We start from the raw sequence: 288358 nt of genomic DNA on the forward strand, positions 1-288358 counted from the left end.
TAAATTGCAAATATCTCTGGCCATAACCGTTCTGTACATGGATTATTCTAGACTTGTATTGGAATTTTCACCACAAGAGAAGGAATTGAGCCAGCAGGTAGAGTTCTGTGATGATAGCCGTACTCAGAACTGTTTCGTCACTTGCTAATGCCTCGAGCGGTAACGGGTCAGCCCTCTGCCGCCCTAGAGTTGCAATAGGATAGTAATCATCGCTGAACATATTAAACCAATGGCTACAGAGCTCTGTTGGTCAATGTACCAGCTGCCGTAATGGAAGTTATTAATATCTCTAGATATAACAGATGTATACATAGATTACTCTAGAACTGCTGTTGAATTTAAACCAAAACTGAGCAGAACAATTTCTGAGCTGCAGGGCTCTGTTGGTGGTCGTGCCAGCTACCGCTCTGGGAATTGTAAATATCTCTATCTGTAACTAATGTATACCTCCATTATTCTAGAACTATCGCGGAATTTATATAATCAGTGAAAAGAATATTACATCGGATAAGGTACTGCGATGTTGTCTATACTCAGTACCGCTTCGTCATTTGTTATTTTCTCCAGCGAAAATGGGGCTGTCCATCGCCAAGCAGGAATTGCCTCATCATACAAATCTTCACTTAGCAGGTAAATCCAACGGATGTTCTCCTCTGTTGGGTGATTTAGCAGCTACCATACTAGGAATTGTAAATATCTCTGTCCATAACTGATGTAAACATGGATTATTCTAGAACTACTGTGGAATTCATATCATTATTGAACAGATTATTCAATCGGCTGTACTACTGTGTTTCTGGCTGCACTCAGCACTGTTACGTCAATTGTTATTAACACGAGCAATGACGGAAAATACGTTTGTCATTGTAGAATTGCTATAGATCTTTAGTCATCACAGCACCCGTTAATGCAACGGTTATAGTGCTCTCTTGATGGATGTACTAAGTACCGTGCCCTCAATTGTAAATATCTGTAGACGTAACCGCACTCTTTATTGATTATTCTAGAATAGCTATAAATCTCATACAAACAGTGAAAAATTATTCCAACCGCTAACGGGTGCCGAAGATTGCAGTACCCACAACAGTCAAACGTTATTTTCTCGACAGATAATGGGCCATTGCATTTTCTGTCTAGAATTGCAACAGAATATGAATCTTCACTGAACAACTAAGTCCATCGTGTACATTTCTCTATTTGTGGATGCACCGAATACTGTACGGGAAGCAATAGTTACCTCTAGCCACAACAGCCGCATGCATTGATTATTTTAGAACTCCTGCGGAATATAAGTCATCACTGATCTGATTAATGCAGCGGCCGCATTACTATGACGATGGCTGTACTTAGTACACTTATGTCAATTGTGAATATCTCTAGCCATAACTGATGATACATTTGTCACCTTAAAATTGCTGTATCATCAACGTTATCATTGAAAAGGTTATTGCAACGGCTGCAAACCTGCGCTAATGCCTGTACTCAATACTGTTATATCAGTTGTTAATTTCCCGAGCAATAACAGAGACCTTCTCTGCCATTCCGGAATAGCTATACAATATACATCAATATTGAGCAGGATAACCCAATGGTTGCAGTGCCCTCTTGAAAGATGTACAAGGAACCGTAATGTCAATTGCAAATGTCTCCTGGCACAACCATACTATACATTTACTACCCTAGACTTGCTTCGGAATTTATATCATCTGCGTAAAAATTATTCCGGTGGCTATAGTGCTCAGTTGGTTTTTGCACCAAATACCGCCCTGTGTGTTCTAAATATCTCTAGCCATATCTGATATATACATTGACTAATCCAGAACTACTGAGGAATTTAAGTCGTCACTGAGGAGATAAATTCAGCGGCCGCAGTACAGTGCAGAATGCTGTACTCAGAGCTGTTATGTCAACTGTCAATATCTCGAGCTCTAAAGGAACTCTTTTGGTCACTGTAGAATTGCTATCCGAAAAACGTTATCATTCAACGTGTTAATTCAACGGCTACAGCGCCCCGTTGACGGATGTAATAAGCACCGTACACTCAGCTGGAAATTTCTGTAGCCATAACGGTACTATGCATTGATTATTCTAGAACTAATGTGGTCTTTATGTCATCAGTGAACAAGCTACTCCAACGGGAAACGTAATGTGATGACGAGTGTACCAACTACTCTCTCGTCTACTGTTAATATCTTCAGCGATAATGGGTCAGTTCTTTGTAATTCTAGAAATGGAATAGGATATAAATCATAACTGAACTGATTAATCAAACGGCTGCAGTGCTTTATTGTAGTACGTACCATCTACCGTACTGACAATTATAAATATCGCTAGCCATAACCGTGCTATACATTGACTGCCCTAGACTTCCATTGGAAGTTACATATTCAGTTAACAAGTTAATCCGACGGCTAAAGTACTGTGAAGGTGGCTGTACCTGTACCGTGTTCTCAGTTGTTAATATCTCGAGCGGTAATTGGCCTGCCCTATGTTATTCTTTAATTGCTATGGTATTTAGCCTTCACGGAACAGACCAATGAAATGGCTACTGTGATCCGTTGATGGATGTACTGAGAACTATAATCACAGTTGTGAATGACCCTAGCCATATCCCATCTATACGTTGGTTACTCTACACTCTCCTTGCAATCTTCATCATCAGCCAACAAGTTAATCCGACTGCTGCAGTACTGAGTTGAAGGCTGTACTGAGTACTGTGTTGTTAGTTGTTAATACTTCGAGCCGTAATGGATGTGCCCTTTGTCATCCTAGAAATGCAATAGGATTTTAATCATCTCTCAACAGATCACTCCAACAGTTACTGCGATCTGGTGGTGGGTGTACGAACTATCGTACTGTGAATTGCATGTATCTCTAGCCATAACAGATGTATACATTCATTACTCTTGAACAACTGTGGAATATATGTCATCATTGAACAAATAAATCCAACAGCTGCAATAACGTTATGATGGCTGCTCTCAGTACTGTGCTATCCATTGTTACTATGTCGAGCTACAACGGTTCTGTCTTCAATCACTCTAAAATAGCTATGGAGTTTGCGTCATCATTGAACAAGTTAATCCAACGGCTATAGTGCTCTGTTGACGGATGTACTAAGTACCGTACTGTCAATTGTAAATATCCCTAGGCATAACGGTACTATAAATTCATTGTTCCAGAGCTGCTGTTAAACATAAATTATCAGTGAACTATTTAGACCGGCGGCTTAAGTACTGTGAATATGGCTGTACTCATTACTGTTTCGTCAATTCTTAACGTCTCGAGCGACGATGGTTTAGTCCTTTGTTATTCTAGAATTGCAATAGAACATACATCATCACTGTACCGTCTAATCCATCGTCTGCATTGCTCGATTGGTGGATGCACCAATTACTCTACGGGGAATAGTAAATATTTCTAGCCGTAGCTGATGTATACATTTATTTGTCTAGATCTGACGAAGTATTTAAGTCATAAGTTAATAGACATACACAAATTCTGCAAAATTGTTATGACGGCTGCAAACTGTACTGTTATGTGAATTTTAGATGTCTCGAGCAATAACGTATATGTATCTTTCATTCTGAAATCACTACAGTACCTACATTATCATTGAGCAGCTTAAACGAAAGGCTACATTGCACCGTTGGCGGATGAACTATGTACCGTACTGTAAGTTGTAATTATCTTTATCCATAATTGTACCATTTATTAATTAATGTAGAATGGCGGTTAAATTTATATTATCAGTGAGCAAACTATTCCAACGGCTAAGGTGCTGTGATGGTGGATGTACTCAGTATTGCTTCGTCAATTGTTAATATGTCGAGCGGTAATGGTCCAGAACTGTGTCATTCTAAAATTGCAATAGGTACTTTATCGTCACTGAACGGGTTAATCCAACGGCTACAACGATCTATTGGTGGACGTACCATCTACCGTTCTGGAAAATGTAAATATCTCCAGCCTTCACTTATTTATTCATTGGTCATTGTAGAATTACTGTGGAGTTTTAGTCATCAGTGAAGGAAATAATCCAACGGCAAACAGTACTGTTGTGATATCTCCATTTATTAGCGCTTTGTCTGGTTCTAATATCTCGAGCGGTACGGGATATGTCGTTTACCATCCTAGAATTGCTATAGAATCAAAATCATCAATGAGCAGATCAATCCCACGGCCAAAGTGCTCTGACGATGGATGTAGTGAGAAACGTACGGATAATTATAAATTTGTCTAGCCATCGCCGTGCTATACCATAATATCCATAGACATGGATTGGAATTTGCATTATAAGTTGACATATTAATGCAACGTCTACAGTACTGTGAAGATGGCTGATTTCAGTACTGTGATAACGAGTGATAACTCGTCATCATCTCGAAATATGAAGGACCCTTCTCTTCAATTGTACAATTGCTGTAGGGTCCATATCATCACTGTACAGTTAATTCGAACGGCTGCAACGCCATGCTGATGTATATTCTAAGTACCATACTGGGAATAGTAAACATCACTAGACATAGCCGTACTATGGACTGACAACCACAGACACCCTCTGGAACATAAAGCTTCAATGAAGAGATTGATCTAACGGCAACAGTGCTTTATTAGTGGATGAAACAACGACCGCACTGGGATTTGAAGATATCTCCCAGATTATTCTAGAAATATTATGGAATTAAAGCCATGAGTGTATAGATTAATACAGCGGCTGCTATACTTTTATGACGGCTGCACACGGTACTGTTGTGTCAATTGCTATTATCTCGAGATATATTGGATACCTCTTTTGTTGCTTCAGAAACGCTATGGAATATACGTCGCCATTGAACAAGCTAATTAAACGGCTACAGTGCTCTCTTGATAGATGTACTAAGTACCGTACTAACAATTGCAAATATCTGTAGTCATAACCGTACCATGCATTGATTGTTCAAGTATTGCGTTTAAACATAAATTATATGTGAACTAATTAGTCCAAAGGCTAAAGAACCATTATTATGGCTGTACTCACTACTGATTCGACAATTGCTACTCTCTCGAGCGATAATGGGCCTGTCCATTTTCACTCTAGCATTGCAATATTATTTAAATCATCGCTGAACGTCTTAACGCAACGGCTTAATTGCAACGTCGGTCGATGTCCCAAACACCGTAATTGGAATCTTTAAGGCCCCTAGTCATAGCTGATGTGTACATTGATTAATATATAGCTGCTACGGATTTCAAATCATCACTGAACAGATTAATACAACAGCTGCTGTGGTCTATCGATGCATGTACAAACAACCGTACTGGGAGAATTAAATGTCTCTATACAAAACCGAATGTTGCATTGAACATTCTAGAACTACTGTGGAATGAAAGTTATCATTGAACAGATCATTCCAACGGCTGCAGTCCTGTAACGGAGGATGTACTGAGAACCGTACTGTCAATTGCAAATATCGCTAGCCATAACCGTACTATAATTTGATTATCCTAGAATTGACGTGGAACATAAATTATCAGCATGCAAGTTAGTGCAGCGGTTGAAGTGCTGTGCCTATGGCTGTACTCTGTGTACACTGTGTCGTCAATTGTTGACGACTCGAGCGAAGCTGCGCCTGTCCTATGTCACTCTATAATTGCAATAGCATATATATCATCACTGTACATCATAATTCAACTGCTAATCTGCACCGTCGGTCGATGTCCCACACACTGTAGCGGGAAATGATAATATCTCTAGACATAACTGATGCATACATTGACTACCCTAGATCTGTTGTCGAATTTATATCATCACTGAACAGATTAATTCAACGGCTGCAGTCATCTATTGGTGGATGTACCATCTACTCTTCTGGGAATTGCAAACATCTCAATCCATAGCTGATATATTCCTTGATTATTCCAGGACCACTGTTGAATTTACATCGTCACGGCACGGACTATTTCAGTGGTTGCAGTGCTGTGATGCTGGCTGTACTCAGTATTGTTATATCAATTGCAAGTGCCTCGAATCATAGCGGTTACGTCTTTTGTCAGTCTAGAATTGCAATGGAATGTAAATCATACCTGAACTGCTTAATCCAACGGCTGCACTGTCCTGTTGGTTGATGTGCCAGCTACCGTTCTGGGAACTGTAAATGCCTCTACACTTAACTGACGTGTACCTTGATTGAACTAGAGCTACTGTGGAACTTACGTCATCAGTGAACAGATTAATTCAGCGACTACGGTATTCTTATGATGACTGTTCTTGGTACTGAGCTGTCGGTTACTAATGCCTAGAGTGATAATGGTTCTGGCTTTCGTCTTTCTAGAATTACTATAGAATTTATTCATGATTGAACAGATCAGTCCAGCGTCTGTAGTTCCCTGCTGACGTAATTACTATGAACCGGAATGTGAAGTTTAAATATCTCTAGCCATAACCCTACTTTACATTGATTACGCTAGAGTTGCCGCAAAATCTAAATTATTAGCTAACACATTAGTCAAACGACTATAATACCCCGACGATGGTCGTATTCAATTCTGTTTCGTCAATAGTTAATACCTCGTGCGATAATGGGTCAGTCCTTTGTCACTCTAGAATTGCTACAGAATATGTGCCACCTCTGAATTGAACTTTCCAATGGCTACAATGCTATATTGGTGGTTGTACCAACTACCGTACTGGGAATTGTAAATATAATTACCTACAACATACGTTTACATTGATCAATCTAGAACTACTGAGGCAACTGTATCATCACTATCCAAATTAGTACAACGGCTACAGTACTGTGATTATGGCTGTACATGGTACTGAGGTGTCGGCTTTTAATGCCTCGAGCAATAACGGATCAGTCTTTTGTGATTCTAGAGTTGCTACAGAATACAGATCGTAATTGAACAGAACAATCCAAATGCTACAGTACTCGGCTGATGGATGAACTAAGCACCGTGCTGTGAAATGTAAATATCTCGAACCATAGACGTACGATGTATTGATTGCACTAGAGCTGCTGCTGAAATTAAATTGTCAGTGAAGATATTACACCAACGGCTGTCGTACATGGATGATGGCTGCACACAGTTCTGTCAACTTTAAATACCTGTAGCCACAACTGTTTTCTAAATTGATTATTCAAGAATTGCTGTTAAAATTGAGTTATCAGTGGACGAGCTAGTAAGACGGTTAAAGTACTTTGATGATGGATTTACTCTGTACTGCGTTGTCAATTGTTAACTTCTGGAGCGACAACGTATCTGCTTTCTTTCATTCCAGAGTAGCTGCATAATTTTAATCATCTGTCACCAGAATATGCAAACGGCTTCTGTGCTCTGTTGGTGGACATAATCAGTACCGTTTTGATACGTGTAAATGCCTCCAGCGACAATGAAACATTCCTTCCATGATTCTACAGTTGCTGAATATTTTAGATCTTCGGCGAATAAATTAGTACAATGGCTGCAGTAGTGTGCAGAAGGGTACACGTGGAACGGTATTGTCAAATTTTAATCTCACTTCCGATATATAATCTATCAATTGATTATTCCACATATGTTATGCCGCTTAAATCATTCATGAACATGTAGTTCCTGCGTCCACGGTGCTGTGTTGGTTGATCAGCCAAGCCCCATACTGCCAATAGCAAGTATCTGTAGCCGTAACTGACACATGCATTGTTCTTCCACAGCTGCTGCGGAATTCAAGCCATGAGTAAACAAATTAATAAATCGTCTACGGTAATGAGATGACGACTGTGCTCAGTTCTGTTTGGTCGTACGTCAGTGTCTCCAGCTACAGTTCCTCCCTCCATAGATCGTTCTACATTTGCTGGTGGACATAGAAGATCAGCGAACAGATAGTTTCAATGGTTGTAGCATTGTGTAAATTTCTTCTCTGTACTGCATGGTCCTTTGTCAACATCACTAAAGATATCTGAAGTATGCGAAGATCATTCCCGAACTGCAGGACGATATAAATCATAATTGGACAGGTTAACCCAACAGCTAAACTGCTCTGTCGATGAACGTGCCAAGTACCGTAATGCCAGTTGCACATATCTCTAAGCATAACGTATCTGTACATTGATTACACTACAACTGCTGCGGAATTTAAGTCATCAGTAAACAACATAACTATCTGGCTACATTCCAGATGCAATGGCTGTACTCCGTCCTCATTTGGCACGTGTCAATGTCTGCAGCCACAGTTGCTCTATCCACTGATCATTCTACAATTTCTGAATACATTAGTTGATCTGCGAACGGATTATTTCAATGGCCATAGTATTGCGTAGATGGCTACATACATTACTTTTTTGCCATTTGTGTAATATCACAGCAGATACACGACCAATCCCTTGATCGCTCTAGAACTGGCATAGAGCATAGATCATCATTGGAAATATTCAACAAGCGGCTACAGCGCCCTGTTGTACTATGTACAGTACTGTCAGCTTTAAATGTCTGTAACCATATGTGACATATAGATTGATTATTACTCGACATTCTGTGGAATTTAAGCCGTTAGTGAACAAATTAATACAACTGCCACAGTTGGGTTACGATGGCTGTGCTCAGTGCTGTGTTGTCAATTGTACATGTCTCGTTAGATAATGCATCTGTCCGTTGTCATTCTAGAAATGCTATCGAGCTTAAATCGTCAGTGAACAGATTACTACGACGGCAAGAGTGCTCTACCGGTGAAAGTACTGTGTACCCTCCTGTCCTTTATAAATATCTCTAGACGTAACTGATGCATCAATCGCTCATTGTAGTATTACTGGGGTACTTAGATGATTAGCATGCAGACTACTGCAATGGCTATTGTACTGCGCTGATGGCTACGCTCTGAACGGTATTGCACGTTGCCTATATCTCGAGGGATGAAGCCTATGTATTTTTCCAATCTAGAATTGCTATGGAACTCAGGTCATGAGTTAAGAGTTTAGTACACCTTAAACTGTACATTGTTGATGGACGTCGAAAGCATGGTCCTGTGAATCATTGGTATCTCTAGACATATCTGTTCTGTACACTGGTTATGCTGTAGTAGGTGTGGAATTTAATTCATCAGTAAGCAAAAGAGACTGCGACGGCTGACGCAATGTGAAGATGGACGTACTCAGTACCGATATGTCAATTGCTGGTGTCTCGTGGGATACTGGACCCATCCATGGATTATTCTAGAATTGCTGCACAGATTAGGTCATCAATCAGCAGACTATTCCAACGTCAATACAGCACTCTTGATGGACGTACTAAGTGCAGGAATTTCAATAGTTATTATATCTATCCATAACTGTTCTATACCTTGATTACTCTGGATTTGCTATAGACTATGAGTCATCGCTTGACACATTAATCAAACGTCTACACTGCACATTCAGTGGCTATTACCAGTACCGTAATGCCATATGGAAATGTCTCTAGCGGCAGTTGCACTAATCATCGATCATTCTAAAGTTCCTGAAGAACACAGCTGATCAGCGAATAGATTAATCCGTTGGCAACAGTATTCCTTATTTGGCACCTCTCCGTGCTGTTTTGCCATTTGTCAACACCACTACCGATATTTGATATATCCATTGATCATACTAAACTTGCTATTGAGGTTGAGACGTCAATGAACAGATTAATCAAACGGCTACCGTGCTCTATTTGAGGATGGTACCGAGCTGCCAATTGCAAATATCCGCGGCAATAAACGCAATATTGACCGAGTCTTCTAGAATTGCTCTGGTACTTACATCGTCAGTGTACAGATTAATACCAATGCGACAGTACTGTGATGATAGCTGTGTATAGTACTGTATTGTCGGCTGGTAAAGTCTCAAACGGCTATGGATTTGCCTTTGTCAATACAGAATTGCAATACAACCTAAGTCATCATCGAACAGATCGACCCAACGGCTACAGTACCTGATGAAGTATGTACTACGATCCGTACTGTCAGTTGCAAATATCTCTAACCTTAACCGTCCTATACATTGGTTACACTAGAAATGCTTTAAACTTCACATCAGCAGCGGCTGTGGAACCGTGATGACGGCCGCACTGGATAACTTTTCGTCAATTGTTAATATCTAGAGCGATAAAGAGGCAGCCCTTTGTCATTCTAAAATAGCAATAGTGTCTAGACCACCATTGAATAGACCACTCCAACGGCTACAGCGCTCTTTTGGTGCTAATCCGCACTGCAAAATGCAAACATCGCTAGCCATAACTGATAAGCACATTGGTTACCCTAGAACTTCTGTGGAATCCAAATCTATAGTGAACAAATTAATCCTACAGGTGCAGCACTGTGCTGATGGCTGTATTCGGTACTTCCATGTCATTTATTAATATCTCCAGATACAAAAGTTCTGTCTCCTGTCGTTCTATGGCAGTAATAGGATATAAATCATCAATGATCTGGTTAATCCAACGACTGCAGTGCCATGTTGAATGATGTACCAGCTACCGCAGTAGGATTTGTAAATTTTTCCAGCCATAATCCTACAGTGCATTATCAAATATAGACTGCATCCTTAATTTATCTCGACAGCGAACAAATTAATCCAACATGTACAGTACTGTGATGATGGCTGCACTCAGTACTGTTTCGCCAATTGTCACTGTCCCGAGCTACAACGGATCTGGCTTTTGTCATTATAGAATTGCTATAGAATCTATATTATCTTTGAAATTGTTAATTCCACAGCTACATTGCTTCGTTGACGGATGGACTATGTACCGTACTCTCTATCGTAAATATCTTTAGCCACATGTGTACCATTCATTGGTTATTCCAGAATTGCTGTTAAATATAAGTCATAAGTGTACAAATTGGTCCAACTGCTAAAGTGCTGTGATGATGGCTGCATTCAGTAGCGTCTCATCAATTGCTAATCTCTCGCTCGATAATGGGCTAGTACTTTGTCGTCCTAGAAGTACAATAGTACCTAGATCACTGAAAACGGTAATCCAACGTCTACAATGCTCTATTGGTGGAAGTAACAAATACTGTACTAGGAACTGTGAATATCTCTTGCCATAACTAATGTATACATTAGCGATTCCACAACATATGTGGAATGTAAACCATCAGCGAACAGATTAAACCATCGGCTGCTGTAATGTGACGGTGGCTGTGCTGAGTACCGTCATGGCTATAGTTAATATCTCGAGCTATAACGGATTCCACTTTTGTCACTCGGCAATTGCTATAGAACCTAAGTTATCTTTGAACAGATAAATCCAACGGCGACAGTGCTCTGTTGATGGACGTACTACGAAGGTTACTGTCAATTGTATATATCTATGGTAACAAATCGTGTATACAATTATTATCCTAGAGGTACTGACGTAAATCAATCATCATTGAACAGATCAATCCAATTCCGCACTGCTCTCTTGACGGATGTACTAGGGCCAATACATACATTTTTAGACATATCTAGACACAAAAGTAGTATAAATTGAATATTCTAGGCCTGCCTTGGAATTTACGTTATGAGTGAATAAATAATTCCAGCGGCTGCAGTACTGTGACGATGGCAGTTCTCAGTACTGTTTCGTCAATTGTTAATATCTCGAGCGATAATGGGTGAATCCGTCGTCGTACTAGAACTGGAACAGAATATATAACATAACTGAACAGATTAATCCAATGGCTACTGGTGTCCATTGGTGAATGCATCACCTACCGCACTGGGAATTGTTAATGTGTCTGGCCATAACTGAAGTATACATTGATAGTTCCAGAACAATTGTCAAACTTACGTCATCACTGATCATATTAATCCAGTGGCTACGCTGGCCCACTGGTGAATGCATCAACCATCGTACCGGGAATTGCTTATGCACCTGGACATAACTGATTTATACGATAATATTTCCAGAACTACTATCGAATTTATATCTTCACTGAACAGATTAATCCAGCGACTGGAGTACTCTGTTGGTAGGTGTACCGGCTACCATACTGGGAATTGTAAATATCTGTATCCCTAAATCGTGTATGCATCGATTATTCTTGAAGAACGGAGGAACATATATCAGCAGTGAACAGTGGAATCCAACGGCTGCAGTACTGTTGTGATGGACGTACTCAGTTCTGTTACGGCTGCGGTCAATATCTCGAGATATAACAGATCTCTCTTTTCAGATTCTTGGGTTGCTATTGCATCTACGTCATCATTGAACATGTTGAACCTGCGGCTACAGTGCTCCGTTGATGGATGTACTAAGTACCGTATTGTCAATTGCAAATATCTGTAGCCACAGTCGCACCATATATTGTTTATTTTAGAATTGATGTTATACTAAAATTGTAAGTGAACAATTTATTCCAACCGCTAAAGAAATGTGACTATGGCTCTACTAAGAGCTGTTTCTGCAATTGTTAGCGTCTCGAGCGATTGTGGGTCAATCGTTTGTCATCCTAGAATTGCAGAATTATTTATGTCATCAACGGACGGACTAATCCATCGGCTACTGTGCTACATTGGTTGGTGTGTCAATTACAGTACTGGGAAGTGTAAATATCTCTAGACATAACTGAGGTACACATTGATGTTTCTAGAAATCCTGGGTAACTTAAATCATCACTGAACAGGTTATACCAGCGGCTGGGGTACTGTGATGATGGCTTTACGCAATACTATTAAGTCAACCGTTAATACTACGTGATATAACGGATCTTTCCTTTATCATTGAAGAATTGCTGTAGATTCTACATTATCACTGAAGAGGTTAGTTCAACCGCTGGAATGCTCCGTTGACGGATGTAATAAGTAACGTTCTGCCAATTGCAAATGTCTGTAACCCTATACTTACAATGCATTGATTACTCCATAAATGCTCTAATATTTAATTATAAGTGAACCTGTTAATCCAACAGCTAAAGTATTGTGATGATCACTGTACTCAGTAATGTTTCGTCAGTCGATAATGGCTGGAGCATAATTGGTCCGTATTACGTCATCCTTGAATTGCAAGAGGAAATATGTCATCACTGAAGATATTAATCGAGTGTCTGAGGTACTATGACGATGGCTGTACTCAGTACCCTTTCGTCATTTGTTAATCCCTCGACCGATAGTGGGCCAGACCCAGGTCATTCTAGAACTGCAATAGAGTTCATAGCATCACTGAACAGCCTTATCCAACGGCTACAGTGCTCTGTTGGTTGATGTACCAATTACCGTACCGGGAACAGGAAATATTTTTATATATGTCTTATGTATAAATGTATTATTCCAGGAATACTGTTGAATATATATCACTTGCGAAAATATTAGTGCAAGAGCTATAGCAATGTGATGATGGCCGTGCATAATACTGATATATGAATTGCTAACATCTCCAGTAGAAATGGATCTGTGCTTTGTTGCTCAAGAATGGCCATGGAATCTAAATCATCACTGAAAATGTTAACCAACGACTGCAGTGCTCAGTTGGTGGACGTTACAACTACCGTACACGGAAATGTAAATATCTCTGGCAATTACGGGTGTATACGTTTATTATTCTAGAAATTCTGTGGAATTCATGTCATAAGTGAACAAATTAATCCAGCGAATACCGTACTGTGATGATGCCCGTACTTAGTGCTCTGTTGCAGTTGTTAATGCCTAGGGCGACATTTCGTCGTTACTTTGCAATAGTAGGATTGCAATAAAATTTAAATCATCGCTGAACATAATTATCCAATGGCTGCAGTGTACGATTGACGGAAGTACCTAACATCTCCCTGGGAATTGTAAACATCTCTAACGGTCGTATACATTGATCATTCTAGAACTACTGTCGAATTTAAATCATCACTGAACAGATTAAGCCAACGGCTATGGTGATTTGCTCGTGGATGTTATAAGCAGCTTAATGTCAATTGCAAATATCCCTCGCCATAACCGTCCGATATATTGGTTATTCTGGAGTTGCTGTCGAATTCAATCGATCAGTGCACAAACTATTACACCTGCTACACAATTGTCATGATGACTGTTCGAAGTACTCTGCCGGAATTTGCTATCATCTCGAGATTTAATGCATACGCCGTTTGTCACACAGGAATTGCTCTAGAATATATATTATCCGTGTACAGATTATTCCAACGGATAGAGTTATCTGGCACTGCATGTACAGAGCACCGTGCCGTTAATTGTAATTGTCGCTGGCCGTGACTGTACCATGCACTCGTCATTCTAGGACTGCTGTGGAACTTAAATCACCAGTGAACATATTAATACAACGACTGCTGTACCATGATGATGGCTGTACTCAGTACCATGTTGTCAATTGTTAATATCCCGGACGGCAATGAGTCTGCCCCATCTCATTCTAGAATTACTATAAAATTTAAATTATCGGCGCCCTGGTTAGTCAAACGATGGCAGTGCACTGATGATTGCCATACTCAGCACTGTATTGATGTATGTCAATTTCTCCAGCAGCAATATCTCTATCCATAAATCATTCTACAATAACTGTAGAAATCAGTAGCTCAGTGAACGGATTTATGCAATGGCTATGGTATTGTTTGTATGGCTACCCTCAGTACTGTATTGACAAATGTTAATGCCACTAGCGATATGTGGTCCATACATTGATTATTCTAGAATTGCCACATGGTTTAAATCATCAGCGAACACATTAAACCAACGTCTATAGTGCTGCGCTTGTGGATGCGCACAGCACCGACCTGCTAACTGTAAATATCTCTTGCCAAAACACATATATAAGTTGATTAACCTGGAGCTACTGTTGAACGTAAGACATCAGTTGTCAAGTTAATACAACTGCTACAGTACTGTGATGTTGGCTGTACTCAGTACTGTGTTGTCAGTTGCTGATATCCCGAACGATAATGGGTCTGTCTTTCGTCATTCTAAAAGTGCTGTATGATATGCATCGTCACTGAACAAATAAATCCAATGGATTCATTGCCCTGTTGGTGGAAGTATCAGGTAATATACTGCCAATTGTAAATGTCTCTAGGAGCAACTAATCTAATCATGGATTATACTAGATTTGCGTTCGAATTTAAGTGGCATGTGATAAAATTATTCTAACAGCTACATTACATTGATGAAAGCTGTACGCAGTACCGTTTCGACAATAGGAAATGTCACGAGCGATAATGGGTGTGTCCTTCGTCGTTCTAGAGTTACAGCAGAATATATATCATCATCAGCCATACCAGTCCGACGTCTGCAGTGCTTCGTTGATTGAGGTACTCGGAACCTTACTGTCAGTTGTAAATACATATAGCCACAACTCATGCTTACATTGATTATTCTAGAACTTCTGTGAAATATAAGTCATCACTGAACAGATAAATGCAACGTCTAGAGTACTGTGATGATGGCTGTACCTAGTACTGTGCTGTCAGTAGAGATTTTCCCGATTGGGGGCTGTCTTTTGCCATTCTAGAATTGTTATAGAATGTAAACCATCATTGAACAGATAAATCTAAAGGTTACAGTACTCTGTTGGTGGATGTACTAAGAACCGCGCTCTCACCGCAAACATCTCTGGTCATAACCGTATAATACAATAATTATTCTAGCATTGCTGTTAAATTTAAGCAATCAGTAACCAAATTATTCCAGCGGCTAAAGCACCTTGGGGGTGGCTGTACTCAGTACGGTTTCGTCGATTGTTAATATCTCGAGCGATGATTGGTCAGTCCTTTGTCCCTCTAGAATTGCGATAGGATACAAATTACCTCTGAACAGATCAATTCAGCAGCTACAGTGCGCTGTTGATAGATGTCCTGCTAACTGTACTGACAATTGCAAATATCCCAAGCCATAGCCGTAACGTACATCTACTACCCTAAACTTTCTCTGGAACTTAAACCATCACTGAGTAGATTAGTCCAACGACTACAGTAACTTGTTGGTGGATGTGCCAACTACCGTACTGGGAATTGCAAATGCCAGCAGCCGTAACTGTTGTATGCGTAGATGATTCTAGAAATACTGTTGAATCTAAATCTTTAGTGAGCAGCTTAATCCAACAGCTGCAGTAATGTGACGATTGCTGTGCTGAGCACCGTTATGTCAATGGTTAACGTCTCGAGCGATAATGGGTTAGGCCTATGTCATTCCGGAGTTGCAATAGAATTTAAATTATCACTCAACCGATTAATCCAAGGACTGCAGTGTTCGGTTGGTGGATTTATTGAAAACGGTTCTGTGAATCTTAAATACGTCCAGCCATAATCGTACTGTGCGTTGAATATTCTGGAATACAGATTATCAGTGAAGAAATTAGTCCAATGGCTAATATGTTGTGCTGTTGTCTGTACTGAGTTCTGTTTCATGAGTTGATAATATCTCGATAGATAATGGATTAGTCATTCGTCATTCTAGAAATGCAAGAGGATATAAACCATCACATAACGTATTAATCCAATGGCTAATGTTAACTATTGGAGAAAGTTACTGCTACCGTTCCGGGACATGTTAATGCCTCTAGCCATCACTGACGTGTACATTGATTATTCTAGAAATACTGTGGAATTCAAGCCATCGTTTAAGAAATTTGTACAACGGCCACAGTACTGTGTTGATGCTTGTATTATTACAGTGCAGTCAGTTGTTAATTCCTCGATGTGTAGTGAAACTGCCCTTTGTCGTTTCATAATTGCTATAGAATCTAAATCATCATTGAACAGTTATGTCCAACGGCTGCACTGCCCCGTTAATGGATGTACAATGTAACGTGCTTACGGTTCTAAATTTCTATAGCCATAACCGTGCTATACATTGGTTATTCTAGAATTGCTTTGGAATTTACATCATCAGAGAGCTAATAAATCCAGTGCATACAGTACTGTGACGATGGCTGTACTCAGTACGCTCTCGTCAATTTTAAATATCTCGGGTGATAATGTGCAAGTCCTTCGTCATTGTAGAGCTGCAAGGGTTTATAGGTCGTCACTGAACAGCTTAATACAACGGCTGCATCGCTCTATTGGTGGACGTACCAAATACAGTACTGGGAATTGTAAATGTTTCTAGCCATAACCGTACTGTAAATCGATAATTCTAGAATTGGCGTTAAACTTATGTTACCAGTGAACAAATTATTTCATTGGCTAAGGTACTGTGATGGTTGCTGTACTCAGTACTCTTTCATCATTGTTAATGCCTCGAGGTATAATGGGGCAGACCTTTGTTATTCCAGATAGCACTAGACGTTAAGTCGTTATTGAACAGGTTAATCCAAAGGATGGAATGCTGTATTGGTTGACCTACCAACTACCTTGCAGGGAAATGCAAGTATCTCTAGCTGTAACTGATGCAGACATCGACTTTTCTAGACCTGCTGTGGAATTTAAACCGTCAGTGAGCAAATAATTCCAACGGATACAGTACTGTGAGGATGGCTTATTTCAGTAGTGTTATGTCAACTGTTATTGCATCCAGCTTTGTCGGTCCTGCCATTTGATACTCTAAATTCGCTATAGAATATAGATCAGCATAGAACAGGATAGTTCAACTGCCACAGTACGCTTATGATGGATGTGCTAGGCAGTGTACTGCCAGTTGCAAATATCTCCAGACATTAGCGCACTATAAAGTGATTACTCTAGAATTTCTGTCAAATTTGAGTTATCAGTGAACAAATTACTCCAACGGCTAAAGTACTGTGATGAGGGCTTCACTCATTACTGCTTCGTCAATTGTTGATATTTGGAGCCATAATGGGTCAGTCGATTGTCACTCTAGAATTGCAGTAATGCTTAAAGCATCACTAACCATAGTAAACCAATGGCCAAAATGCTCTATTGGTGGATGTACTAACTACCGTACCGGCAATTTTAAATATCTCTAGTCATAACCGATGTACACGGTTATTACTCTAGAAATACCGTTGAATTTAGATCGTCACTGCACAGATCAATGTAGCGGTTAGAGGACTACATTGGTGGCTGCTCCAACTACTTATCTGAGACTTGCAGATACCTTCGTCCATAATTGATGTATACATTGATTATTCTAGAACTACTGTAGAATATACGTCATCAGTGAGCAAACTAATACAACGGGTACGGTACTCTGACGATGGCTATACATAGTACACAGTGGTCAGTTGTTAATATCTCGAGCTAAAACGGATACGCCTTGACACATTCTAGAAGAGCTTCAGAATCCATATCATCACTGAACAGGTTAATCCAATGGTTATGGATCACTGTCGTAAGACGTTCTTAGAACTGTACTGTCAACTGTAAATGTCCTTAAACATAACCGTACAATACATCGACTGACCTAAACTTGCTTTTGAAAAAAGACCGTCACAGGACAGATTAATCCAACGACTACTGTACTTTAGCGGCGGAAGTTCGATCTACCGTACTGGCAGTTGTAAATATCAGAAGCCACTACTGACGTATACGTGGATTAATGTAGAACTACTGTGGAATATATGTCATCAGTGAACAGATTAATCCAATAGCTGCAGTAAAGTGATGATGGCTGTACTTAGTACGGTTATTCGACTCTTCACTCCATGAGCAATAACGGACGTGCCTTTTGTTATTCTGGGATTTCTGAATAACCTATATCATCCCGGTCGTTGATAATCCCACAGCTACTGTGTTCTGTTGGTTGATGTGCTAAGTACCGCACTTTCAGTTGTAAATATCGCTAGCCATAACCGTACTATATATTAGTTGTTCCGGAATTGCTGCAAAATTTAAATTGTTAGAGAAGAAATTAGTCCAACGGCATCAGCTCTCTAATGATGGATGTACTCAATATTGTTTCGTCAGTTGTTAATGTCTCGAGCCCAAAATGTGCGAGTACTTCGTCACCATGAAACAGCAGTGGGATGTAAAACATCACCGAACAGATTAATCCAATTGCTAAAATTCGGAATTTGTTGATGTACCAACTACGATAAGGATAATTACAAATATCCCTAGCCATAATTGAAGTATACATTGGTTATTCTGGGTCTAATGTGGTATGTAGGTCGTCAGCGAACAGATTACTCTATCGGCTGCAGTACTGTTGTGATTGCTGGTCTTAATACTCCTACTTGAATTATTATTGTACCGAGCTTTGACGGCTCTGTCCCTTCTACACTGACGGTTTAAGCTCCACCTTAGCTCTAGGATAATCAACGTGTACATTAGTTATGGATAGAGATATTTACAATTTCCATTGCGGCAATTGGTGTATTCACCAATACAGCATTGTAGCCCTTGGATTAGACTGCACAGTGATTATTCAAGTTACACAGTTGTTCCGGAATATTAAATGTATAAGCCAATTTTGTCTCGAAATATGTACTATTCCCAGTACAGTAGACTGTACGTCCACCAGTAGAGCAACGCAGCCGATGGATTTTGCTGTTAAGTGATGATTTCAATTCCATTGCTCATCTAGAAGGACCAAGGACTGACGCATTACTTCTGAAGACATAGCGAATTGACGAGGAAGTACAGAGTATACGCACCAACACATTACTTTAGACGCTGCCATAATTTGGTCTCTTATAATATAAGCACTAAAGCAATTATAGAATAATCAATGCATAGTACGGTTATGTCTACAGGCGTATACAATCGACAGTACGGCACATTGCATATCCACCAGCGGAACACTGTAGCCGTCGAATTAACCTGTTCGATACTGATGTGGGTTATATTGGAAATCTAGAATGACAAAAGGGTGATCCGGTGCAGCTGGGGATATTAACGGTCGAGAAAACAGCTCCTAGTGCATCTATCATCACATTTCTGCATCCGCTGCATTAATCGGAGCACTGATGATTTATATTGCACAGTGGTTCTTGTATAGCCATGATATACATCAGTTATGTGTAGAGGTATTTACAATTCCCAGAACGGCAGTTAGTACGTCACCAATAGGACAGTGTAGCCGTCGGATTAAGCACTTCAGTGATGATTCATATTCTCTTGTAATTCGAGAATGACAATAGACGTAACCGTTACAACTCAAGATATATACAATTGATACAACAATACCGTGTACATCCATCGTCGTAGCACTGCAACCACTGGAATAGTGTGCTTAATGATGACGCATGTTCAACAGTGGTTCCAGTAAAATCATGGTATGCGTCCGTTATGGATTCAGATATTAGCAATTCGCCGACTAGTAGTTGTTACAATCATCAATATATGACAGCAACTGTTGGATTTATCAGATCGGTGTTGACTTAAATTCCACAGGAGACCTAGAAAGGTCAATGTGTAAATCAGATATGGCTAGAGATATTAACAATTTCCGTTACGGTATTCGGGACGTCCGCCGACGGTGACGCTTAACCGTGGAATTATGATGTACAGTGATGATATAAATTCCGTTGCAATTCTAGAATGACAAAGGACAGTCGCAGCATCGCTCGAGACGTTAACAATTGAAGAGAGAATACCGCGTACATCCGTAAACACAGCAATTTAGCCGCTGCACTAACGTATACACTGATAACTTCTGTACAGTATCAATTCTCGGACGATCAAATAATCGTACCGTTGTGGCTACCGATACTTGCAATTGACTGTACGGTTCTTAGTACGTCCACCATTACAGGATTGCAGCCGTTGGAATGATCTGTTCAATGATGGTGCGTATTCCACAGCAGTTCTGGAATATTCAATGTAACTATCGGTTACGTATAGAGACATTTACATTTCCCTGTACGGTAGTTTATGCATCCACCAATAGACCACTGCTGCCGTTGCATTTCTCTCTACAGTGATGATTTGGAATCCACAGCAGTTCGAGAATAATCAATGTATGCGTCAGCTATGGCAAGGGGTATTAAGAGCTCCTATTACTGTGTTTTGGACATCCACCGGCGTTGCAACTTAGCCGGTGCATTAAGACGTTTAGCGATGATATAAATTATATTGCAATCCTGGAATGAGAAAGGACAGGCCCGTTATAGCTCGAGAAATCAATAAATGACGGACCAATAGTGAGTGCAGCCATAGCATGGGTACTTTAGCCTTTGGACTAATTATGTCACATATAATTTAAGTTTAAACGCAATAGTTGAATAATCAATGCATGGATCGGTTACGAAAACAGATATTTACAATTGTTAGTTCGGTACTCAGTGCGTCCATTAACAGAGCACTGTAGCCGTCGGATTAACCTATTCAATGATGATTTAAATTCCATAGCCATCATAAAATGACATAAGCCTGATGCGTTATTGCTCGATACATTAACAATTGACATAATAGAACTGTGTACAGGCATCATCAGAGTACTGTAGATTCTGGATTAATTCAATCACTGACGATTCAATTTTAACAGCAGCTCTAGAATAATCAATGTACACATCAGTTATGTCTGAAGATATTTAAAATTCGCAGCACGATAGTTGCTACAATCACTGATATATCACTGTATCCGTTGCATTGATCTGTTCAATGACGCTTTAGACTCCACAGTAGCTCTAGGATGATCAATGTATACGTCAGTTGTGGCTGAAGATGTTTATAACACCAAGTACGGTAGACGATGCATCCACATATTGAGCACTGTAGCAGTTGGATAAATTCGTCCGCTGGCGATATGAATTACAAAGCACGACTAGTTAAACCAATGTATATGACGGTTGTAGCTAGAGCAATTTCCAATTGAGAATACGGTTCTTGTACATCCATTAGCAGTGCACTGTAGCCGTTGGTTCGATCTGTTCAATTGTGTTCTATGTTCTACTGCAGTTATAGAATGGAAAAGTCCTGACCCATTTTCACCCAAGGCATTAACAAGTGGCAAAACAGTACTGAGTGCAGGCATTGTCACAGTACACCAGCCTCTGTATTAAACAGATCAGTGTTGATTAGCATCCAGCAGCATTTCTAGAATAACGAATATATACATCCGTTGTGTTTATAGGTGTTTGAAGTACCCGGTACGGTAGTTGCTGCATTCACCGTTACAGCCTGTAGCCGTTTAATAAATTTGTCCGCTGACGATGTAAATTGCCAATAATGTCTAGAGTTATCAATGTATGGGACGGCTATTGCTAGAGATATTCCTAGTTCACAGTTAGGTTCTTAGTGCATCCATCATGAGAGCACTACATACGTTGGATTGATCTATTCAATGATGACTTAGAATCTACAGCACTTCTAGAATAGCAAAGGATAGACACAACGTACCTCTAGAAATTAACAATTGACGAAACAGTACTGAAAACAGGCATCATCACAGTACTGTAGCCGTTTTGTTAATCTGTTAGCTGGTGAGTCAAATTCCACAGTATTTCTAGAATAACCAATGGATACATTGGAATAACCTGCTCAGTGGTGGTCTCTAATCTATTACAATTCTAGAATGACAAAGGACTGCGCATTATCGCTGTAGACATTAAGTATTGACGAAAGCGTGCCTAGTGGGGCCATCATCACAGTTCTGTAGCAGTTGGATTAGTTTATACACTGGTGACGTAAATTACAAGGCAATTCTAGGGCAATCAATGTACAGGACGGTTATGGCTAGAGATGTTTACATCTGACAGTACGGTCCATAGTACATCCAACAACAGTGCACTGTAGCCGGAGGAATAATCTGCTCAACGATGATTTAGCTCCTACAGATATTCTAGAATGACAAAAGAGAGATCCGTCATATCTGGATATACTAACAATTGACATAACGGTACTCAGTACAACCATCAGGTCAATGCTGCAGCCGTTGTAATAATCTGTTCACGAATGACTTAATTCCACAGCAGTTCTAGAATAAGAAATGTATGCATTGAATTAATCTGTTCAATGATAATTTATATTCCATTGCAATTCAGGTATGTCAAAGGACTGACGCACTATTGCGCTAGATATTAACAAGTGACGAAATAGTAATGAGTACGGCTATCATCGCAGTAATGTAGCCGTTGGCTTAATTTGTTCACTGCTGATGTAAATTCCAAAGCATGTTTAGAGTAACCAATGTATATTACGTGTATGGCTGGATATATTTGCTATTGTGAGTACGGTTCATACTATTAGCATAGCACTCTTGCTGTTGGGTTAAACTGTTTACTGAATATTTATATTGTACAACAATTCTAGAATGAGAAATGAGAGATCTACTTTCTCTCAAGGTATAAGCAATTACTAACGCAGTACTGAGTGCAGCCATCATCACAGTTCCTTAGCAGTTGCACCACATTGTTCACCGGTGATGAAAATTCCGAAGCAATTCTAGAATAGACAATGCATAGTACGGTTGTGGCTAGAGATAGTTACAAGTGACAGTACGGTACGTGTCTTATACGCCAACAGAGCACTGCAGTCTATGGACTAATCTGTTCAGTGATGATCTATTTCCTGCAGCAAATCTAGAATGGAGAAGGACATTTCCATTAGCCCTCGCGATATATACAATAGATAAAACAATACTGAGTACAACCATCATCACTATACTCTATCCGTGGGATTAATTTCACCACGCATGAAGTTATTTGTTCAACGATGCCAGAATGAGCAATGCATGGTAAAATTTTTGCTAGAGGTATCTACAAATGGCATTGCAGTACCTATTACATTCACAAACAGACATCTGTAGCGGTTGGACGAACCTTTCCAATGAAGATTTGTATTCTAGGGCAATAACAGAATGACAAAAGACGGATCTAATATCCCTCGAGAGAATAACAACTGACAAAACAGCTCTGATTGCAGCCATCATAACATTGTCGTAGACTTCGGGTCACATGTCCTGAGTTGATATAAATTCCTAGGAAATTTTCGAATAGTTCTTGTACAGTACGGCTATGGCTAGTGAGATATACAATTGACAATACGATAATTAGTATGCCTACCAACAGAGTACTGTTGCGGTTAGGCTAATCTGCTCACTGATGATATTTATTATATAGCAATTTTAGAATTAAAAATGCAGGTCTACTATCCCTCGACATATTTTTAATTGACAACACAGCACAGATTACAGCAGTAATGACGCTGCTGTAGCAGGTGTGTTACTTTGTCTATTGATGATTTAAATTCCACAGCCACCCTAGTCCTGTCTTCGTATAGCACAGTAATGGCTGGAGGTATATACAAATGATATTATGGTACCCAGTACAACCTCCAACGGACCATTCCAACCGCTGGATTAATATGTTCAAAGGCGACCTATATCCTATGGCAATTCCAGATTGAAGAAAGACAGATCCATTATAGCTTGAGACATTTTCAATCGACATAGCTCTACTAAGTGCAGCCATCATCACGTTGCTGCTGCCGTAAGTTTGGATTTATCGCTGGTGAATTTAATTCCCGAGCATTTTCAGAATACTCAGAGTATAGAACACCTATGGCCAGATATATTTACATTTGGCATTTCGGTACTTAGTACATCCACCAATATGGCTACGATGCCGATTGATTCTTCTGTTCAATGTACATCTATATTTTATATCAAATATAGAGTGACAAATGACAGATCCGCTATCCCACGAGATATTAGCAATTAACAGTACGGTAATGAGTGTGGCCATCCTCACAGTACCACAGCAGTGGCGCTACTGTATTCAATAGTGACATAAATTCCATGCAACTCTGGAATTTTCAATCTATGTTACGGTTGCGGCTAGAGAAATTTACTATTCGGTGTACGGTACTTGTTACATACACCAACATATCAATGCAGCAGTTGGATGGTCCTGCCCAGTGAATATTTATATCCTATAGCAATTACAGATTGATGAAAGACAGATGCAATGTCCACCGAGAGAATAACATCCAATAAGACAGTTCGGATTGCAGCCATCATAACATTGCTGTAGACACCGGACCACAAGTTCACGGATGATTCAAATTCCTAATTAACTCTGGAAGATCCTGTGTATTGCACGGCTGTGGCTTGAGATACATTCAATTGACAGTGCGGTATTTATTCTATCTACCAAAAGAGCACATTTGCTGTCGGACTATTCTGTTCACTGGTGACATATATCCTATAGCAACTCTAGAATCAAGAACGCATATATACTATACCTCGACATATTTGTAATTGAAAACACAGTACAATTTACAGCCGCCTTCACGCTGCTGTAACCGTTGCATTAATTTGCTCACTGATGATTCAAATTCCACAGCCATTCTAGTGCAATCCTTGTATAGCACGGTTATTTGCGGATTGTGACATTTGCAATTGACATTACGGTACTCAGTACATCCAACAAAAGATCATTCTGACCTTTGGAGTAATATGTTCAGCGAGGATTTATATTCTACAACAATTCTAGAATGTAAAAGGACAGATCCATTATAGCTTCAGATATTGCCAATTGACACAGCTCTACTGAGTACAGCCGTCTTCACGTTACTGCTGCCGTATGTTTCGTTTTATCCCAGATGAATTAAATTCTCGAGCGATTCCAGAATATCCCGCGTATAGAGCACCTATGGCTAGAAACTTGACATTAAGTTACTTAGTACATCTACCATTAGAGCAATGTTGCCGTTGGAATATTCTATGCAATGATGTTTTATATTCTGCAGCAGTTCTAGAATGACCAATGTATTGCACGGTTATGGCTAGAGACACATGCAACTGATACTACGGCACTTAGTACATCCACCATAAGAGCACTGTAGCCATGGGATTACCATTTTCTGTATATATTTACATTTTATAGGAAATATAGAATGGCAAACGACAGATCGATTATCCTACGAGTTATTAATAATTGCCAATACGGTATTGAGTGTAGCCATCATCACAGTACCGCAGCAGTTGCAGTTCTTTGCTCAATGCTGATGTAAATTTCAAGCAATTCTAGAATATTCTATGTTTAGTATAGTTATGGCTACAGATATATGCAATTGACATTATGGTACTTAGTACATCCATCAATAGATCCATGTAGCAGTTGGATGAATCTGCCCGGAGAAGATTTAGTTCTAATAGCAATTATAGAATGTCAAGGACTGGTCGTATATCCCTCGAGATAATAACAACTGACTACACATTTCTGATTACAGCCATCGGCACTTTGCTGTAGACGTCGGATCACACGTACCCCAATCCTAGAATAATCAATGTATAGTATATATATGCCTCGAGGTATTAACCAATGACATCAGAGTACAGAGTAAGGCCATCGTCACTTTACTTCAGCTGTTGCATCACTTTGTGCATACGGGGTATTAATTCTATACCAATTCCGGAGTGACAAAGCACAGATTCATTATCCCACGGTGTATTATCAACTGTGAACACAGTAATGTATGCAGTCGCCATCAGGATACTGTAGACGTAGCATTACCTTTACCTGTGCGTTAATCAGTACATCTATCAACAGGTCACTGTTGCCGTTGGATTAAAACGTTCTGTGATGACTTATATCTTTTACCAATACTAGAATGACCGCGGTCATATAAGTTAACGCTCGAAACGTTGACAACTGACAACACAGTACTGAGTGAAGCCATCACCACAGTACTGTACAGGTTAGATTAATTCCTTCACTGATGTATATCATTCTCCAGCAATTCCATAATAGTCAATGTATGGTACGCCAATGGCTAAGGATATCTTCAAACGTCATTACAGAACTTAATACATCGAGCATCAGAGCTCTGTAGCAGTTGGATTCATCTGTCCATTGCTAATTTAGACTATATAGCAACTCTGGAATGACGATCGAAAGATACATTAACCCACGAGATATTCACATTTGACACCGCAGTACTGATTACAGCCTCATCACTGCACTACAGCGGTTGGATTACTTTGTTCATTCACGGTTTAAATTTTAAAGCAAACTATAGGATGACAAACACGAATCTATTATCCCTCAATAGATTATCATTAGACAACACGGTACGGAGTGCAGTCAACGTCACAGCACTGTAGCCGTTGGATTACTTCTCTCACCGTTGATGTAATTTCCAAAGCAATTCTGGAATAACCTGTGTATAGTATAGTTCTGGCTAGAGACATATGCATTTGACATTACGGTATATAGTACTTCCACCAACATATCCATGTGGCAGCTGGATGAACCTGTCCAGTGAAGATTTAGATACCATTGCAGTTATAGAATGACAAAGTACAGATCCAATATCCCTCGAGATAATAACAATTGGCAACACGGTTCTGATTACAGCCATCATCACATCGTTTTAGACGTCTTGACACAAGTTCACAGATGACATAGATTCCAAAGAAATTCTGGAGCAGCCTATGTATATTACGGTTATGGCTTGTGTTATATACAATTGGCAATACCGTACTCAGTATATCCAACAGCAGAGCACTGTTGCTGTTGGACTAATATGTTCACTGATGATATATTTTCCATAGCAACTCCAGAATCAAAAATGCAGTCCTATTATCTCTCGAAATATTTGAAATTGACAACACAGTACAGATTACAGCCATCATCACGCTGCTGTAACCGTTGTATTACTATGTTCATTAGTGAGCTGTATGCCGCCGCGTTATAGCCCAATCTTTGTATAGCACGGTTACGGCTGAAGATATTTAAAATTTTCGTTACGGTACACAGTAAATCCAACAAAAGGTCATTCCACGCGTTGCATTAATATGTTCAATGGGGATTAATAATCTACAACAATCCTAGAATGAAAAAGGCAGATCCACTATGGCCTGAGATATTATCAATTGACATACTTCTACTGAGTACAGCTATCATCACGTTAAAGCTGCCGCTTTAACGCTTTAGCTTTATCGCTAATGAATTAAATTCTCAATCATTTCCAGAATAGGCGGAGTATAGAACAGCTATGTCTAGAGAAATTTACATTTGACGTTTCGTTACGTAGTACATCTACCAATAGAGCAATGTAGCCGTTAGAATAGTTTGTGCAACGGTGACCTATATTGTGGAGCAATTCTAAAATCACCAATGTATAGTACGGTCATGGCTAGAGATATATACAGCTGATAATAATGTACTTAGTAAATCCGCCAGAAGAGCACTGTAGCCGTTGAATTTTTCAGTTCAATGTACATTTATACTTTATAGCAAATATTGAATGACAAAAGACAGATCCATTATCCCACGAGATATAGAAAATTAGCAATACGGTACTGAGTGTGGCCAACCCACAGTACAGCATCAGTTGCAATTCCTTGCTCAATGGTGATGGCAGTTAGAAGCAATTCTGGAATATTCAATTTATAGTATCGTTATGGCCAGAGAAATTTTCAATTCACAGCACGGTACGTATTACGTACACCAACAAATCTATGTAGCAGTTGGATGTATCTGTCCAGTGAAAGTTTACATTCTATAGGAAGTATAGAATTACAAAAGGCAGATTGAATACCCCATGAGATAATAGCAACTGACAAAACAGATCTGATTATAACCATCACCACATTGCAGCAGACGTCTGATCACATGCTCACAGATGACAAAAATTCCAAAGAAATTCTGAAATAGCCTATGTACGGTGCGGTTATGGCTAGTGACGTATATATAATTGGCAATGCGGGACTCAGTACATCTACCAGCAGCTCACTGTTACAGCTCGTTTAATCTGTTGACTGACGATTTATATTGTACAGCAGTTCTAGAATGAGAATGCAGATCCGTTAACATTCCATATGTTTTTATTTGGCAACACAGTTTAGTTTAGGGCCATCATCACTCTACTGTAGCCGTTGGATTAATTTGCTTATTGATGACATATATTCCACAGCCATTCTGAGGTAATCAGCGCATAGCACAGTTGTGGCTACGGATGTTTACAATTGATATTACTGTACTTAGTACATACATCAGAAGATCACTATAGCCGTTGGATTAATATGCTCAATGACGATATATATCCGACAGCAGTCCTTGATTGACAAAACACTGATCGATTATCCCTCGACATACTAATAGTAGAAAACACAGTAATGTGTATAGCAATAATGACCGTACTGTATACGTTATATAACTTTGTTCAGTAATGACGTGAATTGCAAAGCAATTCCAGAATATACTATGTATAGAACGGTTATGCCTAATGATATAAACAATTGACAATACGGTACGTAGTACATCAACCAATAGAGCACAGTTTCAGTTCGATTAATCCATTGACTGGTGATATATATACGAGAGCAGCTCTTGACCTAAAAATGCAGATACGTTATCCCTCGACATATCTGTAAATTACAACAAAATACTGATTATAGCCACCATCACGGAACTGTAGCCGTTGTATTAATTTGTGCATCCATGATTTGAATTCCACAGATATTCTAGACCAATATTTGTACAGCAGGGTCATGGCTGGAGATATTTACACCTTTTATTACTTTACATGGTGCATCTAGCAACAGGGCAATATTGCCGTAGGAATAATCTGTGCAATGATCACTTATATTCTACAGCATTTCTAGAACGAAAAATGCAGATCCTTTATATCTGGATATATTTGCAATTGACAACACTGTAGTGAGTACAGCCATCTTCACATTACTGCATACGTTGAATTTCGTTGTTCACTGGTGATGTAAGTTATAAAGCTATTCTAGAATAGCCATTGCATACTAAGGATACGGCTAGAGACATTTACAACTGAATGTACCATACACAGTACATCCATCAACAGATCACTGTTGCCGTTAGATTAATCTGTCCAACGATGACATAGATTCTATAGCAACTCTAGAGTGACAAAAGGCAGATCCATTGTCGCTCGAGATATTAACCAATGCCCACAAAGTACTGAGTTCAACCGCCGTCACAGTACAGTAGCCGTGGAATATTTCTCCCATTTGCGGCTTGAGTTCCACAAATAATCTAGTACAGTCAGTTTGTAGTACGGTTACGGCAAGGGGCATGTACATCTGACATAACGGTACACTGTCCATCCAAGGAGAAAGCAATATAGACGATGGGTCATACAGCTGAGTGATGATATGCATTTTATAGCAAATATGCAATGGTTAAAAACAGGCTCATTATATCTCCCGGTATTAACAATTGACATAGCAGGATTTAGTACAGCCGTCATCTCAGTCCTGTAGCAGTTATATTTACTTGTTAATAATAATTGATAGTTCAAATTCCACGGCCACACTACAGTCATGGGGGTATAGTAATGTCATGCATAGAGATATTTACAGCTGACGTTACGTTACTTAGCACCTCCAATAGCAGAGCACTGTAGCCGTTGGAATAATATGAAGGAAGATGATTTAGATGATATAGCAATTCTAGGATGACGAAGGTCATTTCCATTAACGGTGGAGACATTAATGATCGGCAACGCCGTATGGAGTTGTGCCGTCTTCAAAGTAATGTGACAGTAGGACAAATATATTCATTGATTACATAAATTTCGCAGTCATTACAGGGTAATCAGTCCATGGTACGGTTATGACTATAGAAATTTACAATTGACAGTACGGTACTTAGTACATCCACCAGCAGAGTACGGCCGCCGATCGATTAAAATTGCACTGATGATATATATCTCGCAGACATCCCAGAATGAAAGAAGACAGAGCCATTATCCCTCCAGATATAAGCAATTGATAATACTGTACTGAGATCAGCTGTGGTAACTGTACTGTAGCAGTTGGATTACAATGTTCACTGGTGGTGTAACATGCAAAGCTGCTCTGGAATAATCAACGCATTATACGGTTATGGCTAGAGACATTTAGAGTAGGGAGAATGTTACGTAGTACATACACAAACAGACCACTGTGACTGATAGATTAATCCGTTTACTGATGATATATTTCCTTCATCAATCCCAGAATGAAAAAGGACCGATTTATTATCGATGGGTACATTAACAATTGATAACACAGTTCTGAGTACAGCCATCATCACATTATTGTAGCCGCCAGGTTAACATGTTCATTGAGGATTTAATTTCCACAGAAATTCTAGAATGATCAATGTATTGTACGACTTCGGCTTGGGATACTTACATCAGTCACTACGGAACCTAGTTCACCTACCGCCAGAACACTGTAGCTGCTAGATTGGTCTGTTCAGTGGTGATCTAAATCCTATTGCATTTCTAGAATTACAAAAGGCACATGCATTACGGCTCGAGGCATTAACAGCTGACAACACAGTACTCAATGGAGCCACCAATGCAAGACCGTAGCAGTTGGATACTTGCTCACTCGTGATGTAAATTGCAAAGGGAGTCTAGAGTAATCAACACATAGAACGGACATGGCTAGAGGGATATGTATAATTGATGGTACGTTTCACAGTACATCCATCAACATAGCACTGTAGCCATTGTATTTATCTGTTCAATGATGGCTAACCTCCGTAGCAATTAAAGAGTAACAAAGGACAGGTCGATTACCGCTCGAGGTATTAACAACTGGCAACACAGCACTAAACACAGCCACCTTTACAGCACTTCAGCCTTTGGATCAATTTGTTAACTGACAATGAAAATTCCAATGCATGTATAGCGTAACCAATGTACGGTACGGTTATGGCAACACTTATTTATATTTGTCGGTAAGGTGCATGGTACATACTCCAATAAAGGCCTGTAGCAGATGGATTAAGCTTTTCATTGATGATCTATATTCTGTTGCATTTCCAGAATGGCAAAGGCCTGACCCATTATCGCTCCTCATGTTGGCAATGTATGAAACAGTACTGAGTACAGCCATCATCACAGTACTGTAGCCGATTCATTAATTTGTCACTAATGATTTAAGTTCCACAGTTGTTCTGGAGTAATCAATGCATGCATCTGTTATGGCTAGCGACGTCTGTAATTCCCAGTAAGGCAGTTGGTACATCGACCAGCGAAACAGAGTAGTTGCTTGATCAATCTGTTCAGCTATGATTTATATTCTTTAGCAATTCTAGGAAGGCAAAAGGCTAACCCATTATCGCTCCAGATGTTATCAATAGACGAAGCAGTAATGAGTACAGCCGTCATCGCAGTAATTTACGCGTTGGAGTATTTTGTTCACTAATAATTCAATTTTAACGTCAATTCTAGAGTAGGCAATAGATAGTACGGCTATGGCTACAAATATTTACAGCTGACAGTACGGTACCTATTACATGCATCGAAGGAGCACGGTAGCCGTTGATTTAGCCAGTTCAATGATAATCTATATCGTACAGGAATTCCACGGTGATCAAGAGAGGCCCGCTATAGCTCGAGATATTGTCAGATGACATAGCAGTACTGTGTAGAGCCATCATTACATTATTGTAGGCGTTGGATTCATCTATTCACTTACGCTTCGAATTCCACAGCAAATCTAGAATGGTCGGTGCATTCACCAGTTATAGCTAGATATATTTACAGTTCCCAGCGCGGTAGTTGCCGTATACACAAACAGAGCACAGAAGCAGTTGAATTAATCTGTTCAGTGAGGACATAAGGTATCCCGCAGTTCTACAATGATCAATGTGTACATCAGTTATGGCTAGAGGTGTTTACTATTCTCGGTACAATAGCTGGTACATCCACCAACAGAGAAATGTAGGATGTTGAATTAAGCTGTTCAGTAATTATTTAGATACTATTGCTATTATAGAATGACAAAGGACTGGCCATTAACGCTCGAGACACTATCAATTGACGTAGTAGTACTGAGTACATCCGCCGTCGCAGTACCTTAGCCGTAGGACTAACCAGCTCACTGATAACTTATGTGTAACAGCAATTCTAGGATAATTAATATATGGCACCGTTATGCGTAGAGATATTTACAATTAACAGGGCTGTCCTTAGTACGTCCATCAACAGAACTATGTAGCCGTTGGATTAAACTCTTTAGCGATCATTTACGTTCTATAGCAGACCCCAAGTAACAAAACACGTATCGGCTGTAGCTCGAGGTGTTTACAATTTACATAACTGCAGTGTGTACAGCAGTCGTCACAGTACTGAAGCGGTTGGATTTATCTGTTCCTGTTGATTTACGTTCCACAGTGGTACCAGGATAATAATTTTGTACATCAGTTATGGCATGCGTTAATTACAATTCCCAGGACAGTAGCTGGTACATCCACCAACAGAGCACAGTAGCCATTGGATTAATATGTTCGGTGATGTAAATTCCATAGCAATTTTAGTATGACGATAGACGAACGCATTATCGCTCGTGGTATAAGCAATCGACAACATAGTACTGAGTATGGCAAACATCACAGTACTGTAGCAGTTGGGTTGGTGGTTTAAGTTCCACAGAAATTTCAGGTTAACCAATATATGGAAGTGCTATGTCTAGCGGCATATACAAATAGCAGGAGAGTAATATGTGCATTTACCAAGAGAGCGCTGTAGGCGTTTGTTGAATCTGTTGGCTGATGGTTTAGACCATGTAGCAACTCTAGCATGATCAATGGATAGCTCGAATATCGGAATTGGTATTAACAAATGACAATGCAGTAGTGAGTGTAGCCGTCTACACAACATTAGATCCATTGAAATAACCTGTTCGCTGATCACCTATGTTACTCAGCAATTGTTGAATCATCAATGGATATAGCAATTGCCTCTGGTGACATTGAGCTATGTCAATAATGTGCTGAGTAGAGCCCTCAAGGGAGCACCGTAGCCGTTGGACTTACCTGTTCGCTGGTGATTAAATCGGTATAGCAATTCTAGAATGGCCAATGTATAGATCATATATCGGTAGTGACATTGACATATGACATTACATTACCGTGGGTTGCCGTCGAAAGAATACTATAGCCATTGAATTAATCTGTTGGCTGATCTACAAATTTTTTCGGCAACTGTCGAATGGGCAATGGATAGAAATATTGCAGCTGGAGACATTGACATATTTCAATAAAGTACTGAGCATAGCAGTCATCGCAGCGCTGCAACCGCTTCATTAACCAGGTCACTGATGATTTAAATACTATAGGAATTCTAGAATGACCAATGGCAGATACACTCCAGCCCGAGATTTTAACAATTCACAAAATAGTACTGATAACAGCCATTATCACAGTACTGTAGTCGTTGGATAAATGTGTTCACTGGTGACGTAAATTCCACATCAGTGCTAAGGTAACGAATGCATAGTACAGTTACGCCTAGCGACAATTACAATTGGCAGTACGGTACTTAGTGCATGCAATACCAGGTCACTGCAGCAGTTGGAATAATATGTTGAATGATGGATTACATATTGTAGGAAATCTAGGATGCCAAATTACACATGAATTACATCGCCAGGCACGAAGAGCTGACATAGAATGACTGAGTACAGCTATCACAACAGTAACGCAGGCATTGCATTAATTTGGCCACCGATGACTTTAGTACTACAGCAATTCTAGAACGATATATCCATAGCACATTTATGGCTAGAGCTATTTAGAATTGAAGGTCTGGTACATAGTACATACAGCTGCAGAGCACTGTAGCCATCGGATGATACTATTTAGCGACAAATTAGATTTTGCAGCACTTCTAGAATGACAAAGGACAGATACGCTATAGGGCGAGATATTAACAATCGACATAACAGCAGAGTGTACGGCCGTCATCACATTATTGCAGCAGTTGTATTAACCTGCTCACTGATGATTTAAATTCCACAGTAGCTCTAGAGTAACAAATATACGCATCCGTTATGACTAGAGACATTTACAGTTCGCAGTTGGGTGGTTGGTACATCCAGCAATAGAGCATTTTAGCCATTGGATTAATATGGTCAGTGATGTTCTATATCCTATTGCAATTCTACAGTGACAAAGCACTGCGCATTCTGGCTCGAGATATGAACAGTTGACGGAACAGTACTGAGTACAGGCATCATCACAGTACTTTAGACGTTGGAATAATTTGTTCGATGATAATATAAGTTTAAGTGCAACTCTAGAGTAATCAACGCACTTTACTCTTATGGTTAGCGATATTAACAACTTGCAGTACGGTACCGTGTACGTCCAACAACAGATCACTGCAGCCGTTCGCTTAGCATGTGTAATGATAACTTACATTCTATAGCAAATCTAGAATCGCAAAAGGCAGATCCGTCAGAGCTCGAGAAAATAGCAATTGACATGACAGTGCTGTGAGCAGTCACCACCACATTAGCGCAACCGTTGTAGTAATCTGCTCACTGATGACCTAAATTCCGCAGCAGTTCTAGAATAATAAATGCACAAATACGTTATGGCCAGAGATATTTATAATTCTCAGTTCGGTAGTTGGTACAACCAACAACAGATTACTTTAGCCATTTGATTAATATGATCAGACGATTTATATCCCATTGCAATTTTGGCATGACGAAGGGCTGACTAATTATAGATCAAGACATTCACAATTGAGGAAACAGTAGTGAGTGCAGCCATCACCACAGTCCTGCAGTTGTTGGAATAATTCGTTCATTGATAATCTCTGTTTAACGGCAATTCTAGAATAATCAATGTATAGTAACGTTATGGCTAGGCACATTTGCAAGTGGCATTACTGTCCTCAGTACAACCACCAGTAGAGCACTGTAGTCGTTGGATTAATCTGTTACATCATGTTTCAAGTTCCACATTACTTACAGAATATTCAATTTATGAATCTGTTGTGACTCGAGATGTTTACAATTCCAGGTACGGTAATTGCTACGTCCACTAATGTAGAACTGCCGCCGTTGGATCAACATGTTTGGTGATGTTTTGTTCTATTACTGTTTTAAGATGGCGAAGAACGGAACCATTGTCGCTCGACACATTCACAATTGATGAAAGAGTACTGCGTGTAGCATTCATCATAGTACCATAGAAGTTGTACTAGTTTTTTCACTGATAACGTAGTTTTAACAGCAATTCGGGAATAGTCAGCGCATAGTCTGGTTATAGCCAGAGATATTTGCAATTGACAGTACGGTCCTCAGTTCATCCGTCTATAGAGTACTGCAGCTGCTGGATTTATCTCCTCATTGGTGAAATAAATTTCAGATGAGTTATAGAATGTTAATGCATACAACAGATAGGCCTAGGGATATTAAAAATTCCCAGTACTGAAATTGCAACATTCGCCAATGGAGCATTTTAGCCATCGGATTAGTACGATCAGTGATGATTTCTAATCTATTGCAATTCTAGACTGACGAAGGAATGTCCCATTATATCTTGAGATACTCAAAATTGACGATATATTACTGCGGACAGCCATTAGAACAGTACTGCTGCCGTTGTATTAATTTTTTCTCTGATGATGAAAATTCCAAAGCAACTCATAGGGTAATCAATGCTTAGTACTTTTATGGCTAGAGATATTTACAATTCCTAGTACTGTACAGGAATATTCGCCAGTAGTGCACTTTAGCCAACGGATTAATATGCTCAGTGATGACTTATGTTATATTGCAAATCTAGAATGACGAAGGAACGACCCATTATGGCTCGAGATATTAACAGCTCACGTAACAGCAATGAGTACAGCCACTATCATAGTCCCTTAGCCGTTGGACTAATTTGTTCACTGACAGTTAAAGTTTAACAACAATTCAAGAATAATCAATGGATGTGACGGTTATGGCTAGAGATCCTTGCAATTAAGAGTACGTTCCTTAGTGCATTTATAAAACAGAGCGCTGTAGAAGGTGCATTATCCTGATTAATGATGATTTGTATTTTATAGCGATTCTCGAATTACAAAAGGAGGATCTGTTATAGGTCGAGATATTAACAACTCACATAACCAAACTGTGTACAGCCATCATCACATTACCGCAGCCGTTGGATTGAGCTGCTCACTGATGGTCTACATTCCACAGTAGTTCCAGAATAATGAATGTATGCATCAGTTATGCATAGAGTCATTTGGAATTCCCAGTACAGTAGTTGGAACATCCACCAACTGAGCTCCGTCGGCGTTGGATTAATTTGTTTAGCGATGATAGAAATTCAATTCCAATTCTAATGAGAGAGAAGACAGATCCGTTGTAGCACGAGGTATAAACAACTGACGAAATAGTTCTGAGTACAGCGACAATAACAGTACTGTAGCCGCTGGATTAATTTGTCCACTGATGACCTAAATTCCGATTGAAATCTGTAGTAATCATTTTATAGTGCCGTTACATCATATATATGCTTATAATTGATATCATGGTTTGCAGTACATCCATCAACAGAGCACTATTGACAGTGCATTGATTTCTTATATGATGATTTAGATTCCATAGCATTTGTAGAAAGACAAGAGGCGCACCCGTTACAGCTCCAGATATTAGCAACTTACAACTCAGTACTATGTGCAGCCATCGTCTCAGTACTGTAACCGTTGGATTAAACACTTCAGCGATGACTTAAGGTGCACGACAGGTCTAGAATAATGAATGTATGGGCTACGCATAGAGGTATTTACAATTGAGAGTGCGGTGCTATGTGCATATATTATACAGTGCGCTGTAGCTACTGGATTATCCAGTTCAATTATGATGCTGATTCTATAGCAACTTTACAATGACAAAGGACAGTTCCATTTCAGCTCGAGAACTTAACAACAGACAACACAGTAATAAGCACAGCCTTCTTCACTGTACAGTAGCGGTTAGATTAATTTGTTCACTGACGAATTAATTTCCACTGCGGCTGTTCAACATTCTGTGCATAGTGTGGTTATTACTATGGATATTTACAATTGCCTGTACGGCACCCAGTACATCCATAAACAGAGCATTGTAGCCGTAGGTTTAACCTGTGCAGTGATGATTTAGGTCCAATAGCAATCCTAGAATGACGAAATCCATATTCATTATCACTCGGGATATAAACAATTGACATAGCAGGACTGAGAATAGCAATCATCACAATACTGCAGCCCTGCATTAATTAGTTCATCGATGGGATATGTTCCACAGCCATGCTAAAATAATCAATGTGTAGTACGGTTGGAACTAGATGTATTTACAATCCACTGTAATTAGCACATCCACCATCAGAGCACTGTTGACGATGCATTTGCCTGGTCACCAATGATTTATATCCTATAGCAAGTTGAGTATGGCAAAAGACATAGATTTTATCCCTCGAGATATAGACAATAGGCAGTAAAGTTCAGAGTGTAGAAATCTGCGCAGCATAATAGCCATTGTGGTAATCGGTATGCTGGTAATCTTAGATCTTCAGCAACTCTATAGTGAACGATGGATACACCAGGTATGACTAGGGATATTTATATTTGGCAGTACGGTACACAATACATTCACCGATAGAACACAGTTGCCGTCGGATTAATCTGTTAACTGACGATATAAATTCGATATCATTTCTAGAATGACAAAAGATAGATGCATTATGGCCCGAGATATTAACATTTGACAACACTGAACTGAGTACAGCCATTATAACTGTACTGTAGCCGTTGGATTAATTTGTTCAAAGATCGCTTACGTTACATAACTAGTCATGAATGATCAATGTATATATCAGTTACGGTTAGAGACCCTTATGATTGAAATTACGTTACTTAGCACATTCATCAACAGAGTACTGTAGCCGTACGAATAATGTTTTCGCTGATGATCCATACCGTATGCCAAATCTTGAGCTACCATCAGATACCTCATGTATCGATGGTGATATTTGCAAATGACAATGGAGGCCTCCGTGTAGCCATTTACACAATAGTGCGGCCATGAATTTAAACTGTTTGTTGACAATCTACGTTTCCTTGCACTTGTCAAACGATCTGTGGAGAGAATACTATTGCTGGAGATATTGACAAATATCAAAACAGTACTGAGTACAGCCATCATCATACTACTTTGGCCGTTGGAAATATTTGCTCATTTCTAATTTACCTTTCACAGCAGTTGTAGAATAATCAATTCATCGTATGACTATGGCTGCAGATATTAACAATTGAAAATACGGTCATAAGTACGTCCATCAACCGAGCATTGTAGCCGCTGAATTAATCTGTTCGGTGATGACGTATGTCCATCTGCATTTCTAGAAAGCAAAGGACTTACCCTATTTTGCCCTAGATATTAGCAAGTGACTAAACAGTATTGAATACTGCCATCACTACTTTACTTTAGCCGGTGTATTAATCTGTTCACTGAAGGTGCAAGCTGCATAGAAAGTCTAGAGCAATCATTGTGCTGTACTGTTATGGCTAGAGACATTTACAATTCACAGCGCGGTTCCTAGTGCATCCATCTAGAGTGCACTGAAGCCGTTGTACTAACATATTCAATGAAGACTAAGATTCCAGAACGATCCTAGAGTGATAAGGGGCAGAGCCATTATCGCTCGAGATATTAACGCTTCACAACACAGTACTAAGTACAGTCATCATCACAATACTGTAGCCTTTGGATTAATTTGAACACTGATGACTTAAATTCCACAGCAGTTACACAAAGGTCAATGTATACATCAGTTACGCCAGGAGAAATTTAAAATAGCCAGCACCGTAGTTGATGCATCCACTAATTGAGCACTGTTTCCGATGGATAAGTTTCTTCACTGACGATGTAAATTCCAAAGCAAGTCTAGAGTAAACAATATGTAAGACGGTTATGGTTAGAAGTATTTACACCTAGCAGTACTGTTCTTCGTACGTCCATCAACAGAGCTCTGTGGACGTTGCATTGTTCTGTTCAACGATGACCTTTATTATATAGCAATTCTAGAAGGACAAAAGACAGATCCATTTTCGCTCGAGATATTTGCAATTGACGACACAGATCTGAGTACAGCCTTCGTCAGGGAAATGTAGCCGTTGGTTTAATTTGTTCAGTTATGATTTTAATTCCGCGGCGATTCTGCCGTAACCAATTCACAAGTCAGTAATGGCTAGAGGTATCTACAATTTGCAGCATGGTGCTAAGTATAGCCACCGACAGATCACTATGGCAGTTGGACTAATCTGCTCACTGATAATTTAATGTCTATAGCAAATACAGAATGATACATGACTGATATATTACCGTTCGTGGTAGTAGCAGGGACAACAGGGTACAGAGTACAGCCATCACAACACTGCCGTAGCCGTTGGTCTTATTTGTGCACTGACGATTAGGAATCGATAGCGACTCTCCAATGATAAATGTAAAGATCTGTTGCATATAGAGACATATAAAATAGACAGTACGGTGCTTAAGACATCCACTAACAGGGCACTGTAGTCGGTGGGTTATTCTGTTCAATGATAATTTTACTACGTTGCAATACTAAAGCAATCGTCCGATACATCATATACCGTTAGTGATATTGACAAAGGACAATAGAGTACAGAGTGTAGCCATCTGCACAATGCAATAGCTATTGAACTAATCTGTTCGCTGATCTAATTTGTGCAGCAGTTGTAGAATGACCAATGAATAGAGCAGTTGTCGCCGGAGATATTGACATACGCCAAAGCAGTACTGAGTACAGCCATCATCATACTACTTTAGCCATTGGAAATATTTGCTCATTTCTAATTTACCTTTCACAGCAGTTGTAGAATAATCAATAGTTGAGTAGCTGTTGTCTTAATTTGTCCACTGAGGGTTCAATTTAGCACTAGTTCGAGCACAATCATTGTATAGATCTGTTATGGCTGGACATATTTGCACTTGGCTGTACGGTGTTCAGTACGTCCACCTACGGAGCACTATGAGAGTAGGATTAACCTGTACACTGATGATTTAAATCCCACAGCAAATATAGAATTATCAGTGCATTGTACGTCAATGGCTCGAGACACTTGCAATTGACAGAACGGTATTCTTTGCCTCCACCTACATAGCACAGTAGCCGCTGTATTAATCTGTTCAGTGGTGATATATGTTGCACAGCAATTCTATAAGGAAAAAAGGGAGAGTCGTTATCGCTTGAAATATTAACAAACGGCAAAACAGCACTAAGAGCAGCCGTCAGCACAGTGCTGAAGCCGCTGAATCAATCTGTCCACTGATGATGTAAGTTCCACAGCAACTCCAGAACAATCCATTTACTGTATACGTACGGCAAGCGGCGCTTACAATTGATAGTACGATACATAGTACATACACCAAGGGAGCACAGTAGCCGTTGAATTGATCTAACAACTGATAACATATATTCTATGGCCATTCTGGAACGACCAATGATATATACATTATTGGTCGACATATTAACGAATGACAAAAGAGTTCCGAATACAGCAATCGAATACAGCAGGTACTGAAGGCGATGCACTAATCTGTTCACTGGTGATTTATACTCGATAGCGGTTCTAGATCGATCAATCTATGTATGAAATGCCGGTAGTGGCTTCAAAGGATTACAGCACAGTACTAAGCGTAGAGATCTACACAATACTATAGCCACTGAAGCAATCCTTTCGCTAATCATATATGATAGGCAGCAATTGTAGAAGCATCAATGGGCAGAGCAATAGTCGCTGGAGACTTACACTAATGTCACAAAAGTACTGAGTATTCCCTTCAACCCAGTACATTTGCCGCTTGATTAATCAGGTAAATAATGATATAGGTTCTATAGGAATTCCAGAATCACAAAACCATTGTGTATATCCATTGTCGCTCGAGAAGTTAACGATTGTCAAAACAGTACTGAGTGCCTGCATCATGACAGCACACTGGCCGTCGGATTGATTTGTTCACAGATGGTATAAGTTCAATAGCATATCATGAAGCATCAATGTTTCGAACGGTTATGTCTAGAGATATTTACAGCTGGCAGTATGATGCACGGTACATCCACCAACAGGGCACTGATGCCGATGGATTAATCTGATCACAGATGGTTTAATTTCTATAGAAAGTCTAAAGCGACAAAGGGATTATCCAATACCCTTCGAGATGTTAACTATTGACACACAGTACTGAGAACAACAATCACAACAGAAATGTAGCCGCTGGTTTAGTTTCTTCCAATGGTGACTTGTACTGCCCCTCACTTCTAGGGTAATCATTATACGCAAGTGTAATGGCTAGAGATATTAGTAACTAACACTGCGGTACGGGGTACAGCCACGAAGAGAGCACTGTAGCGGAAAAATGAATATGTTCACTGTTGTTGTGTGCTCCACAACAATTCTAGAATTATCAATGGAAGTATTAATATCGGTGGTGGATTTGTCAAATGGCAACACAGCACTGATTTTAGCTACCTACACTGTAGTATAGCCATTGTATTAATCCGCTCGCTATTGAAATAAGTTCTTCAGCAATTGTAGAGAGATCAATGTATAGAGCAATTGTTGCTGGAGATATTGACCTATGTCAATACAATGCATAGTATGGGCATCAACAGGGCATTTTAGCAGTTGTATTGATATTTTCTCTGCTGATATAATATCTACAGCAATCCTTGTATGGCAGAGGGCAGAAGCTTCACCGCTCAAGACATTTGCGCTTGACAAGATTGTACTGTGTACCGCTATCATGGCTGTACCTTTGGCGATGGGTAGATTTTTTCACTGGATACCTTTAACACCACGAACATTCTAGAACAAACAATGTACAGAACAATTATCGTTAAAGGTATTTACTGTTGAGAATGCGGTACTTGGTACATATACCAATATAGCATTACAGCTGTTGGATTGAGCTGTTCACTGATGACATAAATTCGGTGGAAATTCTAGAATGAAGACAGGCTGGTGCATTATCGCACGAGATATTAACATTTGGCACAACAGTACTGAATAAAGCAATAATCGCAGTACTGTAGCTGTTGTAGTAATATGCTCCCTCCAGATTTCAGTGCCACAGCAATTCTAGTATAATAATTATATAGTACGGCTGTGGCTAGAGTTCTTTACAACAGGTACTACTGCAACTTGTACATCCAGCAAGAAAGCACTGTAGCCGTTGGTCTCATCTGTTCAGTGAGGATTTAAACCACACACCAGTGTTAGAATAATCAATATATATGTCGCACACGACTATAGATATTTGCAATTGTCCGTGCTGTACCTGGCACATGCACGGTCAGAGCCGTCTATCTACAGAGTAGTTAGACTTTATAGCATCTGTACAGTTACTAATTACAGTCCAACTACATCGCCAGGCATTAACAACTGATATAGGCGGACTGAGTACAACCATTACGATAGTAGCGAAGGCGTAGGAATAAATTGCTCACTGATGATGTAGGTTGTACAGCAATTCTAGAATGGTCAATGCATAGTACGGATGTGGCTAGAAACCTCGACTACTGGGCTGCGGTACCTAGTACACACTCCAAAAGAGCACTGCAGCCATTGGATTAATCTGTTCAATAGTGGTTTGGATACTATATCAGTTCTAGAATGATGACGTACACACCCATTAACGATGGAAACATTTACATTTGACAACACAGTACTGACTTCAACCATATGATTTGTTCACAGATGGTATAAGTTCAATAGCATATCATGAAGCATCAATGTTTCGAACGGTTATGTCTAGAGATATTTACAGCTGGCAGTATGATGCACGGTACATCCACCAACAGGGCACTGATGCCGATGGATTAATCTGATCACAGATGGTTTAATTTCTATAGAAAGTCTAAAGCGACAAAGGGATTATCCAATACCCTTCGAGATGTTAACTATTGACACACAGTACTGAGAACAACAATCACAACAGAAATGTAGCCGCTGGTTTAGTTTCTTCCAATGGTGACTTGTACTGCCCCTCACTTCTAGGGTAATCATTATACGCAAGTGTAATGGCTAGAGATATTAGTAACTAACACTGCGGTACGGGGTACAGCCACGAAGAGAGCACTGTAGCGGAAAAATGAATATGTTCACTGTTGTTGTGTGCTCCACAACAATTCTAGAATTATCAATGGAAGTATTAATATCGGTGGTGGATTTGTCAAATGGCAACACAGCACTGATTTTAGCTACCTACACTGTAGTATAGCCATTGTATTAATCCGCTCGCTATTGAAATAAGTTCTTCAGCAATTGTAGAGAGATCAATGTATAGAGCAATTGTTGCTGGAGATATTGACCTATGTCAATACAATGCATAGTATGGGCATCAACAGGGCATTTTAGCAGTTGTATTGATATTTTCTCTGCTGATATAATATCTACAGCAATCCTTGTATGGCAGAGGGCAGAAGCTTCACCGCTCAAGACATTTGCGCTTGACAAGATTGTACTGTGTACCGCTATCATGGCTGTACCTTTGGCGATGGGTAGATTTTTTCACTGGATACCTTTAACACCACGAACATTCTAGAACAAACAATGTACAGAACAATTATCGTTAAAGGTATTTACTGTTGAGAATGCGGTACTTGGTACATATACCAATATAGCATTACAGCTGTTGGATTGAGCTGTTCACTGATGACATAAATTCGGTGGAAATTCTAGAATGAAGACAGGCTGGTGCATTATCGCACGAGATATTAACATTTGGCACAACAGTACTGAATAAAGCAATAATCGCAGTACTGTAGCTGTTGTAGTAATATGCTCCCTCCAGATTTCAGTGCCACAGCAATTCTAGTATAATAATTATATAGTACGGCTGTGGCTAGAGTTCTTTACAACAGGTACTACTGCAACTTGTACATCCAGCAAGAAAGCACTGTAGCCGTTGGTCTCATCTGTTCAGTGAGGATTTAAACCACACACCAGTGTTAGAATAATCAATATATATGTCGCACACGACTATAGATATTTGCAATTGTCCGTGCTGTACCTGGCACATGCACGGTCAGAGCCGTCTATCTACAGAGTAGTTAGACTTTATAGCATCTGTACAGTTACTAATTACAGTCCAACTACATCGCCAGGCATTAACAACTGATATAGGCGGACTGAGTACAACCATTACGATAGTAGCGAAGGCGTAGGAATAAATTGCTCACTGATGATGTAGGTTGTACAGCAATTCTAGAATGGTCAATGCATAGTACGGATGTGGCTAGAAACCTCGACTACTGGGCTGCGGTACCTAGTACACACTCCAAAAGAGCACTGCAGCCATTGGATTAATCTGTTCAATAGTGGTTTGGATACTATATCAGTTCTAGAATGATGACGTACACACCCATTAACGATGGAAACATTTACATTTGACAACACAGTACTGACTTCAACCATTATCAAATTAATGTAGATATCGGATTTACATGTCCATTGGTGATTTAAGTTCCACTGCCTTTCTGTAATTATCAACGTGTTGTACGCTTATGGCTAGAGGTATTTGCAGTTGATACGATGGCACTTAGTGCCTCCACCATCAGAGCTTCCTAGCCGCGTCATTAATGTCTTCACCGATGATTAAGGTTATATATCAATTACACAATGACAAACGACATATCCATTAACCCTTGAGATATAAGCAATTGACAACACAGTACTGAGTACAGCCATCATGGAAGAACTGTATTCGTTGGATTATCTTGAACGTTGATTATTTAAATTTCACTGCCCTTCTGCAATTATCAATGTGTAGTACGCTCATGGCTAGAGATATTTCCAATTGATATAACTGCACATAGTGCCTCCACCAACAGAGCTTCGCAGCCGCTTGATTAATGCCTTCACCGATGATTAAGTTTTTTCTATCAGCTACAGAATGTCAAACGACAAATCCATTAACCCTTGAGATATAAACAATAGACATTACAGTACTGAGCACATCCATCATCGCGGCACAGTAGCAGTTGGAACGCTTTCTTCACTGTTGATGTGAATTCCAAAGGAATTCTGGAAGAGTCAGCGTGCAGCACGGATATGGCTAGAGATATTTACAATTGAAATTACGTTACCTACTTCATCCCATAGCAGAGCACTGCAGCCGTTGGATAAACTTCATCAAATATGACTTAGATCCTGTAACATTTCTAGAATGACAGATTACATATCAATTAATTCTCCAGGCCATAACGTTTGACAAAGCCGGAATGAGTACAGTCACCATCAGAGTAACAGATTTTTTTCTCCACTGATGACTTAAATTCTACAGCATCTCTACAGTAATCTACGTATAGAACGGTCATTGCTTTAGAAATTTGTTACTGACAGTGCGGTTCTTTGTACATTAATCAACAAGGCACCGTAGTCGCTGGATTTATATGTTCAATGATGATATATATCCCGCTGCAATTCTAGAATGACAATGGACATACCCATTTTCGCTCGCAACAACAACAGTTGACGGAAGAGTACTGAGTAAAGGCATCATCACAGAAGTATAGCTGTTGCTTTAATTTGATCACTGGTGATGAATATTCCATGGCATGCCAGTAATAACAAATGCGTTGCATGGTTATGAATGGAGATACTTACATTTCCCAGGACGGTGGTTGTTACGTCCATCATCGTCGCAATGTGGTCGTTGGATCAACCCGTTCTGCGATGACAGATTGTATAGCAATTCTAGGATGACGGAAGAGAGATCAGTTACAGCACGAGATACTTAAAACTCATAACTTGTACTGTGTACAGCCATCATCACAATAATGTAGCCGCAGGATTAATTTGTTTACCGATGATTTAAGGTACAGGCCAGTTCCAGAATATACAATTTACTGTACGGTTATAGATAAAGTTATTTACTAATGGCACCTCGGTACTTAGTGCATCCATTTAACAGAGCACAGTAGCCGTTGGATTATCCAGTTCAATGATGATTTATATTCTATAGCAATTCTAGATTGCAAATGTCATATCCGCTGTAGCTCGGTACATCAACAGTTGACATGACAGTACTTAGTACAGCCGCCATTACAGCACAGCAGCCGGTGGATTAATCAGTACATTAATCATTACACAGCAGATGTAGAATAGGCAATGTATACATCAGATCTGTCTACAGACATTTAAAGAGCCCAGTCTGGTAGGTGATGCATCCATCAATTTTGCCCTGCATCCGTTGGATGAAATTGTCCACAACGTATTGCACGGCTATGGATAGAGATATTTCCGCTAGACAGGATGGTTCTTACGACGTTCATCAACAGAGCACTGTAACAGTTGTGTTGACTTGGTCAATGGTGATAAATATTCTGTAACTATTCTGCAATGGCAGTAGCAGATCCATTACCGCTCGAGATATAAACAACTGACGACACAGTACTAGGTGCAGGAATCAACACAGACCTGTAGCCTTCGTGTTGATATCATCACAGGAGACTTAAATTACACAGTAGTACTAGAATTTCCATCGTATGCATCAGTCACGGTTCGGGACAATCACAACACCAAGCGCGGTAGTACGTACATCCACCAATAGAACACTGTAGTCCTTCGACTAACCTGTTCAGTGATAGTTTATATAGTTTTGCAATTTTAGAATGACAAATGACTGACCCATTGTCGCTTGAGACATAAACATCTGAGGAAACGGTACTGAGTACATTCATCAGCACCGTACTTTAGCCGCTGAAGTAATTTGTACACTGATAAATTTATTTTAACCGCAATCCAAGAATAATCAATGCACATTCCGGTTATGGCTACAGATGTTTACAATAGACGGTACGGTAGTTAGTACATCCATCAACAGAGCACTGTAGCCGTTGGATTGATATGTTCCATGATGATTTATATACAATTGCAATTCTGGAATGACGAAGGGCTGCCCCACCATCGCTCGAGATGTTAATAATTGACGAAACAGTATTCAATGCTGTCATCATCATAAAACTTCAGCCCTTGGGCTTATTAGCACACTGGTAATTTATATTTATCAGCAATTATGGAGTAATGAACGATTTGTACGGTTATGGCTAGAGAATTTTTCAATTGACGGTGTGGTTATCGGTACATCCGCCACTAGAGCACTGCAGTCGTCCCATTATTTTCTTCACTGATGATTTATGTTCCATATATTAGAATAATCAAAGTACACATCTGTTATGGATAGAGATATTTAAAGTACCCAAAAGGGTGGTAGGTACATTCACCAATAGAGCACAGTAGCCATTGGATTAATATGTTCAGTGATGATTCATGTTCCATTGCAACTCTGGATTGACAATGGACGTGCCCATTATCCCTCAAGATGTTAAGAAGTGGCGAAGCAGTTCTGAGTACAGCGATTATCGTATTACTGCAGCCGGTGTATTAATCTGCTCAGTGATGATTTAATCTACACAGCAATTCTAGAGTTATCAACGTATACATCAGTTGTGGCTAGAGATATTTCCTACTTCCGATAAAGTGTATGGTACATCCACAAATAGATCAATGTAGCCGTTGGATTAAGCTGTTCGGTGATGATATAAATATTACTGCATTCCTGGAATGACAGAGTACACATGCGTTGCAGCTCGAGTTAGTTGCAATTGCCATAACGCTACTGAGTACACCATGGCAGTACTGTAGCCGTCTTATTAGTTTTGCTCACTGGCGATACAAATTCCAAAACAAGTCTAGAATAATCAATGCGTAGTACGATTATGGCTAGAGATATTAATAATTGCATGCACGGTCCAAAGTACATCCATCAACGCAGCACTGTAGAATTGGATTGATCTGTTCAATGATGACTTGTATTCTGCTGCAGTTCTAAAAAAATCAATGTATGCATCAGATATGGCTAGGGATACTTACTACTCCCAGCACAGTAGCCTGCATATCCACGATTGGAGCTAATTATCCGTTGTATTCAGTTAAGTGATGATGTAAATTCTTTTGCAACTTTAGAATGGCACAGAACAGTCTCACCATCGCTCGAGATATCAGCAATTGACGAAACAGTACTAGGTACAACCATCATCACAATACTGCAGCCGCTGGATTGCTCAGTTCAGTAATGATACAAGTTCCACAGTTCCTCTAGAACCATCAATGTATGCATCAGTTATGGATAGAGATGTGTACTATTCCCAGTACAGTAGCTAGTGCATCCACCAATGGAGCAATGCAGCCGTGAGATTTTGCTCTTCGGTATTGATTTAAATCGTATTGGATCCCTAGAATGACGAAGTACTGTACCGTTATCTCTCGAGACATTGACAATTGATGAAACAGTACTGAACACAGTCGTCATCACATTACTGAAGAGGTTGGACTAACTTTTCACTTATAATTTATGATTAACGGAAATTCAAGGAGACTCAATGTGCAGTACGGTTAAGGCTACAGATATTTACAGTCGACAGTACGGTACGTAGTGCATCCATCGACAGAGCACTGTGGACGCTCCGTTGACCTGTTGCATGATGACGGAGGTTGTGAAGAAATTCTAGAATGACAAGAGACAGATCCCTTGTTGCTAGAGGTATTAACAATTGACATAACTGTACTCAGTACAGCTATCGACATATTACAGTTATTACAGACGCTGGATTAATCAGTATACTGATGACTTATATTCGACAGTAGTTCTAGAATGATCAAGGTGTACTTCAGTTATGAAGAGTGACATCAACAATTCACAGTTCTGAAGCTGGTACATCCACCATTACGGTACTGCAGCGGTTGGACTAGCCTGTACAATGATGATACCGATTCTACGGCAACTCTAGTATTACAAAAGACAGATCCGTTATAGCTGGAGACGTTGACAATTGACGAAACAGGATTGAGTACGGCCATCATCACAGTGTGTTAGCAGTTGTACTTATTTGTTCACTGATATTATAAATTTTACAGCAATTCTAGAAATATCAACGAATAGTGCGGTCATGGCTAGACATATTCACAATTCCCGGTACGATAGTTTGTACATCCATAGGTAGATCTATGTAGCTGTTGGATTGATCTATTCATTGACGATTTAAATTCCACAGCATTTCTAGAACTAACGTGGTATAGTCAGTTATGGCTAAAGATATTAAGCATTCACAGGGCGGTAGTTGTTAGTTTGGCCAATAGAGCACTGCAGCCGCTCGATTATCCTGTTCAAGGAAGATTTATGTTCTATGGCAATTCTAGAATAGCTAACGGCAGAAACGTTATGGCTCGAGACATTAACATGAGACGAAACGGTACTGAGTACAGACATCGTCAGGGTACATTAACCGATTGACTAATTTCATCAATGATAAATTAAATTTAGTAGCAGCTCAAGAATAATCAATATAGGGTACGGTTATAAATAGAGATATTTACAACTAACAGTACGGTATTTAGTTCATCCATCATCAGAATACTGTAGCTGCTGGATTAATTTGTCCACGGATGACTTATATTCCACAGTATTTCGAGATCATTCAGTGTTTACATCAGTTACATGTAAAGTTATTTACAATTCTCAGTACTGTACCCGTTACATCAACCAATATAGCACAGTAGCTGTTGGATTAATTTTTGAGTGATGATATATATTCCACGGAAGTTCTAGGGTAATCAGTGTGTACATTAGCTAAGGTCTAGAGATATTTAAATTTACCAGCATGGTAGCTGACGCATCCACCAGTAGAGCATTGTAGCCATTCGATTAATCTGCTCTGAGACGTTTTATATCCTCTTGCGATTCTAGAGTGACAAAGGACCGACCAACTATAACTCGAGATATTAACAATTGACTAAGCAGTAATGAGTATAACAATCATCACTGTACTTCAATCGTTGGCATAATTTTTCCATAGATGATTTAAGTTTAACAGCAACGCTAGAGTATTCAATGTATAGTACGGTCACACCTACAGATGTTGACAATTGAGAGTACGGCACTTAGTACTTCCGTCAACGCAGCACTGCAGTAGTAGAAAAAATAAGTTCAATTATGATGTAGGTTCTATTGCATCTATAAAATGGTGAAAGGCAGATTCACTACAGCTGGAGATAATAACAATTGCCAAACGCCACTGAGTACTACCGTCATCATTCCAAAGCAGCCGTTGTATGACATTTTTCCCTGGTGATATGAATGCAATTGCAATTCTAGGATGGCAAAGCGCTGATCCATTAACGCTTGAGACATTAGCAATTCACGAAGCATTACTGAGTACAGCCGTCGTGAAAGTAGTTTACCCGATGCACTAATTTGTTCACTGATAATGTACGTTTGGCAACAATTCTAGATTAATCAATCCATTGTATGGCTACGGCTAGAGACATTTACAAATGACAGTACGCTTCTCTGTACATCTGTCATAAGGGCACAGTAGCCGCTGATTAGTCAGTTCTGTAATGATTTGGAATACAAAGCAAGTCTAAGGGAGTCAATGTGCCGTACGGTTATGGATGAAGATACTTACATTTGACACTACGGTTCTTAGTACGTCCATCAGCGCAGCACTGTATCAGTTCTATTGATCTGTTCAATGATGACGTAGAGACTATAGCAGTTCCAGGATGATAAAAGACGGACCCGTTACAGCTCGAGAATATCACGGTTGACATAGTAGCTCAGAATATAGCCGTAATATCAGTACTACTGCCGTTGGAATAGTCTCTTCAATGATGATATAAATACCACGGTGGTTCTAGAATAATCAATGTATACATCAGTTATGGCAAGAGATATTTAATATTCCCAGCACGGCAGTTGGTACATCTACCATTAGATTACAGTAGCCGTTGGATTAATCTGTTCACATATTTTTAAGAGGTTTAACAGTAGTACTAGAGTAATTAGTGTATAGTATGATTATGGCGAGAGATATTTACAGCTGAGGTTACGGTTCTTGGTTCCTCAATCAACAGAGCACTGTAGCAGTTGGAATGGTCAGTTCTATGATGACTTAGACCCTATAGTAGTCCTACAGTGACAAGAGACAGATCGAACAGAGCTCGAGATATTAACAACTGACAACACAGTACTAAACCCAGGCATCATAACAGTTATGTAACCGTTGCATTAGTGTGCTCACTAATAATGTAAATGTCAAAACAATTTTAGAGCAAACAAAATTTAGTACGGTTACTGGTAGAGTTATTTAGAAATCCCAGTACGGTAGATAGTATATTCACAAGTAGAGCACTGCAGCCATTGGATAAATATTGTCCGCAATGATATTTGTGATATTGCAATTGTGGAGCGACGAAGGGATGACTAATTAACGCTTTAGAAAATAGCAAGTGACGAAACAGAGTTGAGTACAGCCATCATCACAGTGCCTTACCCGTTGCACAAATTTGTTCCGGATAACGGATGTTTAACAGCAATTCTAGAATGATCAATGCACCGTACGGTCATGGCTGCAGATGTTTACAATTGACAGTACGGTACATAGTACGTCCGTCAACAGTGTACTGTAGGCGTTGTATTACCATCTTCAATGGTGATGTAGATTACATAGCAAATATAGGATGGCAATGGACATATCCGTTATAGTTCGAGACATTGGCAGCTGAAAACACAGTACTATGTACAGCGATCGTCACTGTACTGTAGCCGTTGTTTTAACCTGTTCATTGGTGATTTGAGTTCCGCAGTAGCACTAGAATAATCAATGTATACATCAATTGTGGGCAGGGACACTTATAACCGCCAGGACGGTATCTGGTACGTCCACCACTAGAGCTCTGCAGCCGTTCGATTAGTATGTTTAGTGATTATTTAAATTCCGGAGGTGCTCCAGAATAAACTATGTATACATATTATGTGGCTAGTGATATTACCTATTCCCAGGACGTTAGATGATAAGCTCACCAATGGAAAACTGGAACCAATGGATGATTCCTTTGAGTGAAGATATATATTGTATTGCAATCCGGGAAGGGCTAAGGTCTGACCAATTATCTCAAGAGATATTAACAATTGACGAAGCAGCAACGAGTACAGCCACCACAACAGCACCTTAGCCGTTGGAATAGTTCGCTCCATTATAATGTAATTGTAAAGACAATTCTAGAATAATCAAAGCAAAGTACGGTTATGACTACTGATATATAAAGTTGACAGTACGGTACTTAGTACGCTCATCGGCAGAGCACAGTAGTCGTTGAACTAACCTGTTTTATAATGATGTCGATCCTATAGCAATTCAAAAAAGACAAAACACAGATTCGTTACTACTCGAGATATTTTAAACTGACGTAACAGTAATGAGTACAGCCGTCGTCACAGTCACGCAGACGTAGGATTGACCTGGTCACTAGTGATATAAGTTCCACAGTAGTCCCAAAATGATCTAGGTGTACATCAGCTATGTTTAGAGAAATTTGCATTTCCCGTTACGGTAGCTGGTATATCCACCAATACAGCACTGTTACCGTTAGATTAAACGGTTCACTGGTGATTTAAGTTCCACAGTATTCTGGAATAATCAATGTCCGCAACATTTGTGAACAGGGGTATTTACTACTCCCAGTTACGGCATATGGTATATCCACCAATAGGGCACTGCAGCCGTTGCTTTAATCCGATGAGAAATTATTTAAATTCCACAGTATCACTAGCATTACCAATGTACACAACAGTTATGGCTAGAGATCGTACCGATTTCCAGTGAGATAGTTGATACGCTCACCAATAGTGCAATGTAGCCGGTGACTTATTCCGTTCGGTGATGACTAAAATACTATGGCAATTCGAGAATGACAAAGGACTGATCCATTATGTCTCGAGACGTTTACAATTGATAGAACAGTACTGAGTACGGCCACCATTACAGTTCTTTAGACGTTGGAATAATTTGTGAACTGATATTCTACGCTTAACAGCAACTATATAATAATCAATGCATGGTACGCTTATGGTTACAGACATTTCGAGTTGATAGTATGGTACATAGTACAGCCATCAACGGAGCATTGTAGTCGTTGAATTAATCTGCATAATGATGATGTAGGTTCAATACCAATTCTAGAAATACGAAACACAGCTCCGTCGTAGCTCGAGTCATTCACAGATTGCATGTCGGGCCTGAGGTCAGTCATCGGCACAGTACTGTAGCCGTTGGATTTATATGTTCGCTGATGATATATATTCCACAGTAGTTGTAAAATAATCAACGCATACATCAGTCATGGATAGAGATATTTAAAACTCTCAGTGCTGTAGTCGGTACATCCACCAATAGAGCACAGTAGCCGTTGGATTGAACTCTATAGTGATGATCTATGCCATATAGCAACTCTAGAATGCCAAAACACGTATCCAGTATTGCACGAGATGTTTACTATTTACCTACCTGTACAGTTTACAGTTATCATCATTGCACTGCAGCGGTAGGATTAATCTGTTCAGAGATGATATATGTTCCTCAGTATTCTCATACTAATCAATGTATACATCAGGTACTGCTAGAGATATTTACCGTTCACAGTGCAGTAGTTGGTGCATCCAGCAATGCTGCAAAGTTGCCGCTGGAATAAGCAGCTCATTGCTGACTTAAGTCCTATTTCAAATATAGAGTGACAATGGAATGATCCATTATCGCTCGAGATATCAGCAACTGGCGAAACAGTACTAAGCACAACCAGCATCACATTACTGCAGCCGTTGAATTAATCTGCTTGCTGTTAATATAATTTCCATAGTAGTTGGTACTTACAACTGTGGAACTCACGTCATCGGTGATCGAATCAATCCAAAGCCTACAGTACTGTGATGATGACAGTACTTAGTACTTTGTTGCGAGTTGTTGGTATGTTGGGACGTAAAGATCTGACTATTGTCGCTCTAGAATTGCCATAGTATCGACGTCGTCATTCAATAGATCAATCCAACGGCTACAGTGCGCTGTTGATCGATGTGCAAAGAACCGCAGTGTCAAATCTTGATGTCTCTAGCCATCACCGTACCATGCACTTAATACTTTAGACATGCTTTGGCACTAACGTTGTCAGTGAACGAATTACTACAACGGCTACAGTACTGTGATGATGCAACTGATATACATCAGTTATGGATGGAGATATTTACAGTTCCCAGTACGGTAGTTAATACATTCACCAACGGTGCAACATAACCACTGCATGAATCTGTTCAGTTATGATTTATATTTTATTGCAATACCAGAATAAAGAATTATTGTCCCATTACCTCTCGAGAAATTAACAATTGACGAAACAGCACTGTGTACAGCCATCATGACATTACTGTAGCCGCTGGATTAATGTACTCAATGTTGATATATATTCCACGGCAGTGCTTGAAATATCAAAGTATACATCAGTTACGGCTAGAGATATACTTCACGATATAGAACTATATCCCTCAGAAATTCAAGAATGAAGAGTGCAGATCCATTATTCCTCGTTATATTTGCAAATGAGAATACAGCACAGAGTACACTTACCGTCACACTACCGAAGCCGTTTGATGGACCAGTTCATTGATGACTTATTTTCTACGGGCTCTCCACAGCGATCATAGTGTAGTACGGTTATATCTAGAGACATTTACAACTCTTATAACGGTACCTGGTACATCCACCAGCCGAACACTGTAGCTCTTGGATTAATCTGTTCACTGACGATTTATATTCAACAGCAATTCCAGAATGACGAGGGGCAGGTCCATCATCGCTCGAGATATTTTCAAATGAAAAAACGGTTCATAGTCCAGCCATCATCACAGTACTGTTGCTGTCTTAATAATTTGTTCATTGGTGATTTAAATCCCACAGGAATTCTAGTGTAAACGTTATAGGGTACGGGTATGTCTAAAGATATTTACAATTGAGTGCACGGTGCGCAGTACATACACCAAGGGATCAATCTAGATGCTGGAATAATCTCCTTTCTGACGATATGTGTCCTACAGGAATTTTTGCATGAAAAAGACTGATCCATTATTCCTCGGGGTATTTGCCTTTGACAGAACAGTACAGAGTACAGCCATAATGTCGGATCTGTAGCCGCTTGACTAAATTGTTTACTGATGACATGAATTCCACAGCAAATCTAGAATAATCAATTTACGGTACGTGTATGGCTAGAGATATTTACAATTGACTGTACGTTCGCTAGTACTTCGTTCAAAAGATATCAGTTGCTGTTGCCTAAATTTGTTGGCTGTTGACGTAAATTCCAAAGCTAATATATAGCTATCAATGTGTAGTACAGTTATGTTTGGGGGAATTTATGAATCCCAGTACGGTAGTTGGTACATCTTTCAACAGGTGACTGTTGCCGCTTGATTAACATGTTCAATGACGACCTTAATTCCACAGTAGTTCTAAAATAATTAATGTATGCGACAATGTTATGTTTACGTTACTTACTACAACTATCAACAGAGCATTTTATCCGTTGGATTTGTGTGTTCAATGATAATTTAGGGTCCGTAGCAATTCCAGAATGACAGAAGACAGATCCATTCTAGCTAAAGATATTAACAGTTGACGTAATGGTACTGAGTACAGCATTCTTCACAGTACTGCATCGGCTGGATTAATCTGTTCAGTGACGATTAAATTTCCGCAGCAGTTCTGGAATAATCAATGTATACAACACTTATGGCAAGAAAAATTTAGGGCTGTGAGTACGGTACCTGGTATAGCCATCAACACAGCATTATATCCGTTGGATATGTATGTTCAATGATAATATAGATTCCATAGCAGTTCTGGAATGACAGAAGACAGGCCTGTTGTTGCTCGAGATATTAACAATTGACGTAATAGTACAGAGTACTGCATTCATAACATTACAGCAGCAACTGAGTTAATCTGTACATTGAACACATAAATTCGACAGTAGTACTAGAATAATCAATGTACACATCATTTGTGGCTAGATATATTTTGCAATTCCCAGTACGGTAGATGGTGCGTCAACCAATAGAGCACTGCAGCCGTTGGATTAATCGGTTCAATTTAGACTAAAATTCCACCGTAGTTCTAAGGTAAACAATGTATACATCAGTTATGGCTAGAGATATAAACTATTCGCATTACAGTAGTTGCTACATCCACCAATCGAGCATTGCAGCCGCCGGGTTATCTGGTCAGTGATGGTTTATGTTCCACAGTAATTCTATAATATTCAATGCATACATAGTTCATTGCTAGAGGTGTTTACAATTGCTGGTGCGGTAATTGCTACATCCACCTATATATCACAGTGGCAGAAGGGCTAATCTCTTCAGTGATAACTTAGATATTATTGGAATTCTAGAATGACAGAGTACTGACCCATTATCGCTCCAGATATTAACAATTGACATAATTGCGCTGAGTACAACCATCATCGCATTACAGCAGCCGTTGGATTAATCTGTTCACTGATGATATAAACACCATAGTAGTTGGAATATACTGCTGTCGAACATACGTTATAAGTGATCAAATTAGTCCAAAGGGTACAGTACTGTGGTGATGATTGTACTTAGTAGTTTTCGGCCAGCTTTGACTATCTAGATGGTTAACGGACCTGTACCTGGCCGCTCTAGAAATACTATAGAATCTATATCACCATAAAATAGATCAATCCAACGGCTACAGTCCGCTGTTGATTCATGTACTAAGAACCGTGCTCTCAATTATATAATATTAATTAATATAAATAAATACAACGCATTGACTACCCTGGGCACTCCTTGGAAATTAAATCGACACTGAACAAATTTATCTAACGGCGACAGTGATGGATTGGCGCGTGAACAAACTATCGTCCTGGTAGTTGCAAATATCTCTAGCCGTAATTGATGTATACATTGACTACTCCAGAATTACTGCGGAATTATAATCATCCGTGAGCAGAGTAGTACAGCTGCAGCAGTTCTGTTATGATTGCTGTACTCAGTATTATTATTTCAATTGTGAATTTCTCGAGCTGTGACGGATCAGTCCGCTTAAATTCTAGAATTGCTATGAAATATAAATTATAATGGAGAAGGTTAATTCAACTGCTACAGTGCTCTCTTGGTGGTTGCACCTGCTACCGTAATTGGAATGGTAAGTAGCTCCTGCCATGACTGATGTATACATTGTTTATTCTAGAGAAACTGGGGAATTAAGGTCATCATAGAACAATATAGTACAACGGCTAATGAACAGTGATGGTTGCTACACTCAGTACTGTTTCCATAATTGTTAATGCCTCGCGCAATAATGGGTCAGTCCTCTGAATTTCCAGAATAGCAATAGTACTTAAATCATCACTGAACGGATTGATCCAACGGCTACAGTGTTCTAATGCTGGATGTACCTAATATCGTACTGGGAATTGTAAACCTTTCCAGCCATAACTGACGTATACGCTGATTATTCTAGAGACGTTGCGGAATGTAAATCATCGCTGAACATATTAATCCCACGGATGCAGTGCTCTGTTGATGAATGTACTAGGAAGCGTACTGTCAGCTGTAAATATGTCTGACCATAAAACTACTATTCATTGACTACCATGAACTTGCTTTGAAATTTGAATCATCGCTCAACAGGCTAATCAAACGACTACAGCGTTCAATTGTTGGATGTAACAACTACCGTCCAGAGAATTCTAAATATCTGTAGATACTGCTACTGCATACATTGATCATTCTGGAACTGCAGTGGAATTTAAATCATCACTGAACAGATTAATCCAAGGGCTACATTGCTCTATTGGCAGATGCACTATCTATCGCTCTGGGAATTGTAAATATCCCTAGCCATATCTCATGCGTACATTGAACATTATAGAGCTCCCGTTGAAATTAAATCCTAACTGAACAGATTAATACCACGGATACAGTACTGTGATGATGTCTGTACTTAGAACTGTGTTGTCAGCTGCGAATATCTTTAGCGGTAATGGATCTGCCTTTTGTGGTTATAGCAATGTTATTGAATCCAAATCATAACTGATCACAACAATCCAACGGCGCCAGTGTCCTCTCACTGGATATGCAGGGAGCCGTACTGTGAATTGTAAATTTCGCTTGCCATATCCGTACCCTGCATTGACTACCCTAGACTTGCTTTGGAATTGAAATCATCACTGAAATAGTTATTCCAACGGATACTGCGCTTTATTGGCGGATGTGCCATTTATCGTAATGCAAACTGTTAATATCTCTAGCCATACCTTATGTGTACATGGGTTATTCTAGAAATAATATGGAATTACGCCATTAGTGAATAAATTAATCCAACGGCTGTACTACTGTGATGATGGCTATACTCAGTACCGTTATATCAATTGTTATCTTCACGAGCTGCAACGGATGAGTCTCTTGCCACTCTAGAATTGCTATAGAAAATTGTCGTCACTGTACAGGTTAATCCAACGGCTACAGTGATCAGCTGATGGAGGTGTTAAGTACCGCGCTGTCAATTACAAATAACTGAAGTCATAGCCGTTATATACGTTGATTATTATAGAACTGCAGATAAATATGAATTGTTTGTGAAAAACGTATTCGAACGGGTTATGTGCAGTGGTGATAGCTGTAGACGAAGCCGCTTTGTCCATTGTTAAGATCTCAATCCATAATCGGTTTGTCTTTGGTCATCCTAGAGTTGCTATGGAATGCGAATCATCACAGGACTGATTAATTCAGCGCCTAGAGGGATCTGGTGGTAGATGAACTATGTACTGTAGTGTTAATTGTTAATATCTCCAGCTGTATCTTACTTATACGTTGAACATTTGAAAATATTAACCTATTTGCTACATCACTGTAATGATGGCTGAAACCAGTTCTGTTTTGTTATGCGGTGATTTGCCTAGTGATAATGGATCTGCCACTTGTCATTCTAGAATTGCTACAGAATTTTAGACAGGAGTGAACAGATTAGCCCAACGGCTACTGTGCTCTGTTGATGGCTATAATCAGTGATGTTTTGTCAGATGAAAATGTCTCCAGTGACAGCAGCTCTATCTTTTGTTCACTCTACGATTGCTTTAGAAATCAGATTATCAGCAATCATATTAATTTAATGGCAAAAGTTATCGGTTAGTGGTCGTACCAAGTACCGTAATAGAAGCTGTAAATGTCTCTAGCCATACCAGTACCATGCGTTGATCATTCTGTAATTGCTGTGGAAGTTACATCATCAGTGGGCATATTAATACAACGGTTACAGTATGGTGATTATGTCGGCACACAGTATTGTGCAGTTAAATCCTCGCGCGATAATGGAATAGTGTTTCTCTAATCACGAATTGCTATAGAATATAAAACATCAGTCAACAGATATATCGAGCAGCAGCAGTGCTTTCTTGATGGACGTACTAAGTACCGTGATGTCAATTGTAAATGTCGGAAGACATAACCGTTATATGCATTGGTTATTCTAGAAGAGCTACAGGATTTAAGTCACCAGTGCTCTGATTAATCATGCAACAAAGGGTGCTCAGTTAATGGCTATACTTAGTAGTGTATTAACATATGACAACGTCTCCAGTGCCTATTGATCTATCCATTTATCATTCTACACTTGCTGAAGTACTCAGATGATCAGCGAACAGATTATAGCAGTGGCTATGGTATTGTGTAGATGGCTGCTCCCAGTATCTTGTTGTCATTTGTAAATATCACTACAGGTACCTGATCTATTCATTGGTCGTTCTAAAATTACTATTAGGGTTAAGACATCAGTGAACAGATTTTTCCAACGGCTATATTGCTCAACTGGTGGATGTGCTACGTACCGTACTGTCAATTCGAAATTCCCAAGGCCGTAAACGTACCAGACAATGATTATTCTGTAATTGCTATTTTACTTAAATCATCAGCGTACAAATTAATCCATCGGCTACAGTACTGCGATGATGGCAGTACTTAGTACACTGCTGTGAGTTGTTAATGCTTCGAGCATTAATGGACATACCTTTTGCCGTTCTAAAATAGCTACAGAGTTCGCAACACCAGTTACTTGATTATTCAATCTGCTGCAGTACTCTGTTAATGGCCTTACTTAGTACACTGTTGACAAGTGCCTATTTCTTCAGCGACAATTGCTCTGTCCATTGATTACTCTACATCTGCAGAAGAACTTAGGTAATCAGCGAATAGGCCAATCCAGTCGCTATACTATTGCGTAGATGCCTACTGTCCGCACTCTATTGTCAATTGTCGATACGTGTGCCGACATATGGTCTTCCCATTGGTCATTCTAAGATTTCTATTGCATTTAAGACGTCACCGAGCAGAATTGTCCAACTACTACATCGCTCCGTTGGTGGATGTGATAAGTACCGTACAGCCAGTTGTATGTGTACGTGGCCATAACTGATGTACACATCGATTTTTCTAGACTTGCTTTGGCATCTTCATCATAAGTGAACAGATTAAGCCAACCGCTGCATCTCTCTGCAGGTGGCTGTACTCAGTACTGTTATGTCAATTGTCAATATCTCGAGCTGTAACGAATCACTCCTTTGTCATTCGAGAAACCCTATGCGATGTATATCAGCATTGAACAGGTAAGTCCCACGGCTACAGTGCCCTTTTGATGAGTATACTAGGAACCGCACTGTCAGTTGCAAATATCTGCAGCCATAACCATACTATACATTTGTTAGTGGTGGATGAAGCAATAACAATATTCGTTTAAACGTTTAGTAACAGAACGCAAATTATGATTGAATTAGTCAAAATAGATCCGGTCCTCCCTATGATATAACATCTACACAACTCTCTTACAAACAAAGTCTTCTTCTGTTGACTGTCCTACAAGCATTAAATGTTTTTCACGACTATTAATTTTAAACGCCGCACGCATATATTCCTTCATACAAGCACTCCTCACAATTATACCAATTATACTATATCCACAGTAGCAACCTGAATTCATTACACACAAGAGTCCCACGAGCATCCCCTCCACTCATCCCAACATATCTGTACAGAGAGACCTATGTGGCCACTACCACTATCTCCCCCTTCATTTCACAGGTCTTTACACATGTAAAGTTCTTTATATTCTTTAATAAACTTGATCCACTTAAAGCTTTAGTCATGCAATCTGCATCTATACTTCTTTTGGGTACACTTGCCACTCTCACTATATAATTGAATACAATCTCTTTAATTTAATGGCACTTCCTATTCAATAATTTCCTCTTTGTTATAAAGTTACCTCCGCTTGCCTATTTAATCGCATTTCAATTGTTTGCATTCACACGGCATTTCAAACTCTACCAGCAAATCACTCATCCTCGAAATTTCCTTTAATCCTTCCCTCATTACCTCTGATTCTCCTTCAGTGAAAGAGAGTGCAACTGCCGCTTGCTTTTTACAACTTCTGTAGAACAGATCTCCATTTCGGTAATGTAAGGTACCACTGAATGACTTGGCACCCGTAGTGTTGTCCCATGAAGCACCTGTGTTAAAACTTAATACTTTCTTCTGACGTGTGTTCCCGTATTCCATTTGATAATAAATTGTCCCTTTCTCATATCGGAGTTCTCTCTTCTGTGCGTTCATGTGCAATGGTCTGGGATTTTCTCTAAATTGTGATATACAGCTTAGTGCAGTGGAAATATAGGGTCCCGTTGTTACGCGTAGGTGCATTAATCTTCTTAGCAGCTCTTGATAATTTTTTCACCTCTCATCGGACTCCCATAATCTTCGATCAATTCCTCATTTACATCAATAGGCGTACTTACCGCACTACAATCGCTCATTCGGTATGCACTTAATAAACGTTTCATACAACTTTATTACATAATGATTAATTTTTGATGTTCGTAATTTAATTCTATTCCTAATAGTCGTTTACCTACACCAAGGTACAATAATTCCATATGACTCTTAAGTATATTAGTATGTATTCTTCTAAATAGACCTTCGCTGCAGACTACGGTCATATCGTCTACGTGTATGCCACAGTATAAAAAACTCTTTTCTCCTCAACGCCACTAATCGTGATTTGCATCTTCTTTCTAATGTTTCATTATTTTCTTTTACGTTAAAAGTGCAATTATACCTGAACACCTTTTTATTTTTCGGTCGATTCACTACATGCTGCACTTGATCATTCTTTAATGACTCTATTTCACTCTTTATAGCTTCTCTTCATTGATCCCATTCTGGAGATTGTCATGCCACTGTTATTGTAGTGGGTATTCTTTCTTCATCACTTCTCATTACTTTTCGTCTTTTAATCGTGGAAGACCTTCTTACGTTCCCTTGTTCATGCTATTTTTCGTGGAACGTACTCTCAGATATGTTTTCCTTCAATTGCTTTCTTCGTCACATTCATCGGTCTTCGAGCTTTTCATCCGGTAGTCGGTTCTACTTGTTCAACGACCATTTCCTGATATTCATTACTTTGCTCTATCCTCGTATCTTCATCGTTTTCAATTTCAATTCTTGTATCTGCATTTTCGCTGCTTTCTCCGTCGCAGGCGCTTTCCTCGTCATAAATTCCAATTCCTAATTGTCTTTCGTCTTCAAGGTTCTGTTGAGGAGCATCGTTAACGCCTTCATCATTTCCTACATCAAAATTAACAAAAAATAAGTCTTCATTATTTTCGCCTCCAACTTCTTTGTATCGAAGCAAGTCCGATCCGTTCCTTTCTTCTGCAAATCATACGTTAGAGTCGCACTTTATATTTTATCTTTCTGGTATGCATATCCGGTATGTAATATTTTCCTTACATCCCACAAATATGCCATTTAAAGTCTCTACTTCAAATTTCCACTTACATTCTCCTGTATTTATTAAACACGGTATACACACAAACCGCTGCATGTGCTTCATGTTGGGTTGTTTTCTATACCAAATCTCATATGATGCTTTCTCGTGTTCCCGCGGTTCAATCCGACTTCGAATGTATACCTCTATATTCGCTCCCTCCACCCAAAAGATATGACTTAGTTTTGAATCTGCCGGTATCGGCCTGGATGTTTCGTTGCTGGCCCTGATCGCTCTTTTTGCAATTCCTTGACGTTCAGGTGTCATGGGAGGACTCAATCCACGAACTATTCGTTTTGACTGAAACCAGCTATTTAATGCTGTTTCTAAATATTCTCCACCTTTGTCCTAATCATCTTCAATCGTAGTTCGGTCTGATTTTCCTTCAATCCTTTTTTTTTAATTCTTCAGCAGCTTCACGTTTACCCCTCAAAAGTTGTATAAGCATCATTCCCGAATAACCTTCGACGATATTTAATACGTAATTTCTCTTTCCATAAGACGAGGGATTGATTGGACCTGCCAAATCTGTATGCCATAGTTTTAAAGCACGTTTCGGCCATATAGCATTATGTCGCGGATGCGGCGTTTTACATGCATCTCCTTGTATACATGGATCGCATACCTATTTCGATGAACAATCCATCCCTAATGCCAGATTTTTTCTTCTCATTTCTTCTACGATTCCTTTATCTGCATGTTCTAAAGCTTTGCGCCATTCCTCCTTTTCCTTTGATACTGCGGTGGTCCACTCAATGTTTATATATATCCTCACAAAATACGCGTTCTGTTCTCTTACCGCTGTCATTCGCATTCCACCAAGTTTGTTGTATACTATTGCTGCATGTTTACACAAATTTACGTTGTAGCGATGGCCAGTCATTTTCGCTGCTGAAAGTAAATTGGAATTCTGTTCTGGAACGTGCAATACATTTCTTAGTTTCTTATTATTGTTGAGAGAAGCTTGCTCGACATTGAAATTTCCGACTCCGTTCGAGGTTATCACTCTTCCTTTGTTGTCTGCCTTACTAATTTTTCGTCCTTCTTCACCAAAATTGTCACTAATTAACTCGCTGTCAGATATATGGCTTGCAGATCCGGAATCCAACAGCCGTATAAGATAATTATCATCCTCAAATTCGTTTATTCTGCTTCCATTTATCTCACACACATCGCATAATGTGTGTCTCTTTGATATTACGCTTATCCTCATTACCACTTCTCCACGCGTGTTTAACGACGAATCTTCGTTTCACGTTATTGTCTCATATTGCCTCCAAGATAACCACCATATGAATTTCTTCCTGGCCCTGTTCTCAATGTCGATTCGTTTTCCATACGTTCGCGACAATTTGCTGCTATATGATTGAATCCCTGACGGTTGCAACATTCCTTAATTCGACTACAATGACGCGCCATGTGTCCTTTGATCCGGCAGTTGTAGCAATTACCATCTGTTCTATTTCACTCTTTCACTTTCCTCTCTGCTTCGTGTTCCCTATTAGCCTTTTTTCTTTCCTCCTTGCTCTTCTATTTTCTTCCCGTTCTAAGGCGAATCTTATATCACTATTAGATATGCTCCCCTGCGATCCTGGTACCCTCACCTTCGGGTCATGCTTGGGCAGAAATACTCGTAATGCACGCATTTTAAGTTCATTGTCATCAACATTCCATCCCAGCTGAATACTTTGGCATTTCAAAGCTTCGCCAGGATCAGGAACGTTTCAACGGTCTATACTATCAACATTCTGATGGTAGTTAGTTCATTAAGAGAACGCGTCTTTAGTTCTTCTCCATTCGCAGCCATATGTTCCTTGATTTTTAACCGTAGCTTTTCAGAACCTTCCATTCTATTATACCATAATAATGGATACGTTCAAATCGTGTTTATAATGGTTGCTCTAGCTACAAGATTATCGTCATCCCGTTCGTCCCAATTTATAATACCTCCTCATAATTTAATTCTCCCTCGACTGGTCTTGTCAATGGTTCTACGCCAGTAACCTTCTCCCATAACCGTTTTGTTCGTAGAAGTCCGCCTACTTTTCTTCCTTTAAAAAATATTTTGAATCTTCGGGCGGTTCAACATTTGAGATATTCAGCGCGCCCGATTCCTTTGAAGTTTCCAGAATGTTCCTTCATTATGCTGTTAATTACAACGACGCTAAATATCGTACACACGACGTGTTCTTTGCTTACTGTCCTCCAAGCACTAACTGCTTTTCACGGCTCCCATTCGTACTCGACACACACATATACTCTTCCACGCAAACATTCTTCACACTTATGCCAAATACACTACGGCATCTACCACTGCAATAATAATCAGTGTTCAATACTCATTGGAATACCACGCATACCAGCTCCACTCATACCAACACATATATACACAAAAACATATGTAACCACTACCATAGCATAGATAACACTAGACATGCTTTGTCATTTACATACATTGAATAGGTTAATACAGCGGCTGCAGCACAGTGCTGATGGCTCTACTCAGCACTGTTATGTCAACTGTTAATGCCTCATGCTGTAACGGATCCATCTTTTGTCATTCTCAAATGTCTATAGAATGTAGATCATGTTAGAACAGGTGAAACAAACGGCTACAGTTTCCTGTTCATGCACGTACATATACCGCACTGGGCAATGTATGTATCTCCAGTCATAACCGTACCATACATTTATTACTGTAGACTTGCTTCGGAGTTTACACAAACAGTGAACAAATAAATACAACTGCTACAGTACTGTGACAATACCAGTACTGAGTACTGTTTCGTCAATTGTTAACGTCTCTAGAAAAAATGGGTCACTCCTTTGCCATTCCAGAATTGCAGTGGAATGTCAATCATCACTGTACACATTAGTCCAAATGGAACAGTGCTCTATTGGTGGATGTAGAAACTACCGTACTGGGAATTGTAAGTATCTCTAGCCACAGATGATGTAAACATTGGTTATTCCAGAACAACAGTGGAACTTTAATTATCTGTGAACAGTCTAATCCTACAATTACAGTACTGTGATGATGGTTGCACTCAGGAGTGTTTCGTCCCTTAATAATGTTTAGAGCGACAGTGCGTCAGATCTTTTCCATTCTACAATTGCAATAGAATATAAATCGTCACTGACAAGACTAATCTAACTGCTACAGTGCTTTATTGAAGTATGTACCAACTACCGTAATTGGATCTGTACATATCTCTGGCTATAACTGATGTATAACTGGAATGCTGCACAACTGCTGTGGAGTTTAAGTCATCAGTGTACAAATTAATAGGATGACTACAGTACTGTTATGATGGCTGCACTCAGCACTTTGTTGCCCGTTGTAAATATGACGAGCGGTAATGGATATCTCCTTTGTCATTCTTGAAATGCTGTAGAATGTAAATCATCATTGAGCACATACATCCAACGGACACAGTGCTCTGTAGACAGACGTCCTAAGAACCGTAACGTCAATTGCAAGTATCTCAGGCCGCCACCGTGCCATACTTTGATTACCCTAGAATTGCATTGTAATTTACGTTATCAGTGAAGAAGTTAATTCAACGGCTACAGTACTGCGATGATGTCAGTACACAGTACCGAGTGGACAGTTGTTAATATCTCGAGCTATAAAGGGTCTGTCAATTTATACTCTAGAATTGCTACAGAATCCAAAGCATCATAGAGCAGGTTAATCCACCGGCTAAAGTGCACTGTTGAAAGATGCGCTAAGTACCGTCCTGACGGTTCTCAATTATCTCAAGCCATAACCTTACTATATATTGATTATTATAGGATTCATGCGAAATTAAAATTATTGATGCGGAAATTAGCCCAACAGCTAAGGCACCGTGAGGGTGGCTGTAATCAGTATGTATCCTCAATTGCTGATATCTCCACCTTTGTCCTAATCATCTTCAATCGTAGTTCGGTCTGATTTTCCTTCAATCCTTTTTTTTTAATTCTTCAGCAGCTTCACGTTTACCCCTCAAAAGTTGTATAAGCATCATTCCCGAATAACCTTCGACGATATTTAATACGTAATTTCTCTTTCCATAAGACGAGGGATTGATTGGACCTGCCAAATCTGTATGCCATAGTTTTAAAGCACGTTTCGGCCATATAGCATTATGTCGCGGATGCGGCGTTTTACATGCATCTCCTTGTATACATGGATCGCATACCTATTTCGATGAACAATCCATCCCTAATGCCAGATTTTTTCTTCTCATTTCTTCTACGATTCCTTTATCTGCATGTTCTAAAGCTTTGCGCCATTCCTCCTTTTCCTTTGATACTGCGGTGGTCCACTCAATGTTTATATATATCCTCACAAAATACGCGTTCTGTTCTCTTACCGCTGTCATTCGCATTCCACCAAGTTTGTTGTATACTATTGCTGCATGTTTACACAAATTTACGTTGTAGCGATGGCCAGTCATTTTCGCTGCTGAAAGTAAATTGGAATTCTGTTCTGGAACGTGCAATACATTTCTTAGTTTCTTATTATTGTTGAGAGAAGCTTGCTCGACATTGAAATTTCCGACTCCGTTCGAGGTTATCACTCTTCCTTTGTTGTCTGCCTTACTAATTTTTCGTCCTTCTTCACCAAAATTGTCACTAATTAACTCGCTGTCAGATATATGGCTTGCAGATCCGGAATCCAACAGCCGTATAAGATAATTATCATCCTCAAATTCGTTTATTCTGCTTCCATTTATCTCACACACATCGCATAATGTGTGTCTCTTTGATATTACGCTTATCCTCATTACCACTTCTCCACGCGTGTTTAACGACGAATCTTCGTTTCACGTTATTGTCTCATATTGCCTCCAAGATAACCACCATATGAATTTCTTCCTGGCCCTGTTCTCAATGTCGATTCGTTTTCCATACGTTCGCGACAATTTGCTGCTATATGATTGAATCCCTGACGGTTGCAACATTCCTTAATTCGACTACAATGACGCGCCATGTGTCCTTTGATCCGGCAGTTGTAGCAATTACCATCTGTTCTATTTCACTCTTTCACTTTCCTCTCTGCTTCGTGTTCCCTATTAGCCTTTTTTCTTTCCTCCTTGCTCTTCTATTTTCTTCCCGTTCTAAGGCGAATCTTATATCACTATTAGATATGCTCCCCTGCGATCCTGGTACCCTCACCTTCGGGTCATGCTTGGGCAGAAATACTCGTAATGCACGCATTTTAAGTTCATTGTCATCAACATTCCATCCCAGCTGAATACTTTGGCATTTCAAAGCTTCGCCAGGATCAGGAACGTTTCAACGGTCTATACTATCAACATTCTGATGGTAGTTAGTTCATTAAGAGAACGCGTCTTTAGTTCTTCTCCATTCGCAGCCATATGTTCCTTGATTTTTAACCGTAGCTTTTCAGAACCTTCCATTCTATTATACCATAATAATGGATACGTTCAAATCGTGTTTATAATGGTTGCTCTAGCTACAAGATTATCGTCATCCCGTTCGTCCCAATTTATAATACCTCCTCATAATTTAATTCTCCCTCGACTGGTCTTGTCAATGGTTCTACGCCAGTAACCTTCTCCCATAACCGTTTTGTTCGTAGAAGTCCGCCTACTTTTCTTCCTTTAAAAAATATTTTGAATCTTCGGGCGGTTCAACATTTGAGATATTCAGCGCGCCCGATTCCTTTGAAGTTTCCAGAATGTTCCTTTATTATGCTGTTAATTAATCATACTCGACACACACAAATACTCTTCCACGCAAACATTCTTCACACTTATGCCAAATACACTACGGCATCTACCACTGCAATAATAATCAGTGTTCAATACTCATTGGAATACCACGCATACCAGCTCCACTCATACCAACACATATATACACAAAAACATATGTAACCACTACCATAGCATAGATAACACTAGACATGCTTTGTCATTTACATACATTGAATAGGTTAATACAGCGGCTGCAGCACAGTGCTGATGGCTCTACTCAGCACTGTTATGTCAACTGTTAATGCCTCATGCTGTAACGGATCCATCTTTTGTCATTCTCAAATGTCTATAGAATGTAGATCATGTTAGAACAGGTGAAACAAACGGCTACAGTTTCCTGTTCATGCACGTACATATACCGCACTGGGCAATGTATGTATCTCCAGTCATAACCGTACCATACATTTATTACTGTAGACTTGCTTCGGAGTTTACACAAACAGTGAACAAATAAATACAACTGCTACAGTACTGTGACAATACCAGTACTGAGTACTGTTTCGTCAATTGTTAACGTCTCTAGAAAAAATGGGTCACTCCTTTGCCATTCCAGAATTGCAGTGGAATGTCAATCATCACTGTACACATTAGTCCAAATGGAACAGTGCTCTATTGGTGGATGTAGAAACTACCGTACTGGGAATTGTAAGTATCTCTAGCCACAGATGATGTAAACATTGGTTATTCCAGAACAACAGTGGAACTTTAATTATCTGTGAACAGTCTAATCCTACAATTACAGTACTGTGATGATGGTTGCACTCAGGAGTGTTTCGTCCCTTAATAATGTTTAGAGCGACAGTGCGTCAGATCTTTTCCATTCTACAATTGCAATAGAATATAAATCGTCACTGACAAGACTAATCTAACTGCTACAGTGCTTTATTGAAGTATGTACCAACTACCGTAATTGGATCTGTACATATCTCTGGCTATAACTGATGTATAACTGGAATGCTGCACAACTGCTGTGGAGTTTAAGTCATCAGTGTACAAATTAATAGGATGACTACAGTACTGTTATGATGGCTGCACTCAGCACTTTGTTGCCCGTTGTAAATATGACGAGCGGTAATGGATATCTCCTTTGTCATTCTTGAAATGCTGTAGAATGTAAATCATCATTGAGCACATACATCCAACGGACACAGTGCTCTGTAGACAGACGTCCTAAGAACCGTAACGTCAATTGTAAGTATCTCAGGCCGCCACCGTGCCATACTTTGATTACCCTAGAATTGCATTGTAATTTACGTTATCAGTGAAGAAGTTAATTCAACGGCTACAGTACTGCGATGATGTCAGTACACAGTACCGAGTGGACAGTTGTTAATATCTCGAGCTATAAAGGGTCTGTCAATTTATACTCTAGAATTGCTACAGAATCCAAAGCATCATAGAGCAGGTTAATCCACCGGCTAAAGTGCACTGTTGAAAGATGCGCTAAGTACCGTCCTGACGGTTCTCAATTATCTCAAGCCATAACCTTACTATATATTGATTATTATAGGATTCATGCGAAATTAAAATTATTGATGTGGAAATTAGCCCAACAGCTAAGGCACTGTGAGGGTGGCTGTAATCAGTATGTATCCTCAATTGCTGATATCTCGATGTGTAACGGATCTGTCCTTTGTCACCCTACAATTGCCATAGAAAGTGAATCACCATTGAACACGTTAATCCATCGACTGCAGTGCTCTATTGGCGAATGTCCCAACTACCGTCCTGTGAGCGTTTAATATCTCCTGCCGTAACTGAAGTATACATTGGTTAATTTAGAACTGCTCTGCAATTTCAAACGTAAATGATCAGAACAATAAAACGGCTACATTGCTCTATTTATAGATGCGCAAACTACCGTACTGGGAATTGTGAATATCTCTATACATAGTTGAGCTATACATTGATTATTCAAGAAACACCATGGAATTAAGAGCGTCACTCAAAAGATTAATCCAACGGCTACTTTGCTGTATTGGTTGATGTACCAACTATCTTAATGGGAGTTGTAAATATATCTATCTATTGCTCGTGGCTTCAATGATTGTTATAGAACTACTGTGGAATATATGTTATCAGCGATCAAATTAATCCAACTGCAATAGTATTGTGACGATGGCTGTACATACCACTGAGTTGTCAGTTGTTAGTATCCCGAGTTGTAACGCATCTGTCTTCTTCCAATCTAGAGTTGCTACGGAATCCACGTCATCATTGAGCAGATCAATACAACGGCCACAGTGCTCAGTTGACGATTGTACAAAGAGCAGTACTGTCAATCGTAAATATCTCTAGTCATAACCGTGCAATGCATTGATAAGCATAGATTTGCATTGGTATATAAATCAACAATAAACTGATTAATCCAACGGCTACCGTGCTATATGGGTGGATGTACCAACTAAAGCACTGGGTGTTAGAAAAATATTTCTATCAATAACTGATGTATATGTTGATTAATCTAGAACAACTGTGGAATGCAAGACATCAGTGAATAAACGAAACCAACGCCTATAGGACAGTAACGTTGGCTGTACTTACTGCTTTGTTGTCAAGTGTTAGGTTCTCGAGCAATAATGTATCTGCCATTTGTCATACTAGATTTGCTATGGAATATAAGTCATCAACGAATCAATTAATCCAACGAATGCGGTACAGTGACGACGGATGTACTCAGTACACTGTGCTCAATTGCTTATATCTCGAGGGATAGTGTATACGCCATTTTTCGCTCTTGAACGACTGTGGAATATAAGTCATCAGTGAACAGATTAATCCAACGGCTGTACTACTGTGATGACCGCTGCACGCAGTACTCTTGTTTCAATTGCTAATACCTCGAGATATGACGGATCTGTCCTTTGTGACTCTAGAACTGCCTTAGTATCTAAATCATCAATTAATAGGTCAATCCATCGGCTGCAGAACTCTATTGGTGCTTGTACCATCTACCCTACATTGAATTGTCAATATCTCTATCCATATCTGATTTACACATTGGTTATTCTAGAACTGCTACGGAATTTAAGTCTTGTGCGGGCCGATTATTCCAACGGCAGCAGTAATATTACGATGGCTGTCCTCAGTACTATTGTGTAAATTGCAAATCCCTCGAGGTATAACGGATCTGCCTCCTGTCTTTCGAGAAGTGCCAAAGAATCTAGATCATTATTGAACCGACAAATCTAACGGCTAGGGTGCTCTATTGGTGATTGTACTCTCTAGCGTTATGCGCATTGTATATGTCTCCAGCAGTACCTGATGTAGGCATTGATTATTCAGAGACTACTGTGGATCATATATTATAAGTGGACGGAATAGTCAAACGGCTGCAGTGACCTCTTGGTGCGAGTACCAACTGCCGAACTGGGAGTTATAAATGTCTGCGTACACAACTGATGTATACATATATAGGTCATGATAGAAATACTGAGGAATTTATACCATCAGTGAGCCTATTATTCGAACGGCTGCAGTAATGGGATGATGGCTGCACTCAATACTGTTCTAATAATTGTAAATATACCGTGCAATAACGGATTTTTCCTTTCTGATTCTAGAATTGCTACAAAATACAAATCATCATTCAACAGATCATTCCAACGGCTACAGTGCACAGTTGATGGATATAATAAGTACCGTACTGTCAGTTGTAAATATCTCTAACCATAACCGTATTATAGATTGATTAATCTAGGATTGCTCTTAAATTTAATTTATCGGTGAAGAAATTATTACATCGGCATAAGTACTCTGATTTTGGCTGTACTTAGTACTGTTTCGTATCTCGCGCTAGAACGGATCTGTCTTATGTCGTCCTAGAATTGCCACATGATCTAAATCGTCTTGTGGCAGGTAAATCCTACGGCAGCTCTACTTTGTTGCTAGAGGTTCCAATTTCCTTACTGTGAAACGATAATATCTCTAGACATACCTGATGCATACATAGATTACTCTAGAACTACTGTGTAGCTTAAGTAATCAATGAACAGATAAATACAACGGCTACAGTACTGTGATGATGGCTGTACTTAGTACTGTTTCGTCAAATGTTAACGTCTCGAGAGAAAATGTGCCTGTGCTTTGTCCTTTTAGAATTGCAATAGAATCTAGATCGTTATTGAAGGGATCAATCGAACGGCTACGGAGCTTATTGGTGATTGTACTAACTACCGTACTGCGAATTGAAAATAATACCAGCCGTATCCAATGTATACATTGATCATTCACGAACAGCTGTGGAGTTCTAGTCATCAGTGTTCAAATTGATCCAACAGCTACATAAGTGCTATTCTGGGTGTACTTAGTATTGCGTCAGATGTTAACGTCTAGAGGAGTAGTACCACTGTCTCTTGTCATTCCAGGAATGCTATAGAATATATGTCATCATACAACATGTCAACCGAACGGCAAACGCACTAAGTCGATGGACGTACTACGTATCGTATTGTTAATTGTAAACGTCTGTAGCCAAAACGGCACCATACATTGGTTATTCCAGAATTACAGTTTAACTTAAGTTGTCAGTGGACGAATTAATGCAACGGCTAAAGCACGTTCATGATGGCATCGCTCCGTACTCTTTTGCCAATTGTTAATGTCTCGCGCGCAATGTCTCAGTACGTTGCCAACTTAGAACTGCAATAGTATTCAAATCGCCACTATACAGATTAATCCAACGGCTACAGTGCTCCATTTGTGGATGTACCAACTACCATACGAGGAGTTGTAAATATCTCTAGCCATAACTGATGTATACACTGCTTTCTCCCGAACTGCTGTGTAATACAAGTCCCCACTGGACAGACTGATCCAACGTCTGTTGTGCTCGATAGGTGGAAGCATCATGTAAAGCACTAGGAACTGTAAATGCCTCTAGCATGGCTGATGTATACTTTGATTATTTTAGAGCTACGGTGGAATTCAAATCAATAGTGAAGAGATTAATTGAACGGCTGTATCACTGTGACGGTGGCCGTACCCAGAACCATTATGTCAGTTGCTATTAACTCGAGCAGTAACGGATCAGACATTTGTGACTCTAGAAATGCTATAGAACCTTAATCATCACTGTACCGGTTAATCCAACGTCTATAGTGCTCTATGGGTGGAAGTACCACCTTCCATACCGGGAGCTGCATATATCTCTAGCCATAATTGGTGTATACATTGATAATTCTGGAACTCTTGTGGAATTTAAGTCATCAGTGATCAAATAAATACAAAGGCTGCTGCATTTTGCTGATTCCAGTACTCAGTACAGTTATGCCAATTGTTAATATCCCCAGATTTAGTGGATCAGCCTTTTGTCATTCTAGAATGCATATAGTATACAAATTATCACTGAACAAGTTATTCCAACAGCTACAGTGCCATGCAAATGAATGTGCTAGGAGCTGTACTGCCAATTGCAATATCTCCAGCCATAACCGTACTATATATTAATTACTCTAGAACAGCTTTGGTACTCTCCTCACCTGTGAACAGGTTAACCGAACGGCTACTCCACCGGTTTGATGAATCTACTTAGTACTGTTTCGTTAAGTGATAATGTTTCGAGCGGTAATTGGTCAGCGCTATGTGACTCTAGAATTGCTTTGATATCTAAATTATCATTGAACTGGATACACCAACGGCAGTAGTGCTCTGTTGATCTATGTATTAAGAACCGTACTGTCAATGGTTAATAACTCCAGACGTAACCGTACCCTACTGTGGCTACCGTAGACTTGCTTTGGGATTTATTGCATCACTGAACAGATTAATCCAATGGCTACAGTGCTCCATTCGTGGATGTACCAGCTACCTTAACGGGAACTGTAAAAAGCTCTAGACATAACCGAACTATACATTGATTACTTTAGACTTGCGTTGGCATTTACACCATCAGTGAACAAACTAGTCCAACGGCTAAAGTACGGTGACTATGCCTGTACTCAGTAACGTTACCTCATTTGTTAATGTCACGAGCGACAATGGGCCAGTCCTTCGCGGTCTTGATATTGGAATAGGATCTGTACCATCAGAGAACGGATCATCCAACGGCACCAGTGGTGTGATGATGGCAATACTCAATGCCGTTTCTGCAACTGTTAATATCTCTAGCTGTGATGGATCTGTCTTTTGTAATTCTACGGCTGGAATAGGAAATACATCATCACTCAGCATTCATTTCCAACGGCTATAGCGGTCTGCTGATGGATGTACCAATTACCGTACATTCAGTTGCAAATATTTGTAGCCACAACCGTACCATACATTGCAAATTCAAGAATTGCCGTTGAACTAAGATAATCTGTGAGCAAATTGGTCAAATGTCTGATGTGCGGTTATTGCGGGTGCACACAGTATTCTTATGACTATTGTTAACTTCACGAGCGATAACGTGCCAGCCGTTTGTTATTCTAGTGTTGCAAAGGAACGTAAATCATAACTTATCAGTTTTATCCAACGGGTACAGTTCACTGTAGATGTATGTACTAAGGACCGCACTGTCAATTGTAAACATCTCTAGACGTAACCGTACTGTAAATTGACTACCGTAGACTTACTTTAGAATTAATATCATCAGTGAACTGATGATTCCAACAGCTAGAGTGCTATCGCAGTGAATGTACCAGCACCGTACAGGGTATTTTAAATATCACTGATCATAACTGATTTTCACATTGGTTATTCTATTACTAATGTGGCAATTAATTCGTCAGTGAACAGATTAATCCAACATCTGCCATACCGTTGTGATGCCTGTACTCAGTACTGTTATGTCAATTGGTAGTATCTCGAGCATTGACGGATATGCCTATCCTCATTCTAGAACTACTACAGAATGCAGATCATCATTGAAGACTTCAATACATCTGCTACAGTGCTCTGTTGATAGAGGCTCCAGGACTCTTACGGTCAATTGTAAATATCCCTAGACATAGCCGTGTTATGCATCGACTACAATGATCTTGCCCTTGAACCCGAACAATCACACTGCAGATAATCCAATGACTACAGTACTTTATCGGTATATGCACCAACTAATGTCCTTGGGAATTGTAAATGTAAATCGGCATAGCATTACTATAAAGTGAACGATCTATAATTGCTGTTAAATAAATATTTTCAGTCAATAAATTAGCCCAACCGCTAAAGCATTTTGATGATGTCTGTACTCAATACAGTTTCGTCAATTGTTAACGTCTCGAGCGATAAAGGTCCTGCCCTCTGTCGTTATAGAGCTGCACTAGGATGTAAAACATCACTGAACAAGCGATTCCGATGGTAGCAGTGCTGTCTTCGTAGATGTAGCAGCCACCGTACTAGCAATTACAAATAACTCTAGCTATAGCTGATGCATACATGGATAATTCTTCAACTCCTGTGGAATACAAATTGTCAGTGAGCAGTTTAACGCAACGCGTGCTGTACTGTTATGGTAGCTTTACTGTGTCGTCATTCCAGCGTGACTGTAGTACGTAAATCAACATTGAACAGGGTAATTCAGCGGCTACAGTGTACAGTCAATGGATGCACTTGGTACCGTTTTGTCAACCGCAAATGTCTGTAGCAATAGGAGGATTATATACTGATCATTCTAGGACTGCTGCTAAGCATGGTTCATGTGTGAACAAATTATTCCAATGGTCGATGTACTGTGATGATGGCAGCGCTCGGTGCTGCTTCGTTAGTTGTCAATGTATTGAGCGGAAATGGTTCGCCCACTAATATTCTGGAATGGCACACGTGTCTGAATCGTCACTGAACAGATTTATTCAACGACTACGGTACTTTACCGGTGGATGTGCCAACTCTCGTACAGGGATTTGTAAATATCTCTAGCCATAACTGGTGTATACACTAATTATACTCGAACTGCCGTGGAATTTCAGTCATCACTAAACAGGTTAGTGCAACAGCTACAGGGCACTCTTGGTGGATGTACCAGCTACCATACTGAGATTTGCAAATATCTCTTGCCATAACTGATTCATACATTGATTTTACTAGAACTTCTGTGGAGTTTATAGCGTCAGTGGACAGATTAATCCAACGGCTATACTTCTGTGGCGATGGCTGTACTCAGTACGGTTATGTCAGATGTGAATGTCTAGTGCAATAACGGATCTGACCTCCGTCATTCTAGAATTACTATAAAATCTTCATCATCATTGCAGAGTTTAACTAAACGTCTACAGTCCTATGTTAATGCATATACTAAGTACCTTAATGTCAGTTGTAAGTATCTCTAGCCATAACGGTACGATATATTGATTATTTTATATTTTCTGGGATATTCAATTTGCCAGTAAGGGAATAGTTGCAGCGGCTAAAGTACTGTGATATTGGGTGTACTCAGTACTGTTTCGTCAAATGTTAATACCTCGAGATACATCGGATATATCTTTTGTCATCCTGGAATTGCTATACAATATAAGTCATCGCGGTACAGGTGAATCAAATGGCTTCTGCGCATTTTTGGTGGATGTAATGTGTATAGTGCTGTCAATTGCAAACGTGTCCAGCGTTATCCGTACTGAGTACTCATTACTCTAGCTTTGCCGCTAGACTTAAGTTATCAGTGAGGAAATTATTACAGCCGCCAAAGTACTGTGAAGAAGGCTGTACTTAGTACTCTTCCGTCAATTGTTAATATCTCGAACGATAATGAGGCACTTCTTTGCCATTCTTGATTGCAATAGAATATATATCGCCAAAAGGCCGGCTCATCCAGCGGCTACAGTACAGTGATGAAGACTGTACATGGTACTGAAGGGTCAGTTGTTAACATCTTGAGCTATAACGGATCCGTCTTTTCTCATTCTTGAGTTGCTCTATACTACAAGTCATCATTGGACAGGTTAATACGATGGCAACAGTGCAGTCCTGTTGTATGTTCTACGTACCTTTCTTTCAGTTGGAAATGCGTCTAGCCATAACCATACTACATACTGATCATTCTAGAATTATTGCGAAATATAAGTCATCAGTGTGGATACTTGACCGCCTGCTAAAGAACAGTAATGACGTCTGTCATCAGTGCTCCTATATCAACTGTTAACATCCCGAGCTGTAGCAGATCTTCCACTTGTTGTGCAAGAATTGCTATAGAATCTGTGTCAGCATTGAGGTGAATAATTCAACGGCTGCAGTACCCTATTGGTGTATGTGCCAAATACCGTACTTGGAATTGTAAACATCCCTAGCCATAACTGATGTATACATTGGTTATTCTAGAGCCACTATGGAATTTAAGTCATCACGGAACTGAGCAGTCCAACCGCTACACTGCTGTATTGGTGGATGTACCAGCTACCGTACTGAGATTTGTAAATATCTCTTGCCATAACTGATTCATACATTGATTTTACCAGAACTTCTGTGGAGTTTAAAGCGTCAGTGAACCGATTATTCCAACGTCTGTGCTACTATATGGTGGCAGTACTCAGCAATTTTGTGTCTGCTGTCAGTGTCTAGATTTGTAGTGGGTGTGCCTTTTGTCATTCTAGTATTGGTACAAATCATATGTCACCATTGAACAGTTCATTTAGGTAGTTACAGTGCTGTGTTGATGGATGTCCTAATTTCCGTACCTTCGAATGTAAATATCTGTGGCCATGACCGTACTATACATTGATCATTCTAGAATTGCTGTTAGATTTAAATGATCAGTGAACAAATTATTCTAATTGCTAATGCACTGCTATGGTTGCTGTACTCAGTACAGTTTCGTCAGTTGTTAATGTCTCGTGGGATAATGGATCTGTCCTTTGTTACATTAGAACGCACTATAATTTTAAAGACCCATGAGCAGGTTAATCGATAGTCTACAGTGCTGTTTTGATGGATGTACCAACTACCGTGCTGGGAATTGCAAATGTCCGTAGCTGTAACTGGTGTATGCATGGATTATTCTAATAATGCTGTGGAAATTGCATCGTCAGTGAACAGAATACTCCAACGGTTACTGTACTGAGATGGTGCCTGATTGAAGTAGTGTTATGTGAACGGTTATGGCCTCGAGCCGTGACGGTCGTGCCTCCTTCCATTCTAGAATTGCTACGGAATATAAATCATCATTGTACAAGTTAATGCTACCGCTGCAGTGCACTGGTGATGGATCCACATGGTACCGTACCGCCAATTGTAAATGTCTGTAGCCATAAACGTGCCGTACAATGGTTATTCTATAGTTGCTGCTAAATTGAATTCGTTAGCGAAGAAATTATTCCAACGGCCTAAGTACTTTGATGATGAAAGTACTCAGTACTGTTTTGTTAATTATTAGTGTCTCGAGCGATAATGGGTCAGTCCTTCATCATTCTACAAATGATACGGAACATAAATCATCACTGATCAGTTCTACCCAATGGCTACAGTGATCCATTGGTGAAAGTATCAACTAGTGTACTCGGAATTGTTAATATATCTAGCCATTACAGACGTATAAGTACGTTATTCTAGGGCTACTGTGGAATGCATGACGTCAGTGAATAGATCACTCCAAAGACTGCAGTAATGTGGTGATGGCTGTACACTGTGTTGTCAATTGCAAATTCCTCGAAGCATCACTGACCTGTCCCTTTTCATTCTAGAGTATCTGTGGAATATATATCATCAGGCAAGGAATTAGTTCTAGAGCTACAATGATACCACTTGCATGTACTACGTACCGCGCTGTCGATTGTAAGTATCTCTATATACACCCGTACTTTAAATTGATTATTCTGAAAATGCTTCGGTATTTGCATCACCTGCGTCCGTAGTCATCCAACTGCCAGAGTACTGAAATAATAGCTATACTCAGTATTGTGTCAACTGTTTATTTCTCGCGGGACAATGGATCTTTCTTTTTTCTTTTTAGTACTGCTGTACAATATAAAGCATCAGTGAACACATTTATCCAACGGCAACAAGGCTCTGTCGGCAGATATACTAAGTGCCGTATCGTTAATTGTAAATATCTTTAGACATAACCGTCAAACATTGGTTATTCTAGAATTGCTGTATAATTTGCACCATCAGTGCACAAATAAGTTTAACTAGTCAGTTACTGCTATGATGGCTGTAGGAGATCCTGCAATGTCACTTGTTAATACGTGGCGGTATAATGGATTTGCAATTTGTGATTCTAGTATCGCTACAGGATATAAATCTTGATTGAAGTGGTCAATCCAATGGCTGCAGTGTTCTCCTATTGCATGCACTAAGTACGATAATTTCAACTGTAAGTAGCTCTAGACATAACCGTAGTATACATTGATTTTTCAGAGTCAATGTGGAATTTATGTCATCAATCAACAAATTAATCCATCCGCTACATTAAAGTATTGAGGGCTGTACTCTGTACCGTATTGTCAATTGCAAATCGCCCGGGGCAAAATGTATATGTTTTCTTTTTTCAATCTAGAGGTGCATGACAATAAATCATCTTCGAACTGATTAATCCAACAGATACATTGACCTGTTGCAGGATATAATATGAACCGTACTGTCAATTGCAGGTATCTCCAGACATGGCCGTACAATACATTGACAACTGTAGACTTGCCTTGGAATTTTGATCACCGGGGAGCAAGTAAATCCAGCGTCTTTCTTGAATTACAATAGAATATATATCATCATTGAACAGATTAATCCAACGGCTTCAGTGCTCTATTGGTGATTGGCCCAAAGGACGCACAGCGAATTGTGAAATTAATCCAATGTTTGGAATACTGCGATGATGGCTGCACACAGTGCTCTTATATCAATTGTTAATGTCTCGAGCTACATCGGATCTGTCAATTGTCATTCTTGAATTGTTATAGAAAGTAAATGTTCATTGAACGGGAAAATCCAAAGCCTACAGTGATCTGTATAATGTCTGTAGCAAGTAATTTACTGCCAATTGTAAATAACTCTACCCATAACCGTACTATACATTGATCATTCTAGAGCTAATGTGGTCTTTATGACATCAGTGAACAGATTATCCAACGGCAGCAGCCATGTGCTGAGGGCTGCGCTCAGAACTGTTATGACAATTGTTCATATATCGAGATATGACTGATGCGTCCTTTGTCATTCTAGAACGGCTATATAATAAATACCATCATTGAACATGTTAATAAAGCGGCTGTGCTCTATCGGTGGCTGCACTATCTACCGTAATGGGAGCTGTAAATATCTCTAGGCATAACTGATGTATACACTACTTAATCTGGAACTACTGTTGAATAAAAATCATCAGTGAGCTGGGTGATCCAACGGCTGCAGTACTGTGGCGATGGGTGTCCGCAGTACTGTCATGTCAATTTCTAATATCACGAGCTATATCTTAATTGCCTCGTATAAATCTAGATTTGGTATGTAATCTAAATTATCGTTGAACGTGTTGATACATCGGCCACAGTGCTCTGTTAATGGATGTAGTAAGGACCGTACTGTCAATTTTAGAAATCCCTACCCATAATCGTACTATGCATGGATGATTCTAGAATTGCCGGCAAACACGTATTATCAGTGAACAAATTTGCCCAGCGGCTGAAGCAGTGTGGTGATGCCTGTACACAGTAGTTTATCGTCAACTGGTAATGTCTCGAGCGATAACGTGTCTGTCCTTTGTCGTGCTAGAATTGCAATGGTATTCAAATAATCACTGAACTAATTGATCCAACAGCTGCAGTGCTCTATTCTTTGTATACCATCTACCGTACTCGGGGTTCTAAATATATCCTGCCATAACTGATGTGTACATTGATTATTATAGAAACACGGTGAAGTATACATCATCGGTGAACAGAGTAATCCAACGATGGCAGAACTTCTACGATATCTGTACTCAGTACCCTTATGCCAGTTGTTAATGTCTCGAGATATAACGTATCTGTCTTCTGCTATTATATAATTTCTATGTAACGTACATCACCATTGGACACACTAAACCAAATGCTACAGTGCTTTGTTGATGGCTTTACTGAGTACAATACTTGTAATTTTAAATATCTCTTGACATAACAGGTTTAAACAATGTTTACTCTAGAACTGCTGTAGAATTTAAGTCATCAGTGATCAAATTAATCAAGAGGCTACGGTATTGCGGTGACGGCAATTCTTAGAACTGTGTTGCCAGTTGTTAATATCTCGAGCTATCACGCATCTGCCTTTTGTCCTTGTAGAACTGCGATGTAATGCTGATCAACATTGAACATGTTAAGTCAGCGGCTACAGTGCTCTGTTGACGGTTGTACAATGTAACGTCCTGCCAATTGTAGATATCTCTTGGCATAACCATAGAATACGTTGATTAATATGGACTAGATTTGGTAATTACGTCCTCAGTGGACAAGTTAATCCAACGGATACTGCGGTCCGTTGCTGTCTGTGCCTACTACCATACTGGTAATTGTAAATATCTCTATCCATGCCTGATGCGTACATTGGCTATTCCAGGCCTCCTGTGGAAATTAAAGTAACACTGGACAGATCAATGCAGCAGCTGCAGTACAAAGATGCTGGCTGTACACAGTACTTAGTTATGAGTTGCAAACATCTCGACCTATAACGGACACGTCTTTTGCCTTTGTAGAATAGCTATATAATCAAAATCATAATTGAACAAATCAATCCAGTTGCTACAGTGCTCTGTCGAGAGACATACCAAGAACCATAGTGTCAATTCTAAATATCTCTAACAATAACCGTTCCATGCGTTGGTTGTTCTCGAATTTTCGTGAAACTTGCGTTAGCAGTGAACAGATTATCCCAACGGCTAAATTACTCTGACGATGAACGTACTGAGTACTGTTACGTCAATTGGTAACATCTCCAGCGATACTGGACTTATCTACTGTCATTGCAGAATAACCACAGTATCCATATCATCATTGAACAAACTATTCCAACGGCTACAGCCCGCTGTTGTTGGATGCGCTGTGTATCTTACAGTCAGTTTTAAATATCCCTATCCATAGATGTAGAATACATTCATTAAACTGGGATTCGTTTGGCAACTACGTCTTCATTGAACAAAGTAGTAGAACACCTACGTTACTTTGTGATTGATTCACACATTCCCGCTATGTCACTTGCTAATTGCTACAGCGTCAGTGGATCTGTACTCTGTCATTCCCTGCTTGGTAGGGAATGTGAATCATCAGTGAACATACTGCTTCAGCAGCAAGAGTGCCCTCTTGGTGGATGCACTATGTAAAGCACTGTGAGTAGTAAATATCTCTAGCCATAACCGTGTCATACATTGATTATTCTGCAGTTGCTGGAGAATCTAATTCACGCCCGAAGAAATAAATCAAACGGATGCTGTAATGTCATGATGGCTATACTCAGCTCTGCTATCCAATTGCTGATGCCTGGTGAGGCAAAGGATATGTATTCTGTCATTCTAGAATTGCTACAGCACCTAAATCATACTTGAACTGATTAATACACGGTTATAATATTAGTTTGGTGGATGCACTGTGTATCGCGATGTTCATTGAAAATACCGCTAGACATAACTTCACTATACACTGATTATTCAAGAATTGGTTTGCAATGTACATCATGAGTGATCAAAGCAGCCCAACATCTACGTTACTGTGATGATTGCTGAAAGCTGACGTGGTATGCCAATTGTTGATGGCTACAGCGTTAATGGATCAGAACATTGACATTTTAGCATTGATAGTGAATTTATGTCATCAGTGAACAGAAAACTCCAGTGGCACCAGTGCTCTTCTTGTGGACGTACTATGTCCCGCACTCTAAGATATAAATATCTACAGTCCTAACCACCATATACATGAATTGTTCTAGTGTTGCTTCTGAATTTGAATCGTCAACGAGCAAGTTATGACAACACATACAATACTATGATGATGGCTGCACTCAGTACTGTGTTGTTTACAGCTAATATTTCGAAGGATAATGGATCTATCTTTTGCCATTTTGGAATTGCTTTAGGGTTCAAACCATCATAGGACAGATTAATCGAACGACAACAGAGCTCTGTACGTGTATGTGCTCAGTACAGTACCGCCAATGGGATATATCTCTTGCCATGACCGTACTATGCATTGATTATTACGAAATTGCTTTGTAATTCATATCACCAGTGATCAATGTAGTCCAATGGTTCGATTACTGTGATGATGGCTGCACTCAGTACTGTGTTGTCAATAGTTAATATTTCAAGCAAAAAGCTGAGATTTAAGTCACCATTGAGCCGATAAATCCAACAGCAAGGGTGCACGGTTGGCAGATGTGCTCACCTAATTATTAGCAAAAGTGATCCATCGTCCACAGTACTGTGAAGATGGCTGTACTCAGTACTGCCATGTCAATTGATAATATACCGAGGGATAATTGATCTGTGTTATGACGTTTTGGAATTTCTATAGGTTTTAAACCGTGTGTGAACATAGTCATGCAGCAGCTGAAGTATATTGGTGGTGGCTGCACTCAATACTCTTATGTCAATTTAAGTGTCATCAGCGATAACTGCACTATACGTTGTTTGTTCTAGAATTGCTGTAGAATTTAATTCATCAGTGAAGAGGTTATACCAACGGCTACAGTAATGTGACGATGACTGTACTCAGTCACGCTGTGTCAGCAGTCAATGTATGGTGAGGCAATGGATTTTTGTTTTGTCGTTATAGAATTGCTGGAGAATCTATGTCATCAGTGAACAGATTAGTACAACGGCAGCGGTGCTCCGTTGGTAGATGCACTAGGAGCCGTATAGTCAATTGCAGATCACTCTATCCACAACTGTAGTATAGAAAGATTATTCTGGGATGGCTGTGGAATTATGTCATCAATGAGTAAATTATTCCATCGTCCACAGAACTGCTATGATGGGTGTACTCAAAAACGTGTTGTCAATTTTCAATACCTCTGGGGATAGTACTTCTCTCCGTTTTCATTCTAGAATTGCTGTAGGACCCAAATCACCATTGGACAGGTTCACACGACGGCTACAGGTGTCTGTTGGTCGATGCACTAATCACCGTAATGTCAGTTCCAAATACCTCTAGCCGCAACTATTCTGTACACAGGTTATACTAGAATAGTATTGGAATTTACGTCATCAGTGAACGAAGTGATCCAACAGATGAATGTCAGTAATGACGTCTGTACTCAGCTCTTTCTTGTCAATTGCTTATATCTCGTAGGATAATGGTTCTGACCGTTGTTATTCTAGAAATGCAGTAGAAAAGAGATCATCATTGAACAGATTGATCCAACGGCTGCAGAGATCTGTAGGTGTATGTATTACCTACCGTACTGTCAATTGCAAATATCTATAGCCATAATCGTATTATACATTGATTATTCTAGACTTGCATTCAAATTTACAGCATCAGTGAAATAATTAATCCAGTGTGCACAGCAATGTGATGATGGCTGTACTCAGTACAGATATGTCAATTATTAATATTTCCAGCTACAAAGGATCTGGCTTTTGTCACCCTAGAATTGTTATAAAATCTACATAACAATTGATCTGGTTTATTCGCGGACGAGAGTGCTGCGTTGATTGCTGTACTAAGAACCGCACTGTCAATTGTACATATTTCTTGGCATAAACATACAAGGCATTGATCTTTCTCTACTTGCTTCTTAATTTACACCGCCAGTGAAGATAATACGCCAACGGCAACAGTAGAGAGACGGTGGCTCTACTCTATACTGTTTAGTCACTTGTTAATTTCTAGAAATACAACCGGTGATCTCTTTGTCACTCTAGCATTGCAATAGAACTTGTCATAGCTGGACAGATTAATCCAAAGGCTGCAGCGCTCTGTTTGTGAATGTTCTGAGAAACGTACTGTTAATTCCGTATCTCTCTAGCCTTACCCATGCCATACATTGATTATTCTAGAATTGCAATTAAATTTCATTTATCAGTGAAAAAATTATTCTGACGGTTAAGGAATTGTAATGGCGGCTGTACTCAGTACTGTTTCGTCAATTTATATTATCTAGAGCCACATTCGGTCAGTCCTTCTTAGTTCCAGAATTGCAGTACGATATGAATCATCACTGAACACATTAATCCAATGACAAATGTGCTCTATTGGTGGCTGAATCAGCTACTGTGCTGGGAATTGTAAATATATCTGGACATAACCAATGTATACCTTGATTATGCTAGAAACACTTTGGAATTTAAATCATCACTGAGCAGGCGAATACAACGGCTGCAGTGATTCATTGCTTAATTCCGCATACACCGAACAGGAAATTGTAGATGTCTCCAGACATAACTGATGTATACGTTGATTACTCTAGAACAACTGTGGAATTCAAATCTAAAGAGGATAGATTAATCCAACGGTTGCAGTGCTGTTACGATGGCTGTGCACAGTGCTGCTATGTCTATTATTACTATCTCGTGCTATTACGGATTTGTCTTTTGTCACTCTCGTGTTGCAATGGAATATACAGTATCACGAAACAGAGTAATCCAATGGCCACAGAGCTCTTTCTATGCATGTACATTAGACCGCAAGCCATGACGGTTCTATATGTTGAATATTCTAGAATTGCCGTTAAATTTATTTCATAAGATAACAAATTATATCCAACGGCTGTTGTATTGCGATGACGGCTGCACACAGTACTTTTCCGTCCACTGTTGGTATCTCGATCAATAATGTGTCAGTTCTATGTAATTCTAGAATGGAACGAGGATTTGAATCATCACTGAGCAGACAAATCCAATGGATACATTGATATATTGGTGGATGTAACTACTACCGTACTAGGAGTTGTAAATGTATCTGGCTGCAACTGATGTATACAATGATTACTCAAGAACTACTATGGAATTTAAACGATCAGTGATTAAATTAACCCAACTGCTACAGTATCGTGGAATGGCCGTACTTAGAACTGTGGTGTCAGTTCTTAATGTACCGTGCAGGATCGGACATGTCTTTTGTCATTCTAGAACTGCTATATAATGTAGGCGATCATTGAAAAGGTCAATCCAACGGCTGCAGTGCTGTTTTGATGGGTGTACTAAGAACCGTACTGTCAATTGTAGATATACCTATTCTCAACCTCACCATATATTGAAAATTCTGGACTTGCATTAGAATATACATTATCAGTGTGAAACTTAATTCAACGGCTATAGTACAGTTATGACGGCTGCACTCAGTACTGTTTCGTCACCTGCTGATATCTATAGCGACAATGGGTCAATCCTTTCTCATTCTAGAAGTGCAATAAAGCTTATACCATCACAGAACAGATTTGTCCATCGGCCACAGTGTTATGTTGGTGGATGCACAGAGAAGCATACTGTTAATTGCAAATGTCTCTAGATATAGCTGTTCTACGCATTAACTACTCTAGAGATGCTGTTATATTTAAATTATCGGAGATCAAATTAGTGCAACGGCTAATGTGTTGTGATAACAGCTGTACTAAGTACTGTTTCGACCATTGTCAGTGTCGCGAGCAATAATGGATAAATCCGTCGTAGTTCTAGAATTGCAATGGAATGTAAGTTATCACTGAACAGATACATCCATTGGTTACTGTGCTCTGTTGTTGAATATGCCGACTAGCGTACTGGGAGTTGTCAATGTGCCTATCAATGAGAGGTGCGTTCATTGATTATTCTGGCACTACAGTTTAATTTATATTGTATTGTATTGAATTGTATTGTATTGTATTGATATATGACCTATCCACTGATGATACTACAACTGCAACACTGTTTATGTCATCGGCGAACAGATTAAGCCAAAGCTGCGGTGCTTTGTTGGTGGGAACACTTAGCATAGTCCTGCTATTTGCAAACACCTCTAGCTATAACACTTCTATACGTAGATCAACCTGAAGTTGCGGAGGAATTTAATTCACCAGTTGTATACTTAATCCAACTGTTACAATACTGTGATGTTGGCTATACTCAGTACTGTGTGGTCGATAGCTAATATCCCGAGCGATAAATGATATATACGTTGTCATATTGTAATTGCAGTAATATCGAAATTATTAGTGACCAAATTATTCGAATACGGTACTTAGATGACGGCAGTGCTTAGTTCTGTATTGACATGTGCCAATGTCTCGAGCGACAGTTGTCCCCTCCATTGATCATTCTACAGTTGCTGATGAACTTGCACGACCTGCAAAAGGTATAATAAACTTCTGGAGCTGCTACAGAGCTTAAGTCATTAGTGAACATATTTATCCAACGGCTACAGTAGTCTGCAGGTGGATAGACAATTACATTACTGTCCATTGCAATTATGTCTAGCCATAACTGATCCATACATTGATTATCCTACGATTACCATAGAATTTATATCATCAATCGACATTATGATCAATCTATTACAATGTTCTGTTAATTGGTATACTCATTACTCTAATGAGATATATCAATGCCCTCAGAGGCAGTTGCTGCCTCTATTTATCCTCCTACAATTTCTGGCGTTCTTAGATTATAACTGTCACTAAAGGTATGTGACCTATCCGTTGATCATTTTAGAAATGCTATAGAGCATAGTTCATCAGCGAACAGAATAATCCAACAGCTACTGTGATCTGTCGACAGATATACTAAGCACCGTTCTGTCAATTGTATATATCTCCAGCAATAAAGGATATACACATTGATTATTCTAGAACTGCAAATGAGTTTAGGTCATCAGTGAGCAAATTATTCAATCGGCCAGAGTACTGTGATAATGGCTGTACTCACTCCTCTTTTGACACATGTAACTCTCTCCAGGACAATTGCTCCCTCCACTGATCATTCTACATTTGATGATGGTCATAGCTGTTCAGCAAACAGAGTAAATAGATATTCAATCTCCCTAGCTTTGTGTAAACTTCTACTCTCTATTGGATTGTCATCCGTCAATGTTACTAAAGATATTTGATATATCCGATGATCATTCTGGAACCACTAGATACTATAAATCATCTGTGAACAGATTAACACAGTGGCTACACTGCTCTGTAGGTGGATGTGCCAAGAAACGTAAATCAATTGTAAATATCACTCGGTATGCCAGGACTGTACGCAGTTTCTACTAGGCTTGCTGCGGAATTTATATCGTATGCGAAGAAATTAATAAAACTGCAACAGTACTACAATGATGGCAGTACTCAGTGCCATTTTGGCACATGTCAATACCTGCAGAGGCATTTGCGGCATCCAGTGATGATTCTACAGTTGCTAAACGAATAAGGTGATCTGCGAACAGGTTAATTTAACCGTTACAATTTGGTGTGGACGGCTACACACATTGTTGTTTGTCAATACCACTAAGTATACCTGACCTATCTGTAGATCATTCTAGAAATGCTACAGAGGTTAACTTGTCAGTGAATGAATTAACGCAATGTTTAGACTACTCTGTAGGTGAATGTACCAAGCACCGTAATGCCAATTGTATATGTCTCTAGGCGTAACGGACATATACATTGCTTTTTCTGCAACAGCAACGGAATTTACATCATCAGGGAATAAACTAATAGATCGGCTACAGTACTGTGATGATGGTTGCACTCGGTTCTGCCTTGACATAAGTCAATGTCACCAGCGACAGTTGCTCCCTCCATTCATCATTCTACGCTTGCTGATGAACTTAGAAGATCGGCGAACGGATTAATTCAATGGTTGTAGCGTTGTGGAAATGGCTAATCCGTACTCTACCTTCATTTTTCAATTTCTCTAAAGATATCTGATCTACCAGTTTCTCATCCTGAAGCTGCATACTGTTCAAATCATTAGTGCACACATTAATACAACGGCTACAGTGCTCTGTAGGCGGATGTACCAAGTATCGTACTGGCAATTGTAATTATGTGTAGCCATAACAGATCTCTACATTGAATATCCTATAGTCGCCATAGAACTTACACCATCAATCAACAGATTTATCAACCGATAATGTTGCGCTTTTGATGGGTAACCTCAGTACTGTGTTGTTATTTGTTAATACTGCAACCGATATATGTTCAATACATAGACCATTCTAGAATTGCAGTGCAGCTTAAATCATCAGTGGACAGATCAACACAACGGCTACTGTGCTGTGTACGCGGATGCACCTGGTGTCGTACTGACCGGTGTAACTATGTCTAGACGTAGCAGACCTATACATTTTTTTACTCCAGCAGCTGAGGAATATAAATCGTCTATGGTAAAATTAATCAAATGGATGCAGGGCTATAATGATGGCTGTACTCAGCACTCTTCTGACATATGTCTCCAGCGTCGGTTGCTCCCTCCTGTGATGGTTCTTCTATTGTTGAACAAATTAAGTGACCAGCGAACTGCTTAATTCTATGGCTATAATGTTCTGTCTATGGCTACACACAGTAGAGCTTTGTCGTTTGTCGATGCCACCGAAGGTATGTGATCTATCCGCTTATCATTCTAGAATCGCCGTAGAGTATAAGTCATCAGCGCACAGATTAGTCCAACGGGTATAGTGCTCTCTAGGTGGATGATCGAACGACCGTACTGCCTATTGTAAATGCCTCTAAACATAACTGATCCGTACATTAATTATTCTAGAGCTGGTGTCGGATTTGTTTCGTCACTGAAAAAATTAGCACAGCTGCTACAGAAATGTGATGGAGCCTGTGCTTATACTGCATCGTCTACTGTCAATATCTCGTTCGTTAATGACTCAGACGTTTGCCGTTCTGGAATTGGAATGGAATGTAAATCTACGCTGTACAGATTCGTCCAATGGCTACAGTGCTCCATCGGTGAACGTAGAAACTACCGTTCTGGAAATTGGTAGCGTCTCTAGCCTTAACTCATGTATAAATCGACTATTCCAGAGGTACTGTAGTATTAATGTCATCACTGAACAGAGTAATCCAACGGATACAGTGCTCTATATGTGGATGTATCAATCACCGTACTAGGAATTGTAAGTATCTCTAGCCATAACCGTACGCTACGTTGATTACTCTAGGCTTCCTCTGGAATTTAGGTCATCAGTGAACAAATCAGTGCAACGGATACAGTACTGAGGTGATGGCCGTACTCAGTACTGTTTTGTCTGCTCTTAATGTCTCGAGCGGTAATGGACCTGCCTTTTGCCATTCTAGAATTGCACTAGCATCTAAATCATCACTGAACAGATTAATCCAACAGTCACAGTGCTCTGTTGGTGGATGTAGCGCCTACAGTACTGGGAATTGCAAATATCTCTACCTACAACTAGTGAACACATAGATTATTCTAGAACTTTTCTGGAATACAAATCGTCAGTGAGCAGATTAATTCAACGGGTGCTGTACTGTGATGATGACTGTTCTCTTTACCCTTTCGCCATTTTCTAGTATCTCGTGCTATAGCGGATCTTTCTTTTGTCATTTCAAAGGTGCTAAAGTATCTAAATCAGCATTGAACAGGTTAACTTAACCGCTACAGTGGTCTATTGGTGGACGTTCCTGCTACCGTACTGGGAATTGTAAGTGTCTCGAGCCGTAACTGATGTATTGATTGATTATTCTGGATCTACTGCGGATTTTACATCGTGGCTGAACAGATTGGTGCACTGGTTGAGGTACTGTGACTGTGGCTGTACTTCGCACTGCGTTGACAGTAGCTAATGCGTCGTGCTTTAATGGATCTGGCCTTTATCATTCTAGAATTGTGATGGGATCTAAGTCATAATAAAATAGTTTAATCCAACAGCTACAGTGCAGTGCTCATGGTTGTACCAGGTACCGTACTGTCAATTAAATATCTCTCCAGCCATAGCCGTATTATATATTGATTATCCATGAATTGCTGTTAAACTTAAGTTATCAGTGAACAAATTAGTTCAACACACAGTGCTACAGTGCTACAGTGCTCTCTAGATGTACGCACTAAGTACCGCTCTGTCACCTGTAAACATCTCTAGGAATAACCGTACCATGTACCGAATATATGCGAATTCTTGATAAATATAAATAATCAGTGAACAGATTAGTGCAGAGGCTAATGTACTGTTATGATGACTGTACTCAGAACCGTTTCGTCAACGTTTAATACCTTGAGCTACGACGGATCTGACTTTCGTCATTCTACAATTGCTATAGAAACAAAATCATCAGTGTACAGGATAATCCAACGCCTAGAGTAGTCTCCTGATGGATGTACTAAGTATCGCACGGTCAGATACAAAATATCTCTATTCATAACGGTACAATAGATTGGTTAGTCTATAATTTCTGTTAAACTTGTGTTATCAGTAAACAAATCAGTCCTACTGCAACAGTAATGCGATGGTGGCTATCGTCAGAACTCCTTCGTCAATTGTCTATATTTCGAGCGATAATGGATCAGTCCGTTGTCTTTATAGAACTGCCCTAGAATCGAAGTCATCACTGAACAAATTAATCCCACGGTCACTGTGCTGTGTAGGTTGATGTAACTCCTACCGTACAGCGTTTTGCAAATATCTCTAAACATAGCTGATGCATTCATAGATTATTCTTGAACTACTGTGGAACATAAATCGTCAGTGAATAGTTTCATCTAGCGGGTGCTGTGCTATGTTCTTTATCAATCTATAATTGCATCGAAATTTGTTTCATCACAGGGCAGCTTATTCCATCGGATACAGTGCTATATTTGTTGACGCACCAATTGTCGTACTGGGAATTGTAAATGACTCTAGCCATGACTGATGTATGTATTGATGACTCTAGAACACATGGGGTTACTTAAATTATCACTGATCAGGTTGAAGCAGCGGCTACATTGCTGTGACTCTGGATGCACTATGTACCGTTATGTCAACTGTCAATACCTCGAGACACATCGCATACTTCTTATGTCGTTGTAGAATTATTATAGAATATACAGTATCATTGAAAAGATTAATTCAACGGCTACAGTGCTCCGTTGATGCGTGTACTAAAATCGGTACTCTCAATTTTAAATATCTGTAACTATAACCGTTCCATATGTTGATTATGCTACAATTGTTTTTAAACTTAAGTTAACAGTGAAAAAGTTATTCAACCCATCAATGTACTACTACTGCTTCGTCAACTGTTTATGTCTCGAGCGGTAATGGGCTAGTCTTTGTAATTCCAGAATTGTTATAGAGTTTAAATCATCACTAAACAGGCTTATCCAACGGCTACGTTGCTGTATTTTGCGAGGTGTCAACAATTGTACGGGGAATAGTAAATAACTCTAGCCATGTCTGATGTACGCATTGATTATTCTAGAAATTCTGCTGAATTTAAATCGTCACTGTACTAACCAACCCAGCGGCTGCAGTACTGTGATGATTGCGGAATTCAGTACTGTCTTGTCAATTGTTATTATATCGAGATAGAGCGGATACTCCTATTGGCACAGTTCAATTGCTATGGAACGTAAATTATCGCGGAAAAGATTAATTCATCGGCTACACTGCTCTGTTGCTGGGTGTTCTATATACCGCACTGTCAAACGTAAGTGTCTGCAGCCATAACCGTACTATATACTTATTATTTTGGATTTGCTGTTGGACATAAGTTAACAGTGGAGAAATTATTCAAACCGCTAAGGTACTGTGATGATTACTGTACTCAAGTCTGTTTCGTCACTTGTTAATGTCTAAAGCGATAATTAGTCAGGCCTTTGTCATTCTAGGATTGCAAAAGTATATATGTCTTCACCGATCAGATTATCCAATGGCTTCAGTGCTCTATTGGTAGACATGCTATCCACCGCTCTGGGAATTGTGAATATCTCCAACCATAACCGAACCATATTTCGATTACTCTAGAATTGCTATGGCGTTCTCATCATTATGGAACATATTAATGCAACCGCTACATTACTGTTATGATGCTTGTACTTAGTACCGTGTTGTATAACTGTACCTCGAGTTATGATAGACATGTCTCTTGACAATCTGGAATTCTTATATAATCAAAGTCACCATTGAATAGATCATTCCAACGGCTACAGTGCTCTGTTGACTGAGGTACTAACAACCGTACCCTCAATTGTAAATAACTCCAGCCACAACCGTACAATGCATTGGTATCCCTACACTTGCATTGCAAAAGTAATCATCACTTCACGGATTTATCCAACGGCTTCAGGGCTCTGCTGGTGGACGTACCAACTACCGTTCTTGGAAATGTAAATATCCCCAGCCGTAAAGGTAACATATATTGATTTCTATAAACTTGCTTTGAAATTTATATCACCAGTGAATAATTTAATACAACATCTACAGTACCGTAATGATGACACTGCTCAGTACCGTTTCGCCACATGTTAATGTCTCGAGCGATGATGGGTCAGCCTTTGTTAATTAGAAATGCAATAGAACAAATCATCATTGAACAGAACAAGCCAACGGCTACAGCGATCTGTTGCTGAATGTTCAAAGTACCGTACTTTCATTTCGAAATATATCCAGCCATAACCGTACTATACATTGATTACTCAAGTCTTGCTTTGGAATTTACATTCATCAGTGAACAAATATACCCAACGGCTACAGTGTTCAGATTGTGGATTCATCAACTACCGCGCTGGGTGCTTTAAATATCTCTAGCCATAACTGATATGTACATTGATTATTCCTGAGCTGCTGTGTAATTTACGGCATAGGTGATCAAATTAATCCAAATTCTACAGTACTGCGATGATGAATGCATTTACCACTGTGTTGCAAGTTTTTAATATCTCGAGCGGTTATGGATCTGTCTCTTGTCACTCTAAAATTGCTATTGAATCTAGATCATCTTTGAACATTCTAATTCAATGGCTACCGTGCACTGTTGAGGGAAGTACCAGCTACCGAATTGGTAACTATAAATACCACCAGCCATAGCCGTAGGATACATTGATTACTCCTGACTAGCTTTGGAAATTACATGACCAGTGAGCATAATAATAAAACGGCCACGTTACTGTGATAATGCCTGCTCTCAGTAATGTTTAGTCAGTTCTTAATGTCACCAGCAATAATGGGTCAGTCTTTTGTCGTTCAAGAATTGCAACGGAATTTATACCATCAATGAACAGACCAATCCAACGGCTACTGTGCTGTGTTGGTGAATGTGCTAAGAACCGTAATATCATCTTGATCTATCTGTAGCCTCAACCGCCCGATACACTGATACTCTAGACTTGGCTTGGAATTCACACCATCCGTGTACGAATTTATCCTGTGGCTACAGTGCTCAGTTGGTGGATGCATTAACTTCCGCCCCGGGTATTTCAAATATCTCCGGATATTCTAGAACTACAGAGGAACTTAAGTCGTCAGTTATCAAATTAATCCGATGGCTACAGTACTGCGATGATGGCTGTACTTATTAGTGTTACGTCAATTGTTAATATGCGGGGATATCATGAGTCAGCCTTTTGTCATTCAAGAATTGCAGTAGCATTTAAGGCATCACTGAACATATAAATCCAACGACGATTGTGCCCTATTGGTGAATGATCCATCTACCATACCGGGAATTGGAAATATATCTAGCCATCGCTGATGTATACACTGATTACTCCTGAAGTAGCGAGGAATTGAAGTCGTCAGTAAACAAATTAGTCCAACGTCTAGTGTACTTTGATAATGACTCCTCATCCTACCTTGTTGTCTTTTTTTGATGTCTCGAAAGGTAATTGATCTGTCTTCTGTCACTCTAGTGTTGCAATACAACATAATCCATTACTCGACAGATAAATTAAACGACTGCAGTGCTCCATTGCTGAATTTACCTACGACCAGGCCGGGAATTGCCAATAAGTCTAGCCATAGCTGATGCATGCATTGATTATTCTGGAACTGCTGATGTATTTAAGACATTAGTAACGAAATTAATTCAGCGGCTACGTTACTCTGATGATGGCTATACTTAGTACAGTGTTGTCAATTGTTAACTTCTTGAGCGGCAATGGATCTCTCCTCTGCCATTCTTGAATTGCCATAGGATAAAGATCCTCAGTCAAGAGATTAATCCAACGGCAACTGTGCTCTGCCAACGGACGTGCTATGTACCGTGCCTTCAACTGTACATATCTCTAAGCTTAACTGATCCAGACATTGATAATTCCAGATCTGCAGTAGAATTTTCATCATAGGTGAGAAAATTAATCCAGCGGTTGCAGTAATTTGTAGATGAATGTACTCAGCAATGTATTGTCAGCTGTTAATGTACACAGAGATTATATATGATATTATTGACAACTGTGGAAGTCGTGTGGAGTGTACACTCTGAGTTGATAAACTAATACAATGGCTATTTGCCTATTTAGAGAACTACACGCCGTACCGTGTTGTCATTTATCTATATCAGTAGCGACCGTTGGCCATTGCACTGATCATTCCAGGATTGCTGTAGAGTGCAAATCAACCGTCAGCATACAAATTAAACTGTTACTCTCTTCTGCTGAAGGCTATACTCTGTACTGCATAAACATCTGAAAATTTCTCCGGCGATAGCTGCGTATCCATTGATCATTCTGCAATTGCTGAAGAACTGTGATATTCAGAGGTCAGATTATTACAATGTCTACAGTATTGTGTAGATGGCTGCACTCAGTACCGTATTGTGACCTGTTAATACCACTACCGATATTTTCCCCATCCGCTGATCATTCTAAAACAGCTATAGAGTTTAAATCATCTGTGAACAGATTAATCTAAATGCTGCAGCGCAAAGCTGGTGTGTGTACTGAGTACCGTAATATCAGTTGTAAACACCTCCAACCATAAGCGTATTCTGCATTAATTATTGCGGAGTGGCTGTGGGATTTAAGTCACCAATGGACCAATTAATCCAACGCCTAATTTACTGTGATGATGACTGTAGTCTGTCCGGCTATGTCAATTGTTAATGTCTGGTGCGGTACTGTATCTATATTTTGTCATTCTAGATTTGCAACCGAATCCAAATCATCATTGAACAGATTACTTTATTAGCCACAGTGTTCCATTGGTGGATGTAATGTGTCTCGTACTGTCAATTGTAAGTATCTCCGGTCATAACCTTTCCATACATTGATTATTCTATTATTGCTTTGGAATATTCATCACCAGTTTACAAAGTATTGCGAATGCTACGATACTGCGTTGAAGGCTCCGCTCAGTACTGTGTTGTCAATTGTTTATATCTAGGGCGACAATGGATCTGCCATTTTTCATTCTGGAGTTGCTGCAGGATATAAATTATCAGTGAACGGATTAATCCAACGGCTGCAGCGCTCTGATGGAAGATGTACTTAGTACGACATTATCAAATATATATAAATCACTAGTCATAACAGTACTATGCGTCGTTTATTCTAGAATTTCCTTGGAACTTACATGATCAATGCACAATGTGCTCGAACGGGTACGGTAATGTGGTGATGGCTGTAATAAGTACCCTGTTGTCTATTGTTAATATGTCGAGGGATAATGGATAAGTGTTTCGTTACTCGAGAATTGATATATAATTTATGCAATGTGTGTACAAAGTAATCCTACTGCTACAGTCCTGTGATGATTGCTGTACTCAGTACTTGGTCTTCAAACGTTTATGGCTCGAGGGAAAATTGGTCAGTCTTTTTCCATTCTAGAAATGCTGTAGAATATATATCGTCATTGGATATATTAATGCAACGGCTAGATTGATCATTTGGTGAATGGCATGTGCAACGTAGGGTCAATTGCAGACATTCATAGCCATAACCGTACTATGCATTGATTATTCTGGAATGGCTGTGGAAGTTAATATATCAATGAACAGGGTAATCCAACTGCTGCAGTACATTGATGATGGCTGAACTCAGCACTGTGTTGTCGATTGTTAATATCTTCATCGATAATGGATACATCCGTTGTCATTCTAGAATTGTCATAATATCTATATCATTATAAAACATAAAATCCGTCAGCTACAATGCTTTGTTGGTGTATTTACTATGTACCGTAATCTCAATTATAAATATTTCTAGCCGTATCTGTACCCTGCATTGACTATTCAAGAATTGCCTTATAACTTACGTCATCAGTGAACAAATTAATCGAATGCCTGCGTTACTGTGATGGTGGCTGCTCTGAATTCTGCTATGTCAATTATTAATTCCTGGAGATGTAATGGATCCGTGGTTGGGCATTATAGATATGCTATAAAGTCTCAATCATCACTCAACAGTACAGTCCGTCGGCTATAGTGCTCTCATGGTGGATGTACTGAGTGCCGTACTCTCAGTTGTAAATAACCCTTGGCTTGACCGTACTATATAGTGGCGATTGTGGACTGTCTGTGTAATTGAAATAATCAATGAACAATATATTCCAACCGCTACAGAATTGACAAGACAGCTGCCCTCAGTACCGTGTTGTCAATTGATAATATCTCGAGGGCTAATGGATCTGTCATTTCTCATTCTATAATTGCTACAAAATTTGAATGACCATTGAACAGATTAATCCAAATGCTACTGTGCTCTGCTGGTGGATTCACTGAGTACCGCAGTGTCAGCACTAGATATCTCTAGAAATAACCGTTCTATGGACCTATTATTCCAGAATTGCAGTGGAATGTATGTCATCAGTGAATAAGTTTTTCCATGGACTACTTTACTCCGTTGATGTATGTATTGGCTCCGGTTATGTCAATTGTTAATACCTGGTGATATTCTGGGCCAGCAATTTGTCATTCTAGGATCATTACAGATGAAAAATCATCATTGATGAGGTCAAGCCTGCGGGTGCAGAAATCTGCTATTGGATGTAATAAGTACCGTAATGTGAATTGTAAATATTTGTACCCACAACCGGACTATACATTAGTTTTCCAGAGTGATTGAGGAATTTACATCATCAACGCTGATATTTATTCATCTACTACATTACCGTTTTGATGGCTCCATAATGTGCTGTGTTGTCCACTCCAAATATCTCGAGGCATAATGAATCTGTCTTTATCTCATTCTCGAACTGCTATGGGACATAAATCATCAGCGCACACATTAATCAAGTATGTATGTAGAGTGTAACGTACTGTCTACTGTAAATGCTTCCCGCCAAAACGGTACAGTACGAGAATATTTCTGGGATTGCTTTGGAATCTAAGTCGTCAATGAACAAGTTATTCCGACGCCTACGTTAATGTCTTGATGGCGGCACTCAGTTTAACTTTGTCAGTCGTTAATATCTCGGGGGATAATGGATCTGTATTTTTTCATTCTAGAATTGCTGTAGAATATATATCTCTAGTGTACCGATTAATCCAATGGCAACAGGGCTGTGTCGGTAGATGTACTAGGCACCATACTATCAGTTGCAAATATCCTTAGCTACAATACATCGAGTCATTTATTACTCCAGAGTTGCTGTGTAGTTAAACTCATCAGTGAACAAATTAATCCCGCTATTAGAGCATGCTGATAATGAATGTACCCAATACAGCGTTGCGTATTATTAATACCTCTAGCAACGATTCAAGCACCATTTGTTCATGCCTGAATTGCAGAGGAGGTTATATGCTCTGATGACTGATTATTCCAATTGCTACGAAACTGTATAAATGGCTCCACACAGTCCTTTATTGTTTTATGTCAATAAATCTAGAGATAATTGTCGAATTCATTAGTCGTTTTACAATTACTGCGGAACTCAGATAATCATCGAACAGGTTAATCCAATTGATGTAGTGCTGCTTAGACTGCTACACACAGTGACGTGCTTTCAGTTGTCAATATCCCTAGCGATAATTGATCTATCCAGAGGTCATTCTAGAATAGTAATGTAGCTTAGCGCATCGTAGCACAGGCTGATGCTTTTGCTTTATTTCTGCCTAGATTGATCGACTCAACACTGCGTGGTCAATTGTGAATGTCTCGAGAGACAATATATATTTCCTTTGACATTCTAGATTTGCTGTATAATTTAAAACATCAGTGAACAGATTAATCCAACAAACTCAGCAATGCGTTAATTGCAGTAGCCCGCAATGTATTGTATACGATTACTATCTTCAGCTATAATTGAAATTCCTTTTGTAGTTCTGGGAATGCTGTAGAATTTAGATCACCGGTGAATACATTAATAGCTCGGATAAAGTACAATTTAATGCCTGTGCTTTGTACTGTATTGTCAATGCATGCTATTTATAGCGATAGATGGTCCTCATTTGTCATTACGGGATTGTTACAGAATTTTAGTCAGCTGTGCTTGGATTCATTAATCGGCTATATCTTCGCGTCGATGTCCGCACTCTGAGCTTTATTATGCACTGTCAATAACCCTAGCGAAAATAAATCTATCCATTGATTATTCTACAGTTGCAGTAGACAAAAATGGTTAGCGAATAGATTTATCCAATGGATGAAGTACTGTTTAGATTGCTATACACAGTGCTGTGCTTTCAATTGTCAATGCCCTTGGCTGTGATATATACAGTGATCATTCTATAGCAGCAATATAAACTGGATCGGCTTAAAGTAGGTTATCACAATTGCTGTAACAATGCTTCCATGACTATACTCAGCAGGTGTTGTCAATTAGTAATATTTACGCGCATGGCTAACTTATGCTTTAATCATTACAGATTTGCAATAGAGCTTAGATCATCATTGAACACATCAATCCAACGCTCACAATGCCCTGTTGATGAATGTGCTAAGAACCGTACTGTCAATTGTGAATAACCGTAGCCATAACCATACTATAAATTGACTACCCTAGACATGCCTTTTAATATAAATCATCGCTGAAATTATTAATGCAACGGCTACAGTACTCTCTTGGTGGATACACCAACTACCGTTCTGGCAGCTGCAAATATCCTTGTGCATAAATGACGTATAAATTTATAATTCTAGGAAAACCGTGGAATTTAAGCCATAAGTGAGCGATCGTTAATGTCTCGAGCTACAACGGATCTACCCTTTCTCATTCTAGAAATGCTACAGAATATAGATCATAACTCTATATTTTAATCTAACGGCTACACGCCTTTGCTGATCGATGTACTGAGTACCGTACTGTCTGTTGTGAATATCTCTAGCCGTAACCGTTATACACACTGATGATTCTAGAATTTCTGTTAAATATAAATTATCATTGTGCAGATTAGTCCAACGGCTATAGAACTGTGATAATGTCTGTACCCAGTACTGTGTTGTCAAATGCTTCTTCCTCGAGGGATAAGGCGTCTGCCTTTTTTCATTCTAGAATTGCTATAGAATATATACCATCAGTGAGCAGATTAACACAACCGCAACGGTGCTCTGTTTGTAAATGTACTACGTACCGCACTGTCAACTACAAACGTCAAAGCCATAACCGTCCTATCCGTTGACTGTACTGGAATTGCGTTTACATCAGTGAGCAAAGTAGTAAGACGGTCACTGTGCCCTCGTGACGGCTTTGCACAACACCGTATTGACATACATCAATGTCTCCAGAGGCAATTGCTCTATCCCTTGATGATTCAATAAATGCTGGTGGGCTTAGATGATCAGTGAACGGATAAGTCCAATTCCTATTGTATTGTGTAGACGACTATACTCGGTATTGTATTGCCACTTGTCAATGCCAATATCGATATATGTTCTATCCATCCTTCATACTAGAATTGCAACATAACTTAAATCATCAGCAAACAGATGGAACCAATGGCTGCAGTGCTGTGTTGGTGAATACACTAAGCAACGTCCTGCTAATTGTAAATACCTCTAGACATAACACTTCTTTACAATGATTAACCTGGAGTTGCGGTGGAACTTACTTCGCCAGTTGAATAGTTAGACCAACTACTATTATACTGTGATGTTGGCTATACTCAGTACTGTGTTGTCAATTGCTAATGTCCCGAGCGATAATGGGCTTGTCTTTAGTCATTCTGGAATTGCTGTAGAGTTATCAGCACTGTGCAGATTAACCGAATGGCTACACTGCTCCGATGGTGGATGTGCCAAGTACCGCACTGACAATTGCAAATGTCACTAGCCACATTTGACATATACATTGATTACTGTAGCACTGGCGTGGAGTATAAGTACTCACTGATGATGTGAATCCAACGGATACAGTGATCTGTTGGCGCATGCACTGACCGCCGTACTACCAATTGTAAATGTCTCTGTCCATATCTGACACATACATTTATGATTCTAGAACTACTGTGGAATTTATACCATCACTGAGCACATTAATCCAACAGCTAGAGTGTTCTATTGGTCTATGTAGCGGGTACCGCACTGAGAATTGCAAATACTTCTAGCGAAAACCTATGCATGCATTGACTATTCTTGAAACACTATGGAATGTAAATCGCCAGTGGACAGATTAGTCCAACGTCTGCAGTGTAGCAATGATGGCTGTACTCAGTACCGTTATACCAATTGCTAATATCTCAAGATAGAACGGATCTGCCATTTGTCATTGTAGTCTTGCTACAGAATCTGTATCACCATTCATCTGGCTAATCCAACGGCTACTCTGCTCTCTTTAATGAATGTAGTGAGTACTGTTCTGTCAATTGCAGATTCCTCCAGCCATAACCGTACTACACATTGATTATTCTAGAACTGTCGTGGACTTTAAATCGTGAGCAGGCAAATTAGTCCAACGGCCACTATTCTGTTGTAATGGCTGTAGATAGTACGTAGATGTCAGTTGTTAATGACACGAAATATAACGGATCGATCTTCTACCATTCTAGAACTGCTATAGAATACAAATCATCATTGAGCAAATATATCCAACAGCTGGAGTTCTATGGTGGTGGATGTATTTAGGACCGCACTCACAGATGTAAATGTCTATAGCCGTAAGCGTACTATACATTGATGAGTCTAGACATGCTATGGAATTTGGTTGAGCAGTGGACAAATCAATCAAACCGGTACAGTAATGTGATGACGGCTGTACTCAGTACTGTTTATCACTTACTAATGTAAAGAGCGCTAGTGGGTGTGCTCTTTGTCATTATCGAATTGCAATAGAATTTACGTCATCACTGAGCAGACTAACCCAACGGCTGCAGTGCTCTATTGGTGATTGCAACAACTAACGTACTGGGAATTGTTAATGTCTCTAGCCCTAACTGATGCATACAAGACTTTTCTTGAACTGCTGTGGAACTTACGTCACCAGAGAACAAACGAATGCAACGGCTTCAATACAGTGATGATGCCTGTACTTAGTACTGTGTTGTTTGTTGTTAGTATCAAGAGTTGTGATGGATCCGTTATCTGTGATCCCAGTAGTGCTATAGAGTATGAATCAAAATCGAACTTATTAAACCAACGGTCACTGTGCTCTGTTGGTGGATGTACTCTAAAACGTACTGTCGATGACAAATGTCCCTAGTCATAACAGTACTATACATTGGTTACTCTAGTCTTGCTTTGGAATTTTCATTATCAATTAAAACAACAGCAGCGGTATTGCGATGATGGCCGCACTCAGTAACGTTATGTCAAATTTTTGACACCTCGAGCTATAACAGATCTGTCTTTTGTCATCCTACAATTGCTATAATATCTCCATCAACATCTTACAGGTAAATACAACGACTACCGTGCTCTTTATATTCGACGTACTAAGTACCGTACAGTCAATTGTACGTATCTCTAGCCATAAACGTAGATTAAATTGACTATTTTTGAATTGCCGTTAGATATAACCTATGAGTGAGTAAATTAGCCCGAAAGCCATGGTACTGAGATGACGGACGCATTGAGTACTGTTCCGTCAATTGTTAATGTCTCGAGAGATAACGGGTCAGCACTTTGCCATTCTAGAAATGCAATTTAACTTATGTCATCACTGAAAATGTTAATCAATCGAATGCAGTGCTCTATTTGTGGACGTAGAAACTACCGTCCTTAGAATTGTAAATGTCTCTAGGCATAACTAATGCATACATTGATTATTCTGGAAATATTGTGAAATTTAGGTCGTCAGTAAGCAAATTAATCCAACGGCTATGGTAATGATAAGACGGATCCACTCAGTACCGTGTTGTCATCTGCTAATATCAGAGAGCATTAATCAGTCAGTCTTTTGTCATTCCAGATTGGCAATAGAATACATATCGTCATCGCACAGAACAATCCAACGGCTACAGTGCTCCGTTGATGGATGTATACGTACGCTACTTGCAATTTTAGGTACCTCTAGTAATTGCCGTGCTGTGCATAGGTTATTGTGGACATGCTGTAGAAGAAATTTCATCAGTGAAGAAATTGATCCGACAAATACGTTACGGTTATCATGGCTATACTCAGTTCTTCTGTGTCCAATGTTAATGCCTGGAGAAGTAATGGATATGTACGTTGTCATTCTAGAGTCGCAACAGTGTCTAAATCACCATTGAGCATACTATTCCATCGGGTATAGTGCTCTTTTCGTGTATCTACTGAGCACGGTTATATCAATTGTAAGTGTCTCTGGCCACAACCGTCCTATACATAGAATACTCTAGAATGGCCGCAGAGGGTTCATCACCAGTGGAAAAATAATCCAACGTATACAGCACTGTGATGATGGCTGAACTCAGTAATGCCACATTAATTGATAATATCTCGAGCGGCACTGGATCTCTCTGTCGTCATTTCAGGATTACTCTAGAATCTATATCATAATTGAGCAGATTATGCCAGCGGCTGCAGCCCACTGCTGGCGGATGTACTAAGTACCTTACTGTCAATTCTAAATATCATTGTCCAGAACAGTACTATATATTCATTAACATAAAATTGGATTGTCGATCACGTCATCATTGGACAAAGCAGTAGAACACCTACGATACTGTTATTATTGCAGCACTCAGTCCTGGAATGTCAATTGTGAATTGCTACAGCGATAATGGATCCGCATGTTGACATTCTAGAATTGCTGGGGAATACAAATCATTAGTGGACAGATTACTCCATTAACTACAGTGCTATTTTGGAGCTTGCACTGAGCACCGCACTGTCAGTTGTATATGTCTCTAGCCATAACAGCACTATATATTGACTATTCTGGAATTGCTTGAGAATTTCGTTCATCAGCGATCATGTCATGCAATTCTACAACTCTTCCATTATGGTTGAACTCAGTACTGTGTTTGCAAGCTGTTTTTACTTCCGGGGATAGTGGATCGGTCTTTTGCCATTCTGTAATTGCTAGAGAATATAAATCATCATTGGACAGATTCATCCTTCGTCTACAGTGCTCTATTGGTAGGTGTGCCAAGTACTATACAGTTAATTGAAATTGCCTCTAGCCATAACTATTGTATACATTGGTTATTCTGGAGTTGCTTTGGAGCTCACTTCATCAGTGAACAAGCGATCCAAATCCACAGGACATTGATGGTTGCTGTACTCAGTACTGTGTTGTAAATTGTTTATAACGCGAGGGATAATGGACCAGTCATTTTAAATTCTAGAGCTGCTGCAGGAAATATTTCGTCAGTTATCAGATTAATCGAACCGCTGCAGTCCTCCGTTAGTGGATGTACTAGCTACCGTACTGCCGACTGCATATGTCTCTGACAATAACCGCACTAAACATGCTGGAGAATTTAATTCACGCGTGAATGAAGCAACCAAATGGCTACTGTAATGTGGTGATGACTGTACTCAGTCCTGCCATGTCAAATGCTATTTCTTGGTGTGGTAATGATTCTGTGTTTTGTTTTTCTAGAATTGCTACGCAGTCTGAATTATCAGTGAACATATTAATCCAAAATATACACAATTCTGTTGGTGGATGGTCTGAGTTCCGTACTGTCAGTTATAAATGTCTGTAGCCGTAACAGTACTATGTATTTATTATTCTAGAATTTGTTCGGAATTTCCGTCACCAGAAGACAAAGTAGTGCAACTGCTACCGTACTGTGACTATGGATGTACTCAGTACCGCGTTGTCAATTGTTTATATCTATCGGGATTATGGTTCTCTCTTTTTTCATTCTAGAGTTGCCGTAGGACATAAGTCATCTGTGAATAGGTTAACCCGAAAGCAAACAGAGATATGTTGGTGAGTTTATTAAGTACCTCAATGTAAACAGTAAATATCTCCATCCCTATCCGCACTATGCATTGATTATTCCAAAATGGCTGTGTAATTTAAGATATCAAGGAAGAAATTGGTCCAACGGGAAGGGTACTGCTATAATGGCTGTGCTCCGAAGCGTGTTGTCAATTGCTAATGACTTGGGGATAACGGATCTGTATCTCGTCATTCTAGGGTGGGTGCAGAGTATGTATCATCATTGAATAGATTATCCCAAAGGTTGCAGTGCTGTGCTCGTGGATGTGCTAAGTACCGTAGAGTCAATTGCAAATGTCATGAGACATAACAGTTGTATACATTGCTCATTCCACAATTGTTGTAGTATACAAATCATGATTGCACAAATTATTCCAACGGCTACAGAACGGTGGTGATTCCTCTACCCAGCACTGGAATGTCAAATGCTAACATCTCGAATGAAATATGTCTTTCCTATTTCATTATAGAATTGCCATAGCATTTATATCACCAGCGAACAGATTTTCCAATGGCTACTGTAATCCGTTGTTTGATGCACTAAGCACCGTACTGCATATAGTATATATCTCAAGATATTACTGACCAGTACCTTAGTTGCTCTGGAATTGTTGTGGAATTTAGGTCGTCAGTGATCAAACAAATGCAACGGCTACAGTACTGTTCTGATGGGTGTTATCTCTGCTGCTCTGTCATGCCTCAATTTCTCCAGCGACAGTTGCGCTATCCATTTACCATTCTACAGTTGCTGCGTAACTTATATGGACAGCGAATATATTAATTCAACGGCTGTAATATTGTGTAGTCGGCTACACTCCGAAATGTATTGCTATTTGTCCATAAAACTAAGGATACCTGATGCACCCGTTGTTCATTCTGGAACTGCTATAGCGTTTAAAGCATCAGTGAACAGAATAATCCAACGGCTGCAGTGCACTTTTGGTGTATGCACCAAGTATCGAACTGTCAATATTAATTGTGTCTAACCATAACTGATGTATACATTTATTATTCTGTAATTGCTGTTAAACTTAAATCAACAATGAACAGATTAATCCTACCGTAACAGTGCTCTGTAGGTTGAGATACCAGGTATAGTACTGTCTACTGTAATTGAGTCTAGCAATAACACATCTATGAATAGCTGATTCTACAACAGCCCCGGAATTTTTATCATCAGTGATCAAATTATTCAAAAGACTTCAGTCCTGTGGTGACGACTGTACTGAGTCCTGTTATGTCAATTGTTAATATCTCGGGCTACAACGGACCAGTCTTCTGTCATTCTAGAGATGCTACAGAATCTAGATAATCGTTGAACTGGGTAAACAAACGGCTTCATGGCTCTATTAGTGGATGTACCAACTAACGACCTGGGAATTGTAAATATCTCCAAACATGATCACTCTATACGTTTATAACTTAGATTGAGCTTTGGAATTTACATCAACAGTGAACAAATTATTCCAGCGTCTACATTGCTCATTTGGTGGAAGCGTCAAATACCGTACTGGGTACTATAAATATCTCTAGCCATAACTGATGTGTTCATTGATCATTCTAGAACTACTGTGGAAATAAAGTCATCAGTGATCAAATTAATCCAAAGGCTACAGCACTCTACTGGTGCATTTTCCAAATACCTTGCTGGGGATTGTAAATATATCTAGCCATAACTGATGTATACTTTGATCGTTCTAGAACTACTGTGGCTGCATCACTGCGCTCTGGCTGCACCCAGTAACGTTATGTCAATTGTTAATATCTCGAACTCCAACGGATCAGACCTTTGCCATTCCAGAGATGCAGTAGAACTTAAATCATTACGGAACTGCATAGCCCAACGGCTACATTGCTGTGTTTGTGGATGCACCAGCTACTGGACTGAGAACAGTAAATATGTTTAGCTGTACGTGAGGTATAAATTGATTATTCTAGAAATCATGGGAAACCTAAGCAATAACTGAACAGATTAATAGAACGGCAGCAGTGTTCTATTGGCGGATGCACCAATTACGGAATTGGGGACTGTAAATGTCTCTATGCATAACTGATGTATACATTGATTACTTTAGAAGTACGGAGGAATATAAGTCATCGCTGAGTAGATTAATCCAACGGCCACAGGGTTTTTCTGGTAGATGTAGCATCTGCCATACTGGAAATTCCAAATGTTCCTAACCGTAGCTAATGAAGACATCGATAATTCTGGAACTACTGTTGAACATATGTTATCCGTGGAAGAATTAATATAACGGCTACAGTTCTGTGATGTTACCTTTACATAGTACTCTATTGTCAGTTGTTAATGTATTGATCGATATCGCATCTGTCTCTTGTCACTCTAGAATTGCTATGGAATCTAAATCGTCATTGAGCAGATCAATCAAATGGCTGCAGTGCTCCACCGATGGGTCTATTATGAAACGTACTGTCAACTGTAAATATCTCCAGCTATTACCGTACCATACATTGAATACTGTAGGCTTGCTTTGGAATTTACATGATCAGTGCACAAATTAATCCAAATAATATAGTACAGTGATGGTTGCTGTACACAGTACTGCCGTGTTAATTGTAATCTGTTCGAGCTATAACGGTTCAGCTATTTGCCATTCTAGAATTGCTATATGACCTAAATCACCCATAAATACATTGATCCAACGGCCATAGTGTTCTGTTGGTTGATGTACTAACTACGATGCCGTCTATTGTAAATATCTTTAGCCAAAGCCGCACTGTACATTTATTACTCACGGATTCCTGTTAAAACTAAGTTATCAGTCAAGCAATTAGTCCAACGGTTAAGGTACTGTGGAGATGGCTGCACTCAGTACTGTTTCATCAGTTGTTAATTTCTCGAGAGGAAATGGATCAGTCTTTTGTCATTCGAGGATTCCAATGGGTTTTAAATCATCACTGAACAGGCTATTCCACTGGCTACAGTCAGCTATTGGTGAATGTGCCAACCATCGTACTGCGAGTTGTTGATATCTCCAGCCATATCTGATGTGTACATTGGTTAATCTAGAACGAGAATGGAATTAAAGTCATCAGTGAACAAATTTGTCCAGCTTCTAAGGTATTGTGGTGATGGCTGTACTCTGTACTATGTTGTCAATTGTTTATACATCGAGGGGTAGTGCATCTGCCTTTTCACTCTGGGATTGCTGTGGAATATAAGTCGTCAGTGTACAGATTAATGGAACGGCTAATTTTCTCTGTTGGAAAATGTACTATGTACCGTACTGTCAATTGTAGATATTTCTAGACGTACCCGTGCTTTGCATTGACTACTCTAGAATTGCTTTGCAATACATATCATCAATTAATATATTATTCCAACTGCTACATTACTGTGATGATGGCTGCACTCAGCACCGTGTTGTCAACCGTTTATATCTCGGGATATAGTGGATCTGTCTCGTTTCGCTCTGGAGTTGATGCAGAATACACATTATCAGTGAATTGATTAATACGACGGCAACTGTGCTTTGTTGGTACACGTGCTAAGTAGCATACTCTCAAATGCACATATCTCTAGCCACAAACGTGCTATACATTGATGGTTCCAAAATTGCGGAAGACTGTCAGGCATCGGTGATCATATAAATCCAACGCCCACTTTACTGTGGTGATAGCTGTACCCAGTACTGCTGTGTCAGTTGTTAATGCCCGGCGATGTAACTGATCAGTAATTTGTCATTTTATAGTTGCTACAGAATACAGTTCATCATTGAATGAATTAATCCATCGTCTACATGGCTGTTTTGGTGTATGTAGTAAGTACCGTGCTGTCAATTGTAAATACCACTAGGCATACCTGTTCTATACATGGATTGCTCTAGAACTGCAGTGTACTTCAAATTGTCAGTGCACAAATTAATGCAGCTGCCACACAACAGTCATGATGGCTGCCCGCAATACTCTGTTGTCAGTTATCAACATCTCGAAATGTAATGTATCTGCCTTTTGTCATTCTGGGGTAGCTATAGAATTAAAATCATCACAGAAAAAATTAATCCAACGGCAACCGTACTCTGCTCGTGAATGTACCAACTGCCGAACTGGAAATTGTAAATATCTGAAGCCATTACTGATGTATACAGGTATTACTCTGGAACTACTGTGTGATTTAAATCATCAGTGAACAGATTCATACAAAGGCTGCAGTACTGTGATGATGGCTGTTCTGTTGTACTGTTATGTCAATTGTTAACACCTCAAGCTATAGCTGGTCTGCCTTTTGTCATTCTAGAATGTCTATAGTATACAAATCATCACTGATAATGTAAACCCAACGACTAGAGTGCCCTGTTGGAGGATATACTAGGAACCGCACAGTCAATTGCAAATGTCTCCAGCCATAATCGTACTATACAGGTGCTAGTGGAGGATGAAATAATAACAGTATTCATTTAAACCTTTAATAGCAGAACACAAACTATAATTGAATTAGAAATGTAGACTCGCTCTTAAATACTATATAATCTATACGGGACCCCCTTAAACACAATGTCTTCTTCTGTTGACTGTCCTGCAAGCACTAAATGTTTTTCACAACCCTTGGTCATACTGGTCACACACATATATCAGCCCACGCAACCATTCTTCACACTTATGCCTATTACACTATGACAAGTACCATGACAATAATGACCTGGATCCATTACACATTCGAATCCCACACATACCAACTCCACTCATCCCAACACACTTATACTCAGAAATCTATGTAACCACTAGCACGACCTCCCCCTTGGTTCCTCTGGTACTTACACCCATGACGTTTTTTATATACTATGATGAATTTGGTTCACTCTACGCTTTAGCCATGCAATCTGCATCCATAGCTTCTTTGGTTACATGTGTCACTATCACTATAAATTTCGGTACAATTTCTGTAATATAATGATACTTCTTGTTGAGTAATTGTGTTTTCGTTTTAAAGATACCACCGTTTACCAATTTAACCGCATTTAAGTTAACGCATTTCGAAAGTTTGCATTCACGGCATTACCATCAGTTTAAAAAAACCACTCATCCATCAGATTTCATTTAATCGTCCAATCATCGCCTCCATTTCACTTTCAGTAGAAGAGAATGCAACTGCCGCAAGCTTTTTACTTCTCCAATAGACCAGATCTTCATTTCGGTAAACCAAAGTAACAATGAAAGCCTTGGCATCCGTATTGCTGTCCCACGAAGCATCTGCGTTACAGATTAACACCTTCTTCTGACCTGTGTTCCCATGTTCCATTTTATAATCTGTTGCCCCTTTCAGATATCGGAGTTCTCCCTTCAATGCGTTCAAGCGCAATGTTCCTGGGCTCTTGCTATATTTTTATAGAGAACATAGTGCAAAGGAAGCATCGTGTCTAGTTGATACGCTTAGAGACATTGATCATCCAATCAGCTCTTGGTAGTTTTATTCATCTCTCGTCCGACTGCCATCATCTTTCCTCAATTTCTGATTTACATAGATAGGCGTACTTACCGCAAAACAATCACTAATTCCATATGCTCTCAACAAATGTTTCATATAATTTTGTCGTCTAATGACTAATTTTTCATCTTGGTAATTTAATTCTATTCCCAACAATTGCTTACTTACACTACGGTTCTTTAATTCTATGCGATCTCTTAATATATAAATATATTTTTCTTCAAATAGACCTTCACTACTGACTACGGTCATATCGTCCACGTGTATGCCACAGTAGAGAAATGTGTTCCCTTCGCTTATAAGGAGTAGATATGGATCACGTACACACAGTTTTAAACTAATCTGTAACTAAGTATCAGTTAAATATTTATCCCAGCGCCTACTTGCGTGCTTCAGCCTATGGACAATCCCCTTTAGTCTACAGACATGTCCCTGTTTCTCTCAATACCATCAGTTACCTCCATGTACAATTCTTCGTCAAAAGTTCCATGCAAGGATGCAGTCTTTACGTCTTAACAATTTATTTTTCTTTTATGTTCTGCATGTGTGCTGAATAACGATCGCAATACCTCTATTCTAATTTTCGGTGAGAATGTCTCTTCCAAATCTATTCCAGGTCTTTGAGCACAACCTAAAGCCACAAATCGTGCTTTGTATCTCCTTTCTGAGCTTTCATTATCTTCATTTATCTTAAAAATCCACTTACACTTAAACACCTTATTATCTTTCGGTCGATTCACTACATGCCACACATGAAGATTCTGTAATGATTCTATATCTCTCTTCATTGCTGCTCCCCAGTGATCCCGTTCAGGAGACTGTCGTGCCTGTGCTGTAGTAACAGGAAATTTTTCCTCAACACTCCTCATTGATCTTTTAATTTCAATCCTTGAAGAACTTCTTATGTTCCTCTGTTCATCCTATTCTTCTTCTTCACGTTTCCTCAGATGCACTTTGGCTCCAACTGGCTCCTTCGTCACACTCTTCGATCTTCCAGACCATTCTCCGCCTGTCGGTTCTACTTCTCCAACAGTTATTTCTTGATTTTCATCATTTTGCCATACCCTCGTACCTTCATCGTTGTCAATTTCAATTCTTGTATCCCCATAATCTCTTCTTTCTTCGTCACTGGCACTTTCCTCTCCATACATCCCAATTCATAATTGTCCTTCGTCTCCAAAGTTTCCTTGAGGAACCTCGTTACCGCCATCATCTCTTTCTGCATCAATATTAACAGGAATCAGGTTTTCATTATTTTCATCTTTACCTCCTTTGTATCGAAGAGTGTCACATCCGTTCCTTTCTTCAGCAAATCATACGTCACAGTCGCACTTTTCATTCTTTGTTTCAGTTATGTATATCCTGTATGTATTATTTTCGTTGTATCACACAAATGTTCATTCTAAAGCCTTTACTTCAAATTTCTCCTTAGGTTCTCCTTTAAATTATTAAATACGCTATAAACCCAAATCGTCGCATGTGCTTCATGTTAGCTTACTTTCTGTACAAAATCTCATAACTTGTCTTATCTTTTTCCCGCGATTTGATCCGATTTCGAATGTGTACCTCTCTATTCCCTGCTTCTACCTAAAAATGAGGCTTAATTTTGAACCTACCAATATCGTCGTGGTTATTTCGGTGATCGCCCTGTTCGCTCTCTCTGCAATTCCGTTTCATTCGTGTGTCATGGGAGGACTCAATTCGTGAACATTTCCTTTTGACAGAAACCAGCTCTCTAGCCATTTTCCAATATATTCCCCACGATTGCCTGCCCTAATCCTCTTCAACCGTAGTTCCGTCCGATTTTCCTTTAATTTTCTTTTTTTTTTAGTTCCTCATCAGCTTCACTTTTGTCCCTGAGAAGTTGTATAAACATCTTTCTCCAATAATCATCGACGATACTTAATACGTAACATTTCTTTCCTTATGATGAGGGTTTGATTGGTCCTATCACATCTGTATGCCATAATTCTAAAATTCGGTACGTCCATACAGCATTATCTCGCGGATGCGGCACTTTACATGCTTCTCCTTGTACACATGTTTCGCATGCCATGTTCCACGGACTATCCGTCCATAATGCCAGATTCTTTCTTCTCCTTTCTTCTTGCAGTTCCTTATTTGCATATCACAATCGTGTGTCATACCTCATTTACGGTCGATACTGCCGCAGTCCACTCAAGGTTTATAGATGTCCTCACATAATACGCAGTTTGTTCCCTTACCGCGGTCGCTTGAATACCACTTAATTGGTTGTAGAATATTGCTCCATATTTATTGAAATTTACGTCATAGCCATTGTCAGGTGTCTTTGCTTCTGAAGTTAAATTGTAATTCAATTCTGGTATGTGCAATACATTTTTCATTTCTAAACCATTAGTGCTAGAAGCTTGTTTGTCTGTGACATCTCCGATTCACTTCGAGGTAAACATCATTCCTTCGCCGCCTGCCATACTAATTTTACATCCTTCTTCAACTAAGTTGTCACAAATTAATTCGTTATTAGTCATATGGCATGTAGACGCGGAATCCAACAGGCGTGTACGATAATTACTATCCTCACGTTCGTTTATTTCGTTCCCATTTTTCTCACTTACATCGTATAATTTTTCTCTGTCTGATGTTGCACTCATTCTCGTTGCCGCTCATTCACGCGTGTTTAACGAGGAGTATTCTGTTTCAGGATATGGTCTCTTATTTCCTCCACGATAACGACTGAAATTTCCTCCTGGACATATTCTCAATTGCGCCCTGTTTTTCATACTTTCGCTACAATTTGCTGCTACGTGATTGAATCCCTGGCAGTTGAAGCATTCTTTACTTCGACTACACACAGGCGCAATGTGTCCCTTGATCCCGTAGTTCCAGCCATTGCCGTCTGCTCAGCTTCTCTCCTCCACATTCCTCACTGTTTCGTATACTCTATCTGTTTCTCCTCTTTCTTCCTTGCTCTTCTAACTTCTTTCTGTTTTAATGCGAATCGTATATCACTAGCCAATATATTCCTCTGCGCTACTAGAACCCTCACGTTTGGGCCATACTCGGGTCGAAGACCTCGTAATACATACATTTTAGATTCATAGCCTTCAACATTCTTTCCCAGTTGAAGGCATTTGTTTTTTACAGCCTCTGCCGCGTCCAGAATCGTTTCAACGGTCTATTCATTCAACATTCTTATATTAGAATGTTCATTAAGAGAACGCGCTTTTAATTCTTCCGTATGCGGAGCCATATCTTCCTTGACTGTTAACCATAATTTTTCAGAACGTTCCATTGCATTATATATTAATAATGGCTACGTACAAATCGTGTTAATAATAATTGCCCTAGCTGCACGATTATTGTCATTCCGTTCGTCTAAACTTCTAATTCCTCTACATAATTTATTTCTCCCTCGACTACTTTTGTCAATGTCCTTGCCCCAATACCTTTCTTCCATAATCGTTTTGGTCCATTTAAAGAAATATGAATCGTCCAGCTGTTAAACATTTGCTGTACTGAACGCGTAGGCCACCTTCGAAGTTCCTAGAATGTTCTTTTGTATGTTATTATTTACAACCACGCTCTGTCATCAATTCTTAGTGGTGGATGGAATAATAACAATATTTATTTAAGCTATTCATAGCAGAATGCAAATAACAGTAGAATTAGCAAAAATAAACTCGCTCCACTCTGCGATATAGACTATACCGCACTTTCTTAAACACAACGTGTTTTTTTTGTCTACCGTCATCGATTCTCTAACTGCTTTTCTCTACTCCTTTTCACACTCGTCACACACATGTATACGACCACACAAACATTCTTCACTCTTATACCAAGTATACTCTAACAACCATCACCACAATAATATCCTGAATTCATTACACATTAGAACACCACGTATACCCTGTACAATCATTCCAACACATAGATATTCAAGAATCTCTGTAACCACAACCACAACACTAATTAGTCTAGAATCGATTTGGAATTTAAGTAACAGGTGAACAAATTAATGCAACGGCAATAGTGGTGTGATGAAGGATGCACTCAGGACTCTTTCGTCACTTGTTACTATTTAGAGTAGTAATGGTTCTGCCCCTTGCCACTCTAGATTTGCAATAGAATACAAATCATCACTGAACAGCTTAATCGATCGGTTACACTGCTCTATTGGTGGATGTACAAACTACAGTCCTGGGAATTGTAAATATTTCTATGCACAACTGATCCATACATTGGTTACTCTAGAACTACTGCGGAATTTAAATCATGACTGAACAGATCAATCCAACGGCTACGGTGCGGCGCTGGCGGATGCACCATGCACCGCACTGGCAGTTGTAGATAACTCCAGCCACAACTTATGAATACACTGATTATTCTAGCACTACTGTGGAATTTAAGCTATCAGCGAAGAAATTAAACAAAGGCCTGCAGTACTGTTACGATGGCTGTACACAGTACTGTTATTTCAATTGTTAACGTGTCGAACTATGACTGATATTTCCTTTGTCATTGTAGAGTTTCTATACAATCAACATAGCCATTGAGCAGTTAAACTCAACTGCTAGAGTGCTACGCTGACGGATGTACTAAGTAAAGTGCTGCGAATTCTAAATATCTCTAGCCACATCCGTACTATACGTTGGTCGTTCTAGAACAGTTGTGATCATCCTTAGATCATCAGTGAACAAATTAATCCAACGACTACTGTACCGTTGTGATGGCTGCCTACAGAACAGAGTTGTCAGTTGCTAATGCCACGAGCTCTAACGGATCGGTCATTCTTCATTCCATAATTGCTATATAATCTAAACCATCATTGAGCAATTTAATCCAACGGATAGAGTGCTCAGTTAGTGGATGTACTGAGTAACGTACTGTCAATTGCAAATATCGTAAGTCATAGCCACACAATACATTAATTGTTCTCGAATTACAATTAAACTGAAATTATCAGTTTATTAATTATTCCAAATGCTAACGTATTGTTACGATGGTTGGACTGAGTAATGCTTCGTGAATATTTAATATCACGAGCGATAATGTGCCAGCCTTCCGTCATTCTAGAAGTGCAATAGGATATTAATAATCGCTGAACAGGTTAATGAAACCGCTACAGAGCTCTATTGGTGCATGTAACAACTACCGCATTGGGAGTTGCAATTGTCTCCGGCCATAATTCATGTATTCATTGATTATTCTAGAACAACTTTGGAATTTATATCGTCGCAGGTCAGAATAACTCAGCAGCTACATTGCTGTGTTGTTGGACGCGACAACTACCGTACGGGGATCTGTAAATTTCTCTAGTCACAACTGATGTAGACATTGATTATTCTTGCACTGCTTTGGAGTTTATGTGTTCAGTGAAGCAATTAGTCCAACTGCTACAGTGCTCTATTGGTCGACACACCAACTACCACTATAGGAATTTTAAATATCTCTAGCCACAACAGGCGTATTCATTGACTATTCTAGCTCTACTGTGGAACTTAAGCCGTCAATGCTGAAATTAATCCAACGGACACAGTAATGTGATAATGGCAGTACTAAGTACTGTGTTGTCAATTACTTATAACTCCAACGGTAATGGATCCTTCTCTTGCCACTCTAGATTTGCGACAGAATATATATCATCATTGAACAGATCAATCCAGCTGATACAGGGCTCCGTTGGTAGGTCCACTAGGAACCATACCTTCAACTGCATTTATCTATAGCCCTGGCCGTACTATAAGTGATTATTCTATAATTGCTGGTAGGCACAAGTTATCAGTGAGCCATTTATACCCACAGCTAGAGTACTGTGATGACGGCTGAACTCCGTATCGTGTCGTCGTCTGCTAGCTTCCCGAGCGACAATGTGTCATGCCTTCGTCATTCTAGAATTCCTATATGGTTTAAATCATCGCGAAACAGATTAGTCCAATGGCGACCGTGCTAAATTGGTTGATGTACCAGCTAGAGTACTGGGAATTGTTAGTACCTCCGGCCATATCTGATGTATACATTGAATATTCCACACATGCTGCTGAACGTGAATCATGGCTTAACAGACTATTAAAAGGGCTACAGCCCTCTATTGTTGGATGAAGCAACTACCGCTCTGGGAATTGTAAATAACTCTAGCCAAGGCTCATGTATACGTTGATTACTGTAGCACTACTGTGGAATGTAAATCAGCATTGAACAGATAAGTCCAATCCTACAGTACCCTATTTATGCATGTACCAAGGGCAGTACTTACAATTATGGATACCTCTAGCCATAATCGTACCATACATTGATTATTCTATACTTGCCTTGGAATTTTCATCATGAGGGAACAAATGGATCTAGCAGCTAGAGTACTGCGGAGATGGCTGAGCTCAGTTCCGTTCCATCAGTTGTTAAAGTCTCCGCCGGTTATGTACCAATCCTTCCTCTATCTAGGATTCCAATGGAATATTAATCCTCACTCATCAGGTTAATCCAATGGCTACTGCGCTCCATTGGTGATTGTATCAAACGCCGCCCGTGGAATTGTTAATGCCTCTAGGCATAACTGATGTATGCATTGACTGTTGAAGAACCACCGTTGAACTTAAATCATCGCTGAACAGGTTAATACAACGGCTGCAGTGCTCAATTGGTGGATGTACCAAATACCGTACCGGGAGTTGTAAACATCTATACACTTTACTGATGTATACATTGGTTATCTAGAGATGCTGTGGAATTCAGGTTATAAGTGAATAGATTAATCCAAGGTATGCAGCACTGTTATGGTGGCTGTACAGAGAACTGATATGCCAATAGCTAATATCTCGACCAAAGACGGATATGTCTGTTGTCATTCTACAACTGCTATAGCTTCTACACCATAATTCAAGAGGTTAATACAACGGTTTCAGTACTACGTTGGTGGATGTATTGAGTACCGTACTGTCAATTGCAAATATGTCTAGCCACAACCGTATAATGCGTTGGGTACTCTACAATTTCTGTTGGACTAAAGTTATAAGTGAACAAACTTGTCTAACGGCTAAAGTACTGTGGTTCAATCTGTACTCAGTGCTGTTTCGTCAATTGTTAATGTCTCGAGCAAAATGGGTGAGTACATCATTGTCCTAGAATTGCAATAGGAAGTAAATCATCACTGAACGTACTAATCCAACGGCTGCATTGGTCACATGGTGGATATACCAGCTACTGCACTGTGAATATTAAATATCTCTATTCATATCTTATGTAGGCATTGATTATTCTAGAAATACTGTGGAATTTAATTCGCCATAGAACAGATTGTTCCAGCGTCTCCAGCACAGTGATGATTGATGCACTCAGCACCGTTACGAAACTTGCTAATACTTCGAGGTCTAACGGACTTGCCTTTTGAAATTCTGGAGTATCTACAGAATCTACATCATCATTGAACTGGTTAATACAACAGCTACAGTGCTCCGTTGATAGATGTACTAAGTAGATATTAAAGGATACTTAAGATACCCAGGACATTACAGTAAGACATTTGAAACAACCAAAACGATAGTTGAAGCATCCACCAATTGAGCACGGGATCTGTTGGATAGATTCGTTCACTGGTGATGTAAATTCCAAGGGATATCTGGAATTACGAATGTATGGGGCGGTTATGGCTGGTGATACTTGCACTTGACGGTACGGTTCTCAGTACGCCCTGTCATAAGGGTACTGTTGCCGTTTGATTAATTTATTCAATGTTGATTTAGGTTATGTAGGCGTTCTAGAATGACAGAAGACAGATCAGTTATAGCTCGAGATATTAGGAATTGCCATAACAGTACTGAGTGCAGCCATCGGCACACAGCTGCAGCCATTCGATTCATCTGTTCACTGATCATTTAAAGTCAACAGCAGCTTTAGAATGTTCATGGTGTAGTGCGAATATGGCTGGAGATGTTTACAACACACGGTAAGGTGGTTGGTACATCCACCATTACAGCACTGTAGCCGTTAAATTGATCTGCTCAGCAATGATATAGATCCTACTGCAATTCTGTAGTGTCGAAGGACGGGCCCATCATCGGTCGAGACATTAACACCAGAAGAAGGAGTCCTGAGTACAGCCATCACAACATTGCTCTAGAGGTTGGACTTATTTCATCACTTATAATATAAGTTTATCTGCAACTCTGGCATAATCAATGTACAGTACGGTTACGGCCACAGATATTTACAATAGACGGTACGGTACTCAAGACATCCATCGGCGGAGAACTGTAGCCGTTGAAATAACCTGTTTATTGATTGTGTATGTTCTATAGAAATTTTAGTATAACAAATGGGATATCCGTTGTATCTCGATATGCTGACCATTGACATAACAGTACCGATTACAGCAGTTATCACAGTACTACAGCCGCAGTACTAGTCTGTTCACTCATGATATATTTTCCACAATTTCCGAAGAATAATCAATGCAGGTATCAATTAAGGCTAGAGATATTCACAATTCCCAGAACGGTAGATGATGCTTCCACGAACAGAGCACCGCAGTTGTCGGATTAGTCTACTCAGTGATGATATAAATTCCACAGTTGTTCCATAATATTCAGTGTCTACATCAGTTATGTCTAGGGGTGCTTACAATTACTGTTACGGTAATTGGACATCCACCAACATTTCACAGCAGCCGATGGATTAATCTGTTCAGTAACGATTTAATTTCTATTGCAATTCTAGAGTTAGAAATGACTGGCCCGTTATCGCTCGAGATATTATCTATTGATGAAACAGTACTGAGAGCAGTCGTAATCACAGTACCCTAGCCGTTGGTTTAATTTGTTCCCTGATAGATTGTGCTTAACAGCAATTCCAGAATAACCAATATATGGTACCGTTACGGCTAGAGGTATTTATAGTTATCGGTACGGCAATTATTGTATCCGTCAACAGAGCACTTTTGGCGTTGGATTAACCTATTCAATAGTGATTTATGTAATACAGCAATCCTTGAATGACAAAAGGCAGATTTGTTACAGCTCGAGATATTAAAAATTGACATAAAAGTACTGATTCATCATCACAACACTGCAGCTCCTGGATTAATCTGTTCAGCGATGATATATATTCTACGGTAGTTGTAAAATAGTCGCTGTGCACATCAGGAAAGGCTAGATACATTTACTGTTCCCAGTAGAGTAGATGGAGCATCCACCAATAGAGCAATGTAGACGTTGCCTTGACATGTTCAGAGTTGACACCAATTCTGTTGCAATTCTAGAATGACAAAGGAATAGCTCATAGTGGCACGAGAATGTAACACATTACGATGCGTAGTGAGTACAGCCATCATCACATTTCCTTAGCTGTTAGTCTAATTTTTCACTTGTACCTTAATTTTAACAGCATTTGTAGAGTAATCAATGTATAGCACGGTTATGGCTAAAGGCATTAAAAATTGACTGTACGCTGCTTAGTACATCAATCAAGCGAGCACTGCAGCCGGTGATATAACCTGATCATTGGTTGCTCAGATCATATAGCAACTATAGAGTGATAAATGTCGGATCAGAAATATGTCGCGAGACATTGACTATCGACACAACCGTACTGCGTGCAGCCATCATAACAGTATTGCAGCCGTTGGTCTATTCTATTCTCTGACGTCCTAATTTCCAAAGTAATTGTAGAATAATCGATGTATCCGTCAGTTATATCTAGAGGTATTTACAATTTCCTGTGCGGTTGTCGTTGTATCCAAAAATGGATCACCGCTGACGCTGGAATAGTCTGTTGAGCGACGACTTTGCTTCAACATTATTTCCACAATAACTAATGTATACATCAGTTATGGCTAGAGATATGTACCATCCCCAGCACAGTAGTTGGTACATCCATAAACTGAAAAATGTAGCCGTTGAAATAATCTGTTCAGCGATGATTTAAGTTACATAGTAGATCTAAAATAAACAATATATACACTAGTTATGGCTAGAGGTGTTTACCAGTTCCAGTAGTCTATATGTATCATCCTCCAGTAGATCAGTGCAGCCGCTGGATTAACCTTTTCAATGATGATATAAATACTGTTGCATTTGTAGTATGGCAAAGTACTAGCACATTATCTCTCGTATCATTAGTAATTAACGAAACGGTACAGCGTACAGCCATCATCACAGTACATCAGAGGCTGGACTAATCTGTTGACTTATAATTTGAATTGAACAGCAATTCTAGGATACCAAATTTATAGTACGGTTGTGGCTACAGATATTTACATTTGACAGTACGTAGCTTCGTACATCCATCAACAGAACACTGTAGCCGCTGAATAAGGCCGCTCAATGATGATGTAGACTCTGTAGCTACACTGAAAGGAGAAAAGACAGATCCGTTATAGCTCGAGGTGCTAACTATACTAAGTACAGCACTCTCAATTGTAAATATCTCCAGTCATAACGGTACTATAAATTGATTATTCTAGAATTGCTGTTATAGTTAAATTATCAGTGAAGGAAATAGTCCAACGGCTAAAGCAACGTGATGATGGCTGTACTCAGTACTCTTTCGTCAACTTTTAATGTCTCGAGCGATAATGGGTTAGTCCTTTTTATTCTGGAATTGCTATGGAATCTAAATCAGCAGCGAACAGTGAATCCAACGACTGCAGTGACTAAACCGGTACGTATCAACTACCGCACTGGGAATTGTAAATATCTCTAGCTATATCTGGTGCATGCATTGAATAACCTAAACCTGCTGTGGAATTTAAACCATCACTGGTCAGATTAATGCAACGGCTAGTGCAATGTGATGGCGTCCGTACTTAGAACTCATTTGTCAATTATTACTATCTCGAGCGGTAATGGATCTACCTTTGGCATTATAGGATTGCAATAAAATCTACATCATCATGGAGAAGGTTTATTCAACTGCTACAACTCTCTGTTGATGCTTGCACTAAGTACCGTTCTGCCAATAGTATATGTCCCTGCCCGTAGACATGCTACACTCTGATTGTTCTAGAGTTGCTGTTTGATTTTAATTATCAGTGAACAGATTCATCCAGCGGCAAAGGTACTGTGGTAATGACTGTACTCAGTAACGTTTCGTCAACCTTTAATGTCTCGAGCGACAATGGGTTAGTAAATTGCTATAGTAGAACTGCTCTGGGACCTGAATCGGCATTGGACAGATTAATCCAACGACAACAGCACGCCATCGGTGGATGTACCGTCTACCGGACTGCAATTTGTAAATATGTCCAACCATATCTGATTTGTACATTGAATATTCTAGCACTGCAGTGGAATTTGAACCGTCACTGAACAGATTAATGCAACGGCTACAGTACTGTGATGATGGCTGTACGTAGTACCGTGTGGTCAGCCGTTAATTCCACGAGCGGCAATTGATTTGCCATTTGTCATTATAGCATTGCTATGAAACATAAATCATCATTGAGCAGATCAATCCAACGGCTTCAGTGCCCTGTTAAAGGATGTACTGGGTGCTATACTGTCAATTGCAAATATCTCTTGCCGTAAGTGTTTAATGCATCGATTACTCTAGAATTGCTGCTAAATTCAACTTATCTTTGAAAAAATTTGTCCAGCGGCTAAAGTACGCCGATGAGAATTGTACTCATTACTGTTGTGTCAATTGTTAGTATCTCGAGCGATATTGGGTCAGACGTCTGTCACCCTAGCATTGCAATAGGATATAAAGTACCTCTGGATAGGATAATCCAATTGCTGCAATGCTCTATTGGTGGATGTATCAACTACCGTACAGGGAATTCTAACATCTCTAGGCCATAACTGATGTCTACATTGGTTATTCTAGAACTATCGAAGAATTTAAGTCATCACTGAAAAGATTAGTCCAACGGATACGGCGCTGCACTTGTGGATGCACCAAGTACTGTACTGGGAATTGTAAATATCCTTAGCAATGACTGTTGTACGCACTGATTATTCTAGAACTACTGTGAAATATAAATCACCAGTGAACATATTAATCAACCGGCTGTAGTAACCTTACGATGGCTCTAACTGGTACTGAAGGGCCAGTTGTTAATATCTCGACCGATAACAGATGAGCCCATTGACATTCCAGAATTGCTACAGTACATATATCATCTTGGAACAGATTAATCTATAGTCTGCAGTAATGTGGCGGTGGCTGTACTCAGTAACCCTGTGGTCAATTGTTATTGTCTCGAGCTAAAGCGGACGTTTCTTTTGCAATTCTACAGTTGCTACAGAAATTTAGCTATTAGTGTACACGTTAATCCAACGGCTGCAGTTGGATGCATCAAGTACCGTGCTGTCACTTGCAATTATCTCAAGCCATAGCCGTACAATGCTTTAATTATTCTAGAATTGCTGACAGAATTTATATTATCAGTGAAGAAATTGTTCCAACGTGTAATATACTTCGGTGATGGCTGTCTCTATCCATAAATTGTGTATCCATTGATCATTCTAGAACTAATGTGGAATCCAGCGCATGGAGCATTGTGATGATGCCTGAACTCCGCACTGTTATGGAAATTGTTAATGTCTCGAGGGATAGTGGGTCAGTCCTTTGTCATTCTAAAATTGCAATTGAATTTATATCATCACTGAGCAGACAAATCCAGCTGCTGCAGTACTGTATTGGTGGATGATCCTACTGCCGCACTGGTAATCGTAAACGTCCATATCCACAACTGACGAATACATTTATCATTCTCGAACTTCTATGGAACATATATCATCAGATAACATTTTAATCCAAAGGCTGCAGTTCTGTGGTGAATGCTGTATTTAGTACTCTGTTGCCAGTTGTTAACTTCTCGAGAGATAATGAACTCGGTTTTTGTCATCTTATAGTTGATAAGGAATATAAATCGTCATTGAACAGTTCAATCCAGCAGCTACAGTGCTATGTTGATGGACTTACTGAGAAACGCACTGTCAAGTGCAATCTTCTTTTCCCATAACCGTACTATACAATGATTATTCCAGAGTTGATGCTGAGCTTAAGTAGTAAGCGACAATTTATTCCAACGGCTAAAGTACTGTCGTAATGGATGTTCTCAGCACCGTTTCGTCGCTTGTTCATGTCTGGAGTTATAATGGGCCACTCCTTTGTCATTCAGAAATTGAGATAGAACCTAAATCATCACTGAACGTGTTATTCCAAAGGCAACTGTGTTCTATTGGTGGACGAACAAAATTCCGTAACGGGAGTGTTAAATATCTCTAGCATTGCCTCATGTATGCACTGAATATTCCTGAACTACCGTCGAATTCAAATCATACGTGAATAGATTAATAAAAGATACGCAATACCGACATTGTGGCTGCATACAGTACCATTATGTCAATTGATAACATGACGAAATGCAACGGATCCCTTTATTGTCACTCTAGAACTGCTATAGAACCTAAGTCATCATCGAACAGGATAATTCAACTGCTACAGTGTTATGTTGGAGGATGTACGAAGCACCTTACTGTCAGTTGTAAGCACCTATAACCATAACCGAACTATACACTTATAAATCTAGAATTCCTGTTATACATGGATTATGAGTGATAAAATTTGTGCAACGGCTAAAGCACTGTGGCTAATGCTGTTCTGAGTACCGTTTCGTCAATTCCTAACGTCTCTAGCGATAATAGGTTAGTCCTTTGCCGATCTAGAAGTGCAGAACCATTTAACTCATCGCTGAGCAGATTAATCCAACGGCTACATTGCTATATTAGTGGGTGAACCAACTACTGTACCAGCAATTGAAAATATCTCTAGAAATAACTGATGAGTACATTGATCATTCTTGCACTGCTGTGGAATTCAAGTCTTCAGTGAAGGAACAAATCCATCGGCTGCAGTACCATGATGGTGGCTGTAAACACTACTGTGTCGATCGTTGTTACTATCTTGAAGTTTAATGGATCTGCCGTGGGTAGTTCTGGAATTGCCTTCGGTTCTAAATAATCATTGAATAGATCAGCACAACGGCTACAGTGCCATGTCGTTGGACGTACTACGAACAACACTGTCAACTGTAAATATCTGTAACCATAGCAATACTCCACATTGACTACCCAAAACTTGCTTCGGAAATTAAATAATCACTGACATGCTTAATCCAATGGCTGCTGTGCTCTACTTGTGCATGTATCTGATACCGAGCGGGGAATTCTAAACGTCTCCATACACAACTGATGCATACATCGATCACTTCAGAGACACTGCGGAATTTAAAACATCACAGAACAGGTCTATCCTGATGATGGCTTTATTCAGCACTTAGTCGTCAGTTGTTAATATCTCGAGCGGTAGTGGGTCTGTCCTTTGTCATTCCATAATTCCAATGAAATATAAGTCATCGATGAACAGATATATCCAACGGCCACAGAGCTCTGCCGACGGATGCTCTCAGAAACGAACGTACTGTCAGCTGTAAATACACATAGCCATAACTCGTTCATGCATTGATATTTCTGCAACTGCTGCGGAATATATGACATGGTTGAACAGACCAATCCAATTCTACAGTGCTCTAACGATGGATGTATTAAGAAACGTACTCAAATCTATAATAATCTCTAGCAACGACCGTACTGCTTATTGATTACTCTAAACTAGCCTTGTAACATACCTCATCAGTGAACAAATTAATGCAGCAGCTACAGATCTGTGATGATGGATGTACTCTGTTCTGTTTCGTCAGATGTTAACGTCTCAAGCGATAACGGGTCCGTCCGAAGCAATTATAGAAGCACAAAGGAACTTAAATCATCAATAAACAGATTTATACAACGGCAGCAGTGCTGCGCTGGTGAATGTGCTGAGAGCCGCACTGTCAATTGCAAATATCTCTAGCTGCAACAGTACTATACGATGGTTATTGTACAATTGTTGTTATACTTAAATTGTCAGTTGACTAGTTAGTCCTACGGTAAAAGTATTGTGAAGATGGTAGTACTCAGTACCATTCCGTCAGTTGTTAATGTCTAGAGCGATGATGGCCCAGTCCTCTGTCATTCCAGAATTGCAATAGGATTCAAATCATCACTGAACAGCTTGATCCAACGGTTACATTGCTCTATTGGTGGATGTACCTAGTACTGTATTGGGTATAGTCAATATCTCCAGCCATAGCTGACGTATACATTGAATATTCTAAAGCTGCTGTGTAATTAAAGTCACCACTGATCAGATCAGTGCAACTGCTGCTATACCGTGTTGGTGGATCCCGCTCTGGGATTTGTAAATATTTCTAGCCACAACGGATGATTACTTTGACTATTTTAAGTCTACTGTTGTATTTAAGTCATCACTGAACAGATAATTCCTGCGGATCCTTTACTGTGACGGTGGTGGTACGCAGTACTGTTACGCCAATTGGTAATATTCCGAGCTATAAGTGATCAGTCTTCTATCATTCTGAAATTGCTACAAAATATGCATTATAAATGAACAGATTATCCGAAATGCTATAGTGCTCTGTTGACGGATGTAATAAGTAACGTGCTGTCATTTATAAATATACATATATATAACCGTACTATAAAGAGATTAATCAAGAATTGCTTTGGAATTTCTGTCATAAGTGTAAAAATTATTCCATCGTCTGCAGTACAGCCATAACGACCCTACAGCGGACGGTGTTGCCGATTGCAAACATATCGAGGGATAATGGATCTAGCATTGCTGTAGAATATAAATCACCAATGAACAGATCAATCTAACGCAAATAGTGCCCCTTTTTGTAGACACAATGTGTTTCGCATTGTAAATTGCATATATCCTAAGCTATAACCTTTCTATACATTGATTATGCTAGGCTTGCCTTGAAATTTAAGTCATCAATGAACAAATTATTCCAACGATTATGTTACTGTGACGATGGCTGTACTCAGTCCGGCTAGGTGAACCGTTAATTCGTTGCGAAATGACGGATCTGCAATTTGTCATTCTAGAATTGCCACAGAACCTGTATCATTATCAAAGTGGTAAGTACAACAGCTGCAGACCTTTGCTATTGGATGTACTAAGTAGCGTGACGTGAATTGAAAGTATCTCTAACGATAGCCGTACCAAACCTTAATTATTCTTGAATGACTGTGGATTTTAGGTCATCGATGGCCCTATTAATCCATCGGCTAGGGTATGGCAATGGTGACTGTACTCCGTACTGCCTTATCGATTGTAGATATGTCGAAGGATAATGGATCTGCAATTTTCATTCGAGTATTGCTGTAGATCATAAGTCACCTGTGAACGGATTAATCCAAAAGCAACAGCGCTCTGTCGGTAGGTGTACTACGTACCGCAATGTCAATTGTATATGTCACTAGCAACAACCATTCTATGCCTTCATTATTCAAGGGATGCTTTGGGATTTAAATCTTTAATGAACTAATTGTTCCAACCGCAACAGTACTGTGATGATGGCTGCACCCAGTACTGTGTTGTCAATTCTTAATATCTCGATGGATAATGGATCTGTCATTTTTCATTCGATAATTGCTGCAATATCTAAGTCATCATTGCACATATTAATCCAAATGCTATAGCACCCTGCTCGTGGATGCTCTGAGTACGGCAATGTCAGTTGTGAATATCCCTCCCCAGAACCGTACTATACATTAACTATTCTATAATGCCAGAGGAACATTCATTATGAATGGACAAATTAATCCATCGGCTACATTACCGTTTTGACGGCTGCACTCTGTACCTTGTCGTCAATTTCATATGTCTCGAGGAAGAATGGTTCTGTCCTTTTTCATTCTAGAATTGCTGTGGAATATAAGTCATCAGTTAACCGATTAATCTCACGGCAACAGTGCTTTCTTGATATATGTACTAAGTACCGTACTATCAATTGTAAATTTCTCCAGCCATATCCGTACTATACATTGATTATTGTAGAATTGCTGCTAGACACAAGTTATCAGTGTGCATACTATTCCAATGGCTAATGTACACTGACAATTGCTGTACACAGTACTGATTCGTCAACTGTTAATACCGCGAGCCATAATGGGTCAGTCCTTTGACGATCCAGAATTGCAGTAGGACGCAAAGCATCACTGAGCTGATTAATCCAGTGACTAACATGCTCTCTGGGTTGATGTACCGACTAACGTAATAGGAATTGTTAATATCTCTATACATAATGGATATATACACTGATTATCTTTGACCTACGGAATATATATAATCAGTGAACATATTAATCCAACGGTTATAGTACAGTGATGATAGCTGTAATCAGTACGGTTTCGTCACTTGTTAGCGTCTAGAGCGACAATGGGAAAGTCCTTTGCCATTCTAAAATTGCTATAGTACTTTAATCATCACCGAACAGACTAATTCAACGCCTGCAGTGCTCTACTGATGGATACACTTAATATATTACTGGGAATTGTAAACATCGCTAGCCATAGTTGATGTATACATTGATTTCTCTAGAACTACTGTGGATTTTAAATTATCACTGGGCAGTTAAATCCAACAGATACATTGCTCTCTTGATGGATGCACCAACTACCGTACTGGGAGTTGTAAATGTATCTATGCATACCTGATGTATACATTGGTTCTTCTAGAAATGGTGTGGAACTTAGGAGATCATTCAACACAAAAGTACAACGGCTACAGTGCACTATTGGTGGGTGTACTAAGTAGCATACCGTCAATTGCAAATATCTCCAGTCATAACCGTACCACATATTGGTCATTCTAGAATTGCTGTTAAACTTACATTCTCAGTGAACAAATTATCACAATGGCTGAAGCACTGTTATAATGGACTTGTTGGGCACAGTTTCGTCAACCCATAGTATCTCGTGCGATAATGGATGTGTCATACATCATTGCAGAATTCCTATAGAACCTACAACGTCGCTGAAGAGCATATTTCAATGTACACAGTGCTCCGCTGGTGGATGTACTACGAAACGTACTGCCCATTGCAAATTTTTCTAGCCATATTGGTAGTATATACTGACTACTCTAGAATTGCTGTCATTATTGAATTAGCAGTAAAGTAATTGTACCAACGGCTGAAGTTGCGTGATGATGGCTGCATTCAGTATTGTTTCGTCAACTGTTAATTTCTCGAGTGAAAATAGGTCACTCTTTTGCCGTTCTGGAATTGAGGCGCAGTCTATATCACCAGAGAACACGTTATTCATACCGCTGCATTGGCGTGATGGTGGCAGTACTCAGTGCCGTTGCGGTAATTGTAACTATCCCGAGCAGTAACAGATGTGCCTTTTGTCATTCTAGAGTAGCAATACCACCTACATCATCATCGATCAGGTCTTTAGACAGCTACAGCGGACTGTTGTTTTATGTACAGTGTACCGTACTGTCAATTGTAAATATCTGTAGGCGTAAACGTATAATATGCTGCTTATTCTAGAATTACTGTCAAATTTAAGTTATCAGTGAAGAAATTGTCCCAAAGGCTAATGAACTGTTATGATGGCTGCACATAGGGCCCTTTTGTCAATTGCGAATGACTCGAGCGATGACGGGTCTGTCCAATGCCATTCTAAAAATGCGAAATCTCTTAAATCGTCACGGAAGAGATTAATCCAACGGTTACAGTGCTCTATAGATGGATGTACTGAGAGCCGTACTGTCAAATGCAATATCTCTAGCTATGACAGTACTATACACTGATTGTTCTAGAATTCCTATTAAGACAAATATTACAAGTGAAAGGATTGGTCCAACGTCTAAAGTACAGTGTTGACGGCTATATTCAGTACTGCTTCGTCAGCTGTTAATATCTCGTGAGATAATTGGTCAGTGCCTTGCCATTCTAGAATTGCATTGGAATTTATACTTTCAGAGAACACATTAATCTGACGGCCGCGGTACTGTGGTGATGGCTGTGCTCGTTCCCGTCTTGTTAATTGTTAATATCTCGGGCTGCACCGGATATGTTCTTCGTCATTCTGGATTTGCTATAGAATGTACATCATCATTGAACATGTCTATACAACGGCCTCCGTCCTCTGTTGATGCAAGTACCATGTACCGCACTGTCAATCGCAAATATTTCCAGCCAAAACCGTACTTTTCATAGATTATTATACAATTGCTGTCAAATTAAACCGTCAGTGATCAAATTGGTCCAACGATTAACGTACTCTGTTGATGGCTGTACTCAGCACGTTTACGCCAATTGTCTACATCTCGAGGTACAGCGGCTCCCTCTTTTACCAATCTAGAGTTGCTATTGTTTGTAAATCGACATTGAATACATTAATACAGCGGTTACAGTGCTCTGTTGGTGATTGTATTCTGTACCGTGCTGTCAAATGTAAATATTAATAGCCTACTCGGTACTATGCATTGATTATTATAGAATTGCCATTTACATAAATTATAAGTTAACAAATTAGTTCAGCACCTGAAGTAATGTAATGATAGCTGTACACAGCTCTTATTCGCCAGTAGCTAACATCTCGAGCGATAATGGGTCAGTACTTCGCCATTCTAGAATTGCTGTAGTATATAAAACATCACAGAACATTTTAACCCAATGGCTAAAATGCTGAACTGGTGGACGTACCAACTACCGTACTGCGAATTGTAAATACATATAAGCATAACTCATGTATGCTTTGAAAATACTGGAGCTGCTGTGGAATTTACATCATCACTGAACAGATTGATACAACGACTACGGTACTCTATTGGTGGGTGTACCAGCTACCGTACTGGAATTGTAAATATCTCTAGCTATAGCTGATGCATGCATTGGTTATTCTAGATCTACAGTAGAACATAAATCATCACTGAATTGGTTAACACAACGGCAAAAGCACAGCTATGATAACCGTACTTAGTACTGTGTTCTTAGCTGTTGATATCCCGAGCTGCTATGGATCTGTCTCTTGTCATACTAGAATTGCCATAAAACATACGTCATCCTTGTGGAGGTTATTTTAAAGCTACAGCGCTCTGTTGATGGATGGACTAAGTAGCGTACTGTCAATTGTAGATACCTCTAGCCATAACTGACGTAAACAGTGTATATTCTAGAATTGCCTTGGAATTTAAGTCGTCACTGTGCCGATTATTCCAACGGCTACGGCGATATATCGGTGGAAGAAAGGACCATCGTACTGTTAATTGTAAATATTTGTGGCTGTAACTGATATATACATTGATTATACAAAAAATACTGTGGAATATAAATCATCGTTGGGCGAATTAATTCAACAGCTACAGTTCTGTTATGATAGCTGTACTTAGTACTATTATGCCAATTGTAAATATCCCAAGCAATATCGGATCTGGCTTTTGTCAAACATGAATTACTCTAAAATATACATCATCACTGCAGAGTTTAAATAAACGTCTACAGTGCTCTGTTAATGTATGTACTAAGCGCCGTAATATCAGTTGTAAGTACCTCCAGCCATAACCGTAGTATACATTGAATGCCCTAGACATGCTTTGGAATTTAAATCATCACTGTACCGATAAATCCTGCTGCTACAGTGCTATCCTGGTTGATGTAACAACTACGGCACTGGGAGATCTAAATATCCAAGTCCATAACAGATGTACACATTGATTATTCTGCAACTGCTGTGTAATTTATATCATCACTGAAGAGATTACTATAACGGCAAGAGTACTGGGATTATGGCTGTACTTATTACTGCGTTGCCAGTTCTTAGTAACTCGAGCGGTAATGGATCTGCCTTTAGTTATTCAATAACTGCTATAAGCTCTACTTCGACAGTAAAGGTATTTATTCAACTGATACAGTGCTCTGCTGGCGCATGTACTCAGTACCGTACTCACAAGTGTAAATATCTCCAGACACTACCGTACTATGCATTTATTGTTCTAGATTTGCTGCTAAACATAAATTGTCATTGAACAAATTAGTCCAACGGCTAAAGTACTGCGACTATTGCTGCAATCAATACTCTATCGTCAATTGTTACCGTCTCGAGCGACATTGGGTCAGTCTGTTGTTAATTTAGAATGCACTAGGGTCTAAATCATGAGCGTACAGATTATACCAGCGGCTACAGTGCTCTATTGGTGGATATACTAACTACAGTGCTGGGAAGTGTTAATGTCTCTGTCCACAACTAGCGTTTGCTTTGATTACTCTAGAACTACCGTTCTATTTATATCATCGGTGAACAGATTAGTCCAACGACTACCATTGGGACGATGGATGCACTCAGTACTCATATATCAATTGCTAATGCCTCGAGCTGTAACGTATCTGTCATTTATCATACTAGAGTTACCATAGAATCTAAATCATCACTGAACTGGAGAAACCAACGGCTACAGTGCTCTGCCTTATGGATGTACTAAGTACTGTACTGTCTATTGTAAACATCTCTCGCCATAACTGTAATATGCGCTGAACAACATAGAAACCCTTTGGAACATAAATGATCACTGAAGTGATTAATCTAACGGCTACAGTCCTGTACTGATAGATGAAGCAATTACCGTACCGGGAATTAAAGGTATATCTAGCCATAACTGATGTATCCATTTATTATCCTAGATCTGCTGTAGAAGGTATATTATCAGTGAACAGATTAATACAACGGCTGCGGTACCTTAATGGTGGCTGTACTCAGTGTTGCTATGTCAATTGTTAATTTCTGACGATTTAAAGTATCTCCAATTTGTCATTCTAGAAATGCCACAGAATCTAATTCATCCTTGAAGATGTTAACGCAACTGCTGCTGTGCTCTGCTATTGAATGTACTATGTACCGTAATATCTATTGCAAATATCTCTAGCCGTAACGGTTCCATGCATTGATTATTCTAGACTTGTTTTGGAATTTGCATCGTCCGTGGGTTAATTAATACATTGGCAACAGTACTGTGACGCTGGTTGTACTTAGTACGGTTATGTCAATTATTAATAACTCCAGTTATAAAGGATCTGTATTTTGCCATTCTAGAATTGCTATAGATACTACGTCCTAATTATATTTATGCATGCCTGGGATCTGTTGATGGGTGTACTAAGAACCGTACTCTCAATTGTTCATATCCCTTGGCATAACAGTACTCTACTTTGATTACTATAGACCAGCTTCGGAATATACGTCGTCAGTGATGATAATAATACAGCGGCTACAGTATTGTGGTGGTGGCTGTACTTTGTATCGTTTCGTCAATTGTTAATATCTAGAAATATAATGGGTGAGTCCTTTGTCATTCTAGAATTGCAATGGAACTGACAGCATCAGTAAACAGATCAATCCAACGTCTATGGCTACCTATGGTTGGATGTACACACTACCGCATTAGGAGTTTTAAATATCCATAAGCATAACTGATTTAAACAATGTTCACTCTAGAACTACTGTGGAATTTAAGTCATCAGTGATCATATTAATCCAGCGGCTACAGTACCGTGGTGATCGCTGCACTTAGAACTATGTCGTCAGTTGCTAATATCTGGAGCAATTACGGACCTGTCCTTTGTGATTCTTGAAATGCTATAGAATCTACATCGCCATTGAAATTGAATATTGAACGGCTAGGGTTCTCTGTTGATGAATGTACCTAATACCGCACTGGTAATTGTAAACGTCTCTAGATATAACTGACGTATACATTGATCCTTCTACAACTACTGTGGAAACTAATCATCATTGAACGGATTAATGCAACAGCTGCAATGCTCTATTGCTGAATGTAAGAACTGCCGTATTGATAGTTGTACATATTTCTGGGCATAACTGATGCAAACATTGATTATTCTAGTACTGCGGTGGAATTTAAGTCTATCGTTAACAAATTAATCCAAAGGCTACGGTACTGTGATGATGGATGTACTTAGCACTGTGTTGCCAAATGCCAATATCTCGAGCGGTATTTGAGATGTCTTTGTCACTTTAGAATTCCTGTGGTATCTAAATCATCACTGCACATATCCGTTCGTCGACTACAGTGCCCTGTTAATGGATGTACGAAGAAACGCACTGTCAATTGAAAGTAACTCCAGCCATAACCGTACTGTACGTTGACTGTCCTAGACTTACTTTGGAATTGAAACCTTCACTGAAATGATTAATCCCCCGGTTACGGTGCTGTGCAGATAGATGTACTAGCAAACGTACTGTTAGCTGTAAATATCTTCAGCCATAATTGTACCCTACGTTGGTTACTCTAGACCTGCTTTCGAATCTACGTCATCCGTGTACAGACTAATCCAATGTCTACAATAATTTGATGATGGCGGTACTGAGTACTCTGTTGGCAGTTAATATCTAAAGAGATAACGAGTATGACCATTGTGACTCGTCAATTGCTACAGAATCGAAATCGTCATTCATCAGATCAATCCAACAGCTACGGAGCACTTTAGATGAATGTCTTAGGATATGTCCTGTTAAATGTAAATGTCACTAACCATAGCCGTACCATGTATAGACTTCCCTAGACTTGCAATGCAATTTAAATCATCACTGAAGCTGTTAATACAAAGGCTACGTTGCTCTATTGGTGGATGTACCTAATACCGTACTGGGAAGTGTAAACATCACCAGAAATAACTGACGTGTGGATCGATCATTCCAGAACTGCTGCGGAATTTAAATAATCATTGGTCAGACTACTCCAACAGCTACAGTGATCTCATGGAGGATACACCGTCTACCGCACAGGGAATTATAAATATCCCTAACCATGACTGATGTATACGTTTATTATCCTTGAAGTACCGAGGAATTTAAGTCACCAGTACAGAAATTAATCCAACGGCCAGGGTACTGTGATAATAGCTTTACTTGGCGCTGTTTTGCCAGTTCTTTATGTCTCGGGTGGTAGTGGATCTGTATGTTATGATTCTAGAATTTCTATAGGAAATATATCCTCAGTCAACAGGTTAATCCAACGTCAACTGTGCTCTGCTGAAGGACGTGCTATGTACCGTACAATGAACGGTACATATCTCCAAGCATAACTGATCTAAGCATTCATTACTCCAGATCTGCAGTAGAATTTACATCATTAGTGAGCAAATTAACCCAGCGGCTGCAGTAGTTTTATGGTGAATGTCCTCAGTAATATATTGTCAATTGTTAATGTGTGCAGCGATTATATATGCTTTTATTGATAATTGTTGAAATCCTGTGGAGCGTACATTTTCAGTTGATGAAGTAACACAATGGCTATGGAACTACTCAGTACTGTATTTTCATTTATCAATATCTCTAGCGACCGTTGGTCAATTCATTGATCATTGCAAAATTTCAATATGATATATGTGGACAGAGGCAGGTTAATTCAATGGCCTTAGGGCTGTGTAGATCACTGTACTTCGGAGTGTACGGCAGTTGTTAATATGTACATCTATATTAGATTTATGCTTTGATCATTCTTGAGTTCTTATAGAATTGAAATCAACCGTCAACAGAAGAATTGAACGGACACTGTCCATGTTCTGTATAAACATCTGTAAATTTCTCCAGCGATAGATGCTGGATCATATGACATTTCTGTATCTGTTGAACAACTGTGATGTTCAGAGGACAGATTAATACAATGTCTAGAGTATTGTGAAGATGGCTGTACTCAGTACCGTAAATGGCTCTAGACACATCCGTAAGATACATTATCTACCCTAGAATGGCGGTGGAATGTAAATAATCATTTTACAAATTATTTCAACGCCCACGTCACTATGACGATGGCTGTACTCATTCCAGCTATGTCAACAGTTAACGCCTCGAGTCGTAACGGAACTATAATTAGTAATATTTCGAGGCGTCACCGATCTGTCTTTTTTCATTCTAGAATTGCTTTATAATATAAGTCGTCATTGAACATATTAATAAAACTGCTGGTGTGGCCTTTTGGTAGATGCACTAAATACCGTATTGTCAATTGTATATATCACCCTCCATATCCGCTCCATACATTGATTGTTCTTTAATTGCTTTGGAATTTAAGTCGTCAATGAAGAAATTATCCCAACGCAAACGTTGCTGTGATGATGGCTGCACTCTTTACGGTGTTCTCAACATTTAATATCTCTTCGGCTAATGGATATGTAATTTGTCATTTTATAATCGCTGTGAAATCCAAATCATGATTCAACTGGTTAATCCCAAGACTACAGTGTTCTGCTGGTGGATGCAATGAGTACCGTAATGTCAGTTGCATGTACCTCTAGATATAACCGTACTATAGATCAACTATTCCGTAATGGCTGTGGAATATGAATCACCAATGCGCATATTAATACTACGAATACAGTGCTGTGATAATGGCTGTACCCAGTAGTGTACTGTCAGCTGTATATATCTCGAGGGGCAATAGAAGAGTCTATTTTCATTTTAGATATGCTGCTGAATGTCAATCATCAGCGAACAGATTAATAGATCGGCGACGGTGCTATGTTGGTAGATGTGCTTCGTACCGTGCTGTCAATTGTAAATATATCTAGACATACTGGTTCTATAAATTGATTGTTATAGAATTGCTGTAGAATATAAGTCATGTGCGAATAGGCTGGTCCGAAGCTTACGATAAAGCGATAAGGGCTATACTCAGCCCTACTATGTCAATTGTTAATACCTGGTGGTATAATGGACATGTAATTAGTCATTTTAGATTTGCTATAATTTCTATATCATTACTGTACAAAATTATCCATCGGCTAGAGTGCTCCTCTGGTGGATATAATGAATAATGTAATGTCAGTTGCAAATATCCCATGCCATAACCCCACAATGCATTCATTATCCCAGAACTGCTGTGGTATTTATATCATCAGTGAAGGAATTATTGCTACGGCTACAGTGCTGTGATGGTGGCTGCAATCAGTACTGTATGGTCAATAGTTATTTCCTCGCGGAGTAAGGAATCTGTCACTTGTCATTCTATGCTCGTTATGAAATCTATGTACCGTATTATCAATTGTAAATATCTCTAGCCGCAAGCGAACTATGCATTGATTATGCTAGAAAGGCTGTAAAGCTCTTATCATCAGTGAACCAATTATTCCAACGCCTACGTAACGGCGATGATGGCTGTACTTAGTCCTGCTATGTCAATCGTTGATACCTGGCGATGTAATGGGTCTGTCCTTTGTCACTCTGGAATTGCTATAAAATCTAAATCATCAGAGGACAAATTAATCCAACGTTAACAGTGCCCTGTAGGCAGATGTACTTTGTGCCGTGTAGTCAAATGTAAATATCTCTTGCCATAACCGTACTAAGCAGTAATAATTTCAGAATGGCTGTCGAATTTAGGTCATCAATGATCAAATTAATCCATCGCCAACAGGAACGTGTTGGCGACTGTACTCTGCACCGTGTCGTCATTTCCATATATGACGGGGGATAATGAAACTGCACATTTCATTCTAGAGTCTATGTAGAATAAAGGTTATCATTCAACAGATTAATCCGAATGCTACAGTGCTCTGCTGGTGCATGCACTAGGTACCGCAATGTCAGTTGTAAATATCTCTAGCCGTAACTGTACTATGATCCGATTATTCAGGAATTTCTGTGTAACCAAAGTCATCAGTGGATAATTAGGTCAATGGATTACTTTACTGTGATGTTGTCTATACTGAGTCCGACTATGTCAATTGTTAATTCCTGGTGTTATAATGGATCAGCAGTTTGTCATCCCAGAATCGCTACAGAAACTGAATTATCCTTGATGACGTCAATCCAGCGGCTGCAGAGCTCTGTCATTGCATGTACTAAGTACGGTAATGTCAATTTTAAATATTTATACACATAACCGTACGCTAAATTAATAATTCCAGAATAACTGCCGAATTTACGTCGTTAATGTGCAAATTAGTCCATCGGCTAAATTACTATTTAGATGGCTGTACTCCGTACTGTGTTGCCAATCTCTAATATTTCGAAGCACAGTGCATCTGATTTTTTTAAATTCTGAAATTGCTGTAGAATATAAATCATGAGCGAACAGATTAATACAGCAGCTTCAGGGAGCCGTTTGTGTATGTACGACGTACCGTACTGCCTACTGTAAGTGCTTCTCGCCAAAACGGTACTGTACGTGGATTTTGCTGGAATTGCTTTAGAATTTAAATCATCATTGATCCAGTGCTGCTTAGACAGCTACGCGCAGTGATGCGTTTTCAATTGTCATTACCCTCAGCGATTATTTAACTATACAGTGGTCATTCTAGAATAGTAATAGGACTTAGAGCACATTAGGACATGTTGGTGCAATTGCTGTTGCTCTGCGTAGATTGATCTTCTCAGTACTGTGTGGTCAATGGCGAATATCTCGTGCGACAATGTATACTTCCTTTGGCCCTCAAGGATTGCGACATAACTTAAAACGTCAGTGAAAGGATTGAACTAACGAATTCAGTAACGTGCTAAGTGCTGTAGCCCGTAATGTATTGTCGGTGGTTACCCTCCTCAGTTGTAATAGATATTCCTTCTGTAAATCTAGGATTGCTGTAGAATTTAGTCCATCAGAGAATACATTAATAGCTCGGATATAGTAGAGTTTTAATGCCCGCACTTTGCACCGTATTGTCAATGCATACTATCTAGGGCGAAAATTGATCCCCCTTTTGTCGTTATAGAGATGCTAATGAATTTAAATCAGCTGTGATTAGATTCATACATCGGTAGTGTTTTTATGTTGATGCCCGCACTCTGAACTGTATTGCCCAATGTGAATAACCCAAGCGATAATGAACCCCTCCATTGATCATTCTATAAATGCTGTAGAAAATAGATGGTTGGCGAATAAGTTAATCCAATGGATGTCGTACTGTTTAGCTTGCTATACGCGCTGCAGTGCCTTCCATCGTCAGCAGACTTAGCCAGTGGCCTATCGAATGATCATTCCAGAGCAGCGATGCAAATCTAGATCAGCACAGAATAGGTTTTCGCAATGGCTGTAGTACTGCGTTGAAGACTATACTCAGTAGGTGTTTTCAATTACTAACATTTTCTGCCATGACCGGCTTATGCTATGATAATTATATATTTGCTATAGAGATTAAATCATCATTGAACAGATTTAACCAACGGCTAGAGTGCTTTGTTGATGGACGTTCCTTCTACTGTACTGGGAATTGTTAATATCTCTTACCATAACTGATGTACGCATAGGTTATTCTAAATCTACCTTGGAATTGAAATCCTCACTGAACAGCTCTATCCAGCCGCTGCATTTCTATGATGATGGCTGTGCTCAGTACCTTTATGGCATTTGTTAGTACCTCGAGATATAACAGATCTGTCTTCTGACATTCTAAATTTGATGTAGAATCTGCTTAACTACTGAACAGCTCTATTCAACGCCTGCAGTGCTCTGTTGATGGGTGTACTTAGTACCGTACTGTCAATTGTAAGTATCTGTAGGCATAAACGTACAATTCATTGATTATTCTTGAGTAGATGGCAAAGTCGTGTTATCATAGGTCAAATTAGTCCATTCGCTAGAGTAATGTGATCATGGCTATACACTGCACTGTTTCGTCAATTGATATCATCACGAGAGAAAATTGGTCAATCCTTTATCATTCTAGAATAGTAAAAACTTCAAATCGTCACTGAACAGCTTAATCCAATGTCTACTGCGCTGTATTGATGAATGTACCAAACACAGTACTGGGAACTGTAAATATCTCTTGTCATTACTCATGTGTATTTTGGTTATTCTGAACTACTGAGGAATTTACATCATCTCTGGGCAGATAAGTCCGACGGCTGCAGCTCTCTTGTGGAAAGTAACAACTACTTTTCTCTAAATTGTAAATTTCCTTAGCGACAACTGATGTATGGATTGATTATTCTAGGGCTACTATGGAATATAAATAATACGTGAAAAGACTAATGCAACAACTGCAGTAAAGTTATGATGTCCGTTCGTAGTACTGATATATCAATTGCTAATATCCCGCGCAAGAATGGATCTGTCATTTTTCATTCCATTACTGCCATAGAAGCAACATCATCATTGAGCAGTTTAATCCAACGGCTACAGCGCTTTGTTGATGGATGTACTAAGTGCCGTAATGTAAGCTGTAATTTTATCTAGTCATAGCGGTGCTATATATTAATTATTTTATAATTGCTGTTAAAATTACATTATCAGTGCACAAATTAGTCCAATGGTCAAAGTACTCTGATGATGGCTGTACTGAATACTGTTTCGTCAATTTCTAACGTCTCCTGCTATTATGGGTCAGTCCTTTGCCATTCTAGATTTGCAATAGAATATAAATCATCACTGAACAAGTCAATCCAGCGGCTACAGTGCTCTATTGGATGAAGTGCCTGATACCGTGCAGGGAATTGTAAACATCCCCAGCCATAAATGACGTATACATTGATTATTCCAGAGCTACTGTAGAATTCAGCTTATCTGTGAACAAATTAGTCCATCGGCTACAGTACGTTGACGATGTCTGTACTCAGTACAGTGTTTTCAATTGTAAACGTCTCGCGAGATAACGGATCTGTCCTTTGTCGTTCCAGAATTGCTAAGCAATCGAAATCATCCTTTGAACGGATTAATCAGAAGGCTACAGCGCTTTGCTTGTGTATGCCCTAAGTACTGTGCTATCAATTTTAATATCCCTAACCACATCCGTACTATACATTGACTATTCCAGAATTGCTGTGGAACGTACATCCTCAGTTAACACATTATTCCAACGCCTACATTAACATTACTATGGCTCTACTTAGTCCAGCTGTGTCAATTGCTTATGCATTGGTATGTAAATTATTTGCAGTTAGTGATTGTAGAATTGCAAAAGGTATATATAACCACTGAACTGAATATTCCATCAGCCACAGTGCCCATTCGTTGTATGTGCTACATATCGTATCGTCAAATGTGCAATATCCCTATCCATAACCTACTAAGCATTGATTACTCTAGATTGGCTGAGGAAGTTATGTCGTCAATGAACAAATTATTGCAACGGCTACAGTAATGAGATGATGGATGCACTCAGTACTGTGTTGACAATTATAAATATCTCCGTCGATAATGGTTATGTCCACTGACATTCTACGACTCCTATAGAACCTAAATCACCATTTAACCGATGCATCCAACGGCTGCAGTGCTCTGTTGCATGATGTCCTAATTACCGTACAGCCCATTGTTAATCTCTCTAGCCAGAACCGTAATAAACTTTCATTTTTCTAGACTTACTTTGGAACTTCTATCAGCAAGAAATATATTATTCCAATGCCAAGCTTTCTGTGACAATGGCTGCTCTCTGGACTGTGCTGTCAATTGTTTATATCTGGAGAGACAATGGATCCGCTCTCTTGTATTCTTGAATTGCTTTAGAACATATATCATCCGTGAACATATCTAACCCTGGTGCTCTGTTGGGAGATGTACTGAGTACCTTACTGTCGACTGTAAGTATCTCTAGCCATAGGCGTACTACACATTGATTATTCCAGAAGGCCTGTGGAACTCACATCATCAATGGACTAGTTATCGCAACGGCTACAGTACGGCGATGATTGTTGCTCTCAGTACCGTGTTCCCATTTGTTAATATATCAAGCCATAATACGACTCCCCTTTGTCAGTCTAGAACTACTGTTGAATATATATTACCAATGAACACATTAATCCAAAAGCCACAGTGCTTCGTCGGTGTCTGTACTACGTATCGTAATGTCAATTGTAAATATCTCAAGACATAACCGTAGTATACGTTGATGATTCTAGAATGGCTTCGGAACTTACAACGCCAGTGAAAAAATTATTTAAGCGGCCTCAGTGCGGTGATGATGGCTGTACTCTGTACCATGTTGTCATTTGTTGGTGCCTCGAGCGATAATGGATCCGTCGTTTATCATTCTTGAATTGCTAGGCTATTTGAACTATAAGCGGAAAGATTATTCCTTGGGCAACGGTTCACTGCCTGTGGATGTACTAAATGATGCGCTGTCAGTTGTGTGTATGTCTTGACACAGCCGTGCCATTCCTTGATTATTCAAGAACTGCTGTAGAATATAATTTGTTAGCGACCAAATTAATCCAACGTCCACGTTACTGTGATGGCGGCTTTAACCTGTTCTGCTATGTTACTTGTTAATGCCTGGCGGTATGATGAATCTGTAGTTCGTCATTCTAGAATTGTTACATAATCTGAGGCACCAGTGATACGATTACTCATACAGCGAGAGTGCGCGGTTGGCGTACGTACTACGTCCCTTACAGTAAACTGTAAATACCTCTAGACACAACGGATCCGTACGGTGATCATTCTAGTAATGCGTTTGTATGCACACCGCCAGTCAACAAAGTAATCAAACTGCGACAGTACTTTGGTGACAGCAGAAAACAGTACTGTGTTTTCAAATGTTAGTGGCTCCATCGACAACGGTGCGTCCGTTTTTATTCTAGAAAGGGAATAACATCTAAACCATCATTGAACAAATTAATCCATCGGCTACAATGCTCAGCTGGTGGAGGTACTAGGTACCTCGCTGTCAATTGTGAATGTCTCTGGCCGTAGCATTCATATACGTTCATTGTTCTAGAACTTCTTTGAAATTCAGTTCGTCAATGAACGAACTAGTCCAACGACAACTATACTGTGATGATGGCTGTAATCACTTCCGTGTTGTCAATAGCTTGCGTCTCGAGGAATAATGGATCTGCCCTTTTTCATTCTAGAATTGTTAGGAAATGAATCTCCAGCGAACAGATAGCTCCAACTGCAACTGTGCACCGTTGGTGGATGTACTAACTACCGTTATGTCAATTGTAAATAAATCTAGACATACCCATACCATGCATTGGTTATTCTAGAATAGATGCGGCATTTAAATCATCAGAGAAGGAATTAATCCTGCGGCTACAGTACAGCGATGATGACAGCTCCCATTAATGTGTTGTCAATTGTTAAATCCTCGAGCGATAAAGGATATCTCATTTGTCATTATACAATTGCAACAGAACATAAATCATCACTCAACGGAATAGTACAATTCCTGCAGTGCTATGTTAGTGTATGTACTGAGTACCGTACTCTCAATTGTAAACATCTCTGGCCATATCCGTGCCATACATTAACGATTCTATATTTCCTCTACACCTTACTCCGTCTTTCGACAAATTAATTCAACGCCAACTTTACTGTGGTGACGGCAGTCCTCAGTCCTGCTACGGAAGCAGCTAATGACTGGAGATATAATGGATCTGTAATTAGTCATTGTAGAACTGCTATAAAATGTAAATCATCACTGAACAGATTAATCAAAATACTATAGTGCTCCGCTGATTGATGTATAAAGAACCGCAATGTCAGTACCATTTATCTCTAGCCCCATTCGTATTATACACTGATTATTACAGATCGGCTGTGGATCTTACATTATCTTTGAACAAGTTAATCCAACGTCTACAGTACTGTGATGGCGGCTGACCTCAGTACTGTGCTGTCAATTGTTAAAGTCTCGAGCGATAGTGGATAAATTCGTTGTCAATCTATAGTTGCTATAATATCGAAATCATCAGTGACCGAATTAATCATTCGGCTACAATGATTGATGTATAAAGAACCGCAATGTCAGTACCATTTATCTCTAGCCCCATTCGTATTATACACTGATTATTACAGATCGGCTGTGGATCTTACATTATCTTTGAACAAGTTAATCCAACGTCTACAGTACTGTGATGGCGGCTGACCTCAGTACTGTGCTGTCAATTGTTAAAGTCTCGAGCGATAGCGGATAAATTCGTTGTCAATCTATAGTTGCTATAATATCGAAATCATCAGTGACCGAATTAATCATTCGGCTACATTACTGAGATGACGGCTGTACTATGTTCTGTATTGACATATGTCAATGTCACAACCGACTGTTGCTCTGTCCATAGATCATTCTACATATAATGATGGAATAGATGGTCATCGAGCAGACTTATTCATTATCTGTAGTACTGTGTAAATAACTGCTCTGTACTGCATTGTCATTTTTCAATAACGCAAAGGATATTTGATATATCCGGCGATTATTCTGTAACTGCTAGGCACTTTAAATCATCAATGAACAGATTATGGTAATGGCTGCACTGCTCTGTAGATGCATGTGCCAAGTATCGCACTACTAATTGTAAATACCTCTAGTCATAACAGACCTATACATAGCTCGTTCTATGCCTGCTGCGCGAATTGACTCAGACGTGAACAAATTAATCAAGCATCAAGTGTACTGTAATGATGGCAGTAATCATTGCCACTTTTACATATGTCAATGTCTCCAGCGACATTTGCTATATCCAATGATCATTCTACAATTGCTAAACAAATTAGGTGATCAGCGAACAGGTTAATTCAACGGCTACAATATTGTGTAAACGGCGACGATCAGTAAAGTATCGTCATTGTTAATACCAATAAAGGCACCTGATCTATCCGTTGATCTTTCTGGAGTTGCTATTTACGTTATATCATCAGTGAACTAATTATCCCGAAGACTACAGTGCTCGGTAGGAGCAGGTGCCAGGTATCGCGCTACGAATTTTCAATATCTCCAGCCATAACTGATCAATATATTGATTATACTAGAAATGCAGCGTGATTTAAGTGATCAGTGATAAAATTAATGAAGTGGATATCGTACAGTAATTATGTCTGTACTCTGTACCCTTTTGACATATGTCAATGTCTCCAGCGACAATTGATGTATCCGCTGATGGTTATTGAACTTCTATGCAGTTTAATTCATGACCAAACAGGCTAATCAAATTGCTACAGTGCGATGTTGGTGGACGTACAAAGCACCGCACAGTCAATTGCAAATATCTGTAACCATAAGTGTTCTGCAAATTGATTATTCTAGAATTCCTGTTGAGCTTGAGTTAACAGTGGTCATATTAGTCCCGACGCTAACGTATTGTGATAATGGCTGTACTCAGTACCGTATCGTCAATTGTTAATGCCTGGAACAGTAATGAGTCCGTCTTCATCATTCTACAATTGAAACGGAATATATATCATCACTGAACAGATTAATCCAGCGGCTACAATGATCCATTAGTAGATGTACCAGCTGCCGCACTGGGAAATGTAAATATCTCTAGCCATAACTGATGTATAAATTGATCATACTTGAACTAATGTGGAGATTAAATCATAAGTGAGCAGAATAATCCAACGTCTAAGGAGCTGTTATGATGGCTGTACACAGTACTGACATGTCAACTGTCAATATCGCGGGCTATAACGGATCTGCCGTTTGTCATTCCAGAAATGTTTTAGAATATATATCATCATTTAACTAGCTATCCCAAAGGATACATTGCTCCTATTAGTGGATGTACTAGGTACCGTACAGTGAATTGTAAATATCTCTATCCATAACCGTACAATGAATTGACTATTCTGGAACCAGTGTGGAAGTAAAGTAATCAGTGAACAAATTAATCCATCGCCTCCAGCGCTGCCACAACGGCTTAACATAATACCGAGTTGTGATGTGTAAATACCTCGAGATATAACGGACCTGTCTTTTGTCATTCTAGAATGGACATGATATGTATCTCATCGTTGAACTGGTTGATCCATCGGTTACATTGCCATCTTGATGCGTGTAACAACTACCGTACTAGGAACTGTAAATAGCTCCATTCATAAGTGTACCATGCACTGGTCACTATAGACTTCCTTTGGAATACATATCACTAGTGAACAAATTTATCAAGCTACTATTGCACTGTAATGATGCCTGTAATCAGTACTCTTTCATGAATTGTTATTATTAAGAGCGGCAATGGGTTAGTCCTTTGTCACCCTAGGATTACAATACAATGCAAGTTATAAGACAACAGGTTAATCCAATGTCCATACGGATGTTCTAATGGCGGACGTTCAAATCACCGTAGCGGTAATTTTGAATATCTCTAACAATAACGGTACTATACATTGATTACAGTGTACCAGCTTTGGCATTTACATCAGGGAACATTTTAATCTAACGACTACTGTACTGTGGTTATACAATTGCTCTGTGCAGTTTCATCAGTTGTTAATGCCTCGAGCGATAATGGGTCAGCCCTCTGCCATTCTAGAATTGTAACAATACATAAATTATCACTGAGCAGATTATTCCAATGTCTACAGTGTTGTATTGGTGGACGTTCCAGCCGCCGTACTGGGAATTGTAAATATCTCTAGCCATAATCGATATATACATGGATTAATCTAGAGCAACTGTGGAACTTAAGACATCAGTGAAGAGATTAGCATAACGGCTGCTGTAATGTCATGAAGGCTGTACTCAGTACTGTTTCGTCAACTGCTAACCTCTCCAGCAATAATTGGACAGCCCCTTGAAATTACAGAATCGCACTAGAACCTAAGTCATCACAGAACAAATTACGCAAACGTCTACCGTACTCTGTATATGTACACTCCATCTACCGTACAGGGAACTGTAAGTGTCAGTAGCCGTAACTGCTGCATACATATATTCTTCAAATTCCAACGCGAAATTTATATCATCAGTGAACTGATTAATCCAACGGATTGTGTCCTCAATATTCGGATATACCAACTACCGTACTGGGAATTCTAAATACATCTATACACAACCGATGAGTACATTAATTTTTCTAGAAATGCTGCGGAATCCAAATAAACATTGAACAGGTCAATCCAACTGCTACAGGGCTGCAGTGGTGGATATACACAGAACCGTACCGTCAATTGCAAATATGACTAGCCATGTCCGTACTATACATTGCTTATCCTAGATTTGACGTGAAACGTAAATTATCAGTGCACAGATCAGCGCAACGGCTAAAGTATTGTGGTGACGGCTGTACTCCGTACTCTTTCGTCAATAGCTATTCATCGGACGATAATTGGCCAGTCCTCTTTCATTCTAGAGTTGCAAGAGTATTTATGTCACCACTGAACAGCTTAATCCATCGGCAACGTTGCTCCATTGGTGGATGTCCCAACTAACGTACCGGGAGTTGTCAATATTTCCACACATAAGGGATGAATACATTGTTTATTATGGAAATCCTATGGAATTTAAATCATCGCTGACCAGATTAGTCCAACGGATGCGGTACTCAACCCTTGGATGTACCAACTACCGCACTGGAAATTGTAAATGCCACTATCCATAACCGATGTATAGATTAATATCTCTAGAAGTGGTGTGGAATTCAAATCGCCATTGAGCAGAATATTCCAACGGCTACAGTGCTCTAATGGTGGATGTACCGACTACCAAAATGTGGATTGTAAATGCATGTACCCATAACCGATGTATACATTAATTCTACCAAAACTGCTGCGGAATCCAAATCATCATTGAGCAGATTATTTCAACTGCTACAGAGCTGTATTGGTGGATGTACTCTGAACCGTACTGCCAATTGCATATATCTCAAGCAATGTACGTACTATATATTGCTTATCCTATGTATGATGCCAAACTTAAATTATCAGTGAACAGATTAGTGAAACTGCTAAAGTACTGTGATGACTGCTGTACTCAGTACCCTTTCGTCTATTATTTATGTCTCGAACGATAATGGGCCAGAAGTTTTTCGCTCTAGAATTGCAAGGGAGTTGCGGAATTTAAATTATCAGTGAACAAATTATTGAAATGGATACATTAAAGTAACGATGGACGTATACAGTAATCTTTAGGCATATACCAATATCCAAAGCGACAATTGATCTATACGATCATCATGCTGGCATTGCTATAGAGACGAAATCATTAGCGGACGGATGAATCCAACTGCAACAGTGTTCTGCAGGTGTATGTACTTAGTATCTTACTGGCATTTGTAATTATGTCCATCCATAACTGAACTATACATTGATTATTCTATAATTATTATAGAATATAAATCGTCAATGGACAGATTAATCAATCGGTTACATTGCTGTGTAGATGGGCGTACTCAGTAATCTATTAACATAAATCGGTGTCTCCAGCGACAGTTGCTCCCTTCATTGATAATTCTACAATTGCTGAAATTCTCAGTCGATTAGCGAACATATTAATTCAATGGCTAAAACATTGTGTTGATGGATTCACTCAGGAATATATTTTCATTCGTCAATAACACAAAAGATATCAGATATATACGTTGACAACTCTGGAACTGATATACAGATTAAATCATCAGTGGACGGATTATCGCAACGGCTCCAGTGCTCTGGTGGTGGATATACTGAGCACCTGGTTGCGATTTCTAATATCATGAGACATAACTCTTCTATTCATCGACGATTCCTGGACTGATGTGGAAATTTAATCGTCAGTGAACAAATAAGCCCAACGGCTTCAGTGCTGTGATCATGGCTATACTCAGTACTGTTCGGTCATTGGCCAAAATCTAGAGCGCGAATGGGTCTGCCTTCTAACATTCTAGGTTTGCTATAGAATTTACATCATTGAACAAAATAATCGTATGGCTACACTGCTCCGTCGGTGTATGTGCTGTGTGCCGTGCCGCTAATGGCAAATATCTCTAGCCATAACTGTCCTATACATTGATTATTCTAGAGTTGCTGTGGAATTGTATAATCAGTGGACAAGTTAATCTAACCGCAACGGTACTGCCATGTTGGCTCGGCTCAGTGCAATGTTGTCAAGTGCTAATATCTCGAACGATAAAGTTTCTGTTCTCTGTCATTCTAGGATTGCAATAGAATATATATCAGCGGAGAAATTATTAACACAACAGCTGAAATGCCCTATTGAAGCCAATACTATGTAATGTATTGGCATATGTGAATATCTTCAGCGACAATTGCTCCATGCATTAATCGTTGTACAGTTGCTGAAGAACTCATATTATTAGCGATCAGATTATTACGATGGCTATAGTACAGTGTAGATGGCTGCAACCTGCGCTGTGTTGCCATTTGTAAATTCCACCACCGATAATTGGTTTCACCTTTGACAATTCTAGAATTGTTGGATAGCACACATCATCAGTGAGCAGAATAATTGATCGGCTACAGTGCTCTCGTCGTGGTTGTACTGCACACCGTAATGTCTGTTGCAAGTATCTCTAGCAACAACACCTGCATACGTCAATTATCCTTGAATTGCGGGGGAATTTAAATCACGACTGGAAAGCTAAACCGACGGCTACATTTCTGTGATGATGGTTGCTCTCAGTACTGTGTCGTCAATTGTTACTATCTCGAGCGATAATGAATATACCTTCTGTCATTCTAGAATAGCTGTGGATCATATTTCATCAGTTACCTGTTAATTCAAGCGGCAAAAGTGCACAGTTGGTGGCTGTACTCAGTACTTTAGTATCATAAGTGAAAGTCGCCTGCGACCATTGCTCTGCCCATTAATGATTCTGCAATCGCTGAGGCTCTTCTATGATCAGCGAGCAGATAGCTTCAATGGCAATAGTATCTTGTAGATCTCTGCACTCTGTACTGTGATCCCATTTTTAAAGCCTCTACCGTTATTTCACATATAGATTGACCGGTCTGGAACTGCAACCGGTTATAAATCGCCAGTGAACAGATTAGTGCATCGCATTCTGTAGAGTTATGATGGCTGTAATCGGTACAGTTTTGTCACTCGTTAATATCTCGACCAACAATGGATATACCATTTGTCTTTCTAGAATTGCTATAGAATTCATGCCATCAGCGATCATATTAATACAACGGCTACGTACCGTACTACCAATTTTAAGTGCCTCTTGCCATATACGATCCAGATATATATTATTACAGAATTGCTGAGGAACTCACATCATCAGTGAACAGATTAATCCAACGTCTGATGCACTGTGCTATGGCTGTACTTAGTACTGCTTGCCGCATGTTAAATATCTCAAGCGCTAATTGATCTGCCTTTTGTCCTCCTAGAATTGTTGAGGAATATATATCAACGCTGAGCAGATTCATACCAAGGCTACAGAGCTCTGTAGGTGGAGGCGGTGATACCATTCTGTCAATTGCAAGTATCTCAAGCCATTACCGTGCACTTCATTGATTATTCTACATTTGCTGTGGAATTTAAATCGTCAGTGTGTAGTTTAATTCAACACCAATAGTGCTCCGTTGGATGACATACTGAGCACCGTTCTGCCAATTGTAAATGTCACTAGATATAACTGATCCGTGCATTGATTAGTTACGAATTGCAGTGAAATTTAACACACAAGTGGACAAATTAAAACAACAGCTTGACGACTGTTAAGATGGTTGTACGCAGTACAATTTTCACATATGCCAATATCACCTGCGGCAACCGATCTCTCCTTCGATCGTTCTACAATTGCTGAACAACTTAGATTACCAGCGAAAAGCTTTGTTCAGCAGCTGTTGTGCTGTGTAAATAGCTACATTCAGTACTGTGTTGTCATTTGTCTATATCACTGCCGATATATGATCTATCCGACCATTGTTCCGGAATTTCTACGTAGCCAAGTAATCTTTAAGCAGAATACTTCATAGGCTACGCTGCACGGTTAGAAAATGTTCTAAGTACCGTACTGTCTACTTTAAATATCTCTTGACATAACAGATCTATACATTGGCTCTTCTAGAGTTGCTATCGGTTCTTAATCATCAGTGCAGAAATTAGTGCAACGGCTACGGTACTCTTATGGTGGCTGTACTCAGTACCGTGTTGCCCCTGAAAATATCACGAGCGGTAATGGATCAGTCATTTGTCATACCATAATTGCTATAGAATTTATATCATCAGTGAACAGATTAATCCAAATGCCATTGCGACTTGTTGGTGGACCCACATAGCACCATACTGCCAATTGCAAATATCCATACCCACAAAAGTTCTGTACATAATTAATGCCAGAATCGCAGCGGAAATTGAATCGTTACTGGACAAATTATTACAGCGACTACATTACTGTGCTGATGACTGTACTCAGTACAGTGTTGTCAATTGCTAATATCTCGAGCGGCAATTGATCAGCTTCTTGTCATCCTAGAATTATTCCAACGGCTGAATTACTGTAATGACGGCTGTTCTCGAGGCTGATATGTGAGCTGCTAACATCTAGAGCGATAATAGATGTGCCATTTGTCATGCTGCAATCGCTACTGTATTTACACCATCACGCAAGAGATTAATCCAACCGGTACTGTACACTGTTTATGGTCGTACTATGTACCGAAATCCTAGTTGTAGCTATATCTAGCCATAACTGACTTCTACACTGCTAATCTTCAATTGCAGAGGGAACTAGATAATTCGAGAACTGATAGCATGAATGGCTCTGGTGTCCTGTAGATGTCTACACTCTGAAATGTATTGTCAATTGTCCATTCCACTACCGATATATAATCTATCCATTGGTCATTCTAGAAATGCGAACGTGTTCAAATCATTAGTGTTCAAATTAATTCTACAGCTAAATGAATGTGACGATGGCAGTTCACGATTCCCTTATGTCCATCGTTAACATCTCAATCGATAATCGATTCCTCTTTGGCCATCCTAGAATTGCTACGAAATTTCATTCAACAGAGAATTGGTTAGTTCAGCGGCTGTAGTGCTCTGCAGGTGGCTGCACTAGGTAGCGTAATGTCAATTGTAAATGCCTGCAGCTATATCCAACTCATGCATAGATTATTCTATAATTGATATAGATATAAAGTCATCAGTGTACAGACTAATCCAGCACCTACACTTCCCCGTTGGTGAATGGACTAGGAACCGCACTGTCAGTAGCAAATACCGGCGGCATTGACCGTACTATACATTTGATAGTGGTGGATAAAGTAATAACTATATTTATTTAAACGTTTAGCGGCAGAACGCAAATTATAGTTGAGTACTTAAAAATGGCCCCGCTCCTCCCTACGACATAACCTATACACGACACACTTACACAAGACGTCTTCTTCTGTAGACCGTCCTACAAGCGCTAAATGTTTTTCACGACTCATAGTCACACTCGCCACACACATATACCTTCACACAAATATTCTTCACAATTATACCAATTATGCTTTGACACCTACCACCTAAATAATAACCTGAATTCAATACACATCAGAATCCTATGCATACCTGCTCCACTCACCCCAGCATATATATTTTCAAAAATGTATGTAACCAGTATCACAACATTGATTACTCTAGGCTTGCTATGAAATTTACATCACAGGCCACCAAATTAATTATCCGGCAACAGTAGTGTTATGAGGGTGTACTGAGTATTGTTTTCACACTTGCTAATGCCTAGAGCAATAATGAGTCAGTCTTTTGTCATTCGAGAATTGCAATAGAATAAAAATTATTACTGAACAGATTAATCTAATGGCTACAGTGCGCTATGTGTGGACGCAACATCTGCAGTACTGGGGAATGTAAATGCCTTTAGCCAAAACCGTACCATACGTTGATTACACAAGAATAGCCTTGGCAATTACATCATCAATGAACAGATTAATATAACGGCTGGAGCACTGTGCTGATGGCTGTACGCAGTACTATTATGTCAATTGCTAATACATCAAGATATACCGCATCTGTCTTTTGCCAACCTCGAAAGGCTATGTAATCTGTATCATCATAGAACAGGAAAATCCAGCGGCTGCGATGCCTTGTTGATTGACGTACCAACCACCGTACTGGGAAATTTAAATATTTCCAGCCATAACCGTACTTTACATTGATTACTTTAGTCATGCTTTGTCATTTATAACATAAGTGAACAAATTAATCCATCCGCCTCGCTACTGTTACCATTCCTGCCTCAGTACTGTTTCGTCAATTGTTAATATCTCGAGAGGAATGGGTCAGACCTTTGTCATCCTAGAATTGATATAGTATCTAAATCATCATTGAACAGAACAATCCAAAGGCTACAATGCTCTGTTGTCGGGTGTACAGAGAATCGTACTGTCAACTGGAAATATTACTAGCCCCAGCCGTCCTATTTATTGATTACTGTAGAGTTGCTTTGGAATCTGCACCATCACTGCACAAATTAATCCATCGGCTACAGTGCTCAACTTTTGGACACATCAACGGCGGTACTGGGTATTTTAAATATCTCTTGCCGTAACTGACGTATACATTGGTTGCCCTAGAACTCCTGTGAAATTTCAGTCACCTGTGATCAAATTAATTCGAAGGATACAGCACTATGATGAAGACTGTCCATAGTACTATGTAGTCAGTTGATAATACCTCGAGCGGCAATGGATCTCTTTCTTGTCAATCTAGCATTGCTATGAAATATAAATCATCATTGAACACGTGAATACAATGGCAAGTGTGACCTGTTGATGGACGTACTAGGAACCACTCTGTCAATTGCAAATATCTCCAGCCATAACCGCACTATGCATTGATTACTCAAGGCAGACTTTTTAATTTATGTAACCGGCGACCAAATTAATCCAACGGCTAGAGTACTGTGGTGACGCCTGTACACAACACAGTTTCGCCAACTGTTAATGTCTCGAGGAATAATGAGTCAGTCTTTTGTCATTCTAAAATTGCAATGGAACCTAAGTTGCCACTGATCGAATCAATGTAACGGCTAGAATGCTCTATTTGTTATTGTGACAACTACCGCAATGTGCATTGTAAACGTTTCCAGCAACAACTGATGTGTACATTGATTATTCAGGAGATATTGTGGAATTAACATCATCAGAAGGCAGATTAATCCAACAGCTGCAGCAATGTGCTGCTGTCTGTACTCAGAACTCTAACATCAATTGATAATATCTCGAGCTGTAACGTAACAGTGTTTTGTCATTGTAGAATATCTACAGCATCTAAGTCATTATTGAAGAGGTTATTCCAACGGATATATTGCCCTGTTGATGGCTGTACTAGGAACCGCACTGTCAATTGGAGATGTCTCCAGACATAACCGTACAGTACATTGATCACTCTATGCCTCCTTTCGAACTTTCATCACCAGTAAGCAAATTAATCCTACGGTTACACTGCTGTGATGATCTTTGTACTGAGTACTGTTTTGTCACTTGTTAATATCTAGAGCTACAACGTGTGTGTCCTTTGTTATTATAGGTTTGCTATAGAATATAAGTCATCATTGTCCTGGCTAATCCAACGGCTACTGTGATCTGTTTATGGATGTACTATGTACCGTACTGTCAATTGTAAATATCTCTAACCATATCTCTACTATGCATTGTCTATCCTTCTATTGCCGTAGAAGTTACAACATCAGCGAACGAATTATTCCGACGCCTACGTTAATCTGATAATGGTTGTAATTAGTCCTCCTGGATCAATTGTTAATACCATGAGATATAATGTATCTGCATCTCGTCGTAGTAGAATTGCTAGTAAATCTAGGTCAACACTGAGCGGAATAGTCCGTCTGCTATATTGGCCTTTTTGGTGGATTTACTGAGGACCGTACTGCGAATGTGAATATCTCTCGTCATGCCAGTGATATACACTAACTATTCTAGAATTTCTGTGTAATTAAATAATCAGTGAGCAAATTAATGCAACGATTACGTTACTGTGATTATGGCTGCATTCCGTCCGGCTAAGTCAAAGGTTAATTCCTGCCAAACTAATGGCTCTACAGTTTGTCAGTCCGGAAATGCTGCAGAATCTACATCATCACCTATAACCGTACTATGAATGAATAACTCCAGAATGTTTGTGGAATTTACATTATTAATGGACAAATTAATCCATAGTCTACATCACAGTTTTGATGGCTGTACTATGTACTGTGATGTCATTTTCAAATACCTCGAGGTATAATGAACCGGCCTTCCTTCGTTCTAGAATTGCTGTAGAATATAGGTCGACAGTGAACAGATTAATCCACCAGGTACAGGCCTCTGCTGCTGTTTGTACTAAGTACAGCAACGACAACTGTAGATATCTCTACCCACAACCGTGCTGTACATCTGTTATTCGAGAACGACTGCGGAAATTACATCATTAATGGACAAATTAATCCATCTGTTACATTACCGTTTTGATGGTGGTAATCTGTACTGTGATGTCAACTGCAAGTGTCTCGAGACATAATGGATCTGTCCCTTCCCAGTGTATAATTGCAACAGAAACCAAGTCGACATTGAAAAGGTAAATCCAACGGCTACAGTGATTTGAAGATAAATGTGTTAATAACCGTACTGTCAAATGTAAATGTCCATAGCCTTAACCATACTAAATATCGACCACCACATGTTTGCAAATATCAGTGGGAATACCTGATTATACGTAGATTATTATAAAAATACTGTGGAATGAAAATCATCCTGGAAGAGGTTGATCCAGCTGCTACAGTACCGTAATAATGGCTTCATACAGTACATTTACGTCCATTGTCAATTTCAGGAGTTATAATGTATCAGTAATTGCTAATGGATGTAGCAATTATCGTACTGGGAACTGTAAATATCTCAAGCCACAGCGGCACTACATTGATTATTCTAGAATTGCTGTTAAACTTAAATTATCATGGAACAGTTTTGTCCAATGGCTAAAGTACCATGATTATGGCTGTGCTAGGCAATATTTCCTCAATTGTTAATGTCTCTAGCGGTAATTGGTCATTCCATTGTCATTCTAGCATTGGAATACAATTACGTCTTCTCTGAACGGATTAATCCATTGGCAACATTGCTCTAATGTTGGATGTACCAACTACCGTTCTGGGAATAGTAAATACATCCAGTCGTGACTGATGTATGCATTACTTATTCTAGAATTACAGTGGTCGCTGAGTCGGCAGTATACAGATACATCCAACTGCTACTGCACCCTACTGATGGCAGCACTCAGTACTGTTGTATCAATTGTTAATACCTCCAACTATACAGGATCTGCCCCTTGTGATTCTAGAATAGCTATCTACATCATGATGGAACAGGTTAATCTAGCGGCTACCCAACTATACATTGATTACTCTAGAGTTGCAGTTAAAATCATTTTATCAGTGAACAAATTAGCCCAAAGGCTAAAGTACTGTCGTGACGGCAGTACCCAGTACTTTTCCGCCAATTGCTAATTTCTCGAGCGGTAATGGGTCAATTCCTTGTCACTCTAGAATTGCAAGAGTATTTAAATCGTCACTGAAATGACTGATCCGATGACTACAGTGCTCTGTTGGGCGATTTACCAACTTCCGTACTGGGAATTGTATATATCTCTAGCCAGAACTGATGTATACGTTGATTATTCTGAACTACTGTGGAACTTAAGGCCGGAGTGAACAGATCAATCCAGCGGCTGCAGTACTGTGACTACGTCTGTACTTAGTACCATTATGACAATTCCTAATATCTCGAGCTAAAACGAATCTGCCTTATTCCATTCTAGAATTGCTATAGAAACAACAACATTGTTCATCAGGTTAATTCAAAGGCTACAGGGATCTGTTGATGGATACACCGCATACCTCAAAAGAAACAATAAATTTTTCTAGACATAACTGTTGTATACATTGATTTTCCATAACTACAGGGGAATTTAAATCATAAGAGGGTAGATTGGTACAGCTGAACTAATGTTGTGATTGCTGTACACAGTGCTGCTTTATCAATTGGTAATGCCTGGTGAGGTAATGGATCTGTATCTTGTCATTCTAGAATTGCTACAGAATCTAAACCGCCATTGACCGGACAATTCCCTCGTGAAAGGTTGTCCTCTGGTCGATATACCGTGTTCCGTACAGCAAGCCGCAAATATCCCGAGCCATAACCTTATTATACAATGATCATTCTAAAACTCCTTTGGAATTTACATTATGAATGGGCGAAGCAATTCAACATCTACAGCACTGCGATGACGGGTGTAATCACTACAGCGTTGCCAATTGCAAATATTTCCAAGTGTAAAGGGTTCTATGTATATTCTAGAGCTAATGTGGAAATTAAGTCATCACTGTGCCCACCAATAAACTGGCTACAGTTCTCCATTGATGGATACAACGACTACCGCGATGTGAATTGTAAACATCGCGAGACATATCTGATGTATACACTTATGATTCTAGAGTTACCGTGGAATTCATGTCATCAATGAACAGATCAACGTATTTGCTACAGTACTGTGATAATGGTTGTGCTTAGTACTGTGTTGCCTGTTGTTAATATCTCGAGCGGTAATGAATCCATAATTTTTCATTCTAAAATTGCCGTACAACCTAAGCCATGATTGAGCGGATCAATTCAACCGGTTTAGTTCCATGTTGATGTATGCACGAAGAACCGCACTGTCAGTTGTAAATATATCAAGTCTTAACCGCACTATGCATCGATAACCCTAGACTTCCTTTGGAATTTGTGTCATTACTATACTAATATTGCCAACGGCTACTGTGCTCTCTTCGTCGTTGTACCAACTACAGTACTGGGAATTGTAAATATATCTGACCATAACTGATATGCACATTGATTATTCTAGAACTTCTGTGGAATTTAAATCATCAGCGAACAGAATAATCCATCTTCTGTTATACTGTGACGGTGGCAGTACTCAGTGCTCTTGTGTCGACTGCTAATTCCTCGTGTAATGACGGATCTACCATCTGTCATTCTATAATTGCTGCAGAATACATTCCATCATTGAACATGTCAATCCTACTGCCAGTGTGCTCTGTTGAAGGACATGCTAAGCACCGTACTGTCAATTATAAACATCCATGGGCATAACCGTCTTATATGTCGTCCATCCTGAACTTGCTTTTGAATTTAAACCGTCAGTGGACAGATAAATCCCAAAACTACAGCACTTTATCGGTAGATGAACCAGCTACAGTGCCGGGAATTTTAAATGCCTCTACGCATAACTGATGTACACATTGTTCGTTCTAGAATTACTGCAGAATTTAGATCTGCAGGGAACAGAATAATCCATCGGCTTATTGCTATGTCATCCTTATATCCTTGTTAGGTCAATTGTTTATATTTCGAGCTACTACGTATCGTTCATTTTTAATCCCACATTTGCCATGGTATCCAAACCTTCATTGCGTAGGACAATCCGACGCCTGTAGTACTCTGTTGGTGGATGCACCAGCTACATTACTATGAACGTTTATTATCTCCAGCCTTATGTGATGTGCACATTGTCCATTCTAGGGCCACGGTTGAATTTAAGTCATCACAGGACAGATCAATCCAACGGTTACAGAACTCTATTGGTGGATGCACCAAATACAGTTCTGGATTTTGTATATACCTTTAGCTATAACTGATGCATATATTGATTATTCTAGAACCACTGTGGAATATAAATCACGAGTGAGCAATTAGTCCAACGGCTGCAGGAATCTCATTATGGCTGTACATATTACTGGGTGGTGAGTCGTTAATATCTTGAGCTATAACGGATCAGTCTTCTCTAATTCTAGAATAGCTACAGAATACATATCTCCTCGGATCAGGTGAATCGAATGGCTACTGTGCGCCGTCGATGGACGCAATATGAACCATACCGTCAGCTGTAAATGTCTCTAGCCATAAGCGTACAATATATAGATTATTATAGAATTGCAGCTAAATTTGTTATATCAGTGAAGAAATTAGCCCAACGGCTTAAGTACTCTGATGGCGACTGTTCTCAGAACAGTTTCGCCACTTGCTAATGACACGAGCTGCAACGGATTTGTCTCTTGTCCTTCCTGCATTGCTATATATTCCAAGTCATCATTGAACAGGTTACTGCAACGGCTACAGCCCACTGTCGATGGATGTAGTAGGTACCGAACTCACATTTGTAAATATCTCTAGCCATAGCCGTACTATATATATGATTATTCTAGAGCTGCCTCTATATTTAAAGCATCACTATAGAAATTATGCCGGCGGCTAAAGTACTGTGACGGTGGCTGTAATCAGTACTGTTTCCTCAATTGCTAATGTCCTGAGATATAACGGATCTGTCTTTTGTCATTCCAAAATTGCCATAAATTCTGTCGTCATTGAACAGGTTAATCTAACGGCGGCAGTACTCTATTTGCGGAAGTACCAGCTACCGCACTGCCAATTGTTTGCATCTCTAGTCTTATCTGATGTATACATTGGTTGCTCTTGTACTACTTGTGAATTTAAGTCGACACTCATCAGATTAATCCAACGGCTACAGTATTGTGATGATGGCTGTACTTAGTACTGCGTTGTCAGTTGTTAATATCTCGTACGGTAATGGATCTGCCTTTTGTCATTCTGGAGTTGCTGGAGAATCTATATCATGATTGAACAGATCAGTCCAACGACTACACTGTGTATTGTGTATATCTCTAACCATAACCGTAGTATACATTGATTACCCTATATACGCTTTGGAATTTAAATCATCTCTGACCTGGTCAATCGCAGAGCTGCAGTGCTCTATTGGTGGATAAACATAGCACCGTCCTGGTAATTGCAAACATCTCCATACATAACTGATGCATGCCCTGATTATTCTAGCACAACTGTGGAACTTATATTGACAGTCAGCAGGTTAATCAAGTGGATGCACTACTGTGACGATGGCAGTGCTCAGTAATGTTACGACAATTACTAGTACCTCGAGCTATTACGTATCTGCCTTTTGTCATTCTGGAATTGCAACAGTGCCAGCGTCATCATTGAACATATTATCTCAGCGGCTACAGTGCTCCGCTGATCGATGTACTAATTACCGTACTCTTAAATGTAAATATCTGCAGACATAACCTTACCATTCGTTGATTATTCTAAAATTGCTGTTAAACATTTGTTATCACTGAACAAATTGTTCCAATGTCAAAAGCACTATAATGATGACTGTAATCGGTACAGTTTCATCAATTGTTAGTGACTCAAGCGCTAGTGGATGCGTCCTTTGTCATTTCATAATTGTTATGGGATCAAAATGATCATTGAACAGAGAAATCCAGCGGCAACAGGGATCTGATGATGAACGTCCTGAGAACCGTACTGTGAGATGTATATATCACTTACCATAACTCATGTATACACTGACTATTCTAGAACTACGGTGGAATATAAGTCATCACTGATCAAATTAATCCAACGTCAACATTACTGCGATGATGGCTCTACTCAGTATTACTATGCCAGTTGCTAATATCTCGAACCCTAACGGTTCTCTCTTCTGACACTCTAGAATGGCTATAGAACATATATCATCGATGAACTGATAATTCCAACCGCTACATTGCCCTGTTGACGGATGTACCATCCACAGTACTGGAAATTGTACATATCACCATACATAACCTTACCACACATTGGTAACTATAGACATGCTTTGGAATATACATCACCAGTGAACAAATTAATCCAACAGCTATTGGACAGTGATGATGCCTGCACTCAGTACTCTTTCATCAACTGTTTGTATCTTGGGCGATAACGGGTAAGTCCTTTTTCATTCCAAAGTTGCAATAGAATATAAATTACCACTGAAGAGATTAATCCATCGACTACAGCGCTCTATTGGTGGACATTAAAGCCACCGTACTCGAAGCTGTATATTTCTCTAGCCATAGCCCCCTATACATTCATTATTCTAGACTGTGTTTGGAAATTACATCATCAGTGACAAATTAGGCCAACGGATACAGGACTGTGACTATGCCCGTACGCAATACAGTTTCGCCGATTACTATTTTCTCTAGCGATAATGTGTCTGTCCTTCTTTATTCTAGAATTGCTATGGAAGATAAGACATCATTGAACAGATCAATCCAACGGCTACAGGTATCTGTTGATAGGTGCAGTAGGAACCGAAATGTCAATTGGTAGTATGTCTGGCCTTAACTATCCTATGCATTGATTTCTTAAGGCATGCTTTGGAATTTACATCACCAGTGAAAAAATTTACCCAACGGCTTGAGTGCTCAGTTGGTGGATGCATCAAATACCGCTCTGGGTATTATAAATACATCTATCCAATACTGATGAAGGTATTGATTAACCTCGACCTGCTGTGGAATTTAAGTCATCTGTGATCAAGTTAATTCGAAGGCAACCGTACTGTGATGATGACTGTACCTAGTACTGTGCTGTCTGTCGCTAAAGTCTCGAGTGGTAATGGATCCTTCCCTTATCGATCTAGAATTGCTATAGAATACATATCACCAATGGGTAGATCAATCCGACAGCCAAAGTTCTCTGTTGATGGATGTACTAAGAATCGTACTGTGAATTGTAAATATCCCTAGGCGTAACCGACCTGTATAATGTCTACCGTAGACACTCTTTGGAATATATATCATCACTGAACGGATTAATCTAAGGGCAATGGTGCACTGTTGGCATATGCAGCAACTTCCGTATTTTGAATTGAAGACGTATCTGGGCATAACTGATGCATGCATTGATTATTCTAGAAATACTGGTGAAGTTGAAGACGTCAGTGAACACATTATTCCAGCGGCTGCTGTACGGTGATTTTGCCCGTACCCAGTACTGTTTTGATAATTGTTAATGCTTGGAGCGATAATGGGTCAGTCCTTTGTCATTCTAGATTTGCAATAGTATACGTATCATCACTGTATAGATCCGTCCAACGGCTACAGCGCTCTGTTGGTGGACGTATATATACGTTACTGGCAATTTTAGGTAACTCTCGCAACAACCGTACTATACATTGATCGTTCTGGAATTTCTGTAGAATTTACATCGTCTAGGAAGAAATTAAAGCAACACCAACATTATTGTGTTAACGGCTGTACGCGGTTCGGCTATGATAGTTGCTAATGACTGGAGAGATAATGAATCTCTATGTTGACATTATAGAGTTACTATAGAATCTAAATCCTCACTGAACAGATTAATACAACGTCTAGTGTTCTCTGTTGTCGGTTGTATCTTGTAGCGTAATGACAGCTGTAAATAGCTGTTGCCATAACCGTAGCATACACTGATTATGCCAGACGTGCTTCGAAACACGCATCGTCATTGAGCACAGTAGTCCAACGTCTTCAGTACAGTGATGACTGCTTTATTCATTGCGGCGTTGTCAATTGTAAATATCGCGAGTGTTAATGTATCTGCCCTTTGCCATTCTAGATTTACTATATAATCTGAACCGTTATTGAACATATCGTATCAACAGCTACCGAGCACCTTTGGTGGATATACTAATTACCGTAGTGTCAATTGTAAATACCTCCTGCCCTAACCGTACTGTACTTTAATTATTCTCAAATGGCTGTAAAATCTACATCACCAGTGAGCATGTGATCAAACGTCTCCAGCACTGCTATTATGGCCTTCCTCAGTACTGTGTTGTGAAATACTTGTGTCTCCTGTTATAATGTATCTGCCTTCTTTCATCCTAGAAATGCTGAGTCATATAAATCGTCATCGGGCTGATTCATTCTACGGCTACAGTGCTCTGTTTGCGGGTGTACCATGTACCTTACTGACAATTATAGATGTCTCTAGCTGTAACAGAGATATACATTAACCATTCTAGAAATTCTTTGGAATTTATATCACCGGTGAACAAATTATTCCAACATCAACGGTACTGTGATGACGGCTGCACTCATTACCGTGTTGTCAATTGATAACGTTCCGAGCGATAATGTTTATTTCCGCTGTCATTCTAGAATTACCATAAAATCCAACTCATCATTAAACAAATAATTCCATCTATTACGGAGCTCTGTTGCTGGATCTACTGAGCATCGTACGGTCAGATATAAGTAACTCCAGTCGAGCGCAGTGTACACTGAAATTTCCAGAACTTCTTCCCAATTTACATTGTCAGTGAACAAGTGATCACACGTTTATCGAACTGTAATGATGGCTGTACTCAGTACTGTGTTGTGAACTAAAAATGTGACCAGCAGTGATGTACCTGCATATTTCATTCTAGAATAGCTGTAGAAGATGAATCATCAGTGAGCAGATAAATTTAACTGCAGCATGACCCTGTCCGTAGATGTTCTAAATACTCTTTTGTCAATTGTAAATAACACTAGACATAACAGTTCTACACATAGGTTATTCAAGAATTGCTTTGAAATTCATGTCATCATTGAGAAAAGTATTCCAACAGCTACCGTACACTTATGTTGGCTGTCCGCAGTACTGTGTTGCCAGCGGTGTATAACTAGTGGGGCAATGGATCTGTCCTTTTTCGTCCTAGAATTGCTGCACAATATAAAACATCAGTGAACAAATCAATCAGACGAAACCGGTGCTCTCTTGGTGAACCTAATATGTACCGCAATGTTAGTTGCAAATATCTCTAGCCATAACCGTTCCATACAATGATTATTATAGATTGGCAGTGGAATTTAAATCATCAATGGACAAATAGTTCCAACTGCTACAGTACTGTGACGGCTGACCTCAGTACTGTGTTTTCATTTGTTAATCCTTCGAGCGATAATGGATATGTCGGTTGACATTCCAGTGTTGCTACAATATCTAAATCATCACTGAAGAGATTCATGCGACGGCTCCAGCGCTCGGTTGGTGTGCGTACTGAATACCGAACTCTCAATTGTAAACAGCTCTAGCCCTTCCGAAACATATGTTCATTATGCTAGAATTGCTGTGGAACTTACAACTAATTAATACAATGCTTACGTTACTGTAACGTTGGTTGTACTCCATCTTGCCATGTCAATTGTTAATGTCTGGAAATGTAACGGGTTTGTAATTAGTCATTGTATGTTTGCTATGGAATGTAGCTCATCGCTGAAGGGAATAGTCCATCGCCCACAGAACTCTATTGGAAGATGTACTGAGTATCGCACTACAAGTTGCAGATATCCCTTGCCATAAACGTACTATACATTGTTGATTCTAGTGACGCTTTGGAATTCACTTCATCACTGTACAAAATGATCATACGGCTACAATACTGTCATGATGTCTATAATCAGTAATCTTTTGTCTATTGTTTATATGAATTAGGATAGTGGATCTGCGATTTGCCCTAGAATTGCTATAGGATTTATGTCATTAGGGAACAAAGTAATCCAAGGGATGCAGTATCTCGAGCGATAATGGGAGAGTCCCTTGTCAATCTAGAATTGCAACAGAATTGACACCATCACTGAACAGCGTATTCAAGCGGGCAAATTGCTCTATTCGTGAATGCACCAACTACTGTACCGGGAATAGTAAGTACCTCTCAACATAGCTGATGCATACACCGGCCATATTAGCGCCCCTGGGGAATTTAATTCATCAGTGTACAGGTTAAACCAGTGGCTGCAGTACTCTGATGATGTCTGTACTCAGTACAGGTTCGTCAATTGTTAATCAATCGAGCAATAACGGATCTGTGTTTTATCATTCTAGAATTGATATAGAACATACATCACCAGCGAACAGATTAATTCAACGGCTACAGTGCTCCGTTGATGGATGCATTGGGTACAATGCTGACAAATGTAAATATCCGTAGGCATAACCTGGCCATATATTGCTTAACCAAGAATTGCGGTTAAGCCTAAATTATAAATGAACAAATTAGTCCAACCTCTAAAGAACTGCGTCTACGGCTGTTCAGAGCACTGCTTCGTCAATTGTAAGTATGTCGAGCCACAACCCAGCTATGCACGTCATTCTGGAATTGCTGTTAAACTTATATAATAGGTACAAAAATAATCCCGTCGGCTAAAGTGTGATGGTGGCTGTACTCAGTACAGCTTCGGCAACTGTAAATGCCTCGAAAGACAATGGGAGAGTCCTTTGTCATTGTAGAATTGCAATAGGACTTAAATCATCATTGAACAGGTTAATCCAAATGCAACAATTCTTTATTGGGGGATCCTCTGAGGAACGTACTCTTAGCTGCTAATATGCCTAGCCGTATCCGTACTATGCACTTATTACTATAGAATGGCTGTTAAATTTAAGTCCTCTGCGACCTAACTAGTCCAACGGCTAAAGTATTATGGCGATTTCTCTACTCACTAATGTTTCGTCAATTGTTAATGTCTCGAGCAGAATGGATCCGTTCTCCGCCATTCTTGTATTTCATTAAGAAATAAATCAACAATGAACAGATTAAAGCATTGGATACAGTGCTCTACAGGGGGATGCATCATCTACCGTACAGTGAATTGTAAATACCTCTATGCATAACTGATACATACCCTGAATATTCTGGAACTACAGTCGAATTTAGGTCACCAGTGAACAGAAAAATCCAACGGCTGCAGTACTGTGATGATGGCGGTACTCAGTATTGTAGAATCATTTCTCAATATCTCGAGCTATAATGTGTCAAACATTCGTTATAGTAGAATTGAAAGAGAATACAGGTCATCGCATAACAGGTTAATCCAATGGCTATAGTGCTTCATTGATGAATGTATCAAATACCGTACTGCGGACTATTAATGTCTCTAGCCATAACTGCTGCATGCATTGCATATTCTAGAACTACTGTCGAATTTGAAGCATCACTGGACAGATTAATCTAATGTCCGAAGTGCTCTATTGGCGGCTGTACCAACTACCGCACTGGGAATTTTATATAATGCTATCCATAACTGATGTTTACATTGACTATTCTAGAGCTACTGTGGAATTTAAGTCATCAAAGTTCAAATTAGTCAAATGGCTACAATACATCGATGACGACTGCACATAGTACTGTGTTGTCAGTTGTTAATGCCTCTTGCGGTAACATATGTATCTCTTGTCACTCTAGAACTGCCAAGGAGTATATATCATCATTGAATAGTCCAATCCAGCGGCTACAGTACACTCTTGATGGGTGGATTAAGAACCGTACCCTCAACTTTAAATATCTCTAGCCATAAACGTACTACACATTGTTCACACTAGACTTGACTTAGAACTTAAGTCATCCCTGAACAGATTAATCCAACGGCTATTGCGCTCTATTGGTGGACGTTCCAAATTCCGCACTGGGAACTGCAAATATCTCTAGCTATAACTGATGTACGTATATATGATTCAATATCTACTGTGGAATTTAAATCGCCAATGAGCAGATTAACTCGACGTTTACAATAACGTGATGATGGCTGTAATCTGTACTATTTTGAAAGCATTGTGAGTCTCGTGGTGTAATGGATCTGTTTTTTCATCCTGGTACTGCTATAGAATCGTAAACAACCTTGAACAGCATAATTCAACAGATAAAGTGCACTGCTGAAGGGTGTACTGCGTACCGGACAGTGAATTGCAGATGTCAGTAGTCATACAGGTACTATATATTGATTATCCTAGAATTGCTCTCAAACTTAGTATGTCAATAAACAAATTAGTACAACGTCTAAGTTACTGTTATTGTGGCCGTGCTCAGTACTGTTTCGTCAACTGTTAATCTCTAGAGCGATAATGGGTGAGCCCTTTATCATTCGAGGAACACAATCGTATTTATATCATCACTGAATGGATTAGTCCAACAGATACAGTGCCGTTTTAGTGGACGTACCACCTACCGTATTGGAAATTGCAAACATCTCTAGCTATAACTAATGTATACATATGTTATTCTATAACTTCTGTGAAATTTAAGTCGTCATTCGGCAGAACATGTCTACGTCTCGGATACCACAGAGTCGGCTGCACTCAGTGCTGCTTCGTCAATTATTATTGCCACGAGTGATTATGGTTTAGAACATTGTTAATCTAGAATGTGACTAGAATATAAATCACCACTGTGCGGATTATTCCTACGACTGCAGTACTCTCTCGGTGGCTGTACTATGTACCGTAACTGGAATTTTATATATCTCTAGACACAACTGGTGAATGTATTGATTATGCTACAGCTACTGTGGAATTTGCATCATCACTGAACAGATTGATACAACGCCTAAAACACTGTGATGATGGCTGTACATAGTACTGTGATGTCAGTTGTTAATACCTCGGGCGGCAATGGAAATGTCTATTGTCATTCTACAATTGCTATAGAACCTACATCATCATTGAAGACGTTATTTCGACTGCTACAGTGCCCTATTAGTCGCTGTACCAAATACCACAACGGGAATTTTTGATATCTCTAGACATAACTGATGTATAGATTGATCCCTCTATAACCATTTCGGAATATAAATCATCACTGAACAGATTAATACGGAGGCCAGATTACTATGATGATGGACGCAATTGGTACTGTGACGTCAGTTGTTAATATCTCGAGCGGTAATGTAACTGCCTCTTGTCATTATAGAATTGCTACAAAATCTACATTATCACTGACGATGTTAATTCAATGAGTACAGTGCGCTATCGGTGGATGTACCTAATACTGTACTGGGAAATGTAAATGTCACTACCCATAACTGATGTATACATTGATTATTCTACAATTGCTGTTAAATTTAAATTATAACTAAATAAATTCGTCCTGCCGCTTAGGTATTGTGATGGTGGCTGTTCTCAATACCGTTTCGAAAATTTTTAACGCGACGAGCGATAAAGGGTCCATCCTCTGTTATTCTAGAACTGCACTAGCATCTAAGCCATCACTGAACAGATTAATCCAGCGGCCACAGTGCACTCTTGGTGGATGTAATAACTACCGTACATGGAATTGCAAATATCTCTAACTGCAAATGATGATCACAAAGGACATTCCAGAACTTCCGTGGAATACAAGTCGTCAGTGAACAGATTAATCCATCGGATGCTGTAATGTGGTGATGGCTGTACTCATTACTCATTCGTCACTTGTTAATATCTCGTGATGCAGCGGATCTGGCTTTTGTCATCCTAGATTTCGGATAGTATCTGTATCATCACTGAACATGTTCATACAACAGCTGCAGTGCAGTTTTCACGGTTGTACTAGGTACTCTACAGTCAATTGAAGGTATCTCTAGCAATAACCGTACTATATGCCGGTTATCCTTGAATTCCTGTTAAATTTAAGCTATCAGTGGACAAACTAGGTCAACGGCTAAGGTACTGCCATGATGGCAGTACTCAGGACCGATTAGTCAATCGTTAATGTCTTGAGAGGTATTGGGTCAGTCCTTTGATGTTCTAGATTGCACCGGAGTCTAAATCATCAATGAACACTTTTATCCAACGACTACATTCTTCTCTTGGTGTATGCACCTACTACCATACTGGGAATTGAGAATATCCCCTTCGATAACGGTTGCATACATTGACTGTTCTAGAACTACCGTGCAATATATATCAGCAGAGAACGGATTAAACCAATAGCTGTAGTACTGTGAAGATGGCCGTTCTAGGTACTGTTGTGTCCATTGTTAATGTCGCCAGCTATAACGGATCGACCTATTGTCATTCAAGAAATTCTATAGATAATAAGTCATCATTGTACAGGTTAATCCAACGGCTAGATTGCTCTCTCTCTATGGGTGCACTAGTTCGCATACTGTCACTTGCAAATATTTGTAGCCATGGCCGTACTATACAATGATTATTCTGGAATTACTGTCGAATTGAAGTCATGAGTGAACGAATTATGCCAACGGCTAAAGTACGTTGATGATGGCGGTACTCAGATCTGTTTCGTCAATTGCTTATACCTCGAGATATAATCGGTCAGTCCATTGTCCTTCTAGAATTGCGATATGTAGTAAATCATCACTGAACAGGTTAATCCGATGGCTACTCCGGTCTGTTGATGGGTGTACAACGAACCGTATTGTCAATTGTATGTGCCTCTAGACATAACCGGACCATACATTAACAACGCTGAACTTGCTTTGCAATTTAAACGATCATAGGTCAGCCTAACCCAACGCAAGAGTACTTTATCGGCGGATGTACCAACTACCGTATTGGGAATTGTAAATATCACTAGGAAAAGCTGACGTATACACAGGTCACTCTGGAGCCACTGTGGAATTTAAATCTTCAGTGAACAGATTAATCCAGGGGCTGTAGTCGTGTGATGATGGCTGAAATCAGGTCTGTTATATCAATTGATAAAATCCCGAGCTTTAACGGACATGTCTTTTGTTATTCTAGAATTGCCATAAAGCCTGCGTCACGGGTGAGGAGATCAATGCAACGTTCACAGTGCTCTGTTGATGGATGTACTAAGTACCGTAATGTCAATTGCTAATATCCCAAACCATGGCCGAACTATCTATTGGTTACTCTAGAATTGTGTCTAAATCAAATTATCAGTGAATAAATTAGTCCAACGTCTAAACTCCTTCGATGATGGCTGCACTCAGTAGAATTTCGTCAATTGCTAATGCCTCCAGCGATAATAGGTTAATCCTTTGCCATCCAGGAATTGCAATGGAATTTGAAACATCGCAGAACAGCGTAATCTAATGGCTACATTGCTCTATACGTGGATGCTGCAACTACCGTACCGAGAATTGCAAATATCTATAGCTATATCTGAAGTACCCATATATTATTTAATTACTACTGTTTAACTTAAATCGCCAGTGAACACAATAATACGGCGTCTACAGTACTGTAATGATGGCTGTAGTCTGTACTATTTTGTAAGCTTTAAGCACCTCGTGACATATAGTATCTGTTTTACGTCATTCTAGTATTGCTATAGAAAATAAATCAACTTTGAACGGGATAATTCATAGGACAGAGTGCTCTGCTGAGGGGTGTACTACGTACCGCACAGTCAATTGTAAATATCAGTAGTCACACCAGTACTATATACTGATTACTCTAGAATTGCTGTTGAGTTTAAGAGGTCAATTATCAGATTAGTACAACGGTTGAGGTACTGTGATTGTGGCTCTACTCAGTACTGTTTCGTCAACCGTTAATCCCTAGAGCGACAATGGGTGAGTCCCTTATCATTATAGAATTCCCAACTGCTACGGTGCTCCTTTGGTGGACGTACCACCTACCGTACTGCAAATTGCAAATATCTCTGGCTATAACTGATGTATACATATATTATTCAATAATTACTGTGAAATTTTAGTCGTTGGTGAACAGACTATGTCTACGTCTAGGGCACCATAATGACGGCTGCACGCAGTACAGCTTCGTCAGTTATTTGGCGTTTAGAATATTGTTAATCCAGAATGGCACTAGAACCGGAGTCACCACTGTGCGGATTAATCCTACGACTACAGTACTCTTTCGGCTGCTGTGCCATGCACAGTACCGGGAATTTTAAATGTCTCTAGCCATATCTGGTGAATGTACTGATTCTTCTAGAACAACTGCGGAATTTATATCATCGCTGATCAGATTGATACAACGGCTAGATTGCAGTGGTGATGGCTGTACTTAGTACTGTGATGTCAGCTGTTAATATCTCGAGCTGCAATGGAACTCTCTATTATCACTCTAGGATCGCTATATGATCTACGTCGTCATTGTGGAGGAATTTTCAACGGCTACAGTGCTTTGTCGACGAATTTACACAGTACAACACTGTTAATTGTAAATGTCTCTAGCCATAACGGGACAATACATTGATTATTCAGGAATTGCAGTTACATTCAAATTGTTAGTGAACAAATTAGTCCAGCGGCCGAGGTACTGTGATGATGGCTTTACTCAGTACTATTCCGTCACATGTAAATTCCTCAAACTATAACGGATCCGACTTTTGTCATTCTAGAATTGATATAGGATCTAATTCAGCATTCAGCATCAGCGATACAGTGCACTGCTGATGGATGTACAAAGTGCCGCACTGTCAGTTGTAAATATATCTAGCCACAACCGTACCATATATTGATTAACCCAGAATTGCTGCTAATTTCAAATTATGAGTGAGGAATCTTGTCCAACGGCTGATGTACCGATATGATGGCTGTACTCTGAACCGTTTCCACAAATGTTATTGCCTCGAGCCGTAACGGAACTCTCCTTTGTCATTCTAGAATTGCCATGGAACACGTGTCATTATTTAACATGTTAATCCGACGGATACGCTGATCTATTTGTGGACGTACCAGATACCGTACTGTGAATTTTTAATATCTCTAGCAATATCTGATGTATACATAGGTTAGTCCAGAACCACTACGGAATTTAAATCATCAACGGACAGATTAATCCATCGGCTGCAGCACTGTGCTGATGGCTGTACTCAGTACACGTATATTAATTGTTCATGCCTCGAGCTAAAACGGATCTGTCTTTTGCCAATCTAGATGGACATAGGATATATGTCATCATTGAACAAGTTATTCCAATGGCTTCAGTGCTCTGCTGATGGATGTAATTATATCTGTACTGTCAATTGGTAACGTCAATAGACATAACCGCCATATACATTGATTGCTATAGACGTGCTCTGTATTATACGTCACCAATGAAAAAATGAGTACAACGGCTAGAGTACTGCGATGACGCCTTTCCTCAGAACTGTTAGATCAATTATTAATATATCGAGCTATAACGCATCAGCCATTTTTCATTTTAGAACCTCTATAGAGTATATAACATCATTGAAGTGGGCAATCCAACTGATACAGTGCTCTGTTTATTGTGCGTACTAAGCACTGCACTGTCAATTGTAAATAGCTCCATCCACAGGCGTAGCGTACATTGACTATTCTAGAACTAACGTGTCCGTTATGTCATCAGTGAACAGATTAATCCAACGGCAGCAGCAACATGCTGATGGCTGCACTCAATACTGTTATGTCAATTGTTCATCTCTCGAGCTACAACTGATGTGCCCTTTGTCATTTTAGATTGACTATAGAGTATAAATCATCATTGATCTTGTTAATAAAACGGCTAGAGTGATCTATTGGTGTCTGCACTATCTACCTTACTGGGTATTTTAAACATCTCTAGCCATAACTGATGTATACGTTGATTATTCTGGAAATACTGTGGAATATAAATAACCACTGAACAGGTTAGTTCAACGGATACTGTGACCTATTAATGGGTGCACAAACTACCGTACCGGTAATTGTAAATATCTCTTGCCTTAACTAATGCATGCATTGATAATTCTAGGAATACTGTGTAGCTTATATCGTCAGTGAGCAGAGTAATCAAACTGTTGCCGTATTGCTATGTTGTCTGTTCTCTGTAGTGTGTGTCAGTTATTAACGTTTCGAGATATAATGTATCCGTCTTTGGTCATTATATAACTTGTATATAATGTACGTCATCATTGTTCATGCTAATCCAACGGCTACAGTGATTTGTTGATGGGCTTACTGGGCACTGTACTAGAAATATTAAATATCTCTAACCGTAACTCATTTAAACAATGTTTACTCCAGAACTACTGTGGAATATAAGTCATCAGTGACCAAATTAATCCAGCGGCTACAGTATTGTGGTGATGGATGTACTTAGAAGTGTGTTGTCAGTTGTAAATATCCCCAGCTGTTACGTATCTCTCTTTTGTCCTTACTAAATTGCGATGTAATCTAAAGTTGAGTAGTTGAATCCAACGACTACAGTGCTCTCTTGGTGGCTGCACCAAGTAACGTACTGTCAATTATAAATACCTCTAGGCATTGGCATACTATAGTATGATTAATCTATACTGGCATTGTTGTTTACATCCTCAGTTGACAAGCTAATACAACGGCTAATGGGCTCCATTGCTGGCCGTACCTGCTACCGTACTGAGAATTGTAAATATCTCTTTCCATACCTGACGGGTACATTCGTAATTCCAGACCTCCTGTGGAACCTAAAACATTACTGGGCAGATCTATACAGCGGCTGCAGTACTTTGACGATGGCTGCACACAGTACTCAGTTGTCGGATGTAAATGTCTCAAGCTGCAACTGACATGACTTTTGTCATTCTAGAATAGCTATATAATCTAAATCATAAGTGAACAGATCATTCCAGCTGCTGCAGTGCTCTGCAGGTGGATGTACCAAGAACCATAGTGTCAATTCTAAATGTCTCTAGCAGTAACCGTTTTATTGGTTGGTTGTTCTAGAATTTCTGTTATACATGCGTTAGCAGTGAACAAATTATCCCAACGGCTATAGTACTGTGACGATGACTGCACTCAGTACTGCCATGTCTATTGATAATATCTCGAGCGAAAATGGATCTGCATATTGTCACTCCAGACTTACTATAGAATCTAAATCATCGTTGAACACATTAATCCAACGGCTGCAGTACACTGACGGTTGATGTACTAGGTACCTCACTGTCAATTATAATTGTCCCTACCCAAAAACGTGGTATACATTCGTTAAGCTAGAATTGGCTTGGCAATAACATCTTCATTGTACAATGTAGTAGAAATCCCTCGTTACTGTGATGATTGCTTCACTCATTCCTACTCTAGCCATAACCGTAACGTGCATCAGTTATTCTGCAGTTACTGGTGAACCTAATTCACGGAGGAGGAAATAAATCAAACGAATGCTGTAATATGATGGTGGCTATACTCAGCTCTGCTATCAAATTGCTAATGCCTGGTGAGGCAATGGACATTTGCTCTGCATTCTAGATTTGCTACAGAACCTAAATCATTCTTGAACTAATTAATCCACGTCTACAATGTTCGTTTGGTGAACGTACTGGGCATCGTGACGTTCATTGAATATATCGCTAGATATAACCGCAATATACATTGAATAACCTAGAATTGGTTTGTAATGCACATCATGAGTGAACAAAGCAGTCCAACCACTACGTTACAGTGATGATTGCTGAACGCAGTCCTGCTATTCCAATTGTTAATGGCTACAGCGTTCTTGGATCAGTAATATGACATTTTAGAGTTGCTAGTGTATTAAAGTCGTCAGTAAAGAAGTTACTCCATTGGCACGAGTGATCTGATTGTGGACGTAAGTCCCGCAATGTAAACTTCAAATATCTATAGCCCTAACCGCCATATTCATTGACTATTGTAGAGTTGCTTCTGAATTTTGAATCACCTCCGAACAAATTATAACAACACACACGGTACTATGGTGATGACTGGTCTCAGTACTGTGATGCATATGGCTAATATTACGAGGGATAATGGATATGACTTTTGCCATTTTGGATTGGCTTTAGAATCTAAGTCACCATTGGGCACATTAATCCAACGAGAACAGAGCTCTGTCCGCGTATGTACCAAGTACGGTACTGTCAATTAGATATGCCTCTTGACATGACCGCATTATGCATTGATAATTCCAAGGTTACTTTGTAATTTATATCATGAGTTGACAAAGTTGCTCAGCGGCTACACAACCGCGATGATGGCTGCACTCAGTACAGTGTTGTCAATTGTTAACATTTCGAGCAATAATGTATATGTCCGCTGTCGTTCCAGAATAGGTATAAGATTTAAATCATCATGGAGCAGTTTAATCCAGCGGCAGCGGTGCACTGTCGGCAGATGTACTAAACCTACGAACTGCCAAAAGTGATCCAACGTCTACAGTGCTGTGATGATGACTGTGCACATTACAGTTAAGTTGATTGCTAATATCTCGATATATGTCAGGTCTGTGCCTTGTCATTCTAGAATGGCTATAGAATCTAAATCACCCTTGAACTGGATAATCTAACTGCAACAGTGCTGTGTCTAGTAGAAGTACCAACACCGTACTGGGAAATGTAAATATCTCCTGCAGTAACTTATGAATGCATTGATTATTCTGGCACTACCGTGAAATTTAAGTTATCAGTGGAGAAAGTAGTCCAAGGTTTGCAGTAACGTTTCGATGGCTGTACGCAGTACTGTTATCTCAGTTGTTAACATCTCGAAATTTTTCGGATCTCTCCTTTGTCATTCCAGAACTGCTAGAGAATATACATCGCCATTGAGCAGTTTAATTCAACTGCTGCAGTGCTCCGTTGGCGGATGTTCTAAGTACTGTACTGTCACTTCTAAATGTCTCTAGACATAGCGGCTCTATACATTGATCATTCTAGAACTACAGTGGACAGAAAATCGTCGCTGGACAAATTAATTCAACGTCTGCTTTACTGTTGTGATGGCTCTACATAGTGCTGAGTTGTCAGATTTTAATATAACGAGCACTAACGGATTTGCATTTTACCATTCCAGACCTGCTATGGAATGTACATCATCATTGAACCGGTCAATTCAACGGCTACAGGGCTCTGTCCATGGAAGTACAAGGTACCTTATTGTCCATTGTAAATAGCTACAGCCATAATGTTGCCGTATATAACTTATTCTAGACCTGCAGTTGAACTTAAATTATCAGTGAACAAATTGTTGCAACGTTTAAAGCACTGCGATGGTGGCTGTAGTCAGTACTCGTTCGTCAATTGTTAGTGCCTCGATCGATAATGGGTCGGTGTTCCGTTATTCTAGAATTGTAATTGTATGTGCATAATCACAGAACATAACAGTCAAATTCCAGAGCTATCTATTAATGAATGTATCAAGAACAGTGTTTACAATTTCAAATATCCCTGGCCATAACTCTACTATGCATTGATTATTCTAGACTTGCTTTTGAATTTGCATCTTCAAAGATCAAGTTATTCCAGCGTCTGCAGTAATGTGATGATGGTTGTACACAGCACTGTTTCGTTAATTTTTAATATGACGACTGGAAATGGGACGGTAATTTATCATTCTAGAATAGCAATAAATTTTAGAATACCACTGAATATCTTAACCCAACGGCTGCAGTGCTCCATTGGTGAATGTACCAACTATAGCACTGGGAGTTGTAAACATCTCTTGCAAAAGCTGCGGTAGACATTGGTTATCCAGTAACTACTGTGAAATCCATATCACCACTGTTCACAGTAATCTAACGGCTGCAGTACTGTGATGAATGCTGTACGGCGTCCCGTCATGCCAATTACTAATATCTCGAGTGGTAATGGTTATGTCCTTTTTCATTCTTGTATTGCTATAGAATATTTGTCATCATTGTGCATGTGTATCGAGCGGCTACACTGCACTGTTGATGAAAGTGCTAGGGACGGTACTTACAGTTATAAATATCTCTAGCCATAACCGTACTTTAAATTGATTATTCTAGACTTGCCTCGGTATTTGCATCACCAGTGAACAAATTAACCAAGCTGATACATTACCCCTCTTATGGCTGTACTCAGTACTCTTTCGTCAATTGTTAATATCGCCAGCGATACTTGATCAGTTCTTCGTCATTCTAGAATTGCATTAGGGTTTCAAACATCACTGGGCAGAATAATCCAATGGTTACGCTGCTCTATTGGCGAATGTACTAACTATTGTATTTGGAATTGTTAATGTCTTTTGCTGTAGCTGATGTATACATTGATAACCCTGGAACTACTGTGGACGCTATATAAGCAGTGCACAAATTACACCAGCGGCTGCAGTAATGTTATGGTGGCTGTACTCAACACTGTTTTGTCAATTGTTAATATCCTGAGCTGCAAGGGGCCAGTCTTTTGCCATTCTAGAATTGGTTGGCAACATGTCAACAGTCGCCACTTGTCTATGTCTCGAGCAATAACGGATATGACTTTTGTCATGCTAGAATTGCTATAGAATCAAAGTCATCATTGAACTGGTTAACCCAACGGCGACAGTACTTTGTTGATGGATATACCATGCAAGGTACAGGGAAATACAAATATCGCTAGCCATATATGAGGGATACATTTATTATCCTAGAACTACTGTGGAACTTTAGCCATCAGTAAAGATATTAATCCAGCAGATGCAATGCTGTGTTGATGGCTGTACTCAGTACTGTTATGCCAATTGCCAATGACTCGAACGATAATGAATCTGTCTTTTGTCAGTCTAGAAATGCAATACAATCTAAAATATCATTGAACGCACCAATTCAACGGCTACAGTGGTCTGTTGATGTATGCAATACGTAACGTACTATCAATTGTAAATTTCACTAGACAAGACCGTACAGTCTATTGTATAATCTAGAATAGCTCGGCAATTATGTCACCTGTGGTCAAAGTAGTACAACTGATACGGTAAAGTGATGACGGCTATACTCAGTACTGCGTTTTGAATCGTTTATGTCTCGCGGGAAAACGGGTGTCTCTTTCTTCATTCTATGATTGCTATAGAAGATATACCACCAATAGACAGAATAACCCAAAAGATACATATCTTTGTTGGTGCATGTACTACGTACGTTATGTAAGTTGTAAATGTCTCTAGCAATAACGGTACAATACGTTGGTCGTCCTAGAATTGCTATCGAATTTAAATCTTCAGTGAACAGAGTTATCAAACGGATAGAGTACTGCGACTGTTGCTTCACTTAGTACTCAATTGTTAACTTTTCCGTGGTTAATGGATCTGTCTTCGGTCGTTCTAGAGCTGCTATAGGATATAAATCATGATGAACAGATTGATCGATCGGTTGCAGTGCTCCATTGGTTCATGTACAAGGTACCGTACTGTCAGGTGTGAATATCCCTAGCCATAACGTTAATATACGTTCAGTGTTCTAGAATTTCTATGGAATTTAAGTTATAAGTGACCAAAGTAGTCCGACGTATTCAGTACTGTAGTGATGGCTGTATACATTACTGTGATGTCAGGCAATATCTCGAGGGATTTGTGTTTCGTCATTCTAGAATTTCCATCCAATTAATATTATAAGTGAAAAGATTATTCCAACGAAAGAAATGGTCTGCTGGTGTATGTACTAAGTGATGCAGTGTCATTTGTATATTTCTCTAGACACATCAGCACTATACAATGTTTAACCTAGAATTGCTGTAGAATATTCATCATCAGCGATGAAATTAATACAACACCTACGTTATTGTGGTGAGGGCTGTACTCAGTTCTGATATTTCAATTGTTAACGACTGCCGTTATAATGGATCTGTAATTTGTCATTATAGAATTGCTACAGAAATTAAAATATCATTGAGGTGGGTAGAGCAACGTCCGAAGTGCTCTGCAACTGGATGTACTACGTACCGTAGTCTCAACTGTATATACCTCTAGCCATAATAGTTTCATACAGTGATTATCATAGACTTGCTTTTGTATGTATATCACCAGTGAACAAGGTTATCAAGCTGGAATAGTAATGTGATGATGGCTGAACACAGTACTGTGTTGTCGAACGTTAATATCTCTAGAGCTTATGTATACGTCCGTTTTCATTCTTGAATTGCAATAATATCTAAACCATCATTAAATAGATTTATCCAACGGCTTCGATGTTTCTCTGGTGGAGTTACTAAGTACCGTAATGGCAACTGCAAATATCTCTAGCCACAAGCGTACTGCACATTGATTATTCCAGAATGGCGGTAGATCTTATATGATCAACGAAAAAATTTATCCAACGAATACAGGAATATTAAGATGGCTGTACGCAGTACTTTGTTGTCAATCGTTTAAATCTCTATGGATAATGGATCTGTCTTTTCCATTCTTGAATACCTGTAGAACATGGATCATCAGTGAACGTATAATTCCAACGGCAACAGTGATCTGTAGGTAGATGTACCAAGTGCCGTATTGTCAATTGTAAATATCGCTGGATACACCCATACCATGCATTCATTATTCTAGAATTGCTGTGGCACTTAAACCATCAGTGAGGAAATTAATTACACGGCTGCAGTAAAGCCATGGCGGCCGCTCTGTGTACCGTGTTGTCAATTGCTAAAGTCCTGAGGGGTAAGGAATCCCTCATCTGTCATTCTGTAATAGCAATAATACGTACGTCTCCATTGAACAGATTATTACAACGGCAACAGTGCACCGTTGTTGGATGTACTGTGTACAGTAATGCCAACTGTAAACATCTCTAGCCATAACTGATCTATACTTTGATTGTTCTAGAATTGCTACGTAATATATATCATCTCTGTCCAGATGAGCCAGTGCCTAGAGTACACTGATGTTGAGTTTAATGAGTGCTGTGTTGTCAACTGTAAATATCTCGGCGTATAATGGATCTGCCTCTTGTCGTTCTAGGATTGCCATCCAATTTAGATAATAAGTGAGCAGATTATTCCAACGGCAATAGCGGTCTGTTGGTGGATGTACTATGTACCGCAATGCCAATTGTTATTATCTCTAACTACATCTGCTCAATACATTAATAACCCTGGAATTGCTGTAGACCATGATTCATCCTTGAACAGAGTATTCAAACGTCTACACTGCTATTTCAGTGGCCCTATTCAGTACGGTATTGACTTTAAATGTCCGTGGTAATAAACGTACATTACATTGAGTATCCTAGAATTGCTCTGGCATTTAAGTCATCAGTGGGCAATCGAATACAGCGGTTAAAGTACAGTGACGCTGGCTGTACTTAATACTGTATTGCCTGTTGTTAAAGCCACGAGCGGCAATGGACCTTTTTTTTGTTTCCCCAGAACTGTAATAGTGTTTATATCATCACAGAAAGGACTAACGCAACTGCGATAGTGTTCGATTGTTGGATGAACCATCTACCGTACTGGGAATTGTTAATATCTCTAGCCACGTCTGATGTCCGCATTGATCATTCTATAACTACAGTGTAACTTAAATAATAAGTGAACGGGCTAATGCTGCGGCTACAGTACTGCGATGGAGGCTGTAATCGGTACTATGGTGTCAAATGTTGATATCCCTATCTATAACTGATCTGTCTTCTGTGATTCTAGAACTGCTATAGTATCTACATCGTCATTGAACAGGTTAGCTCAACGGCTACAGTGCTTCCTTGATTGGCACACTGCGTGCCGTACTGTCAATTATAAATTCTGGTAGCCGTAACCGTACTATTCATCGATTAAGCAAGTATTGCAGTTGAACATAGATTATAAGTGAACAAATTAGTCCAAACTCTAAAGTACCATGATGATGGCTATACGGAGTACTGTTCAGTCAATTGTCAATGTCTCGAGCGATAATGGGCCAGTTCTTTGTCGTTATTGTATTGCAATATAATTTAAATCATCACTGAACGTGTTAATCCAACTTCTACCTTGCTTTACTGGTGAATGTACCAACTTCCGTTCTGGGACATGTAAATACCTCTATCCACAACTGATGTATACCTAGATTATTCTAGTACTACAGTGTAAATTATATCATCACTAAAGTGATTAATCCAACGGTTTCAGTGTTCTGTTGGTGGATGTGCCATCTACATTAAAGGGATTTGTAAATGTCCCTAGCCATGCCTGATGCATGAATTGACAATTCTTGAACTTCTGTGGAATACAAGTTATCAGTGAGCAAATAATTCGAACGGCTACACTTTGGTAATGGTGCCTGTACTTAGATCCGTGTTCTAAAATATGTGTCGGATGTTAATATCCCTAGCGGTAATGGATCCGTCCCTGGTCATTCTGTAATGAGAGTAGAACATTTTTCATCACTGAAGAGACTAATCGAATGGAAACAGTGCTCTGTTGGTGGATGCACGAACTACCGTTCTGGGAATTGTAAATGTCTCCAACCATAATTGGTGTATATATTGGTTACTGTAGAACTACTGTGGAATATAAGTCATGAGTGAAGAACTGATTCCAACGGCCACAGTACTGTGATGACGGCAGCACTCGATACTGTGTTGACAATTGTTAATGTCTCGAGGGATCATGAGTCTGTAATTTGTCATTTTATGATTTCAGTGAAACACAAATCATCATTGAACTGATCAATCCTGATGATACATTGTTTTGATGGTTGATGCACTAAATAGCGTAATGTCAGTTCCAAATAGACACGACCACACTATGCATTAATTATTCTGCAATGGCTGTGGAACTTAAATCACCCGCGAACAATATAATGGCACTGCTACAGTACGGAGGTGATGGCTGTACTCAGCACTGTGTTGTAAGTAGTTAATATCTGGAGGGTTAATAAATATGTCTTCTCTCCCTTAGGTATTGCCGTAGAACAAAAGCCACCAGTGAACTGCTCAATCTAATGGAAACAGTGCTCAGTTGGTGGATCTACTATGTGCCGTAACGTTAGTTGCAAACATTTCTAGTCATATCGGTATAATATATTGACGGTTCTGGAATTGCTGCAGCTGGCATCACCAGTGGAAAAATTTGTCCAACGCCTTCGTTACCACGAGATTTAATGTGTCTGCAGCTAGTCATAGTAGAATTGCTAGAAAATATAGATCATCAATGAAAAGGATAATCCATCGGCTACAGTGGTCTTTTGGTGGACGTACTGAGTACCGTACTGACAACTGTAGATATTTCTAGCCATAGCCGTACCATTCCTGGTTTTTTCCAGAATTGGTTTGGAATTTAATACGTCAGTGAACAAATTATCCGAACGATTACGTTACTGTAGCGATGGCTGCACACAGTCCGCCTGTTTCATCCGATAATTCCTGGCCATTTAGTGGATCTGCAATTTGTCATTCTAGAATTGATGCAGAATCTAAGTCATCATTGCAAGTGTTACATTATCGATTGCAGTGTTCTGCTGGTGGGTGGACTGGGTACCGAAGTGTCAATTATAAACATCTCTACACGTAAACGTGCTATGCATTGTTAGTTCTAATGAGACAGTGGAATTTACATTACCAATGAACAGACTAGTCCATCTGCTACATTATCGTCTTGATAGCTGCACTCTGCACTGTGTTGTCCATTGAAAATATCTCGAGTCGTAATGTATCTCTCTTTTTTCATTCAAGAATTGCTGTAGAATATAGATCATAAGTGAACAGATTAATCGAACTTCGACAGTGTTCTCTTTGTAGATGTGCTATCTATCGTACTGTCAATTGTAAATGCCTCTCAACATACCCGCTTCATACATTGAATATCCTAGTACTGCTGCAGAATTTACATCATGAGTGAGAAAACTATTCCAACGCCTAAGGTACTGTGATGATGGCCGTAATCACTACAGTTTTGCCACTAGTGATTTTCTTGAGGGATAATGTATCTGCCTCTTGTTATACTCGAATTGCCATAGAAACAAAATCATCACTGAACTGATTAATCCGACGGATACAGTGCTTTCTTGCTGGATTTGCTATGTAGCGTTGTGTCAATTCTAAATATCTCTAGCCATAGCCATGCTATACATTGATTACACCAGAATTGCTGTGGAGTGTGAGTAGTCAGTGGACAAATTAATTCAACGACTATAGGAATGCGATATCGGTTCACTCAGTACCGTGATGTTAATTGCTAACACCTCCTGCGATAATAGATATGCCTTCTAGAATTTCTATAGGGCTTAAATACATAGTGACCAGTTTAAACGAGAAGCTAGAGTCCCCTCTTGCTGGCTATACTCAGTACCATATTGACATATGTCAATGCTTGCAGCAACAATTGCTTTGCCCATCGATCATTCTATAGTTGCTGAATGGCATAAGTGGCCAGCGCACAGATTAGCTCAATATATATATATATTACTGTGTAGATGGCTCCAGTCAGTACCCTATTACAAATTATAAACATTATTACAGATGCATGGTCTCCCCATTTTTCAATCTAGAGTTGGTACGGAGTTTACATTATCAGTGAACCGATAGAGACAATTGCAATGGTGATGTGCCGATGGATGTGACAAGTACCGCACGGTATATTGTAAATATCACTAGCCATAATCGTACGAATCATTGAACATTCTAGAATTTCTGTGGAATATATTTCATCAGTGAACAAATTATTACAATGGATACAGAACTGTGACTTTGGCCATCTCAGACCTCTTTTTCAAATTCTCAATAGCTTGAGCGATAATGGATCTGCCTTTAGTCATTCTAGAAATACTATAGAATTTAATTCATCATTGAACTGATTTATCGAACGGCAGCAGTGCCCTGTTGGTGGATATACTCTTTAACGTACTGTCAACAGTAAATATCCATGCCATACATTGATTATTATAGAATTGCTTTAGAATATATATCATCATTGAACAAACTTATTCATCACAGTACAGTGATGATGGCTGTACCCTGTAATGTGTTGTCAATTGCCAATATCTTGAGGGATAACGTATCTGCCCTTCTTTATTTCTAGAATTGGTACATAATCTAGGTCACCATTGAACAGCATTATCCAACACCGGCAGCGCTCTGCTGGTGGAGGTGCAAGTACCGTTATGTCAGTTATAAATATCTCTAGCCACAAGCGTAACATATATTTATATTTACCGAATGACTGTGAAACGAAAACCGTCAATGAACAAATTAATACTTCGGAACCAGTACAGTGATGATGCCTGTACTCAGAACTGCCTTGACAAACGTCAATGTCTCCTACGCCAATTGCTTCTTCCTTTGGTGATTCAACAATTTCTAAGGAAGATAGGTGTTCAGCGAACAGATTAACACAATCGCTGTAGTATTGTGTAAACGGCTACACGAGGTACAGTATTGCCATTTGTCAATATCGCCACCATTATGTAAGTCATCCATTGATTATTCTATATATGCTATTGTGTTTAAATAAACAGTGAACAGATTTATCCAGCGGCTACAGTATTGTGTTGGTGGATGTACTATGTACCGTGCTGTCAATTGTAGATGTCTGTACCCATAGCTGACCTGTACACTGATTATTTCAGAATTGTTCAGGAATTTGAGTCTTAAGTGATCAAATTAGCGGAAAGGCTGCAGTACTGTTATGATGGCTGTACTCAGTACCGCTTTGTGTATTGTTAATATCTCGGGCGAATTCGGCTCTGCCGTTCGTCATTCTAGCATTGCAATAGAATTTAAATTATGAGTGACCTAATTAATCAAACTGCTACAGTGCTTTCTTTGCGCATGTGCTAAGTATCGTAGTGTCAATTGTAGATATATCATGCCATAATTAATTTGTGCATTGATTATTGTAGAAATGCCGTGGTATGCGTATCATCAGGGAATACATCCATCCACCTACTATATTTCTGTGTTTGTGGCTGTACTCAGTTCTCATTGTTGTTTGTCAGTACCTCTAGCGGTAGTTGACCACTACATTGATCATCCTACAATGGCTATAGAATTTTAATGATCAGCGTATAGATTAATATATTGCATGTAGTATTGTATTGGTTAACATAGTCATTGCTGTAGTTGCAAATTTCTGTATCGCTAGCGATAATGTATCTGTCCACTGATCAAGCTTGGATTGCAAAATAACTTACATCGTCACAGTACCGCTTGGTACAATTGCTATAGCACTGCTTTCATAGCTATATTCAATACTGTATTGTCAAGTGCTAGCTTCACTAGATATAACTGATTTGTACTTTGAAGAATCTGTAATTGCTATAGAATTTAAGTCATCAGTGTAGAAATTATATGAACGGCTGCAGTAATTTAATGATGGCTGTACTCGTTACTGCTTTATCAACTGTTAACGTGCCGAGCGATAATGAACCTGACACTTGGCATTCTGAAATCGCTGTAGGATCAGGAACATCAGTGAATAGACTAATGCGACGGCAAGAGCTTTCTGTCAGTAGCTGTACTCAGTAGCGTACTCACAATTGTAAATATCCCTGGCAATAGTACATCAAGTCATTGATAACTCCAGAATTGCCACGGAGTTAAACTCATCAGTGAACAAATATATCCAACGGTCACAGCACGTTGATAATTAATGTACTCAATAATCTATTGCCAACTGTTAATACCTCTGGCAATGATTCAAGCATCAATTATGCATTCCTGAACTTTAATGGAAGTTAGATGCACATTTGATGGACGAACCCAATTGCTACAAACTGTACAAACGTCTGCACCCAGTCCTTATTGTCCCTTGTCAATATCTCTAACGATAATTGTCGAAAACATTGGTCGCTTTACAATTGCTGTAGAACTCAGATGATCAGCGAACAGATTAATCCAATTCATGAAGTACTGCTTAGACTGCTACACACAGTGATGTATTTTCAGTTGTCTATAACCTTAGTGACAACTGATCTATTCAGTGATCATTCTAGATTACTAATATAAGTTAGAGCATTGTAGAACGGGTTGCCGCAATGGATGATGCACTGCAATGATGGCTGTGCTCAGTACTGAGTTGACAATTCTGAATATCTCGAGCGATAATGGGTATGTCTGTGCCCATTCTAGAATTGCTAAATAACTAAGGTCAGCATTGAAACGACTAATACAACGTCTACAGCGATGTGGTACTGCATGCCATACGTACCGTACTGTCAACTGTAACTGTCGCTAGCCATAACTCTACTATGCTTTCAATATCCTAGAGATGCTATGGAAATTAAATCACCAGTGAACACTTTAATAAAATGGCTACAGTGCCGTGATAGTGGCTGTGCTCAGTATTGTTTCCTCAATTGTTAATGACTCAAGCCATAAGGTACCTGCATTTTGTCATTCTTGAACTGCTATACATTAATACTCATCATTGAACAGATCAATACAACGGTTACAGTGCTATGTAGAAGGGGCTACTAAGAACTGCACTGTCCATTGTAAATATATCTATCCATAACCGTACAAAACATTGATTACTCCCTACTTGCTTTGGAATTTACATCATCAGTGGACAAATTAATGCAACGGTTATTATACAGTGATGATGGACGTACACAGTACCGTTTCCGCAATTGTTAATGTCTCAATCCGTAATGGATCTGCTTTTTGTCATTCTAGAGTAGCTACATAATTTTAGTCATCAGTAACCGCAGTAAATAAACGGCTACAGTGCTCTGTTGATGGATATACTCTGTACTGCACTGACATATGTCAATGTCTCCAACGACGAATGCTCCTTCCTTTCATGGTTCTACAACTGCTGAGGAATATAGATGTTCAGGGAATAGATTAATGAAATATTTGTAGCATTATGTAGATGGCTACAGGTGGCACGATTTGTCATCCGTCAATATCTCTGGACATATTTCATCTTTGCATAGGTCATTCTAGAAATGCAATCGAGTCTAAGTCGTCAGTGAACAAATTAATACCTTGCTAAATAAATATAATGACGGCTGTCCACGATACCGTTTTGTCCATTGTTGAGGTCTGAAGCGATAATCGATTTCTCCTTTTCATCCTAGAAATGCTATGAAATGTAAATAACCTGAGATCTGATTAATCCAGCGGCCACAGTGCACTGCTGGTAGGCGTACTAAGAACCGTAATGTCAATAGTAAGTACATCCAGGCATACCTGTGCTATGCACTGGTTATTTTTCAATTTCTGTGAAATTTATATAATCAGTGAACGTACTGAGTACCGTACTGACAACTGTAGATATTTCTAGCCATAGCCGTACCATTCCTGGTTTTTTCCAGAATTGGTTTGGAATTTAATACGTCAGTGAACAAATTATCCGAACGATTACGTTACTGTAGCGATGGCTGCACACAGTCCGCCTGTTTCATCCGATAATTCCTGGCCATTTAGTGGATCTGCAATTTGTCATTCTAGAATTGATGCAGAATCTAAGTCATCATTGCAAGTGTTACATTATCGATTGCAGTGTTCTGCTGGTGGGTGGACTGGGTACCGAAGTGTCAATTATAAACATCTCTACACGTAAACGTGCTATGCATTGTTAGTTCTAATGAGACAGTGGAATTTACATTACCAATGAACAGACTAGTCCATCTGCTACATTATCGTCTTGATAGCTGCACTCTGCACTGTGTTGTCCATTGAAAATATCTCGAGTCGTAATGTATCTCTCTTTTTTCATTCAAGAATTGCTGTAGAATATAGATCATAAGTGAACAGATTAATCGAACTTCGACAGTGTTCTCTTTGTAGATGTGCTATCTATCGTACTGTCAATTGTAAATGCCTCTCAACATACCCGCTTCATACATTGAATATCCTAGTACTGCTGCAGAATTTACATCATGAGTGAGAAAACTATTCCAACGCCTAAGGTACTGTGATGATGGCCGTAATCACTACAGTTTTGCCACTAGTGATTTTCTTGAGGGATAATGTATCTGCCTCTTGTTATACTCGAATTGCCATAGAAACAAAATAATCACTGAACTGATTAATCCGACGGATACAGTGCTTTCTTGCTGGATTTGCTATGTAGCGTTGTGTCAATTCTAAATATCTCTAGCCATAGCCATGCTATACATTGATTACACCAGAATTGCTGTGGAGTGTGAGTAGTCAGTGGACAAATTAATTCAACGACTATAGGAATGCGATATCGGTTCACTCAGTACCGTGATGTTAATTGCTAACACCTCCTGCGATAATAGATATGCCTTCTAGAATTTCTATAGGGCTTAAATACATAGTGACCAGTTTAAACGAGAAGCTAGAGTCCCCTCTTGCTGGCTATACTCAGTACCATATTGACATATGTCAATGCTTGCAGCAACAATTGCTTTGCCCATCGATCATTCTATAGTTGCTGAATGGCATAAGTGGCCAGCGCACAGATTAGCTCAATATATATATATATTACTGTGTAGATGGCTCCAGTCAGTACCCTATTACAAATTATAAACATTATTACAGATGCATGGTCTCCCCATTTTTCAATCTAGAGTTGGTACGGAGTTTACATTATCAGTGAACCGATAGAGACAATTGCAATGGTGATGTGCCGATGGATGTGACAAGTACCGCACGGTATATTGTAAATATCACTAGCCATAATCGTACGAATCATTGAACATTCTAGAATTTCTGTGGAATATATTTCATCAGTGAACAAATTATTACAATGGATACAGAACTGTGACTTTGGCCATCTCAGACCTCTTTTTCAAATTCTCAATAGCTTGAGCGATAATGGATCTGCCTTTAGTCATTCTAGAAATACTATAGAATTTAATTCATCATTGAACTGATTTATCGAACGGCAGCAGTGCCCTGTTGGTGGATATACTCTTTAACGTACTGTCAACAGTAAATATCCATGCCATACATTGATTATTATAGAATTGCTTTAGAATATATATCATCATTGAACAAACTTATTCATCACAGTACAGTGATGATGGCTGTACCCTGTAATGTGTTGTCAATTGCCAATATCTTGAGGGATAACGTATCTGCCCTTCTTTATTTCTAGAATTGGTACATAATCTAGGTCACCATTGAACAGCATTATCCAACACCGGCAGCGCTCTGCTGGTGGAGGTGCAAGTACCGTTATGTCAGTTATAAATATCTCTAGCCACAAGCGTAACATATATTTATATTTACCGAATGACTGTGAAACGAAAACCGTCAATGAACAAATTAATACTTCGGAACCAGTACAGTGATGATGCCTGTACTCAGAACTGCCTTGACAAACGTCAATGTCTCCTACGCCAATTGCTTCTTCCTTTGGTGATTCAACAATTTCTAAGGAAGATAGGTGTTCAGCGAACAGATTAACACAATCGCTGTAGTATTGTGTAAACGGCTACACGAGGTACAGTATTGCCATTTGTCAATATCGCCACCATTATGTAAGTCATCCATTGATTATTCTATATATGCTATTGTGTTTAAATAAACAGTGAACAGATTTATCCAGCGGCTACAGTATTGTGTTGGTGGATGTACTATGTACCGTGCTGTCAATTGTAGATGTCTGTACCCATAGCTGACCTGTACACTGATTATTTCAGAATTGTTCAGGAATTTGAGTCTTAAGTGATCAAATTAGCGGAAAGGCTGCAGTACTGTTATGATGGCTGTACTCAGTACCGCTTTGTGTATTGTTAATATCTCGGGCGAATTCGGCTCTGCCGTTCGTCATTCTAGCATTGCAATAGAATTTAAATTATGAGTGACCTAATTAATCAAACTGCTACAGTGCTTTCTTTGCGCATGTGCTAAGTATCGTAGTGTCAATTGTAGATATATCATGCCATAATTAATTTGTGCATTGATTATTGTAGAAATGCCGTGGTATGCGTATCATCAGGGAATACATCCATCCACCTACTATATTTCTGTGTTTGTGGCTGTACTCAGTTCTCATTGTTGTTTGTCAGTACCTCTAGCGGTAGTTGACCACTACATTGATCATCCTACAATGGCTATAGAATTTTAATGATCAGCGTATAGATTAATATATTGCATGTAGTATTGTATTGGTTAACATAGTCATTGCTGTAGTTGCAAATTTCTGTATCGCTAGCGATAATGTATCTGTCCACTGATCAAGCTTGGATTGCAAAATAACTTACATCGTCACAGTACCGCTTGGTACAATTGCTATAGCACTGCTTTCATAGCTATATTCAATACTGTATTGTCAAGTGCTAGCTTCACTAGATATAACTGATTTGTACTTTGAAGAATCTGTAATTGCTATAGAATTTAAGTCATCAGTGTAGAAATTATATGAACGGCTGCAGTAATTTAATGATGGCTGTACTCGTTACTGCTTTATCAACTGTTAACGTGCCGAGCGATAATGAACCTGACACTTGGCATTCTGAAATCGCTGTAGGATCAGGAACATCAGTGAATAGACTAATGCGACGGCAAGAGCTTTCTGTCAGTAGCTGTACTCAGTAGCGTACTCACAATTGTAAATATCCCTGGCAATAGTACATCAAGTCATTGATAACTCCAGAATTGCCACGGAGTTAAACTCATCAGTGAACAAATATATCCAACGGTCACAGCACGTTGATAATTAATGTACTCAATAATCTATTGCCAACTGTTAATACCTCTGGCAATGATTCAAGCATCAATTATGCATTCCTGAACTTTAATGGAAGTTAGATGCACATTTGATGGACGAACCCAATTGCTACAAACTGTACAAACGTCTGCACCCAGTCCTTATTGTCCCTTGTCAATATCTCTAACGATAATTGTCGAAAACATTGGTCGCTTTACAATTGCTGTAGAACTCAGATGATCAGCGAACAGATTAATCCAATTCATGAAGTACTGCTTAGACTGCTACACACAGTGATGTATTTTCAGTTGTCTATAACCTTAGTGACAACTGATCTATTCAGTGATCATTCTAGATTACTAATATAAGTTAGAGCATTGTAGAACGGGTTGCCGCAATGGATGATGCACTGCAATGATGGCTGTGCTCAGTACTGAGTTGACAATTCTGAATATCTCGAGCGATAATGGGTATGTCTGTGCCCATTCTAGAATTGCTAAATAACTAAGGTCAGCATTGAAACGACTAATACAACGTCTACAGCGATGTGGTACTGCATGCCATACGTACCGTACTGTCAACTGTAACTGTCGCTAGCCATAACTCTACTATGCTTTCAATATCCTAGAGATGCTATGGAAATTAAATCACCAGTGAACACTTTAATAAAATGGCTACAGTGCCGTGATAGTGGCTGTGCTCAGTATTGTTTCCTCAATTGTTAATGACTCAAGCCATAAGGTACCTGCATTTTGTCATTCTTGAACTGCTATACATTAATACTCATCATTGAACAGATCAATACAACGGTTACAGTGCTATGTAGAAGGGGCTACTAAGAACTGCACTGTCCATTGTAAATATATCTATCCATAACCGTACAAAACATTGATTACTCCCTACTTGCTTTGGAATTTACATCATCAGTGGACAAATTAATGCAACGGTTATTATACAGTGATGATGGACGTACACAGTACCGTTTCCGCAATTGTTAATGTCTCAATCCGTAATGGATCTGCTTTTTGTCATTCTAGAGTAGCTACATAATTTTAGTCATCAGTAACCGCAGTAAATAAACGGCTACAGTGCTCTGTTGATGGATATACTCTGTACTGCACTGACATATGTCAATGTCTCCAACGACGAATGCTCCTTCCTTTCATGGTTCTACAACTGCTGAGGAATATAGATGTTCAGGGAATAGATTAATGAAATATTTGTAGCATTATGTAGATGGCTACAGGTGGCACGATTTGTCATCCGTCAATATCTCTGGACATATTTCATCTTTGCATAGGTCATTCTAGAAATGCAATCGAGTCTAAGTCGTCAGTGAACAAATTAATACCTTGCTAAATAAATATAATGACGGCTGTCCACGATACCGTTTTGTCCATTGTTGAGGTCTGAAGCGATAATCGATTTCTCCTTTTCATCCTAGAAATGCTATGAAATGTAAATAACCTGAGATCTGATTAATCCAGCGGCCACAGTGCACTGCTGGTAGGCGTACTAAGAACCGTAATGTCAATAGTAAGTACATCCAGGCATACCTGTGCTATGCACTGGTTATTTTTCAATTTCTGTGAAATTTATATAATCAGTGAATAGATTAATGCATCAGCTACAGAATGGTGATTATGTGCGCAATCGGCAGTTTGTCGTCAGTTCCTAATTTCTCGCGCGATGATGTGACATTATTTTGCAATTCTAGAATTTCAATACAATTTAAATCATCAACCACAATCTTAATCGAGCGGAAAAAGTGCTCTGTTGATGGCTATACACAGTACTGTATAAGCAAGATTCAATGTCACCAACGCCAATTGTTCTAGCCAATGACGATTACATATTTGCTGAAGAACTTAGATGATCAACGTACGTATTAATTCAATTGACGCAGTATTGTGTAGATGGCTGCACTCAGTACTGTAATGACACTTATCAATATCTCATCCTTCATATGATAAATCCATTGACCATTATATTATTGCAATAGAAATTGAATCATTTGTGAACGTAATGATCCATCGGCTACGGGCCTCTCGTGGTGGATGTACTACGAACCGTAATGGCAGTTGCAAATATCTGTAGATATATCTGATATTCGAATCGATTATTGTAGAATTGCTACAGAATATAAGACATCAGCGTCCTGTCTAATAAAACGGGTACATTCCACCGTTGATAACTACAGTCAGTACTGTATTGAGATATTTGAATGTCGCCTTCGACAATTGCTCCTTCCTTTGATGGTTCTACAATTGCTGAAGAATTTAGATGTTCAGCGTACAGGTTATTTCACTGGCTATGGTACTGGTCAGATTTCCACACTCTCTACTGCACTGTCATGTGACAAAGCCACTACCGGCAAGTCGTATGTAGATAGACCGTTCTAGAACTGCTATCGAAAACAAATAACCAGCGAACAAGCTAGTTCATCGCAACTTGAACCGCTATGACGGTTGAATGCAGTACTGTACTTTCATTTATTAATATATCGACTAGTAATGTATAAACCAGTTGTAATTCTAGTATTGCCACGGAATTTAAGTCATCAGTGGACATAGAAATGCAACTGCTGCAGTGCTCCTGTGGTGGATGTACTAAGTTCCGTACAATAAGTTGTATATGTCTCTAGCACTACCTATAGCATAAATTGATTGCTCTATAATTGCTGTGGAACTTACATCATCAGTGAACAGATTAATACCACGGATGCAGTACTGCGACACTGTCGGCCCTGAGTATTGCGCTGTCAGTCATTAATTTCACGAACGATAATAGATCGGCCTTCAGACATTCTACAAATACAATAGAGTTTATATCATTCGTCAACAGAATAATCCAACGGCAACAGTGTTCTTTTGAAGGATGTACTAAGAACCATACGGTTAATTGTAAATATTGCCAGTCATATACGTTTTATGCATTAATTATTCCAGAGTTGCTGTGGAATTAAGGTCATAAGTGGACAAACTAATGTAACGGCAGCACAACTGTCATAATTGCTGTTCTCAGTACGTTTTCGTCAATGCCTAAAGTCTCGAGCACTAATGGGTCCGCCATTTGTCATTCTAGAATTGCTACAAAATTTACATCACTGCAGAATTATCGAATAACTACACTGCTCTGATTATGGATGTGCCAAGTACAGCACTGCCAGTTGTAAATAACTATAGTCTCACTTGACATATACATTGATTGTCCTAGCACTTGCGCGGGGTTCTAGTCCACATTGAACAGACGAATTCATCGGCAACAGTGCTATGTTCCTGCATGTACTGAGCACCGTACTGCCAATTGTACATTATTATAGACATATATGAACTACACATTGATAAATCTAGAACTACTGTTGAATTTATATCATCAGAGTGCAAATAAATCAAATATCTATATTAGCGTAATGATGGATGTGCACAGTAATGTTTGAACATGTGTCAATGTCTCCAGCGATAATTGCTGTGTCCGTTGATCATACCACAATTGCTGATGGTCTTAGATTCTCAGCGAGTAGATTAATCCAGCGGCTATAATATTGAATAGACGGCTACACTCAGAAATATATTCTTATATGTCAATAACACTAAAGATATCTGTTGTATCCGTCGGTCATTCTGGAACTGCTATAGAGCCTAAATCGTCAGGGAACGAATTAATCCAACGGCTACTGTGCTCCGTAGGTGGATGTACCAAATATCGTACTGACAATTGTAATTATGTCTAGCTATAACTGATCTATACATTTTTATTCTGGAGATGCTGAGGAACGTAATGCGTCAGGAAGAAAATAATAAAATGGCTGCCGGACAGACATGACATTTGTACTCATCGCTCTTTTGACACATGTCAATGCCTCCAGCGTTATTTCCTCCCTCCATTGGTGATTCTACAATTGCTGTACGACTTAGATGGTCATCAAACGCATTAATGCAATGTATATAACATTGTGTAGACGTCTACATTCAGTAATGTATTGCCAATTGTCAATGCTTCTAAAGATATCTGTAACATCCGTTATACATTCTAGATTTGCTGTGGAATGTGCATCATCAGTTGGCATATTAATCCAGCGCCCACAGTACGGTGATGATGTCTGTAATCAGTACTGCGTAGTCAATTGTTAATGTCACAAGCGATGGCGGATCTGTTCTTGGTTATTCTAGTTTTCGTATAGTATTCAAGCCATAAGTGACCAAATCATTCAAACGGCTGATGTGCTCTGCTGATGTTTGTACTCATTAAGGCATTGGCATCGCTGAATGTCTCCAACGGCAATTGCTCTGTCCATTGATCATTCTACAATTGCCAAGGAACATAGATTGTCAACGAAGCGATTAACACAATTGCTATAGTATTGTGTAGATGGCAACACACTGTACAGTGTTGGCATACGTCAACGCCACAACAGACGAATGATCCATCCACTTATTATTCTAGGACAGCTGAAGAGCTTAAATCATAGGTTGACATAATAATCCAGCGGCCGCAGTGCTATTGTGGTAGATATAATGTGTACCGTAACGTCCATTGTGAATGTCTGTGTCGATAAATGGTCTGTGCATTGATTATGCTAGAATCGCAATGGGAATTAAATCATCACCGAGAAAATAAATCCAACGGCTGCATTACTGCGATGGTGGCTGTACTCAGTGATTTTAGGTCAATTGTTAATATCTCGAGCTATAACGGATGTGTCAGTCGTCAATCTATAATTGCTGTCGGACCAAAATCATCACTTAACCGGTTAATCCAACGTCTACAGTGCACTGCTGAGGAATGTACTAAGAACTGTACGGTTATTTGTAAATGTCTCCAGTCATGACCGTAGAATAAATTTATTATTCTAGAACTGTTCCTAAATATAAGTTAGCAGTGGTCAAATGAGCCCAACTACCCAGTACTGTAATACTGTATATACTGTAATGATGGCTGTAATGAGCCCTAGTTCGTCAACTTCTAACGCCACGAGCTATTGCTGATATGTCTTTTGTAATCCTAGACTTTCTATAGATTCTAAATCATTAACGAACAGGCTAGTGCAACGGCTACAGTGCACTGTTGGTGGGTGCACTATGTAACGTACTGGCAATTGTAAATATCTGTAGCCATAACCGTACTATAGATTGGTTATTCCAAAATTGCTCTTCAACTTAAGTTGTCAGTGAGCAAATTAGTACAATGGCTAAAGTACTGTGATGATTGCTGTACTCAGTACTGTTTCGTCAGTTGCTAATACCTCGAGATACAACCGATCAGACTTTTGTCATTCTAGAATTGCTCCAGTATCTTCATCACCATGGGCGGATTTAATTCGACTGCTACAGTTCCCTGTTGCCGTGTGTACTAAGAACCGTACTGTCAATTGTAGATATCTGTAGACATGACCGTGCATACATTGATTATTCTAGAATTACTGTTTAGCTTAAGTTAGCAGTGAGCTAGTTAATCCAATGGCAAAGGTACTCTGATGATTGCTGTATTCAATACCGTTTCTTCAGTTGTTAATGTCTCGAAATACAAAGGATCAGCAATTTGTCATTCTAGAATTGCCATAGATTATAAATGACCATTGATCAGGTCAATGCAGCGGCTGCAGTACACTATTGCTGGACGTACCATCTACCTTACCGGGAATTGTAAATACCTTTTGCCACGTCTGATACATACAATGATTATTCTAGAACCTCTGCCGAAATTAAGTCATCTTTGATAAGATTCTTCCAATGGCTACAGTACTGTGACGATGGCTGCGTATAGTACCGAGTTGTCAGTTGTTAATAACTGGAACTATAACGGATATTTCGTTTCTTATTCCAGGATTGCTACAGAACATATATCATCATTGAACATATCAGTACGGAGGCTTCAGTTATCCGTCGATAGACGTTCTAGGAACGCTTCTGTCAATTGTAAATGCCCCTAGACGTAACCGTGTTAAGCATCGACTACCCTAAACATGCTCCTGAGTTTAAAACACCTGTGAACAGTTTAATCAAGCGACTACAGTAATTTATCGACGGACGTACCAAGAACCGACCTGGGAATTGTTAATGTCAGCAGATTATTCTAGAAATGCTGTGGAATTTAAGTCGTCATTGAACATATTAATTCAATGGCTGCGATACTGTAACGATGGCTGCACTCAGTACGGTTATGTCACACGTTAATTTCCCGAGCAACAACGAATGAGTCTTTGTCAGCCTAGAATCGCTATGTAACATAATCGGCATTGAAAGGGATATTCCAACGGCTACAGTGCTATAGTATTGTGTAGATGGCTGCACTCAGTACGGTTATGTCACACGTTAATTTCCCGAGCAACAACGAATGAGTCTTTGTCAGCCTAGAATCGCTATGTAACATAATCGGCATTGAAAGGGATATTCCAACGGCTACAGTGCTATAGTATTGTGTAGATGGCTGCACTCAGTACGGTTATGTCACACGTTAATTTCCCGAGCAACAACGAATGAGTCTTTGTCAGCCTAGAATCGCTATGTAACATAATCGGCATTGAAAGGGATATTCCAACGGCTACAGTGCTATAGTATTGTGTAGATGGCTGCACTCAGTACGGTTATGTCACACGTTAATTTCCCGAGCAACAACGAATGAGTCTTTGTCAGCCTAGAATCGCTATGTAACATAATCGGCATTGAAAGGGATATTCCAACGGCTACAGTGCTATAGTATTGTGTAGATGGCTGCACTCAGTACGGTTATGTCACACGTTAATTTCCCGAGCAACAACGAATGAGTCTTTGTCAGCCTAGAATCGCTATGTAACATAATCGGCATTGAAAGGGATATTCCAACGGCTACAGTGCTATAGTATTGTGTAGATGGCTGCACTCAGTACGGTTATGTCACACGTTAATTTCCCGAGCAACAACGAATGAGTCTTTGTCAGCCTAGAATCGCTATGTAACATAATCGGCATTGAAAGGGATATTCCAACGGCTACAGTGCTATAGTATTGTGTAGATGGCTGCACTCAGTACGGTTATGTCACACGTTAATTTCCCGAGCAACAACGAATGAGTCTTTGTCAGCCTAGAATCGCTATGTAACATAATCGGCATTGAAAGGGATATTCCAACGGCTACAGTGCTATAGTATTGTGTAGATGGCTGCACTCAGTACGGTTATGTCACACGTTAATTTCCCGAGCAACAACGAATGAGTCTTTGTCAGCCTAGAATCGCTATGTAACATAATCGGCATTGAAAGGGATATTCCAACGGCTACAGTGCTATAGTATTGTGTAGATGGCTGCACTCAGTACGGTTATGTCACACGTTAATTTCCCGAGCAACAACGAATGAGTCTTTGTCAGCCTAGAATCGCTATGTAACATAATCGGCATTGAAAGGGATATTCCAACGGCTACAGTGCTATAGTATTGTGTAGATGGCTGCACTCAGTACGGTTATGTCACACGTTAATTTCCCGAGCAACAACGAATGAGTCTTTGTCAGCCTAGAATCGCTATGTAACATAATCGGCATTGAAAGGGATATTCCAACGGCTACAGTGCTATAGTATTGTGTAGATGGCTGCACTCAGTACGGTTATGTCACACGTTAATTTCCCGAGCAACAACGAATGAGTCTTTGTCAGCCTAGAATCGCTATGTAACATAATCGGCATTGAAAGGGATATTCCAACGGCTACAGTGCTATAGTATTGTGTAGATGGCTGCACTCAGTACGGTTATGTCACACGTTAATTTCCCGAGCAACAACGAATGAGTCTTTGTCAGCCTAGAATCGCTATGTAACATAATCGGCATTGAAAGGGATATTCCAACGGCTACAGTGCTCTGCTCATGGTTGCACTAAGTACAGAACTGTCACTTGCAAATGTCTCTAGTCATAACAGAACTGTACATGGATTATTCCAGAATTGCTGCTAAATATGAGTCATCCGTGAAGAAATAATTACGACGGATTAACAGCTGTGATGATGGCTGTACTCGGTACTTTTCCCTCAATTGTCAATGTCTCGAGCTATATCGGATTTGTCCCTTGTTACTCTAGATTTGGTATAGAATCTGAATCAGCAATGAGCAGGTTAATTCAACGGCTACAGTGCGATGCTGATGGATGTACTGTGTGCGGTACTGCCAATTGTGAATATCTGTAGCCATAACCGTACTACACATTGATCATTCTGAACGTGCTCTGGAATTCAAGTAATCACTGGATTGATAAATCCAACGGCTACAGTGTCCTCTTGGAGCATGCACCATCTACCGTACTGGGAACTGTAAATGTCTCTAGCTTTAACTGATGTATACATTGATTATCCTAGCAGTACTGAGAAAATTATATCATCACTGTGCAGATAAATCCAAACGATACCGTGCTCTATAGGTGGATGTACCGACGAACGTACTGGGAATTGTAAATGTCTTTAGACGTAGCTGACGAACACACTGATTAATCAAGAACCACTGAGGTATTTAATTCGGCAGTGAACAAACGAATCCAACGATTACATTGCCCTAACGATGACTTCAGTGAGCATTGTGCTGTCAGACCCTTGTCATTCTCAAATTCCAATAGAATTTGTATCATCACAGCACAGATAGACACAACAACTGCAGTGCTCTATTTGTGGATGTAACAACTTCCATACTGGGAACTCTAAGTGTCTCTAGCCATAACTGATGTATACATGGATTATTCTTGACTACTATGTAGTTAGCGTCATTAGTGGACAAACAAATCCAACGGCTACAGTTCCGCTATAAGGGCTGTACTAAGCACTGTGATGTCAATTGTTACTATCCCGATCGGTTTTGGTGCTGTCCTTTGACATTCCAGTTTCCACAGGGAATATAAATCATCACTGAGCAGATCAATCTCACCGATACAGTGATCTGTAAATGGATGTTCTAGGAAACGTACTGTCAATTGTAAATACCTCTAAGCATACCCGTACATTACATTGATGATTCTAGACTCGCTGTGGAACTTAGATCATCAGTGATCGAATTATTCCAAAGCCTGCGTTACACTGATGATTGCTGCACTCAGTCCTGCTATGTTAATTATCAATGCCCGGAGATGTAATGGTTCCCTGATTAGCCAATTTAGAATTGCTATAAAATACATGGCATCACTGAAAATAATAATCCATCCGCTACGGTGCTCTCTTAGTGTATATACTGAGTACCGTACTGTAAATTGTAAGCATCCCTAGCCACAACCGCAGTGTGCATGGATTTTAAATAATCAATGGACAAAATAATACGACGAATAGTATAGTGCGATGTTGGCTCTACTCAGTACTGTGTTGTCAATCTCTCATGACTCGTGGGACAATATATCTACCTGCCTTCATTCTAGAATTGCTGTAGAATGTAAATCATCCGTGAACGGATCAATAGGACGGCAACATTCTGTTGGTTGTTGTACCACCTACCACATTTTCAACTGTAAATTTCTCTAGACGTTCCCATTCTCTGCATTGACTAATCTAGAGTTTCTGCGGAATTTATGTCACGAATGGACAAGTTGTTCCAACTGCTACAGTGCAGGCATAATGGCTGTACTCAGTACTGTGTTGACAATTGTTAATACTGCGAGGAGTAATGGATGTGTGCTTTTACATTCTAGAACTGCTGTAGAATGTAAGCCACCAGTGAACAGATTAATAATACGGCAGCAGTGCCTTGTTGGTTGACGTAATTTGTAAAGCTCTGCCAATTGTATATATAACCAGGCGTCACTGTACTATAAACAGTTTATTCTAGAATTGCTGCGGAATTCACGTCATCTGTGAACAATGGAATCCAACGGATACGATATAGTGATCATAACTGTGCTCACTCCTGCTATGTCAACTGTTAGTAGCGATACAATGCATTATTCATTTGTCACTTCGTAATTGCTATAAAATATTAATCGTCATTGAACAGACTAATCCAACGGATACAGTGGCCTGCTGCTGGATGTACTAAGTGCTGCAGTGTCAGTTGTAAATACCTCCAGCCACATCCGCGCTATGCATTCAATATTCAAGAATTGCTGTAGAACTTACATCGCCAGTGGACAAATTATTCCAACGCCTACTTCTCTGTGATGATGGCCGGACTCAGTCCTGCTATGTAAATTGCCAATGACTGATGATATAATTGATAGGTAATTCGGCATTCTGGAATTAGTACATAATCTATATCATCATTGAAAATGTCAACCCAACGGCTTCTACGCGCTGCTGGTGGAGGTACTAAGTACCGTTGTGTCAATTGCAAATTTAACCGAACATGAGCGTACTGCACATTTATAATTCCATGATGGCAGTTAAATTTATATCTCCATGTAACAAAATAGTACAAGGGGAACGGTAATGTCGCGATGGCTGCAATCAGTACTGCGTTGTCATTTGTTTATATCTCGAGGGACAACGGATCATTCTACTTTCAATCTTTAATTGGTGTAGAATATGTATCATCAGTGAACGGATGAATAGAACGGCAACAAAGCCCTGTTGGTATATGGACTATGTACCGTACTGAAAATTGTAAATATCGAAGCCATAACCGTTCTATGCATTGAACACACTGGAATTGGTTCGGAATTTATATCATCAGGGAACAAAGTGGTCAAACTGCTTCAGTACATTGATGGTGGCTCACCTCAGTACAGTATTGCCAAATGTCAATATCACTACAGGCACATGATCTATACGCTGATCATACTAGAATCTCTATTCCGCATAGGTCATCAGTGACAAGATAGGTCCAACGGCTGCATTGCCCTCATGACGGCTTTACACAGCAGACTATTGAAAAATGTCAATTCCTCCGGAGGCAATTGCTCCACCCATCGATGGTTCAACAGTTGCTGAAGAACATGGATAGTCAGTGAACAGATTATTTCAATGGCTAGGGTATAGCTTAGCCGGCTACGCTCAGTATTGTATAGTCGTCTGTCAATAAAAATACCGATATACTATCTATCCACTGATCAATTTAGAATTGCTACATGGTTTACATTATCAGCGAACGTATTAAACCAACGGCTACAGTTCTCTTTTGGTGGACACTCCAACTACCGCACAAGGAATTACGGATATCGCTAGCAGCGACACGAGTATACATTGATTGTTCTAGAACAACTGTGGAATTGTAGTTATCAGTGAAAATAATAGACCAACGGCTAAGGAAGTATGATGCTGGCTGTACTCATTACCCTTTCGTCAATTGTCAATACCTCGAGCAATAATGGGCTGGTCCTGTGCCTTTTCAGAAGTGTAATAGAAAATGAAGCATCACTGAACAGCTTAATCGAACGGCTGCAGTGCAACATTGAATGATGTCTCAACTACAGTACCAGATATTGTTAATAACTCCAGCCACAACTGATATATACCTTGATTACTATAGAAATCCGGTGAAATTCTGTTCTTCACTGAAAAGAATAATCCAACGGCTGCTGTGCACTGTTCGTGGACGTATCAACTACCGTATTGGGAATTGCAAATGTCATTTTCCATAACCGATGTATGCATTGATAATTTTGGAAATACTGCGGAAAATTAATCATCACACAACAGAATAGACCAACGTGGGCAGTGCTCTGTTGGTCGATGTACCAACCACCGTCCTGGGAATTTCGATTGCACCTCGCCACAGTTAATGTATACATTGATTATTCTAGAACTAGTGTGTAATGTAAATCCTTAGGAACAGGTTATTCCAACAGAAGCAGTACTGTGATTATTGCTGAGCACAATATAGTTACATATATAGTAAACTTCTCCTGCTCTAACGGACCAGTCTCTTGTCATTCTAGAATTACCATGGAACACAGACCATGACTGAAGTGTTTAATATATCGGCTACCATGCACTGTTGATGCAGGTAATATGCACCGTACTGTCAATTGTAAATATCTCTAGCCATGACCGAACCATACATTGATTATCCTAGAATTGCTGTTAACCGTAAGTTATTAATGAACAAATTAGTCCAACTGCTATAGTACTGCGATGATGGCGATACTCAGTACTGTTTCTCAATTTTTAATGTCTCGAACGATAATGGGTCAGTCCTTTGACATTCCAGAATTGCAATAGAACTTAAATCATGGCTGAGCTGATTAATCGAAAGGCTGCAGGGCTGTATAGGTGGATGTACCAACTACCGTACTGGGAATTGTATCTACCTCTAGCCATAGCTAATGTATACATTGGCCATTCTAGAACTCCCGTGGAATTTAAATCACCACTGAACAGATAGGTCCAACGCCTACAGAACTATATTGGTGGATGATACAACTTCCGTACTGGTAACTGTATATACCTTTACCTATAGCCAATGTATGCGAGGGTTATTCCAGAAGTACGGTGGAATTTAGACCATCCGTGGACATGTAGATCTACCGGCAGCAGTGTTGTAACGACGGCTGCACCCAGTGCTGTGTCGCCAATTGCTAATATCGGTAGCGATAACCGATCTATACATTCTTTGATCTAGGGCTGCTGCGGAACATATACGATCAGTGAACAAATCCATGATATGGCTACATAGCAATAACGATGGCAGTACTCGGTACTGCTTTGACATATGCCAGTGTCTCCAGCAACGATTGCTGCATCCAATGATTAGATTGCATTGCAGAAAAACTTAGATGGTCTGCGAAAAGGTAAACTAATTTTCTACTGTACCGTGTAGTTGACTACACTCAGTACTGAATTGAAGTTCGTTCATATCACTGGATATATGTGATGCATCCGTTGATATTTCTGGAACTGCTATAGAGAATAAGTCATCAGTGCAAAGATTAATCGAACGGCTGCAATGATGTGTTGATGGATGTAACAAGTACCATACCGTCAATTCTTAATATCTGTAGACATAACAGTGCTATGCAATGATAAGTCTAGAATTGCTGTTAAAAATAAGTTATCAGTAGACGAATTAGTACAACTGTTAACGTAGGGTTATCATGGCAGTATTCAGTAGTCTTTCGTCAAATGTTAATGACACGAGCGACAATGGGTCAAGCATCTGCCATTCTAGAGTCGCAATAGCACTCCTATCGTCAGAGAACATGGTAATACAACGGCTGCTGCGCAGTGATGGTAGCAGTACTCAGTGGCGTTATGGCAATTGTTTTTATCTCGACCTGTGACGGATCTGTCTCTTGTCATAGTATCTTTGCGATTGGATCTATATCATCATTCAGCAGGCTTCTTCTGCTCCTACAGTGCCCTGTTGACGGATGTACTAAGTGCCGGTCTCTTAATTGTAAATGTCTGTCAGCAATAACCGTACTATACATTGATTACTCGAGAATAACTGTTAAATATAAATCACCAGTGAACAAATTAGGCCAACTGTTAAAGTACTGTGATTATGGCTGGCTCAGTTCCGCTTCGTAAGTTGCTAACATTACGAGATATAATATGTCAGTCCTTTATCATCCTAGAATTCCAATAGAAACTAAGTCATCCCTGAAGGGCTTAATCGAACGGCTACAGTGTTCTACCTGTAGATGTACCAATTACCGTACTGGGAATTGTAAACGTCTCTAGCCATACCTAATGTGTACACTGATTATTCCGGAACTACATACGTATGTAAGTCATCACTGACCAGATTAATACAACGCCTTCCGTGCCCTGTTGGTGGACGCACCAAACATGTTCCCGGGAATTGCAAATATCTTTAGCCATGACTGATGTATACATTGGTCATTCTTGCACTACTGGTGAACTTAATTGCTCAGTGAACAAATTAGTACAACGACTACAGTACTGTGATGGTAGCTGTACTCATTACTGTTTCGTCAATTGCGAATCACTCCAGCGATAATGGGACAGTCCTATGTAATTACAGAGACGCACTGGAATCTTTGTCATCACAGAACAGAGTGTGCCGACGGCTACCGTGCTCTATTGGTGGAATCTCCATCTGCCGTACTGGGAATTGAAAATATTCGTATCCCTAACTAATGCATGCATGTATTATTCTAGTCCGAAGGCGGAATTTAAATCATCAGTGAACAGATAAATCCAACGGCTGCAGTTCTGAGATGATGGCTGTGCTCAGGTGTGCTATGTCAATTGTTAACTTCTCGAGATTCAACGGTTATATATTTTGCTACTCCAGAATTGCTACAGAATCTGTATCATCATTGTGCAGATTGATGCAACTGCTAGAGTGCCTCCATGAAGGATGTATTAAGCATCGAGTTGTCACTTGTAAATACCTCTACCCATAACAATTCTACGTTCTTATTACTCTAGATCTTCTGTTAGGTTTAAATCTTCAGTGGACAAATGAATCCAACGGATAGTGCACTGAGATGATGGCTTACTCAGCCATCTCAGGCTATGGCGAATCCGTATTTAGTCATTCTAGGATTGCTATAGAATCTAAACGATAATTTAACTGATTAATCCAACAGCTACTATGCTGTATTAATGGATGCACCAGCTACCGAACTGGGAATTGCAAATGCCTCTAGCTATAACTGACCTATACGTAGATAATTATAGAACCTGTGTTGAATCTAAGTCATGATTGGTCAGATCAATCCAACGGCTACAGAGCAGTATTGGTGGACGTACTCTGAACCGTACTGCCAGTTCAAATATGTCTAGCCATGTCCGTACTATACATTGCTTATCCTAGATTTGACGTTAAACTAAAGTTATCAGTGCAGAGATCAGTGCAACGGCTGAAGTCCTGTGGTGACGGCTGTACCCCGTACTCTTTCGTCAACAGCTATTCCTCGACCGATAATTAGCCAGTCCTTTTTCATTCTAGAATTACAAGAGTATTTATGTCCCTACTGAACAGATTAATCCAACGGCTACGTTGCCCATTGGTGGGTGTCCCAACTAACGTACCGGGAATTGTTAATAACTCTAACCATAACTGATGTGTACATTGATTATTCTAAAAGTCCTTTGGAGTTTAAGTCGTCACGGAACAGATTAATCTAGTAGCTGCGGTGTTCTATTGGTGGATGTACCTCCTACAGTTCTGGGAACTCTAAATCTCTCTATATATATCTGATGCTTACATGCATGATTCTAGATCCACTGTGACATTTACATAAACAGTGAGCAGATGACACCTGCGGCTGCGTTACTGTGAAAATAGCTGTATCATCAGTTCTTCATTAACCCTTTGCATCTCGAGCGATAATGGGCCTGCCCTTGTCATTCTAGAAATTCAATAGGACATGCGTCATTACTGAGCAGCTTAATCCAACGGCTACGTTGCTCTACTTTTGGTTGTGCTAAATAATGTGCTGGGAATAGTACGTACCTCTAGACGCAGTTGATGTTACATTGAATATTCTACAACTACTGTGTAATTTAGGTCATCACTGAAGAGATTAGTCCAACTGCTGCAGTGACGTATTGGTAGGTATACAAACTACTGTACTGGGTATTTTAAATATCCCTTGTCATAACAGATGTATGCAATGGTTATTCTAGAATTACTGTGGAATATATATCATCAGTGGGCGGATTATTTCAATGGCAGTAGTATCGCGAGGTTTGGTCCACTCAATACTGTTATGTCAATTGTTAATACATCGAGCATTAGCGGATATGCCTTTTGTTATTCTAGAATGTCTATGTAATATAAATCAGCTTTAAACAGTTTTATCCTAAGGCTAGAGGGCCCTGTTGAAGCATATACTAACTACCGAATTTGGAATTGTAGGTATGTCCAGCCATAAAAATACTACGCGTTGATTACTGTAGACTTGCTATGGAATTTACATCAACAGTAAACAAATTAGTCCAACGGCTGCAGTGTCCTCTTGACGGATGTTTTAGGAAACGTACTGTCAATTGGAAATATCTTAAGCCATGACCGAAATATACATTGATAATTCTAGAAATGCAGTTAGATTTATATTATCAGCATAGAAATTGGTCCAGCGGATAAAGAACTGTCATGATTGCTGTGCCCTATACTCTTTCGTAAATTGTTAATATCTCGTGCGATTACGGGTCAGACCTTAGCCACTCTAGAATTGCAATAGGATATAGATCGTCTTTGAGAAGGTCAATCCAACGCCTACATTGCTCTGTTGATTTGATGTATTAAGGACCGTACTGTCAATTGGAAATATCTCCAGAAGAAGCCGTACCACACATTGATTACTCCAGACATGCTTTGGTATCTACATCGTCGGTGGGCAATTTTATCCAACGTTTACAGGTCAGAAATGGTGAATGCATCAACTACCGTACTGGATCCTTTAAATATGTCTAAACATCACTGATGCATACACTGGTTCTTCTAGAACTACTATTGAATGTAAATCATCAGTGAACTGTTCATTCCAAAGCCTAGAGTACTGTGATGGTGGACGCCCTCAGTACTGTTTCATCAATTCCTAATGCCTCGAGCGATAATGTGTCAGTCCATTCTCATTCTAGAATTGCAATGGAAACTAAATCATAATTGGGCATACCTATCCAACGGCTACAGTGCTCTGTCGATGGATGTACTAAGCACCGTAGCGTCAATTGTAAATATTTCTAGCCACAACGGTACCATATATTGATTATTCTAGAGTAACTGTTAAAATTATATTACTGGTGAACAAATTTGCTCAACTGCTAAAGCAATGTGATGATGGCTATATTTAGTACTGTTCCAGCAATTGTCAATTCCCCATTCGATGGCGGGTTAGTACTTTGCCATGCTTGGAATGCAACAGAATATAAATCATCTCTCAACAGGTTAATCAAACGACTTCAGTGCTCTCTTTGTGGACGCAAAAGCTACAGTCCTTGGAATTGTAAATGTCTCTAGACTTTACTGAAGCATACATTGATTACTCTGGATCTACCGTGAAAATAATGGCATCAGTGTGCGAATTAGTTGAACGGCTACTGTACACTTAAGATTGCTGTACTCAGTGCAGTGTTCTAAGCAGTTAATGTCACAAGCGATAATGGGTCAGACATTTGTCGTCATAGATTTGCAATAGGATCCATATTACCATAGTACAGATCAATCCAGCGGCTACAGTGCACTGTTGATTGATGTATAAGCACGTTACTGGCAATTTTAAGTATCTCTAGCATTAACCGTGCTATACATTGAAAATACTGGAATTGCTGAAGAATTTACATCATCAGGGGACTAGTGATTCAGCGTCCACAGCACTGTGATGGTAGCTGCACTCAGTACTGTGTTGTCTACTGTTAATATGAAGAGGGATAATGGATTTGGGTTTCGTCGTTCTAGAATGGCTATAGTGCTTTCATCATTAGGGAACAAAGTATCACAATGGATGAAGTCCTGTGAAAATTGCTGTCCTCAGTAGTGTGTTGTCAACTGTCAATACATCGAGCTCCAACGGTTCTGAAATGTTAAAACCTCAAGCCGCATCTGATGTATGTAATGTTTCTTCCAGGACTTGTGTGGAATTTAAGTCACCACTGAACAGTTTAACAAAACGGCTACGGTGATGTATTGGTGGATAACGAGGTATCGTGCTGGGAGTTGTACATATATTTATCTATAGCTAGTGTATACATGGATTATGCTAGAACTATTCTGGAATTTAAGTCGTCAGTGAGCGAATTAGTCCAACGGCTGCAGCAATAACACTATGGCTGTACTGAGTACCATTATGTCACAAGTTAATTCCCCGGCCTATAATGGTCATGTCTCTTGTTATTCTAGAATTGCTATAGAATATAAATCGACATTGAACATGTTAATCTTACGGATAGATGTACTTGATGGATGTACTATGCACTGTACTGTCAGCTGTAAATAGCACTAACCGTAGTCGCACAATGTATTGAATATTCTAGAATTGCTGCTAAACTTAATTTCTCAGTGAAGAAATTATTCCAACGGCTAATGAGCTGTGATGATGGCCGTAATCAGTACTGTCTCATAAATAGTTAATGTCTCGAGCGATAATTGTACTGCCGTTTGTCATTCTAGAATAGTTGTATAATCGATATTATTGTTGAACACACCAATCCAACTGCTACTGTGCTTTGCTGGTGACTGTACTAAGAACTCTTCTATCAACTGTAAATACTTCTAGATGTATCCGTAACATACATTGACTGCCCTAGGGTTCCTTTGGGACTTTAGTCACCACTGAATTGATGAACAAACGGCAACTGTACTCTATTGGCGAATGAACCAATTACCGTACAGCGAATTGTTAATATCTCTAGCCTTAACTGATGGATACATTGGTTATTCCGGAGCTACCGTGGGATTAAAGAGAACAGTGAACAAATTTCTCAGACGGCTATTGTACTGCGATGATGACAGTACTCGGTACAGTGTTGTCAAGTGTTTATATCTCAAGGGGTAGTGCATCAGTCTTTTTTCATTCTAGAATTGCTGTAGAATATAAAACATCAGTAATCAGATTATTAGGACGGCGATAGTGCTCTGTTGGTGGATGTACTATGTAGCGTACTACCAGTTGCAAGTATCACTAGGCATGACCGTGCTATGCACAGGTTGTCCTAGAGTTGCTGCGGAATACAAATCGTCAATGGATAAATAATTTCAACGCCTACGTTACTGTGATGACTGCTGCACTCTGTCCTGCTGTACCAGCTGTTTATGCCCGGCCATATTATTTATCAGTAAATTGTTATTCTAGTGTTGCTACAGAACATAATTCAGTATTGGATAAATTAATCCATCGGCTACTGTGCTGTTCTAGTGGATATAATCGGTGCCGTACTGGCAACTGTAAATATCTCTAGTCATAGCCTTTCTACACATCGAACATCCTAGAATTGCTGTGCAATTAATACAATCACTGCACATGCTAATACAACTGCTACACGACAGTCATGGCGGCAGTACGCAGTATTCTGTTACCCATTGTTAACGTCTTGGGATATAATGCCTCTGCCTTTTGCCATAAAACGAGCATCGTCACTGATCGAATTAATCCAACGGCAAGTGTGCTCCGTTGGTGGTTGTACCAAGTACCGTGCTGCCAATTTTAAGTATCTCTTGCCATTTCTGCCCCACACGTTGGTAATTCTAGAATTGTAGTAAAACTTAAATCATTGGTGATCACATCAATCCAACGGCTACAGTAATGTGATGATGGCTGTACTTAGTACTCCGTTGCCATTTGATAATGCATCGAGAGATTATGGATCGACCCTTGGACATTCGACAAACGCTATAGAGTATAAATCAGTATCCAACACATTAATCCGATGTCTACAGTGCTGTGTCAGTGGATGTACCAGGTTGCTTACGCCACGATAGTGGATCTGCGCTTTTTATTCTAGGGTTGCTGTTGAACGTGTCTCATCAGAGAACAGATTAGTCCAACATATGCGTTGATCTATTGGTGTATGCACTGCGTACCTTACTGTCAGTTGTGAATATCCCTAGACATTCCCTTACTATATATTTTCCATTCTAGAGTTCAGTGCAATTTGAATTACTCATGAGCAAATTATACCATACCGCTGCTGTACAGTGATGATGTCTACACTGCGTACTGCGTTACCCTAATATCTCGAGCGATAATGGATCTGTCATTTGTCATTCTAGAAATGGTGTAGAAAGTAAATCATCAATGAACAGGTTATTCGAACAGCTAAAGTGCACTGTTAGAAGATGTACAGTGTACCGTGCTGTCAGCTGTGAATATCTCTAGCCATAATCGCACTAGAAGTTGACTAATCTAGAGTTACTTTGGAGTATACATCACCTGTGGACAAAGTAATACAACTGCAGCTATGACGTGTGATGGCTGTAATGAGTACTGTGGCGTCAATTGCCTATACCTCGAGGGAAAATGGTTCTCTCCTACTTCACTCTAGGATTGCTGTAGAATATAGGTCATCAGCGAAAAGACTAATCCAACGGCTGGTGTGATTCATTGGTGTATGCAATTCGTACCGCTCCGCCAATTGTAAATTTCTCCATTCATAGCAATACTATAGATTTCATATTCTAGAATTGCTTGGAACTTACGTCACCAGCCATCAAAAGAACTGCAGCTGCTACGCTGATGTGATTATGGCTGCACACAGTGCCGTATTGTTAATTGCTAACATCTGGAGGGATAACGGGTCTGTCATTTGTCATTCTATATATGCCATAAAGCTAAGATCATCATTGAACAGGGTACTCCAACTGCTACAGTGATTTGCTGGTGGGTGCACTAGATATCGTCACATGTTTCAAATATCTATAGCGATAATCGTACCCTACATTGATCGTTCTGTAATTGCTGTGGAATGCAAGCTGTACCAATGAACAAGTCCATCCAACTGCTACTGTACTCTGGTGATAACTGTACACTGTACCGTAATGTCAATTGCAAGTACGTGGAGTTATAATGGGCCAGCATTTTTCATTCAAGCATTGCTGTAGAACATATGTCGACCGTGAACAGGTTAAACCAACGGCAATAGTACTCTCATTGTAGATGTACCGAGCAACGCATTGCAAATTGTATCTATTACTAGCCATAACCGTAGTAAGCATCGGTTATTTTGCAATTAAATTGCAACTCAAATGACCAATGAACAAATTATTCCAGCGGCCATAGTTATGTGATGATGGCTTCACTCAGGACTGTGTTGTTAACTGATAATATCTTCAGGGACAATGAATCTGCCTTTTGTCATTCCGTAATTGCTATAAGATCTAAATCGTCACTGAACTGTGTAATCCAGCTGTTACTGTCCAGTGCAGGTGGACGCAACAACTTGCCTACTGGAAGTTGTAAATACCTCCTGCCATAACCGTACCATGCGTCGATGATTCTGGAATTGCCTTGGGATTTACATTCTTAGTGAACAAATTAATCCAACGGTAACAATACAGTGATGATGGCTGCACTCAGTACTGTGTTGTCAATTTAAAATATCTCGAGGAAACCTGGATATATATTTTGTCATTCTATAGACGTTACAGAATGTCAGCCACCATTGAACAGCCTAATACGTCGGCTAGGGTGCTATATTGGTAGACTAAACAAGTATCGTACAGACAATTGAAAAGAGCTGAAGCCAAAAACGTAATATACATTGATTATTCCGGAAATGCTTCGGAATTTACACCCTCACTGATCAAAGCAATCCAACGGAGACATTATAGTTATGATTGACGTACTCAGTATTGTGTTGCAAATTTGTAATATCTGGAGGCTCACGGGATGCGTATTTTGTCATTCTTGAATTGTTGTAGAATTTAAATCATAATTGAAAATATTAATCCTTCGACTAAGGTGGTGCATTGGTGGATATAGTTGGTACCATACTGTCAGTTGGAAATATCATAAGCCATAGCCGCAGTATACATTCATTATTTCAGAATTGCATTGATATCTACATCCTCATTGGGCAATGTGTTCTAACGGAGACATTACTGTGATTATGGCAGTACTCAGCACTTTGTTGTAAATATTTAGTCCTCGAGGCTCACTGGATCGGTATTTTGACATTCTAGAATTGTTGTAGTGCTTAAATCATAATTGCACAAATTATTCAGATGGCTACAGTGATATATTGGTGGATATAACAGATACCGCAATGTCAATTGCTAATATCTCAAGATATAACCGTAATATACGTTGATTATTCCAGAGTTGCTTTGGAATTTACATCCTCAGTGAAGGAAGTATTCCGACGGAGACATTACCGTGATGACGGCTGTACTCAGTTCTGTGCTGTCGATTTTAAATACCTCGAGGCTCACAGGAACTTTATATTACCACTGTGGAATTGTTATAGAAAATAAATCACAATTGAGCAGATTAGTCTAACGGCTAGGGTGCAATATTGGTAGATATAGTAGGTACCATACTGACAATTTGAAATATCTGAAGCCACAAACGTAATATACATTTATTATTCCGGAATTGTTTTGAAATATACATCCTCAGTGAGCAAAGTAGCCCAACGGCGGCATTACAGCTATAATGGCTGTACACATTACTGTCTCGCCAATTTGTAAGGTCACGAGGTTCAATGGATCCGTATTTTATTATTCTATAAATGCTATAGAACTTGAATGATAATTGAACAGATTGAACCTTCGGCTACAGTGGTATACTGGTAGATATAGTGGGTACAACACCGTCAATAGGAAATATCTCAAGCCATAACTGTAATATACGTTGATTAATCCGGAATTGCTATGGAATATTCATCCTCAACGAAGAAAGTAATCCAACCGCAACATTGCATTGATGATGGATGTACTGAGTACCGTTTCGTCCATTTTTAATGCCTCGAGGCTCACTGGATATATATTTCGACATTCTAGAAATGTTGTAGTACTTAAATCATAATTGAACAGATTAATCCAACGGCTACAGTGATATATTGGTGGATATAACGTATACCGCAGTGCCAATTGCTAATGTCTCAAGATGTAACCGTAATATATACTGAATATTCCAGAATTGCTATGGAATTTACACCCTCAGTGAACGAAGTATACCAACGGAGACATTACCGTGATGACGGCTGTACTCAGTTCTGTGTTGTCGACCTCTAATACCTCGAGGCTCACTGGATCTTTATGTTATCACTCCAGAATTGTTATAGAACGTAAATCACAGTTGAACAGATTAATCCAACGGCTAGAGAGTTATATTAGTGGACATAACAAGTACCGTACTGTCAATAAGGAATATCTCATGACATAACCGCAATATACGTTGATTATTCCTGAATCGCTGTGGAATGCACATCATCAGCGGACAAAGTAATCCAACGGAAACATTACTGTGACGATGCCTGTCCTCAATACCGTATTTTCAACCTTTAATACCTCCAGGCACACTGGAATAGTATTTTGTCATTCTAGATTTGTTACACAACTTAGATTATAATTGAACAGATTAATCCACCGGCAATAGTGCTGCATTGGTGGGTATAATAAGTAACGTACTGACAATAGAAAATATCTCAAGACATAACAGTAGTACGCATAAATCATTCCAGAATTGCTACGCAATTTACATCCACACTGACGAAAGTAACCCAACGTCAACGTTACAGTGATGGTGGCTGTACCCAGTACTTTGTTTTCTATTCTTAATGCATCGAGGTGGACAGGATTTGTAGTTTGCCATTCCAGAATTGATATGAAACCTAAACCGCAATTCAACAGATTAATCCGACGGTTACGGTGCTTTATTAGTGGATGTTACAAGTTCCGCGCCCTCATTTGAAAATATCTCGTGATATAAACTCATACAAACTGATTATTCCAGAATTGCATTGAAATCTACAACCTCTGCGGACAAACTAGACCAACGGGGACATTACAGTGATTATGGCTGTAATCAGTTCAGTGCCGTCAATTTTTAACGTCTCGAGGCAGACTGGATCCCTATTTTGCCATTCTGGAGTTACTGCAACATTTCAATTATAATTGAACATATTAATCCGACGGCTATAGTGCTACATTGGTGGATACAGTAAGTACCGCACGGTCAATAGGAAGTGCCTCATGTCATAAATGTAACATACATTGATTATTCCAGAATTGCAGTGGAATTATATCATAAGCGACGAAAGTAGTCCAACGGCAGCATTACAGTGACGATTGCAGTTATCTGTACCGTATTGTCAATCCTTAATACCACGACGCCCACCGGAACTGTATTTTGTCATTCTAGAGTTGTTATGGAATTTCAATCACCATTGAACAGGCTAATCCTTCGACTTGGGTGCTATATTGGTAGTTTTAGACAGCACCGCATTGACAATTGGGAATACGTTAAGCCATAAACGCAAAGCACATTGATTACTCCGGAACTGCTTTCGAATTTACATCCTCAGTGGACAAAGTATTCCAGCGGCGATAGTACAGTTTTGCTGGCTGTAGTCAGTACTGCGTTGCCAATTTGTAATATCTGGGGGCTCACTGGATCCGTACTTTGTCATTCTAGAATGGTTATAGAAAAGAAATCATAATTAAACGTATTAATCGTTCGACAAATGTCGTACATTGGTGGATATAACAAGTACCGCACTGTCAACAGGGAATGTCTCAAGATATGACCATAATATAAATAGATTATTCCAGAATTCCTTTGGAATTTACAGACTGTGGGAACAAAGCTGTCCAACCGCGGCATTACAGTTATGAAGGCTGTACCCAGTACTGTATTGTCAATTTGTAACGGCTCGCGGCTCTATGGTCCGTATTTTGTGATTCTATAGTTGTTATAGTGTTTAAATCATAATTGAACAGATTAAACCATCGGTTATACTGGTGTATTGGTAGATATAATGGGTACCATACTGCCAATAGGAATTTTCTCTAGCCATAACCGCAATATACATTGATTATTCCACAATTGCTGTGGAATTTACATCCTCAGTGGGCAAGGTATTCCAACGGCGGCGTTACAGCGATGATGGCTGTACTCTGTGCTGTGCTGTCAATTTTTAATTTCTCGAGGGTCACTGGATAAGTATTTTGTCACTCTAGAACTGTTATAGTACTTAAATCATAATTGGGCAGATTAATCCAACGGCTACAGTGCTATATTGGTGGATATTACATGTGCCACACTGTCAATTTGAAATATCTCAAGATGAAACCGTAATATACGTTGATTATTCCAGAACTGCCTTGGAATTTGCATCCTCGGTGAACAAAGTAGTCCAACGGAGACATTACATTGATCATGGCTGTATTCAGTACTGTGTTGTCAATTTTTAATAACTCGAGGGTCACTGGGTCCGTATTATGACATTCTAGAGTTGTCATAGAACATATATAGCCATTGAAAAGATTAATTCACTGGCTACAGTGCTATGCTGATGGATACTTCAGGTACCGCACCGTCAATTGGAAATATCCGAAGATGAAACCTAATATACCATGATTATTCCGGAATTGCTTTGGAATTTACACCCTCAGTGAACAAAGTTTTCCAACGGCAACATTACAGTGATGATGACCGTACTCAGTACCATGTTGTCAATTCTTATTGTTTCGAGGCACGCAGGACATGTATTTCGTCATTCTAGAGTTGTTATACGACTTCAATCGTAACTGAACACATTAATCGAACGGCTACACTGATGTATAGATGGATATTACAAGTACCGCACCGCCAGTTGGAAATATCTCCAGATATAGCCTAATATACATTGATTTTAACGGAGTTGCTTTTGAATTTACATCCTCAATGAACAAAGCATTCCAACGGCGACATTACAGCTGTGAGGGCTCTACTGAGTACTGTGTCGCCAATTTGTAATACCTGGAGACACTATGGCCCGTATTTTGTCGTTCTAGGATTGTTATATAATTTAAAACATAATTGAACAGATCAATCCTTCGAATGCAGTGCTATATTGGCAGATATAAAGGGTACCATACTGTCAATAGGAAATGTCTCTAGACATAATCGTAATATACATTGATCATTCCACTACTGCTGTGGAATTTACATCCTCAGTGGGCGAGGTATTCCAACGGCAACATTACAGCGATGATGGCTGTACTCTGTGCTGTGCTGCCAATTTTTGATGTCTCGAGGGTCACTGGATAAGTATTTTGTCATTCTAGAAATGTTCTGGAGCTTAAGTCAAATTTGGACAGACTTGTCCAACGGCAACAGAGCTATATTGGTGGATGTTACAAGTACCGCCTTGTCAATTGGAAATATCCAAAGATATAAACGTAAAACATATTGATTATTCCAGAATTGCTGTGGAACATACATCCTCAGACAGCAATGCAATCCAACGGAAGCATTACAGACATGACGGCTGTATTCAGTACTGTGTTGCCAATTTTTAATTTCTCGAGGATCGCTGGATCTGTATTTTGTGGTTCTGGAATTGTTAAGGGACTTAAATCATAATTGAACAGATTAATCCAACGGCTAGAGTGCTATATTGGGGGATATAACATGTGCCGCACTGTCATTTGGTAACGTCTCAAGATATAACCGAAATATACAGTGATTATTCCAGTATTGTCTTGTCATTTACACACTTTGTGAACAAAGAAGTCGAACGGAAACTTTACTGTGATGATAGCTTTACTCAGTACTATGTTGCCAATTTTTAATATCTCGAGGTTCACTGGATATGTATTTTGCCATTCTATAGCTGTCATAGAATTTAAATCACCATTGAACATATTGATTTGTCGGCTACGGTGCTATATTGGTGGACACAGCAGGTATCGCTCTGTCAATTGGAAATGTCGCTAGTTATAGCCGAAATATACGTTGATTATTCAAAGGACTGCTTTGGAATTTACATCCTGAGTAAACAAAATATTCAAACTGAAGCATCACAGTGATTATGTCAGTAACCAGAACAGTTTTGTCACTGGATCTGCTTCTTCCTATTGTAGAAATTTAATAGAATTCAAATCACTATTGAACAGAGTATTCCACCTCTTACCGTACTATATTGGCGGATATATTAAGTAGCGTACCGTCACTTGGAGACATATTCAAGCCATAACCGCATTATACACTGATAATTCCAAAAATAATTTGGAATTTATATCCTCAGTGGACAAAGACGGTCCAACGTCAACATAACAGTTGTGACGGTTGTACTCGGTACTGTGCTGACAAATGACTGTATCTCGATGATCAGTGGATCCGTATTTTGCCATTCTTTGCCTGTTATTGAGTTTAAATCGCAATTGAACAGATTAATCCTGCTGCTACTGTGCTGTATTGGTAGATCTAGCATGTGCCGTACTGACAATTGGAATTATCTTAAGTCATAAACGTAATATGCACAGGTTATTCCAGAATACCTTTGGGAGTTACATGTCTCTGGTCAAAGCAGCCAACGGAAACGTTACAGTGATGATGGCTGTACTCAGCACTCTTTTGCTAGTTTTTAACATCTCGAGGCACACTGGTTATGAACTTCGTCATTCTAGGGTTGCTACAAAATATAAATCTCGACTGAACACATTAATCAGTAGGCTACGCTGCAATACTGGTTGATTTAGTGGGTAGAGTAGAGCCAATTGGAAATATGTGAAGACATATACGTAATATACATTGATTATCCTGAAATTGCTTTGGAATTCACTTCGTCAGTGAGCACAATAGTCCAACGGCGATATTACAGCTGTGATGGCTGCACTCAGCACCGTGTTAACAATTTCTAATAACAGGAGGGTCACTGGATCCGCATCTTGTCATATTAGAGTTGTCACTGAATTTGAATCATAATTGGACTGATTACTCTAACGCTTACCGTCGTATATTGGTGGAAATAATGAATACCGTACTCTCAATTGGGAATATCTGAAGATGTAACCGTGATTCGCATCGATCATTCCCGAATTCCTATGGAACTTTCATCCTCAGTCGGCAAAGTTTGTCCAACATCAACGTTACGGCTATGACGGCTGTAATCGATACTGTGCTGAGCATTGCTTATATCCCGGGGATCGCTGGATCTGTATTTAGTCATTATAGATTTGTAATAATATTTGAATCACAATTGAACTGGATAATCCCTCGGCCACGGTGCTATATTGGAAGATACACTAAGTTCCGTGCAGACAATTGGCAATATCTTATGCCACGACCGTAATATACATACATCATTCCTGAATTGCTTCGGAGTATTCATCCTCAGTGCACTAAGTTGCCAACAGAAGCATTCCAGGGATAATGTCTATACTCAGTACTGTTTTGCAAATTTTTAATGTCTCGAGGCTAGCTGGATATGTATTTTGTACTTCTAGAGGTGTTACATACATTTAATCACCAGTGAACACATTTATCCTTCGGCTAGAGTGCTGTACTGGTAGATTTAATAATTACCGTAACGACAGATGGAAATATCTGAAGCCATAAACGTAATATACACTGATTATTCCGGAATTGCTATGGGATCCACATCCTCAGCGAGCAAGGTATTCCAACGGCGGTATTAACATTATGATGGTTGTACTCAGTATTATGCTGCCAATTTTGTAATATCTGGGGGCCCATTGGATCCCTGTTTTGTCATTCTCGATTTGTTGTAGAATTTAAATCATAATTCAGCATATTAATCCATCTACTACACAGGTATATTTGTAGATATAATGGGAAACGCACAGTCATTAGGAAACATCTCAAGTCGTAACCGTAATATGCATTGATTATTCCAGAATTGCTACGGAATTTACATCCTCAGTGAACAAGGTGGTCCAGCGGAAACATTACAGTGATTATGGCCTTACTCAGTACTGTATAGTCATTCTTTAACACTTCTAGGCTCACTGGATCCCTATTTTGTCAATCTAGAGATATTATAGAACATAAACCGTAATTGAACAGGTTTATCCAACAGATGCAGCGCTATATTGGTAGATTTAATAAGTACCGAGCTGACGATTGGAAATTTCTCAAGCCATAAACGTAAAATACATTGATAATTCCAGAGTTGCATTGGAATTTACATCCCCAGTGAACAAAGTATTCCAACGGAAACATTACAGTTGTGGCGGCTGCACTAGGTACTGTGTTGTCAATTTTTAATGACTCGAGGCTCACTGTATCTGCATTTTGTCACACTAGAAATATTACAGAATATAAATCGTAATTGAACAGGATAATCCAACGCCTACGGTGCTATATTGGTGGATATAATAGGAAACGTACTATCAATATGAAATATCACAAACGATAAACGTAATATACAATGTTTATTACAGAAATGCCTTGAATTTACATCCTCAGTAAACAAAGTAGTCCGACGGCATTGTGATAGCAGTACTCGGTATAGCGTCGTCAATTTGTAACATCTGGAGGCTCACTGGATCGGTATTTTGTCATTCTAGAATTTTTATGTACCTTAGATCATAATTGAACTGATTAATCCAATGACTGCCGTGGTATATTGGAGGATATAGATAGGACTGTACACGCAATTGGAAATATCTGAAGATATAGCCGTAATATATAATGACTATTCTAGAAATGATTCGGAATTTACATGCTCAGTGAACAAAGTATTCCAACGGGTACATTACAGTTGTCATGGCTGTACTCAGGGCGGCGTTGTCAATTTGTAATGTCTGGAGGGTCAGTGGCTCGGTATTTTGTCATCCTGGAGTCGTTATAGGATTTAGGTCCTTATTGAACTGAGTAGTCCAACGACTACCGTGGTATATTGGTGGATATAATTATGACCGTACACTCAATTGGAAATATCTCAAGATAAAACAGTAATATGCATTGGTTATTGCAGAATAGATTTAGAATTAACACCCTCAGTGAACAAAGTTGCCAACGGAAGCATTTCACTGTTGATTGCTGTACTCAGTACTGTTTTGTCAACTTTTAATATCTCGTGGCGCACTGGATATGTATTTTGTCATTCTAGAACTGTCATAGAGCTTAAATCATAATTGAACAGATTAATCCAACCGCTACTACGTTATATTGGTGGACATAACAAGCACCGCACTGTCAATTGGAAATATCTCAAGATATAACGCAATGTACATTGATTATTCCAAAATTACTTCGGAGCTTATATCCTTTGTGAACAAAGCACTCCAACGGCGACATTACTGTTATGATAGCTGTACTCAATGCAGTATTGACGATTGATAATACCTAGAGGCACAATGAATTTGTATTTTGCCGTTATAGAATTGTTAGGGTACTTGAATCATAATTGAACAGATTAATCCAACAGATATAGCGCTATATTTGTGGATATATCAGGTACCGCTATGACATTTGGAAATATCTCAAGATGTAACCGCAGTACACATTGATTATCCCAGAAATGCTTTGACATGTACACCCTTAGTAATCAAAGAAGTCCAACTGCAACATTTCAGTTATGATACCTATAACCAGTACTGTGCTGTCAATTGCTCATATCTTGAAGCTCACTGGATATGTATCTTGTCAATCTAGGCCTGTTATAGTATTTAAATAGCCATTGAACAGAGTAATCCATCGGCTACAGTGCTATATTGGTAGATATAATGAGTACCGTACTGACAGTTGGAAATACCTCAAGCCATAAACGTAGCATACGTTGATTATTCTAGAATTGCCGTCTAATTTGCATCCTCAGTGAACAATGTTGTCCGACGGCGACATTACAGTTGTGATTGCTGTACTCAGTACTGCGTTCTCAGTCGGTAATATGTGGAAGCTCACTGGATCCGTACTTTGCCATTCTGGAATTGTTATAGTATTTAAATCATAATTGAGCTAATTAATCCAACAAACGCAGTGGTATAATTGTTGATATAATGAGTGCGGTACTGTCAGCTGGAAATGTCCCAATACAAGGCAGTAGCATACATTGATTATTCATCATTTGCTTTGGAATTTAGATTATTAGTGAACAAAGTAGTCCAACGACGGCATTGCACTAATGATGGCTGAACTCAGTACGGTGTGGTCAACTGTTAATTTTTCGAGGGACACTGGATCTGCGTTTTGTCGTTCTAGGACTGTTATGATATTTAATAACCATATGACAGATTGAACCAAAAGGCTGCTGTGGTATATATGTGGATACAAAAGTACCGCGCTGCCGATTTGAAATATCTCAAGATATAACAGTAATATACATTGATTATTCCAGAATTGCTTTGGAATTTACTTCCTCAGAGTACGAAGTATTCCAACGGAAACGTTACAGCGATTATGGCTGTAATCAGGTACAGCGTTGTCAATTTTTAATATCTCAAGGCACAGTGGATCTATATTCAGGCATTCTAGAATTGTTAAACAACCGAAATCATAAATGAATAGACTAATGCAACGGCTATAGTGAAACATTGGTGGATATAATAGGAAACATAGAGCCGATAGGACATGTATCAAGCCATAAACGTGATATACATTGATTACTCCAGAATTGCTTCGGAAACTTCACCCTCATTGAGCCAAGTGGTCCAACGGAAACATTACAATGATTATGGCTGTAATCAGTACTGTGTTGTCAATTCTTAATTTCTCGAAGCCGACAGGATATGTATTTTGTCATTCTAGGATTCTTACGAAATTTAAATCATTACTGAACAGAGTGTTCTAACGGCTGCAGTGAAACGTTGGTGGATACAATTAGAACCGTAGTGCCGATAGGTAATATATCAAGCCATAAATGTGATATACATTGATTATTCCAGAATTGCTTCGGAAATTACATCCTCAATAAAGAAAGTATTCCAACGGAAACATTAAAGTGACTATCTCTGTAGTCAGTACCGTGTGGTCAATTTGTAATATCTCGAGGTACATGGGATGTGTATTTTTTCAACCTAGAATTTTTGCAGAATCCAAGTCATAACTGAACAGACTAATCCATCGGCTGCACTGACATATTGGTGGATATAAATAGTACCGCACTCTCAATAGGAAATGTCTCCAGCAACAACCGTAATATACAATGATTATTCCAGAATTGCTTTGGAATGTACACTCACAGAGAACAAAATATTCCAACGGAGGCGTTACAGTGACGATGGTTGTACTCAGCACTGTATTGTCAATCTTTAATGCCTCTTGGCCCACTTGAACTGTATTTTGCCGTTCTAGAGTTGTTAAAGAATTTAAACCACCACTGAACAGACCAACCCATCCGCTACCCTGCAACATTTGTAGATTTAATAGGTACTGTACTGACAATTGGAAGTTCCTGAAGCCAAAATGTAATATACATTGATTATTCCATAATTGCTTTGGGATTTACATCCTCAGTGGAAAAAGCACTCCAACGGAAACATTACAGTGGTTATGGATGTACTCATTACAGCGTTGTCAGTTTTTAATGCCTCGAGGCACACTGGCTATGTATTCTGTCATTCTAGTATTTTTATAGAACTTAAATCATAATTGAATAGATTAATCCAACGGCTGCAATGTTATATTGGTGGATATAAAAAGCACCGCACAGTAAATTGGAGATAGCTCAAGATATATCGGTAATGGGCATTGATTATTCCAGAATTGCCTTGGAATCTACATCCTCAGTGACCAATGTATTCCAGCGGAAACATTACAGTGATGACGCCTGTACTCAGTACTGTGTTGCCAATTTCTGATATCCCGAGGCAAACTGGAACTGTACCTTATCATTCTAGGAATGTTACAGAATTTAAATCATAATTGGATAGATTAACCGAGCGGCTACGGTGCGATATTGGTGGATATAGTGTGTAACGTGCTCTCAATAGGAAATATCTCAAGCCATAAACGTAATATACATTGATTTTTCCAGAATTGCTTTGGAATTTAGATCCTTAGCGAACAAAGCTGCCAAAGGAAGCATTACAGTGATGATGGTCGTACTCATATCCGATTTTCCAATTTTATAATATCTCGAAGCACACTGGATATGTATTTTGTCACTCTAGAGTTGTTACAGAATTTAAATCACCATGGAACCGACTGAAACAGGGCCTGCGGTGCAATATTTTAGGATATAATAAGTACCGTACTGACAATTGGATGTCTCTGAAGGAATAAGTGAATTATAAAATGATTATTCCGGAGTTTCTTTGGAACATGCATCCTCAGAGGGCAGAGTAGTCCAACGGAGAGGCTACAGTTATGATGGATCTACTGAGCATTGTGATGTCAATTTCTAATGTCCGGAGGATCACTGGATATCTACTTTGACATTCTATACATGTTACAGTATTTAAGTCGTAATTGAACAGATTAATCCTACGGCTACAGTGCTATGTTTGTGGGTGTGATGTGTACCGTACTCTCAATAGCAAATATCACAAGATATGACCCTAGTATAAATAGATTATTCCAAAAACGTTTTGGAATTTGCATCCTCAGTGAACAAAGTGGTCCAACGGCGATTTCAGAGTGACAATGGCTGTACTCAGTACTGCGCTGTCAATTTGTAATGTATGGAGGCTCACTGCGCCGTATTTTATCGTTCCTGAACTGCTATAGAATTTAAATCGTAACTATACAGATTAATCCTGCGACCACTCTGGTATATTGGTAGAAATAGACGGTACCGCTGTGTCAGGAGGAAATACCTCTAGCCATAAACGTAATATACATGGATTATACAAGAATTGCTGTGGAATTTACATCCTCAGTGAACAAAGAAATCCAACGGCAACATTACAGTGATGATGGTTGTACTCAGTACTGTATGGCCAATTTTTAATACCTTGAGGCTCACTGGATCTATATTTTGTCACCCTAGAGTTATTATGGAATTTAAATCTCCTTTGAACCGAATAAAATAGCGGCTGCAGTGCAATAGTTGTGGATTTAATAAGTACCGTACTGACAATCGGAATTATCTGAAGCCATAAGCGTAATATACATTGATTATTCCGGAGTTTCTTTGGAAATTACATCCTGTGTGTGCAGAGTAGTCCAACGGCGACATTACAGTTATGATGGCTGTACTCAGAACCGTGTTGCCAAGTTGTTATGTCTTGAAGCTCACTGGATCCTTATTCTGCAATTACGGAATTGTTGAAGAATTTAAATCATAATTGAAATTATTAATCCTTCGATTACAGCGGTATATTGGTAGATGTGCTGGGTGCCGCGCTCTCAATAGGAAATATCTCATGTCGTATCCGTAATATACATTGGTTATACCAGAATTGCTATGGAACCTGTATCCTCAATGAAAAAGGTGTCAACGGAAACATTACAGTGAGGATGGCTTTACTCAGTACTGTATTACCAATCTTTAATTTCTCGAGGATCACTGGATCTGCGTTTTGTAATTCTATAAATGTTGTAGAACTGGAATCATAATTGAACAGATTTATCCAACGGCTACAGTCGTATATTGGTGGATCTAACCAGTACCGCACCGCCAGTTGGAAACATCTCAAGATATAACCGTAATATACATCGATATTTCCAGAATTGCTATGGTATTTACGTCCTCCGCAACTTAGTATTCCAGCGGAGATGTTACAGTAACGATGGCTGCACGTAGTAATGTGTTGGAAATTCTACATGTCTCGAGGCCCACTGGATATGTATTTTGCCACTCTAGAGTTTTATGGAATTTAAATCACCATTGAACAGACTATCCCATTGGCTACTGTGCTGTATTGGTAGATATAATGATTACCGTCCTGATAATTGGAAATATGTCAAGACATAAGCGTAATATACGTTGATTATTCCAGAATTGCAATGCTATTTACATTCACAGTGGGAAAGGTAGTCATACGGAAACATTACAGTGATGATGGCAGTACTAAGTATTGTGTGCCAATTTTTAATACCTCGGGGCTCACTAAATCCGTATTTTCTCGTTCAAGTGCTGTTATAGGATTTACTTCATAGTTGAAGGGATTAATCCGTCGACTACGTGGTATATTTGTAGATATAATGGGTAGAGTACTGTCAATGGGAAATATCTAAAGCCATAAGTGTAATATACATTGATTATTCCAGAATTGCAATAGAATTTACATCCCCAGTGAAAAAAGTATTCCTACGGAAACATAACAGTGGTGATGGCAGTAATCGGTACCGTGTGCCAATTTTTAATATCTCGAGGGTCACTGGATGTGTATTTTCTCGTTCAATAGTTGTTATATAATTTACTTCATAATTGAACAGATTAATCTAACGACTACTGCTCTATATTGGTAGATATGATGTGTACAGTACTGTTAGTAAGAAACGTCTCGAGCCATAACCGTAGTATACATTGATTATTCCGGAGTTGCCCTGGAACTTGTATCCTCAGTGGACAAAGAATCCCAACTAGATCATTAGAGTTATGATGGCCGCACTGAGTACCGTGTCGCCAATTTGTGATACCTGTGGGTTTACTGGTTACATAGTTTGTCATTCTAGAATTGTTGTAGAACTTAAATCATAATTGAACATATTAATCGAATGACTACAGGGGTATATTGGTGGATATAAAGATTACCGTACCATCAATTGAAAATGTCTGAATCCAAAGTAGCAGCATACATCCATCATTCCAGAATTGTCTTGGAATTTAGATTATTAGTGATCAAAGTAGTGCAACGTCAGCATTACAGTAATGATGGCTGAGCCCGGTACTGTGTTGCCGATTGCTAATATTTGGAGGTTCACTGGATCTGCATTTTGACATCCTAGGATTGTTGTAATATTCAAATCGGCGTTGAACAGATTGAACCAACGGCTGCGGTGCTATATGGGTGGATATAACAAGTACCGCGCTGCCAATTGGAAATAAATCCAGATATAACCGCAATATGCATTGATCATTCCAGAGTTGCCTTCGAATTTACATCTTCAGTGGACAAAGTATTACAACGGAAATACTACAGTGATGATGGCCGCACTCAGATCTGCACTGTCAATTTTTAGTATCTGGAGGATCGCTGGATCCGCATTTTGTCATTCTAGAATTGTTGTAGAATTTAAAGCATAAATGAACAAAATAAGCCTCTGACTACAGTTGTACATTGGTAGATTTAATGAGTACGGTACTGTCAATAGGAAATATCTCAAACCATAGTCGTAATATAGATTGATTATTGCAGAATTGCTTCGGAACTTACATCCTCAGTGAACATAGTATACCAACGGAGACATTACAGTGATGATGGCTGTACTCAGCACCGTGTCGTTAATTTGAAACATCTGGAGGCTCACTGGATCTGTATTTTGTCATTCTAGAGTTGTTACGGATCTTTGATCATGATTGAACTGATTAATTCGACGACTACCGTGGTATATTGGTGGATACAATTAGGACCGTACTCACAATTGGAAATATCTCTATATATAACCGTAATATACAATGATTATTCCGGAAATGATTTGGAATTTACATCCTCAGCGAGGAAGGTTGCCAAATGAAACATTACGGTGGCGATGGCTGTGCTCAGTATTGTTTTGCCAATTTTAAATGTCTCGAAGATCAATGGATATGTATTTTGACATTTTAGAGCTGTTAGAGAATTTAAATCATCATTTAACAGATTAGTTCACCTGCTGCAGTACTATACTGGTAGATTTACTTAGTACCGTACCGACAATTTGAAATATCTGAAGCCACAAACGTAACACACATTTATTATTCCGGAATTGCTTTGAAATTCATATCGTCAGTGGGTAATGTGGTCCAACGGCGAGATTAAAGTTATGATGGCAGTACTCGGTACTATGTTGCCATTTGTAATATCAGTAGGCTCCCTGGATCGTTATTTTGCCATTCCAACTGCAGTGATATATTGGTAGATATATTCAGTACCGTACTCTCAATAGGAAATATCTTAAGGCATAGCAGAAACATACATTGATTATTGCTGAATTTCAATGGAATTTACATCTTCATTGGACAAAGTAATGCAACGGCAACATTACAGTAATGATCGCTGCGCTCAGTGCCGTGCTGTCAATTTTTAAAATCGCGATTCTCAATGGATCTATATTTTGTCATTCTAGAATTGTTATGGAACTTAAATCATGATTGAACACAGTGATCCACCGGCTACACTGCTATATTTGTGGATATAATAGGTAACTCATTGTTAATAGGAAATGTCTCAAGCCATAATCATAATATAGACTGATTACTCCACAGTTGCTTTGGAATTTACATACTCAGTGAACAAAGCTATACAGCGGTGACATTACAGTTATCATGGCTGTACTTAGTACTCTGTTGCCAATTTTTCATATCTGGATGCCCACTTGATTCGTATTTTCTCGTTCAAGGGTTGTTATATAATTTACTTCATAATTGAACAGATTAATCCCACGGCAACTATTGTACATTGGTAGATATTATGTGTACCGTAATGTTAATAAGAAACATCCCAGGCCATAACCGTAATACACATTGGTAATTCCAGAATTTCTTTGGAGTTTACATCCTCATTGAATAAAGTAAAGCAACGGCATCATTACAGTGATGATGGCTGCGCTCAGTGCTATGTTGTCATCTTTTAATATCGCGAGTCTCAATGGATCTATGTTTTTGTCATTCTAGAATTGTTACCGAACTTAAATCATGATTGAACACAGTGTTCCACCGGCTACACTGCTATATTTGTCAATATAATAAGTAACGCATTGTCAAGAGGAAACGCCTCAAGCCATAACCGTAATACACATTGATTATTCCGGAATTGCTTCGGAATTTATATCCTCAGTGAACAAAACTTTCCAAGGCCGATTTTGCAGTTGCGATGGCTGTACTTAGTACCGCGTTGCAAATTTGCAATATCTGGATGTTCACTGGATATGTATTTTGCCATTCTAGATTTGTCATAAGATTTCAATCATGATTGAAAGGATTGTCCCTTCGACTGCAGTGGTATATTGGCATATATAGTGGGTACCGTATTGTCAATAAGAAATATCTCAAGCCATAGCCATAACATATATTTATCGTTACAGAATTGCTATTGAAGTTACGTCGTCAGTATGCAAAGAAGTCCAGCGGCGTCAATAATGTGATGAAGGCCTGCATTTGACCTGCATTTTATCATTGCAGAAATGTCGTAGAAAATAAATCATCATTGAACATACTTACCAAGCGGCTAGAGTGCTTTATTGGTGGACGTAATAAGCACCGTACTGACAATTAGAGGCATCGCAAGCCGTAAGCGTATTATACAATGAGAGTTCCAGAATTAGTTTGGAATTTACTTCTTCAGATGACAAAGTTATTCCAACGGCAACATTACAGTTGCGACTGCTGTACTCAGTAGTGTATTGTCAATCTTTAAACTTCCGAGGCTCACTGGATCTGCATTTTGCCATTCTAGGATTGATATAGTATTCAAATCATAAATGAGTTGACTAATCTAACGGCTACAGTGCGTTATTGGAGGATATATTAAGTACCGTACTGACAATTCGAATTGCCTCAAGGCATAGACGTAATATACATTGATTATTCCAGAATAGCCTTGGAATTTACATCCTCAGTGAACATAGCAGCCCAACGGCAACATTCCAGTGTTGATGGTTGTACTCAGTACTTAGTTGCCGATTGCTAATACCTCGAGGTTCATTGGAACTGTATCTTGTAATCCTACAATTAAAATAGAATTCAAATCACAACTGAAGAGGCTAATCCAGCGGCTGCTCTGCTATATTGGAGGATGCAATGGGTACCGTACTATCAATAGGAAATCTCACAAGCCACAAGCATAATATAAATTCCGTATGTCGGAATAGCTTTGGAATGTGTATCCTCAGCGAGCAAAGTGTACCAACGGCAAAATTGCTGCGGCGATGGTAGTCTTTAGTACTGTGTCGTCAGTTGTTAATATCTCGAGGGATAATGGACCTGATTTTCGTCTTTCTAGGATTGCTACAGTATTTAAATCATAATTGTACAGATTTACATAGCAACTGCGGTCCTCGGCTGATGGATGTACTTAGTACCGTACTGTCAATTGGAAATATATCAAGGCGTAACGGCAATATGCATTGTTCATTCCAGAATTGCCTTGGAATTTACATTCTCTGTGGACAAAGTTCTCCAACGGCTACAGTACTGTGATGATGTCTGTAATGAGTAGTGTCTTGTCTATTGCTAATATCACAATGGATAATCGAGCTTCATTTGCCGTTCTAGAATGGCTGTAGTGTATACACAGCCAGTGAAGGGCGCAGTCTAACGCAAAAGTGCTCTGAATCTAGATATACCATTTGCCGCTTCCGTCAACTGTAAATTTCAATTGCGATAGTCGCACTATACATTTCTCATTCTGGAATTACTTTATAATTTACTACACAAGTGAAGAAGGTATTACGACGGCAACAATACTGAGATTATAGACTCACTCAGTATTCTGTTGTCAATTTTTAAAATCTCGTGGCACACAGTATCAGTGTTTTGTCATTCGAGAATTGCTATAGAACTTGAATCATCATTGAGCGGATTAATCCTACGGCCACAACTCTATGTTGGCGCTTGTATTAGGTACCGTACCCTCAATTGCTTGTATCTCAACCCAAAACCGCAATATACATGCATTATTCCAAAATTGCTTTGGAATATATACATATTATTAGTGATACTGTAGTCCAAGGTCAGCTTTACAGTGACGAAGGATGTACTCAGTACCGTGTTGACAATTGTTAATAGATGCAGGTTCACCATATCTGCATTTTGTCATTTTAGAAATGGTATAGAACTTAAACGATCATTTAACTGACTAAACCGACAGCTGCTGTGCTATGTTGGTGGATATAACAAGTACCGCACTGTCAATTGGTAATATCTCAAGATATAACCGTAATGTACAATGATTATTCTAAAATTGCTTTGGAATTTATATCCTCATTGGACAATGTAGTCCAACGGAAACGTTACATTGATAATGGCTGTACTCAGTACCGTGTTGCCCACATTTAATACCTCATGGCTCACTGTATCTGTGTTTTGTCATTCTAGAAATGTAATGGAATCAAAATCATCATTGAGCAGACTAAATCAACGGCTGCAGTCCTATATATGTGGATTGAGTATGTGCCGCACCGACAATTAGTAATACCGCAAGCCATAACCTTTATACACATTGATAATTCGGGAATAGGTTTAGCATTTACATCCTATGTGAACAAAGTAGACCAACGGTAGCAGTACAGTGGTGATGGCTGTACTCAGTACTGTGTTGTCGGATATTAATGTCTCGAGGGAATATATATCCGACTGTCGTCACTCTACTATCGGTTTGAAAACTAAATCATCATTGAAAAGGTAGATAGTGCGACTGCAGTGCTGTGTTGTATGATGCACTACTTACCGTACTGTCAATTGCGTATATCACTAGTCGTTAACATTACATACGTTCATTACTACAGAATTGCCATGGAACTTGCACTAGCAGTAAGCAAAGCAATACAACGTCTACAATACTGTGATTATGGCAGTACTGGAAGCTGTGTTGACAGTTGTTAATACGTGGAGGGTTATTGAGACTTCATTCTTCATTCTAGAATTGCTGTAGAATTTTCATAATCAGTGAACATACACGTCCAACTGCAACAGTGCTCTGTTGATAGACGCACCGGATACCGTACTGTCAATTGTATGTAACACAAGCCGTAACCAAAATTTACATGGGTTATTCTTGAGTTACTTTAGAATTTACATGATCAGTGAACAAAGTAGTCAACCGCCTAGATCAAAGATATGATGGCTGTGTTCGGTACTGTATTGTTAAACCTTAATTTTCTGAGTGTCAGTGGTTCTGCATTTTGACACCCTAGAGTTGTTATGGAATATAAGTCATCATTGAGCAGATTAATTCAACGGCTACCGCTCAATATTGGTGTATGTAATAATTACGCTGCTGTAGATTGGAAATATCTCAAGCCATAACCGAACCATGCGTTGAGTATTCCAGAATTACTATGGAATTTACGCAACCAGTGGACGAAGCAGTTCGACGGCTACAGCACTGTGATGGTGGCTCTACTCATTACCGTGTTCTTAGTTGTTAATATGTCGAGGGGCATTGAATCTATCTTTCGTCATTCTAGAATTGCAATGGAATCAAAATCATATTTGAATAGATTAATACAGGGGCCGCAGTGCCCTGTTGGTGGATGTACTAAGTACCGTACTGTTTATTGTAACTAACCATTGCAATAACCAACATATTCATAGTTTATTCCAGAATTGCTTTACAATTTGCCTTACCAGTGACCAAAGAAATCGAACGGCTGCAGTGCAGTGATGATGGCTGTAGTCAGTACCGTGGTTACCATTGTTTATATAACGAAGGATAATGGATCTGCATTTCTCGTTATAAAATTGCTGCATAATATGCATCATCAGTGATAGAACTCATCCAACGGCAAGGCTGCTCAGTTGGTAGATCTATTAAGTGCACTACTGACTAATGTCGATATCACTAGCCGTAACCGTTCCATATATAGGTCATGCTAGAATTTCCCTGGAGTTTGCATCATCAGTGATTAAAGTAGTCCAACAACAGCATTACTGTGGTGATGGCTGTTCTCGGCACTGTGCTGTCAATTGCTAATGATTCGAAGGACGGGGGATTTGCATCTTGTTAATATATTATTATTATAGACTTAAAACCATAATTGAACAGATTAATCCATCTGCTACCATGCCGTATTCGTGGATGTAACAAGCACCGCACTGTCACCTGGAAGTTTCTCAAGACATAACCGTACCATACATTGAATATTCCATTATTGCTGTGGAATTTATATCAGCAGTAACGAAACAAATCCATCGGCTACAGTTCTGTGATAATGCCTGCACTCAGTACTGTGTTGTCAATTGTTAATATTTCGAGGGACAATGTGCCTGTATTTTGTCATTCTAGTATTGCTATAGAATATGCATCGTCACTGAATATACTAATCGAACGGCTGGCGTGCTATATTGGTGGATGTATTTCGTACCGTAATGTGCGCTGAAAATATCTTTAGCCACGACCGTCCTACTCACTGATAATTTTAGACTTTCTGTGGAATTTATACCATCGATGAACAAGATAATCGAACGTGTAATGTACTGTTGTGACGGCTGTGCTCAGTTCCGCGTTGTAAATTTTTAATACTTCGAGGACATGTGGACATCTATTTTGTCATTCTAGAATGACAAAGCGTCTATATCATGGCTGGACATGTTAATCCAAAAGACACAATGGTTTGCTGGTGGATGTAGTATGTACCGTACTGTCAACTGTAAACGTCACTAGTCGTAGCCATACTATACATAGGTAGTTCTGCTTATACATTAGAACTTACATCGTCAGTGTACAATGTAGTCCATAGGCTAAACTACAGCGATGATGACTGTAGTCTGTACAGTGTTGCCAATTGCCAGTGCCTCTAGGGTTAATGTATATGTCCGCTGTCGTTCTAGAATTGCCAGAAAACCAAATCCTCGATGAACAATTTAGTACAATGGCTACCGTGCTTTGCCGGTGGATGTATATAGTACCGTTCTGTCAACAGTAATGATCTCCAGCCGCAACCATATTTTACACTGATTATTCTAGAATTGCTTTGGAACTTGCATCATCATTGGACGAAGCAGTCCAACGCTTACAATACTGTGATGATGGCTATACTAAGTACTGTGTTGGCAGGTGGCAGTAGCTACAGGGATAATGTATTTGCATTTATCGTTTTAGAAATGCTGCAGAATATTTATTATCAGTGAACAGATTTATCCAACAGCAACGGTGACCTGTCGGTAGATGTACTAGTTACCGTAATGCCAATGGTAAACGTCACTTACCATAACCGTACTATACATACGTTATTCTAGAATTGCTTTAGAATTTATACTCTCAGTGAGCAAATGTATCCAACAGCTACATTTCTGTGATGATGGTTGTACTCAATATGGTGTTGTCAACTGTTAGTGCCGCGGAGTATAAAGGATACGTATTTTGTCATTCTATAGTTGTTATAGAATATAAATTATCATAGAAAGTTTATTCCAGAATTGCTTTACAATTTGCCTTACCAGTGACCAAAGAAATCGAACGGCTGCAGTGCAGTGATGATGGCTGTAGTCAGTACCGTGGTTACCATTGTTTATATAACGAAGGATAATGGATCTGCATTTCTCGTTATAAAATTGCTGCATAATATGCATCATCAGTGATAGAACTCATCCAACGGCAAGGCTGCTCAGTTGGTAGATCTATTAAGTGCACTACTGACTAATGTCGATATCACTAGCCGTAACCGTTCCATATATAGGTCATGCTAGAATTTCCCTGGAGTTTGCATCATCAGTGATTAAAGTAGTCCAACAACAGCATTACTGTGGTGATGGCTGTTCTCGGCACTGTGCTGTCAATTGCTAATGATTCGAAGGACGGGGGATTTGCATCTTGTTAATATATTATTATTATAGACTTAAAACCATAATTGAACAGATTAATCCATCTGCTACCATGCCGTATTCGTGGATGTAACAAGCACCGCACTGTCACCTGGAAGTTTCTCAAGACATAACCGTACCATACATTGAATATTCCATTATTGCTGTGGAATTTATATCAGCAGTAACGAAACAAATCCATCGGCTACAGTTCTGTGATAATGCCTGCACTCAGTACTGTGTTGTCAATTGTTAATATTTCGAGGGACAATGTGCCTGTATTTTGTCATTCTAGTATTGCTATAGAATATGCATCGTCACTGAATATACTAATCGAACGGCTGGCGTGCTATATTGGTGGATGTATTTCGTACCGTAATGTGCGCTGAAAATATCTTTAGCCACGACCGTCCTACTCACTGATAATTTTAGACTTTCTGTGGAATTTATACCATCGATGAACAAGATAATCGAACGTGTAATGTACTGTTGTGACGGCTGTGCTCAGTTCCGCGTTGTAAATTTTTAATACTTCGAGGACATGTGGACATCTATTTTGTCATTCTAGAATGACAAAGCGTCTATATCATGGCTGGACATGTTAATCCAAAAGACACAATGGTTTGCTGGTGGATGTAGTATGTACCGTACTGTCAACTGTAAACGTCACTAGTCGTAGCCATACTATACATAGGTAGTTCTGCTTATACATTAGAACTTACATCGTCAGTGTACAATGTAGTCCATAGGCTAAACTACAGCGATGATGACTGTAGTCTGTACAGTGTTGCCAATTGCCAGTGCCTCTAGGGTTAATGTATATGTCCGCTGTCGTTCTAGAATTGCCAGAAAACCAAATCCTCGATGAACAATTTAGTACAATGGCTACCGTGCTTTGCCGGTGGATGTATATAGTACCGTTCTGTCAACAGTAATGATCTCCAGCCGCAACCATATTTTACACTGATTATTCTAGAATTGCTTTGGAACTTGCATCATCATTGGACGAAGCAGTCCAACGCTTACAATACTGTGATGATGGCTATACTAAGTACTGTGTTGGCAGGTGGCAGTAGCTACAGGGATAATGTATTTGCATTTATCGTTTTAGAAATGCTGCAGAATATTTATTATCAGTGAACAGATTTATCCAACAGCAACGGTGACCTGTCGGTAGATGTACTAGTTACCGTAATGCCAATGGTAAACGTCACTTACCATAACCGTACTATACATACGTTATTCTAGAATTGCTTTAGAATTTATACTCTCAGTGAGCAAATGTATCCAACAGCTACATTTCTGTGATGATGGTTGTACTCAATATGGTGTTGTCAACTGTTAGTGCCGCGGAGTATAAAGGATACGTATTTTGTCATTCTATAGTTGTTATAGAATATAAATTATCATAGAGTAGGATAATCCAAGGGTAACAGTACTTTGTTGGTGGACATACGAAGCACCACACTGACAATTGTAAATATCTCACGCGACGACAGTGGTATAAATTGATTACCCTGGAATTGCCTTTTACAATTTACGCTTGCAGTGAGCAAAGTTATTTAACAGCTGCAATACCGGGATGACGGCTGCGCTCAGTGGTGTGTTGTCAATTGTTAATATCTCGAGCGATAATGGATACGTATATTGTTATTCTAGAATTGCTATGGAATTTGAATGATCATTGGACAGATTAATCCAACGGCTACAGTGCTCTATTGGTGTATGTACGATGTACCGTCCTGTCAAATATAAATATCTCCAGACCCAATCGCTGTATACATTGGTTATTCACTAAGTGCTTTGGCACATACAGCATCAGTGAACAAAGTAGTTCAACGGCTGCAGTACGCTTTTGACGGTTATACTCAGTACTTTCCTGTGAATCGTTGATGTCTCGTGCTATAATGTGTATGCATATTCCATTCTAGAATTCCTGGTGGATATACATCATCATTGAACAGATTAAGCCAACGACAACAGTGCTGCATTGGTGGATCTAATAAGCACAGTACTGTCGATAGTATACATATCTAGCCATACCCGCAGTATACATTGGTTATTCCGGAATGCTGTGGAATGTAAATCATTAGTGGACAAAGTATTCCCATTGCTACATTACTGTGATGATTGCTGTACTCAGTAGTGTGTTGTCCATGGTTAATATAACGAGAGATAATGTACCTGCGTGGCTCAGTGCAGAGTTACTGTAGAATATGCGTCATCAGGAAACAGGCAATTCCGTCGGCAACATTGCTCTGTTGGTAGGCGTGTAAAGTACCGCACTATCAATTGTAAATATCGAAACAGCACTCGGTACAGCTGTCGTAACCGTAACGTAGCCGTTCACTTAAATTGTTCACTGATGATATAAATTTCGCCGCAGTTCTGGAGTAGTCAATGTGCAGGCCAGATATGGATAGCGATATTAAAAACTGACGGTAATGTACTTCGTACCTCCTCCAACATAGCACTGTATAAGTAGGATTTGTCTGTGCAGTGATGATATAGACAGTATAACAATTCTAGAGAAACTAAAGTCTGACCGACCATCGCCCGAGGTATTAACAATCGACAACATAGTACTGAGTACAGCCATCATGACAGTAATGTTGACGCTGAATTAACTTGTTCACCGCATATGTAAGTTCCACATGAATTCTAGAATAGTCAATGTATGGGTTTGTTGTTGCCACAAATACAAACACTTGTCAGAGCGATGCTTGCTACATCCACCAACAGAACGCCATAGCCGTTGTATTAATATATTCACAGATGATTTATGTTCCACGTAATACTAGCATAATCTAAATGTGTGTCAGTTGTGGCCACAAATATTTTCAGTGGACAGTACGGTACGTTTCACTTACGCCAGCAGAGTACGCTAGCCGTTGGACTATTCCGCTCACTTATGATTTAGATCTTATAGCAATTGCAGAATGAAAAAGAGCGATCCAGTGCAGCTCGAGATATAAAGAATTGGCAACACTGTACTGATTACAGCCATTATCTCAGTACTGTAGCAGTTGGAATACTAAGATGACTGAGGTGTAAGTTCCAAGGCATCTCTAGAATAATAAACGCTTTTTACGGTTATGGGTAGAGATGCATATAATTGGCAGTACGATGCGTAGTGCATAGGCTAACAGAACACTGTAGCAGTTGGAATAATCTGTTTATTGGTGCTTTATATCCAGTAGCAACTCTAGAAAGACAAAATACACATATATTGAACCTCGAGGTATAAACAACTGACAACATAGTGGAGAGTACAGACATTATCACAGGACTGACACCATTTGGAATACTATGTCCACTGATGATGCGATTTCCAAGGAAATTCTAGAACACTGAATGTATATTAATGTCATGGCTATAGATATTCACAATTGACAGTGCGGCGCATAGTACATAGGCCAACAGAACAGTGTAGCCGTTGGATCATTCTGTCCATTGGTGATTAATACATACACAATTATAGACATCCCCCGAAACATTATCAAGGGACGACACAGAACTTAGTACATCCATCGTCACAGTACTGTAGCCGATGGTTTTCTTCTCCCGCTGTTGACGTAATTTCGATAGGAATTCTGCAGTAACCTGTGTGTGGTATAGCTATGGCTGAGATATTTGCAATTGTCATTACGGTACATAATACATCCACCAACTGATCCATGTAGCGGTTGTCTGAACCTGTCCACTGAACATTTAGATTCCATGGCAATAATAGAATGACGATATATTGACCCAATATCCGTTGAGATTATAACATCTGACAAAAGATTTCTGATTACAGCTGTCATGACACTGTTGTAGACGTTGCGTCATTTGTACATATATGAAATAGACTCCAAATTAGTTCTGGGATAACCTATGTATAGTGCGGTTATGGCTAGTGGTATACACAATTGACAATGCGGTACACAGTACATCTACCAACAGAGCACAGTTATCGTCCATTAACCATTTAATTCCACAGCCATTCTAGTCCAACCATTGCGTAGCACGGTTACTGCTGCAGATATTTAAAATTGACATTACGGTACTCAGAGGATCCACCAAAACAGCACTCTTCTCGAGGAAATAATCTATTCAGTGCTGATTAAATTCTGTAGCAATTCAAGAGTGACAAAATACAGATCCATTACCTCAGAAGTCATTGTCAATTGAAGGCAGGACTGAGTACTGCCATCATTGCGTTACTGCAGCCGTTGGATTAATTTCTTCAACGATGAACTAAATTCCACACCAATTGAAGAATAATCAATGTATAGTACAGTTATAGCCAGAAAAATTTAGGAATGACGGTACGGCACTAACTGCATCCAGAAACAGAGCCTTGATGGCGTTGTATTAACCTGTTCAATGATGATTTAGATTTTATAGCTGTTCTAGAACGACACAGGACGCATACATTATCCCTCAAGATAATTACGATTGACATTACAGTACCGGGTACAGTCATCATCACAGTACTCTTGCCGTTGGTTAACTTTTGTCGCTGATGACGTATACGCCAATATAATTCTAGGAGTCTAATGCATATAACGGTTATGGATAGTAATATTTACAATTGAAAGTATTGTGCCTAGTATAACCTACAACGGAGAACTGTTGCCGTAGAATTAATCTGCTCACTGGTGATTTGCATTCTACAGCTATTCTGAAACGAAAAAGGATATATCCATTACCCATAGAGATAAAAACTACTGACAACACTGTCCAGACTAAAACCATCACCAGAGAACGGTAGCCCTTGGGTCATTTCATAACTGCTGGTACAAATTCCAATGCAATTATAGAATAATCCATATACTCCGCGTATATGGCTGGATAGATTCAGAATTGGCAGTGCGTTACTAAGCACTTCCACCAAAGGAACACTGTCGCCGCTGGATTAACATGTTCACTGCTGATTTGAATTGCCTAACAATACTAGAATAATAACATTGCGATCCGTCATCATTGTAGCCAATAACAATTGACATAACAGGACAGAGATCAGCCATCATCACAATCCTGAAACCCTTAGCACACTTTGTCCACCGTCGATGTCTGTTAGGGAGCGATTCTGGAATAATCTGTGTATGGTACGGATATTGCTTGGCATGTTTACAGTTGACAGCACGTGACTTAGTACGTGCACCGTGCGAGTAATGTAGTCGTGCATCAGTCTGTACAAGAATGACTTAGATTCTGTATCAATTCCAGAATGGCAGGTTAGAGATCCATTATATCACCAGGCATTAACGATTGACATAGCATGCTGGGTACAGCTATCATCACAGATCTATAGCCATTGTACTAATTTGTTAACTGAGTATATGAATTTCAGAGGAATCCTAGAATAATAAACGTATAGGTCAATTGTGGCCACGAATACTAAAAAATATCATTACGGTACATACTACATCCACCAACCGAGCACTGCAGCCGCAGTATAATTATATTCTACGGCATCAGTGGAATAGTCATCGCGTGGGTTAGATACGGCCACAAACATTTACGATTCACAGTACGGTACTTGGTATGACCACCAACACAGCACAATAGGCGTTGGAATAATGAGTTCACTGATGCCTCGAACTCTACAACAACTCTAGAGCTTTCAAAGAATAGGTCATATATCGGTCGTGACATTGGCAATTGAAATTAAAGTACTGAATGTAGCCATCTCCACAAGAATTTAGGTATTCTATTAATCTGTTCGATGATCATGTAACTTCCTCAGCAATTGTAGAATGTTCAACGAATACAGAAATTGTCGCAGGCGAAATTGATGTATGCCAGTACAGTACTGAGTATGGCCATCAACAGTGCTCTGTGGACGTTTGAAGAGTCAGGTCACTGATGATGCAATCTCTATAGATATTCAAGGATGCAAAAGCGATATCAATTATCCCACGAGATATTAACAATTGAAAAATGATCATGAGTACAGTGGCTGCTGTCTTAACTTGTTCACTGATGAATTAATTTCCACAGAAATTTAAGAATAATCCATACACAAGTCAGTCATGTCTAGGAACTCCTACAACTCAACGTACGTTATGTTGAAACGCCACCAACAGAGCACTGTTGTCATCGTATTAATTTGTTAACTGGTAGATCAAATTCCAAAGCTGTTCTAGAATAATCATCTTTCACTACGGTCAGGTCTAGAAATATTTACAATTGGCCGCAAAGAACACAGTGCAAGGGCCAACTGCGCACCATAACCATTTGATTAACCTTTTCACTGATGATTTATATCCCACGGAATTTCTAGAATGGCAAAGGGGATGCATAATGTCACTCGAGATGATAACAGTTGCCACTACAGTGATGGGTACAGACATCATTACATTACTGCGGCAGTTGGACTAATTTGTTCACGGATGATTTCAGTTCTACAACAATTGAGGAATAATCAACAAATCCAACAGTTATGGTCAGAGATAGTCACAGTTGTCTGTACTGTACTTGGTACATACGCCAACAGAGTACTGTAACAGTTGGATTAAACTGTTCTCTGATGATTTAATTTCTATGGCAACACTATAATGACAAAAGAGTGTATATTTTTGCCTAGAGATGTTAACAGCTGACAAGACTGTAATGAATACAGCCATCGTCACAGTACAGTAGCTATTGGATTAATTTTGTTCACCCATGAGGTAAATTCCAAAGCATATCTAGGGTAGTCAGTGTATACATCCGTTATGGCTAGAGGCATTTACAATTGGCAGTAGAGTACCGATTGTACCCATCAACAAATTGGTATGGCCGTTGAAATGATCTGCTCGCTGATCATACAAAATTGCTTAGTAATCGTATAATGGTCAAAGGCAAGAGTAGTCGTCGCTGGAGGCATGAACATATATTAATACAGGAATGAATATGGTCAACAAAAGTGCACTGCTGCCGATGGCCTTATCTATGCACTGATTATTTAAATTCAATAGCAATACCAGAATAATGGTTGTATTTATCTGTCGTTGCAAGATACACTTGCAATTGACAGTACTTTATTTAGAACATCCACCAACTGATTACAAGAGCCTATGGAATAACCTACTCATTGGTTATATACATCCAATAGCAATCCTAGAACGACAGAACACATATCCATTATCCCTCGATACATTAACGACTGACAACACAGTACTGAGTGCAGTCAACGTCACAGTACCGTAGTGATTACTTTGCTTACTGACGCAAATTCCAAAGGAACTTTGCAATAACCAGCGTATTGTGCAGTTGTGGATGGAGATATTTACAAGTGAGAGTACGATACATGGTAAATACAATAGCAGAGCACTGCAGCCGTTGGATTAACATATTAAATGATGATATAGGTTCTGCAGCAATTCTAGAAAGACAAAGTGAAGATCGATTAAATCGTCAGGAATTAACGTTTGACATAGCAGGACAAAGTAGAGTCGTCATCACAGTAACGTACTTGTTGGATTAATTTGTTGAGTGATGATTTAAATTCTCCAGCAACTCTAGGATGATCAATGCATATTACGGCTGTTCTTAGAGATGTTTAAAGTTGAGAGAACGGTACTAAGTACGTCCACCAACGGAGCGCAGTGGCCGCAAGATAAATTCGTACAATGATGAAATATATGTTGTAGCAACTATAGAATGACAAGTGGCAGATCCATTATTCCTCAAGGAATTAACAAATGACAAGACAGTACTTATTTCAGCATTCATCACAGTATTTTTACCGCTGGAACAACGTGTTCATTGATTATTTAATTTCCAGTGCAATTCTTGGGTATTCAATGTAAAGAACGCTTATGGCTGCTGATATCTACATTTGACAGTACGTTACATAGTAAATCCGTCAACAGCGCACTGTAGCCGTTGCATTAACCTGCTCAATGATGGTGTTGATTCTGTAGTAATTCTAGAATGATTAATGACAAACCCGTTACAGCCCGGTATGTTAATAACTGACATAACAGTACAGAACACAGCCATCATAACATTACTGCAGCCATTGCATCAATCTCCTAAATGATGATTTAAATTCAACAGTAGCTCTAGAATAATCAATGTATGCATCAGTTTTGACATGAGGCATTAGCGATTCCCAGTTTGTCTGTCGGTACCTTCACCAATGGAGCACACATGTCATTGGATTGATCTGTTCAGTGAAGTTTTATATCCAATTGCAGTACTAGACCAACAAAGGTCTGATGCATTACCGCTAGGGACATTAGCAACTGACGGAACTGTACCGAGTGCAGACATCGTCACAGTACTGTAGCCGCTTGAATAGTCTGTTCACTGATGATTTACGTTTAACAACTATTCCAGAATATTCAATGTATAGGACTGCTGTGACAGGAGATATTTGCAATTGGCAGTACGGCTCTTAGTATATCCACAACAGGGCACTGTAGCCGTTGGATTAATTTGTCCTCTGGTGACTAAAGGTATATTGCAATTCTAGAATGCCAAAGGACATAGTCATAGTCGCTCTAGGCACGAACAATTTACGAAAGGATACTGAGCACAGCCATCATCACAGTACTGTAGCCGCTGTATTAATCGGCTCACTGACGTTGCAATTTCCACAGTCGATCTAGTATTATAATTGTATACATCGGTTACGTATAGAGACACTTTCAGTTCCCAGTAAGGTAGTTAGTACATCCACCAAGAGAGTATTGCTGCCGTTGGATTGACCTGTCCAGTGATGATTTAGATTCAATGGAAATTTTAGAATGATGAATGGCAGATCAGTTATAGATCTAGACATTAACTATTGAGGAAACTGTACTGATTACAGCCACCATCACTGTACATTCGCCGATGGACTTATTTCTCCACTGATAACTTAAATTAAGTAGCTATTATAGAATAATCAATATATAGCGCGATTATGCCTGGAGATATTTACAAATAGCAAACGGTACCTGGTACATCAACCAACAGTGCACTGTAACCGATGGATTGACATGTTCAATGTTGATTTAGATTCTATAGCAATTCTAGAAAAATACAAGGCAGATCCGCTACAGCGGGAGATATTTTCAATTTCCATAACCGTACTGAATACAGCCATCATCATGGTACCTTTGACATTGGACTCAACCCTACACTGACAAATTACGTTTAGTTGGAGTCCTAGAAGGATCAATATATGGTACAGATATGGCTAGAAATATTTGCAAATAACAGCACCGTACTTAGTGCAACCATCAGCAGAGCACTGTTGGGATAACCTGCACAGTGACGAATAGCATTATACAGCAATTGTAGAATGACAATAGCAGATACGTTATAGCTCGGGATATTAACAATTGGCATAAGAGTACTGAGCACAGACATCATTACGTCACTTCAGCAGTTGTATAAATGTGATCGCTGACGACATAAATTCCACAGTAGCTCCAGCATACTCCACGTATAAATCAGTCATGGCTGCTGACATTTACAATTTCAAATACGGTAGTGGGTACATCCGCCGATAAGGGACAGGTGACGTTGGATTAATCTGTTCAGTGATGGTTTAAGCTCAAAAGCATGTTTAGGGTCAGACGATACCCGTCGGGTTAACATGTAAAGTGATGATTTGGATTCTGTGGCAATTCTAATATGAGGAAAGGCAAATCCGTTTCATCTCGAGATATTATCAACTGACCACTCTGTACTATGTACAGCCGTCATCACTGTACTGTAGCCGATGTATAGATGTTTTCGCTGACGACATAAGTTGCACAGTACTTCTAGAATAACCAATGTATACTTCAGTTATAGCAAGAGATATCTGCAGTTTCCAGCACGGTACTTGGTACTTCCACTAATACAGCACAGTAGCCTTTGGATTAATCTGTTCAGCGATTGTTTAGATCCTAATGAAATATAGAATAACAAACGACAGACCCATTATCCCCGAGATAATAGCTGTTGACGAAACAGTACCGAGAGCCGACATCCTCACAGTTCTTTACCCATTGGAATAATTTGATCACTGATAACATATGTTTAACAGCATTTCTGGAATGCTAAATGTATCGATCGGTTATGTCTAGAGATATTTACAAACGACAGAGCGGCAAGTTGTGCATCCATCAACAGCTCACTGCAGACGTCGGAATAACCTGCGCAGTGATGAAAAGTGTCCCATAGCAATTGTAGAATGACAAAAAGCATATCCATTATAGCTCGAGATATTAACAATTGACAATGGGTTACTGAGGTTCTGCCACAGTTACATTACTTCAGCCGTTGTAGTAATCTGCTCGCTGATGATCTGAATTCAACGGTAACTCTAGAACACTGAATGTGTACGTCAGTCATGTCTGCTGATATTTAAAGTTCCCATTGCGGTGGTTGGTACGTCCGCCGATAATGGACAGGAGACCGTTGATTAACCTGCTCAGAGTTGGCTTAAATTCAAAAGCAAGTTTTGATTCAGCTGATGTATAACACGGTCATGTCTTGAGATATTTACAACTGACAGTGCGTTTCTTATTACGTCTATCGACGGAGCACTGTAGCCGTTGGAATAACCTGTTCAGTTATGATGCAGATTCCATGGAAATCCTAGAATAACAACGCTCATATCCGTTATCGATGGAAACATTAACAATTGACAACACAGTTCTGATTTCCGCCTTCATTAGATTACTGTAGCCACTGGATAAGCATTCTCATGCCACTCTAGACAGGTCAGTGCATATTACGGTTATGTCTCGAGATATCTACATCTGAGTTTACGATACTTAGTACATACACAAACAGAGCACTGCATGTGTTGGATTAATCTGTTCATTAATGATTTAAATACCACAGCATTTCTAGAATAATCAGTGTTTACATCAGCTATGGCTGGAGATATTTACAACTCTCAGTGCGATAGTTGGTGTATCCACCAATACAGCACATTAGCGATTGCTTTAATTTGTTCAGTGGTGACTTAAATTACACGGCGGCTTTAGAGAATTGAACGTATACATTAGTTATGTCCAGAGATATTTACTGCTCCCTGTTCAGCATTTTGTACGTCTACCACGAGAGCAATGTAGCCGTAGGATTAAGCTGCTCTGCAATGATTTGTATCCTATTGGAGTTCTAGAATGACAAGGACTGGTCCGTTATCGCTAGAGAAATTAAAAATTGACGAAACAGTACGGGGTACTGCCACCATTTCAGTACTTTGGACGCTGGAATAATTCCTTCAATTACAAATTAAGTTCAACAGTTATTCCAGAATAATCAATGCACAGTGCGTTTATGGCTACAAATGCTTACAATTCACAGAACGGTACTTAGAAAATACAAAAGCGGAGCACACTAGCCGTTCTGTTAACCCAACCAATTGTGATATGGGTTCAGTAGCAATTCTAGAAAGACAAACGGCAGATCAGTTATAGTTCCAGATATAAACAATTGACAAAACAGAACTGAGTACAGGCATATTCACATAACTGCAGCCGCTGGATTAATCTGTACACAGGTGGTGTAAGCTCCTATGCAGTTCTAGAATGATCGAGGAGTACATGAGCTATGGAACGAGGGATTAGCTGTTTCCGGTGCGGTAGTTGGGACGTCCCCCTACGGAACACTGTAGCCTTTCGACAAAGATGTTCATTGATGATATATACCCTCCTGTAACTGTAGAATGACAATGGACTGGCCCATAATCGACCGAGATATTAACAAGTGTCATAAGTGTACGGAGCACAGCCACCATCACGGTAACGCAGCCGCTGGATTAATCGGCACAGAGATGATTTAAATTCCACAGCTGTACTAGAATATTCAATGCATACATAAGGTATGGCTAGAGATATTTACTATATCCAGTGCACCAGTTAGCACATCCACCAATATAGCACTGTAGCCGTTGGACTTCTCTGATCACTGACGATTTAAGCGGTATAAAAATTCTTGATTCATCAGTGTATAGATCATATATCGGTAGCGACTTCGACATCTGACAATACAGTACTGAGGGTGGTCATCGTCACAGTACTGAAGGTGTTGAACTACATTGTTCATTTATGGTGTAAATTCCAAAGCAATTCCAGTAGTGTCACAGTATAGAACGGCTGTTGCTTTGACATTTGCAGCTGACACTACGGTATATTGCACATTTACCAACAAAGCACTGTTGCGGTTGGATAAACCTGTTCACTGATAATATATTCTATAGCAATTCTAGAATGAGAAAGGAGATGTCCATAAATCCTAGAGACGTAAACTATTGACAACACAGAACTGAGTACAGCAATGATCACAATACAGTAGCCGTTGGATAATTTTGTTCACTGGTGATGTGAATTCCGAAGCAATTGTATAGTAATGAGTTCACAGTACCGGCAGGCCTATAGATATGAACAATTGACAGCACGGTACTTATTACATCTACCAACAGACTTTTGCTGCCGTTCCGTTTATCCGTTTACTGATGACTTATATTCTACGCCACCTATAGAATGAAACAGAAGGTTCCGCTATCCCTGGAGAAATAAACAATTGACAACACAGTACTTACTACAGTCATCATCACAGTACTGTATTTGTTGGATTATTTCTTGGTTGATGATTGAAATTCCACTGCAATTCTGGAATAATCAATGTGTTATCCGCTTATGGCTAGTGATATTTGCGATTTACACAACGGTACTTAGTACCTCTACCAGCAGTTCGCTGCAGCCGTTGGGTTGACCTGTTCAATGCAGATTTAGATTAAGTAGCTACCCTAGATTGAAAAATTACAGATTCGTGATATCGTCAGGCATTGGTAATTGACACAGCAGGACTGAGTACAGCCTTCGTCACAGTAATGTAGGAATTTTAATATTTTATCCACTGATGATATAAGTTCAACAGCAATTCTAGAATATTCAATGCATGGTATGGAAAAGGCTGAAGGTATTTGCAACTGATATTACAGAACTTAGTGCATCCAGCATAGCACTGCAGCCGTTGGACTAATCTGTTCAACGGTGATATAAATAATGCTGCTGTCCTGGAATGACAATGGACATATCCATTATCGGTGCAAGCATTTACAATTGACAACACAGTACGTTTTTCAGCCATTATCAAATTATTGTGGCCTTGGATTAATATGATCCTTGGCGATAAACGTTACACGGGCAATCTGGAATGATCAATGTATAGCACGGTTGTCGCTAGAGATATATAAAACTGGTATTACGGTACTTAGTACATGCACCATGAGGCGTTGTAGCCGCTGGATTATAGTGTTCAGTGATGATACAGATCTTACAGCACTCCAAAAAGACTAATTACAGATTAATTGTATCTCCAGGCATTGGTAATTAACATAGCAGGACGTAGTACAGCCATCATCACTGTAACGTTGGCGTTGGAATAATTTGTTAACTGATTCTGCGCGTTGCACAGCAATTCTGAGATAGTCGATATATAAGACGGATATGGTTGTAGCTATTTATAGTCGAGGTTACGGTACAGAGTACATACACGAACAGAGCATTATATTTGTTGTCTTAATCAGTTCACTGATGACATATGTCCTATAGCAATTCTAGAATGATGATATACGGATCCACTATCCCTCTAGATATAAACAATTTATAACACAGTACTGAGTACTGCCATCATCACGTTTCCGTAGCAGTTCCGCTAGGCTGTTTACTGGTTATGTAAGTTCCAATGCATAGCTGAAACGGTCAATACATAGTACGGTTATGGCTAGTCATATTTACAGTTGTCAGTACGCTACACAGTACAACAACCAATCTAGCAATGCGGCCGATGGATTTATCTGATCAATAATGATTTAGATCATATAGCAATTATGGAAAGAAAAAACGACAGATCCATTTTATTCCTTTAGATAGAAAAAATGCCAGAAGAGTACTAACTTCGTCCGTCATCACAGTACTGTATACATTGGATTAGCTTGCCGATTGACGACATATTTTCCACAGCCATTCTAGAGTAATCAATATAAAGTACTTTTATGGCAAGAGATATTTACGATTGTCATTACCGTATGTATTTCATACACCAACAAAGCAATGAAGCCGTTGGATCAATCTATTCGCTGATGATTTAGATATTGTAACACATAAAATATGATAAATGACCGATCCATTATCCCTCGAGGTATTAACAATTGACAAAACAACAATGAGTGCAGCCATAATCACTGTACTGTAGCAGTTTGAATAATTTGTTCATTGATTTCTTCACGTCCACAGCAACTCTAGAAGAATCAATGCATAGTACGGGTATGTCCGGAGATATTTACAATTGACAATACTGTACTTAGTGCTTCTACTAACAGAGCACTGTTGTCGTTCCATTAACCCATTCGCTTATGATGTATATTCTACATCGATACTAGAATAAAAGATGACAGATCCATTATCCCATGAGTGGTTAGCAGTTGACGAAACAATACTGAGTACGGCCATCATCACAGTACTGTAGCCGTTGGATTAATTGGTTCATTGATTACGCAAATTTCAAAGCAAGTCTAGAGTGGTCAATGCATTCATCCGTTGTGTATAGGGATAATTATAAGTCCCAGCACGGTAGTTAGTATGTAGACCAATATAGCTCAGTGGCAGCTGATTAATCATTTCAGTGATGATATAAATTCCAAGGCAAGTTTAGGGTAGTCAATGTACAGTACGGGTATGGCTAGAGATATCCACAATAGACATTACTATTCGCAGTAGGCCCATCAACAGAGCACTGCAGCTGTTGCACTGGTCTGTTCAATGATGATTTATATACTATGGCAATTCTAGAAAGGTAAAGGACAGAACCGTTACACCTCGATATGTTTCCTATTGACATAGCAGTACAGAGTACAGCCATCAGCATATTGTTGCGGCCGTCGGATTAGTCTGCTCCGTTGTACAATTGCTACAAGAGTCATGTGATCAGCAATCATGCTAATCTAATTGTTGTGGTACTGCTCAGACTGCTACATACAGTGATGTGTTTTCAATTGTCAATGCCCTTAGCGATAATTGATCTATCCAGTGATCATTCTAGAGTAGTAATATAACCTAGAGCATATTAGTACAGGTTGATGCAATAGCTGCAGTTCTGCGTAGATTACTCTACTCATTACTGTGTTGTCAAATGTTAACTTCTAGAGCGATAAGGGTTTTGCTTTTGCGTTCCAGAATAGCTACATAATATTTACCGTTAGTGACTAAAGTAAACAATCGACTTCAGTGCCCTGTTGATGGATGTACTAAGAAATGTATTGTCATACGTCAATTTCTCCAGCGACAATTGCTCCTTCCATTGATGATTCTATAATTGCTGACGAGCTCAGATATTCAGCGAACAGATTAATCCAGTGGGCATAGTTCTGGGCAGATGGCTACACCCTCCACTGTCTTTTCATACGAGAAAACCACTAAGGATATCAGACACATCCGTTGATCTTTCTAGAATTGCTATGGAATTTGCATTGCCAGCTAGGGAATTAATCTAACGGCCACAGTACTGTGATGACGGCTGTAATCAGTACTCTGACGTCAATTGTCAATGTCTCGAGCGATAACGGATTTGTTTTTTGTTATTTCCGTTTTCCATTAGAACTTGAATCATGATTGACCAGATTATTCAAACGACTGCTGTGTTCCTTTGATGCTTATACTCAGTAAGGCATTGATATAGCTGAATGTCTTCAGCGGCAATTGCTTAATCCATTGACCTTCCTGCAATTGCCGAGGAACATAAATGATCAACGAGGCGACAAATACAGTGGCATTAGACTGGTGCAGATGGCAACGCCATGTGGAGTGCTGACATTTGTCAGTATCACTACCGATATATGACCCTTCCACTCATCTCTCTAGAATAGCCATAGAGCTAGAACCGTCAGCGGACAGATTAACCCAGTCGCTTTAGTGCTCTGGTGGTAAATATAATATATACCGAACTCTCTATTGTAAATATCTGTATCCATAAATGGTCTATACATTGATTTCGCCTGAATCGTATTTAGATTTAAATTGTCACTGAAGAAATTAATCGAACGTCTGCATTACTGACACCATGGCTGTAATGTTATATCAATTGTCAATACCTCGAGCTATAATGGATTTCTCAGTCGTCAATCTGGAATTGCTATAGAAAATAGGTCGTAATTGAACGGATTAATCTAACGGCTACGCCGCACTGTTGATGGGTGTACTAAGTACCTTACTGTCAACTTCGAATGTCACTAGATATGACCTACTACGCCTTGACTATTTTAGAATTGCTGTTAAATTTAGGTAATCAATCAATGAATTCGTCCAGCGGGTAAAATTCTGTGATGATGGCTGCACTCAGTACTCTTTCGTCAATTGGTAATATCACGAGCGATAATGGGTTAGTCCTATGTCATTCTAGAATTGCATCAGGACATATGTCGTCAATGAAGAGATAAACCCAACGGCTATAGTGCTCTATTGGTGGATGTACCAACTACAGTACAGTGAATTTTCAATATCTCATGCCATACCTGATGTATACATTGGTTATACTAGAGCTACTGTGCAAATTTAGTCATCAGTCCGCAGATGAATCAAACCGCTGCAATGTTCTATTTGTGGATGTACCAACTGCCGAACTGTGAATAGTAAATATCTCTACCCGTAACTGATGCATACAATGATTATCCTAGAACAGTTGTTGAATTGATTTCATGACTAAGCAGATTAATACACCGGCTGCATTACTTCTATTATAGTTGTACATTGTACTCATTTGTCATCTGTTAGCATCTCGAGCTAGAATGTATTAGTACTTTCTCATTCTAGAATTGCTATAGAGTCCAAATCATCGTTGAACGTATCAAACCAACGGATAGAGTGCTCTCTTGATATGCGTACTAAGTACCGTACTGTCAATTCTAGATGTCCCAAGACGTATCCGTACAATACATCGAGTGCTCTAGAGGCCGCTCGAAATTAAACCGTCACTGTACAGATTAATCCAACGACTAAGGTACTTTATCGGCGGATATAGGGCTAGCGTACTCGGAATTGTATATATCACTAGCCATAACCGATGTATACATAGATTACGCATGGACCGCTGTGGAATTTAAATCATCAGTGAGAAGATTAATCCAACAGCTGCAGTAATGTGGTGACGGCTGATCTCAGTACATTTATGTCAACTGTCAGTATTGCGAGCTGTAGCGGATACTTCCTTCGTCATTCTAGAATTGCCATTCAATCTAAGTCATAATTGTGCTGGTTAATCCAACGGCTACTCTGCTCTGTTGTCATATGTACTCAGCACAGTACAGTCAATTGTAAATATATCTAGCCATAGCAGCACAATACATTGACTATACCAGAATTGCCGTCGAGTTTGTGCTACCGGAGGGAAAATTAATTCAACATCTTAGGTATTGTGATGGTGGCTGCACTCAATAGAGTTTCGTCAATTGTTAAAATCCAGTGCTTTAACGGATATATGATTTGTCACCCTACAATTGCTACGGTATATAAATCATCACTCTACAGGTCAATCCAACGGCTGCATTGCCCTGCTGGTGGTAGGTGTACTAAGTACCGTGCTGTCAATTTTGAATATATCTAGCCATAACCGTTCTACACACTGATTATACTCGAATTGCTGCTGAATTTACGTTATCGGTGAAGGGACTATTCCAACTGCTAAGTACTGTAGTGGCGGCTGCACTCAGGCCTATTTCGTCAATTTCTTACTCCACGAGGTATAGCTGACATGCCTTTTGTCATTCTAGAGTTGCTATAGAATCTAAATCATTATAGAACAGGTTAATCAAACGGCTACAGTGCACTGTTGATGGATGTTTTATGTACCGTACTGTCATTTCAATATAGCTGTGGCCGTAGCCATACCATGTATTGATTATTCTAGAATTCCCGCTAAGTTTATTTTATCAGTAAAGAAATTAGTCCAACGTGTAAGGAACTCTGACGAAGGCTCTACTCAGTACTCTTTCATTAACTGTTAATGTCTGGAGAAATGGTGGATGTACCTTTTTTCATTCTAGAATTGCTATAGAACCTAAATCAACATAGAACATGCCAACCTAACGGTCTCAGTCCACTGTTGATGGATATACTATGAACCGTACTCACAATTGTAAATATCTGTAGCCATATACGTAGTATATATTGATTACTCTGTAATCGCTGTTGAGCTCAAAATATATGTGAAAAAATTAGATCAACGGCGAATGTAGTGTGATGATGGCCGTACTCGATACAGTTTCGTCAATTGTTAATGTCTCGAGCAGATAGCAGTCCGTCCCCTGTCATTCTACAATTGCAATACGACTTTGGTCATAACTGAACAGTTTAATGCTACGGCTACAGTTCTCTATTGGTGGACGTATCATCTACCGGACTGGGAATTGTAAGTTTCTCCAGCCGTGACAGACGAATACATTGATTATTTTAGAATTCCTAGGGAATTTGTATCATCTCTGAACAGATTTATACAGCGCACAGAGAACAGTTATGATGACTCTACTTAGTACTGTGTTGTTAGTTGTTAATCCCTCAAGGGGTAATGGATCTCTCTTTTGTCATTCTGGAATTGCTACCAACCTGCGTCATCATTGAGGTTGTTAATTCAGCGGCTACTGTGCTCTGTTAATGAATGTACTATGCACCATGCTGTCAAATATGAATATCTCTAACCGTAATCACACTATACATTGATTATTCTAGGGTTGCTGTTAAATTGAAATTGTCAGCGAACATATTCATACAACGGCGAAAGTAATGTGATGGTGTCTATACTCAGTACCGTTTCGTCAATTGTTATAGCCTCGAGAGATAATGGCTTAGTCCTTTGTCAATCTAGAATTGCAATATGATATAAAATATCATTGAACAGATTAATCCAATGGCTACAGTGCACTTTTGCCGGATGCACCAACCGCCGTACTGGGAATAGTAAATGCCTCTGGGCATATCTGTTGTATTCAGTGATAATTCTAGAAATACCACGGAAATCAAATCGTCACTGAAAATGTTAATCCAACGGCTACTGCAATGTATTGGAGAATGCGGACTCTACCGTACATGGAATTGTAGACACCTTCATACATAACTGATGTACAAATTGATTATTCTACAACTACAATGGAATTTACATCATCGGTGAACACATTAATTCAACGGCTGAACTACTGTGATAATGGCTGCATTCCGTAGTCTTAGGTAAATTGTTGATATCGCTAAATGTAACGGATCTCCCTTTTGTCATCCCAGAGCAACTGGAGCAGTAGAGAGCAGTAGCAACTGCCGTGCTGGGAATTGGGAATGTCTCTAGCCATAACTGATGTATACATTGATTATTCTAGAAATAATGATGAATTGATGTCATGAGGGCACAAACTGATCCAACAGCTACGGTAATGTGATAATGGCTGTACTAAGTACTGTGTTGTCAGGTGCCATTATCTCGGTCGGTTTTGGTTTTGTCTCTTGTCATTCTATATTTCGTATAGGATATAAATCATCAATGAACATAGAATCCTACAGATACAGTGCTCTGCGGATGGATGGCCTAAGAATCGTACTGTCAATTGTAAATACCTGTATCCATAACCGTACTACACATTGGTTACTCTAGAATGGCTGCTAATCAAGAATTATGAGTGCACTTATTAGACAATCCTCTATAAGCACTGTGATGATGGTTGTACTAAGCACTGCTTCGTCAATTGTAAATTTCTCGACCGATAATGCGCCTGTCCATTGTCATCCTGGAATTGCAATAGCATTTGAATAATCACTGAGCAGCTTTATCCAACGGCTCCGTTGTCCGTTTGTGGATGTCCCTACTACCGTACATGGAATTGTTAATATCTCTAGCCGTAACTGACGTATGCATTCATTATTCTGCAACTACTGTGGAAATTGTGTCTTCAGAGTACAGATTAATCTAGCAGCAGCACAACTGCGACGATGGATGTACTCAGTATATTTCTGCAAATTGTTAATATCTCATGCTATACGTGATATGCCTTTTGTCATTCTAGAATTACTATAGGATCTACATTATCATTGAAGATGTTAACTCAACGGCTACAGTGCTCCATTGATGGATGTACTAAGTACAGTACTATCAATTGTAAATTTCTGCAGGCATTACGGTTCTATGCAATGTCTAATCCAGAATTTACGTCAATCATAAATTGCAGGAAAATAAATTTTGCCACAGGATAAGGTACTGTAGTGATGGCTGCACTTAGTACTGTTTCGTCAATTGTTGATATCTTGGGCGACAATGCGCCTGTACTTTTTCTTCCTAGTATGGCAATAGTATTTAAATCATCACTGAACACACTAATCGAACTGCAAAAGTGCTCTATTGGTGGATGTACAAACCACCGTACTCCGAATTGTGTATAACAGCAGCCATAACTGATGTATGCATAGATTATTCTAGAAATACAGGGGAATTTAAACCATCAGTGAAGAAATTAGTCCAACGGCTAGGGTACTGTGATAATGGCTGTAGGCGGTACCGTTCCGTCGATTGAAAATATCTCGAGATATAGCGGTTCTGTCCTTTCTCATCCTAGAATTACTACAGAATATTAGTTATCGTTGAACAGGCTAACGCAACTTCTGCGGTGCGCTCTCGATGGATGTACTATGTACCGCACTGTCAGATGTAAATATCTCTAGCCATAACCGTGTTATGTACTGGATACCATAGAATTGCTGCTAAATTTAACCTTTGAGTGAAGATATTAGTCCAACGGACTAAGTACTGTGATAATGGCTGCACACAGTACAGTTTCCTTAATTGTTAATGCTTAGAGCTATAACTGATCTGCCTTTGTTATTCTAGAATTGCCACAGGCCACAAATTATCATTGTACAGGTTAATCCAACGGCCACAGTGCTCTATTGGTGGATGTACCTGTTACCGTACTGCGAATTGCAAACATCTCCAGCTACAGATGATGTATACATGGATTATCCTAGGACTACTGTGGAATTTAAAGCGTCAGTGGACAGATTAATCCAACGTCTACAGTACTGTGCCGATGGCTGATTTCACTACCGTTATGTCAATTGTTATCATCTCGAGCTAAGATGAATCTGTCGTTTGCCATTCTAGCATAGATGTAGTATCTAAATCATCACTGTACAGGTTAATCCAGCGGCCACAGTGCTCTGCTGATGGATTTACTGAGCACCGTACTGGGAGGTGTAAAGGTCTGTGACCATAATTGATGTCCACATTGATTATACAAGGTCCATTGTGGAATAATGGTCATTAGTAAGTAAATTAATCGAACGGCTTTATTACTGTGATGACGGCCGTACCCAGTACTCTCATGTCAATTGTTAATACCTCCAACTGTAGTGGATCTGTCTATCGTCGCCCTAGAATTTCCGTAGGAGCTAAATCATCATTGAGCATATCAATCCAACGGCTCCAGTGCTCTATCGGTGAATTTACCAACTAACGAACTGTGAACTGTTAATCTCTCTAGCCGTATCTGTTGTACACATTGGTTTTCCTAGATGCACTGCGGAATTTATGTCATCACTGAGCAGATCAATCCAACGGTTTCTGTGCTCCATTGGTGGAAGTATCTGCTACCGTACACGGAATTGTAAATATCTCAAGCCATGCCTGATGTACACATTGGTTATTCGACAGCTACTGTGGAATTTAAATAATTACTGACCAGGTTGATACAACGGCTACAATATTGTAATGATGGCTGTACATGATACTGAGTTTTCAGATCTTAATACCTCGAGATATAACGGATGTGTTTGTACTCATTCTGGAATTGCTACGGTGTACAGGACATCACTGAATAGAGCAATACTAAGGCTGCAGTGCACTGTTGTCAGATATATTAAGAACTGTACCGTCAGTTTTAAGTACGCCTAGACATAACCGTGTTGTACATAGAACACCCTACACGTGTATTTGAATATAAGCCATCACTGAACAGGAAAATAAAGCGACTGCAGTGCTTTACCGGCGGATGTTTAAACCACCGTAGTGCGAATTGCAAACATCAGCAGCCATAACCGACGTATACATAGATTATTCTTGGGCTACTGCTTAATTTATTTCATCGGTGCACAGATTAGACCAATGGCTGCAGTAATGTGTTGATGGCTGTAATCAGTACCCTTCTGCCAAACGTTAACATCTCGAGCTGTAGCGGATGTGTCTCTTGTCATACTATAATTGCTATTGAATCTTAATCATCACTGTATAGGTTAATCCAACCGCTACGGTGCTCTGTCGAAGGATATGCTCGGTATCGTGCTGCCCATTGCAAATATTTCTAAGCCATAACCGTACAATGCATTGATTATTCTATAATTGCTGTTAAATTTGATTTACCAGTGAACAAATTAGACCAACAGTTAAAGTACTATGCTGATGGCTGTACTAAGTACTGTTCCGATAATTGTTACTGCATCGAGCTACAACAGATCTGCCTCTTGCCATTCTGGAATTGCCATAGTATCTACATCATCATTCAAATGATTGATCCAACGACTGCAGTACTGTGTTGGCTGATGTGCCAGCTACCGTACTGTGAATTGTTAATATCTCTTGCCGTAGCTGATGTATTCAGTAATTATTCTGGAACTACTGTGGAATCCAAGTCATCAATGGACAGGTTAATCCAACGTCTACAGTGCTCTCTTGGTGGATGCACCAACTACTGTACATGGAACCATAAATATCTCTGGGCATGACTGATGTATGCATTGGATATTCTTGAACTACTGTGGAATTTACATCATAAGTCAATAGATTAATACAGGGGCTGCAGTACAGATATGACGGCTGTACACAGTACTACTATGTCAAATGTTAAGGCGTCGAGGTAGAACGGACTTGTCATTTGTCACTCTGGGACAGCAATATAATCTACTTCATCGCTGAACAGGTTATTCCAACGGCGACAGAGCCCTGTTAATGGAGGTACTAAGGTGCGTATTGGTAATTGTAGGCATTTCCAGCCATTGCCATGCTACACATTCACCACCCTAGATTTGCTTCGGAATTTAAATCTCCACTGAGCACATTAATACAGCTGCCAGTGCTCTCTATTGCTGGACGTTCCAACTACCGTCCTTGGAATTGGAGATATCTGCAGCCATAACTGCCGTATACGTTTATTATTCTAGAGATACTGTGAAGTATAAATCACCACTGAACAGGTTAATACAGCGGCTAAAGTGGCCTACTGGTAGATGCTCCATGTGTTGCACTGGGAATTGTTAATATCTCTAGCCGTAACTAATTAGTACATTGGCCATTCTAGCAAAACTGTGGAGATTAAGCCATTAGTAAAAAAATTGGTACAACGGATTATGCAACGTGATTATAGCTGTAGACAGTACTGTGTCGTCAAATGCTGATAACTCGAGCGATAATTGGTAATTCCTTTTTCATTCTAGAATTGCTATAGGATCTGCACCATCATTGAAGTGGTTTCATATACAGCAACAGTGCTCCGTCGATGGATGTACTATGCCTCGTACTGTTAACTGTTAAAATCAGTAGCCATAACCGTCCTATGCAATGGTTATTCTAGAATTGATATTAAACATAAATTATCAGTGAACAGATAAGTCCAATGGCAAAAGTTCAGTGATGATGTCTGCACTCAGTACTGTTTCGTCAATTGTCACCGTCTCGAGATACAACGGGTCAGTCCTTTTCCATTCTTGGAATGCAATAGCACATTAGTCATCACTGAACAGATTCATCCAATGGCTACAGCCTTCTATTGGTGAACGCATCAACTACCGTACTCTGAACTGTTCATATCTCTAGCCACCGCAAGCGTTTACATAGATCATTCTAAAAATACTGTTGAATTTATATCGTCACTGAACAGATTAACTCAACGGCTGCATGTCTCTATCGGTGGATGTACCGTCTTCAGATCTGGGAATTGTAGGTATATCTATCCATAATTGATGTGTGCCTCGAGTATTCTGGAGCTACCGTGGAATAGGAGTCGTCCATGATCATATTATTACAGTGCCTGCAGTACTGTGGTGACGGCTGTATTCAGTACCGTTATGCGAGTTGCTAATATCCCGAGTTATTGCGGATATGTATCTTGTCATTCTAGAATTGCTATGGAATCTACATCATCATTGAACAGTTTAATGCAACGGCTGAAATGCTGCGTCGGTGGATGTACTATGTACGGAAAAGTCAAGTGTAGATATCTGTAGCCTAACCGTTCCATATATTGATTTTTCTGGTATTGCTGTTAAACATGCATTATCAGTGAGTATATTAGTCTAACTTCTAAAGTACCGTGGCGTTGGATGTACGTAGCACAGTGTCGTCAGATGTTAGGGACTCATGCAATATCGTATGTGTCTTTCGTCATTCCAGAACTGCTATATTATCTACATCGCCATTGAGCAGATTAATTCAAAGGCATCAGTGCTCCGCAGATCGAGGTACTAATTAACGTACTCCTGATTGTAAATATCTGCCGTCATAAGATTACTATACATTGATAATTCCGGAGTTGCTGTTAAACATAGGTTACTAGTAAACAAATTATTCCAGCGGCAATAGTGCTGTGATGATAGTAATCTCAGTACACTTTCTTCAATCTTTAATGTCTTCAGCGATAACGTGTCAAGCTTTTGTCACTCTAGAATTGCAAAGGTACTTATATCCTCACTGAACGGATCACTCCAACGGCTACAGGGCTCTGTTGATGGATGTTCAGTAAACTGTACATACAATTATAAATATCTCTAGCCATGACCGTACCATACATTGGTTACTGTAGACTTGTTTCTTAATTTACATCATCAGTGAACAAATCATTCCAACGGCTACAGTACTGTGACCATATCTGCATTTAGTACTGTGTTGTCAGCTGCTAATATCTCGGGCGGTAATGGATTTGTCATTTAATACTCTAGAATTGCTATAAAATCTGTATCTTCGCTGAAATGTTTAATTAAACGTCTACAGTGCTCTGATCATGGATGTATTATGTATTGTACTGTCAGCCGTAAATGTCTCTAGCCACAACCGTACCACACATTGATCATTCTAGAATTGCTGTTAAATGTAAATTATAAGTGCACATATTAATATAACGGAAACAGAACTGTGACGGTGTCTGGATACAGTACTGTGTTGTCAGTTGCGAAAATCTCGAGCTGTAACGGATCTGCCTTTTCTCATTGTAGAATTGCTAGAGCATACAATTCATCATTGAACACATCAATCCTACTTGTACGTTTAACTTCTGATAGACGTGCTACGCACCGTACCCTCACTTGTAAACCTCCATGGATATAAACGTGTTATACATCGATCTCCCTAAACTTGCTTTTCAATTTAACACATTACTGAACAGCCTTTTCATGCGACTACTGTACTTTATCTGTGTATGTACCAAATACCGTGCTGGGAATTGCAAATATTTCTCGCCGTAACTGATGTATGCGTTGATTATTGTAGAACTACCGTTGAACTTAAAATATCACTGAACAGATTAATATAGCGGCGACATTACTGATCCAATGACAATGCTTAGTTCTTCGTTGTCAGATCTTAATATCTCCAACGGTAATGGTTCTGTCTTCTGCCATTATAGTAATGCTGTGAAATATAAACCATCATTGAACAAATCAGTCCAACATCTTCAGTGCCCTTTCAATGGATGTGCTAAGTATATCCCTCTTATTTGTAAACATTTCTAGCCAGAACCGTACTGTGTATTGATAATTCTGAGATTTGTCCTAAATGTACGTTGTCAGTAAAGAAATATATCCAACGGATAAAGTACTATGGTGATGGCTGCACTCTGTATTATTTCCTCAATTGTCAATATCTCGAGCTGTAACGGATCAGTCTCATCTCATTCTAGAATTGCTATAGAATCTATATCAAGAATGAACAGATCAGTCCAACGGCTGCTATTGCCTGTCGATATATGTACTAAGAACCCTCCTGTCAATTGCAAATATCCCCAGCCATAACCGCTCTGCACACTGAATACTCTTGATTGGCTTGGAATTTTTATCATCAGTGTACAAATTAATACGTCGGCTACATTATTGTGACGATGGCTTGATTGAGAACCCTGTCAGCAATTGTTAATGTCTCGAGCGATAATGGGTAAGTCCTTTGCTATTCAAGAATTGCAGTAGAATTCCGTCCATTACTGTACACATTATTCCAACGGCTACAGTGCTCTATTGTTGGATGCACCAACTACCGTGTTGGGTGCTGTGAATATCTCTGGCTGCAACTGATGTATACATTCATTATTCCAGGACTACAGTGTAATTTAGGTAATCAGAGAAGAAATTAGTCCAACGGCTACAGTGCAGCCATGATGGCAGTACATAGCACTGTATTGTTCGTTGTTAATGCCTCGAACGGTAATGGATCTGTCTTTCGTCATTCTGCATCTGCTACAGAGCCTAAGTAATCAGTTTATAAATTAATCAGATGGCAAAAGTGATCTGTTGGTGGATGAACTAGGCACCGTTCTGCCAAGTGCCAATATCTCAAGATATAACTGGCCTATAGATTGATTACTCTAGAATTGTTGCGGAATTTAAATCACCAGCGAGGAAATCAACACTACGGCTACAGAAATGTGACGCTGGCTGTACTCAACACTGTGTTGCTAATAGCTAATAACTAGATGGATAATGTATCAGTGTTTTGTCATTCCAGAATCGCTATAGGACACATATCAATGAGTTCAGTCTATAGACCGGCGCAGCGCTCTGTTGGTGGCAACACTAAGTCCTCTATTGATATAAGTCAGTGTCCCCTGCTAGAAATGCTGTGTTCATTGTTCACTCTACTGTTTCAAAAGAACAGAGATGATCAGGGAACAGATCAATTGAGTGGTTTCAGTACGCTGCAGACGGCCACACTCAGAAGTGTATTGTCATTTGCCAATATCAATACTGATTTATGATCAGCCCAATGATTATTGTAGAATTGCTATATAGTATAAATCATCAGTGGGCAAATTACTGCAAGGCCATCAGTGTTGTGTTGGTGGATGTACTAAGGACCGTGTCGCCAATTGGAAATATCTCAAGGCCGTATACGTTGATTATTCTAGAATAGCCGTGGAATGTAAATCATCACTGAAGAAATTAGTCCAACGTCTACTACACGGCGATGAATTTGTAGCTGGTGCAAATTTGACATTTGTCAATTTCTCCAGCAGCATTTACTGCATCCATTAATAATTCTACAATTGCTGAACGGCTTGCATGAATTGCGAGTGGACTAATTAAACTTTTATAGTATTGCGTAGATGGCTACATACAGATATGCATTGTCACTTGCCAATGCCACTAAATATTCGTGATAAATGAGTTGCTTGTTATAGACTTGCAATAGAGACTAAATCATCAGTGAACAGATTATTCCAACGGCTGCAGTACCCAGTTGGTGTATGTACCAAGTACTGTACTGCCAATTGTAAATATCTATAACCGTAACTGATCTACACATTTATTTTTCTAGAACTGCAGCGGAAATTAAGTCATGAGTGAAGAAATTGATCATATAGTTACAGTATAGCATTAATGACTGCACTTAGCACTGCGTTGACATGTGTCAATATCTCCATGGACAATTGCTCTATCCATTGGTCATTCTACAACTGATGTATAAATTGTATGCTCTACGAACAGAAAGATTAATTGGCTATAGAACTGTGTGGATGGCTACATAGAGTAATGCGTTGTCATTTGTCAATACCGCTAATTAAATATGATCTGAAGTCTCATCATTATAGAACTGCTGTAGTGCTTTAACCATCAGTCAACAGATCACTCCAACAGGTACAGCGCTCTGTCGTTGGATGTACCAAATACCGTACTGAAAATTTTAAATATCCCTAGCAATAGCGGTTCCACACATTGATTATTCTATATTTGCTTTGGAATTTAAGTCATCACAGAACAAATTAATATAACGGATACAGTTCTGTGATGTTGGATGTACTCAGTACTCTATTGTCAGTTGTTATTATCCCGAGCACTAATGGGCATCCCTTTCGTCATCCTGGAATTGCTATAGAAGATGAATCGTCAGTGAACAAATTAATACAACGTCTATTGAACAGTGATAGTATCTCTGCTCTGCGGTGTGTTGTAAATTCTTAGCTCCTCGAGCGACAATGGATCCTCCTTTCGTCATTTCAGTATTTCAATGGAATTTAAATCATTAGTGACCAAATTAGTCAAACGGCAACTGTGCTCTGTTGGTAGTTGTGCTGAATTCCGTAATGTCAATAGTAAATACCTCTAGCCGTTACTGGTATACATTCTTATTATTCCAGTATTTGTGAGGAATTTTAATCCCTGGACAAATTAAGCCAGCGGTTACTCTACAGTGATAAGGGCTGTAATCAGTACTGCTTGTCAATTGTTAATATCTCGAGCGAAAACGGATGTTCCTTGTCGTTCTATAACTGCGATAGGATATTAATCCTCAGTCAACGAACTAATCCAACTGCTACTGCGCCTTGCTGACTGACGTGCTATGTACCGTTCCTACAGCTGCATATATCTCTATGCATAACTGACTTGAACGTTTATTATTCCATTTCTGCAGCAGAATTTACATCATTAGTGAGCTACAATCGAGCGGCTGCAGTACTTTGATGACGAATATTCTCCGTAATGTATTGTCTATTGTTAAAATACATAGCAATGGTATATGCTTTGACGATAATTGTTTAAAACCTATGGAATATACGTTTTCAGTTGACGAAGTAATACAATGGCTATGCGAATATTTACATGGCTACACTCAGTACTGTATTATCATTTATCAATGTCCCTAGCGACCGTTGGCCAGTTCACCGAACATTCTAGAATTGCAATACAATATAGGTTAACAGAGGACAGGTTAATTCAGTGGCTGTAGGACTGTGTCGATGACTGTACTTCGTAGTGCACGTCTGTTGTCAATATCTACATCTATAATTGATTTAATCATTGATCATTCCAGAATTGCTATAGAAATCAAATCAACCGTCAACAAACAAATTAAACGGCTACTGCTGTCTGCTGAAGGCTATACACGGTACAGCATAAGCATCTGTAAATTTCTCCAGCGATAGTTGCCCTATCCATTGATCATTCTGCAACTGCTGGAGAACTGTGACGTTCAGAGTACTGATTAATACAATGTTTACAATGTTGTGTAGATGGCTACACTCAGTACCGTAATGTCATTTAGCAATACCACTACCGACATTTGCCCTATCCGCTGAATATTCCAGAACTGCTATAGAGTGTAAATCATCTGTGAACAGATTAATCCAACGGTTACAGTGCTCTATTGTTGTATGTAATAGGTACCGTCCGCTGAATTGTAAGTACCATTAGAAATATCCGTACCATACATTGGTTACCCTAGAATGGCTGTGGAATTTAGAATATCAATGAACAAATTATTGCAACGCCTACGTTGCAATGATTATGGCTGTACTCAGCCCACCTATGTCTACTGCCGTCGCCTGGAGATATAACGGATATTTAATTAGTCATTGCAGTCTTACTATAAAATCTATGTCATGGCGGAACAGAATAATCTATCGGCTACAGTACTCTTTTGATAGATTTACTGAGTTCCGTACTGCCAGTAGCAAATATCCCTTGCCATAACCGTAATATACATTGATTATCCTAGACATGCTTTGGAATTTACGCCTTGAGTGAACAAATTGTTCCACCGTCTAAGATAGTGCAATGATGGCTGTACTAAGTACAGTTTCGCCAATTGTTAAATCGTCGAGAGATAATAGGCCTGTCGTTTGCCATTCTTTAACCGCAGCAGAACTTATATCATCAGAGAACAGATTATAGCAACGACTGCAGTAATGTGATGATGGCTATTCGCAGTACTGTTGTGTCAATTGTTGATATCTCGTCCTTTTACGGATAGATGTTTTGTCACACTAGGACAGCTATAGGATCTAGATAATCATTGCACATGTTAATCCGACGGCTACAGTGCTCTGTTGATAGATGTACTAAGAACAGTCCTGCCAATCGTAAATATCTGTAACCGTAGCCGTACTATATACTGCACATTCCAGAATTGCTGGTAAATTAATAATATCAGTTAGGAAATTAGTCCAGCGGCGAAAGGACTGTGATGATGGCATTACCCAGTACTGTTTCGTCAATTCTTAATGCCTCGAGGGATAATAGCTTTGCCCCTCGTCAATCTAGAATTGCATTATGAAATAGAGCATAGCAGAAGAGATTATTACTATGGTTACAAGGCTCTATCAGTGTATGTACCATCTACCGTGCGTGGCAATATATACCGCGATGCATAGCCGACGTATACATTGATTATTCTTGATCTACTGTGGAATTTGTCATCAGTGACCATATTAATACATCGGTTACAGTCAAGCGATGACGCCTGTACTTAGAACTGTGTTCTCGGCTGCTGATGGCTCGAGCGGTAATGGAAATGTCTTTTGTCTTTCTGGAAGTGCTATAGAATATGAATAATCATTGAGCAGAGCAATCCCACCGCTACAGTGCTCTATTGATGGATGTACCAACGACCGTAATGGGAATGGTAAATATAACTCTCCATTACTGGTGTATACGTTGATTGTTCTAGAACTACACTGGAATTCAATGTCACCAGTGTAGAGGTAAATCCAACGGCTACAGTGCTCTGTTGGCGTATGTAATAGGTACTGTGCTGTCAATTGTATATATCCTTAGGCATGACAGTACTACAAATTGGTTATCCCAGAATTGCAGGTAAACTCAATCTATCAGTGAACAAATTAGTACGAAGGCTTATGTACTATGATGGTTGCTGTACTCAGTATTGCTTCATCAGTTGTTAACGTCTCGCGCGTTTATAGGTCAGTCCATTGTCTCTCTAGATTTGCAATAGAATACAAATCATCACTGAGCAGGTTAATTAAGCGACTACAGAGCTCCATTGCTGAACTCTCCATCTTCCGGTCTGTGAATTTTAAATAAGTATAGTCATAAAAGGTGCATATATTGATTATTCTAGAACTGCTGTGGAATATAAGTAATCAGTGGGAAGATAATCCAGCGGCTACAGTACTCTATTTGCGGAAGTACCAACTACCGCACTGTCAACAGTGAATATCTCTAGGCACAACGGCACTGTATATTGATGCTTCTAGAATTGCAATTACACTAAGGTTGTCGGTGAACAAATAAGTCCAACGGCTTAACAACTGTGGTTTTGTCTGTAGTCCGTACAGTTTCGTCAGTTGCTATTTTCTCGAGCTGTAATAGCTCAGCCACTTAGCATTCTAGAATTGAAATACGATATAAATCACCACTGAAAAGCTTATTCAAACGGCAACGTTCCTGTACTGGTGGACGTACCTAATACTGTATCAGAAATGTTAAATATCCCTAGAAATACATGATCTGTACATTGATTATGCTGGAAACACGATCGAATATAAATCATCATTGAACAGATTAATCCAACGGCTGAAGGACAGTGAAGATAGCTGTACTCAGTACTGTTATGTCAATTCTTAATGTCGTGAAATATAACGGATCTGCCGCTCGTCATTCTGGAATTGCTATAGGATCTACATTAGAATGGAAGGGGTTAAACCATCGGCTGCAGTGCTCCATTGTTGGATGTACCATGTACCGCTCTGTCAAATGTAAATATCTGTAGCCGTATCCCTACTATGCAATGATTATTTTAGAATTGCTGGTAAACTTAATTTATAAGTGAAGAAATTAGTCCAATGACTAAAGTACTGTGATGATAGCTGTACTCAGTACCGTTTCGTCAATTTTTAGTGCCTAGAGCGGCAATGGGCCAGTCCTTCGCCGTACCAGGATTGCAATAGAATATGAATCATCAATGAAAACATTTATCCAACTGCTACAGTGCTTTATTGGAGTTTGTACTATCTACCGTACAGTCGATTGTAAATGTCTCCAGCCATAACCGTGCCGTACATTGATAACTGTAGAATTGGATTTGAACTTACATTATCAGTGAACAAATTATTCCAACGCTTGCGGTAATGTAATGATTGCTGTATTTAGTACTCTGTTGTCATTTGTTAATGTCTCAAGCTGTGATGGACATGTCCTTTGTCATTCATTAATTGCCATGGAGCACAATCATCGTAGAACAGATCCACCTAATGGCTATAATGCCCTGTTGATGTATGTGCTAACAACCGTACTGACAAATCTAAATGACACTAGCCATGGCCGTACTATACGTTAACCGCACTAGCCTTGCTATGGAGTAAAAACCATTTCCGAACTGACGAATAGAACGACTACAGTGCATTACGGATGGATGCACCACATACCGTACAGGGAAGTGTAAATGTCTCTAGCATTAACTGATGTATACATTGACAATTCTAGAACTACTGTGGAACTCGAATTAACACTGAACAGCATGATACAACGGCTAGAGTACTGTGATGATGGCTGTATATAGTACAGTGATAACAGTTGTTAATATATCTAGTGGTAATGGATCTGTCCTTCGTCATTCTATAAATGTTATAGAATTTGCATAATCGTTGAACAGGTTAATTCAACGGTTACCGTCCTCAGTTGGCGGATGTACTAATTAGCGTACTGTCATTTGTAGACATGTCGAGCCATAACCGAACTATGTATTGGTAATTCTGGAGTCGCTGCTAAATTCAAATTGTCAGTGAGGAAATGAGTCCAACGGATAAACTACTGAGATGATGGCTGTACGCAGTACAGTTACGACAACTGTTGATATCTAGAACTATACCGGACCGTCTTTTGTCAATCTAGATTTTCTGTAGTAACTGAATTGTCATTGAATAGATTAATTCAACGGCTACAGCGCTCTGTTGGTGGATGTAGCAACTACCGTACTGGAGATTGCAAATGTCACAACCTGTAACAAATGTATACATAGGTTATTCTCGAACTTCTGTCGAACTTCAATCATCAGGGAACAGATTATTCCAGCGGGTGCTGTACTGTGATGATGGCTGTACTCCGTACACTTTCGTCAATTTCAATGTCCTGTGACGTTACGGATCCCTCTTTCGTCATTCTCGAATGTTATAGAATCTACATCATGATAGAAGGGGTTAATCAACGGCTACAGAAATCTACTGAATGATGTACTACGTATCGTATTGCGAATTGTAGATATCTGTATTCATAGCCGTACTATATACTGCATGTACTCGAGTTGCTGTTAAACCTATATTATCAATGAACGATATACTACAGCGGCTAAGGTACAGTGGTGATGCCTGTACTCAGTACCCTTTCGCCAATTGTCAATGTCGCGAGCGAAGATATGTCAGTCCATTGTCATTCTAGAGTTGCAATAGAACCTGAATCATCTGCGAGCAGACCATTCAAACGGCCAGTGTGATTTACTCATGGATGTAATGAGAACCGTACAGTCAATTGGAAATTTCTCTATCCATAGTCGTCGTATAAATTGATTACTCTAGACTTGTTTTGGAATTTTGATCGTGAGTAAACAAATCGATCCAACGGCCAAGAGGGTTCAATTGGTGGACGAATCAACTACCGTAATGTGTATTTTAAATGTAACTAACCAGAACTGGTGAATATACTCATTAAACCAGAAACACTGTGGAACTTATGTCAACAGTTACAAGATTACTCGAAACGCTAAAGTGTCATGACGATAACTATACTTATTACCTTGTTGTCAGTTATTAATACCGCCAGCGTTAACAGATCATTCCCTTGTCACTATAGAATTGCTACACTATCCAAGGCATCACTGGATACATCAATCGGTCGTCTACAGCGCTCTGTTGTTGGATGAACTGAGAACCATACTGCCAATTTTAAATATGTCTACACATAGCCGTACTATACATTAACTACCCTAGACACTCTTTGGAACACAAATCATCACTGGACAGGATAATCTATCGGCTACTGCACTGTATTGTTGGGTGTAGCAACTATCGTAAAGGAGATCAAAATATCTCTACACATAAGCGTACCGTACATTAGTTACTATGGACTTGCTTTGTAATATACATGAACGGAGAGCAGATTAGTCCAACGGCTACAGTTGCGTTATAATGTCTCTACTCATTACTGGTTCATCAACTGTTGACGCCTCCAGTGATAATGGGACAGTCCTTTGATATTCAAGAATTGCAATATAATATAAATAATCATTGAACGCATCCATCCAACGGCTACATTGCTCTATTGGTGGACGATCCATACAGTAAATTGTAAATATCTCCAGCCGCAACAGTACCGTTCATTGACTATTCTAGCCTTGCATTAGAATTTACACCACCAGTGTATAAATTAAACCAAAGGCTACAGTACCGAAATGAGGACTGTACTTAGTCCAGTGTTGTCAGGTGTTGATATGTAGAATGGTAATGGATCTGCCCCTGTCACTCTAGAATTACTACAGAGCCTAAGTCATCATTGAATAAATCAATCCAATTGATACAGAGCTCGTATGATGGATGTGGTAGGGGCGGTAATGTTAATTGCAGACATCTCCAGCCATAACCGTAATGTACATTTTATACTTGACTTGCTTTTGAATTTATATCGTCACTAAAAAGGCTATTCCAATGGCTAAAGTGCACTGTGGGTGGATGTACCAAGTATCGTACTGACAATTGTAATTTTGTCTAGACATGATTGTTCTATACATTGTTTATCCTAGAGTTGCTGTGAAATATAAATCGCCAATGATAAAATCAGTCAAGTGACAGCAGGACTGTCATGATGGCTGTATTCACCACTCCATTGACATATGTCAATACTTCCTGCGGCAATTGCTTTACCCGTTGATTATTATAGAACTGCTATACCGTTTAATTCTTGGATGATGCAACCACCGTACAGCCTATTGTAAATGTCTCTAGACATAACTGATCTACACACTGTTAACTGTAGAACTGCTGTGGAATTTAATTCACCAGGGAACAAATTAGTCAAATGGCTACACTAGTCAAATGATGGCATTACTTAATACTGTTTTGACATGTGTCAATGTCTCCATCGACCACACTCTATCCATTGACCATTCTGCAATCGCTGAACAAGTTACATTGTCCCACCCTTGTCAGCAATTGCAGAATGACCATGGTCAGCCCCCTTATTAATGCAATGGCTATAATTTTGTGTGAGCGTCTGCACTCAGTAATTAATTTTCATTTGTCAATGCCACTAAAGCTATCCGATATATCCGTTGACCAATCTGGATTTGCTGTGTAATCTAAATCATCAGTGGACAAATGGATTCAGCGGCAGCAGTACCGTGATGATGGCGGTAATCAGTACTCTGAATTCAAATGTCAATCTCTGGATCAATAAGGGATCTGTCTTTTGTCGTTCCAGTTTTGCATTAGAAACTGTGGCATCACGGAACAGATTAATCAAACGGCTACAGTGCTCTATTGGCGGATGAACTGAGAACCGAACAGTCAGTTTCAAATATCTCTAGGCATAATAGTGCTATGCGATGGGTAGTCAGTAATTGCTGTTAAATCTATGTTATCAGTTAATTACATATTCCAACGGCTCAATTGCTGTAATGGTAGCTGTACTTACTTCAGTGTTGTCAATTGATACACCTCGCGCGATAATGGGTCAATCCTTCGTCATTCTAGAATTGCAATAGTATATAATTCATCACTGAACAGACAAATCCAATGGCAAGTGTGCCCTATTCCTGAATGTACCATCTACCGTACTGGGAAATGTTAATATCTCTAGACATAACTGGAGTATGCAATGATAATTCTTGAACTGCTTTGGAATTCAAATCATCACAGAGCAGATTAATCGAACGGCTGCAGTGCTCTGTTGGTGGACGTACCGTATGTCGATCTGGGAATTCTAAATATCTGGAGCCATAACTAAGTGCACATTGATCTTTCTAGAACAACCGTGCATTATAGGTCAGAGGTAAGCAGGTTTATCAAGCGGCTGCAGCGCTCCGTTGGTGGATACTGTATGAACCGCACTGCCGTATGTAAATATCTGCATCCGTGAACGTAGTATACATTGATTATACCTGAATCGCTATTGAAATTTAGTTATAAGTAAGCAAATTAGTACAACAGCTAAGGGACTGTCATGATGGTTGTTCTCAATACCGTTCTTCCAATTGTTAATGTCTCAAGCGACAATAGGCCATTCCTTTGTCTATCTAGGATTGCAACTGGATATAAATCATAACTGAACAGACCAATCCAACGGCTGTAATGCCCTGTTGATGGATGTAATATGTACCGCACTGTCATGTTTAAGTTTCAGTAGCCATAAACGAACTAGACATTGATTATACTGGAGTTCCTTTTGAACACAAATTATGTGTGGACAAATTATTCCAACAGCTAAAGGACTATGATAATGGCTGTACTCAGTACTGTTATGTCCATTGTTAATATATCGAGCCATAATGGACCTGTCTTTTGTCATTCTAGGATTGCTATAGGATATATGTCATAACTCTACAGGTTAATCCAACGGCTATAGTGCTCTGTTGACTGATGTACTGAGTACCGTAATGACAACTGTAAATGTCTCCAGACGTAATTGTACAATACAGCGATTACTCTAGAATTGCATTTAAACCTATATTACCAGTAAACGAGCTATTCCTACCGCGAAAGGTCTGTGCTGATGGCTGTACTCAAAGCCGTTTAGTCAATTGTTAACACCTCCAGCTATAATGGGTCAGTCCATTATCATTCTAGAACTGCAATATGTTATAAATCATCACTGAACGGATTATACAGTTGGCTACTCAGCTCTATTGATGATTATACTAAGAACCATAATGTTAGCAGTGAATGTCCCTTGCAATAACAGTACTCTACATTCACTACCATGAATTTGTTTTGAATTTAAAGCACAACTGAATAGATTAATCCAACGATTAGGTTACTGTATCGGCGAATATAACGAATACCGTACTGGGAATTGTAAAAATAAGTAGCCGTAACTGTTGTGTGCATAGATAATTCTAGAGCTACTGCAGAATTTATATGACCGGTGAACGGATTAATCCTTGGACTGCAGTACTCTGATGATGGCTGTTCTCAGTATTGGTACGTCATTTGTAATTACCTCTGGACATGACGGATCTGTCCTTTGTCAGTTTAAAATTGCTATAAACACCAAATCAGCATTGTACAGTTTAATACATCGTCTGCAGTGCACTCCTGATCGATTTACTAAGTACCGTACTGGGAAATGTAGATATCTCCGTCCATAACTGTTGTACGCATTGATTATTCTGGACCGACTATGGAATCTAAATCATCATTGAACGGATTAATCCAACGGCAGTACCACTGCGGGGATGACTGTACTCAGTACACCTATGTCTGTTGTTAATGTCCCATGGGATAGTGGGTCTCTCTTTTGTCGTTGTACAATTGCCCTAAGTTCTACATCATTACTGTATAGATTAATCCAACGACTAGAGTGCGCTGTTGGTGTACGCACTGCGTACCGCGATGTGAATTCTAAATGTCCATAACTATAGCAGTACTATGCATTGGTAATTCTAGAATAACGTTTTAACTTACATCACCAGTGAAAAAAGTAATCAAACTGCAACTGTATTGGAAGATGGCTGTACTTGGTACTGTGTTGCCAATTGCCTATATCTCGAGGGCTAATGGTACTGTTCTTCTTCATTCTAGAATACCTGTAGGATATACATCATCAGTGAACAAGTTAATCCTACGGCAAGAGTGCCCTGTATGTAGATGTACTGTGTAACGTGTTGCCAATTGTAAATGACACTATGCCTGACCGTACTATGTACGGATTATTCAAGAGTTGCTCTGGAATTAACATCATATGTGAACAAAATGATCCAACGCCTACATTACGGCGGTGATGGCAGTACTCAGTACTGCTATGTCAATTCTAGAATACCTGTAGGATATACATCATCAGTGAACAAGTTAATCCTACGGCAAGAGTGCCCTGTATGTAGATGTACTGTGTAACGTGTTGCCAATTGTAAATGACACTATGCCTGACCGTACTATGTACGGATTATTCAAGAGTTGCTCTGGAATTAACATCATATGTGAACAAAATGATCCAACGCCTACATTACGGCGGTGATGGCAGTACTCAGTACTGCTATGTCAACTGTTTATGCCTGACGATATAATAGATCTGTAATTTGTCACTCTGGAATTGCTACATAAACTAAATCATCATTTAACATACTAATCTTATGGCTGCAGCGCTCTGCTGGTGGAGGTATCAAGCACCGCTAACTGGAATTAACATCATCTGTGAACAAAATGATCCAACGCCTACATTACGGCGGTGATGGCAGTACTCAGTACTGCTATGTCAATTGTTTATGCCTGACGATATAATAGACCTGTGATTTGTCACTCTGGAATTGCTACATAAACTAAATCATCATTAAACATACTAATCTTATGGCTGCAGCGCTCTGCTGGTGGAGGTATCAAGCACCGCTATGTTAATTACAAATACCTGTGGCTATAAGCGTACAACACATGGATTATATAAGATCGGCATTGGAATTCAAATCACCAACCGACAAAGTAGTCCAGCGAATGCAGTACTATAATGATGGCTGTACTCAGTCCTGTGTTGCCAATTGTTCATACCTTGATGGATAATGGATCTGTCTACCTTCATTCCAGAAATGGTGTAGAATATGTATAATCTGTGAACGGATTAATAGAACGGTAACAAGGCTCTGTTGGTAGATGTACTATTCACCGTACCCAACCAGTGATATATATATACGTACGTGTGTACGTATGTATCTGTGTATGTATGCATGTGTGTATGCACGTATGTACGTATGTACGTATGTACGCATGTATGTAAGGATGTATGCACGTATGGATGTATGTATTTATGTATGCATGTATGTATGTATGTTTACATATATATATGTATATATATACAACCAGCCGTATGATGCGTTGATTATTCTAGAATGGCTGTGGAATTTATATCGACAATGAACAAATCGTTTTAACTGCTACAGTACCGTGATAATTGCTGCACTCATTACTGTGTTGTCAATTGCTATTACCTCGAGGGATAATTGAACGGTGTTTTACATTCTATAAATGCTGTAGAACATAAATCATCAGTGAAGAGGCTGATACAACACCTTTAGACATTTGGTAGTTTACGTAATACGAACCGTACCGTCAATTGTAAATATCTCTAGCCATGACAGTACTACACATTGATTATTCTACAATTGATTTGGAATTTTCATCCTCATTAAACAAAATTGTCCAACGGCTAATGTATGGTGATGATGGCAGTACTCAGTAGTGTGCATTCAATTGTTTATATCTCGAGGTACAATGGATATGTCATTTTTCATTCTAGAACACCTGTCAATTGCAAATATCACAAGTGGTAACCGTCCCATGCATTGATGATTCGAGACTTGCTTTAGGATCTACATCACCAGTGAATAAATCAATCCAACGGCTACTTTAAAATTAAAATAGCTGCAATCGGTGCTGTTACGTTACTTGTTGATGCCTATACTGGTAATCAGTCAGTCCTTTGTCATTCTGGAATTGCAATAGTCTACATATCATTAGTGAACATGTTAATCCATTGGCCGCAGTGATCAATTGGTGGAAGCACCAAATACCGTGCTGGGAATTGTAAGCATCTTCAGACATAACCGCACAATGCATAGATTACACTAGACTTGCTTTTGAATTTACATCACCAGTGAACAAATTATTCCGGCGGCTGCAGTACTGTGATGATAGCCGTTCTCAGTACTGTTTAGTCACTTGTTGGTGCCTCGGGCGATAATGAGTGTGTTCTCTATCATTCTAGAATTGCCATGGTGTATAAATCGACATAGAACAGATCAATCCAACGGTTACGTTTCACTTTTGATGGAGGTACTATCAACCGTACCCTCTACTCTAAATAACTCTAGCCGTAGCCATGTTATTCATTTACTTGTGTAGACATTCTTTTCGAACCTACATCATCAGTGAACAAATTAGTGCAAAGTCTATAATCCTTTATTGGTGGACGTAACGGATAATTTGCTGGGAATTGTAAATAACTCTCGCCATATTTGATGGTTACATACATTATCAACACATACCTTTGAATTTAAATCATCAGTGATCACATAAGTCCTAAGGCTGCAGTACTGTGCTGATGGCTACACTCAGTACTGTTCCATCACATGTTAATAACTAGAGCGATTGTTGGTCTGTCCTATGCTATTCCTGAGTTGCAATAGAATTTAAATCATCACTGAAGGGATTGGTCCTACGGCTACAGTGCCCTAGTGGTCGATGTACTAAGAACCGTACAGACATTTTAAAATACCTCTGTCCATAACTGATTCATACATTGATTTTTCTAGATATACTTTGACATTTACGTCATCAGCGAGTAAAATAATGCATCGGCAAGGGTAATGTGATGACGGCTATCCTTAGTACTGTGTTGTCTCTTGTGAATAACTCGAACTACAGCGGCCAAGTTTCTTGTCATTCTAGTATTGCTATGGAATATGCATCATCTCAGAACAACTTCATAAAACGGCTACAGTGATATATTGCTGGGTGCACCAGGAAGTGTAGAGCTAATTTTAAATATGTCTAGCCATAGCAGTAATATACATTCATAATTCTGGAATTGCTGTTGAACACATATTATATGCGTTGAAATTAGTCCAACGTCTAAAGTACTCTTATGATCGTTGCTCTCAATACTGTTCCGTCATTTGTTAATGCCTCGAGCTATAATGTGCTATTCCCTTGTCGTTCTAGAATTGCAATGGTACCTAAATAATCGCTGTCGGATTAATCCAACTACCATAGTGCTCTATTGGAGGATGCACTAACCACCGTACCGGGAATTGCAAATACCACCAACCATAACCGGTGAGTACAACAATATTCTAGAAATGCTGCGGAATCTAATCATCATTGAACAGGTCAATCTTACGCCTACAGTGCTATAGTGGTGGATGTAATGAGAAACGTACTGTCAGTTGCTAACATCTCTGACCATATACGTATTATACGTGGTTCATTCTAGATTTGACGTTAAACTTAAGTTATCAGTGTATATGTTATTCCGACGGTCAAAGTATGGTGATCATGGCTGTACTCAGCACTGCATCGTTATTTGTTATTGCCTCGAGCTATTGTAGGCCTGCCCTTTTTCATTCTAAACCTGCAATAGTATTTAAACCATTACTGAGTATCTTAATACAACGGCAGCCTTGCTGTATTTGTGGGTGTGGTGACTACTGTACTGGGATTGGAAAATATCTCTAGCCATAACTAATGTATGCATTGATTATTCTAGAACAGCTGTAGAATTTAAGTCATATGTGAATGGGTTGACAGAACTGCTGCAATACCGCCGGAGTGGCTGCGCACATTACTTCTGTATCAGTTAGTATTATCTCGAACTATAGCGTGTCTGCCACTGCCACACGTGTAATGAGATAGAAAATAAATCATCACTGAAAAGATTAATCCAACTGCTGCAGGGCTCTATTGGCGTATGTTCTGAGAACCGATTTGCCAGATGCAAATTTTTCTAGCCATAACCGTGCTATACATTTATTATTTTAGAATTGCAGTTAAACATAGGTTGTAAGCGAACAAATTAGCCCAAAGCACTATTGACGGATGTACCGACTACCTTACTGGGGTAGTAAATATCTCGAGCCACAATCGTAACAAACATTGAATACTATAGACTTGCTTTGGAATTTACATCGCCAGTAAACAAGTTAGTCCAACAGCTACAGTACTGTGATGACGCCTGTATTCAGTACATTATACACATCATAATATATACATCACTGTATACATCAGTTATGCCTAGACATATTAACAATTCCCAGTACGGTAGTTTTGACATACTACAGTGAAGTAATGTAGCCGTTGGATTAAGCAATTCAGTGATGATCTAAATCCCCTTGCAATACTGGAATGACAAAGAACTGTCGCATTATCGCTCGAGACATTAACAGCTTATGAAACTGTAATGAGTACAGCCGTCATGACAGTATTTTAGCCGTTTTACTAGTTTCCTCACTTATATTCTGATTTTAACAGCAACTCTAGAATAATCATTGTCTAGTACTGTTAAGGCTAGAGATACTTACATCTAACAGTACGGGACATATATCATTCATTAACGGACTTTGAATTAACCTGTTATATGGTGGTGCTCATCCTGCCGCAATTCTAGAATGACAAGAGACAGATCCGTTATCGATCTTGACGTTAAGAATTTGCATAACAGTACCGAGTACAGCCATCGCCACAGTACTGCATCCGCTGGATTAATCTGCCCAGTAATGACTTACATTCCACTGTTCCTCCAGAATAATCATTGTACTTATCGGATATGGATAGAGATATTTACAATTCGCTGTGCAGTAGTTGGTGTATGGGCCAACAGAGCGCTCTAGACGTTGAGTTAATCTGCTCAGTGGAGATTTGAATTAGGCAGTATTTCTAGAATAATTAATGTTTGCATCAGCTGTGGTTAGAGGTATTTACTATTCCCGGTACAGTAGTTGGTACATCCGCCATTATAGCGACCTAGCCATTGAATTAACCTGTTGAGTATTGATTTGCATTCTATTGCAATTCTCGAATGACGAATGTCTGACCCACTTTCAGTCCTGACAGTAGCAATTGACGAAAGAGTACTGTGTATAAATATTATCACATTACTGCAGCCGTTGGATAAGCTTGTTCAATGATTACTTAAACTCCGTGGTAGTTCCGTAATAACAATTTTATACGTCATTAATGGCTAATGACGTTTACATCTCCCAGTCCGGTAGTTGGCACGTCCGCCAAGATGTCACTGCAGCCGTATACTGGATATGCTAATGATGACTTACATTCCACAGTATGTATAGAGCAATCTATCTATACATATGTTAAGGCTAGAGATACCAAAGATACCCGGCGTGGTAGTTGATGCATCCACCAATAGAGCACTGTAGCTGTTGGATAAATATTTTCACTGACGGTGTAAATTCCAATGCAACTTTATAGTAATCCTTGTATTGGACGGCTATGGCTAGAGATATTTCCAAACGACAGTACGGTTTTCAGTACATTCATCAACAGAGTACTGTAGCCGTTGGATGGATCTGTTCAATGATGATTTACATTCCACTGCAATTCTAGAATGACAACCGAATGTCCCATTATCGTTCGAAGCATAAACAACTGACGAAACTGCTGAGTACGGGCACCATCACTGTTCTATTGCTGACGATTTACTTTTATCCCTGGTGATGCAAATTCCAAACCAAGTCCAGAGTAATCAATGTATGGTACGGTCATGTCTGGAGATATTTACAATTCCCAGTGCGGTGGTTGGTACATTCATTAAACAGAGCACTGTAGCCGTTGGATTATCCAGTTCAATGATGATTTAAGTTCTATAGCAATTCTAGAATGACAAAGGACAGTTCCGTTACAGCTCGAGATATTGACAATTGACATAACAGTGATAAGTACAGCGCTCATCACGGTACTGTATTTGATCACTGATAACATCATTTCCGCAGTAGTTCGAGAGCAACCAATGTATACATCAGAGATGGCTAGAGACATCTACAGTACCCAGTAGTTGCTACGTCAACCGACAGAGCTATGTAGCCGTTGGATTATCCAGTTCAACGATGACCTAGATTCTGTAGCAGTTCTAGAAGGACGAGGGTGGGAGCAGCTATAGCTCGATGTATTAAAAATAGACGTGTAGAATTGTCTATACACATCACAACTGTAATGTGGTCATACGATTAATTTCTTCACTGCCAAGTCAAGTTCAACAAAAATTCAAGAGTAGCTTAGGTACAGGTCAGCAATGCGTTGAGATATATACTATTGGGAGTACGATGCTTAGTACATCAACTAACGGAGTGCAGTAGCCATTGGATAAATCAATTCACTGAAGACCCATTCCCTATAGCAATTCAAGGATGATCAACGGATAGATCACATATCTTTAGTGACACTGACAAATGGCAATACAGTACTGAGTGTAGCCACCTACACAATATTATAGCCATTCTGTTAATATTTTCGCTGATGATCAAAGTTGTTCAGCAATTGTAGAATATTCTATGGGTAAGGCAACTGCCTCTGGAGACAGGGACACATGCCAAAGCTGTAATGAGCACCGTTATCATTACGCTTCTGTAGTCATTTGTTTGATTTGCTCCCTGACGGTATAGATTCAGCGGCATATCTGGAAGTATCAATGTATAGAAACGTTATGGCTCTAGCTATGTACAGTTGGCATTACTGTGCTTAGTACATCAAACAACAGGGCGCTCTAGCCATTGGATTAATCTGCTCAGTCCTGAATTAATCTGTATAGCATTTCGAGAGTGATCAACGGACACATGAACTGTCGCTGGAGCCATTGACATATTCCAAAGGAGTATTTAGTACAACCATCTTTATAGTCCTGCAGCCATTTGTTTAATTTTATCATAGACGACATATATTCCTCAGCTGCTCTAGAAAAGAAATGTACAGATCAACTATGGCTAGACATAATTGCAACTGTCAGTACGAAAATTGGTACATCCACATGTATAGCACTGTTGCGGTTGGATTAATCTTTTCATTGACGACTTGAATTCTATAGCGACTCTAGAATGATCAATGTACAGATCAATCATCGGTAGTGGTATTGACAAATAGCAAAAGAGTACTGAGAGTACCTATCAAACGTGCAATGAAACCGATATATTAATCAGTTGATTGATAATATAAGAGCTATGGCGACTATAGAATAATCAATGTAGGGATCTGTTGTGTCTAAGCATAATTACAATTGAGTGTACGGTGCTTAGTATATCCAACAAGAGACTACTGTAGCCGTTGAACTGTTCGGCTCACTGGTGACGTGAACCCTATAGTTACTATAGAATGTTCAATGTATAGAACAAATATGGGTAGTGGTATTGATAAACGGCAAAACAATACCGAGTGTAGCCATCTCCACAATATTGTAGCCATTGTACTAATCTGGTCGATGATCGTCTAAGTCCTTCAGCAATTATAGAATGATCAATGGATACAGCGATTGTCGTTGGAGATATTGGCATGTGTACTGATTACAGCCATCATCAGTGCATTGGAGACGATTGAATAATCAGATCTCTGGCGATTCAAATGCTACAGCAATTCAAGAATATCCAAAAGAAGATTCATTAACCCACGAGGTATTAACCATTGACAACACAGTGCTGAGTGTATCCATTACCACATGACCGTAGCAGTTGTACAACTTTGTTCACTGGCGATGTAAATGCCAAAGCCATTCTAACATAATCAACGTATAGTACGGCTATGGATAGAGATTTTTAAAATTGATAGTACTATACGTAGTTCATACACTTACAGAGCACTGTATCTGTTGTATTATGCTATGCAGCGATGATTTACGTTCTACAGCAGTTATTGAATGACAAAAGGCTGTTCCATTATCGCTCGGAATATTAATGTTTCACAACAAACTGTTGAGTAACAGCCATTAACACAGTACTGTTTCGCTTGGATTACATTTTTCGCTGATGGCTTCAATTCCACAGCAGTTCTGGAACGTCATAGCACTGATACATTGTACCTCCACATATTAACATTGGAAAACGCGGTACTGAGTACAGCTATAATCAGAGTACTCTATTCGTTGATTTAATATATCCGTTGATGATTTAAGTGCCACTGCCATTCTGGAATAGCCAGTGTGTAGTACACTTATGGCTAGAAGCACTTCCAATTGACAAAACGGTTCTTAGTAGCTCACAAGCAGATCACAGCAGCCGCTGGATTAAGCAGTTCTATGATGATTTAGGTTATGTAGCATATCTAGAATGACAAGTTACGGGTCCATTATATCGCCAAGCGTTAGCAATTGACATACCAGTACTGTGTACAGCCCCCATCACAGTACCGTGGGCAATGGATTAGTTCCTCCATTGTGAAATATATTCCACAGCCACTCTAGAATATTTAATGTACAGTACGGTTTTGGCTAGGGATGTTTACAACCGACGGTACGGTACTTTGTTCATCCACAGGAAGAGCACTGTGGACGCTGGACACATATGCTCAGTTATGATATAGATCATACAGCAATTATGTAATGGCAAGTGACCTGTCCATTATCTCTCAAGATATTAACAATTGACAACACAGTACTTGGCACAGCCATCATGGCGGTGCCCTGGAAGTTGCACTACTTTGTTCACCGGTGGTCTAAGCTCTACAGCCAATCTAGAATAATCAACGTATGGTAAGGTTATGGCATGGGAAATTTACAACTGGCGGTGTGGTACTTGGTGCACCCACAATCAGAGCACAGCTGCGTTTGGATTAATCTGTTCACTTATGATATATATTCTACGGCAGCTATAGAATGGTAAGAGACAGCTGCATTACCGCTCGAGATATTAACCATTGGCAACACACAACAGGGTACAGCCATCACCACAGTATTCGATCACTTGGATTACTTTGTTCCATGATGACCTATATTCTATAGCAATTCACGAAAGGCAAGCCGCAGATCGATTATCCCCCAACATACTGGCAATAGACGTCACAGTACTGAGGACAGCCATCACTAGGGTACGGTAGGCGTTGGATTACTTTTCTCACTGATGACACGATTTGCAAAGCAATTCAAGTACAACCCATGTATAGAACGGTTATGACTAGTGATATTCACAATTGGCGGTGCGGTACCTTGTGAATCTATGAGCAGAGCACTGCAGCCGTTGGATTGGTATGTTCAATGATCACTTAGATTCCATAGCAATTCTAGAATAACGAAGGACAGATCCGTTATTGCTTGCGACATTGACAACTGACAACTCAGTACCATGTGCAGCCATCATCTTAGCACTGTGGCCGTTGGAATAAATTGATCACTCACGGTTTAAATTCCACAGCTGTCATAGGATAATTCGTGCAAACGTCAGTCATGGCTAGAGACATTTACAGTTCCCAGTACGGTAGTTGGTGCAACCACCGACAGAGGACGGTAGCCGTTGGATTAATCAGTTCAGTAATGATTTAAATACTATTTCAATTCTAGAATGGCAAAGAAATGACTCATTACTTCTCGAGACATTAACAATTGACGGGTCACAACTGAGAGCTGCCATGATCAATGTTCTTTATCCGATGGTTGAAATCGCACAAATCGTTTTAGTTTAACAGCAATTCTATAACAATCAATCCTTCATACGTTTATGGCTGGCGATACATACAATTGATAGTAGGGTACTTCGTATATTCATCAACAGTCCTCTGTAGCCGTTGGAATGGTGAGTTCAACCATAACTTATATTATATTGCAATTTTAGGGTTACAAAAGGAAGATCCCTTACAGCTCAAGCTATTAACGATAGCCATAACAGTACTGAGTACAGTCATCATCACAGCACAATAGCCGTTGGATTAATCTGTTCACTGATGGTATGAATTCCACAGTGGCGCAAAAACAATCAAAGTGTACGTCAGCTATGCATAGAGATACTTATCATTCCCAGCACAGCAGCTGGTACATCTACCAACAGAGCACTGTAGCCGTTGGGATTGTCTGCCCTGTGACGTTTTAAGCACTATTGCAATTCTAGAATGACAATGGTCCGTCTCGCTATCTCTCGCGAGAATATCAATTGACGGAACAGCACTGAATACAGCTACCATCAAAGTGATATTGCTGTTGGACAAATTTGTTCACTGATAACTTAGTTTTAACAGCAACTCTAGAATATTCGATGTATAGTAACATTATGGCTAGAGAAATTTACAACTGACGGTACGGTACGTTTTAGATCCTTCTACAGAGTATTGTAGCTAATGGATTAATCTGTTCAGTAATGATTTAATTCCAATTGCAGTTCTACATCCACAAAAGAAATGTCGGTTACAGTTCGAGATATTAACAACTGACGCAACCGTAATGAGTACATCCATCAACACTACTGCAGCAGCTGGAATAGTCGGTACACTGTCGATTTAAATAATACAGTAGTTCTTGCGTATACAACGTACGCGCTAGTTACTGCTAGAGGCGTTAACAGCTCCCAGTATGATAGCTGTTATATTCACCAGTAGAGCACTGTAGCCATTGGATTAATCTGTTCTGTGATGATTTACATCCTAATTAAATCCTAGAATGGCGAAGGACTGTCCCACCATCGCTCGAGACATTGACAGATGATGAAAGAGTACTTAGTACAGCAACATCACAGTACTGTAGCCGCTGGAATGATTAGAACGCTGATGACTTAAATCCTAAAGCAGGTCTATGTTAATAGACGCACTGCACGGTTATGGCTAGAGACAATTATAATTGACAGCACGGTACTTGTAACATCCATCATCAGATCACTCTAGCCGTTGGATTAGTCTGTACAGGGATAATACAAGTTCTACAGTAGTTCTGGAATAGCCAATGTATACACCAGTTACAGCTAGAGGTATTAACAGCGCCCAGTACGTTAGTAGGTATATTCACCAATAGAGGACTGTGGACGTTCGACTAATCTGTTCACTGGTGATTTACATACTGTGGCGTTTCTTGATTTACGACGGAATGTCACATTTTCACTTGCGGCACTGTCATTTGTGGAGGCACTACTGAATAGAGCCAACATCGCAGTACTTTTGGCAGTTGGACAAATTTGTTCTCTGCTAATTTAAATATAACAGCAATTCTAGAATAATCATTGTCTAGAACAGTTATGGCTGGTGATATTAAAAATTGACTATACGGTTCTGTGCACATGCATCAGCGTAGCACTGTAGCCACTGGATTAACCTGTTCAATGATGACATACGTCCTATAGCAATACTTAAGTGACAAAAGACGGAACAGTTATCGATTGAGATATTAACAATTGACATCACAGTACTGTGTACGGCTATCATCGCAGTACCGCTGCTGTTGCATTAATTTGATCTCTGATGATGTATATTCCGAAGCATGGCTAGAGTAATCAATGCATAGCGCTGCTATGGCTAGGGATATATTAACTGACACAGCGGTTCAAATTCCATCAGCCAATAGTGCACATTAGCCGTTGTATTAATATGTTCAGAGATGACATGTATCCTATACCATTTCTGGAATGACAAATGGCAGATCTATTGCTGATCGAGATATTACTAACTAACAGCACAGTAACAAGGACAGGCATCGTCACAGTACTGTTGCCGTTTTATTCATTATCTCACAAATGACTTCAGTTTCACATATGTGAAAGAAAAATCAACGTATATATCAGTTATGGATAGAGACATTTACTACTCCCAGTACGTTATCTGGTACATCCACAATTATAGCACTGTAGCCGGTGGATTAATCTATTCAGCGATGAGATACATTCAATTGCAAAACCAGAATGAAAAAGATTTGCCACAATACCCCTCGAGACATTGAAGTTTGGCGAAAAGAACTGGGTACTGCCATCATCACTGAACTTTATCCGTTGGACGAATTTGTTCAATGTTAACTTAAAATTAACAGCAGTTCTAGTATAACCAGTATATGGTACCGTCATGTCTGGAGATATTTACAATTGACAGTATGGCACTTAGAACGTCCATCAGCGGAGCACAGTAGCTGTTGTACTAATACGTTCCCAGAGCATTTACTTTCCACGGCAGTAGCAGATTAACCATTGTGTGTGTTAGTTATGGCCGCGAACATTAACAATGGACTTGACGGTACTAAGCGCATCCACCAAAGGAGCACTGTTCTCGTTAGATAAACATGATCAATGTTGATTTAGATTCTGTAGTAATTCTATGTTGACAATATCCAGATTCATCATCTCACCAGGCACAGCAATTAACCTGGCAGTACTGAGTACCGCCATCATCACATTGCTGCAGCTGTTGGACTAATTTATTCACCTAAGACTGAAATTGCACAGTAGCTCTCGTAAACAAAATGTATGCATCAGCTATTGCTACAGACATTAACAATTCCCAGAGCGTTAGTTCGTACGTTCTCCAATGGAGCGCCCTAGCCATTGGATAAATCTGTTCAGTGACAACATACATTATATTGCAATTCTAGAATGACGAATGTCTGACCCGTTATCGCTCACGACACTAACAACTGGCAAAAGGGTACAGAGTATATCAATCATCACAGTACCTTAGCCGTTGGTACAATTCGTTCCCTCATAGCTTAAGCTAAACGCCAATTCTAGAATAAACAATGCATGGTACTGTTATGGCTGCAGACGTTTGCAACTGACAGTACTGTACTTGTTACATCTATCAGCAGAGCAGTGTACCCATTGAATAAGCATGATGAATGATGATGTAGATTCAATAGCAATTCTAGAATGATAAATCCTAGAATGGCAAAGGACTGACCCATTATGGCTCGAGATATTTACAATTGACATTAGAGTACTGAGTACAGTCATCATCGCAGTGTAGCTGCCTTTGGATTAGTATCAACACTGACGACTTAAATACTACAGTAGTTCTGGTATAACCTATGTATGCATCATTTATAGTTAGAGAAGTTTAAAGTTTCGAGTACGGTGGTTTATGCTTTCACTAATTGTGCACTGTCGCGGTTGGATGTATTTGTACACTGATGATGCAAATTCCAAGGCAAGCCTGGAGTGACCGATGTATAGGGTGGTTGTGTGTAGAAGTATTTCCATTTGACAGTACAGCACTGAACACATCCATTAAACAGGACACTGTAGCCGTTGGAATGTCCAGTTCAATGAAGGTTTGGATTCTAAAGCATTTCTAGAATGGGAAATCGCTGATCCGTTATATGTCGATATATTAACAATTGACAAAGCAGTACTGGATGTTGCAATCAGCACTGTGCTGCAGCTGTAGGAACAATCCGTTCAATCATGATATAGTGTCCGCAGTATTTCTAGAATAATCGGAGTATAAATCAGTAATGGCTAGGTGTATTTACAACTCGCAGTAGGCTAGTTGGCACATCCACCAATGGAGCAAAGTAGCCGCTGTATTAATCAGTTCAGCGATGATTTAGTTACCATTTCAATTCAGGAATAAAAAAAAGGGAGACCCATTAGCGCTCAAGGCATTAGCATTTGACGAAGGAGCACTGAGAACAGCCGCAATCACAGTACTTCAGCGTTTGCACTAATTTGTTCACTGATAACTTAAGATGAACTCTAATTCTAGAATAATTAATGTTGAGAACACTTACGGCTAAGGAAATTTACAATTGGCAGTACGGTATTCTGTATATCCACCAAAATATCTCTCCAGCAGTTTGATTAATATGTTCAATGACGATGTATATTCTACAGCAATTCTAGAATGAAAAAGGATAGATCCATTATAGCTTGAGATATTGTCAATTGGCATAGCTGTTCTAATTACAGCCACCACCACATTACTGCTGCCGTATATTCAATATCTTCACTGACAGATAAAATTCTCCATCATTTCCCGAACAGTCAATGTATAGAACAGCTGTGGCTAGAGATAATTGCATTCGACGTAACGGTAAGTAATACACCTACCAACAGAGACTGATGCACTGTACCCCGAGAAATTGACAATTTACAACACATTATTGGGTATAGCTGCATCACAGTAGTGTAGCCGCTGAAATACTTTTTTCACTCATGACGCCAATACAAGGACAGCTCTAGAATAGACAATGTATAATATGGCTATGGCTAGATATATTTACGATTGACAATACGCTACTCAGTACATCCACCATAGGAGCACCCTTCTCGATGGATAAATCTGACCAACGATTGTATCGATACTGTAAGAACCCTATAATGGCAAAATACAGATCCATTACATCACCAGGACTTAAAAACTTACATAGCACGACTAAGTGCAGCCATCGTCACATTATAGCAGCCGTTGGATTAATTTCTCCACCGATGAATTAAATTCTACACCAATCCTAGATTGATCAATATATAGTGCAGCTATGTCTCAATATATTCAAATTGATATCACAGTACTGAGTAAAGCCGGCATCACTGTACATCAGCTTTGGTCTTCTTTGTCCACTCACGGTTTAAATTCTAAAGCAATTCTAGTTTGACAACGCACAGATCCATTATCCCTCGGTATACTATGAATTGAAGACACAGTACCGAGTACAGCCATTATCACAGTACTGTAGCACTTGGATTAATTTGTTCAGTGACGATGTACGTTCAAAAGCACGTCTAGAGGAATAAATGTATGGAACCCTTACGGGTAGAGAAATTTACAGTTTCCAGTACGGTAGTTGGAAGATCCATCAACACTATACTGAAGCCTTTGGATTTACGTTTTCAATGATGTCTTGGATTCGATAGCCTTTCTATAATGACAAAAGGCATATTCGTTATAGCTCTAGACAAGAACAATTTACATGAGGGCACTGAGTACAGCCATTATCTCGTTACTGCTGCCGTCGGATTAATCTGTTCACTGATGATTTACGTTCCACAGTAGTTGCAGAATTATCAATGTAATCCTAGGTTATGGCTAGAGATATTTACAATATTCAACGCGGTGTTTCGCCTATCCACCAACTGAATACTGTAGCCGTTGGATTAGTATGTTCAGTGATGACTTAAGTACAACAGTAATTCTAGAATAATCAATGCATACGTCAGTTATGGATAGTGATATTTACTATCCGATGTACAGCAGTTGGTGGACCCGCCAATAGAGCAATATAGCCGTTGGATTAAGCTGCTCAGTTATGTCATAAATTCTATTCCATTTTTTGAGTGGCATTGGACTGACACCTTATCGCTCTAGATTTTAGCAAGCGACGGGAGTAATCAATGTGTGGTACCGATATTGCTAGAGATGTTTAAAATTGAGAGTATGGTCCCTGGTGTATCCACCAAGAGAGCACTGTAGCAGCTGAATCAACCTGTTCGGTGATCAGGTACTTACTCTGGCAATCCTAGAATGACAAGAGACTAACCCGTTAAGGATCCAGATATTAACAAACAACACAGCAATAATGTGCACATCTATCACAACAGTACTGCAGCTGTTCGATTAATCTACTCACTTATGATTTAAATTACGCAGCGGTTCTACAATGTTCAATATATAGATCAATTATTGCTAGAGATATTTACTACTCCCAGTACAATAATTGGTACATCCGCAATTGGAGCAATGTAGCCGTTGGATTATGCTGTACAGTGGTGGTATATATCGTATTGCAATTCTGGAATGACAATGGAATAGTCCATTACCGCTCGAGGCAATAACAATTGACGAAGCACTAGTGAGTACAGTAATCATCAGAATGCCTTAGCGGTTGGAATGATTTTTTCACTGTCAACTTGAGTTCGACAACAATTCCAAAGTAATGTATATGTAGTATGGGTATGGCATCATATATTTACATTTGACAGTATGGCACTTGGTACATCCATTAATGGCAACCTGTAGCCGTTGAATTACCATGCTCAATGATGATGTAGATTCTACAGCAATTCCACAATGGTGAAGCACATATCCTTCATAGCACGAGATACTGACAACTGACATAACATGCAGCCATGATACCAGTATTGCAGACGTTGAATTGAACTATTCACTTATGATTTAAATTCCACAGTAGTTCCAGAATGATCATTGCATACAACAGCTGCTTCTGGAGATATTTGCATCTCCCGAGGCGGCAGTTGTTGTATCCACCAACAGTGCACTGCAGTCGTATGTTTAATCTATTCAGTGATGATTTAAATTCCACAGCATTTCTAGAATAATCGATGTTTAAATCAGTTATGGCAGGAGAATTTTAAAATACACAGCACGATAGTTGATGCATCCAACAATTGAGCATTGAAGCATTTGTATTTACCTGTTCAATGAGGATTTCGATTCTATAGCAATTCCACAATGAAAATGGACTGACCCTTTATCGCCCGTGACATTAGCAATTGACATTACTCTACTGAGCTCAGTAATCATCACAGCACAGTATCCTTTAGATTAATATCAATACTGATGACTTGAACTCCACAGTAGTTCTGGAGTAACCAATGTATAAATCAGTTATAGTTAGAGATGTTTAAAATACACAGTACGGCAGTTTATGCAACCACCAATTGAGCATTGTCGCGGTTGGATGTCTTTGTACACTGATGATGCAATCGCCAAAGAATGTATAGAGTGATCAATGTATAGGGCGGTTATGGGTACGGACACTTACAATTGCGGTTTGGTACTTAGCACATCCGCCAAAGCACCACTGTATCCGACAGACTATTCTTTGCAGTCGTAGTCTATATTTTCTAGGAATTCTAAAACTGCTAGTTGCAGATGTATTATACCTCATGGCATTAACATTTCTTATATGACGACCGAGTACAGCAATCATCAGAGTAACGTTGGAGTCGGAATAATTTGTACACTGTTTATATATGTTCTATAGCAATTCTAGGTTAGCCAGAGTATAATACAGCTGTGACTAGAGATATTTGCCACTGAGCGTACGGTACTTAGTACATACACAAACCGAGCGCTGTAGCCGCTGGCTTAGTCTGTTCAGAGATGAACTAGATGCTGTTGCCATACTAGAATGGCAAAGGACAGATCGATTGCCGCCCCAAATATTATTAATAGTCGAATCAGTACGGAGTGCAGACATCATCACCGTACTACGTCCGTTGGAATAATTTGTCCGCTGATAACTTGTGTTTAACAGCAACTTTAGAATAATCATTGTATAGTACGGCTATGGCTACAGGTAATTACAATTGGCAGTATGGAACATAGTATATCCTTCAACAGAGCACTGTAGCCGTTGGATTGACCTATTCATTAATGACTTAGATTCCATAGCAATTCTAGAGTGACAAGGGATATAGCCATTACCGCTCGAGACATTAGTTACTGACAAAGCAGTAATGACTACAGCTATCATCACAATACCATAGCAGTCGGAATAGTTTTTTCACCGGTGACGTTATTTCCAAAGCAAGTCTAGAGTCATCAATGTATTGTGCGGTTATGGCTGCAAATATTTGCAATTAACATTACGCTACTTGTTACGTCCACAGAGAAGTTACTGCAGCCGCTGTATTATTCTGTCCACTGATGTGTTATATTCCACAGTAGCTCTCGAATTTCCTACGTATACATCGGTTATGGCTAGTGATATTTACATTTCCCAGTAAGTCAGTTGGTACATCCACATGTAGAGCAGAGTAGAAATTGGGTTATTCCGTTCCGTGATGAATTAAGTTCAAAAGCAAGTCTAATGCGCTCACTGTATAGAACGGTTATGGCTATAGGCATTTCAAATGTACAGTATCCACCAACCGAATACTGTAGCCGTTGGATTAGTATGTTCAGTGATGATTTAAGTACAACAGTAATTCCAGAATAATCAATGCACACATCAGTTATGGATAGAGATATTTACTATCCGATGTGCAGCAGTTGGTGGACCCGCCAATAGAGCAATATAGCCGTTGGATTTATCTGTTCAGTGATGGCATAGATTCTATAGAACTTTAAGAATGGCAAAGGAATGACGCAATAACGCTCTAGGTATTAGCAAACGATGAAACAGTACGGAGTACAGCCGTCATCCCCATGCTGTAGCCGTCGGATTAATTCGTTCATTGATGATGAATGTTTCAAAGCATGTTTGGAGTAATCAATGTATGTTTCAGTCATGGCTGGAGATATGTACAATTGACTGGACGGTCCTTAGTACATCCACCAACAGAGCACTCTAGCCGTTCGACTGAT

Source organism: Eufriesea mexicana, unplaced genomic scaffold, assembly GCF_001483705.2.
Source record: "Eufriesea mexicana isolate 0111107269 unplaced genomic scaffold, ASM148370v2 scaffold484, whole genome shotgun sequence".
Classification (NCBI taxonomy): Eukaryota; Metazoa; Arthropoda; class Insecta; order Hymenoptera; family Apidae; genus Eufriesea; species Eufriesea mexicana.